Source organism: Gouania willdenowi, chromosome 20 (genome assembly GCF_900634775.1).
Source record: "Gouania willdenowi chromosome 20, fGouWil2.1, whole genome shotgun sequence".
In the NCBI taxonomy this organism is placed as follows: domain Eukaryota; kingdom Metazoa; phylum Chordata; class Actinopteri; order Blenniiformes; family Gobiesocidae; genus Gouania; species Gouania willdenowi.
Window position 1 is genome coordinate 26,753,022 of NC_041063.1, and position 288,358 is coordinate 27,041,379.

General features: G+C 36.2%; 6 protein-coding genes across 9 annotated transcripts; 2 read left to right on the forward strand and 4 right to left on the reverse strand.

Annotated features, from left to right (window-relative positions):
* Positions 1–27,099: 27,099 nt before the first annotated feature.
* Positions 27,100–33,374, reverse strand: socs6a (suppressor of cytokine signaling 6a). Its single transcript, XM_028434875.1, has 3 exons — positions 33,023–33,374; positions 32,512–32,583; positions 27,100–31,599 (listed from the first exon to the last, which is right to left on the reverse strand). The coding sequence occupies exon 3, from the start codon at positions 31,469–31,471 to the stop codon at positions 29,858–29,860; it is 1,614 nt and encodes a 537-aa protein (XP_028290676.1). The 5' UTR covers positions 31,472–31,599; positions 32,512–32,583; positions 33,023–33,374; the 3' UTR covers positions 27,100–29,857.
* Positions 33,375–38,554: 5,180 nt separating this feature from the next.
* Positions 38,555–98,158, forward strand: rttn (rotatin). Of its 2 annotated transcripts, none has more exons than XM_028434873.1 (49): positions 38,555–38,746; positions 38,878–39,065; positions 39,791–39,980; positions 40,688–40,786; positions 40,891–40,981; positions 41,995–42,109; positions 44,482–44,638; positions 45,325–45,493; positions 45,688–45,863; positions 47,387–47,502; positions 50,053–50,211; positions 50,308–50,520; positions 50,656–50,768; positions 51,604–51,730; positions 51,915–52,040; positions 53,935–54,051; positions 55,289–55,428; positions 55,959–56,124; positions 56,197–56,296; positions 56,635–56,720; positions 57,230–57,347; positions 58,512–58,608; positions 58,712–58,777; positions 59,671–59,862; positions 62,140–62,382; positions 64,467–64,623; positions 67,803–67,969; positions 68,743–68,962; positions 71,140–71,274; positions 71,379–71,489; positions 72,557–72,715; positions 75,424–75,501; positions 77,402–77,600; positions 77,689–77,783; positions 77,871–77,958; positions 79,419–79,620; positions 79,764–79,854; positions 80,636–80,789; positions 81,481–81,618; positions 84,179–84,381; positions 85,132–85,237; positions 87,919–88,016; positions 88,226–88,303; positions 89,730–89,856; positions 93,725–93,918; positions 94,508–94,778; positions 97,422–97,525; positions 97,812–97,881; positions 97,976–98,158. In XM_028434873.1, the coding sequence occupies exons 1-49, from the start codon at positions 38,716–38,718 to the stop codon at positions 98,053–98,055; spliced, it is 6,720 nt and encodes a 2,239-aa protein (XP_028290674.1). In that variant the 5' UTR covers positions 38,555–38,715; the 3' UTR covers positions 98,056–98,158. The 2 variants fall into 2 exon arrangements, with proteins under 2 accessions (XP_028290674.1, XP_028290675.1); XM_028434874.1 differs by having other exon boundaries at positions 47,390–47,502.
* Positions 98,159–99,446: 1,288 nt separating this feature from the next.
* Positions 99,447–107,431, forward strand: cd226 (CD226 molecule). Of its 3 annotated transcripts, none has more exons than XM_028434877.1 (7): positions 99,447–99,701; positions 101,036–101,362; positions 101,778–102,158; positions 102,610–102,712; positions 103,148–103,202; positions 104,790–104,915; positions 107,217–107,431. In XM_028434877.1, exons 1-6 carry the CDS (start codon positions 99,578–99,580, stop codon positions 104,892–104,894), a joined length of 1,095 nt encoding a protein of 364 aa, XP_028290678.1. In that variant the 5' UTR covers positions 99,447–99,577; the 3' UTR covers positions 104,895–104,915; positions 107,217–107,431. The 3 variants fall into 3 exon arrangements, with proteins under 3 accessions (XP_028290678.1, XP_028290679.1, XP_028290680.1); XM_028434878.1 differs by having other exon boundaries at positions 104,790–104,911; XM_028434879.1 differs by lacking the exon at positions 104,790–104,915.
* Positions 107,432–111,357: 3,926 nt separating this feature from the next.
* dok6 (docking protein 6) lies at positions 111,358–172,309 on the reverse strand. Its single transcript, XM_028434881.1, has 8 exons — positions 172,072–172,309; positions 136,703–136,810; positions 128,202–128,316; positions 123,527–123,646; positions 119,947–120,136; positions 118,903–119,041; positions 116,843–116,948; positions 111,358–111,798 (listed from the first exon to the last, which is right to left on the reverse strand). Exons 1-8 carry the CDS (start codon positions 172,135–172,137, stop codon positions 111,620–111,622), a joined length of 1,023 nt encoding a protein of 340 aa, XP_028290682.1. The 5' UTR covers positions 172,138–172,309; the 3' UTR covers positions 111,358–111,619.
* Positions 172,310–194,979: 22,670 nt separating this feature from the next.
* On the reverse strand, positions 194,980–221,120 carry crispld1a (cysteine-rich secretory protein LCCL domain containing 1a). The gene is made up of 16 exons (XM_028434511.1): positions 220,926–221,120; positions 220,364–220,427; positions 218,898–219,264; positions 208,271–208,389; positions 206,489–206,621; positions 206,290–206,405; positions 205,036–205,136; positions 204,754–204,948; positions 202,881–202,941; positions 202,716–202,782; positions 202,120–202,250; positions 201,517–201,560; positions 201,370–201,442; positions 201,203–201,278; positions 199,396–199,529; positions 194,980–195,601 (listed from the first exon to the last, which is right to left on the reverse strand). Exons 3-16 carry the CDS (start codon positions 219,147–219,149, stop codon positions 195,550–195,552), a joined length of 1,554 nt encoding a protein of 517 aa, XP_028290312.1. The 5' UTR covers positions 219,150–219,264; positions 220,364–220,427; positions 220,926–221,120; the 3' UTR covers positions 194,980–195,549.
* Positions 221,121–235,077: 13,957 nt separating this feature from the next.
* Positions 235,078–242,936, reverse strand: pi15a (peptidase inhibitor 15a). The gene is made up of 5 exons (XM_028434685.1): positions 242,612–242,936; positions 240,041–240,159; positions 237,904–238,036; positions 236,705–236,820; positions 235,078–235,553 (listed from the first exon to the last, which is right to left on the reverse strand). The coding sequence occupies exons 1-5, from the start codon at positions 242,882–242,884 to the stop codon at positions 235,418–235,420; spliced, it is 777 nt and encodes a 258-aa protein (XP_028290486.1). The 5' UTR covers positions 242,885–242,936; the 3' UTR covers positions 235,078–235,417.
* Positions 242,937–288,358: the final 45,422 nt, after the last annotated feature.

Here is a 288,358-nt window from a genome sequence, read left to right on the forward strand (position 1 = left end):
TCATCTGCGCATGCATGACGCGCTGGTGACGACATAATCCAAGATGGCAGCCCGGACTTCAGCCGAGACTATTTATTTAATAAGAGCCTTAAAAGACATGGATATAATACAAAGAGCAGATGGACGGAGACATAAACATGCTCACGTTTACACGGACACATGGACTATTTACACACACGGAATATGTACGTCAATGATGTTTTATCACTGGGGTTGATAGGAAACACGTGGCGGAGGTTTCCCGTTATGTAGCAGACTTTTACTGTGGTGTAGTGACCAACTCCTGCCCTGTAGATGGCAGCGCCGCACTATTAGCCGATGGTTATAAACAGCACAGAAGGAGGTGAAGAGTTTATGAGAGAGAAAATGGAAAAACGAGTCCAAGACGGTGGATTTAAAGCAACGCACACTCAGAGCAGAGCATGTGTGGATCTAGGTGGACTATTAAGAGTGTGTCCATCGTGTTAGAAGGCGATCAACAACCGATGAACAAGCGGTGAGACTTGGAGCGTTTCATGACGCCGCATTTCATTGTGCAACGAAACATGTTCGTTTACTGTGCAAATGACAACCAACACTTTGAATCTTTGAATCAAAAGCCCGTTGTTTTATAGAAGGAAACCAATGTTCAGATGTTTGAGGTGCCACTAAAGCTAAAAACATTAGCCTCAAAGACAATGTCCTGCTTGACAGTTTTTTTTAGTTTTTTTCACAAAAAGCCTGATTTCTCAGCTTCCAGGTCAAAAATTGACATTTTCTGTGAAACCTTCCTATATTCAACTGCTGATTACGGAAGAACAAAACAAGTTAGAAACATGATTATTTTAATGATAAAAGTAGAGCGTCTATTCATTCATAATCTGGTTTCAGATTTTACATAGTTATTGTAAAAAATGTTCTGTCATGGGTCTTAAAATATCAGTCAAAATGCTCTAAAATGGCTGGCAGTTAATGAGTTAAACACTTTTATTGATACACACAGTCCTGGTCAAGGCAGGTTACACTCACAGTTAGGATCATGGAAAATAACACTTGCTCCATCTCAGTATCTAGTTTAGACTTTTTTTTCACACAGCAACTCCCAGAATCCTACTTGGGACAGTCAATGCCAGAAAACACCACAGACCAAGTACTTGTGGTGGAGTCATTTTTTTCTCCATCCAACAAAGATCTGCTTGTTCATCACTGCAGTGCCAGAGTCTCTGTCACAGTGACATCGTGTCAGGTGTTGATCACTGGGTCGTAAGCCTCAGCAGACCTCAGATCTCTGCCTTCAACTGCCTAAATGTGGCCCATAGGTGCAACAACCCCAAGTCCATACCGAGGTGTTCCCATGATAGTGAGCAGTGTCCACTGGTTGGTGTCTGGGTTGTAATACTCAGCAGTATTCAGGTCTCTATAGTCATTCCATCCTCCACATACTGTATGTACATCTTGTCATTCAGTGTAGTGCAGCTGGACTATCTCCTCTCTTCTTTCATTGATGCAATGATCATCCACTGGTTGATGTCGGGCTGGTAGCGTTCAGCAGCTCTGAGTGAGATAGCATCCCCACATTTTAGTCATAAGTATATAAATTAAAAATAACACTTAATGAGCTAAATTATCTAAATAAGTTGTGTGCAGACCTTTTTACTGTTCTTTCTTTCTTTCTTTTTTCAGATTTCTATATCTTTCTTTTCATCACTGTATTTGCTATTGTTGTTTTAACCTGTAAAGTGTCTGAGTTTCATGAAAAGCGCTAACACCATTTACATTGTGAAGAAAATTTGCGCAACGGAAGAAGAACCAACCTAAAGTCTCAAAAAATTGGGACCATTTCCCTGAAAACTCATACTAGTATTTTGAAAAGAGAATAACAAATTAATTAATGTATAATTTGTGCAGTCACTGTGTTTTGTGGCACTTAAAATATTTGTATATTATGTAAATTTATTTTTTTGAAAAATGAATTTGGGAAAACTGTAAAAACGCAAACTCTGCATATGCTCCTGATTCTAATTTCTATTGTTCTCACAATGTTTGTAATTTTTATTCACGTACCCCCCTATGTATCCCTGGGGTTGTACCCATACCCCACTTTGGGATCCTATGTTGTAAGGCGTGTGCTAAATAAACGTAATTGTTTGACAAAGGCTCAATCCAAAGATGTATTACAGGTTACACCATGAGGATAAATATGCACGCTAACAATGTGAAAAGCGCTACGAGGTTTTTTATCCAGCAGCAGTGAGATTGTGTGGTAGCATCCATTAGTTTAACCTGACACTGAGAAACATCAGCACCTTTCATCACTGTGTGAGAGACATCATCTCATCATCTATTGTTGTTATTTCTTCTCTTCTTTTTTAAGTTCTATTCTTACCTCCGTGATGCAGAGTCTCCAGACATCACTGTTGTTTACCACTGATTAACAAAGAAAGAGGAAGTCAACACACACGCACTGACACCAGGTGATGTGGATGAGTTTTTATTTTTTTTAAATACCGACGATCCCAGAACAACAAGTGTAGAAATGAGTGAGTGGAAGATGAAGACATCTATCAGCCTTCATCACTGACAAATCCATCATATGAAACAGACAGATAGACAGCAAGTTCCCACTGTAAGGAATGATATGATGAGAAACACAAGGTGGATCATTGCTTGGGAGACACATTGGAATGTTAACATTAAGACTTCCCTCTATGGAGTCAATTTAAGACAAAGATCTAGAGATGTCAGCATATATCATAAATAGGGATGTAACGATTCACTCAACTCCCGATACGATTCGATTCACGATACTGGGTTCACGATACGATTCTCTCACGATTTATTTTACAAAATGGGACTGTAAACAAATAATGACTGAAAAATATTCCTGTATTTTTTTGGGGGAAAAAAATATTGTACTATTTTCCTTTTATTTTTCATTGCCAAAAGAATCCCTTGTTGAACTATTCAAAACAATGCAATTTAACTAAAAATAAATCCTGAATGAAATAAATAAAGGAATAATACAAATGAAGAAGAAGCTTATTAATTTAAATTCTGGTTCTATAGTAAACAATGCAAAACTACACAATAGTTCTTTTTCTTTTTAAAAGTGCAACTGAAAATGTATTTTGTGCCTTAACAATTGGACTAAACAAAAAAAAAAACAGTCTGCACTGAATTTACGTCAGATATTTGTTTGGACCAGAAGAGGGCGCTGGTATCCCAGTGGTTGGTTGGCATGCAGCTAATCCAGCAGTTAAGAAGAGATGCTATGCGCTAGCAGACAGAGCTAATAGAAAAACGGGACTTTTACAGATATTCACGTAATATTACAGATATTCTTTCGGTGCTAAAGGGGTAAGGAATCATTTATGAATATGTCAAAGAGTAGAAGGTGGCCAGAAAGAAAGTAGTAGCAGATTACGCCCGCCGCCTACACCACTTTTGGACGAGAAGGATAAATATATATATATATATATATATATATATATATATATATATATATATATATATATATATATATATATATATTAAAAAAAAAGTACTGCGATTAAATTTTCAGAATATTGATGTGAACCGTGATACCTATGAATCGATTTTTAACTGCCTTGCGATTAATCGTTACATCGCTAATCCTAAATCAGCTCAAATTGATGCAAATAAGAGGGGATTAAAATGAATACAGGACAGTATGTGATTCAACAATAGGGGGTGCTGGGACTGTTTTAGTGATGCTTGGTTTAGACATCACTGAAGACCTGAAGATCCGACCTAGCCCGAGTCCCACAGAACATGTCGTATAACGTACATCGTACACCACCTGATTTACCGTAACCTCCGAACCCGGCCAGAGCCCATGGTGTAACAATGCAAATGAAACCTGAACCCAACTCTTCAGGCAAATAATTCAAAGTCTATCTGTTTGAAGTCGGAGCAGGTGTGGCAGGATTTTGGCTATTTGAAGTCGGAAAATTTAAAGTAATAATTGTAATTACATAATAATTACTGCCCATAAAAAAGTGGCAGATTATAATGCAGAAAGCACAGCACAGAGCCACAAAGGGAAGAAGAAGAGTTATTAAATCAGTTACATATTATAACCCAAACCGATTAATCTGCTGAGCTATTGACCGACGTCGATTAATCAGTCGAGCTACAACAAACGAACCGCCAACGCTAAATCATGACAAAGAAAAAGAAAAAATGGTAAAAGTCATTATAATTGGATTCTATACAAAAACTGCACATTTCTGTGGTCAGACTTTACAATTCTAGTCATTTCAAAGCCAAATCCATCCTAATCTATCCAAATCCATCCTAATCTATCCTAATCTATCCTAATCTATCCTAATCTATCCCGCTTCTAGACTCTGTAAAACATTCTTTTTTTTTTCCTAGAAGAATCTAATTCAATGTGACATGATGACCAGCAGAAACAAGATGACGCATCTACCAACGTTACTGTGGGCAACATCACTGACTCACTTTTCTAATCCCTCTAAAAATACACTTAACGAGACGGAGACGGTGCCAAGTGATGGAACTGGCACTAGCGGTGGACCAGCTGGTAGCAGAGAGAACACCTTGATTCCTGCAGCAGGAAGAACTGATGTGGATTTACTCAGGTCAGAGGATGAGCAGCGACGGAGGGAAGAAAGATATTTAACATCACTAAAACAAAGCAAATGTTTTCTCATTTTCATTAAAAAGCTTCCTCAAAAAAAGTTAATAAAAATGTGATTTAATCTAAATGTAATATAATACGTAGGGCTAGGACTAATTGTGATTGATTAATGACAGAAAAATAACGCAAAAAAAAAAAAAAAGTATATAAAAATATATATATAACGCAGTTAAGCCTGACGTCAAAATGAGTATGTAGTGCGTTCACATTATACTGTATAGGAGGAATAGATTGAGTACGTGAGAAATACTAGTATACTATATGGGGACATTTTTTAAGTATGCAGGGTGGTGGATACACGAGTCATACTCAACCGTCCCATGATGCATTGCGAGCGGAATGAGAAATGGTCCATGGACCGATGTTACGTACTGAGTTTACCTCCGTACTGAGATTATAACCATAACATAATCCAATAAACAAAACACGTATCCGTTCACTTTGAAAAAAAAATAAACAAAAAGGAATCATTTTTTTAGCAAATTTAATTTTCTGGTAGTGCACATGCTCATATAAACGCAAATACAATCTCAGTACGACGCGCACTCAAATCAAACATCCTCTTTTCAAAATAAAAGCATCTCTTCTTCTATTCCATTAGTTTTTTTTTTTTTAACTCTTTTGTCAATAGGGCTCTTGTTTTGAAGTTAACAGGAAGTGTAGTCAGTAGACCAATGGAGGATTTCATTTTTTTTATTTAATATGTATTTCTGTTTGTAGTTAAAAATAAATAAATAAATAAAAACTGTTTTGGTGTTACTTTGAATAAAGTAAACAATAAAACCTTTTTTAATTACTGAACTAAAAAAAACAGAAAAACTAACTTTTGTACCAAGGTACGTATTGAACAGTGAATATTGTGTACCATTACACACCTAATAAACACTATTTTGTTGTTTAAGCTCATTTATTATTTTCATTGATTCACTCATTTACCAAAATCTATTTAAATTGGAAAAAACGTTGCTTCTCGCATCAAATATTGTTGTGATTAATTTAGAATAATCAAGATGAATTAATTACAAAGTTTCTAAATAATTAGATTATTTTGTTAATCTAATCCCACCACTAATAATAATGCAAATAAAAAACTATTTCCACTTTGGGATTAAGGAAAATATACCTGTTATTTTGCTACAACTCAACTTTGGGATCAGTCGAACGTCAAGTAATGCCACAAGTGACAAGTGAAGGCAACAGTTCAGAAGTTCTGACAAATGATTGAACGCGTTTCTAAAAAGAAAAAAAAACCATGATTCCAGTTATTCAGCGTAGCAACAGAAAGGTTTACGTTTCTACTTCACCCTAGTTTCAACTTCCTGGGTGGAAACATGGGAAACGTTTCTTTACATTTACACACAGCTGATGGAAAGGTTAGACTGCACTGTATTTATTATTATACACACTTAGAAACAGTTCAATTAATGAAAAAAACTCTTTCATGTATAAATATCATATATAAAATACAATAATCAAAATTGTTGTAGATTTCACTTTATTAGCAAACCTTCAACTTTTATCACAATATTGGATTTTGAGTTAATTTTTGAAATCTTGACATTTTGACTTTAATCTCATCATTTTGACTTTAATCTTGACATTTCGACTTTAATCTCGTCATTTCGACTTTAATCTCGACATTTTGACTTTAATCTCAACATTTTGACTTTAATCTGGACATTTTGACTTTAATCTGGACATTTTGACTTTAATCTTGACATTTTGACTTTAATCTGGACATTTCGACTTTATTCTCGACATTTCAATTTCAATCTCAGAATTTTGACTTTAATCTTGACATTTCAACTTTAATTTCAACTTTAATCTTGTCATTTTGACTTTAATCTTGACATTTCGACTTTAGTCTTGACATTTTGACATTAATCTCAACATTTTGACTTTAATCTTGACATTTTGACTTTAATCTTGACATGTTGACTTTAATCTGGACATGTTGACTTTAATCTGGACATTTCCACTTTAGTCTTGACATTTTGACTTTAATCTGGACATGTTGACTTTAATCTGGACATGTTGACTTTAATCTCGACATTTTGACTTTAATCTTGACATTTCCACTTTAGTCTTGACATTTTGACTTTAATCTGGACATGTTGACTTTAATCTGGACATGTTGACTTTAATCTGGACATGTTGACTTTAATCTGGACATGTTGACTTTAATCTGGACATGTTGACTTTAATCTCATCATTTCAACATTAATCAACATTGCCCAAAAAATATTTCCTCCATCAAAAACTAATCCTCTTCCGTATTGACATGACTGTGGATTTTTCTGTGTAAACATGTTTCCTTTAGTGGAATCAAATATATTCTGTAAATCACCAACAAACCTGTGAAGACTAAAATGAAAGAATAATAAAGACGTGAATCCATGGTAAAACATGTAATAAGCAGCTTTGTTCCATTGGATTCATCCAGCAGGAGATTTTTATCAGCTCATCGACAGAGGTAGGGTTGCTTCTTTATTTATTTTATACCTTTTATTTATTTATATGTGTTTTTTAAAAACCACCCACGTCTGCTCCACATTCCTCTTGTCTCTTTGGGTCTAGACGCTGTGGAGCTGCTGGAGATGACAACCTGCTCTGGTCCTGATTCATACATTTAAAAATCCATGCAATGATAGACATTTATTCCTTTAAATGTGGGTTTATAGATACAGCTCAACTCCTGCCCCATGATGCGAGTTTAAATAAATGACATGTCACATGGATTACATGGTGAATATATGATGATTGTCACATTTTTTTTATGAATCTGTGCAGCCACACATTCTTATCATTAATTGAAAAAAAAAAATACATGTTTTTTATTTATTTTTTTTAAAAAAAAAACAGTAAATCTTGACTTCATTTACCTTAAATGTTTTTCTTTATATTTATTCACATTCATATTTTGAGTTGTTTTCATGCTGAAAACGTGACTTGTTGCATATGTGAGCAAAATGACATAAATAGTAAGTCACAGTAACTTTATCTGATTACTGTTGTGAAAATTGTAATGCGTTAGATTAGCCGTTAGTGACAAAAGTGGTTATATTAGAGTTACTGGCATGATAACGACAAGGCAACGTTACTCACAACCTTTATCATTAAAATATTAACTTATTGCACAAATCATGGTTGCTATAATAAAGAAGATGTGCCCGAAAACCCCTTTGAAATATATTTATTAGTAGATCTACTGTATGTTTTATTAACTTTTAAAAATGGGATTACTTTACAGTTTGACAGCCTGTGTTCCTCCATTGATGATGTCACAGGGCCCCACTGCCTGTAAACATCCCATTGTTTTGTATGGAAGTGAAACATTCAGCCTGATTTTTAGATTATTTAGCAGATTTTTCAGTCAAAATAACAACTTGTGCTGCTTTTGGTTGCTCTAAATATACAGGAAAAGTTAAAGTTGCCAATGTAAACGTCTTTAGTTTAAAGAAAGAAGATAAAAACAGTTGTGACCCAAAAGAGAATCTGTGACCGCAGGGGGCAACCAGTGGGCGTGCACTGTAGCTGTTCCCACTCAACGTGTGTGAAGCTAAAATAGAGGCGTTTTCATTTTGCAAATTTTATGTCATTTGGAACCAGAGTCCCCACAGTAGGGTCCGGGGGGAGGAGCCCTGGTAACACGCCCCGCCCATTTAGCGTATTGACCTGCCCAGCTACTTTTTTGAGACCTTACCAGACGTATTTATTTTTGCTGTCACATAACTACATACAGTCAATGAACAGCATCTATGAGCTGATTTTTTATTACGATTTGGTTTTAAATACAATTTCAATCCCATTAACAATATAACAATAATAAGAAACATAGCATGTCAGTTACTAGGTTTGCTCATGTTAAAAAATAAGTTGTAAAAAAAAAAAGATAAATCATGCTGAATAAGTAACCTAGCTTGACAACATTTCAGCTAACCTGAGACTGCTTACATGTTAGCTAGCTAGATAACAACTCATTCTGACAGCTCAAAAAAAAAGAAAAAAAAAAGAAGACAATGAAGCAGAGAAGAAGAGCTCTAATTAACTCTCCCTTAAACAGTGCGCTGACACACTCTGGTGGCTGAAGTTAGACTTCAGCCACCAGAGCGTATCAACGCACTGTTTAAGGGAGAGTAAAGGTTACATCAGCATCTTTAAAATTTCCTTGTCCCATTTTTAAAAGTTAATAATACAAATATGGTTCATAATAATGTGTTTTGTTAGACATAGATCTCTTAATAAGAACATTTAAAAGGTTTTCGGTCACATTTGTAAAAACAGTTCTGAATCACTGGGAACATATACATATATATACAGTATATATATACAGTATATTTGTATTAAAATTAATGTTCTTTTAAACATCATATGGGATGTTTTTATACATGTTGACTTGTGAGCATATGTTAGAAATTGCATTTTTAAAGCGTATTTACAATAAAAACAGGCTATTTTTTTTTTGTCCTCAGATGAGGCTGATGACTTTAAGGGCCCCTTAAGGCCCCTTAAGGCCTTATGCAAGATATAATCATTGGTTATTGATAACCACACTTTTTGATATTTTAGCATTGTTAATCATTAATAAATGTATTATTTCTTTAAAAAATAAATACATCTGGAAAAATGATCAAACCCAACACTTGTTGTTTTTTCTGTTTCTAAACAAAAAACGTTTATTATTTCTAAATATTTCATGTTTGTCGGCTGAAATCCAGGTAGAAAAAAAGTGAAAATATCATTTTAAAGTAGTGTTTGTTCAGAGTTCTTTGACTGCAGCACTGGGGCTGATGTTCTTCTGTGTTTCCTTCGTCAATCATCAACAGTAACACCGTTGACACGTCTGATACAATCATCATAATTCATCAACTACTGCACTCTATGAAAAAGAAAATCCCAGGACTCTGGAAAGCAGAGTTTCAGCTTATAAAAAAAAAGAACAAATGTCCCCGTGGCCTTCATACTGTCTCTGATATATTCAATAAAACCAAAGCCTGTAGATTTACAGGCAGATTTACCTGCAGCTTCAGCGCAAATAAAGGAAGAATCGTGATCAGTAATCATAACTAGAAGTTACATATTTTACAACAGACTCCCTGGATTCATTTAAAATGCAAACATCACATGCTTTTTTAGTTTTGATAATGTGTGATATATTATCAGAGGTTGTCTGGGATCATCTCAGGTGTCAGATGATGATTTACTGTAAAGCTCAGTTTGAGAATAGATGACACTCTGACTCCCTTAAAGGTGTAACTCTGGATATTTGTAGAACACAGGAGAATATGTGATGATGATGAGAAATCCATCAATGTATTATTTTCATTTTTTATTTACCAAAAAAGGTCATTGCATCAATGGAAAAGGTCAATCATGGACAAAAGTTTCAAAACAAAATAATAACAATTTGGATTTCTGGTGTTGAAGGAAAATTAAAAAAAATAAACAAATACAATAAAAATAATTATAATAAAAGAACAATTAAAGACAATTCAAAACAATACATTATCAGAATGTATTTCATGTATCATGTAAAAAAATGTATTAAATGCACATTAATAATTTGATATTTTATGTCATGTTATGAATTTAAGTCAACCTGAAAATAAATAAATAAATACACTTAGTGACATGAATTACATGTTAATTTATTAATTTATTTTTTTAGATAATTACAATTAAAACTATGAAGACTGATGCGTATTGTAAAATATTAGTGGTGAGACTCAATTAAAATAAATTATCTAATTATTCAGAGACTTTGTAACTAAATAATCTAAATGTATTTGACACGAGAAGCAACATTTTTTTTTTATTTAAATATACTGTATTTTGATAAATGAGCTTAAACGACATAAATAGTGTTTATTATTTCCATCACTGAGTGCTAACATAATGTGTAATATGAATAAAGAATATTATGATTGCATTGTTCACAAAGCACAAATGTAGCTATAGTTATGCTTTTATGGACGTTTTTGTAAACATTCGCTAACTTTACATTATTTTGTTATTATTTTGTCATGAATTAATCACGATTAATGCCCTATGAAATATATATAATATATATATATAATATAATATATATATATATATATAATATAATATATATATATATACATTTCTCTTCAGCTTTTATAATATAATATAATATAATATAATATAATATATAATATATAATATAATATATAATATAATATAATATATAATATATAATATAATATAATATAATATAATATAATATAACATAATATAATATAATATCACAGAATGAATGTGATTTTTTCCACTTGATTGAGTTATAATCAAATACCTGTACTTTTCAATACTGTGTCTTTTCTTTCCTTATGTGTGTTTATTTCTGTCAACACACACCACTAATGCCACTAGATTTCTCCAAAGGCTCTAATTCTCAAAGGACCCTTAGAGTCCCCCTATTCAGCAACACTCATTATTGACATGGTGCTGAATCAGTGCATGTCGTGGTTTATGATTTACGTTGAAGAGGCCGCTCTGACCTTGGACACTCCTGTCTTTAAGGATCTAAAAAAATAAAAGATAAAAGCTTAGGATCACAAAACAAATAGTTGTATTTTCTGTTAACTCGCCTCCCATTGTGCTTCAGACGTGTTTTCTTTTCAATATGGTGCAAGGAAGTCACATCAGGGTCATTTCAACACATTTAAGGACATTTCAGGACATCCCACACATTTTAGTCTAAATCTAATTGTTCCATGATTATTCAATAGTCTCTGGAAATACAAGGTTAGTCAGTGTTAAATCTAAATGTTAGTTATTATTGATTCAGTAAGTGAATTATAAAATATGAAATGTAATTAACATTTTGGAGTTATATATTTTCATCATGATTTATTTTTTTATTTATTTATTTTTATTTAGTTAGTTAGTTATTCATTTAAGTATTTATTTATTTATTTATTTAATTATCTATTTATTTCTTATTTTTTTATTCATTCATTCATTTATGTATTTATTTATTTATATATTAGCAAAAATTAAGTAAATAAATACATATTTGTGAATACATTAAGAATGTAACAAAATTACGTGAAAAAAACAAAAAGAAATTCATTTTGGCAGGTCCAGAATGCAGCTTTTAAAACTTTTATGTAACAGAAATGAGAACATACTGTATATATTTTTAAAGGCATTCATATTAATTTTTTTATTTTTTCATTCTTTATTTGTGAAGCTAAACACTCCCACACACTGTCACACTTTTACAGTCAAATTGTTTTTAGATATATATATATATATATATATATATATATCATGAGTTGACTATTTTGTTACACCTTTAGAATCTATATCTGATCAGGTATAAAGTAATGTAGTTTATTGATCCTCGTCCCACGCTTCACATTTAGTCAGTATTTAAATGTAGTGGTTTTTTAGTTGTAAAATATCAGTGACTGCCCTCTATGGGTTGAACGCTGTTATTACAATTACATTTTTCTATTGGCTGAGATTAGATCAGTGACATCACTAAGCGTCACTATTGGCCCCGCCCCTCCTATAAAAGATGGAGGAAGGATGGAGGAACTGTGGCTGTGTCCAAATAGTCGCTCCTATCTCCTTTCCTATCCACTGTTCTTTAACCTCAGGAAGTGTTTAAGTGGTGGCAAAAGAGTGTTCAAATTTTCTGCGGAAATGAGGAACGGCCGTAGGACTATTACGTCACCTAGTTGAAGTGCGTCTGATTGTCAAAACAAATGTGATGTCCTTTTCCTAACTCCTCTCCCACCTTTTCCATAACCCCGCGAAGTCATCCACGGGGTTAAGGAAAAGTGGATAGGAAAGGAGCTAGGAGGGACTACTCGGACGCAGCCTGTGTATCATTGTGGGGTGGGGCTGTTGTGGCTGGGCGTGTCTTGACTACTCTAAAAGCCACGCCCATAATCAAGGCTTTTTTTTTTTTTTTTTTTATCTTGTCTGCACATGCTGTCGAAGGTCAACACCACAGGAAGTGCAATCATTATGAGACAGCAATGCATATTTTGTTATTGCAATAAAATACATTGATTTATTTTATTGCTTAATTGTGACCATCATCATCAAGGCATTTTTTTAAAATTTGCCCCTCGTGGCAGGTCAGAAAAAAATGAAATGAAATGAAATTCAATTTTATTTATAAAGCACTAATGACAACAATAGTCATCTCAAAGCTCTATCAAAATATAAAATTCTTAATAAAAAAACAACAACAAATCCATATGATTTATTGGATGGAGTAAATTATGTACTTACACTTTAAAAATGAATTACAGATTTGAGTTTTTAATTTTTTGATGAGTTTTTCCTTCTTTTATGTGTTTAATGTGTTGAAAACAAAACAGATAATTGACACAAATGATTGATAAATTGTGTTTAGTTTTGTATGCGTTGGATGTGACCTGTATTTGGAACGTTATCGTCTTTTTTAACAGGATTTGTACGAGCCTCACATCCACCAGGAGACGTCTCCTCTGAAACCTTACAGTAAGCATTTCCTTCCAATTTGTGCGCTGACAATAAACTATCAAGCCTTTGGAGCACGAGACAGTTTGTGAGATGAATAAATAAAGGAACGCGCTCTTTCATCCCAACACATCCCCGTGGATCTGACTAATGGCAGCTGAGAATTTTCAAACATCCTCCACATGCACAATAGTTGGAGCTCCCGCTCGGTCAAACTCCCCCAGTTGATTACTTATGTATGGCCGACGGACATTTTTTTCTCATCACGAGCGCTTTACATTATTTACAGATGAAAAAAAAAACAATTGAGGAAGCTTGGTATTACTGGACTGGGAATCACCCACTCATGCTGAATTATAAATACATGTTTCATTTATGTCGCATTAAGTACTTTCTATAGTGTTAAGGTCTATTTAAACATATAAAAACAACTTTTTCTCAACCTGCTTCGATGCAGTGAAAGTGTTAAAAAAAAAAACATCTCAAGATGAACATTAATGAGGACATTTGGACAGAATGATTGACAGCCAGAGTTATAAATGCTTAACTGGGGAAAGATTAGCTGATAGCATACAGTCAGTGATTGAACCCAATTCTAACCGTCAGACAGTCACTGAAATCCTTCAGGTAATATTTTGTGTCATTTGTAACTTCTGATCCTCTACTGATGTGGAGCCCAAAAACATGTCCAACGTGACATTTCTGGTCTTTTCACAGATTGAAACACTCGAATATGGATAACATAGAGTGAAGTCATATTACGGGAAACACTGTAAACAAATCAATACAAAAATGACATTGAGTCGCGTAAATCACTGTTTTCCTTTTCTGGAGATGAAACTTTTCAGCGTCAGCACCGTTTTTTAATTCTTCCACAGGATTAATATTAATATTTTTAGGGACTTTGCAATTTTCCTTTGTTCATATCACATGAATGCAGTCATTTTTAATTGCAAATTGTGGAAATAACTGGAAAGTTTTTCCATAAATCTTGCAATTTCTCACAAACAATTATCCTAATCGCAAAATGCAACGTGCAAAACTTTTCTGAAGTTTAAGTCACATGACCATTTGTCGACATCTCAAGAGCGCTAATGTTAACCTTTAATATTTATTTGTGAGTAAAATTTAGATTCGTGGTTAGCAGGAAGAGAGAATCAGGAGAGAGGCGATTCAGGGTAGGACTCTGTCTTGAAGCACAATCAGATTCATTACTTCTACATGAAAGCGTGATCTTTGCCCTTTTTGTGTTTATTCTGGCAATAAACAGCCACCTTTCTACATCCTGTTTTATGGAATAAATAACTTCTGACTCATGAATAACCTTTTATTGATCTATTGGAATCATTGAGTTTGAAAGTCTTTTCTAGCAGCACCAAAAAAAATGTTTGCACAAAAGAAAATAGAAATATCAATAGAATGTTCCTTTGTATGTCCTACACATATAATATTCAAACAAATCTGCAAGTTCACCTCACCAATTACATAAAGATGTTATGGTTGAAACCCCCAACCCTCCCATAACCCCTCAACAAGAAACCATGGTTGATTGGATCAAACCATCACTGAGATGTTATTATTAACACATTGATGCTAAAGATGGTTCTCATATTTTATGTTAAGGTAACGTTTCTACGGTGGCCGCAAAAGTTCACAACGTAACACAACACAACGTAACACAACACGACACAACACAACACAGAATGACAAACCTCACAACGCAACGCAACGCAACGCAATGCAACGCAACGCAACGCAACACAACACAACACAACACAACACAACACAACACAGAATGACAAACCTCACAACGCAACGCAATGCAACGCAACGCAATGCAACGCAACACAACGCAACACACAATGACAAACCCCACAACGCAACGTAACGCAACACAACACAACGCAGAATGAATGCAATGCAACGCTACGCAACACAACACAGAATGACAAACCCCACAACACAACACAACGCAACGCAACGCATTCTTCTTCTTCTTCTTCTTCTTCTTCTTCTTCTTCTTCTTCTTCTTCTTCTTCTTCTTCTTCTTCTTCTTCTTCTTCTTCTTCTTCTTCTTCTTCTTCTTCTTCTTCTTCTTCTTCCTCTTCTTCAGGAGTTTTTATGAAACTCCACTTCCTTATTGTGTATCTGTATCACAGTGGATGACTCTGAGTGTGGTTGAGCTCATAGATGATTTATAGAGTCATACTGGCAGCAAAATAAATAAATAAATAAAGGAATTCCACTGTGACATGGTAGGAAATTGGGTAAATATCAGAGGCAGTAAAAAAGAAGAAGTTGGATACTCTTGTGTGGATATATATTTATATACAGGATGCACTTTTTTTTCCTTTTTCTTATGCATATCATCTGATGTTCTTCATAACCAGTGCCAGTATGTGGAGAACGTCCTGTGGGAATCTGCAAATCACCTGCTATCCTATCACAAACATTTTTGGAGTGTGAAAAAAAAAAGCATATCCTTACTTCAATAGACCACAGAAATAAAAAGAAACTGCTGCAACAAAAAAAATCAGATTCACACCTTATTCCGTTATTTACTCTTTCTAGAGATGAAGCTTTAATGTCTGTTAGAGTTTTTATTCACAATGCCAGAAAATAAACTGTTAGCAGATTTTTTGGGGGATAAAAACTCGTCAGTGTTTCAAACCTTTAGAGTTTAGGATGTCAGAATTATTATAGGATTATAAACTCTGATCATTAGACTTAGTAGATGTATGGATTTATTACTTTAATTAGTGGTGGGACTCGATTAAAACAATTAATCTGATTCATTTATTTTGTAAATAATGAATCTTGTTTAATCTCAATTAATTACATAACAGTATTTGATACGAGAAGCAATGTTTTCCCAATTTAAATGTATGTTTATGGTAAATGACTGAATCAATGAAAACAATAATAAACAACTAAAGAATATGAATATAGAATATTATGATCACATTGTTCACAAAGCACTCATTTAAACCTAACTCAGCTATATTCATGCACTTCTGGATATTTTGTAAATTTTTCAAAACAAATGTGTTTCTGTGAATTAAAATTAGTCGTGGGACTCGATTAAAATTGTACTAATTAATTAGAAACTTTTTAATGAAAATTAAAATCAATTAATCAAAACTAATCGCAGAACATTTGACACGAGAAGCAATGTTTGTCCAATTTAAATGGATTTTGTTATACGACAAAATAGTGTTTATTATTTCCATCAATCATTATGATTACATTGTTCACAAATTTAAATTTAAGTAATCTATATTCATGCTCTTCTTAAGTTTTTTTGGGAAATTTTCTATAACAAATGTTTTTTTTTTTTTTAATTAAAATAATGTTTTGTCCTCTTTCTCTTTTCCTCGTGTGAGACAATTTCATCTGACTATGACTATGTCACTTGTGAGTAAAATTACCATAATGAACTTTATTGGTTGTAAACAGCAACTCTTTAGCTTTCAGAAACTGGTGGAATTCCTCTATCTTGTAAACACAAGATTATTAATTATGCTTTAATTTAATTCCGGTTTTTCGGAGCATACTCGACTTGACGCGACGACACACTGGTGATGACACAATCTAAGATGGCCGCCCGGACTACAGCCAAAAATATTTATTAAACTAGAAAAGCACTCAGAGAGCGCAGACCTCTGCTAAGCAGCTCAGCTAACACACTCCGGTCACGGTAACATGGTATACTCAGGATGACAATGACTACCTGTCAACATTGAGCTGTTGACTCTGAGAGAACCTATGACGTTATCAACAAGATGTTCCACAGTGTGGATGGGAAAATGAATGGGATAATTGAATCACCTGTTTATCAATTTTCTTAAAAATTTCCTCCAAATCCGTTCATAACTTTTCACGTTAACTTGCTAACTGAGGTAATGAGAGCCTTAGAAGACATGGATATATGAAAAGAGTGGATGGACGGAAGCTTCAACATGCCCACATTCACACAGACATCGGTAAACGGATCAGGCTTCACCAGATGGGTGATATTAAAACATGGAAACAGAGTAAGTACGCCCCCGTACTGCTGCACAGGCTGTAAAATCACCAAGTTGTACCAGTTGTTAGAGCCACTATCTTTATCAGAGCTAATATTTATCCCTGGTTATTGTTTTCTGAAGTTTTACTGGCTTTATTTACCGTCGATTAGTTCCTATCTCTATTCTGCTCCACACACCAAAGTGAAACCGTGTGTTATTGTTGAGCGGTTGCTTCAAAACTACAATCAAAATAAAACGGAAAACAGTTCTCATGTGGTCTTATATGTTACAGCCATAAATAAGAAGTTTGTTGTGTGTTTTTACCAATAAAAGTGATTCACGTTCACGTCCCCCCTGTCCAATCAGAGCCTTCCCAACCCTCACAATAAACCTGTTTTCTATGTAAAATTACTATTTCCATGTAAACACGAAGCAGAACACTTTAATTCTGAATGATTTAATTCTGAATAACTAATTCCCAATTAAAAAACATGTTGTGTTTTATTCAACCTGGGTATTTTTTAAGTGTATAGTTTTCTCTGAATATCCTTTTATTTCAGGACTAAAGTGTGAATACGGTGTGGAGATGTGTTTCTGGTCCTGCTGTGAGAACAAAGTCCTCTCGTGGTGCTCTCACAAACCTATGGGGGAACTCTGTCCCAGTTAAACGACAAACGGCCACCTGTTCTCATTTCATCTTGGAGCTTTGACGAAGGGCACACACCCAGGTACTTTGTGAAGAATGGAGGCGCGTGTCCCATTCAAAACACTCCCCATCCATTTCCGCGGTGCCTGCCACCTGTTCACCCCCCTACGCACACTTCACACCTCTCTGAAGGATGGACAGATTGTGGTTTGTTGGTGTCGCAGGGGACGGAGGACGTAGATACTCTTTGTTTCTCAATGACTCCCGTGTTCCAGATGTCACTGCTTTAATGACATAATTATGAGCGTCTTATGACTCCCCTCGGCCCTCTGGAAGCAACGCCCTCGCCATAAGAACGTAGAACTCACACACACTTCCTGTAGAACACTATTATATTATGCATGTATAACATATATTCAAATCATAGGTGGAGTTTGAGGTTAGAATTAAACATATAGACCAGGTTTGAAATCAAGTGGGCTGGATCAAATAAAAAAGTATGTTTTTATGAAGGAAAAAGCACAAATTCAAACAAAATCCAGAATATTAAAAAACATGTCAAAATTACTTGACTTTGGAACTAATTTTTGGGAAATTTGCAACGTAATTTGCCAGAAATACGTTGGATAATTTGCAATAATTTCCAGGTTTTGGTAAATAATTGCAATTTAAATTACTGTGGATAATGTAGTTCAGCAACCTCCATCATATGTTATCTACAACTTGCGATAATTCACAAAAAGTCCCATTTTTGTTGTATTTTTTACTTTAAACAAAATCATCCTGTGGGCCAGACGAGATGCTCTGACGGGCCAGTCTTGGCCTGCGGGCCTTGACTTTGATGTATATGATATAGACCGTCTCGAAATTCTCGCCAACCACAATGTGTGTAACATACAATAATGCAAAAATGACTGGTATTATAATTGATGATGTTGACAATAAAAATGTGCATTTACGCATTGTTTAATATTGTAAATTCATGATCAAATCTTTCTGCTGCAGTACCATACATGAACTGCTGGGTGCAGTGTCGCCTCATCATTTACATTGTGAAGAAGAATTATGCAACAGAGAAACCAACCTAAAGTCTCAAAAGTTTGGGACCATTTCACTGAAAACTTATCAGACAAGTAACGAAGTACAAATACTTTGTTATTGTAATTAAGTAGTTTTTTCTGGTATTTGTACTTTGCTTGAGTGTTTATTTTTTGGCGACTTTTTACTATTACTGCTTACTTTTTTAAACAAATATCTGTACTTTTTACTCCTTTTAAACATGAACTTGTTACTTTTAAGACCTTTGAAAATGAAGTAAAAAGACACAAAATGTTGGTAGTTTGAGCTTTTTTCTGTTAGTTCTAAGGTTAACATTTTCAAGTTTTTAAAAATGTTAATCTCAAGGTTTAATTGCATTTTTTTTTCTTCAAATATTTATAAATTGTATCTATAATGAGTGCTAAACTCTTCAGGTGTTCAAAGGTAACAGATTCAACTTGTTTCCATGTAACAGTTTTCTACAAATTCTTAAAAAAAAAAAAAGAAAATATGGAATTTGCTTGTTTCAAAACCCTGTCTTTTTATTGAAGGCACATTTTTTTTTACACTTTTTTCATACTTTTTACCTTAGTACATTTAGAAGCATGTACTTTTTTAACTTTTACTCAAGTAAGGGAGCAACTTCAATACTTTTACTTTAACCAGAGTTATTTTTCATTCAAGTATCTATACTTTTACTTGAGTACTGGACTCGTACTTTTGCCACGTCTGAAACTTACAGTATACTACACACCTGAGGTAGAACTAACATCTGTGACATGAAACTAACAGTAATATGTCAGAATCACCACTTTATTAAAAAATATATTTTTTGAATGAATTCGGGGAAACTGTAATGAAAACCTTTGATTACTTCTTTATTCTTTAATTTCTCCTGCTGTTTTTTAATGACGTCACAAGAATAGAATCAATAATGTGAGGTCAACGTGAAGCATCACAATTGACGACCACAAAAATGACGTTATTAATCTGGCGGATTATCAATCAAATATGAAAAGGGGGGCTGATAGTTTCTTGCTGACACCCCAGAGCTGAGGCCATCTGGAACACTCATTTTCTACTCATTAACCATCATGCTCAGTCCTCAAAACCCCAGAGTTCTTGTTTTTTCTTTTATTCCCCTAAATAAAGGGTCTTAAGTTGGCAGTGCCCGGTTCACAGATGGAAACACGTTTCAAACACACTTTGATGCAGAAGAATTGATGCATTTGGAAATAAACAAGGACAACAACAGTGATTTTGATCATTCAGACCTAGGATGTGAAATCAAAATAACCCATTCATGCATTGATCAATTTTCTATCCTCAGTTATTTCAAAACTGGACAAGTTGCCAGAGACAAGCGCGCAAACAAATCTCCCTCTGCAATAAGATTAAAGAAGTCAAACGGCTTTAAAGCTGGAGGAAGACTGGAGCAGAAAATAAACAATAGTGAACAAAACAACCTGAGCTAAAAACTGTTTGGGGAGAATTTCCCAACGTAGCTGTGACACTAAGGGTGTATGAAAATTCGCAATATTTCACCACACGATTATCGTATCAATGCAAAAAAAATGCAAAAATATTATTAATGTTTTTTTATGAAAAAACATTTAATTGCGCTAACATTAGCAAAGCACTTTAACGCCCGGTCACTAGGTGTCAGTGAACGCACCACCAGATCTTGTTAATCTACCTCACTCCTCAATGCATTTTAGTTTGGAAGTTATTTTTATAAAACAAACTGGGCACTTTATAGATGTATGTGGTTAATTTAAAAATTAATTTAATTAATTTAAAAAATTACAGAACTTAACAGAAACAGAATCTGTTGTAGAAGCAAAAGTTAAACCTTTTGAAAAATGTAATTTGACAGTTTAATAAACATACTATTTGTTTTTTGCTTTTTTTTAATATTGTCACTTAGATTATAGTTAGTTACCATTTACTTGTTCTTGGAAGTTTAAAAAGAATGACCGTAAGGCGCCCATGAAGGAAGGAAGATAAAGAAAAAAGCAGCGCTGTCCAGATATATTAGTTTGTGTGAATGAATTAGCTTTGGGTTGGTCGGTAAGGTAACACTTAGTGGCTGGTACAGGAGGGGGAGGGGGAAATGACACTTTGTCCAAACACATTGTCACCTGTCAGTCATGATGAGTCACTATGACTCATTCAGCAAGAAAAAAAGTGTTGTGTCTCGTTGGAGTAGGGTTGCGACCCGTCCCTTAAGATATGGAATCGTTCCTCATTTGGTCATTAAATGGTGCGTCCCGTACTGAACATGGTTTGTTCCGTATTTGCATAAAGGACCAGAACACTGGACATGTCCGTCAGACTGTCACAAACGGAGGGAATGCCAAGGCCAGCAACATTGTCGTGGTGGGATCTAAGTAGGACCCCTCCTCTGTGTGTGGTGTGTCCTGTGTACCTGGTTGTGTGTGTGGTGCTTTCATGGACTGTTGGAGAGAGAGACGACACACACACCGACGCCATGTCCAACTTTAGAGAGTTTTCAGTGTCACATTACGGACTGTCTGACCTCAGACAGCCTCAGGAGAACATCACCACCTCACTATTCACCAAGATCCTCCAGTTTAATCAGTTCAGATAAAGGTAACTAAGTCTGTTTTCTCTCCTCAATAAACTCACCTGCCCCCTGACTCACTGCCTTCTCATTTCTACTCCACCACATCCTGTGAAACCCTGATGTAATTTCTCGCCTCAAAAATCCAGAACATTCATCACCACCTCAGTCAGAACTCTCCTCTCCCCATCCCACCAGCATCCTTCCCATTTACTCGTTCCTTTTCCACCTTCCAACTCCCCACTCCCTCTGAAATCTCAGACCTCATCCATCAGTCCAAACCATCCTCCCGTCAGTTGGACCCTCTCCCCACATTCCTGGTCACCCCCACCCCCCCACCCTCTATAGCACTGAAACAGCACTCACAAAAATAACCAACAACCTCCTCATGGCATCTGATTCTGGACTCCTCACCATCCTCATCCTCCTCGACCTGAGTGCAGCATTCGACACCATCTCTCACACCACCCTTCAGAACAGATTAGCTTCTATCGGCATTACCCACACCCCCCTTAACTGGTTTAAACCCTATCCCTCAGTTCATCCAGCTCAAATTCTTTAAATGAAACCCCTCCCCCTGTCACTACAGGTGTGCCCCAGGGCTCAGTCCTGGGGCCCCTTTTTTTCATCATTTATTTCCTCCCCCTAGACATTATCTTCTGTAAATATGGTATTCATTTTCACTGTTACACGGATGATATCCAGCTCAACCTCACCAGTAAATTATCTCCTACAGCCAAGATTCAACATTAATGTTGGACGAGACACAGGAAAGAGTTTAGACGAGTCTGAATACACAAAGAGATCATGCATAACATGAGCTAAGGGATACACGGGAAACACTGTTCTATGTCAAAATGTTTCTATTTTTGAGGATTGTGTTCATGGAAACGTGGGTTTACCGTATTTTCTTTTCTGAAAGGTGGCAACCCTACATTTGAGGCTAGCGCTAGCTTGCCATTTAGCTCTACAGAAGCACACTGGCAGCAACATCGACGCTAACAGCCTCAGAGGTTGGACTCAGCGGTGCCCGCCACCAGTGGACCTGTTGCAGGGATTATTCGGCCCGCTAATGAAAAATGTGGTTTTTAGATGAATTTAATGAAGAAAAACTGTAAAGATGGATTAAGATCTTGTAATAAGGACGTTTCAGCCATAAAGTCATAGAATAATGGAATTGTAGCGCCCTGAATCGTAATCAAATCGAATCGTGAAGTTCCTTAGATACCCACCCCCCACCCCCTCCACCGACCATTAAGGACACAAACCTTTCCCTTCGTGTTCTGAGACAGCATCTAGACGTGGTTTGGGTGGAGACTTGGTAATAATAATGTCAGTTTCTTTGCTAAAAGCGATCATTTTGTTTGATAGATGTAGAAAGAGAAGTCCGTACTGGTTTGTTGCTCCACTGGCATCAGATCACGAGCTTTAATGGGGGCCAAACCTTTTCACTCTGGACTCAAAGACATCTGTTGCCAGCAGGTGATCAGCTTTATCATTCACTAACTCAGCCCACCAATGCTTTTCCTTGCATGACAATTTTAAAGCCATATATATGTTTGCAAGCTAATTCAAGCTGTCAACATAATCCCTGTTTGCAGGTGAAAAATAGGTGCACCACGCAGCGCGCCAGATGGCACGAATGTATCATCAATCTAAGGCTGCAGTAACGTGTGATGGATGGATCCTCCAGAGTAAACACTTTGAAACTATCCAGAAAACTGAACCAAAATCAGCACTTTGGTTTTAATATGAAACTACAAAGGTGTAAGGTTTCAGCACAAAATCTCACTCAGTCCTCATTAATGGATTAAAGATAATGATTCAAAGACAAAGTTGGAACAGCTGCTCAGCATGTGATGGACATTCATAACAGCACCATCGATAACGTCTAGAGCAACTTGTGGCTTGCGTTTCTACTCTTTTAAAAAGAACCGTATTCTCTTCAAAATAAATGTACACCCTGAGAGTATCCACCAAGGACCCAAATCCACATCATAAACAAAATAATCACAATGCAATGGTCGGGGCCAGGAAGTTTTAGGCAATTCTGAACAACAACAAGAGTGTGAGAAGTTAAAAAAAAAGAAGAAAAGTTGTGTTTCTATCTGCATTTTACATCAGTTTAGGCACAAACTCACATTTTTTGTCAAAGAGAGACAATGCTCTTTCTCACTGAGTTAATATGACATGGAAATGTTTAATGTAGCTTCACAAATTGACAAAGCCAGTCACCTGTGAGCCAGTCAGCAGCTGTTAGCGTTCATTGGCCGATTTTATACAATTTACAAAAATTAAGTCAACGAGACTGGAATCCAAAAATACAGAAATTGCATCTAAACAACATGCAACTGTTGGTCATTTGTGGCTTGAAAAGTGAAAAAGTGATGTTTTAAAATGTTTGCATTGACAACAATTGTTGAGTGAAATTCAAAATGGTGTCAAAATGTTTGCTTTTGAGACATAATTCTGACATTTTTCATACATCATCTATAATGACTCCAAAATGTCATTGTTTTTAATGAATATTGAAAATGTATTTCGCGGGAATTTCAGGGTATATTTTGAAAAAAACTATTTAAAGTGGAAAAAATAGGGATACTTCATAATTTGCAATAGGTTTAAATGTAGAAAAATGTCTTTATTATTGGGACTAGACTTTGGTGAAAGTTGCATATCTGTACCACTTATGGTTGATTTATTGTGAATTTTTAAAAATGCTTGCTGTAGCGCCATCTTTAGGACTATTAGTCTTGTTTTCAGAGGAGGCAAAAATGTTGTGATTGTTCCCACATTAGAAGTATGATTTCCTCAGAAGAAGAACGTGCAGGATACATTTTAGTCTGCAGACAAACACAAAACTGCTGCAGTCGTCCCTCTCTCAGCAAAGCCTTTGAAATCTCAACATAAACATTTTCAGGGAAAAGTAAAAATTAAAAGTGAAATAACAGTGGTGTGCAGAGATGAATTCTTTTGTGACGGAACCATCTCTATATGACACCAGCGTGTTTCATGAATAATTTCTTGTGAAATGAGCAGAAAGTAAACAGTTATGTATCTTCACCTCAAATGCCTGGAGAGGCCTGTCAGACACAAAGCCTGCATCCTCATCCCCATTCCAAGCATGTTTCAGCAGCTCCAAGAACAAACCTAGAACCAACCGTTAGCACTGAAACTATCTGTTCCTCTAACACAGTTACTCACTGTCATAAAGTCAGTAAAATCATGGTTCATTGTTCTATGAATCTGTGATAACCACATTTATTTATTCATCTGAATAATATCCACTGTTATCCAGGAACGCTTATTATTATTATAGTCATCTTAAAGATGGACATCCTCGTTTTAATCAGAAATAAAATGGGTACAAAGTGACCAAAAATGGTGGAAAAGGTGGTGAAATGGAATTTTAAAAACCACAGAAATAGGTTTAAAGTTGCAAATTAGAGTGGATAAAAACAGACAGAAAAAGTGGTTCGGTGTCAATATTGGCTTAAAAGTGACAGAATATTTTTAAAAGTAGGAACAATTAGCAAATAATGTGCATGACAAATCATGAATGTGGATGAATTTGCAAAAAATAATCATGAAATATAGTGAAAAGAGGTTAAAAGTGACAGTGATGTGTCAACATACATTAAATTAGGTGGAATGTGTTTATAAGTGCTGAAAATGACAGAAAATAATATTTACTGTTATTCAGGAAGTTTCATATTTTTTGTATCATAGTACGTCATCTTAAAGATGGAAAGTATTGTTTTAATCAGAAAACAAATTGGATATAAGTAACCACAAATGGTGGAGGAGGTGGTAAAATGGAATTTTAAAAACCACAGAAATTGGTTAAACGTTGCAAATTGTGGGTAATAACATTTAAAAATGTAGGTAAAATTAGTGTTTGGCAAATAATGGGCATGGAAAATCTTGAATGTGGTTAAATTGGCAAAAATAAATGACAATAATTGGTGAACATGTGTAACATTAGGTGGAAAAAAGTGGTGGAAAAGCATTGAAAATTGATGGAGAAATGTCAGAAATGAGAGTAATGTAGCAAAAATGCATTAAAAGTAAAATATGGCAAGAAAAAATAATGAAAATAAATTAGAATATGACAAGTTGACTAACGCTTTAAATCCAGGTTTTTTTTTGGTCTTTCCACATTTTTACCAAGTGCATTGCTTTTCTTAGTACTCGTCTCTCGTTGTACCATAAATGTGTAGATTGTGCTCATTCAAGTTGTCTGATTATCCACTTATATACATATCCTGGCAATGCTTTTTTTCCCAAACCCATTAATCAGCACCAAAATGTTTATCTCAGTTTTGTGAGAAGAAAATGCAAGCTGTTTTTTTTTTTTTTTTAGAATATAGTTTTATTTATAATTTATAGTTGGCAGATACAAAAACCTCTTGAACTGTATCCAAAATGTGCAATAAATCACTGCTGATTTTTTTCCAAAGGAAAAAAAAAAAATAGAAAACCTCTACTTTGGAAAGTTGACAGCGATAACCGATGTAAACTGGAGTTAACTGGTTAGCTCTACGGAGGGTTTAATTCATAGCTACAGATTCTCTTTTAACCAACTACGGTTGTTAACCAATTGCAAAAATTGTTTCTTTTTTAAATTAGCTTTGCTCTCCCAAGAAGATAATAACCAACCACGGCTGTTATTTGTACATAATACATCATCTACATTGGTGACATTCTACATCCTCACTGTTCAACATACATGGAAGGAAGGCAATCATATCCAGAAGCAGCACAAATGTGTACAAACACATTAAAAACAAGAAAGAAACTGAAGTTTTCAAATAAATTGTACCAACATGTCCACGTCGAAGAGAGTAAACGCAAGAAAAACGGGCGTGTCTGAACATAACGCTGTAAACAATTACCTTCAAATGCACAAATAGACGCTTTAGAAGTGCTATACAGCGCTTAGAGCATCAAACACTGAAGGCAATCATGTTTTAAAGAAAATACCGTAAGATCTAGAGCAACAAGTGGCTGATTTAAATGGACATACAATTAAAAAGATCATTGTTGTTAAAAAAAAAAAAAAAGAAAAACACTTTACAGCTCACATTTGAAACCAAACACATCATTCACCCACTAATAAAAGAAATTATCTACGTCCACATTTCCTTAATAGCATTAGCTGTAGCTTTCAAATGACGCTGGTGCCTCACTCTGTGTATACCATGATGGATATGTCGAACAAATTGTTTTAATTACAGTTATATGAACAAAAAGAAAAACGTGGGACTGTACTTTAAAAAAAATTTTTTAAAAAACTGCCAAAGACGGACAACTCCAGGCAGTAACAGTCAAACGAGAATGTTCAAGTGCAAATAACGTGTTTTTATGTTTCCCATACTTTCCAAAACTGTTCTGCAGGTAGATGAAATGGATACCTCAAACAAGAGTACATTCCTTTTTGTACAGCCAGGCCACCCCCGGAACACAAACGTCACAAAACTGTTCATAAAAAACACTCTAGTACAAAAAAACACAAAGTATGTCCAGCCCGTGTGTGTGTGTGTGTGTGTGTGTGTGAGACATACAAACATCTTTCTACACAACCAGAAACACGACCTAATCCTTCATTCCTATACAACTCAAAGCTTTTTTTTTTTTACATGCAAGACCGTTGGAACTTCCTATCTACGTTCTGCTGTGCTAGATTCACCATGACTTCCTTTAACACCCACGTTTTTTTTTTTTTTAGCTAACTAGACCTAGCACTCTTTGCTTACGATCCACTAAACGTGTCTGAGGGACCAGTTCTCCCAATACTTTTAAGGACGCGGTTGTCAAAAAAAGATGCGCATTCATAATGTGAAAACACAATTTCCCTGTCAAGTATCCGTATAAAGCACTTGCGTCGCATACTGTGTGCTCTTCCCTTTACTCTGGCACAAAAAGCCCAGTAGAGAGACGATGAGTGGGGTAGTGCAGCTGTGTGAGGACAGGGTGGATTAGAAATGCCTTGAACTTGTTTTCTTCTTTAACCTTAGCAAACACTATATCTGAGGTTAGTTTCATACATGTCCAGCTCCTAGTGACATAAAACAAGCTTTTCTGACATCAATTCAGCTCGATTAGCTTGAGATTTCTTATTAAGTAGTACCTGTAGTGAAAATGTATACAACAAAAAAATCTGTTTAATCTATAACCGATAAACCGACTGAATATGTGCACCGTTTTATAGAGATAAAATACACACTAAAAAGAGTTTTTACAATGTTTTTTTTTTACCTTGTGGCAAAAACTAAGGAGAGTTGCCATTTTGAACAGGATATGACACACTTTCGTTAAAAGAATTGGTGGGAAGTGTCGTTTCTCTCTCTCGTCGAAACGCAGCCGTGTGTATCCACGTCTTTAAGTGATAAAAGTGCAGCATCCAGGTTGTATGTTAGGAGAGGATCATTAAATATCACCTTTCTCACCAACTTCCTGCTTCTTGTGAGCCTCTCTGCACCCAATCAGCATCAGAATTAACTGTTGTTAGCAGCAGAAACGAGCCATGGCTTAGTAGTTAGAAACTGTGATGAAAGCCGCGTGAAAGGATATCTGTTCATGGACAGCAGGATCAGCACTTGACAACGCCCTAACCAACAGGTAAGTTCTCCTGACAGAATTCATCATTTAGCCACAAGGAAATAAGAGGAAACAATGTGGTGGGGGTGTGGTTACTGCCATGACAGCCCCCCCCCCCCAATAGTATCCCCTGTAAACAGAAACATAGTAGTGCTCTGAAAAAGCATGTTTACAAGCTGCATTCAACGACTTTCTGTGAAAGAACTGTCGGATCGTGTCTGGTTTCTATCTTTGACTTTGTGCCCATTAGCTTAGCCCATTAGCTTAGCCCGCAGATCCGTCTCAGGGCAGCTCGGCTTGAAGAGGTCCTTGCATATCACTGAATTTGGTCCAAAGTGTGTATCAATATTATGGAGCCAACATCTGGATAACTCTTACTTAGTGTTGTTATTTTGCAAAATAAAAGTTTTTGTAATGTTTTTCTCTTGCTGTCATAGCAACCATTAGCTTTACAATCTGCCATTGTTAAAAAAGTGTAGACCAACCAAGGTCTAACAGGAGTCAACGAACGTGCGTCATGTCCTGACCAAAATGGCAGCTCTCCATAGTTTATGCCTCAAGGTATAAAATTGTTTCGAAAAAGTCCTTTTAAAGTGTTTTTTTAAATAAAAGTTTGCTCATATTTTGTTTATTGGTAATACATTGAACATTTTTTGTTATATACATTTTTACTACAGGTTCACTTCAAGTTGCTGTCAGTGTTTTTATTTATTTTTTTAACATCTTAATGAGCTGAAGTGAACTGAAATGTGCATTTAACAGCCTTTAATTAATTTGTGTGTCAAAAAAACCCTTTACAGTGACATCATCTCTTAAAGTAGCTCTTTAGCATTTTTATGACAATCTTCGAGTCGTAACTACATGCAAAACCAAGCGTTATTAAAGAGAGTGACGACAACAATGATGCCTGAGCTGCGTTGCACGGTTTGACATTCCTAATGCAGACAATTGTACTTCTTCTGATATCAAAAAAATTCCAAAAGTTACTTTTCAGGCCTTTTTCTTCAACAGCACAACATATTAAATCCAGCATTATTGGTACCATTGAGCTTACATGCTGCATTGACCACCACATGCCGCCATACAGTTTAAAGCTACGGTACTTTCAAGGCTAATGAAAGACTGACTCATTTTGGATGTTTTGTTGAATAACAACAGTTGTGGTAATTCTGTAAATCCTTGTTTCTTAAAGGGAATGTTTATGTTTTTTGTTGTCGTTTTCTATAAAGACATGGTGCTTGGGATTAATGGAATGACAAAGCCCTTGAGCATCTGTGGTATATCAAAAAATGTCTAAATGCAACAATGTTACTGAATAAAATGAAATCCCAATAATCTACTGTTGTCACAGACCATAAGTCTCTGTTTAAATATTTGTTTCATACGACTGCAAAGGTATCTAATCTGTAACTTAAGCCAAACTGGTGATTAAATAAATTCTACTAAAACATTTGAATTTAAATAAAAATGTGAAAGAAAAGCATCTTAATTGGTCAGCCTCCAGAGCCTAAAAATCTGCCGTAGCTTTACTTTTTCATCCTGAAATGACTTCTGGAATCTACAATTAAATGGATATAAATTCCATGAACATCCGCCTGCTTTCTGAGAGTTGTTGCAAGTACACGTGAAAGCGTAATATCTGCACTTAGCGGATTCAACTAGACTATTTTGCTGTATTAGTCTACGATTTTTTTGTTTTAAGTTTGGACACCTGGTCGTAGCGCCTCCAAACCACGTCAGAAGAACAGTGGAAACCAAAGACTGAACTGTTACCAAGCCCACGTTGACCAGTCGTCCCAAAACTGTAGAGAAAAGTGCAAATGAAAACCACCGTTGTGTCGTCAGTAGTGCTTCTCCTGCAGGTAATCTTTCATCTTGTTGGGTAAGGGCAGTTTTTGGATCAGATCTATTCTCGTGTATTGCCTAATGACGAAGCGACAAAGGTACTGCAGGGAGCGCACTTGCATAAATCGAGATACTGGACTCGTTAGTCGGACCGGGTAGGTCGCAGACCCCGGTAGGCGGGACCTGGAATAGCAAAAAGCTCCGTTTTCTGAGTCTTTGATAGAATGTTCGATTAAGTCAACGATGGACGTGTGTCCCTCCACGTCCGGCTGCTCATAGAAGCTGAAGCGTCCATTGGAGTGTTCGATTCGCGTGTGGAGGGTTTTGTTCTGCGATCTGAAGCTCAGACTGAGCAGGTACCGGTCGTCAGAGCTGTCTCGGACCAGGAAGGAGCCGTCGGCCAGGTTCACCAGCTTCTCCTCAGCCTCCCAGCGAGTGATGGGACCCCAGTACCAGCCCTGCCTGGCCAGCTTCTTCAGCTCCTCCGTCAGACTGGTAACCACCATCGGCCCGCTGCTCTGGACCGAGTCGTACACCCGACTGACGCCAGGGGCGGAGTTGGGGTCAAAGTTGAGATGCTGTCTTACCCGTTCAGCCACCTGGCTATCTGACGAACTGAAGCCAGAAAAAGTCCTGGGGAAACGACCGGTGTTGCTCAAGGGCGGCAGGAGTGGAGAAAGGGGAGGGGGAACCTCTGCTCTGGAGCTTTGGATCATCACACCAGCAGAACCCAGAAGAATACTATTAACTGAGGTTACCATGAATAGGTCAGCGGGCTTCCGAGCGACCAGTTCATGGTCCTCCTGTCCCTCATCCGTGTGAATCGACACGTCGTCCGTCTCCGTCGCCACCTCCATTGGAGACGGACCGTCCAGGCAGAAGGAGTGGGAGCCCTCGGGGTACATTCCCTCATCTAAAGGCATTGTGTACTGGATGTAGTCCTGAGGCGTGAGCCCCAGAACCACAGGCACGTCATTGTCATCAATGTTCAAATGCAGCTCGCCGTTCTGTGGCTGCTGGAGGTTCTTTAACGCCTCCGCCTGGTCCTGAAAGAGCCCTTCCATCTGGAAATCATGGAATTCCTTCCTGACACCATTTAAGTTTGGACTCGGACTGGGAGAGTGAACCATAGCTTTGACCTTTACCTCCATCTTGATGCAGGAATCGTCAGAATTGGCCGAGCGCAGAGGCCACGGCGACGGGCTATAGTGGTGACTCCGCAACGAGGCCGATCGCAGCGGTCTCTGAGCTTTGACTTCATTGAAAGTGATAGGCACTGACGAGGAGGAAAACGTGTCGTCATCGTCCACTGAACCAATGGCAGATGAGCAGCCTTTCACTTTCATCTTCTGCTTGTTGGCAGAGAGCCTCCTCTTTAGCGACCCCATCAGGCTCTCGCTCTTCACACGCCCTTTGTTTTGCCCTCCTTTGTCCTCTTCGCTACCAAAGTCACATCCAGACAGGTCTTTGGTGTAGCAACCCCCAAAAAGTGACTCTTCCTTGGAAAACTCTGAAGTCACCGGGGGCTGTTGGAGCATGGAGAAGTCCCCCTCCTCTTTGCCCTTAATGCTGAGGGACTTGCGTATGGTCTTAAGGCTTATCTTCTTCATTCTGACAGGCCCTCCAAAGCGGGGGCATGGAGTAGATCTTCAGGTTTCCTGATGAAAGTACTATCCACAGTTGTCTCCCATCACGCCACGCAACACATGTGTCATGAAGCAAGAGAAGACATCCCTTCCTGTTGAGTGAGAAAAAAAGTAAACTAATTTAAATATAATAAAAATGTACTACCATAGATTTTAACACATTAAAAAATATAAAAATTAAAAAACAGTCAAGTGGAGACAGGGCTATCTATACGGGGAAATAAAGGGGAAAGTTTTTTGGGGCCCATCCATAAAATCAGCAAAATGATGGTCCATTGTTCTATGAATCTATGGTGTAACAGGATTTTAAAAGCCACAGAAATTAGTTAAAAGTTGCCAAAAGCAGACAGAAAAGGTGGCTGGCTTAAAAGTCGCAGAATATTTTTTTAAAAAGTAGGAAATATTAACTTAAACTGACAAATAATGGTCATAACATGATGTAAATGTTAACATATGAAACATTAGGTGGAAAATTTGGAGTCACAGAAAAATGGTAAAAATATACAAAAATGAGCTCAAATGTGAAAAAAAAAAAAAAAAAACATCTCAATTTCTTGAAGGAATTTGGCAACCCCAAGGTTGATGACAAATACCTACAACTTTAATGGTGTGGTTGGATTTCACTAGAACCATTGTACTTTGCCATTAAATAAATGAAAAAATATTTTTTTAATTTCTTCTATTTATTTCTGCTGTTATTTAATGCATATTTACAGTTTCTCCCATAAAACTTACAGTACAGAGGTTTACAGAGGGCCTTTTCATATTAAAAGTAACTTGTAAATATTACCATAATGTCAGAAGAGTTGTGAAAATGATCTCAATCATGTCATAGTATGACAGCTGTTTTAAATGCAGCATCATCATCATCATCATCACCACTGTTCCAGCACTAATAACTAATGACCAACGACTTCTTAAACTAACAGTAAGAACCATGCACGACTTGCACAATCTAAAAAGAAGTGCTTGCTAATCAGGACAGCTGCAAAGTGATTACTCACCATTTGTGTGCAGGAAAATGGTGACTCAGTTTGGATGGATCAACTTCCACCTCCACCTCCTATCATTGAATGCTATGGGGAAAAAACACACACAACCTGCAGCTTTATATTAACGTGATTACGATTATTATTTGACAGTAGCATTGAAATCTAGTAATTCTATATTTTCAATCAATATGTGGCATCTGAAACCTGTCGAGCTCGGTTTGTTCTGACCTGGAGGGGCCTGAGGGACATTACAGCATGCTACCAAATGCTAAGCTACAATAATTAGCTTAACACTTTATTCATTCAGTCAAAAACTAAAACGGAAATATATTCATAGCTTTAACTATCCATTAACTGTGATTCTGCGTAGACTGTGCATGTAGGAAACTATTATGTCTGTTAAAACTTCCCAATTAGTGTAATTACTGGTGTTATATGCTAACTCTTAAAAGCTAGTGAGTTGTTAGCATTTACTTCTAAAGTATATTATTCTCTAAATATGAGTCGTGTTGTTGTGTCTTACCTTATATCTTCTTCTCCTGCGTCGGGAAAATAAAAATAAAAACTACGTAATGATGTTTGTTTCTAATCAAATGGCTGAAAGACACGCTCCTGTAGCTAGCTAATGCTAACCCACTACTCAAAAGGAGAGCTAGCTTTGTAAGCGTTTCCTGGTGGAAAAAAAATGTCCGTTTCCTCCTGTGAGTCTGATTAAGAGCCAGAGATGAAGTGCGCAGTGGTTTTATGTCCAAATGTTGCTTTAGGTTGTTAATAAATGCCTTTAAAGCGGAGTAGAAGCACACAATGAGGTGACATCTTGGGCTTAGCTAGGCTAGCACTAGCCGCTCGGCCTCTTCCTATTTTCCTTTGTTGCCTGTTGAATTGTGGGAGATGGTTGAGACGCGCACACGCACATGCATGAGACGATCCGAGGAACAGATGGTTTATCCTCAGAGGGTGGAAATAAAATACAATATTATTTACTTTTTATTTACATATATATATATATATATATTTATACACGCATCGGGTTGTTGAAAAAGAGCTGCACCGCAAAAAAAAGATGCATATTTATTATTATTGTTATTATTATTATTATTATTATTATTATTATTATTATTATTATTATTATTATTAATGCTACAGTCATTCCATAAATAGGCAGCAACTTTTTGCAACAAACCACTTTTAAAACGTTTGTGATTTTTTTTTTAACGTTACTTTTGAGCAGATTTACAGAAATTATTGTGAAATTTAAGATATTTATTTTTCTCGTAAAAAATAATGTCAATATCAAAACTAAATGTTAAATATTCATTTTAAATCTAAATCTAAAAGTTAAGTATTAAATCTAAATTTCAAATTGTTCATATTGTTAAATCTAAATCTAAATGTTCAATTCTAATTCTAAATCTAAATGTTGAATCTAAATGCTAAATGTTAAATCCATATGTTGGATCTAAATTTAAATGTTAAATCTAAATGTTAAATGTAAATCTTATTTTATATGGATTTACCAATTTACATTTAGCATTTAGATTTAACATTTATATTTAAATGTAACATTTAGATTTTACATTGACATAATTTTACGAGAAAAAAAACCATACATTGCTGTAAATTTGGTAAAAATTAAGTAACGTGAAAAAAATCACATGTTTTTTAAACGTGGTTTGTTGCAAAGAATTGCTGTTTATTTCAGCATGTGCTACTTTACAATCAAATTTTCCCACTGTGGGACGAAAAAAGATCTATCTTGTTCTTTGAGTGGCTCACTTGTCGAGCGTGTTTGATTAAATTAATTTTTTAGTCGTATATATCCTAAAGTGAATTGCAGATATAGAATATGGTGGGTAAGTGTTCTACTTCTATTTCTGAAAAAATCAGATTGTGCAGGACAAGTCTAATTGGTATGGATGGAAAGTGGAAAGCAAAACAACTCGTCTGTCTTTAAAAATGTTTTAATCGTTTTTTATTATCATAAATCTGTCAACTTTGAACTGTGTGCAAATAGTGAAATAGTTAACGCCCCTTTTTACACTACAGACATCTGATAACAATAGAAATACCAGGAATCCTTTCCCTTTTTATTTTTATTTTTTTACTTGTACTAAAGTTAAAGTTAGAAAAGCCTTTTCTAATTTGTACTTGTAATACATCAAGTTGGCTTTCAAAGTACTTTCAAACCTTTCATACAGTGAGTAAAACTTATTCCATAGCTATGGATTTATATGGTTCCTTCCTCATTAGTGTCAGTATTGTTTTAAAGTACATTGTGTTTACCACTGCCAGCCTAATTTGGTTCATATCATGTCCAACTTCTTCCTTGTTTGTTTTCCTTTAAATTGTCAGTGTGTGACAGTCGTTCCCCAACCTGCTCAGTTCACACACACAGGCTCTATGTTAAGAAAGACACTAATTATCAGAGCCCATTAGTGTTGATCGTTCTGCCTTCACTTGATGTGTTTGGGGGGGGGGCAACGGTTCTAACACCCATGACACTGTAAGGCAGGTTGTGATGTCTACACGTTAAATTAGGCCTGACAAGAAACTTTTCTGTGGTTTTTTACCACATGGTACACGGATATAAATATTTAACCAAGTAGGTTTGTGTCAAAACAGAATAAACAGATTAAACTGTAACAAATAGCAGGCTGTGGAGAATTATTTTAGCATATATTAGTTTGAAACTAAGGTGTAAACTCGACACAAAGTGAAATTTGTGCGACAGCGTGAGTCAAATAATTAAAAAAACATGTCAATCTGTAGCATTATACACAGAGACGGGCTTATTATCACATGCAGGGATTCCGTTTTTCTCAGATTCTCTAATGAATGCATACATTAGCCGTTTTTCTTTTGTTTTGCTCCTGTGGGTGATAGTTTCATATCCCACTTTCACCTCATCCTAGGATGGGTTCTAGCCTGTATGTCAAACTGTGGGACACTGAATTTAGAGAGTAAGTCACAGACAGTTGAAAAACCCTGAGGATTGAAGTCCTTTTGGGTGGGAGTCCTTCAACAGTCTGTGATTATTTTCTAACTTCAGCCACCAGAGCGTGTCAGCGTACTGTTTAAGGGAGAGTGACGCTGCGCCCGAATAGTCCCTCCTATTTCCTTTTCTATCCACTTTTCCTTAACCCCGGAAGTGTTTAAGTGATAAGGAATGCTCCAATTCTCTTTTAGCTAAGGAAAGGTGTCTCAATGCTTCCTTTTTTACCTCATTTAGCCTAGGAACATTGATACATCCTTTACCAAAGGAGACGAGACAATGCTGACCCACAATTCCTTGCGGTGACAACATTTAAAGGCACACGCGCACCCGAGCGCTTCCGAAAAATCATGATGACCGACAAATAACGGAGATCATGTAAGTTATCAATGATATAATGAGCCTTGAACAACTTTAAATAATCTAAAAGGCATATATTGTTATATGTAAGCCATATTATCAGATTATATCTAAAAGGGATCAGAGACGTTTTTATCCACATGATGTTTTATTCAACATAATTCATATTAATGAGCAATCATTCTCAATGTGACATTCTTTTAGTTTCACTTTTGTTCCTTGTAGCCTGGTAGCCTCTTTTCCTTTTATTGACATTCAAACCTTGTAATTTTTTAGATTATATCAGTGGTAAGTGCTTTCAATGCATTTCTAGTCAATTTTTGGAAATTTGTAGTTTTTTCACCACGGCAGACGTCACTAACATCACCTAGTGTAAGTGCATCTGATTGTCAAAACAAACATGATCACCTTTCCCTAACTTCTTTAGGAAGTCTACACCTTTCCTCATTCATGAGGTTAAGGAAAAGTGGATAAGAAAGGAGACAGGAGGGAATATTCAGACAGCCAAGGTCCCCTAGGAGAGCTCTTCTTCTCCGCTTCATTGTTGACTACCAAACTGCAGAGTTGGAACTGTCGCCCCCTGCGGTCCAAGACTATTTTTTGGTCACAACTGTTTTCATCCTCTTTCTGTAAACAGAAGAGGTTTAAATTGACATGTTTCACTTTTCCTGATTATTTAGAGCAACCAAAAGCAGCACAAGTTGGCATTATGACTGAAATAACTTCTAAATGATCTAAAAAAGCTGCTAAATAATCTAAAAAGCTGCTTAATTATGTAAAAATCAGGCTGAATGTTTCACTCCAATAGAAAACAATGGGATGTTTACAGGCAGTGGGGCCGTGTGACATCATCAATCACATGATTTCAAGATGGAGGAACACAGGCTTCTAAACTGTAAAGTAGTGCTATTTTTAAAAGTTAATAAAACAAATATGGTGCAAAATAACGTGTACATTTGAAAAATTTAAGGCCATATTTGTAATAACAGTGGAGGATAACTTTAATGCAGACATAGCCTGTGACGCAAACAGTGCTTTTATAAGTAAACTTAAACTCTACTTTAAAAATGCATCTTTCACCCACATATTTTTTCTTCAGGAAAAAGATCATTTTTATTTGAACATCAAATCAGTCACTAATTGTCAATACTCTCATTTTACATTTAGAGGATGTTGTTGAAATGTGTCTTTTCTTTATTTCTGTATCACTGGTTGGAAAACCAAAAGACTTTTTTTTAACCTTTACAAGACAGATAAAAAATAAACTCAGAACAAAAACCTACAAAACTGAAAGACACATGAATGTCATCTCACATTAACAAAGGCGTGCTACACTATCTGGAACGGTTATGATGGAAATGGTGTGTGAAATTGGAGAAGCTTATGGGGAAAAAAAGTTAGTTAAAACAATGAAAACCACCCAAAGACATTAAAGCAGCAGCTAAATTTATACCACGGGACTGAATCAATAAAGTGCTTAAACCAACTTAGAAATATCAAAGCACGGTTGTTTTATCATTATTACGACATCCAATTAGCATTTGCTAAGTTTGTTCATTATCACCCTGTCTGCAGATCGTATCTGTGTCATCTCTGAAGTGCAAAATCTTGCGCAAGTGGATTAATTCACACAAAAAGGATTAAATATTGCACAGAGAGGATGATGCACATTAACTTATTAAGCAGATTAATTTTAATGACAGGATAATAATAGGACTGCTACATGTCAGTTTAGCAGAAATTCCACTCCTGTTTCCCCCAGAATACATTCAAAACCCCAACTTGCATTTACAATTATGAGCTCTAAACCACGTGTGTCAAACTTAAGGCCCAGGGGCCAGATCTGTCCTTTTAGAGGATCCCATTCAGTCCGCAGGAGAAAGTAAAAATGACAGAGAAAATATGAATCATTGTGTAAATTCCCAACTAATTCAGGTGTGGATATCTCCCCTTCAAATACAAAAATTCAACAATTCTACAATATTTGCAGAGGCTCGCCATTTTTTCTTGCTTCAACAAAAAACAAAAACAAAAAATCCTTTTCAATCAAGGTAAAAAAAAAATTGCGTCCCAAATAATTGCATTAAGTATTTTTTTTGTTTTTTGTATTTGGGCCATATTATGGGTAGTACATTTGTGTCTTTACTATTTCAATCAAAGAAAAAAGTGTGAACGCAAAAAACTATTTGAGCCCCCCCACAAAAAAATAAAATAAAATAAAAATAATATATATATATTAAAAACATGTTTTATTTTATGATTGAACATTGAAGACACACATGTACTACCCATGATATAGCCAAAATACAAAAAACCTTTGCAATGAGTACAAATCAAATTCACTTCAACCAAAAAAAAAAAAAACTTTTTTGAACCAAAAAAAGTTTACTTAAAAAAATAAAAAACAACATTTTCAATAAAAAAACTTTTCAATAAATAAAAGTTTACATCAATCAAAACAAAGTGTTTAACTGCAATTATTTGGGTCCACTTTTTTTTTTGCATTGACAATATTGTTTGATGATTGGTGATACTATTCAATGGAAAATTTTGTTTCTGATTGAATAATAAAGACACAAACCTATCTCCATAGACTTTGTGTCATTATTAAATAGTGTTTACTCTGACGCGTCTCGATTTTCCTACGCAGTCCTGCTCCGTGAACGCACCGTGGGACTGACCCACACCGGAAGTGACGTGAAGCTGGCGCGCGGCTCGTTGAAAACAAACCTTAAACGCTGTGAGACGCCGCTGAAATGACACCGACAGACGGACAAAGTCACTGACTCTCACCCGGCTGCTTTAATTCCATCTTTACTACTTTATCTGTGTTTCTGGAGAGTCGTTACAACGCTACGGTGGACATGGAGCTGTCCGCTCTCATTAAGAAGATAGGTAGGCTCTTGCTCGTCGCGGTAGTTGCCAATAGCAACGGTTCCTGGCTTGGTCCAGGTGTTGGTTCCTTACTTATCACCATTAATTCATTGAGTCTGTTTGTTTTCACTTGTTTCTCCTTCATACTGCAGGTCATTCTCTGGTAGAGATCAGGGTTCGAGCGTTGAAGAGTGTTCTTAGTAAACTGGACCATTCTCTCATTTCTATCCATGATGTCGTCCAGGAAAAGATGCTCTTTGTGTATTTACTGGAGTGGTTCAACTTTCCCGAGGTGCCCATGAGCAATGAGGTCCTTGATCTGCTCCTAACTCTATCAAAGGTACACTTTGTTACTGTTGGACAATCATTCAAATCTAAATGACAAACCGAGCCTGTTGTAATTAACACCTTTTGTCATTTAGAATGAGAACAATTTCACTAATAAAGTTTATTTATTTATTTTTAATTATTGATATTCAATGTTTCCCACAGGACCAGAGCCCTGCATGCGCCATAAACTCAAATTAGAATAAATACATTGTTTAAAAAACAAAATAAAATGAAATATACCGTACTTAAATTAGGAAAAAATACTTAAATAATAAATAATAAAATACAAATAATAAATAATAAAATACAAATAATAACAAGATTGAATAAATAAATTGGGTAATTTAACTAATTTCCAGCGATTTGTGCCATAGTGTCCAACAGATGATCTACTGCAGGGCTTCTCAACCTTGGGGTCGCCAGATGCCTTCAAGATACTAAGAATATTTTTTATTCAAATACAATTTGAGCCAATTTTTGCTCATTACCAAACTTCCCATATTTTAACCTATTTTTTAATCACTTTTTCTTGTCATATTTTTGCTCCTTTTAATGCATTTTTGCTACCATACTCCCGTTTGTGATACTGTGAACGCTGAACAGTGGATATTATACAGATAATTACATAAATGTGGTGATCACAGATTCATAGAACAATGGATAACAGTGCATTTCACATTTAAATATAATAATTGATGTTTGCACTAAACTTTTGCTGTTATTTTGTCCTCAAAGCATCCAAGTTCAGCCCAGATGTTGAGAGACGTGGGTGCGGTGGACTTCCTCACTCAGCTCTCTCCCAACGTGAAGCCCAGACAGCGAGCTGTCATTGATGGAACCCTGGACCAGCTGTTCATGCTTCCTGATCTCCTCCCCAGTCAGACAGATGTCTACTCACATGGACCGCAGAATGCAGCTTTAACAGGTGAGCCAAAAATAAGGCACATAGTTTTACTTTTGTGTTTAATTTTGGAGAGAATAGAATTAAATATCAATTATGAGATGCATTTTTGTGCCGTTTTATTGACATTTCAAGCACCTAAAGCAGGGGTGGCAAAGTCATTTTAGTTCAGGGGCCAAATGTGCAGCAGTTTATCTTAAGTAGGCCTCAAATTTTAGGCAATTATGAATTTGAACATTATTGTGCATAGTTTGCACTTTCACATATAAATAAATGATAAAAAAAATATGTACAGCAAAGATAATATTAAACCAATAAATGACAACAGTCCCTGCAGGATTTTCACTCTACATTTTTTAGATTTTGTGACCAATTTTTATGTAATTTGGTGACATTTTGTGGAATAATTTGAAGAAAATTGCAGGATTTTGGAAAAATTGAGAGTTCTTTAAACACTTTGAGATAAAATGTCTGCCATCATGTGATATAAGCATAGGGAAATGTGAGCCCTGCTTGGAAATGTTTAACTTAGATATCTACAACTGAATTAATTGGTAATTTATCTAGTTATTCATGGATTCTCTTGCTTTTTTACTTTCTGCTGTGGTCCGAATGGGGTGCTCTCAAGGCTCGGATTTGGCCCCCGGTCCTTGAGTTTGACACGTGTAACCTACAGTAATATATATTTGCTTAGGATACTTGTCTTGAATAATTAGAATTGTCTGTTCCAGCACCAGCAGTTGTTTTACCTGAGGAAAATTCATCTGAAACTGGATTTTTTCACAAGAATACGTCAAGTGATCAATTTGTACCCATTCAGAGGATTTCAGGTGTGACGTTCAGCATATAATGCCTTGATTTTTTTTTATTTTTAATCCATTGGATCATCATCATCAAACTTTTCATGTTTTCTTTCTCTCTTGTTTTTGTGCAGCTAACGAATCTGTGAGATGTTTAAAGTTCTCTGTGTTTCCGTGGCTTACTCTGACAAACACAGACAGGCACATTCTGTCGTCCAATGAGAGGTAAGAAATGAAGCATGTCCCTCACCAAATCTGTTTGAAAATTAAAGTTCAATCCAAAACAAAAAAATAGAGAAAATTAAATGCATTGGGGCAATGGTTTTTGACTTTTTTGGATCGTGACCCCATTTCGATATCACAAATTGTTTTTTTTTTCTAGAATTAGTTTCTGATTGTTTGTTTTTCTGTGTTAAAGGTACGGAGTAGCCAGGATTAGTGACAAATTGCATTATACTACATTTTATTTTAGATTTCTATTTGAAAAAGTGATAGTTTAGAACACGGTTGTTCAAATTGTGTGTTTTAGTTAATAAATAATTTAATAAATCAGTTTAGCTTTATTTATATAGCGCTATTTACAACGATAATCATCTTGTAGCGCCCAAAGAATTTATATAATAAATTAATATTTAAATTAATAGATAAGAATATATAGATTCAATAATAATTATTTTTTTAATTATTATTTTTTTAATCAGTAGTTAGTTTTCAATCAATTACTAGGCATTTCAGGCAACCCCACAAGTGGTCACGACCCCAAGGTTGAAAAACACTGTATTAAGCTCATTAACGCGATACTGAAATTTTCTCTCCAAATGCATTTCTTTCAGTTAAAAAAAATGTTTAATTGTATATTTATCTTACATATGCACTCACTTTGCACACATTTTTTAAACACATTACTTATATGTTATTCACTGTCAAAATGTCTTTTGGTGCAACTGTACGAAATGTTGAAAACATCTTAAAAAATGACTCTAAATCTATTCAAATTATTATTTGAATAGATTTAATAAATATTATAATATAATATAATAACTATTTCATCCCTATTTGGTATAATTTCATAACTATTTTCTAGTTATGTATAAAACTTCAAAGATCTTTCCAATTTTTTCCTTATCATAATATTTATGAAAATATTGTCTATTTTATAAAATGTCATGCAGTGAAAATCTGTTATATATAAGCTACTGTTATTTTAGATGTGTGTGTGTATTTTTCTTTGTGTACAGTTCTCTAGGCAGCAACAATCCTAACTTAGTTCGCACCACGTGTGAACTTCTCTGTGATGTCATCATGCAAGATTTTCCCGCTGAGATTTTCTTGCAAAGGCCAAACATTGCTAAGGTACCACATGGACGCACGCCACATGCTTTAACTGACAGTAATAGAGTATATAGATTACATTACAAGCACACAAGAGCACCATAATAAACATAGATATTAGGGCTGTGCCATCTAAGGAACCTCATGATTCTATGAGGATTCAGGGTGCTACGATTCAATTATTCAACAATTATCACATTTTTTTTTTTCAGGGTTTATGTGTCAGTATCCATTAATTAAAGTAACCAACCAGATGTATCACCATTATCTTTTATTTATATCATATCACCAAATCCATCAGTAATCATATTACTAAATAAATAAATATTAAAAGTAATACCTACAAAAGCTATCTCATCCAGTAAATATAAAGACTTCCAAACTAAATCCTCAATGAGCTGCATAAATCACACTGTGCACAATCAAAGCAGCTTTAAAAACAGATAAAACCTGCAACATCAGCTTAGAACTTAGAACACTTGTGGAATTTTGTTTTTTGATATAAAAGAACACAATTAATTATTAAACCATTCCAGGGAATGTATTGTAAGTTCAGAGTGAAATATACAGCTGCTCATCATCATTGCTGTCTACATGCTTATGATTGTAGACTTTCAAGTTGTTGTGTGATTAAAGGAGCTCGTCTGATGGTCAGTTCCAGTGTTTCTATTGGTAGAGAACGATCTCTGCACAGATACCTCTCAGGCCAACTTTGAAATCATAAGATACATCACTTGATTCTTTCAAACTCTAACTTTTAATCTGGATGAGTGCATCCAAGTGTGTTTGAGTCTTTAAGAGTCAACTGCCACCATCGCCGTCTTCACCAGGTCCGTTCCTTTAAGTGTCCGTGCGCCATGCGTGACTTTAACTTTGGTCCTGCGAGCAGCGATCGGAACTCTGCGGATCAGGATCAGACTGATCTGAGAGTTTCAACCTGGCTGCTGCTTGGTTCAAGGGTGTGTGACGTTGGATTTGTTTAGACTGCAATGATGTCATCAGTCCTACCTTTACAGTGATGATGTCATCAGCCCACTTTTCTATTGCATTACATACTTCCTACAGGGACTGAACTAGTTATGAAAAACAATCGATTTTGAACATTTATTAATTGTTATTGAATCGTCAAGTGTCGAGTCGTGATTAATCTGATAATTGATGTATTGTCACACTTCTAGTGTCTGGTTGAAACTGGTTCAGTCTTAAAGAGACATTGGCGTCGTTTGCGTCAAACGGAGTCAGGTCGTGTTCTGTCAGGCTCGGGCCGGTCTTCTTTTTTTTGGTTCGATTAAAGTTCTTCTCCCACCACTGCTCTTGGTTCAGAACAAACAAGCATCACTGAAACAGTCCCAGCACCCCCTATTGTTTAAGGAGAGTATTGAACCACCTACTGTGCCTTATCTGTTTTTATCTGATTTAGGATATATCCTTACATCCCTAGTATAGAACATTACAATCATACAATAGCACCATAATAAACCCAGATATTGATAATTAACCTATGTAATCTAATTAATCTGACTGACTGGAGAACTAAATAATGAATAAAGGGAACTGCACTAAGATGTCTGAGTCCCTGGGAGGTTATTGCCCATCATGGCGTTAGCTTTAGCAGCTTTCGCTGTTTTACCCTCGACAGTCACGATGCTTTACAGCTGCACAGATCTGGGTTATTTTCTGTCTTTCTAAAAAAAATATCAGCTGAAAAAAAGCTGCTTTTATCTTCCTAATCTTAGCTTAATTCATCCTAACTACTTTTTTCTCAAAGCTTAGTCCCATTATAGCGTAACTTAGAAATTGAACTCCTAATTTCCAGCTCTGTCTTTGAATGCTCACCAAAAAGCTTTTGGTTTCTCTGTAGTTCTTCCATCTGTGTAGTTACATGAGTGTAACTTAGTGATGTATCTACTAGCACTGTGCCAACAACTAAGTGCATATGTTACCCCAGCTTTTCATTTCAGTGCCATCGACGAAGCATTAAAGCAGACGTTATTCTGCCCCAATGAGCCACTGAGAACATTTCTGTTTAGTTAATAAAGTGTTGTATTTAATTACACCAGTCTCAGGGAGAGTGTCATTAGCCCACTGTCACCCAGCAGTCATAATGTCAATAGAAATCATTATTGGAAAAGTCCTTTATTTCCTTCCCTGGCCTTAGACTAACTAAATCTATTAAGTAGAATTAAAAGGCTGGGATTTATGGGGCAGGGAAAGTGAAGTGGAAACAAATGGTTGTTCTGATAATTCAATTCAGCTTGGCCTTTTTATTTAGCAAACTTTATTACAGGCTTTTGTCACTGTCACAGTCTGTTTTACTCTTATTTCACCTTTTAACCTGGCTGTAGAACACTTTTTTTCTCTTAAGCCTCTTTAACGTCTCTTTCTGTTTTCAGAAACTTCTGTCCCTGTTAAAGCTGAGTACAGGTACAGGCGAAGGCGTGGCCAAATATCTCCACCTGGCGGCCCTTTCCTGCCTGCGCCAGCTTTGTGTTGAGCTGCGGAAGAGACTGCGTTTTCATCAAGATCCAAGCTTTTATTCAGCAAAACAAGGTAAAACGCCTTAAATACGCACACATTTCCATTTTCTTAAACAAATGATGATTATAGTAGGATTAGGGGATGCAACAGGGCTGAAAATTTACAGTAAATTTCCACGGCAACTTAAGCTTGGAGAATATTCAAAAATATAAACTTTTGATGGGCAATATTTATTGGAATTAACCACAAAATGTAGTCATTTTAATGAACTATTGTATCCAAATAATGTGTAAAGGTTTTATTTATTCAGTTAACTTTTTTCGTGAAATTGACTTTGATCTTCTGAGATGTTTCGACTGCCAAGTTGGCAGTCTTCCTCAGAGGCGTCTGCTGATAATTCCAGCAAGTTAATTTTGTCTTTTTTAAAATAATTTGTTACGGTTTTAATTTATTCAGATAACTTTTTGACTTTGAAATTGACTTTGATCTACTGAGTTGTTTTTCAACTGCCAACCGTCAGTCTCCTTCAGAGGTGTCTGCTGATCACTTTGATATCATAAGGACACATCAAAGCGATTAACTGACAGTTGGCAAAAACAAAGAAAAAAAAAAAACCCATGGCTTCCCAGGTATTTATTGGTTTTATGATGTGTAATATTTTTTTCTTCACCAAACTGATAAACCTATTCTTTGCCCTAACCTTTATAACCTGTAACATTTTAGATCTTTTCTCTAATCTTTATCTATGGTTTTTTTAGATCAGTTTTCCCAGAACTCCTCGTTCTCGTGCCCCCAGGAGGTCCTGGGTGCTCAGAGATCACAGAGTTCCTCCCCTGGAGTTGAGTACTCCCCCCGTCCCTCTGTAGTGGGACGCACAGGTCAGAGAGCCAGGGGTGACGGGCAGGATGGAGACGTGGCTTCTAACAGGTGTACACACACACACACACACACACACACACACACACACACACACACACACATAGGAACTCTAACTAGACACTGCACTAATTACCCCCCTGTTCAGCTGAGATGACTCTTTTTGTAAGTGAGTGACATACAGTATAAAACCAGGAGAAATGAAATGTAGTGTTGTTTTCTCCCTCTCCTGTGGGATCGTCTAGTGGCAGCTCTCAGAGACTGGGGGCAGCAGATCGGGCCCTCACACCTGCAGATGTGGCCACGGCAGATCTCCCTGACCTCGGTGTGGAAAACATCTTAGAGCTGCAGTTCCAGCAGCTCACGCTCGCTCAGTTCAGCGTCGCTACCGTGGAGCACGCGATTCCTATTCTGAAGACGGGTGAGCATCCATACGATTATTATGGTAGTTTGACCTGAAGTATTTCAAAAATACGTTAAGGTTTCATTTATTTAGACAACTTTTTTCAGGAAATTTTACTTAGATCTCCTGACATGTTTGACTGCCAACTGTCAGTCTTCCTCAGAGGCGTCTGCTGATTGCTTTGATGCAGTAGTTCTGAAACTTTTTTTGGTTTCTCCCCACTTTGAACGAAGGTGAACTTTTAAGCCCCACCTGCACCCATTTCCTATAATCCTGACAAATAACTCTAATAACTAACAGGGAACACGTAACGTATGTTTTATAATGAATCAAAAATCAAAATCTAGATTAAACTCATCACTTGCATAAAAAAAAAATTAAAAATGCAGTAAATACCAAAACTTTGTTTGCAATCTGTGCCAAAAAGCTTAAGTTTAATTCATTGCAATAATGAAATGAATGAACAGGGAACAGATAACATCATGTTTCATAATGAAAGTAATATATTTCATAAAAACTAGATTCAACTAATCACCTGCATAGAAAATTTTAATTTAAAAGTGCAGTATTCAAAAATACAGAAAATAAAGGACAATTGTACCAATGTTAAATATGGTTGGGAAAATATCAGCATCTGTTATTCAAAAGTTACTCCAAATTTTTGCTTAGTTTCAATAAATAATTGCCATGAAAAGTTTATGTTTTTGAATATTCACAAAAATATAGGGGTTATTTTTTGCCCCTTTGCAACCCCAAGTAAGATTAGTTATTGTTCTTGTTTGTCAGGCTTTAATTTGGGTTTAGTCTGTAAACAAATATGCCTTGTAGAAATTGTGATTCTGTAGTCCAGGGGTTCTCAACCTTGGGTTGGGAATGTATTTTTGCTACATAACTCCCATTTCTGACACTTCACACATCAAATTTCAATGCCTTTTCTGCAAATTATTTCCACTTTCAACACATTTTAGGCATTTATAAACCCTTTCCACCATTTTTCCACCCAATGTCACATGCTTATTTTTGCCAATTTAAAATAATTGTTCCAATATTGATGTTTTGAAGACACTTTTTCTGTTTGATTCTGCCCACTTTAATTTGCAACTTTTAACCAATTTTTGTGTTTTTTAAAATCCAATTACACCACCATTTATTTATACGAAATAATGCAGTTATCGATATATTTTAAATACACAATTTCAATAAAACTCGACAATATTGTCAGAGGCTCAGAATTCCCTTGTGCTTTTATCACATGATGGATGATAGATAAGTATATATATATACAGTATATATATATTTTTTTTATAATTTGAGCCCCTTTTTCTGCAACTCCACCAAACGTGCCATATTTAACCTATTTCCATCACTTTTTCTTGCCATATATTTGCTTTTTTAATGCATTTTTGCTACATTACTCCCAATTCTGACACTTTATCACATTCCAATGCCTTTTCTGCACAGTCGTCTGAATAAATGAAATCCTTTACACATTATTTAAAAGATCTCTCGTCTTTAAACATCCAACACTTCCTGTTTCTTAGAAGGTTTGCACGTATTCCAACGTGCTCTGGAGCTGCTGAGCGACGCCCTCCTTCTGCTCTGTGAGAGCGTCTCTGAGCTGGTGTGGGACGATCACAGCCTGGTGGGAACGGAGCTGGCAAGTCAACACACCTCACCACTGCCTCTCATGCAGATGAATGGATACACTTCACTGAGATTGGGGGGGGGGGGCTCGTGGGGGTGTATGGGGGGGTGGTTAGGGGGGACAATTTGCCAGAGACACACAAAGGCATATGGTGCTCAGCTGTCAAGGAGACGTGTAACAGGCCATTGAGCTGAATGAGTTATACAAGGTTATAAAGGCTTTAGAAACATTTATTATGTGTGTAAATTGTGTTAAACTGGTGTATTTTTTTTATGTTTTTAACTATGCACCATCATTATTTGTCAGCCTCTCTGCTTGTGTTTAGTGTACAGGGTTGGGGTCATTTATAATTGTGATCGCCTAATTGATAATTAATTACAATTATGGAATAATTGTATTTGGCACTTAAAAATTGCAGGTCGCATCAAGTGTTAAAAAACATTTTCCATATCTCTACGATATTTATCATACAAGTTCAGTACTTACATCTTTAAAAATCTCATCTCAAGTGGAGTGTTTTATTTCATTGGACCAAAGCTGTACGACCTACCAGTAAAAAGATTGGGAGGGGTCAAAGTTCATGATGTCACAAAAAAGTATCTTTTTTTCCTATAACTTGGCCACAAATTAAGATCCAGTTCTCAGACTGGTACCATTGAACAACATTTCCTTTCAATGTGTGACCTTGACCTTTGCTCAAAGTCAGCCTTCTGTTTTTCTTGCATTATTACTTAATTATTTAATTAGTAAAAAGAACAAACTGAGATGAGAAACTAATTAGATGATAGATCATATTTTTTAGTGTATTTTACAGCTGATTTAAGACATGGATCAAAACTGACCCGTTATCATAGGAGATGCTAACAGAAAGCTATCGCAAGAGAAAGGTTTCATGGGCTTATTTATTAAAGACTCAGTCATTGTGATTAGTTGTAATTGAACTTTGGTAATTGACTTTTACGGGAAAATAATACTTGTAATTGGAAACAATGCTGGTCATAATTGACTAGAAAATGCTGGGCATAAATGTAATTTAAAAATGTATTGAAAATACTTTAATTATTCATGTTCAACTCTAGCTCAATTAAGATTTTGGCGACCAGCATTTTTCCCTATTACAAATAAAATTGAAAAAATTACCATTTTTAAATTACAATTACAGTAAGTCTCCAATTATCTATGTTCAATTACAACTCAATTATGATTATGGTGACTGACATTTTTACCAATTACAAAAAAAAAAAAAAAAAGTTTGCCCCTGAAATTCAATTGCAATTACATTTTCAATTACTAAAGTTCATTTACTATTAATCATATTTACTGAGCCTTTAATAAATGATTCCATTAAACGTAACCTTTCCCTTGTGTTAGCGTTCTGTTAAGTCAGTTTTAAATCAGCTGTGAAATACACTAAAAATGTTATCTATCATCTAATTAGTTTCCTTGTTAGGCTTCATAATCAATGATAATATTGGTATTAATATTTCTGGTCTGGGCATCTAAGCCTTTTTTTCTGTCAGTATACCCCAGATTATTTTTTTTTTAATCATTTTATTATTTTTAAATCAAGAGAATTGGTGGGTAAACCTAATATGAAACATATTTTAATATTATTAATTAGAACCGTAACATGGTTCCCCAGGTTTTCGTTTTAATTAAATTGTAAATGACAGTTTTTATAGTTTCAATGACAATTACAATTACAAAGTCAATTATTTGAACTCAATTACAATTTAAATAAACAGAAACATATTTTTCCAATTTATGGAAAATTAATTAATTTTCCATAATTGTAATTAATTACCAATTACGTGAATAAAATGATAATTGACCCCATTCCTTGTAGTGTATGTTCCTTTTGCACACTCTGCAGTTTAATACATGCCCTGAGAACTGTTTTGCCATCGTTTTATTATTTATTTATGTGGAGGGTTGTAGGGTTTTATTTTTTTATTTTTTTTTGTAGCAGACCTCTAGGGTTTTTCTCAAAGTTCCAAACCTGTCTAAGAATGTAAATGGTAAAGTGACTTGATTTATATAGCGCTTTATCCCCACACTGAAGCAGTCTCAAAGCGCTTTACATATCAGCTCATTCACCCAATCACGCTCACATTCACACACCAGTGGGACAGGACTGCCATGCAAGGCGCTAGTTGACCACTGGGAGCAACTTAGGGTTCAGTGTCTTGCCCAAGGACACTTCGACATATAGTCAGGTACTGGGATCGAACCCCCAATCTCTCGATCAGAAGACGACCCACTACCACCTGAGCCACGGTCGCCCATAAAAAGAAGAAGAAATGATACTCAGTGCTTGTACTGCCCCCTGCTGGCCTTCACCTCTTATTTTTTAATATTTACAGCAGAGAACAAAGATTGTTTCAATTTATTCACACTGAGATGAGGTAGATCAAAATCTCGTCCCAAAATAACCCTAAAATCTGATTACATTCAATTCTCAATCCCCTGGAATGATCACATTTTCACACAGCCCTTGAATGTGAATGTGTGCGTGTGTGTTTTTCTCTGACATTTGTGTGCGTGTGTATGTGTGTGTTTTAGAGGGAGAAGCTGCGAGCCTGCCTGGAGCTGCTGGGGGATATTCTGTGCAGTCACCAAAGCCATTCAGCAGATATTTCACACATTCACCAGAGAATGACCTACATAGGCACCGCCGTGTTCACACTGAAGCTCCTTCAGAGCGTCCTCCCCCCCGAGAAGGTGTGAGCTCATATTGTTCACCAAAAATAGCGTAGTGGTGTGTTTTTTTATGTTTTATTTTTTTTATTTGAAAGTTTCCCTGCTCTGCACACACAGGCTAGTGAGCATCTTCCTGAAAGCACCGCATTGGCCATTTTCCACCTGTGCCTGGATTCCTCTCTGGGGAGTTTGTTACCCAGCATGCAGGAGACGGCAGCAGCGTACCTGGAGCAGGTGAACCCAGACAACCATGACCTCTACAGGAGAGTGACGAGAGCCGCCCTGTGGATGGAATCCACCTGCAACTTTATTAAAGAAATACAAGCTGAGGTATCAGTTACTTAGTATTGTTTTATAGCTGCTGGAGACGTTAATGTTTTATCAGATGAAGAAAGACATTAGCCCTCATTTATCAATCGTTGGTACGTTCAGATCTGAATGATTCTATTTCTTCGTTTACTTCAGGGTGAGAAGAACTGGTTGGAGCTGCTGGAGTTGGCAGACCAGTCCATAGACGGCCTCCCATTCCACCAGCACCTGCCCGTCATCCAGCACTGTTTGAACATGTGCTCCTACCTGTGAGAAGAAGAAGAACTAAATAATGTTTCCATTTCATATAATTGATTTTACAGCACTTAAATGTGACATGTGAATTGGAATATTCATGGATCTAAAGACAGCATTTGATATGATAGAATATTCTATTTCGATGACTAAATTGTATTCATGGAGTAAGAAGAACAATCATAATCTTGAATTGGTTAAGTAGTTACTTATAAAACAGAAAACCATTGGTTCACTTTGGCGGTTAATTGTTGAATGTGGAGTACCCCAAGGTTCGGTTCTGGGACCTAAACTTTTTACATTATATTATTATTAATGATATTTACGAGATCTCAAAAATTCTGCAATTTGTGTTATTTGCAGACGATAAAAGTGTCTTTTATTCAGGAGATGATTTAAAAACTTTGAAAAGAAAATGCTTGAACTTAAATATTGGCCTAATAAAAGATACATTGTTATCATTAAATTTAAATAAAACTAAGATTATGGTGTTTGGAAACTAAATTAAAAAGGAAGTGTCATTGAGATTGAGAGAGTAACTGGGTTTAGATTCCTTGGAGTTATTTTTGACGATCAACTGTCCTGGAAAACATTTTTATTTTAAATAAAATATATTTTACCTTGCAGTATTTTGAGAATGTTATATTGTTCTTTTATTTTGCCATATTTTATTGATTTTGTTACAAAAGAATTATCTATAATTCCTTATTTATCAAATCAGCGTTATTCAAATTTGAAAGCATAATTGAAGTGCAAGCATTAGTATTTTTGTGTGGATTAATGTTGGTTTGCATTTTCATGAAAGCAACAAATAAACAACTAAACATGTTTAATGTTTTTGATGATTAGGTGGAAGTTTGATCAGCCCAGTCCTCTCCTTCAGACCGAGAGTCAGAAACTCCTCCTCAAGCTGCTGTCGCACCCCCTCCTGCCTGTCAGGATGGAAACATACAAGTGCACGTTACGCCTGGTCAAGGTCAGAGCGAGAGGTTTTTATATGGATAGTTATTGTTTAAGGTAGTGCTGGGCTCATGGTGAAACAATACCAGGCTGATGTTGCTGTAATGTAGGCCTGTGAGGAGAACGAAGATGGATTAATCACAGTTCTTTGACTTTACTGAGTTGTAAAAACCCTCTTGTGTGTGTAAACTGACCTCCAGGACTGCCTCGGCATCCACAACGTGTCCCGACAGACACAGGAAGTCTGTGCTGGAGTTCACTTTCTTCTCCATCGCAAGCTGCTCTATGAAATAATCACGTTTGGGCTTCAAGACGCCTCAGAAAAGGTAGATCTACCAAAAGCTCATCACTAATAAAGAGAACTTAATGCAAATTCACCCTTAGTTCTTCACCCTAGAACACCATCACTAGAATTAGTAACACCATCATTAATGCCATGCGATTTTTATATCCAACAAAAAGTAATTATTATTAAAATATGACAATACATGACAAATTACAGTTGTGTTTTATTTTCAACTATGCCATGCGTAACAAAATGAAAAAGAAAAAAAAACAGCCATGGTTGGACTTTAAAAATATGAACCAAAATGACTGAAAAATTAGGAATCTAAAAACTAGAAATTATTAGGAAAAAAAATAAATAATGAAACTGTAAACTTTGGTCTTTGGTCCACCCATTTCTGGGGCATTTGAGGCTTCCCTGGTGAAGGCATCATCTACTTATGATTTTACATTTCCTAATGCAATGCATCATGGGACGGTTCAGTTTGACAAGTGTCCCCACCGTACATACTTAAATAATGTCCCCATATAGTATACATCCTGGTATTTCTCACGTACACGAACTTTTCATACTATCTAATGTGAACGCACTACATACTCATTTAGACATCACACTTCGTATGAGTAGTACGTTAGTGTGAGCAGTACGTTAGTGTAAGCAGTACGTTAGTGTGAGCAGTACGTTAGTGTGACATTTACTACATAGCCCTAGTTTCCTTGACACATGAACAGCAGCAGGAGAAAGGAACAAAAAATGGAGTTTTTCGATTGGGTAAAAATGATCTCATGACTGAAATATTTTTATCACCATATTGTGATATTTGTTTCCAACTACGAGACTAAATAAAGATAGCATTGAAATGTCACTACCATTTTGATTTACTTTATATCTTAGATGCAGTCAGTACATACAGGTAGAGGTATAAAGAGTACTGATATATCCTACTCAAGTGCAAGTAAAACAAAAAGTAGCTGAATTAAATAGTACTCAAAGTAAAAGTTATGAGTTACTTTCATTCCCACCACGTATGTTTGTGGTAATAAATCTTGGTACGGTTACCTTACATACAGTAAACACTTCATGTAGAAACTTAAAAAAGAAGAGACACAATCTATCACAATTGGAACTTAATTTATTTTCCACAAAGGCATCTATAAAATAAAAGGTTTGTCAAAATGTAAAATATTTTTTTAAATATAATTACACAAATTCATTCAATACAAAAATTCTCAGGCTCTAAGTATAGATACATGTATGAACTCTAAAACAGTGCCATGTGGGTAACAACATAATAGGTAGAAACACCAACCGTAAGCATAGAAAGTAGCTGACTTAAAATAATCATCAAAAATAATAATTTGCCCAGTAACAGTTGGGTGTAGAAATGTAACAATTTACTTTACTTCTTTTAAAACGTACATAAGTTAAAGCTAAATAACTGATTCAGTAATATACTCTAAAAAGTTCAAGTACCCATAAAAGCAACTACTGTAAATTACAGTAACTTGAGTACTTTAAATCCATTACTTTCACCCCTGCTTACACGGTAGTAATAATGGGTGAAAATCACCTGATCATGTGCCTGTAGGAAAACGTGGTCTTTGAAGTAGGAGAACATCCACTCCTTCTAAAACATTAGAGAAGATGCTGAAGCTACCCCAGAACACAACACACTCTTCATGGAAAGAGTGTAAATACGTGTGAAAATCACCCACCGATAGTGTTCTAGGGTTAGGAGAGAAAATCATTCTTTCGTTTGTGAAATCCAGACTTTTTATTGGAACATCTCATTTCTAAATCTGAAAGCAAAATACCCCAAAGTCACTATGGACTGTTATATAACTCCTGTGTTTTCAAACCTTGTCACTCGCACACTGACTGTGTTTTATCCACGGTGCCTTTGTGAGTTCAGCAGTTTTGCTTGTGATCTATAGGTGAACGTTCCTGCCAAGGATATCCTGCTTTTCCTGCTCCAGGGACGATTGATGATGACACCATCCACCTGGGACCGGTTCACCCAGGCCCTGGACCCAGTCATGGCTGTGTTACAGGTGCTCCACACACACACACACACGGTGTAAAACAGCAACATCGCTTTATTGCATCGCGTTCACAACAATCCAAACAATAATCAAAAGTGCAATATGAGCATTCCTGTAGAGCAATGAGTTTATACTGAGCCGACAGTGAGCAAATGTAGTTATTTTCTCATTTTCATATCCACAGTAGTGGTTTGGCTTTTGTTTGTTTGTTTGGAGGGGGGGGGGGGGGTTATTAATTGTTTGGTTTCAGGCACAGCAAAAAGTCCTGAATATACATGAGCTTTGACTTGGCTGTCTAGTGTTATTCATTTCAAACATGGCCCTCGACAGCATGTCAGCAGGAAATCCTGTGAAACTATACGTGCAATCAAAGCAATACTTTATAAAAATGCACTTTTAATGTGTAATATGTTAAGGTTTCATTTATTCAGACAACTTTTTTCATGAAATGTACTTATTTTATCGGTACATATGCCAGTATTTGCATAATTCATCATTTTTCTCTCTGTAATCATTGTATGCATTGTCATATTATTCATATGTATCGTAGTATATGAGGACTACAAAATCATTTTTTATTTGGTAATTTTTGAGCACAGACGATCCCAGCCACTTTTCATACACAGCATTTTGCTCCAGGAGGCTAAACTGTTTTAGCATTACATTTAATAGACAATTCAACAAGTTAATTTTGTCTTTTTTAAATAATATGTTACGGTTTAATTTATTCAGACAGTGTTTTCTCAGGAAACTGCCAGTCTTCCTCAGAGGTGTCTGCTTTGATGATAATTCCAGAAAGTTTATTTAATCTTCTTTTTGAATAATATGTTTCATTTATTCAGACAACTTTTTTCAGGAAATTTACTTTGATCTCCGGACATGTTTTGACTGCTAACTGTCAGTCTTCCTCAGAGGCATCTGCTGATATCTTTGATGTGTGCCAAACTTGACAGTTCTGTAAGGCTGGCCATGCCTCTCTGGAGAAGAGTTGGCCGCGCCCAGAAATAACTTGCAAGGACACATCAAAGTGATCAGCAGACGCCTCTGAGGAAGACTGACAGTTGGCAGTCGAAACATGTCAGGAGATCTAAGTAAATTTTCTGAAAAAAGTTGTCTGAATAAATGAAACCATAACATATTATTTAAATAAAGAAGACAAAGTAAACTTGCTAGAATTATTACGCACTTTTCTGTTGCTCAGATGGAATTCCACATTTTCTCAATTGTGTTTATTATTATACCTCAGGGTTATGCTAGCACGGACGACTCTCTTGGAAATTGTGTCCTGCTGATCAGCGACACATCGGCCGAAGCAAAAGACGACGGATTCCCACGTTTAGCCAAACTAAGGGCGTCGCTACGACTCCTTTTCTCCAGTCAGCCCAGGTGAGCCTGCGTCTCGCTGTTGTTAATTGTCTTTTTCAGTCACTTTTCAATTCTTTCAAGCCGACCAAAGAATTCCAAGTTTTATGTTTATTTTAATGTGACTGTTTGTTTCTTATTATTTAGATCCCCATTAGTTTAACAATTTTTCCTGAGGTCAACATCACAGACTACATATGAATGACCGTTCCTGAATACAACAAACAGATTAGATTAGATGTAAAAACACGACAACATTAACCAAAATACACTCAACATAGAAATACAGAAATGTAAATAAACCAATAATTGATAAAAACAAATAAAACTCTGCCTGTACGCAAAATATTTAGGAATGAAATGATGCCATACATTACATATCATGATTCAGCACACAATATGTAGTTTAATTATGTAATATTTCTTATTCTTGAGTAAATACTGCATGGATAATTTATGTATACATGCTTGAAATTAAAAATGGTGGCAGGGAGTTCCATGCTACCATTCCAACACTGTTTACCTCATCATACTTTATCATGTTTTATTAACAGAGTGAGAACCGCAGCAGTGCAACAACTAGTTCCCCAGTTAAAGAGCAGTGACACCGTGTCCAGACCAGAGGTGGATCAACCAGTCATCTCTTCACTTTCCAACATCTACTGCCTCACGAACTCTGTCGATGTCTCTCTGGGCACGAGCAGCAAGTCAGTCTTAAAGGTATGAGTGTTTATACAGAAATACATAACTATCCCATGTGTGTTATTAATATTTCTGTTGAATCACGGTCAGGTGGAGTCTGTGGAGAAGCTGTTTTCTATCCTCCAGTCAGACGCCGTTGATCTGTCACTGAGGCGATCGGCTGCAGATCAACTGGCTGTGGTTCTACAAGGTGACAATTATTGCTATAATTCATGATAAAAACTCTTCTGTGTATTTGCATGCAAATTATTACTGTAATCCAATCCACTTAGCACACACACATATATATATATATATATAGATATAGACCATTAATTCTGCATAGGGACGTATGAATAAACAAGGACTAATGACAGGATTTGTTTGATTTAAAAGTGACTCCTTTAAATACTTTAAGTTCAACTAATAATTATACACTGTCTCATTCTAGTTAAAAAGCAGAACGTTTATTTAAATTTTTTACCTCATAAATGTGCCATATGTTTTAGACAAAAAACTGATTATTGGTTGTTTGTTTGTTTTCACCAGACACTTCGATGCATCTGGTGCTGAAGAACCTTGGAATAACAGACAGAGTTATTTCCTTCATTGAAAAGAGTGTAAATGGTGACCAGGTAAAAAAAAAATAGCCTTAAGAAAGTAATGCAATCTCCCATTTGTATACAAGTTCTTCAAATGTGATTTTATCTGAGGAACTTGGCAAAAATAATCATGAAATATGGTGAACAGAGGTTAAAAGTGACAATAATGGGTCAACATATGTGACGTTAGGTGGAAAAATGGTGGAAATGGTTTATAAGTGTGGGAAAAATGTGCAGAAATGGGAGTAATGTAACAAAAATGCATTAAAAGGAGCAAAAAGTGGCACAAAAAAGTGATAAAAATAGGGTAAAATATGGCAAGTTTGGCGTAGTTGCAGAGAAAAGATAAATTAATAAATTGATGAAAAAAAAGTATTCTTAGGTTCTTAAAGGCATCTGGGCACCCCAAGGTTGAGAACCCTTGATTTACGTTGATAGTATTGTACATTATTTTTTTTTGAGGAGGAAGGAATGTGTGTGTGTTTGTGTTTTCCCTTCACATACAGTAAACATGAAGTGTGTTTTGTTGGTTTCGTCCACAGAGCTGTGATTGTCTGCTGGAACCTTCCGTGTGTATCCTGAGAAAGCTGGTGTACGTTGATCTGGCTCTGAGACACAGTCTGGCCCAGCGCGACCTCCTGCTCCTCACACTGCTCAGGGGTGCGTACACAAGACGACTCATTAGGCAGCGGCGACACACTTTGTGCGTCGCAGCTCCAGGGCTCAGTCTGGAGTTATGCACGGATGCATAGCTTTTAACCACGGTGTCACACTGTGGTAAGTGGCACATTAGTATGATGCAAGGTTCAGCTTCAACTCTCTGTCTTAGGAGTAGCTGATGATGTATACAGTAGCTCAAATATATTATGGTCAATCTTTTGTGGGCAGATTTTTTATTATTGTTTCATTAACACAGTCGTTCCAAAGGTGTAATATGATCAGAAAAATATTATATATGCACCTTACGTGATTTAACTTTCATATTCTCTTTGTGCTCCAAGTTACATTTTGACTTATTTTTCTTAATTTAACTTCAAAGAAGCTTTAAATAACGTTTAAACGTAACTATTTGTCTGTGGTTGATGTGTCAATATTTTTTTGCTATAGAAGAGTAGATAGTTTGACAAGAATCCACATCCTGAGCTATTATGAATTATTAATAACTGCTAAACAGCGTTATTCCACTTTTAAAGAGGTGGTATCCTAATTAACATCTAAAATAATAATAAAAATTACTAAAACCTCTACACCACTGGTGTCAAACTCACGGCTCGGGGGCCAAATCCGGCCCTTTAGGGCATCCAATTCGACCCGTAAGTAAAAATGACAGATAACATGAATTATTGTGTAAATTATCAAATAATCCACTTGTAGATATCTCAAATTCACCAACTCATCAATATTTTCAGGGGCTTGAAATTTTCCTTTGTTTATGTCACATGAATGCAGTTATTTTTAATTGTAAATTGTGAAAAGAAAGAATCTTGCAATTTCTCACAAACAATAATCCTAATCCCACAATGCAATGTGTGAAACTTTTACAAAGTCCAAGTCACATGACCATTAGTCAAGAAATTAAATGTTTGTGATGGAGTTCAAAAGAATCTTGCCAGTGGTAATTTCAGTGTTCAACATTTGTGAGTGAATTCTACCGTTTTTGCAGAAGAAATACCTTTGATGTATTGATCTGAGGTCTGCACCATGTCTTTATGTGTTAACAGAGGTGATATCTTTATAAAATATTGTTTAATACTCTGAAATATAGTCTATGGAAGTTAATTTGCACTGTTTTGTAATATTTTCTGTCTTTTGTTGTCGTTACAGCATCCATGATATTAAAGCAGAACAAAGCAAATCCAAGTGAGACGGCAGTCCTCATGACTTTATTGCTTTTTGATGAAATTGCAAGAATAGAACTATGGTAATTATTTTCATTTGCCTTTAAACATAATTATATGCACAGCTTTTTAGTGCTTTTCCAAGTTTCATTCTTTTCTCTCTTTTTTTTTTTTTTATATCACCAGGTCAGACCAATCGAACACATTTGCAACCCTAAAGCCCTTTTCTCTACCACTGGTAATCATACGGAGGTGAGATCTTTTACACACTCTAATTACGCTTATTATTTTACTGAAACACGAATTACTGGAATCTTTGTGTCATGAAGTGTGAGCACACATCTGCCTTTGGAAAATTGAATATAAGAAGGAATTATTACAGTGTGAGGTCATGGGATTTCTAACAAATAAATATGTTTTGGGTCAGTTACATTTTTCAATTTCCATTCCTTCTTTAATGATCAAATTTCAGTTACAACTAAATAATGATTACAGTGAAAGTTTTTTTTTTTTTTTTACCTTAAAAGTGAATAACAATTCCATTCTCAATTAATAAAGTTCAATTCTAATTAGTCACAATTTGACTCAAAAGTTGATCTGAAACCTATTTTAATAATTGTTAACTACATACATATGTGTAAGTCATAGAACTGAAAATATTGGTTTTAATATCTGTGGTGTGGGCGCCTGAGCCTTTTTTGTGTCAGTATACACCTTGATTTAAATAAAAATGGTAAAATGATCTTCAAGAGTATTGACAGGTAGTGGGAAAAGTTGATCTGAAACATATTTTAATAATTAACTACATACAGTATGTGTAAACCATAGAACTGTAACATGGTTCCCCAGCTTTGTGTTTGATTTATTTGTAATTGAGTTGAAGTTTTTATAGAATTTGAATGCCATTTACAATTACAAAGTCAATTATCTGAACTAAATAAACAAATACCTGCCTTATGAATGGTGGAAAAGTCAATGCAAACAAAAAAAAAAGCTTTTTTCACTTCCAGAAACTGTTTCCTTCTTAGAATTTGTGCGTAAATCAGGACTTAATGTTACTTTATAAAATGGTGTGTTCACGGATTAGAAAAGTCTTACCCGCCTACAGCTAATTTGGTATTTCCTCTTCTCGTTTTTCCTTGAAGGTACAACCTTCCGTTCCAGGCAGCGACTCATCACGCCGTCAGCCCTCACTGCTCCGTTCTGCCTCCTTCCTCTGATCTTCAAACTCTGGGTCCGGCTCGACAAGCCCTGCAGGTCGCCTGGAACACAGCTTGGTTCTGTGGGACGGAGAAGCTCCTGGAGCATCTGGGCTGTGGAAACAGTGACATCACAGAGTAAGATTTCAACATTCCAGGCCAAAACGATGCCAATAACCTGCACTTTTTACATTAGCACAAACAGAACATTATACATTTTTTTTAATGGAGGCTTATTATTTTTGAAGTTGAACAACAGCACAGCGCTATGCTGCATCATCTCTGTCGAGAACACGCTGTGAAGAATTAGATTCCCAATCTTGGCGTCCTGTTTTTCATCTGTCTTCATTTACTGCTAATGTGACCTGATTTAGACAAATGAGGATGTCTCTAACAGATTTAACCAGCTTCATTACATCACAGACAATTGAGGCGCATCATGGATGGATTAATCTGTCTCAAGATTAATTTAAGAAGTCCAATGGATTGATTTAGAGAAGAGTATAATTTGAAAAAAAAAAAAACAGATGAAAAAGAACAGCCGTCTTTAAATATGTCTGGTTTTGACAGTGTACAGCAACAAAATATAAATGCATTTTAATCTTTTTCACACTATTTTATTTATATTATGATTGCAATGATTGTCATCGTCACTGCTTGATTCAGTTACAAAAATAATTCATCAGTAATCATACTTAAAAATGAGCCACAAAAATGACTGCACTAAATAATACACTAAAAATCAACAAAGATTACAAATTGACTCTAAAACATACCACATTAAAATGAAATATACAAAACAAAAATTAATCCAAATGACTCAAAAACCACAAAATGACAACAAAAATATACAAAATGACTCCATAAACACAAAAGGCTACAACAAAATCAGAGAAAATAACTGAAAAGTATACTAAATGAGAACAAAAGTGAATCCAAATGACCACAAAATGACAACAAAACTACACAAAATGACACACAATACAAAAAAGCAAAAATTTACAGATTGACTCCATTAACACACAAAACGACAATAAAATCACAGAAAATAACTGAAAAATATACTGAATGAGAACAAAAATATACGTAATTACTTAAACACACAAGACAACTATGAAAATATAAGAAAAACACACAAAACGAAGAGAAAAATGCACAAAATGCCACATATCACCAGCAAAAACACACAGAATCACTCAACTAACATACAAAAGTATTTCCAGCAAGTTATTTTTGTCTTCTTTTTGAATAATACTTAAATGACCCATAAAAATGACTGCAAAATACAGAAAAGAACAACAAAAATAAATCGAAATGACTCAAAAACATACAAGATTGCAATGAAATATTCAAAAGAACAACAAAAATAAATAAAAATGACTTCAAAACCACAAATGGATACATAACAAATACACGAAATGACACATCACACAAAAAAGGAAAAATACACAGAAAAATATACTAAATGAGAACAAAAATATACATAATTACTCAAACACACAAAATATAAGAAATATGCACTACACAAAGAGAAAAATGCACAAAATGACATTATAGCACAGACACACATTTTTAAGTCATTTTGATTTATTTTTTGTTGTTCTTTTGTATATTTCATTGTAATCTTGTATGTTTTTGAGTCATTGTGTAATTGAGGCGCACCATGGATCGATTAATGTCTCAAGATTAATTTAAGAAGTCAAATGGATTGATTTAGAGATTGATTAGCTCATGAAAAAGAACAGTCTTTTTTAAATATGTCAGGTTTTGACAGTGTACAGTAGAGATAAGCCACTAATGTGACTGTCAGATCTGAGGGCCAAGTTATGAACATTCACGTCAGCATTTAGAATAATGACCAATGAACGTTAATACAAGAAAAAAACAAAGGGTTTGTGTATTTTAATGTTATTTTTGTAATCATCTTATGTGTTTTTTGAGTCATTTTGTGTGTTTTTGTTGTTTCACATTTTGGTCTCTGTCATTTTGTATTTTTTCATTATTTGTTGGTGTTTTTATTGTTGTGTTGTGTGTTTTGGGAGTCAATTTGTGTAGTTCTGCTGGTATTTGTGTTTTTAGAGTCATTTAATGTATTTTCTCGTGGTTTTGTATAGTTTTCTGTCATTTTATGTACTTTTGTTCTCATTTTGTATATTGTCATTTTGTGTTGTAGCAGCCATTTTTGTATATTTTTTCAGTTTTTTTCTGTATTTTTGTGTTCATCCTCTGAGTTTTTGGCGCTAATATTGGGTTTTTTATTGTCATTGTGTGTGTTTTTTTTTTTTAAAGTAATCCCATTTTAAAAGTCATTAAAACATTTACGTTGCAAAATAAGTACATTTCAAAGATTTTAGGCCATATTTTTAAAACAGTGGAGGATCATTTTAACTGTTAACTACTTGTTGTTTAACATAGATTTCATGGAGACTTGAAGCTCTCAGAAGCTCAGGTGTGCTCGCTGAAGGCCGTGCACTTACCCACAGCGCTGCAGGACTGTGTGCAGGCCATTGTCCGTGCTGCAGCACACCGCTCTGTGGCTGCGGTCCTCTCCAGGCTCGGCCTTTACCTGCTCATTTACAGAATGGTTCTGCCTCACACGCCCACCTACAGCTGTAAGGATGTTCTCCAATCCCTCGGCTGGCAGGCAGCTCTCACCAGGTACTTTAACATTGTTATATCACGTCTCTGTTATATTGTTATGGACTTTTATTTATTAGTTTCTTTGTCTGTTCCTACATAACGAATTTTGACAATATTTTAACCAAAAAAAGATTTTAGATTTAATAGATTCCATTAAATTTTGGAGGGAATCAGGATCATTAAACTGTTATTGAATCCAGTTAAAAAATCTATAAATCCCTCTTATCAAATTAATACATTTTACTGACTTATGTCGGGTTGGTTCCTCAATTTCCCCACGCAATGAAATCCGCAATCCAGATTCGGATCTGATCAGAATCTGGATTGCTGATTTCATTGCGATTTTTCTAAAATTCTTCCCAAACTGCACATAAATATGCACTTATTTGTTTGTCTGTTGGCAGGATGACGTCAAAAGCACAAAACGGATTTTGACAGAACTTTAACCAAAGCTAGTAGGGATGTAACGATTAATCGTAAGGCAGTTTAAAATCAATTCATAGGTATCACGATTCACATCGATACTGTGAAAATTGAAGCGCAGTACTTTTTCCAGAAGTGTAGGCGGCGGGCGGAATCTGCTAATACTTTTTTTCTGGCCGCCTTCTACTTTTAAACATGTTCATAATTGATTCCTTACCCCTTTAGCACCAAAAATATCTGTAATATTACGTGAATATCTGTAAAAGTCACATTTTTCTATTAGCTCTGTCTGCTAGCATAGCATCTCTTCTTCACTGCAAGAGTATCTGCATGCCAACCGACCACTGGGTTACCAGCGCCCTCTGCTGGTCCAAACAAATATCTGATGTAAATACAGTGAAATTTTTTTTTTTCAAGTCCAATTGTTAAGGCACAAAATACATTTTCAGTTGCACTTTTAAAAAGAACTTTTATGCAGTTTTGCATTGTTTACCATAGAACCAGAATTTAAATTAATATGCTTCATTTGTATTATTCCTTTATTTATTTCATTCAAGATTTATTTTTAGTTAAATTGCATTGTTTTGAATAGTTTATCAAGGGATTAATTTGACAATGAAAATTAAAAGGAAAACAGTACAGTATTTTATAGTGTTTTTCCCCCAAATAATAAAGGAATATTTTTCAGTCATCATTTTTCTACAGTCCCATTTTGTAAAATAAATCGTGAGAGAATTGTGTTGTGAACCCAGTATCGTGAATCGAATCGTATCGGGAGTTGAGTGAATCGTTACATCCCTAAAAGCTAGACATTACGCTTTGGAATATTATATTAAATTGTTGAGAAGATCCGGATCAATATACTGATTCTGACAAATTAAAAATATTATTTATGAAATTTAATTTAGTTATATCACTTTGGTTCCTCAATTTCCCTAAATCACAATGAAATGCGAAATCCAGATTCGGATCTGGATTGCGCATTTCATTGCGATTTTTCAAAAATTCTTCGCAAACTGTTCATAAACTTAGTGCATGGATCCTCATCTGTGGCGTAAACCGCTCTACATAGTTTGTCTGTGATTGTGATTTACCAGATCACATTTTTCCTTGTTTCTATTGATATTTTGAACACCTGTGCCAAAAATCGTGCCAATATAACGTCCATAAAAGGTGGCACACTTTTTCACTATTTATTTTGCTCAACTGAAGAATGCGTAACTTTCACAGATATCAGAAACTTTAACAATATAAAGGTAAGTATGGTCATTAATAGTTACTCTCTGTGGTTATACTAAATAAGTAAAAACATTAGAACAGTTCAAACTATTTCTAGAAAAGAGAAAAAACACCCCTAAATGTGCAGCAATTGGCTGCATTTTTGGTAACAGATGCTAACAACGTCAATGTGAACAAGGCAAAAAGTGTTCTGGGAAAATTTGGTGGAAATTAATTTTGTAAACCACCTTAGCGCACACGTAGGCCGGCTGAAATCTCCTGGGTTGAGTGAACGTGTTTATAATCTGCTTCATAGTACAGCTGCTCTGTTTGGTTAGGTGAAGCTAACAGAGATATATCAGAATCTATTTCTCCAGCTTTGTAGTACAGGCTCCTAATGTTCTCCTTATGCTGTCCTGCTCCTTGTCTCCTCTTCCTCCTCCTCCTCTTGCTCTCTGCAGGTTTCTGCAGGTACGTCCAGCCTGCGTCGAGGATGAAAAGTTGCTGGTGGGCATTGTTGCATTTTTGAATGCATACTTCAAACATTTCTACACTGAGCTGGAAACTGATGAAGAAGATGGAGACCTACGGTGGATTCTGGAGCTGCTCCTCAATCAGGTTGGAAAGTAAAACTCCCTTTGTGCTATGATTTATTTGGAATTAGTTGCTCGGTGAAAATGTGTAAATTTGTTTGAGATTTTTATCATTAGCTATCCAAGTCATTGTCGTTGTGTCCTTGGGCAAGGCACTTGCCCACATTGCCTCGTATGAATGGGTATGAATTGTGCATGAATGTTGGTGGTGTTCAGAGGGGTCGTAGGAGCAAAATGGCAGCCACGCTTCTGTCAGTATGCCCCAGGGCAGCTGTGGCTATATTGTAGCTTACCACCACCGTATGACTGTTGTGAGTGACCGATGTGAATGAATACTGGTTTCTGTACATGCTTTGAGTCTCCTCGAAAAAGGCGCTATATAAATCCAAGCCATTAATTATTATTATTAGGGATGTCCTGATACAACTTTTTAACTTCCGATACGTTACCGATATTGCAGCCTTGCGTATTGGCCAATACGATATTGAGCCGATGCGATATCGGCACGAATCATACATACTTTTATGACTTATTTTGTTGTGTGTAATGTTAGAAAAGGCTTGATCATGTGATGTTCCTCAAACAGAGAACAATAGTCGGCAGCAGTAGTTACTTTGAGTGTGAACCACAGTCACCTAGAGATAGAAGTGCTGGAGATTTTATCGGAGAGCTTATATCAGTGATTTTAGATGCAGTCCGATAAAATCCGATATTCGTTTTCTGGCTGATATCGGGCCGATATCTGATATCAATATCTGATCAGTACACATATTATTATTATTATTATTATTATAACCTAGCATCAGCCTAATCTTAGCATTAGCCTAGCAATAGCACTGACCTGAAATTTCCAATAGAAATGAATGGGAAAGAAAACATGTAATGAATGGCCCCTGCATCCTCCTCACTAACTACTGACTTACTTTTGCCACAACTAGCTCTGCACCATGCTTCGCTTCTTCAGATACTGCGGTCTGTGAAAGGTCACTGAAACTCTGGTGTGGAGCTAACTAGCAAACCCTGGTCCTCTGAAAAATGTAGGTCTCGGTTCGGCTCAAGCGAAGCATGGTGCGATTTTTAACCATGTGAGAAAGAAACCAGGACCAAACACAAGACTTTACATTAACGGAGCAACTCTATCATTGACAGCAGCAGCAACTGTGCCACCGCTGCTGCGCTGCATGCCTGCCGTCACAGTAACAGACACGAGCACACATTCACAACCCAGTGCTCCAGCAGCAACACACACATACCCATCCATCCATCCATCCATCCATCCATCGCTTTGTAAGCACACAAAAAAACACGTCACATTTCCTCACTCCCTTCCGTATTCCTCCCACATCATTAATTTATTTCATTTATCTCTGTTTTCCCAAACTGTTCACATGATCAGCGATGGCTGCACATTTGACTGCTCTGTTTTATCTGCGTTTATATTGTCATATCTTCACATATTGCACATTCTTACCGGTAAGTTAGCGACCGTTTCGCCTGCGTGACGTACTTGAGAAAGTTTGGAGCGCTTGGCAAATAGAATGTGTGAAAGTGGACCGGACCAAATTAAAATGCAACATTGTTGCAGAATCACCGCCTGAACCGCACCGAGTCCACGGGACGATATGTGTGAAAGCACCCTTAGTCTCTTCCACACAGCTGCTACATGCATGCATACTGCAGGAATCTAGACATTGACTAAATAAATCACACACACAGTGTTTTTATCATCCTTTTATTCTCCAAAGCTGCAGCAGAGAATATTTCCAGCACGTAAACAAATGCCAGATTCATTATTTTTCACCCAGGAGGAAGAATCATTTCTCTTTAGGCGGTGGAGGGGGAGGGGGAGGTGGGGGGGAATCTGCTTTTAGGATTTAATCAGTCTTACCTTGGTGTTCTCATTACTGTGTGTGTAAACAATAAGTTTCTCAGGCAGACCCACAGAGAGCGTTTCTGTAATTACTGAGCTGCGTCAGGAACATCTGCAGCTGTTTTTAACGCCTGCTCCACAAATATTTCACCATTAAAGCTTTGAGACACAAAAAAGTAACCACGTCACAATTTATGGATGTCAGTGCAGGCAGAGCCTCACCTGTCATCATGGCATCTAAAATACTAACAATGATCATTTATTCATTTGTCCACTTGACTATATATATATACTGTATATTTATGATTTAAACCAGTGGTTCTCAAACTTTTTATTGCTCTAGTTCCCCTTTCTCTAACTTTTTAATCCAACTCCCCACTTATGTCCGACTACCACATTTTGCTCAGAATTCTGTGAAAAAGCATTTATAGATCATAATAATGAATGAATGAGTCATAACACATTTTAGAGAATCTCATTTTGTGAATGAAACAATATTTAGTGCCTTCTGAATAGATTTATTTCTATAGTTTTTTATCATTTCCGGTCATCTCCCTCCTATCTATTCTATCATCACTCTGTGTGTTTTTGGTGTCAATTTGTGTATTTTTTTGTTGTTTGTTTCATTATTCAGTGTATTTTTTGTTGGTATTGTCTAAATTATTCTCTATCTCATTTTGTGTGTTTTTGTTGTCGTTTTATTTGTTTCTTTGTTATTTTTGTGTCTTTTGTAGTGATCTTGTGTGTTTTTCTCTCATTTAGTGTGTCTGTGTTGTTGTTAATAGTAAGTATTTTTATCTCTTAGTGAGTGTATTTTGTATTTTGTTGTTGTTTGTTTGTTCTCTTTCATTATTCAGTATTTTTTTTCTTTTATTTTGTGTGTTTTTGTTGTCGTTTTGTGAGTTGCTGGTAATATTTAGTATGATTATCATTTTTAACTTAAAATAAACATTATAAAACCCCATATTTTTAATGCTTTCATTTGTTAATTTTCTTTCTTTTCTCTCTCTCTCTCAAGTACCCCCCAAAAACACAATTAATGCAAGAAAACCTTGCAAAAGCAGAAAAAAATGAATAAAAGTAAAAGTACAATTAAATACCTGCTCCCTATTTACAAATATGAAATATATATATATTTTTTAAATGCATTTAATCTTCTATTGTGTTAATACATTACCACAATTAAGATTATTAATGTTCCAACAACCAAGGAATGAAAAATACTTTATGAAATTATTTGTGCTGAGTTATCGTAATCAGAATTGATGAAACTTATTTGAATATGTTGCAACAATTGTATAACTTTTCTGTCCTTTTTATCACTAATCCTCCAGGAGGGTGTGTCTCTCCTTAATCTGCTTCTTGGGGTGGAGACCCAGACCTCCACCCAGGGTCTGGGAGAGCAGGAGGAGCAGAAGAACCACATCAGTCAGAGACTACAAAGAGAACTCACAGGGTTCTTTAACACGTTATTGACATGTGTGACACGTACCACTGACAGGTGGGAGAGACGTCATCACATACAGTATATTATCACCTATAGGCAACTTCATCAGTTATTTATCTGTTTATGTTCATGTGCTGAGGTGCACAATTTAAATTTGACACAATTTTTTTATGTTGAAACTTTTAACAATCTGTTAGGCCAGGGGTCAGGACCCCATTTGGGGTCGCGAGACAAGGAGGGGGTCGCAAGGTGCCTTCAAGAAACATAACAATATTTTTTTGAACAATTTGAGCCCATTTTTGCTTATTTTTTACAATTTTTCTGCAACTACACCGAACTTCTCATATTTTAACATATTTTCATCACTTTTTATTGCTATTTTTTTGCTCTTTTTAGTGCAGTTTTGCTACATTACTCCCATTTCTGACCCTTCTCCATCACATTTCAATTACTTTTCTGCACATTTTTTCACTTTCAAGACATTTTCAGCACTTTCTGTATATATTTTAGATGGAAATAGTAACTTTTTGTCTTTCCTCTGTTTTTTCCTCTTGTGTTTTTCCTACTGTTGCTTGTTTGCTTGTTTTGCCCCTGACCGCCCTTTCCTCCTCCTCTTTTTCCCTCTCTTCATCCCTCTCTTCCTCCCTCTTCCTTCCTTTCTTCATCTCTCTCTTCATCCCTCTTTCTCCTTCTTGTTCTCCCTCTCGTCTCCCTTTTCTTCCTCTCCTTCTCTTTCTCCCTCTTCCCCTCTTCCGCTCTCTCTTCCTCCTCCTCTTCCTCCATTTCTTCCTCTCTCTTCCACCCTCTCTTCCCTCCCGTCTGTACAGAATGTGTTTGGCACTAGGGGGCCCCTTTAAGAGCCAGCTGGCGGTGCGTTTGCTCCAGAGCCTGCGGGTGTCCGACGCCCCTCGTTTCTACGGCCTCCCCAGCCTGGAGAGGACTCTGCGGGGCATGGTTGTCCTCACGGCCCAGCCTGGCTGGAGTTCTCACTGCTCTGACCTGGAGCCCAGCTCCCTCTGCTCTAAGTACCTCAGTGGGCTGTTGGAGGTTCGTGTTTGGCATTAATTTCATCTAGTGTGCTTATGTATGTAATTAATAGGGATGTAAGGATTCAAATCCCGATTTTTAAGGAAACAATAACTCAAATTCAAAATTTGGCATGTAATGATCCACTTAACGTCTTTCAATTTTATTACATAGATATCATATTTTGGAGAAAAAAACAGATTAGTCAAAATACAGGTTCTGATACAGTAACGTCAATAATTATTTTCAACTAATATATTTTTCTTCTTATATCCTTTTTACAAACCATAAACTAAAATAAACTGCACATTTCTTAATTATCACCATGCCACATTGAACTAAGGTGTATATATATATATATATATATAAAATAAAAATACAAGAAAGGTTTTCAAATCCTAAATGCAGTGGAAAAATAAAAATTAACTGCAGCTTATGTTCCTGGCTTGGAATTTATATATTTTTCTTAAAGAATCCTCCACAGTTTTTACAAATGTGGCCTAAAACCTTTGAAATGTCCTTATTAGTAGCTCTATGTCTAACAAAACACATTATTTTGCACCATATTTGTTTTATTAACTTTTAAAAATGGGACTACTTTACAGTTTTAGAGCTTGTGTTCCTCTATGTTGAAATCACGTGATTGGTGATGTCACACGGCCTCACTGCCTGTAAACATTCCATTGTTTTCTATTGGAGTGAAACATTCAGCCTTAGTTTTAGATCATTTAGCAGCTTTTTCAGTAAAAATAACAACTTGTGCTTTTGCTCTAAATAATCAGGGAAAGCTGAAGATGTCGGTGTAAACCACTTTTGTTTTTACGTAAAAAAGATAAAAACAGTTGTGACTCAAAAGGATCTGTGACAGCAGGGGACAACAGTTCCAATGCTGATTTAGTACTAAACAATGAAGCAGAGAAGAAGAGCTCTCCTTAGGAACCTTCACTCTCCCTTAAACAGTCGCTGACATGCTCTGGTGGTTGAAGTTAGCGAGTAAATTACGAACTGTTGGAGACACACAAACCCTGAGGATAGAATAACTTCTGGGTGGGAGTCCTTCAACTGTTCGTTATTTACTCACTAACTTCAGCCACCGGAGCGAGTCAGTGCACTGTTTAAGGGAGAGTAAAGGCTCAGAGACCGTGACGTCTACAGAAGCGCCACTAAAACAGTCCCAGTACCCCATATTGTTTAAACAGAGATTTGAAACACATACTGTGCTGTATCCATTGTAATCTCTTATTTACATAGATTTTAAATGATTTATCCTTACAGCCCTAGTATGTATAAATGTATGCAAATCTTCTACATACGAGTGCTTACAGATTAAAGGAGAGACAGTACTTTTCCGAGGAATTAATTAAAATGAACTATAATGTGGTTACTAGGGGTAAAACTCCCATTGATTAGATACGCCACACTCTGAGGATGTTGATGAGATTAATCAGCTATGACTTATCCATCTGTTCAGCTGCTCAGCAGCCCGTAAAACAATAACACAACACAGATCAGACACATTCTGATACTGATAATAGGGTTTTCTGCCTTCGATTCCTTTGGTCTGATCCAGGGGTGTCAAACTCATTTTAGTTCAGGGGCCAAATACAGACCAGTTTGATCTCAAGTGGGCTGCAGATCATAGGTGGGGGAAAAATTAAAAATTTTAACATAATTGTGCCCTAGTTTTCAATATCAATTCAATTCACTTAAAAACAAATATTGATTTTTTTTCACCAATTTTTGTGTCATTTAGAGGAATTTTGTGTTATCGCAAGATTTGTGGAAATATTGAGTTCTTTCCATAATTTGCAATTGAAAATGCCTGCATTCACATGATATAAACAAAGGAAAAATACAAGCCCCTAAAAATATTTGCTAGTTTAATTAAATTGGTGAATTTGAAACATCTACAACTGGATGTTTTTGGTAATTTACACAAAAATTAATGTTTTCTCTGTTTTTTTTTTTACTTTCTAAAATTAGATGCTCTAAAGCAGGGGTTTGAAAACTTTTATAGGAGTGGGTGCCACAAATATTAAATTGTCTGATCCGAGGGCCACATTTTTCAAATTCATGCCAGCATTTGGTAAAAAGGCCAATATGAGCAAAAATACAGTAAAGAACAAGAGCTTTTGTTTTGTTTCCCAATATTTCAGTTAATATTTCTTGTTTTATGGTATTTATTTTTTGTCCCACAGGTGATCTCTTCGTTTTATGTTGAATGGGGAGAAAACTCATTGTCCTTCATGGGGAAAGGTGTGACCAAGAACGCCATCATCTGCCTGCTCCACCTGTCCCATGAGATGATGACCGTAAACAAAGACAAAGGCGAGGTTAGCGTGTTTACTTTTAGATTCACGCAACAAATTGATGTTTTTTTGTGGTTTTTAATCCCTTTTTTAATTCTTTGTTTCACTACATTTTGTTCCTCCTGCAGAACGTGATCTCCCAGTGGTCTCTGGGAAACGAAGCAGCTGCTGAGGAGACGAATACCTCTCACTTGGGTTTGGCTTGGCTCGTTCCGCTCTGGGTCGACAGAGATCCAGAGGTAAAGATTTGTTGCAACACGTGCATTTACATTGTGAAACAAAAGCTGTTGTTTGTTAAAGGGTCCTCCACTTTTTTTTTTTTTTTTTTACAAATTTGGCCTTAAACCTATCATACTTATTAGTAGATGAAGTTAGCTTGTAAATCACAGACTGTTAAAGACACATAAACTGAGAATAGAAGTCATTTTGGGTGGGAGTCCTTCAACAGTCTATGATTTACTCGCTAACTTCAGCCACCAGAGCGTGTCAGCACACTGTTTAAGGGAGAGTAAATGTCCCTTAGGAGAGCTCTTTTTCTCTGCTTCATTGTCTACTATCTGTTTTTTTACTAACTCTTTTTATCCTATTTCTGTAAACAAAAGAGGTTAACATCGACATGTTTAGGTTTCCTTATTGTTTAGAGCAACTAAAAGCAGCACAAGTTGTTATTTTGACTTAAAAAGCTACTAAATGATCATCAATCACATGATTTCAAGATGATGGAACACAGGCTCCAAAACTGTAAAGTAGTCTCATTTTTAATGAATATGATACAAAATAACGTTTGTTAGACATATTATAGTATGTTGTTTTGTAAAATGTAGATTTGAAATAAAAAAATTTGTTCGTTAAAAACTTATATTAATAAAAATGTATGAAGTAATGAACATCTTACATCTTGCTTTCTTCTCTGTTTTTTTTTTATTTTCATTTTTTACATCTTCAAAATAAAAATGAACTAATTACCTAAATATATGTACTAATAACTACATTATAAAGGTTTTAAGCCAGATTTGTAACATGGTGTAGGATCCCTTTAACTCATTTTGTCATAAAATGAAATTTTCGTGTTACTTTTTCTTCTCAAACTTTCTTTACAAATAAATATATTAATTCAATCCTGTTTAATGCTGGTGGAATAATTTTCATTTGTATTCTTCAAAATCTTAGTTTAATAACACAAGCGTAGAAATTGAAATCCATCACTTTAATCTGCAAACGTGTCGTACATCCTTCCAATCTTATTTTAAACCCATTCACCCAAACCCTCGTGCCCCCCCCCCCCCCCCCCCTCCGCTAATGCCAGGTGAGGTTTGCCAGCCTGGGTTTGGGAGCAGCTCTTTCATCCATCTCCAGCGGGTGCCAGGCTTTGTGTGCCAGCTGCCAGAACATCAGCGGCGGTCTGTGGGGAACATTGCTCAACATCCTGTTGGATCAGCAGGAGAGCAGCTTGGTCCGCACAGAGGTATCAGAAAACAATCAAAGTTTTATTCAACACAGATGCTGCCTTTTTTTTTTCTTCTTCTTTTTAAAAAAATAGACGTTATGTATAGTCAAAAAACTCTGGGCCAAAATTTGGAACATTAACAAGGGTTTTTTTTTAATTTATTTTTTTATTATCCCTGTCTGTGTTGATATATGTGTGCCAGATGGTCAAACATTCATTTACTCTGGTGTTACTTTCATCCAAATTGTGTGTGTTTTTTTAAAAAATGTGACTGTAACTCATAATGATGCTTATTGTTTACAGAAAAGAAGACATGAGCAGCGCAGAAAGCTTTAGACATTGTGTAGTTCGTTATTTTTCAGCTCCCCTGTGCATTAAGGATGCTTTTGATTAAAAAAAAAAATAGTAGAATACAATGAGTAGTAAAATTTAGCTCAGTATGTTTTTGAATTACAAAACCTACTTATATGTTTGTAATTAGAAACTACTGACATGACATGGTAAAAAAACTAAAACTAATTTGTGTCCACATTTCTACCGTTGAAGCAACTTATAGTGTTTCTTTTTATTTATTGAGACATATTGTACACGTGTTCATCGTTTCATCAAATTATAGTACAGATTGTAAATGATCAAATACGAAGAAAAAACGTACAAATCAACGTGCAAAAACGCGTGACTTCCTGTTTACAACAGCCGCGGTGAGTTCACTTTGCACCGAAAAGTCTGTTTTTATTCATGTGACGCGTCTACACACACTGAGCTACACGCACACACACTTACATTTTAACACTTTTAACGGTTTTACAATATTAATAAAATCAACACGGTATCGACGAGGGCAGCTCAGCATCCTGGTCCTCTTTGACTGCATCTGCCGTCACACTTACTACAGGAATTATATTAATATTATTAATTAGTATTTTTTGACCACCAATAAATGTTTTTTCCCCACCATGTCATGTCGGGCTCTGTAAGAAACTGTAAGAAAACTGTAAAAAAAAAAAATCAAACATTTTCAATAGATTAAGATGGGTACAAATAAGTCTTTTAGAGGAAAAAATACTGGTCTGTATTTATCTCAACTCATATCTTCTTTTTTTATTTCTTTTTTATATCTATAGTCAAAACTCTGTGTCAAAATTTTTAACATTAACCAGTTTTCTTTTTTTTTCTTTTTTATTATCCCATCTGTGTTGAAATATATGTACCAGATGGTCAAACATTAATTTACTTTTGCATTACTTTCATCCAAATTGTTTCTTTTTTTTAATTTTAATTTTTTAATAAATGTTAATGTAACTTATAACGATGCCTATTGTTTGCAGAAAAGAAGAGCTGAGCACTGCAGTAAGCTTCAGTGCAAAACATGAGGATTTTGATTTTTAAAAAAAATAGTAGAAAACATCATCTTAGTATTTTTTTTAAATTCAAAACCTACACACACTTGGACAAAAATGTTGGAACGAAAAACCCACAATAGTCTCTGAAATATATATATATATAAGCCCAGAACAACTTACAAAGAGATTAGAGGTTATTTTGTTGGTTATTTAGTTTTTTAAATTCAACAATTCAAAAAGCAATATCTGTTTTTCATTAGTTGATTAACAGTACTTTTTTTTATTATTACTTTTGTCAATTTCAAGTTATTTCAGTTACAATTGTGGTTTTTTTTTTCTGTAACGGAAAGTACCAACGTTTTTGTCCACGTGTATATGTTACTAATTAAAAACTGTAAGAAAACAATGAAAAAACAAAAACATTTTTAATAGATTAGGACAGGTACAAATACGTTATTTTAAATCGGTCTTTGAAAGTAATGTTTCACAAATGGGGGTACGCAATGGCCCTATAGGGGGTACTTGAGAGAGAGAGATGAAAATTAACAAATGAAACCATTAAAAATATGGGGTTTTATCATTTTTATTCTTAGTTAAAAATGATAGTCATACTAAATATTACCAGCCACTCACAAGTAATATTTTTTTTTCAAAGACAGAGACAAAAACACTATTACCAGTCCAGCAACACACAAAACAACAACAGTCACACTAAATGAGAGAAAAAATACACAAGATCACTACAAAATACACACAAATAACGGAGAAACATACAAAACGACATAAGAAATAACTGAGCGACACCAAAAACACACACACTGAGTGAAAATAATTTAAATAATACCAACAACACAAACACACAAAATAATAGAAATCTTGATTAGAACATGAACTGAAATACAAGAGTCAGTCTTGGTTCCATATCAGGAGGGAGATCACCATAAATGATAAAAACTATAGAAATAAATCTATTCAGGAGGCGCTAAATACTGTTTCATTCACTTATTTATAAAATTAGATTATTTAAATTGTGTGTTATCACTTAATTATTCTATAATTATGATCTATAGATGTTTTTTCATAGAATTCTGAGCAAAGTGTTGTAGTCGGACATAAGTTTGGAGTTGGAATAAAAAGTTAGAGAAAGAGCAAAAAAAGGTTGAAAACCACTGAGTTAATGAAAAAAAAAAACTGATCAATATCATTAAAATGCTGCAATTATTTCAACTCACACCTAGTTTAAATGGTACTCATCTATTTTTGTTTAGCTAAGCTTTCTCCAGTAAATATTGAGGCTGATGTAATAACAGAAAAGTGCAGCAGATGGCGCTGTTGCTGATGCGTTGTGATTTAATCCTCTGTTCTGTGTCTTTGTGGATCCAGGCTGCGTTTATTCTGCAGAACTTAGTGGTGATGCCGATGCCCGCCAACGCAGAAGAGGCCAAGAACTCCCACTGGCAGGTCAGCGTTGATTCCTTTTCTCAGAACATGGCTGTTCTTTCTTTCTTTCCCTGCCTGCTTCTTTCTTTTGTTCTCACTTTCTTTTTCCAACTCTGGTCCTCTGCAGTCAAATAACTTGTATTCACCTAAAAAGTCTTTACACTTTCATACTCGTGATGACAACATGTTCATTTTGAAACCTTAAGGTCTATTTGTTTAGATGCTGTTGCTTGACAATATGAATTCCCAACAAAATGTCAACAAAAAAGGTGAAAAATAGCCTTTATTAAAAAAGCTAAAAAAAAATCTGTTATCACACGTTTAAGAATAAACATTTATGATAATACAAATTATTTTTTTTCGAAATATTGCGACTTCAATCTCAAGTAATTATGACTCTAATTTGATAAAATAACGATCTTATTCAGATATGACCTTATTTTCATAAAATTACAACTTTATTTTCCACCTATTGCGGCTTTAATCTCGACCTTATGAGATTTTATTGAGATACGACTTTAATCTTGAAATATTACGACTTTAATTTTGAAATATTACGACTTTAATTTTGAAATATTATAACTTTAATCTTGAAATATTACGACTTTAATCTTGAAATATTATGATTTAAATTTGAAATATTATGACTTTAATCTTGAAATATTACGACTTTAATCTTGAAATATTATGATTTAAATTTGAAATATTATGACTTTAATCTTGAAATATTACGACTTTAATTTTGAAATATTATAACTTTAATCTTGAAATATTACGACTTTAATTTTGAAATATTATAACTTTAATCTTGAAATATTATGATTTAAATTTGAAATATTAGGACTTTAATCTTGAAATATTACGACTTTAATCTTGAAATATTATGACTTTAATTTTGAAATATTACGATTTTAATCTTGAAATATTATGACTTTTATCTTGAAATGTTGACTTTAATTTTGAAATATTACGATTTTAATCTTGAAATGTTATGACTTTAATTTTGAAATATTACGACTTTACTCTTGAAATGTTATGACTTTAATTTTGAAATATTATGACTTTAATTTTGAAATGTTACGACTTTAATTTTGAAATATTACGACTTTAATCTTGAAATATTACGACTTTAATCTTGAAATGTTATGACTTTAATTTTGAAATATTATGACTTTAATTTTGAAATGTTACGACTTTAATTTTCAAATATTACGACTTTAATCTTGAAATATTATGACTTTAATCTTGAAATGTTATGACTTTAATTTTGAAATATTACGACTTTAATCTTGAAATATTATGACTTTAATTTCAAAATATGATTTTAATCTAGAAATATTACGACTTTAATCTCTAAATATTATGACTTTAATCTTGAAATGTTATGACTTTAATTTTGAAATATTACGACTTTAATCTTGAAATATTATGACTTTAATTTCAAAATATGATTTTAATCTAGAAATATTACGACTTTAATCTCTAAATATTATGACTAATCTCGAAATATTATGACTATAATCTTGAAATATTATGACTTTAATCTTATGAAATTACAATTTTTTTAAGATACAACTTTCCAACTTTATTCTTGAGATTTTACCACTTTATTCTCGTAGCGCACAGATTGTTTTTAATTTTAATGTGGCCCTAATAATAATAATAAAAAACACATGAGTGTTGTATGACAAAAGTGCTTGGAAAAGATTTTAAATATCAAAAAAAATATTTTGGTCTCTAAAAATGTAATTATGGGAAAAACATTTTAATCATGAAATTAAAAAAGTAAAACAAAGGCAAAATAACATAATAGTTATTAAAACATTGGTGAGAAAATGCTCCACCTGCAGCTCATTTTTTCCTACTTTCCTCAGTAATTCCCAGTAAAAGCTGTTGTTTACGTGTGTCTGCTCTCCTCCAGCACCCATGTGTCCATGATGAGGTGTCTGGCGTGTCTTTGGTGGGTCTCCCAGCTCTCCAGGCTCTGCTCTACCACTGTCACTATTTCCAGCACATGCTGCTGTCAGCCTCCAGTTGTTACCGCAGTTGGTACGGCTTCCACTTCCAGCCTGGTGCTGACGTGGGCACTGGTCCCAGTCCTCAGGGGAGCAGTTCACTCGGTACACACGGCTTTTCAGGAAAACGATTACAAAAATGAAAGTTTTCCTCTTGTCAGTCAGCCTCTCACCTTCATTTCTGTTTGTTTAGATTCTGAGACGTCGCTGACGCTCCCCACGTATGCAGAACCTTTAACTCTGAGCTCCAGCAGACTTTTCAGCTCCCTTTCCACCTCCAGCACTGTGGTGAGTACTGATCCTGTCCACTTTGGCTCAAATTAAGCTCTGCATTAATCCCAACACATCCTCATATCTCAATGTTGTTCATTACAGATAAGAGAGTCTGGACCCCACACCCCTAAGGCTCCCTCACCATCGACCGTCACAGAGGAAATGCCCTCCAGCAGACTGATGGCTCAAGGTGCTGCTCCCTGTTTTTACAAATATGACCTAAAACCTTTGAAACGTACTTATTAGTAGCTCTATGTCTAGCAAAACACATTATTATGCACCATATTTGTTTTATTAACTTTTAAAACAGGACTACTTTACAGTTTTAGAGCCTGTGTTCCTCCATCTTGAAATCACATGATTGATGATGTCACACGGCCCCACTTCCTGTAAACATCCCATTATTTGCTATTGGAGTGAAACATTCAGCCTGATTTTTAGATCATTTAGCAGCTTTTTCAGTCAAAATGACAACTTATGGTACATTTGGTTGCTCTAATTCTGTGGTTCTCAACCTTTTACAGCCCACGACCCCCAAAATAACATGAAGTGAACACTGAAGAACAGTCATGTGGAGACAGGACCATCTATAAGTGGGAATAAAGGGGAGAGATTTTTGGAGTCCATCCATAAAGTCAGCAAAATGATCAGAATCAGAATCAGAATCAGAATCATCTTTATTCGCCAAGTGTATGTTGGTCCATTGTTCTATGAATTTGTGATAACCACAATTATTTATTCATCTGAATAATATCCACTGTTATCCAGGAACGTTTACTATTATTTGGGCCCTAGTATATGTAAATCCTGGTTTTAATCAGAAATAAAAGTGACCAAAAATGGTGGTGAAATGAGAAAAAGTGTCAATATTGGCTTTAAAGTGGCAGAATAGTTTAAATAGTTTAAACTGGCAAACAAGGGGCATGACAAATTGTGATTGTGGTTAAATTGGCAAAAAATAATGATGAAATATGACAATAGTGGTTCAACATATGTGACATTTGGTGGAAAAGTGGTGGAAAGGGTTTATAAGTGCTGGTAATATCTTGAAAGTGGAAAAAATGTGCAAAGATGTGCAGAAAAAGCATTGAAATGTGATAGAGAAGTGTCAGAAATGAGAGTATTAGCAAAAATACATTAACAGGAACAAAAATATGGAAGGAGAAAGTAACATGGACAGTTTGGTGAAGTTGCAGAAAAATGGTAAAAATAAGGAAAAATGGGCTCAAATTGTTCAAAAAATATTCTTAGTTTTTTTTAAGGCATCTGGCGACCCCGAATGAGGTCCTGACCCCAAGGTTGAGAACCCATGCTCTATATAATCAGAAAAAAGTTAAAGATATTGGTATAAATCATGAACTGAAGGACTCCCACCATTAAGGACTTTTATCCTCAGGGTTTATGTGTCTTTAACAGTCTGTGATTTACTTGCTAACTTCAGCCACCAGAGCGTGTCAGCGCACTGTTTAAGGGAGAGTAAAGGATCCCTTTAAGATAATTACAAAATATGCAAGATTTTCCTCATCCTTAGTTTGGTTATAGACATGCGTTTCACACTTTATTTAGGGATCACTTTCCTACAGAATGAAAAATACTTTATTTTCACTCGGTTTGAGTGAAAATAAACTTTTTATTGGTGTTTGTTTTCAGGCCAAAGTGAGACAGACACCAGTGACTCCGTCACCTCTCAGGACTCGTGTCAAGACAAGCCCTTGGCCATAGGGCCCGTTGTCATAGCAACGCCCCATCTCCTGACCGCCCACTGCGGCCTGCTCTCCAACCTGCTGGCCGTCCTGCCAGATTTCACTCTCACTGCCATCCGACATAACCAGCTCCTCCAGGCCCTGGCCAGGTAATGACAGGTCAACGTGCACAACTCAAACATACACATAGTCCATTGTTTAGGTTTTTCAGCCAGTGGATGTTTGTTTTATTCACCCAAAACCCCTTAAAGTGCTTGTTTTTTTCCATGATTTTGTGTATTTTTTTACACAGTCTGGTGGAGTTTAAGGCTATGGAGAAATGTGTGACCAAGATGAAGACACCCTCTGTCCTTCCAGGAGAAAAAGAGGACATCAGCAGTCAGGTGAAGACTCTTTTACTCTTTTTTTTGTCGTATTCTTTCTGTGCTTGACTTTTTTTCCACACAGTGAAATGTGCTGCTTGCACAGTGGAAGTGGAGTGCAGCGCTGGGTTATCTGAGGGCACCTCCAACATCTGAGTGTGGGTGGAATCTCTAACAAGCTGATATTCATAGCATAGAATTGTTTTTCTGCCTTTGTTATGTTGTTTTTTTTTATTTCTCCTTCATTATAAGATGTAATCTCTAAGGTTGCCTGAATATGTTGTGCATGTTTGTTTATCTCCGAACTGAGGAGTTAAGAAAGCACCGGTAAGTGTTTATATGGAAATATGGTATAATTGTTTTATTTATAACCAAAACAATGACATTTGTCATTACTAGCTGTACTTTAGTCCAGTGGTTCTCAACCTGTTCAGCCCGTGACCCCCAAAATAAAGGTTCCAGAGAGCGGGGACCCCCACTGTACCTGAAGGTGGTTGAACATTGAAAATCAGTCATGTGTTCTATTGTTCTATGTATCTGTGAGAACCACATTTATTTATTCATCTGAATAATATCCACTGTTTTCCAGGAACGTTTCGTATTATTTGGCCCATAGTATATAGTCATCTTAAAGATGGAATAATCATAAATAAAATGATGAAAGACCCCCCAATCACCCCATAAACACCTGTATTACCCAGGGATTATGAGAAGAATTTATTGAGGTGAAAAAATGACTTAGTTCAACTTTAATTTAGCATCCTAACTAGAAAGGACTTTTTTGTGTTTGTGTGTTTTCCAGTTTGTCACCATGCTCAGGTTTACCTCCAGCTTCTGTAAACTGCTGCTGTCGTGTGTGACGGTGATGAGTGATGAGACCATCACTCACATGGATTTCTTCAACCCTCTGCTATCCTCGCTGGTCGCTGTGCTCACACTCAACACCCAAGGATTGGGTTAGTAGCACTTTTAAGGAATTACAAGCTATTATTGTCTAAAGAACAGACAAACAATAGCTAAATACACCAAATGACACCAAAAACACACTAAATGAGAGAAAAATATACAAGACCACAACAAAATACACAAAAACAACAGAGAAACATACAAAACGACACCAAAAAAACACACTGAATTAGAGAAAAATATACTGAATAATAATTAATAATAACAACAAACAACAACAAAAACACAAAATGATGACAGGAATTACCTTGAATAGAGCACAAACTGAAAATACAGAAGAGTCAGTCTAGGGTCATTAACAGGAGGGAGATGACCAGAAATAATAAAAGCTATAGAAATAAATCTACAAAGAAGGCACTAAATACTGTTTCATTCACTTATTTTCATAATGAGATTTTTTAAAATGTGTGTTATCACTCATTCATTCCATTATTATGATCTATAGATATTTTTTAATAGTAATCTGAGCAAAATATTCTAGTCGGACATAAGGGGGTACAGTACATGGATTCAGAAGTTAGAGAAATGAGTTCTAGAGCCAAAAAAAGTCTGAGAACCACTGATTTAAATAAAGAATATCCTTTTAATTAGCACTAGCGCAGCTTTATTAGGAAATCCTCCCACTGTGCTTCCTACGTCCTGCGCTATAAACCCAGTGACTCACTGGTTTTTTCTCCTCAGATGCTGGTTCTCAACATGTGGTGTGTGTGTGCTGGACAGACGTTTTTACGCTCCTGGCTGCTGTGGTGAAGAGGGACGGCTCAGCGGCCCACCCATCTGTCTCTGCTGCGCTGTGGAAACGCTGGCGGGCGTTTGCAGGTACGCCACAATCTGCACTCTGTGAGCATAGACAGGCAACAAAAAGTCATTATTTAGCTTTGGAGTGCAGAATTAGCTGTTAATTACATGCTACTGTAGGAGAACAAAGGGTAATTAATATTCAAAAATATTAATTATTTATTGTAATATGTTCGTTGCCGTAGGTGCCATCTAGAATTGAGTTTTAAGTGTTACAGTTCCCTGTTTTTGTGGTGGGTTCTTGTCAGAATAGAGGTTTAATAAAAATTTAAATGTCAATAAAAACACAGTGTTTGCAATATGTACATGTTTATTTTACAGGCTTATTAACATGATGATAAATTAGGCAGTTTCACAATTATTCACAGTTATTTTGACTCATTGATATCACACAAAATGTACATTTTAAACATGAATGTATGGTATTTACACATTCTGGGTGTTTTAGATGTTTGTGTGAATTTGGGATTTTTAGGGATTTTCTAACGCTCTGAGGAGGAGAAAGTAATGAAATTAATAAAACTTTACCAAAATGAAAATTATGGACTATGAATCTAGAATTTTTGATTGAGAGAATTTAAGTTATGAATCACCTTTTTGCCAGAATTGTGCAAGCGTGCAGTTTACCCTCCTTAGAACATGTGTGATGACGACCGCTCCTTCTGCGTAACCAGCAGTGTGTGGGGAAAAAGCTTTTTTCCGAGGATGTTTTCCACTCATTCACTGTACGGGCCCGCGGGATACTGTCGACCTGGATGGGTTCGGGTTCTCCTACACGGCACCACTCCTGGGCGTCGATGGGTAGTTTAACCAACCAACAGATTTTCAAATCAAAAATGCTAGAGTTCATTAAAGGTTACTCATGGAAGCTATAAAAACTGATTGGCTGCAAAAATGAAAAAAACTGCTTGGCTTATTTAAAAAATGGAGATAAAACTTAAAGTTAGTCAATGTGGAAGTGACTGGAGAGAAGTTCAAATCATTTCTCAAAAATTCTGCATCACTAAACTGAAAAAACTTCTGACTGTTTAAGTCAGAGGCAAAGAAGAGGACTAGACAGAGGGCCAGCTTGAGTAAGAGCTAGAGCAAGAGTAAGAGTTAGAACTGGGAGTGATAAGTGGGAGCGAGGCCTTTTATAAACATGTCAAGAGGTTATCTGATTGGTTAAAACACATCTGCAGTGCAGGAGTGAGTGAGACCTGATTGGTTGGCAGAAAGAAGCGGGAGTCTTAACTTTCCTGTAAAACAAAGAGTCATAAAACTAGACAGGGTGTTACCATGTTGGGTCTAAAATGAGTGTGTGCAGATTGTATGAAAAATGACTTTCAATTGATTATCCCTTAAATGACTGATTTGAATTATTTCTAGCCTTAAGCATAACAAAAAGGACAAAAACACTTTGATCAATGATCATGGAATATGAAGAGTTTCCCCTGAAAGATGATTACATGTCAGATGGAGGCACACGATGAGTCTCTTTCCTGTAGACAAAAATGGTTAAAGTCTGGGTCCCATGTCCGGAATTCGTTTAAATCACTGTTCTGGCTTTAAAGCATCAGATGGTGTTTTAAGTTGTATGGTTTATTTTTATTTCTTCCATTTCCAACTGCATGTTGGAGAAGGTTTCTGAGGTGTAACGTTTCTTCCACTGTGGAATGTGTTTGATCTTTGGGGGAGAAGTGAGTGTCAGCAAAGGAGACCTGCAGGTCATCAGTAGGGGGTCTGCAGGATGAAGAATGGCTGGGTTTGAAGAAATTTTCCTTGATCCTTTTTTCCGTGTCTGTTTTTGAGTCATAAAAGTGTGATAAAATTCCAAATGTGCGACAGTGTTTTTACCGCCTTTGAACATCAACAAGGGTCTCCTACACTACGCCTCACTTCTCATTTTCCAACTGATATTAATGATTTTTTAGTTAATCCTAATAGCCTGATGCAGGAATATGACCAATTTTCCCTTAATGGTAAAAAAAGGCTTCAGTAAAAAGTATTAAAAAATATGTATATATATATATGTGTATCAAGTATGTAAAATATGAAAGTTGATCAAATAATTTATTGTTTTCTCTATTTGATTTCTATTAAAAACACATAAGAATGACTGCAGATTGTTAATTGCACTTTTTATAAGAAAGAAGACATATTAAAGATCACAAAAACATTTATCTTTGTGTTTATTTGATTTCTATTCAAGACACTTTGATAAGAGCGACTGTGTATTGTTAATATAGGCTCCAAAGTTTCATTTTTTTAACATCTTTGGTTGTTTTTTTTTATGAAAAGATCTAGGTTGGTTTAAAAAATGTTGAGAAACACTGCGTTATAGCTGGTCCTAGCTCTCCAGAACAGTTGCTAGAATGGAATAATTGCATCCTATCCTTATCCCACCCTTATTTATCCTCCTCGTCTTCCTCTGTGGTTAATGAAGCAGCAGAAGAAATGTGATGAGCTTATTAAAACATGAGTCCCAGGCCTTTGTGTGTCTATTTTTGCTGGTATTCGGTGTAACACGTCGTCTATTACAGAATGGTCAATAATCCTGAAGTTGAAACTGTCCCTGAACCTTTTCCTCTTCTCTCTTTAGGAACGTTAACGTTGTGTTTGGAGGAGAAACTTTCAGACTCTCGTCTCCACTCAGCAGCTCTGAAGTTTATCTCCACGGTTTTCACAGAGGAGACCAAGAGACGGAATAAAGAGGTCCCGACGTCTCAATCCAAACCTGCTTGTTCTCTGTCGGACGTCCTAATTGGTCCTGCAGCCACTCAGCTGTGTGATCTGTTGCTGCAGGTACTAGCAGTTTGTTTGTCTGTCTACAATGAGTTTAAAGAGTTTTCATATTGCGATAAACTTATTTTGTGCTACAATTTGCAACTATGGCCTCACAATGTTTTTAATCTATTTTCATCACTTTTTCTTGCCATATTTTTGCTCCTTTTAATGTATTTTTGCTACATTTCTCCCATTTCTGTCATTTCTACATCACATTTCAATGTCTTTTCTGCACATTTTTTTCCACTTTCAAGACATTTTCAGTACTTATAACCTTTCTACCACTTTTACATCTAATGTCACATATGTTGACCCACCTCACTTTTAACCTCTTTTCACCATATTTCATGAATGGACAAGACATTCACAATTTGTTATTCCCATTATTTGCCAGTTTGCCAAATTTTAACCAATTTCTGTGGTTTTTAAAATCCCATTTCACCATATTTTCCACCATTTTTGGTCACGTTTAATCCATTTTATTTGTGATTAAAACCAGGATTTCCATCTTTAAGATGACTACAATAATAATAAACTTCCTGGATAACAGTGGATATTATTCAGATGAATAAATAAATGTGGTTATCACAGATTCATAGAACAATGGACCATCATTCTACTGACTTTGGACCCCAAATTAAAATTTTTCAGAAGTAGGAAAAAAAAAGAATATTACATTTTTCTGATCCTTTGTTTAGAGACAAATGATGATGAAAGCTGAGTTTGTATCATCTTGCTGAACTCACACTGTGTTTCTGATGTTGTCAGAGTTTTGAGAAGTTGACCCTCCAGGACCCTCTGAAGAAGCTCACGGCCAAAGCACTGACGACTCTAATGGCCTGCAGTCCCACAGCGCAGGACTTCGCTGCTACAAGTAACTGTTTCACATTCTCAGACTAAACCAAAAACATCATCTGTTGTTTCCAGAATAGTTCTTATTATAGTTGAGAATGTGATTTTTACTTTTCAACTTTCAAAATCATTCAGCACTTTCAGATCATAAGCAATAAGAGTGTAATGATTCATTCAACCATTTATATTCCTATGATCCAACTACATCCATCTGGCTAGTTGTCCTTCCTGATGACACTAATGGATCTAAAATCCTTTTTAAAACATAACTCATTCGATTTAAACACAGCAGACTTTATATGGATGTGTTTTATAAGTGCTTTTAATATTAAAGACGACAGCAGCACATGTAGCGTTAGCTCGTTAGCATTAGCTCTGCAGAAGCCTCAGGATAACTATCATGTTAAAGGAAAAACATCAGGTTCAACCACTGCTCATATAACATTTATTTTTTTTATTTTAAAGGAACATCGGGCAGGATTTGAGAAAAAATAAACAATCATTTTAAGTTTTTTTTGATGCTAATGGATGATGAAGCACTCTAAACCAAAGAGAATGAGGCCACACACATTTGTGCCTATTGCCTTGTAAAGACTGTGATACATTTTGTTGTCTGTTCTGGGCGTGAATTTCCCACGTAGTTCTGCAGACGTGGCGTCAAATGACGCTGGTGCGTGTTCTCGACTGCTTGGAGAGGAGGCTCAATAACCTGGAAATAGAGAAGAATTAGAAGAAGACGTCTTGGAGACTGAACGAAGTCGAGCACAGTGGACTAAACTACTGTTTGGTTCCACAGATGTACGCAGAGGCATGTGCACAGGTCTAGCAGTAAACAGTCACATGAACGGCGAGTAAATAAATAACCATGTCACAGTTGGAGTGTGGATCAGACCACATTTTCTCCTCCGAGTCCGACCCAACAGTGAAAACCTAATTTATTTTTCTCAAAGAAATGACATTTGTACATTTGTTTTAGTGGTAAGCACCGATTTTATTAACAAACAACTGTTAATGTCAACACGAAAGTGAAACACGAACAAGAGACCCATCGGATCTATTTACATTTACATTAATCTATGTATCAAAGATAAGGATAATCTATGGTATTATTTCTCCACTGGGATCCTGCTCTCACTGTTATGGCACGTTCACACTAAATCCGTCAAAAGTGTCAGGTGTACATACACAATATACGGTGGACGCGCTTCTAGGAGCATCAAGAGGTTCCACTGCGTGTCCCACGCCTCCTGTGCCGCACGTTTTGAAGCTTCAAGCTTTTGACGTGCTTCCAGCGCCTCCAACGCGGCCGACGGTAGAGTTGGGATTGTTGAACTTTTGGGCCATATCGCGGCACGTCGACCAATCAGTTGCGTTCCCCAACTGTGACGAATTCAGAATAATGAAAAAAAACACTAACCGGAGACAGATGGACAGGCTCTTCTGCTGGAATAGAGCGCCTGTAGTTGGGGTCCTGGTAGGAGATGTGAGCACCGATGCGGGTCAGCAGGTCGTCAAACTGGGTACGGGAGAGACGGAAGTAGCGCTGAAAGTGACTCTTTATTCTCCATTCACCCACACTTCGCTATAACCCTCTGACATCACTGCACACACTGAGTCACACCTAAATAGATCCGACCGGAAACACCACCTTCTCAACACAATAATGTCCCACCATTTCACAGTCACTGGGTGAATTATGAACGTAGCTGATCGCCACAAAATCATTCATTGTATGAACACCACCGGCAACAGAGAAGCCCCACCCCAACTTGTTCGAACACGTGTCCAGAGCGTCTTCAACGCTGGTGACAAGCGTCTGATTCAGTGAGCACAAGCATTCAAATAGGGGCGTGAGGCACGATTTTGACACCAGAAACGCGTTTGGTGTGAACGCGTCATTACAGTTAAAGCTGAATTCTTCACGGACATCAGCTGCAGCAGGAAAGGAAGAGTGCTGCAGCGCAAACGACACCATGTGACCGAACACGACCACCACTTCTAAATATCTGTCTGTGCCCGACTCGTCTGCTGCCGTCAGGGTTCATCCATCCTCTATCCACAGTATCAGCTGTGCAAAGTGATCAACCAACAGTTGATGATCCCATGGTGGCTTGGCTGATGACAGCAGTTATATTAACCACCGTGGTGTCACTATGGAGTCTGATTCATACATCCTGCCCTATGCTCCTTTAATATTGTATTATATGTGTGTAAAAAAACCAAGCAGTAGAGTCAGGTAAACCTAATATGTATTTTTAATAAAAACGTATTGAAAATAGAAAAGTTAACATCCTATAAATTTAAACTGAAGTGTTGGTTGGACTTTATTTAAATAAAGCGTGAATAGATTTACCATAAAATGTTGTTTATTTGTGTGTTTATGTCCATCATTCATTTGTAGACAATTCCTTAACAAGAAACATCAGGAATCTATGAAAACTCACTTTTACTGTTCAGTATTCAGGGATTTATTTCACTCACAATTATTATTGTTATTATTATTATTATTATTTTGTATAAAAGTTGCTGATTTGTTTCAGATCAAATCGTTCTAAATTAAACATTATTGTCTTTAAGTCGAATCATTGTTACAGCCTTTTTTTTTCTTAAATGATATAACCCTCATTAACTCTGTATGATTCCAACCATAAATCCTCCTGCTGTCTGCTGTACAAACTGCTTTATTCTTTTTATTTTTTTTAGCTGGATTAATTGACAGCTGTGTGGAGCAAATGAAGCAGATCTACTCTCAGCTCAACCTGATGTCGCTGCGACCCTCCAAAGCTTCTCAGCGTAAAAAGGTGAACTGGAAAAGTCCCATATCAGCACTTTAGTTTTCTTTCTTAACTATTAAAATAACAAACTGACCTCCACAGGATGAATATTGTTTATATGTGCTGTTGCGTCAGCAGGAAATGCTTTTTATTCTTTTCTTTTTTTTGGTCGAGTCTTTAATGAGTGCAGTAAAGTAAAGCCCGTTTTAACTTATGGCTCTCTCTCTCATTGTCAGGAGGAGGGCTATTTAAAGGACGCCAGGATGACCATGGAGATCCTGCGGAGCGCTCTTTATTGCAACGATGAATGCAAAGTGAGCCACTGTGCTTGCCTTTTAATTTCCCACTGCTTTCACCACTATTTCAGTTTTTTTTTAAATGGATCCTCAGAGAAACAGAGCTTCTTAAACCACTGTAATATTATCACTAATGGAGCGTTATTAGCAGGGTTTTTATTCTCTAAGTGGGCTCTTAGTCACTGGTGGTGGTTACTGGGGAGGAAAAAAGAAAGAACTGCTATAATAATGCTGTTTAGTCCAGGGTTGGGGTCAATTACATTTTTCAGTTACAAATATGTCTTTAATTATTCATGTTCGCTTACAATTTATTTACGAATACAACTCAATTATGATAACGATGACCGTCATTTAATGTAATTAAAGTTACAATTATAATTTTTTCCCTGAAAGTCAATTACAATTATGTCTTCAATCATCCATGTTCAATTACAGCTCAGTTATTATTACAGTGACTGGCAATTTTTCCAAATACAATTAAAATGAAAATTATTATTTTCCCCTGAAAGTCAATTACAATTATGTTCTTAATTACTAAAGTTCAATTTCAACTCAGTTATAATTACTATGACCTACATTTTTTTCCAATTAAAATTACAATCATAATTTTCAATTACAAGTTTGTCTTATAATTATCCATGTTCAGTTACAACTCAATTATAATAACCGTCATTTAATATAATTAAAATTGCAATTATAGTTTTTTAACTTAAAGTGAATTACAATTATGTTCTCAATTACTAAAGTTCAATTACAGTTAATCACAAATACTGAGTTTTTAATAAATAACCTCATAAAACATAACTTTATTCTTGTGACAATTTTTTTACCAATTACAATTAAAACTAAGCAAGTCCTATAATTGCAAGGCGGATACGTATTTTGCAATTTGAAATTGTCAATTAGAATTGTTGATGTGAAATACATCTTATTGTGTGTATTTTGTTGATGAGTAATATCCCTTTATGTTGTTCTTGTTTTACTAATTAAACTGAAAATGATACTGCAGGAAAAACAGAAGACTGACCTTGACCTTAAACATGACCTTGAGCAAAGGTCAAGGTCACACATTGAAAGGAAATGTTGTTCAATGGTACCAGTCTGAGAACTGGATCTCAATTTGTGGCCAAGTTATAGAGAAAAAAAGATTATATTTTTCGTGACGTCCTGAACTTTGACCCCTACCGATCTTTTTACTGGTAGGTCGTACAGCTTTGGTCCAGTTAAATTAAATACTGCACTTGAGATGAGCTTTTTAAAAATGTAAGCATCAAACTTAAATATTCATAGAGATGAAAATAATAAATTTAAAAGTAAAATGAAATAACTTCTCCATATTTACAAAAATAAATTAGTTAAAGTTTCTATTGGTTGATGAATGTGTGCATGTGACTCCAGATGTGTTGTGCGTGTGTGTGTGTATAATTCCCGTTTCTTTGTGTAGGTGGCGGCCACAGACGCCCACCTAACACTGGCCCTCTATGCTCTGTGGCCCTGGCTCCTCCTACACGACCCGACCATGGAGGCAGCGCTGGAACTACTGTGCGTCTACACGGCCCACTGCACAACGGGTGTGTGTGTGTGTGTGTGTGTGTGTGTGTGTGTGTGTGTGCGCGCTGAGCCCGACTCGTGTCAGGTTCTGGCCCACGGTTGGACTGAGTCACTATGTGTTCCATTGTTGCTGTACGGTGACATTGTGTCTGTCTGCCACTAACAATGGACACAGTGTCAACGTCAGGACTGAACGTCTCCACTAATGTATAAAACCAGCTTAAAGCAGTGTGTATTATATCGTACAGCTCTAATAATATGTGGAATATTCAGTTTAGTGCAGAAAAACCTTAGACCAGCAAACCAAGAGCAGGGTTGGGGTCAATTACATTTTTATTTATCTAATTTATTTTTTATTCTTTTTTTTTCATTTTTTTCCCTTTTTTTTCCTTTAACTTTATAATTTATTATATTTGCCACATACAAGACAAAAGACAGGAACGAACGACGATGCGATACCCCGAAAACATACAACCAGGACGACATTTACAAATCCTTTATATTACATTTTTCAATTACAATTACTTCTGCAGTTATCCATATTCAATTACAGCTCAATTATGATTATGATGACCAGCATTTTTTCCAATTTCAATTCAAATTTTAATTATTATTTTCCCCTGACAGTCAATTACAATTATCTATGTTCAATTACAACTCAATTATGATCATTTAAGGTATGGTAATTAAATTACAGTTTGAATTTTTCCCTGAAAGCCAATTATAATTATGTTTTCAATCATCCATGTTCAATTACAACTCAATCATGATTACTATTAATGTAATTTAATGTAATTAAAATTATAACTATTACTTTCCCCTTAAAGTCAATTACAATTACATCGTATATTATTCATGTTCAATTACAACTCGATTATGATGACTGAAATTGATTTTTAGGGAAAAATATTAATTGAAATTTTGATTGTAATTGGGAAAAAATATCAGTTACAATTAAAATTTCAATTAATATTTTTCCCTAAAAATCTATTTCAATTATCCATGTTTAGTTACATCTCAATTATGATAACGATGACCGTCATTTAATGTAATTAAAGTTACAGTTATAATTTTTTCCCTGAAAGTCAATTACAATTACGTCTTCAATCATCAATTTTTCCAATTACAATTAAAATTGAAATTATATTTTCCCCTGAAAGTCAATTACAATTATGTTCTTAATTACTTAAGTTCAATTACAACTCAATTATAATTACTATGACTTACATTTTTTTCCAATTAAAATTACAATTATAATTTTCAATTACAAGTTTGTCTTATAATTTTCCATGTACAGTTACAACTCAATTATAATAACCGTCATTTAATATAATTAAAATTGCAATTATAGTTTTTTACCTTAAAGTGAATTACAATTATGTTCTCAATTACTAAAGTTCAATTACAGTTAATCACAATTATTATCACAATAATTACTGAGTTTTTAATAAATAACCCCATAAAACATAACTTTATTCTTGTGTTAGCTTCCTGTTAGCATCTCTAATGCTAACGAGTCAGTTTCTATCCATGTCTTTAAATTAATAAATGTTATTTATCATCTAATTAGTTTCTTATCTCTTAGTTTCCTTGTTACGCTTCCTAATCAATGACAATATTAGTATTCATATTTTTTGTGTCAGTATAACCCTTAGATTTTACTTTTTGAAAAAATGAAACTTTTAAATTATTGTAAATAATTAACACATTTTTTCTTCTTCCCCTTTTCCCCATAATAGATAATAATTGAATAGTAGAATAAATAATAATTACTCCGTATGTATAAGCCATAGAACTGTAGCATGGTTCCACAGGTTTGCGTCTAATTAAATTGTAATTGACGTTTTTTTTATCGAATTTTAATGCCAATTACAATTATAAAGTCAATTATCTGAACTCAACAGCAGCTGATTTTTAAATTACAATTATAATTGAGTCCAACCCTGACCCAGAGTTTATTCTTTCCTTCCTTCCTTGATCTGTGCACAGCATGTGTCACCTGTCAAAACCCACAGTAATAACAAACAAGGAAAACGACGACAGAAATACACAAAAATTACTCCAAAAAACGCAAAATGACAGCACAAATACAAAATATGACTCTAAAACAACATATATTTGAAAGGAAAAATACACAAAAGGACAAAAAAATGCACAAAATATCTCACAACGAGTGAGACAACAACAAACATACATATGACTATAAAAACTCTTTGTTCTTTCCTGTATTAATGCTCAGATTGCTCATTATTCTAAATGCTGACATGAATGTTGATCATGTGACCCTCTGATCAAACAAACACATTTTTGTGGCCCCGCTGTGATAATAGTTGACTACCTCTGCTTTAGTCTTTCATTTTTCACATTTTAAAAACAAACTAAATGTGTTCAACAGGTTCCACTGCGGAAAATAAAGTGTACAGCAATATTTTGGTTTTTATTAATAAAGAAAATCACAAGGTTTGAAGTAGATGATTAAATATTAATCTATATCAGTGGTTCCTGAACAGGGGTACAGGAGAACATTGCAGGAGGTACTCGTAAAGATTCATCAATGAATAAATTTAATAATCGGGAAATTAGTTCTTTTTTAGGTGATATTTTAAAAAATCACCATAAACTAACTGTACTATTGCCTAATAAAATATTATATTTTCTTGTAATTTATTGAAACAGGATTATTTTATGCTGTAGAGGTTTTTTTCACACTTGTGACAATAATAGACAAAAATAGCCACATTTATCACAGGAGAACATATTTATTTATAGTAATTAAAAAAAATTAAAAAAATCCACTTTTAATTACACTCACTGTTTTGAATTTTTAGATTAATTCTTGGGGAACCAATATTCGAAATTCCTAAAAACTCGTCTGTTCCACAAATGAAAAAACCAAAAATTACATTATTTTATGCAAAATGAAAGAAAAAAAAAATTGACCAGACAGAATTTATTCATTTTTATTTCAAGCATGTGATGCTCGTTTAAACTCAGGTATGGAAAGTTTCTTTTTTTTTGGGTTTTTTCAATGCACATGAAGGAAATAAACACATGTATACCAAAAAACATTTGTAATTGCAACAATTACTGGGAAAATTCCAGTTCTTTCATCCATGACTGTAGAATAGATATAGTGTCAGAGGAGCATTGCTGTCACTACATTAAATAATGTTAAAGGATGAAACATCTCAGTAGATTTAAACACTTTCTAAACGTATTTTTTGTTTCCTGAGCAGGTTTTTGTTGGATATGTCTTTGCTTTTCTCAGCAGGTGGCCTTTTGTTGCTGCTCAGCACAGGATCTGCCTCCAATTTTCCTTTATGTTGCCATTCCACTAGACAGCGTTGAAATATAAAAATAAGCTGCTACATGCAGCCAAGCAGAGATGTTTTCCGAGCAGGCAGACAGCCGTGCAGCCCCACGGTTCCTCCTTTGTTCCTCTGCCACACAAACGGCTCACACTCATTTTTCTGCTTTTCTTGATGTTCAAACAGCTAAAGGAACAGTAAACTTAGGTAATTCTATAACTCCTGGATCAAATGTGTTTACTTTCAGTTTTGTGAATAAATACATAAAGCTTAGGTTTGCAACCTTTACTCTCAAAGGAGCCATTTTTCCTCATCTCACCTGGATTAAAGTCCATCCAGAGCCGAAATAAATACCTTCTCAATGAAGACAAAATTCTCTACAGTTAAACTTATATCGAATAATTTTCACTCTAAGGACTGAACCTTAAGTTAAAAGAAAACTCAATAAGCATCAAGATCAAAGCAGATTCAGTTCATCTTCTGACAAAACCCAAACGCCAACATTGTGTTTAGTTTTGAACTGACATATGCCGTCCTTCACAATGCCTGTCCTTGTCCTTGTTGTGTTTCTGTTTCCCAGCATGCAGTGCGCTCTGTGGCAGTGGTCCTGCTGTGGTATCAGGATCTAAAAGCTCCTCCACCAGCTCTTTGATGCAGTCTGTCATGAAGCTGACTTCAGGGTTCACTGTTGACTACACCCCAATCCACAATCTGGCTTTTTGCCTTTTAACAAACCTGGTCCAGTCCCGAGACTGCAGAGGCCTTCTTCAAAAGGTACATCATCACATATCCCAGATAAACGTCAATTATGTGTCTTTAAATAGGAACGTTTCATCTTTTAAATGTGCGCTAAGGTTTTCTTAGAGTGGCTGTTAAAAAATAAATTCACAGGTTGAATCAATAAGGCTTCTGTAGGACGAGGGAAAACAAATATATAGCACTTACTTTAAATGATGGATGTCTAATAATACTCCTTCACACACACTTTAAAGGGATCCTCCACTGTTTTTAGAAATGTGTCCTAAAACCTTTGAAATTAACTTAAAAATCAGGCTGAATGTTTCACTCCAATAGAAAACAATGGGATGTTTACAGGCAGTGGGGCCATGTGACATCATCAATCACATGATTTAAAGATGGAGGAACACAGGCTCTAAAACTGTAAAGAGTCCTATTTTTCATAAAGCAAATATGGTGCAGAATAATGTTTTATTAGACATAGATCTACTAATAAGTATATTTCAAAGGTCCCTTTAAGAGTTTAAAAAAAGTCATTTCTAACACAGAAAGAACCACGTTTGATCATCTTATTTTCAACCTTGTATTTCCTGTCATGTGTGACTCGTTCCCTGTGGTGTTTCAGAATAATTTTCTCCAGGCCTTCCTGTCGGTGCCGATGCCTAAAGCTGCTGCAGTAAAGGCTCAGTCAGTGGGTGGTGGTGGGGGCTCTCTGAGCGCGTGGCTCAAACTGCTGCTGAGTGTGTCCCTGTCAGAGGACGGACAGCAGAGTATCCTTAAGGTGACCGGAGCCCTGGAGCTGCTGGTAGACCTAGCCCCACACCGACGACACGCCCTGCTCACCCTCCACAACCTCTGCTTCAACACCGCCAACAAGTCACACCTCATCGCTAACGGTACGCTATGGAACATACGAGTGTGTGTGTGTGTGGAATTTATTCCCCTCACTCAGGGATATGAACGTGTCAAAGCAGGGACGTGCACACCACATCAATGTGTTTAGTGAACACACTTAAAGTCAAATCCTGTGCAGCTGAATCACTTCAAAACCCTTTTATTTTGCTTCTGTAAAATGCAACTATTAGCTTTGGCTTTGGTTTGTATGTGGATTGTTGTGGCTTTACACACATTAGCATTATAATTATTGGTATTAAAGCTGCTTTTCTCTCAGAAAAATCATTCAAACCAATTCATATTAAACAAGAAGTTTGATCTTTTAAGACGTGTAAACAACACTTTGCTCAGTGGGAGGATTTTCTCAGCTTTATTAAAGGGATCCTCCACTGTTTAAAAAAAAAAAAATGACACTAAAACCTTTGAAATGTACTCAACAAAATGCATTTGTTTTATTAACTTTTAAAAATGGGACTACTTTTCAGAACCTGTGTTCCGCCATCATGAAATCCTGTGATTGACGATGTCACTGCTTTTGGTTGCTCTAAATCAGGGGTGACGAACTCCAGTCCTCGAGGGCCGGATTCCTGAGACTTTTAGATGTGTACCTGCTCCAACACACCTGGTTGAAACCAATGTGTTGTCATTAAGCTCTGCAGAAGCAATGATAACGAGTCCGGCCCTCGAGTACTGGAGTTCGCCACCCCTGATCTAAATAATCAGGAAAAGTTAAAGATGTCGATGTAAACTTTTTTTTTTTTTTTACTGAATAAGGATAAAAACTAACCCAAAAAGATCTGTAACCGTAGAGGGCGATGAAGCAGAGAAGAAGAGCTCTCCTAAGGGACCTTTACTCTCGCTTAAACATGCCCTGGTTGCTGAAGTTAGCGAGTAGATCACGGACTTAACTTTACTTCACTCGCTAACTTCAGCCACCAGGGCATGTCAGCGCACTGTTTAAGAAGTAGTAAAGAGATTTTTATCCTCTTTCTGTTAAAAAAAAAAAAAAAAGAGGTTTACATTGTCATTTTTAACTTTTTCTGATTATTTAGAGCAACCAAAAGCAGTAAAAATAGTTATTTGGACTGAAAAAGCTGCTAAATAATCTAAAAAGCTGCAAAATGATTTAAAAAGTTACCAAATGCTTCACTCACATAGGAAACAATGGTTAATCAAATGAAAGGTTTTAGGCCACATCTGTAAAAACAGTGTAATGCTAAACTAGTATAGCCTCCTGGTGCAAAATACTTATTTTAAGACCATATTCTCTGTATTAAAAGTGACTGTCGTGTGATCGTCTCCAGCACTTTGCTTCATACTCAAAAATGAAGCAATAAAAACTATTTTATTGTACTCATTTAGTATAAGAATAATATTACGGTGCATACATTGATTATTAATGCAAAGATTGGTTTGTACTGGTATATCTCAAAACAGTTTAGTTATAGATTGTTTTGAATTTGAAAAGGTTTCGGTTGTTTATTTAAATGAGAAGATCTGAATAATTGTAGCCTGAGTACAAAGTTTTACTTTTGTGCTGTAAAGTGGAGGAAACCAGAGTGTGAACACCCACCTACACCTGTGAATTCAAAGACGTGCAAACCTGCTTCCTGTGGCACAATCGTGTTTCATGTGCTCGTAGCGCGTGTAGAACGAGCTCAGCTGATCAATCAGCTCACAGGAAATGTGCAGATAGAATGAGTTCATTTTGTTTGATAACATCTTAAAAATCACAGCAATGGAAAATAAAAAGCTTCACGTCAGAGCGAGACGCTACAGTGAGGAAAGGTGGTGCAATAGGAAATATATGATAAATGTTCATGTTCTTCTGTAAAATATGTTTTGTCAACAATAATTATATTCTTTTAATTAAAAGATCTATTTTATTTTAATAAAAGATTAGAATTAATTACTTTTGGGTGTTTTTTGCACAGAGGTAGTACATTTATTGTAATATATCTCAATATATAAAGGTGTATAACAGGGATGTGGCCACAAACATGTTTTGTCTTTTTTTTTGTCTTTGTCTGTTTTGATATTTTGACAATTTTTAGTAATTTTGTATCTTTTTTGAGTCATTGTGTGTTTTTGTTATTTATTTGTGTTCTTGTTGTAATTTTGTGTATTTTTCTGTCATTTTTCTACATTTTTGTTGTCGACTTTTGGGGTCTCTTTCTATATTTCTTTTTTTCTGTATATTCGTGTGTTTTGTGTAATTCTGTTAACAGTTTGTGTATCTGTGTAGCTATTTTGTAATGTGTGTGTTTTTGTAGTCATTTTGTTTGTTTAAGTGGTTGTTGTGTCTGTCTATTGTAATTTTATGTTTTAGGAGTCATTTTGTGTTTTTTTATTTATCTGTGTTCTTGTAATTTTGTGTATTTTTCTGTCATTTTTCTGCATTTTTGTTGTGGACTTGTGCCGTTTTGGGGTCACTTTCTGTATTTTTGTTGTTTTCTGTATTTTCCTGTCATTTTGTGTAATGTGGCATCATACAACAGTCAATAGAGTGTTTGGTTGATGCATTGTGTGTTCACGACTGGTAGAAATGGATATGATGTGTCAAACCTTTATCCAGGGCTTTTATTCTGAAAGCATTGTTTGCAGCTGTGGTCCTGGTCTTGATTGGACTTCTTATTGTTTTTCAGGCAATGCCATAAAAGTTCTGCTGGGCTCCTTGGAGAATAAAGAGATGGAAACCCGCTGTATGGGAGCGTCTGCGCTTTGGGCTTTGCTTCATAACAATCAGAGGGTACACACACACACACACACACACACACACACACGCACACATGACCTAGTACTAAAGCTTTATTTCTCTGACAGCTTTTATTGACCACAACTGGAGTTTATTGGTGGTATATGTCAAATAAAGTTTGCAGGTGTCTTTTTAATGAGTCAGCACCTTTTTAAATGAGCACATCTGTCTTATTCTCTCACACACTGTATATAGCCGTTGTTTTTTTCCCCCACAATCCTTCAGATATAAATGAAAGAAAATGAACTCTTCTATCTCCTATTTTTCCTCCTCCTCAAAGGCCAAGAACACCCTGAAGTGTCCCACGGTTCGGTTACGAATCGAGGAAGCGCTTACAGCCTCTAAGAAGGGTATGTATGTAGACTGTGGTCTGTCCTGGGTTTGTGTTTCCAACATTGGCTCCTCCACGGTTTGAACTTGGCCTTTGTGTCTTTATCTCTGCAGATGCAGAAAAGAAACCAGGATTGTTGAGTTCCTACCTGATCAAGTGCCTCATAAACCTCTCCCAGCTGCTGAAGGACTGAACACCACCACATAGAACTTTATTCTATCTTTTTTAACTAATAAATGTGTTTATTTCCTCAGATTCAAGCAATTTCAGCCATTTTGTGCCTGATTTGGTTCCATTTGCCAACGTCAAACTTTTAATGCTGGTAATATGTTGAGCTTCTTTGATCCAACGTTTGCGTTTTTTTTTTCCTTCTGTCCCGAACATTTTAGATTTTTACTCTCCCACACCTGGGACTCTCTTCTCCAGAGATCATCAAGTGACAGGGGGCGTGGCCACCCTGAGAGAAAGCTCAGGGTGGCCACGCCCGGAAAGATCTTATAAGGACACATCAAAGTAATCAGTAGATGCCTCTGAGGGAGACTGACAGTTGGCAGTTGAAACATGAAACATTGGAAAAGGTCCCATTAATTCCCATGGAAAGTTTACAACTTTGGAAATTCCCAGAATATGAGATAAAATGTTGTATTTTAAATTGTATTATTTTGAATGGATCCTATTATTTATTTATTTACTTTGAAATTGACTTTTGGACAACGGGGGGTGTGGCCAGCCTGACAGAACTCTCAGGTTGGCCTCTCCCAAGAAGAATTCATTCAAGACACATTGAAGCAATCACCTCTGAGGAAGACTGACGGTTGGCAGTCGAAACATGTCAGGAGATCAAGGTACATTTCCTGAAAAAATAAATAAAACCATAACATTATTTCAAAAAAGAAGATGGAATGAACTTGCTGGAATTATTTTAATGCTGGTGTTTCCTGGACATTCACAGATGACTAGATTCATTAATGTAATCAATAATCTTGATAGATGTAAATCTATGATCGAGGTTCTCTGATTCCTTCACAGCAGACTGCTCCAGATGCCAAAGACTTCTTCCTTTCTTTGATTCCCTTGTTCTTCTCGTGCTTTTTTACCTATATTTCAGAATCAGGACCCCCCCCACCCCCACCCCCACCCTACCCCCACACTCACACGTTTCACCATTTACTGATCTTGTGATAACCAGCAGCATGACTTCCTGGGCCTTTGTTCTCTTCTAATTCCTGTTCCAAGAATCATTTTCTTCACCTCTTGTCGACTCCTTTTTACGATGCTGTTTGTGTGTTTACACAGTTATTAATTCTAGTTCCCCCAATAATGATTCAGGTTACAAACTAGCGTACTGACAATATTTAAGCTTAGCTTATACAACAGTGTATAAAATCTGGCACAACTAAGTTCTGTTGTGTTTATGCAGATGTTAGAACCGCACTGACTCTAAAAACGTTGAAAACCGTGTTTTGGTTTTTTTTTTATTCACACACAACACACACACTAAGGCTAGTTTGCGTTTGAGAACTTTATACATAAAAATAACAATAAAAAACTCAAATATAATTTTTTTCCCCTGTAAAACGTGACCCCATTTTGGAGCTTTCTGTCCAAATGTCAGCAGCACCCGTTCTCTGCTCTCTCCGCTGTGGGGAGACTGGGTGCTGGGTGCGCCCCCCCCCCCCCATAGCTGGAGTGTTTAGAGGCAGCAGGAAGTGCTGATGGGGCGCCTCACCACTCGTCTCATCAATGCAGCTTTCATTCTCTCTCAGCGTGGCAAGATGGAAGCTGTACAAAAGAGCTCCTGGTACTTTGTGGTACTCGTTTTTCTGCCCTTTCTTAAAGGTACGGAACTCATCTATGTATTTATTTATTCTATACTTTACAATGATGTAAAACACTGATAGTTTTTAAAGTGATCAGTTGGAAAATATTTCAATTGTTTTTGTTTTTAATGTTCATCATTAAGTCAAAGTTAATGTCACTTCATGGGGGAAATTTAAAAGTTTGTATGATTTTCAGAACTTTTTTTTCCTGAAACTTGGCATATTATCATCCCAATGGATTAGTTGTCATTCTGCTTTTGCATTTGCACAAAGCAGCCTGATTACTATTCCTCGGAGCACTGGTTCTCCACCTCTTCAGCTCGCGACCCCCAAAATAAAGGTTCCAGAGAGTGGGGACCCCCACTGTAGCTGAAGGTGGTTGAACACAGACATGAACATTGAAGAACAGTCATGTGGAGACAGGACCATCTATAAGGGGGAATAAAGGGGAGAGATTTTTGGGGTCCATCCATAAAGTCAGTAAAATGATGGTCCAGTGTTCTATGAATCTGTGATAACCACATTTATTTATTCATCTGAATAATATCCACTGTTATCCAGGAATGTTTATTATTATTATTATAGTCATCTTAAAGATGGAAATCCTGGTTTTAATCACAAATAAAATGGATTAAAAGTGACCAAAAATGGTGGAAAAGGTGGTGAAATGGGATTTTAAAAACCACAGAAATTGGTTAAAAGTTGCACATTAAAGTAGACAAAAACGAACCGAAAAAGTGGTAAAAAGACTTTAAAATTTCAATATTAGCTTAAAAGTGGCTAAAATTGTCGGTTGACATAATGTAGGAAAGCAATAATTTAAATTGGCAAATAATGTCCGCATGACAAATCGTGAATATGGTTAAATTGGCAAAAATAAATATGAAATATGTTGAAAAGAGGTTAAAAGTGACAATAATGGGTCAACATATGTGACATTAGGTGGAAAAAGTGGTGGAAATGGTTTATAAGTGCTGAACATGTCTTGAAAATGTGGAGAAAAGGCTTGAAATTTAATGGAGAGAAGTGTCAGAAATGGGAGTAATATAACAGAAATGCATTAAAAGGAGCAAAAATATGGCAAGAAAAAGTGATAAAATTGATTAAATAATGACAAGTTTGGTGTAGTTGCAGAAAAAGGGTAAAAAATAAGCAAAAATTGCCTCAAATGGGGTCCTGACACTAAGGTTGAGAACCCCTGACTTGGAGAATGGAATCAGGACTCTGAATAGCTCTAATAACTCTTTGCTGGGGATAAAAGGTGTAAATGTAGAACTTTTAGCTATATATAAATATATTTTAATCTTAAATCAGCTGTGGATTATAAAGGAGATGATTTTTTTTTTCTTTCAGTGTCTTTTCAGGAGAAAGAAACCCTGATGACGGTACGTCTGGAGGAGGGAATGGTCCTGGACTGTCTTTGTCCCTGGGACGGTAACTTCAGCATGGTGTCATGGACCAAAGTACCCAACAAGTCTCCACTGGCTGTTTTCCACCCAGAGTTTGGAACGGACTACTCCACACTCTACAAAGACAGGGTTCAGTTTCTGAGGATGACACACATGGATGGAAGTATCTCCATCAGGAACGTGACCCATCAGGACATCGGGCTCTACCTCTGCTCTGTTCAGACCTTCCCTCAGGGACCCTGGACCAGGAGCCTCCAGGTGGAGGATCTAGGTAAAACACAGCAAACCTCTAAAATTCAAAAGTTAGAAAATTCACAACAAATCAACCATGTTTGCTACAGATTTCTAACTTTACCCAAAAAGTAGATCCAACACTAAAGAAAAAGTTGTATGTTTAAACCTATTGGGTCATTCCATGTCATTTCACAAATGGTCCACATACGTTAGTCTCAAAATGTTTTAATTTGATCAGATAAATACTTGTTGAGATATGGCCAGTTTATTGAAGGGGGTTACCTGAAACATCAGATTTCCACTTATGGAGCCAATAAGTTGTTAAAAACAAATTACCAACATGCTGTCTAGATCCAATACATGTATTTTGTTTGGTCTCGTTTTTCCTACTATTTCTATAATTTCAGATTTCTTTCTCCTGATCATGAGCAGATAGTTTCTTCCTTCTTTAGATGAACCACCAGAAGAAGTGGACACCACTGATACACCAGCTCCAGAGCTGATCTCAGTGGACTTGGAGCTGGAGGCAGAGCAGAGCAGCAACGTGACCATTGTCTGTAACAGACAGCTCAACTCCAGCGTTTACCAGGTGATTCTGGAGAAGATGCTGCACCAGCAGCCGTGGGTCATCATCGGAGTGTGTAAGAAGGTGGAGGGAGGTCTGGTGAGCGAGGACTACAGCGACAAAGGGAGGGTGGACTGTGAGGACAGCCTGGACGTCAGCCTGAGTCTGACCCACGTGGGACATGAAGACCAAGGATTCTACCGATGCAGCTTCAGCACCGACGCAGGGCTGCAGGTCACCACCGTACAGCTCACCGTTACAGCTCCAGGTACGACAACAAACATTCATTTCAACTTTGTTTAGATATTACAGCAATAGTCATCTCAAAGCGCTATGAAAATATAAAATTCTCAAGAGAAAAAGAAAAAAAACAATGTAAACATGATATACTGTTGAGTGCTCGCAGTGTTATGTATGTTACTGATAGTGGTAGTCATAACATAGCAAAGCCTCCTCAGCAGAGACTTTGGTGAGTGCTATCAGTGTTGTGTATGTTACTGATAGCGGTAGTCATAACATAGCAAAGCCTCCTCAGCAGAGACCTTGGTGAGTGCTATCAGTGTTATGCATGTTACTGATAGCGGTAGTTGTAACATAGCAAAGCCTCCTCAGCAGAGACCTTGGTGAGTGCTATCAGTGTACAGTGGTATCTGGCCTGCATAGGGAGAGTTCTGTAACTACATATCACGTACCACTGCTAACTGTTGTTATCTCCTCAGGTTGGTTCAGCCTGTCACTCTATATGAGGTATATTTACATCGGAGCCAGTGTTGCTGGACTTCTGCTCGTCATCATCATCCTCATCTTAGCTTTGAGGCACAGGTACGCAAAGTTAAACATTTATAAACAAAAGATAATCTAAAAAAACTTATTAAGGGTGTTAGGAAAAAAATCAATGTGGCAATACATCTCAATATTTTACAGTGCGATTAAAAAGATCATGTTTTTTAACTGATCCCACGTATTGAAACGATGATGATGACTGACATGATTGTGTGACGCACAGATAAAACACCATGTTTATTTATTCTGAGATCAATCTGTTACAGAGAAACACACACCATCACCCACATGTTCACACCTTTGGTCTGGTTTCCTTCCACTCTCCGCCCATGAAATATGAAGAAAAACAAACATAACACAATATTAGAAACAGTTTTCTCTGCCTGTTGGTTCATTTCTCACGTCTGGACCTAAAGTGGTCCCTAAAGTTGTCTTCCTGCTGCTGCTGCTGCTGATGAATGTTGGTTCCCACAGGAAGAACAGCCGTAGGGTGGAGTACAGAGTCAAACTACACCCGTCTCAGAGACAGGTGGGTGTGGCCTTCTTCTTCTTCTCCACCCTCGTTTTCACCCTCGACTGCTTTCGGGCTCTGCCTCAGCTTCTCATCAGACACGCTCTGGATTATAATCCTGTTAGACTTCACACTTAATCCTGCTTGATTTACACATTATAGCGACTAACAAAAACTACTACTAACCATTTAAATGTGGATTTATTACTGACAGGTTTGGGGTCAATTACTTTATATAATTACAATTACGCCTTCAATTATCCATGTATGATTATGGTGACCAGCATTTTTTTCCAATTACATTTAAAAGTAAAATGACTATTTTTCTGTTAAAAGTAAATTATAATTACATTATTATTTATTAACCATCCATCAACAAAACTCTCGTATGATACCACGCACCTGCATTATAATAAAAAGGAACAATAACTTATACACCAGACATTTCCTAAAATACACAAAATGACAACAAAAACACACAAAACATAAACACGTTACAGAATAGCTCCAAAGATACACAACCTGTGTCACACAAAATCATAGTAAAATACAGAAATCAACATCAAAAATATTTTTTTTGTGTCAGTAAACCCTGAATTTAAATAAAAAGTAATAAAACTAAGCAAAACCTGTATTTGTAAGGCAAATACATATTTGGCAATTGAATATTGGCAAAAATAACAACCTGTATCTGGATTTGTTGACAAGTTTGTTGTTTTTACTTATTAAATTGAAAGTAATAATGCAGGAAAAACAAAAGACAGACCTTGACCTTAAATATGACTTTGGGAGAAGGTCAAGGTCACGCATAGAAAGGAAATGTTGTTCAATGGTACCAGTCTGAGCACTGTATCTCAATGTGTGGCCAAGTTATAGGAAAAAAAGCATTTGTTTTGTTTTGTTGTGGCTGAGCTTCATTGTACTGAGAGCGTTGAGAGTTCACTTTTTTGAGTTCTTGACCTTAAATATGACCTTGAGCAAAGGTGAAGGTCACACATTGAAAGGAAATGTTGTTCAATGGTACCAGTGGCCAAGTTATAGGGAAAAAAGTATTTTTACTGATCTTTTTACTGGTTGTTTGTACAGTTTCAGTCCAACGAAATAAAATATTCCACTTGAGATGAGATTTTCATAAATGTAAGCATCAAACTTGTACGATAAATGTTGGTAGAGACATGGAAAATTTAGTTTTTTACACTTGACACGACCTTGACCTTGACATTTTGGCTTCAAAATGAATAACTCCTATGATAACATAATTTTCATTTGCCAAATACAAATAGTAAAATGATTCTGTAGAGAAGTGACAGGTCGAAACATACAGTATTTTAATAATTATTAACTACGTATGTGTAAGGAATAGAACTGTACCTGGTTCCACAGGTTTGAGTTTGAGTAAATTATAAATGAAATAAATGAATGAATTTCCATTTCCATGATGGCATAATTGTATTTATTAATCAATTATAATTGACCCCAACCCTGTCTAGTCTAATATTATTGTTATTGATGATATTAATCTGCTATTTGTGACACATACTGTATCCATTCATCATCCTTTTTCTGACTAACATCTAAACCACTAAATGTCCCGCCTCCTCACAGCCAAACTTCTATGAGAACATCCTGGTTCAGCCAAGGATGGAGAAGAAAGTCAGAAAATCAACGATTCACCCAATTTATACAAATCTGCCTCTGGCACGACGATGATTCAAAGCTGACGAGCAGTGAGTGAGTTTACATCCCTGAACACATGATCATCACCTGTAAAACACACAGAGAATAGAGCACGGGTCAAACTTAAGGCCCGGGGGCCAAATCTGGCCCTTTGGAGCATCCAATTCGGCCCGCAGGAGAAAGTAAAAATGACAGAATTTTTTTTTAATCATTGTGTAAATGACTAAATATTTTGTTGTAGTTATCTCAGCCCCTCCAAATACACATGGACACAAATTTACACATTTGCCAGGATTATATCACATGATGGCAGTCATTTTATATTCTCAAAATGATGAAAAAAACGACATTTTTTCAAAATCCTGCAAATTTCCTCTCGACTAAATGAAATGACAATTATTCATAATATCAAGGAAATGTGAGTTGTTGTAAGTATAAGGTCACTTAATGCTTGAATATTGCCGATCTCTTTGATACTTTATATGTAATGAATATCTGGTAGTGTAAACTAGGACACATTCATGTTGAAATTGCTCTTTTTCCTGCTTAAAATCTGTGGCCCACTTCAGATGAAACTGCTCTGTATTTGGCCCCCTGGTGTAAAATGAAACAATCTTTTCAGGTGCTCACAGTTTTCCTCACATTGACCATCATCTAACACACGTGTGTCCAACTCATGGCCCGGGGGCCAAATCCGGCCCTTTAGAGCAGAGGTAGACAACTTTTATCACAGCTGGGCCACAAAAATCGGGGGCTTTCGCCTTAAAGATTAAATCGGGGGCTTTCGCCTTTAATTGGCCATGTAATGTTAGTACATTAATGGAATTTGTCCTCTGCATTTAACCCATCCCTGAGGAGCAGTGTTTGTTTCATCAGAGGGTCACATGATCAACGTTCATGTCAGCATTTAGTATAATGAGTGATCTGAGCATTAATACAGGAAAGAGTTTTTATAGTCATTTTGTGTTTTTCTTTTTGTTGTTGTCTTGCTTGTTGTGAGGTATTTTGTGCATTTCTGTAGTTCTTTTGTGTATTTTTCCTGTGAAATATAAGTTTTTTTGGAGTCATATTGTGTGTTTGTGCTGTCATTTTGCTTTTTTTCCTGGAATATTTTTTGTGTATTTCTGTTGTAATTTTGCTTGTTTGTTAGTGCTGTGGGTTTGCAGTCATTTTTTGTGTTTTTCTGAGTAATTTTGTGTATCACTCTTGTTGTTTTGTAAATTTTTGTAGTAGTTTTGTGTGTTTTTGGAGTATTTTCTGTTTTTATCTTGTCTTTTACTGTATTTTACTGCAATGATGACATTTTAGTTTTTTTTCTGTATTCTTGCTCTTGTTTGGTGTATTTTTATGTCATTTTGTATATTCATTTTGGGGGTCGCATAAAATTAGACTGCGGGCTGCATGTGGCCTGCTTTAAAGCATCCAGTTCAGCCCACGAGAGAAAGTAAAAATGACAGAAAACATTAATTATTGTGGAATTTATCAAAAAAATCCAAATGTCTCCAATTTACATGAATGTAGTCATTTTTAATTGCAAATTATGGAAAGAAATCTCAATTTTGTCCTCAAATCTTGCAATTTCTCACAAACAATTCCTCAAATTTATTTTAAATTACACAAAAATTTGTGATAAAATCAATATTTTTTTAAGATAATTTAACTAATATTAAAAACAAGGGCACAATAATGTTGAAGTTATTTTTTTTTACCCCATCTAAAATCTACGGCCTATTTTAGGTCAAAAGGTCCGTATTTGGCCCCCGAACTAAAATGAGTTTGATACCCGTGATGTAACAGGAAAGAAAAGCAGCCGCTCAGACCACCGTCGTTGGTTACGTTCAGATTCTCAGTGCACACAGGGTGGCAGACTTCACCTTCTTCCGCAGAGCATTTAAATGAGTTTTTTTAAATCCAGTTTTCAAACATTCAAAAAGCATGTGTTTGTTTTGCTCCACCTCAGATGTAATGATGCAGTTTTTCATCTTGAAAAAAATTATTACTAGGAGTACATGTTAATGACGATCAAATTCATTCATTGATCATTAGTACGCTGGAAATGGTTGGATACCAATGTTTGATAAATCACACGTTGGTTCATGTCGTACGACACAATGTGAACTCAAATTTACACTCGTTTTCACCCAACGTTGATAAACGAGGGCCAGTTTCTGCATCTACCAAACTCTAATCAGTCTAATCAACCCTAGTCTGACTTTCTACAAAATCATTAACTTTATCAGAATGTCGTCAGCGGACCAAGGCGCTGTTATTTCATTTATCTGCTCATGTTTTTAAATCAATATTCCAGGCTTTATATGAATGTCTGCTGTTAATCTCCCTCATTTATCTCCTTAGAATTGGAGGCAGTGGCCGAGGCAGTAATGGATAAGTGGGATTTTTTTTCTGCAACCAAACAAGACAAATGTGGACAAGGTAGAAATGTGCAGAAAAGGGACAATGCACCGTATGTTTGGAAGCACAGGTTTGTGCTGCAGCAGTAGTAATGAAACTGATGTGTGTGTGTGTGTGTATATATGTGTGTGTGGTGGAAATAAAAACTGTGATAAAACCTTCATGTGGTTTTCCTGCTTTCACAGTTTTATTCATAACAAATATTTCACCTGAAATAATTACACGTCATTTCAACACATTTTAAGGATATCCTACGCACTTTGGTGGCAAAAAATTCAGAAATCTTTACCAACTGTTCCTTAATAATTCAATAGTCACACTGAACATGTGTTTTTTGATCAGTTGAATACTTATACAGGTATGGACAATTAAAGACATTTTTTTTAGTATGTTTATATGTAAAAAAATTAACATTTAATCTATATTTGAATGTTTAATCTATTTTTAAATCTGAATGTTGGATCTATATTTACATTTAAATGTTAAATCTATATTTACATCTAAATGTTAAATCTAAATATGAATGTTGAACATATTAATTGAATGTACTACATCTAAACATTTAGATTTACATTTAACATTGTCTGAGTTTCTTGAAAAGCGCTTTTCAATAAAATGTATTATTATTTTCATCATTATTTGGATAGAAATATAAAAAATTTACATATAAACAAATACTTCACATGTTTAACTTGAATTTCTGTTTTGAATGTGAAGAAAACGTGCAAAATGTGAAGAAGAGGAGATAAATATTAAAAATACATCAGCTAAAAATAGTTGCCCCATACACAGTATTTAAATAGTTTCAGTAATTCAGGAGTGCAGATGTACATTAGCTTTATACTAGTAATAATCAATAAGTACAACATGTGGACATGAGAGAACATTCACTTTATTACCTTTCTTTAGTCTTTCAAAACATTACATATGTACAGTACATGTGAAAACTGTAGACCTAAACTCAGCTTTTCAAAGTGCAACACAAAAATAAAATAAGCTGGCATTAAAAGAGGAGTGACAACAGTTGCTATCGCAGTGGATTAACACACACACACACACACACACACACACACAAAACAGTAATTAAACCCCAGAAAGAGTTTAAACTTTACCACAAAAAAGACCAACAACAGCTGCTCAACGTCATTTTATGACAAACACACGTTCTGTGCACTATTTCAGTTCCTCTGGAAACTCATGTTTCTAAAAAACAAACAAACCTGTAAACCAGTGGTTCTCAACCTTTTCAGCCCACGACCCTTAAAATGAAAGTGTTATTCAGGAAGTTTACTATTATTTGATCCACAGTATATAGTCATTTTTAAAGATGTAAATCCTTGTCTTAATCAGAAATAAAATGGGTATAAAGTGACCCAAAAAAATGGTGGAAAAGGTGATGAAATGGGATTTTAAAAACCACAGAAATTGGTTAAAAGTTGCAAATTAGACGGGGGTAAAACCAGACAGAAAAAGTGGTAAAAAGGGTTCAAAGTGTCAATATTGGAACAATGAGTTTAAACTGGCAAATAATGGGCATGAGAAATTGTGAATGTGGTTAAATTGGCAAAAAAAAACAAGTATAAAATATGGTGAAAAGAGGTTAAGTGTCAACATATGTGGTGGAAAAGTGTTGGAAAGGGTTTATAAGTGCTGAACATGTCTTAAAAGTGGGAAAAATGTGCAGAAAAGACATTGAAATGTGATGTAGAAGTAAACATGCATGAAAATGATGAATGAAAAAGGGTAAAAAAAAAAAAAAAAAAATACATTTTTTAAAAAAAGCAGCAAACACGGGCTCAAAATATTCAGAAAGGACTCATTAGGACACATCAAAGGAATCAGCAGACACCTCTGAAGAAGACTGACAGTCAAAAAATGTCAGGAGATCAAAGTAAATTTCCCCAAAAAAAGTCTGAATAAAAGAAATCTTAAAATACAAATAATATCCATAATAATAAATAAAGATAAATGATGGAAAATGATTTCTATTTAAAAATATATATACAGTATATGTAGACGGCTTTCATTCAGGCCAACTGTACACAAATACGTGATGACATGATATATCAACATGTAGCAACCATTTTGACAGCCACTTGTCTATTCTAGAGGTCGCAACAATGGGGGTGGAGTTAGAAAAAGAGGCGGAGTCTCTGGAAACACTGCTCCCCTCAGTTAAATAAACAAAAAAGAAAATCTTCCAACAGATTAAATTTCTTCTTTTTTGAACACTTCTACAGGCTGGAGAATCAAAGTTTGAAATCCAAATGCTATATTTCCTGTAAAAAATGATGAATAACTAAAAATGTCCAAGCTACACTTGCTCTCAGATGGTGGAATCCAAAACAATAATGGTTGAGCTCCTGTTTTTAGCATCTTTATGGACCATTTCAATGTTTTAAACTCATCAGAAGGCACGTCTAACTCAAAGCTGATGAAGCTTTTTTAATCACATGAACTGTGTAATTCACACGATGACGACGACTATGTCACACCTTTAGCGCATTAATGTTGCCATATTGGGAAAAGCACGACTGTGAAGTACGTCTCTCTAGCTGTGCACGTCTGAAACTAAGAGACTTTGATATATTCAGCTTTATACTGATGTGGTTTGTTTAAAAGAAGAGCAAGAAAAGTTCAATTTTAAGTCAGGAAATGAGGAGGAAGCTTCCAAAAACATGTATTGACACACATTCTTATGTTTGGATACTTGTGTTCTTGAAATATTTTTTGATTATATCTTAAAATGGACGGCCGGTTTGGTAACGGAAGAGGATTAGGGCTGATTTTGATGGAGAAAATTATTTTGGGCAAATCGAGAATAAAGTCGAAATGTGAAGATTTGAGTCAAAATATAGAAATTAAAATGAAAATGTGGAGATTGAAGTCGAAATGTCAACAATAAAGTTGAGATTAAAGTCTAAATGTTTGAGATCAAAGTAAAAAAATTTCGAGATCAAAGTCAAAATTTTCGAGATCAAAGTCGAAATGTCCGAGATCAGTCAAAATGTCCGAGATAAACGTCGAACTGTCGAGATCAAAGTCGAACTATCGAGATCAAAGTCGAACTGTCGAGATCAAAGTCGAAATGTCAGAGATCAAAGTAGAAATGTTGAGATCAAAGTCAAATTTATTTTATTTATTCTTGATTAGTCCAAATTTTTTTTCTACATCAAAATTGACCCTAATCTTCTTCCATAGCTTTTTTTTTTGCTTTGTTTGTTAAATTGTATTTGAAGTTATCAAAACTGGCTCCAAACATTCTTTGCTTGGAGAGAACATGCAAACTCAGCTGATGGTGAGATTGATTGCAGGTCAAAATCGTCTGTGACACCGAGCAGCAAAAGGTTGTAGATGTTTGAAAATTCGACGAGTATTCAGCGTCTAGTTTATAAATCACTTTTCCATGTTGTCCCAAAGGAAAACAATCTGTTGACCTTCATGCTTCTGCTTTAAACGCTATTCCTGTTTTTGTCCCTTTTTAAGAATACGTTTAACTAATGTGACTTTTAAATACCTAAGCATTTTACACACATTATATGATATATTTCACCTTCCTCTTTACTACTAGTCTTCAGTAGGTGTGAGAATATGACTGGCTGCTCACTTTTACATTTTATTCTGTGGGAGACAAAAAAATGACATATTTACAAATACATAAATAAACGCCTCATTAAATGAATAAATAATTACATATACACTGTAATAAATAAATAAGTGTAAACATATATACATAAATTAATAAATACATCATTTGTTGTCATTTTTTAATTTATGTTTATTTCCTCAATTATGCATACTTTATACCATTATATATATATAATTGCATTTCCACATTTATTTATTTATTTCTGCAATATATATATATATATCACAAATATATAAATAAATGCATATAAAAGCATGTATAATTGAGGAAAAAATACAAATAAAAATATACAAACAAAGACAAGTAATTATTTAATCATTCATGCATTTATTTTTGCAATTATGTATTTATTCAAGTACAGTATATATCTAATTATTTATTAATTTAAGTTGTAATTATATCATTTTTTTTTCTCCCCTATACGCACAAATCAGGGTAAACAAAAAGAAGGGGTACAGAGAGGATTGGTGCTGGTTTTGGGAGGACATTATGAACATTAACTCACAGAGGATTTTCTTTTCTTCTTGTTTGAGGCTAACGATGGAAAAAAGCTCCTGTTTGCTCTACAGTCATCACTATTCATTCTAAGAATCAGCAGGTCATTAATAATAATAATAATATATTACACTATAGTCACTATACATGTCTCTATACGTCCTCTGTGCAGCAGGTAAATAATGTGTCCAACCGTCCTCTGTCATTGATGAGCTCTGCAACTCAATCCACTGCCACTGGAGGGCGACGGAGCCTCTTCCTGCTGCTGTGTGAGATCCTCATCATCATCATCATCATCATTATTATTATGATCCACATCATCAGACAGGAAGCTGGGGAAGGTCTGAGCTCGGGGGATCAAAGTCAATGTTAGGCCACTTCCTGTGGAGAAAAAACAAAAATATTTGCTTATGTTACGAAGAAGTAGAATTATGTCCCAAAGCTTAAAAACAGCAGGAAAAGCAATGGATACGAGTGTCCGTGACCTCAGAGAACTTTAATATTAGAGTTTCAGCCCATTTTTGCTTATTTTTGCACTTTTTCTGCAACTACATCAAACTTTCCATATTTTAACCTATTTTCATCACGTTTTCTTGCCATATTTTTGTTCCTTTTAGTCTATTTTTGCTCCATCATCCATCAAATTTCAATACCTTTTCTTCACATTTTTTCCACTTTTAAGACATGTTCACCACTTTTCCACCTCATGTCACACATGTTGACCCATTATTGTCACTTTTAACTTCTTTTCTCTATATGTCATGCTTATTTTTTGCATATTTAACCACATTCACATTTGTCATGCACATTATTTCCCAGTTTAAATTAATTGTTAATAAATGTGGTTATCACAGATTCATAGAACAATGGACCATCATTTTGCTGATTGCTATTTCTTATTTTCCATTTGTAAGAATATTTTAGTTAATTCCTGGTATGTTGGCAGATAAATGTGCTTGTTTTAGGTAAAAAAAAAAAAAACATGGATATATTACAAACATAAACCAACCTAACACGAGAAAAAGCCCCCAATCACTTAGAAACAATGCAAAGAGACCAGGATGTCTAGTTGATTTTATAACGTTAACATTTATTCATAACATTATGATACGGGCCCTCGTGGACTAAACTCCAGGGCTTGTGAGGGGACATAATTGGGGGCTTGTCCAGGATCGTCTCAAAGTGACTTTTATTAAGTGGTGCAATAGAGTGAGTGGCTTTGTGTGTATCTAGTGCCACTTCCATGTACACCCAGTGGTAATTGTTATATAAGCTGACAGGAGCTCTTGGTGGACTCAGGCTTTAAAACATCCAGTGACACCTCCCAAATGATCCAGTGAGATGGTGTGAAAACGAAACAGAGAAAAGATTTTTCCGCTGAGCATCCTCCTCCTACGCTGTAGAGGAGGGTGAGTCACACACACACACACACACACACACACACACCTCCGTCTGCTAAAGGCCGTCACTTTCAACCCACCAACACAAAGGCTTTAACAGCAGCCCACCCTACGCTTCTTTTTCTCCTTCTTCTTCTTCTCTGAAGCTTTTCATATTTGCATACGCAGGAACATCTTTGTCACATCCCTTTGACACAAGACTAAAAACCTGGGACTGTTTACCATGAAAAAAAAAGAGGGCGGTGAGTGCAGGCGGACCTCGACATCACCTCAGGCATAAACACAAGTTTACAAATCTGTCATGGATTCAAGTTGTAGACATGCACGAAAACTAGAGAGACAAACAAAAGTGCAATAATGGAAGATGTCAGTGTTTTTCCTGCTGCTCTATGAGATGAAAACTGCACATTTTCCTTCATGAAGTAATGGTTAAAACAGTGGTTCTCAACCTTTCAGCCCACAAAATGATGGTCCATTGTTCTATGAATCTGTGATAACCTTATTTATTCATCTGAATAATATCCACTGTTATCCAGGAACATTTATTATTATTATAGTCATTTTAAAGATGGAAATCCTGGTTTTGATCACAAATAAAATGGGTTCAAAGTGACCAAAAATGGTGGAGAAGGTGGTGAAATGAGATTTTAATAACCACGGAAAGTGGTTAAAAGTTGCAAATTAAGAGTAGACAGAAAAAGTAGCAAAAAGGGTTTAAAGTGTCAACATTAGCTTAAAGGTGGCAGAAATGGGGGGTTTGGGGTAATTTATGGGCGCACGGTGGCTTAGTGGTTAGCACGTCCGCCCCACAGCAAGAAGGTCCTGGGTTCAAGCCCTGGGGTGGACTTGGGTCCTTTCTGTGTGGAGTTTGCATGTTCTCCCCGTGCTGCGTGGGTTTCCTCCGGGTACTCTGGCTTCCTCCCACAATCCAAAAACATGACTGTAAGGTTGATTGGAGTGTCTAAATTGCCCATAGGAGTGAATGAGAGAGTGAATGGTTGTCTGTGTCTGTGTTGCCCTGTGATGGACTGGCGCCCTGTCCAGGGTGTACCCCGCCCAGCGCCCTATGAGAGCCGGAGATTGGCACCGGCAGACCCCCGCGACCCTGTTAAACGGGAATAAGCGGGTATGAAAATGGATGGATGGGGTAATTTAAAAAGTAAGAACAATTAGTTTAAACTGGCAAATAATGGGCATGAAATATGGTGAAAGAGATTAAAAGTGGCACCTAATATCACATGTGGTATGGACCTAATATCACATGTGGTATGGACCTAATATACATGTGGTATGGACCTAATATACATGTGGTATCACATATGTGGTATTAGGTTGAAAAGTGGTGGAAAGGGTTTATAAGTGCTAAAAAATGTCTTAAAAGTAGAAATGTGCAGAAAAGGCATTGAAATTTGATGGAAAAGTGTCAGAAATGGGAGTAATGTAGCAAAAATACATTAAATGGAGCAAAAATATGGCAAAAAAAAGTGATAAAAAAAGGTTAAAATATGGCAAGTTTGGTGTAGTTGCAGAAAAACAGTAAAAATAAGCAAAAATGGGCCCAAATTGTTAAAAAGATATTCCTAAGTTTCTTGAAGGAATCATTTTAAAATGACTTAATGATTAAGTTTCAGTATTACAGAGTTTTCAGTCAGACCTGAGAAGGTTTTTAATAGATGTTTGTCACGTTGCGTGTGTGTGTGTGTGAGTTATTAGTGTAATTAGACGTCCTCCTGTTTCACAGGTGAGTCCAATTCCTCTGATTAGCTCTCCTGCACTATTTAGTCGAGTGTTTGGACACAGAATGGTTGATAGGTTTCTTTGATTTATTTCCTCTCCCTGTCAGCCTGTGTTTAGTGATCTTTATTTTGTACTTTGTTATTTTGGGGTTTAGTCCATAAACAAATACTGGTTGTATCAAAGTGTGGGGTTCAGTGAGGGAACCATATAAAGCAATATGTGCAGTGAAACGTTGAAACTGAAATTAGCTTTAAACGTAAGAGGTTGTTTTGTTCCCCTATTATTTTAAATAAATCAAAATCAACAACTTTAATGTTCTACAAGCTTTCTGGGAAGAATCTCTAAAACTTTCTAAACTTCTATTAGACAGAAGTGAAGCAGAGCCAAACATCTAGCTAGGCTACGCTATGCTACGCTACGTCGACCCTTGTTACGGAGTCAAAGAAATAAACAATTAGGTGAATAGAGCACAACGCCATGTTTCCGTATTATTCCCCTGGCCCCCTGAAGGGTATTTGAAAGCAACCCAAGCATGACTCAGCAAATTGACTGCACAGACTGGATATTTATCACAATGCTTGCAGTGATACAGTGAGGAAGACAGCCAGCGATACGACCCAAAATAACTGATGATTACACCACCTTTATTACTTTACATTATGTTCAGGAACTTAGACATTTTCATTGTCAAAGCAATCAACACTTTGCACGTTAGGTTTTATGTGCATTGAAAAAGGTGTTAAAAAAAGAGTCCAAAATAAACCAGTGGTTGGTTGGTTTCATTAGACTGTAAATGTAATTTATTCAGTAAGTGACCAAAAATTGTTTTAAGAACCAAAGAAATGGGTTAAAAGTTGTAAATTCAAGTGGCCAGAGTCAGAGTTATTTGGTTTCAAATCAACATGTAAGATGGAACATGTCTCGTTGAAGCTGAATTCTGCACCGTTTGTCCTTAAATACGAGAATGTTTGGATGTGCGTCGATTGTCTGACTGAAGACCAGAGGCAGTGATGTGATTAATGAGCTGATGAGATTAGTCCGTGTCCATGGTATTAGTTGATTACTGGTAGACTTATCTGAGGATTACGAGCGTCTTGGCTTTCACTGATAGATCAAAACAGAAGATGAGAGACTCTCCAACGTCATGGTTTCTCTTTGAAAAGCTCAAGCTGTTTTTTTTTTTTTTCTTTATCATTTAATTGTGGACTGATAAGCCTAAAAGCTTCATTTCCAAACACTAACACGTGTGGACCTATGGGTGTTTATTTCTAAGTTAAAAGTCTTTTCTTTTTGAAACTCGCGTCTCCAAACTCTGGTGGGCATGAAGCTTCTCCGTCATCCATCACTCTGGCATTTCCACCGGCTCCCTCACACGTCTGTGTGTCCGTCTGCTGTGGAGCAAACCTTTACCCTCTCCTGCTCACACACATTCAGCGTGGCCAGTATCTCCACCACTTTCTCATGAATAAATTGAATGCATCAGTGTGTTTGAGGATGCAACGATGGGTCCAGTTGGACAAGGAGACAGTGGGGAATGATGGGGGTTCTAGTCCCGTTGGTTGTGACATGGGGTGTTAGGACTGTGAAAGACAAGCCAGGAGATGGTAGTACCCTGTCAAGGTTAGGTGCTGGGTTTTGGCAAGTTTCAACCATCCTGCACCGATTCCTATGAAATAAGACGCTGAAGAACATTTAAGTCATATGCAAACACCTGAGGTCCTTTTTGTTCAAACATATAAATAAAAACCCTTTATCAATCTCACAACACTTGGTCCAGTGACAGTTCTAGTTGTGTAGGACTCAAAAGCATTTTTACTGGCTTGTCTCGGACTAGCTAGAATCGGGAAGACCAGTCGAGATCTGTTATTATTAATGTAATAATAAAGAGAAACATCTCCAAGAACTTTTAAAAACACACAAAGAGGTTTTTTTTCTTAACAAATTTGTTAAGATGACAGATTTTTGAATGTTAAGCTTTGAAATAGTGGCAGACATCTTGTTTCTGTGTCAAATGTGAGAGAAAAAATAATCCTTAACTGTCGTGGTTTAAAAAATGTATAATTATGGTTTTGGTCTTTTCTCCATCTTGGCTTGTCGTTTCTGTATTGTTATGAAAGAATTAAAACACAATCAGTTTTTTTGACAAATTGACCAGTTTAGACAAAGTTATGAAAAATAAAAAAGCATCAAAATGCTGCAAGTTTTGCTGCAGTTGTTTGAAAAAAGCTGCTGCAACAATCATGGGCTGAAATCCTGGAGCGACTGAATTACCGTCTCACTGTTCGTACCTTGGTAAGTGTAGAGATTCCCGACGCTGCTCTGACGCGTGATGTGCTGCCAGTAGGCGCTCCGTGGCAGGGAGATGGACTTGGTTAGCGTCTCTCTGGAGTGGATCTGAAAGAGACGGCGAGGTAGTGACAAGTCTCTCACTTCATTTGTCACCATCAGCGGCTCACGCACTAAAAAGGCTGAAAGCATTCACATATGTCACAAAACGAAGAGGGACATCATTCACGTTGGATGGGTTCTGTCGCTTTAATAGCTTTGTTCTATTGTTGAATGATGGATTTTTTTTTTTTAGAACCGTACGAGCTACGCGCAGATAAAAAATGTTAAAATATTAAAATAAAGCTCTTCTATTGTGTGAGCGCTTCACTGTTGGCTCTCCGTCTGATTAATGATTGTGAGGAGTGGAGCTACGTTTGGATACGTTCCCAACGGTAGGGTCCAGGAGCACAGCCATATGGTCACGGCTCATCAAATAGCAGGCAGGCCTACATAAATAAAGAATGCAGATAATAGCAGGGAGGAAGAGAGAGGGATGGATGGAAGGATGGATGAGACCGTGGGGCGTCGGAGGGCCCTGTGTCCAAAGGAAACGACCCAGCAGCAGCAGCACGCACTTAGGTAGGTGTGTGTGTGTGTGTGAAAAATCATGAATTATTGCCTTTGCTTTTATTTCTATTAAAAATACTTCAGTGAGCAGCTTTGGATAAAAGCTGGCACAGTAACACAATGATATATAAAATATTTATCACAAACAGCTGTAGAATTAAATCATGTAAAATCATTAGAATTAACACATCACTATAAATATTAGATATTTATCCAGAAACTTGAAAAATTAAATCTAAACCTGTTTTAAAAGGATCCTCCATTGTTTGTTTTTGAAATCTTTTGTCTAACTCAGCACATTAAGCATTATATTAATATTAATTAATTTTATAAATGGATTATTTTAACATTTTAGAGCCTGTGTTCCTCCATCATGAAATCATGTGATTGATGATGTCACACAGCCCCACTTCCTGTAAACATCCCATTGTTTTCTACTGGAGTGAAACATTCAGCCTGATTTTTACATCATTTTATAACTTTTTAGATCATTTAGAAGTTTTTTTTTCAGTCAAAATAACAACTTGTGCTGATTTTTGTTGCTCTAAATAATCAGGAAAAGTTAAAGATGTTGATGTAAACCTATTTTGTTTATAGACAACAGTTCCAACTCTGTGGTTTGGTAGTAGACAATAAAGCAGAGAAGAAGAGCTCTCCTAAGGGACCTTTACTCTCCCTTAAACAGCACTCTGACACGCTGTGGTGGCTGAAGTTAGCGAGTAATCACAGACAGTTGAAGGATTTCTATTCTCAGGGTTGGTGTGTCTTCAACAGTCCATGCACTGTTTAAGGGAGAGTAAAGGTCCCTTAGGAGAGCTCTTCTTCTCTGCTTCATTGTGTACTACCAAACCACAGACTTGGAACTGTCGCCCCCTGTGGTCACAGATTTGTTTGGGTCACAACTGTCTTTATCCATGTTCTGTAAACAATAGAGATTTACATCGACTTCTTTAACTTTTCCTGATTATTTAAAGCAACAAAAAGCAGCACAAGTTGTTATTTTACTGACAAAGCTTCTAAATGATCTAAAAAGCTTCTAAATGATCTAAAAAGCTTCTAAATGATCTAAAAAGCAGGCTGAATGTTTCACTCCAATAGAAAACAATGGGATGTTTACAGGCAGTGGGGCCGTGTGACATCATCAGTCATGTGATTTCAAGATGGAGGAACACAGGCTCTAAAACTGTAAAGTAGTCTCATTTTTAACCGGTAATTAAACAAATATGGTGCATAATAATGTGTTTTGTTAGACATAATCTACTAATAAGGACATTTTGATGATTTTAGGCCACATTTATCACTTTAAATCTTTTCAGAAAATACAGGAAAAAGGTTTTCCCCAAAACTTTTAAAAAGTGAGACGAGAACCTCTCCTGTTGTGTGTTGTTGTTTATTAGTTACACATCAGCGATGTTTTTACAGCTGAACGTCTGATATAAAGTCTGTAAAGTACCTGTGAGCTCTTCTCTATCTCCTCCATCATCCTCTCGTGCTGCTGAGCGATGGCCAGCGTGGCCGAGTGAACCCGCTGGTAGATCATCTCTCCCTCCCGCGTCTGGAACGTGAACAAACCCTCTCCTGTGTCACACATCCTGCGCCAGGAGCACACACACACACACACACACACACACACACACACACTTTGATCAGATGGTTAACAAACGTGCATGCTGGAATTTTCAGATACAAAGAGCCTACACACACACACACACACACACACACACACACACACACACGAGCACTCTGGGTGGTTTTTAATCCCGTATATTGTTTATAATAAAGTTTATTCAATGTTAAGGCGATGCAATTAATCAACATTCGCTAAAATAAATCAAGAAATAAAACTCAAATTTCATTTCTATTTATTTCTTCTTCCCACTCCGTTTTGAGCAGACGTATTATTATAATTATAAGTGTATGTAAATCTTATCTATTATTTTCCTTGTACACAGAGTTTTTTTGTTTTCTTGTCCCTGCTCGAAAAAAACCAAAAAAATGAAAAATCAGTGTTTTTTATTTATTTATTTTTATCAATTACACACGTTTTATTTGCTAAACAAAACAAAGCTTGGAACACACGAGAAAAAACAATTATTAATACTAACCTTGGAGTTGTTTAATGCATGCGCATGCAAGCTCCTCCCCCCCGCCCCTCTCAAAGCTAAAGCTAGCCTAGCCTGCGAGCTAACATGAGTGAAGTTGTTGCTAACGGTCTTCAAACAGTGTTTTGTTTTGTGCAAAAATTCAACATATTTGATTTTATTGTTTGAATGAGTTTATGTTTAAAGATTATATTTTACATTGTTTGGTAAAATATAATCATTCCAATTATTGTGATTTCAATTGTGACTAAAATAATTGTGATAATGATTTTTTTTCTACAATTTTAGCAGCCCTATTCAACGTCTCCAAAGCTTGGTTTGCACCTCCTGCTGTTTGACACACACACACACACACACACACACACACACACACACACACACACACACACACGCACCTTCCTGATTCAAACGTGAACCATGTGGAGTCGCGGCCGTATCTGCGCAGCGAGCTGAGGGGCCACATGACCAGTTTGAGGCGAGCGTTGTGGACGTCCCACAGGTAGATGTTTTCATGGGTGATCTGCATGGTGCACTCACCGTAGATGTCTAGGTTGGGAGTTGGCATCAAGTAGACATTGAAGCGTTCTGGAAACATATGTTTAAAACACTTTAAAAGTCAGTAAACATAGAAGATGCTGAACAACACTGTGTATTACACGTAGAGGGAAAGTTCTTAGCATCACACCAGTCTGTCTTTGTCTCGTTAGATCTGTGAAGATAAGCAGGTCTGGGTCTGGTCAGTAGATGATGGAAACCACTCAGAAGTCCAGGTACCACAGTGGGGTGGCAGTCACCTCAGTGGTATCTGTCATTGTGTCCTTGGGCAAGGCACTTCACCCACATTGCCTCGTATGAACGTAGTGTGTGAGTGAGTGTTGGTGGTGGTGGGAGGGGCCGATGGCGCACTATGACAGCCTCGCCTCGTCAGTCTGCCCCAGGGCAGCTGTGGCCTCAACAGTAGCTTACCACCACTAAGTGTGGCGTGAAAGAATAATGCCTTAATTCTGTAAAGTGACTTTAAGTGTCTATGATAAAGCGTTATACAAAATTGATGCATTATTATTATTAACATTAGAAACTTCATCATTGTACTATTGCACGTGTCCAGCCCACTTCTTCAGCCAATAGGATCACAGCTGTAGCACTAAAGGAACACTGTTCTTATACTAGGGCTTAAAGACTAAACCAAAGAGAATGAGTTCACACATATGTCTACCTTTTGCCCTGAACAGATTGTGTCATACATGTTGTCCTGCTGTTCTGGGGTCTGCAGACGTGGCGTCAAATGACGCTGATGCGCGTTCTCAACGGCTTGGAGAGTGAAAGAAGACAAGCATAGTGGACTAAACTACTGTTTGGTTCCACAGATGTACGCAGAGGCATGTGCACAGGTCTAGCAGTAAACAGTCACATGAACGTAGAGTAAATAAATAACCGTGTCACAGTTAAAGTGCTGATCAGGACGCATTTCCTCCTCTGAGTCCGACCAAACAGTAAAAACCTTGTTTAATTTCCTCAAAGAAATGACATATTTACGTTTGTTTTAGTGATAAAACTGTTAATGTCAACATCAGATCAGAGTACGGGTAACAAGAGAACGTCAAACATAAACAAGAGATCCATCAGATCTATTTATATAATCCATGTATCAAAGATCAGGATAATCTGTTATTATTTCTTTCTAATTGTCCTCCTCCACTGGGATCCTGTTCTCACTGTTACAGGTAAAGCTGCATTCTTCAGGGCTACAGCTGCTGCAGCAGGAAGTGAAGAACGCTGCGTGCAAACAACACCCACCACCACTTCTAAATATCTGTCTGAACCCGACCCGTCCGCTGATGTCGGGGTTCGGTCGAGTATCCACAGTATCTAATCAGCTGTGTCCGAAACAGCTGATGCTCCCGCGGTAGCTACGCTGGTGGCTGCAGTTCCACTAACCACCATGGTGTCACTATGGAGACTGGTTTATATCATCCTTTAATCGTTCCTGTTTCAGTTGGAAGAGTCACACAGAGTCTGTACACTAGTCATACCAAAGTATACTAAAGAATATCTGTATTTATCAATCACATGCACATAACCCTAACCCTAATTTCTAATGGGATGAGTCATTATTTTATATTAAACAATTTTTTTTTTTAACATGAAAAACATTGAGCTTTGTTTGTGCTTGAAAAGCTGTTATTAGGATCATTAATGCTGTTTTTACCACAAAGTTATTTAGTTAAAATCACATTTTTGATGTTTAAAAACCTAAAAAAAAACCAAGTTCTACTGACAAATCTGTTTTTGTGATGCTGATATTTGTGATTGGATATGATACAGTTTTTAACTCCCATTAACTTCATTAAACTTTTCTCACGAAAAGTTTCTATTTTTGAATATTCCCAAAATTCCCAAGCTTACGTTCCCATGAAAATGTCCCATAACTTTTTAGTTTTCCATCCATTTTAAACCGTTACAGTCAAACTGTCACTAAACACTTCATGTCTACATATTTAACATCTACTGGCCACTGAACTTTGTCTTTTAACGACAGCATCAGTGAGACACACAGTTCTTCATAATCTAATTTAGTCCAAACTAATTATGTTTAATGGCCCAAAAATACCATTCAGGTCTGAAGTGAAGGGAAATGTCATGGTGGGGTGTATTTTTAGGGACAGTGAAAATGAAACTGATTTAATTACCAGCGCCTGCTTTTTTTGGGGAGGATTTAGAAAAGAGTTTTTGCAAGCTTAGGCTTTTAGTTTCACTTTGTTTTCAGTCTTTTCTAAATGCTCGAAATGCAGCTGGAAGCATTTTTTAAACCAAACAAATGATTTACAGTTGGAGGGAAATGTAAAGGGTTTGTGTCATTACAGTCAATTACAAATGGAATTAATTCTTTACCAATTACTTCATGATTATTCAATAGACACACTGTACATTTTTAGTTTGATTTAATGAATGCTTTTGAAGATATGGACAATTTAGTCCAACTACACCAAACATTTTCCACCATATTTGGTCACTTTTAACCCATTTTTATTTCTGATTAAAACAATAATTCACATATTTAAGATGACTATATACTATAGCGCAAATAATACTAAACTTCTTGGATAACAGTGGATATTATTCAGATCAATAAATACATTTCTTTTCTGCACCTTTTTTCCACTTTCAAGACATACTCAGCACTTTTCCACCTAACGTCACATTTATTAACCAATTATTGTCACTTTTAACCTCTTTTTGCCATATATATTACTTATTTTTGGCAATTTAATCACAATCATAATTTGTCATGCCCATTATTTGCCAGTTTAAACTATCTTAATTGTTCCTACTCTTTTTGTTTACTCTAATTTGCAACTTTGAACAAATTTTTGTGGTTTTTAAAACCCCATTTCACCTCCTTTTCCACCATTTTTGGTCATTTTTTAATCCATTTTATTTGTGATTAAAACCAGGATTTCCATCTTTAAGATGACTATAATAATAAACGTTCCTGGATAACAGTGGATATTATTCAGATGAATAAATAAATGTGGTTATCACAGATTCATAGAACAATGGACCATCATTTTACTGACTTTATGGATGGACCCCAAATAATCTCCCCTTTATTCCCCTTATAGATGGTCCTGTCTCCTCGTGTCTGTGGTCTGTGTTCAACCATCTTCATGTACAGGTCATTCTGGAACCTTTATTTTGGCGGTCATAGGCAGAAAAGGTTGAGAACCACTTGTTTAAACTGTGAGAAAGGATTTATTTTATCCAATATTGACAAAAAGAAAAACCCAGTCCTCATTATCTCGCTCTAATTGGACAGTTGTTGTTTCAGTCCCTCGACTCGTTCAGGTTTCACTATAAAAACACACAAACACACAGACTGCAGTAGCTAAGTGGCTGGTGACAGGTCCTGTGCGTGCGTGCGTGTGTGCGTGTGTGATGTGCGTGCGTGCGATCCAGGTCTAATTGGGTTCTCACCGTTCTGCTCCTGCTGCACTCCCACCGCTAACAGGTCGGGTTCTCCCAGGCTGATGTCGTTCAGACGACTGCCCAGGCACTCCACGCACAGCAGCTTACACCACTCCTCTGCATCCAGCTCTACACACACACACACACACACACACACACAGGAAAACAATTCAGTGTTTTTTGTCTCGTTAATTTCAGAATAAAATGTTCTGGACATGACTGGGGCGAACAGTAACCAGCAGAGAGAGAAATCAATCACATCGATCGGGTGCAGATTAAAAAAGGCAGGGCAGAACGGAGCTTCCCTTTTCATCAATACTCAGTTCAAAGGCTGTGTCATACAGGGACAGATCTGTCAGGGTAACATTCATACTAATCATTTCACACACAGATAGAGATGGACATGATATTATTGATCAATAGTTGTTATTAAATGTAAAAATCTGTCGTTTTCCACTGATATAAAAAAAACTGAAAATGTGCTGTTATTACAGACAACTGGTAACACTTAACCTAAAGTTTATACATAACGCTGACGTTACGCTGTCATTAGCATGAATAAGGTGTCATGAAGGCTGACGTTAAGTGTCGTTCATTAAATCATGACACCTTTGGAGCTATAGAATTAAATATATGGATATAGATTGGCGCCAACCACAATATGTGTAGCATATACAATAATGCAAAAATGATTAGTAACATGATTGATATACGTTGATGTGTTGTTTAATGTTATAAATTCATGATGAAATCTTGCTTTTTGCTGCAGTACCATACATGAACTGCTGGGTGCAGTGTTGCTTCACCATTTACATTGTGAAGAAGAATTACACAACAGAAGAAGAACCAACCTAAAGTCTCAAAGGTTTGGCAATGAAAACACCCGAGGTTAGTCTAACATCTGTGACATATGGCACTTCAAATATTTATTATTTATATTTGTGTCTACATGCTTATCTGAACTCTTTCCTGTGTCTCATCCAACATTAACCTTAAATTTAGGTCTTTTTACTCATTTATTCACATTATTGTTGATGGACACAAAAAAAGTCTGTGCGTGTAAAAAAAAAAATCAATAATGTAAAAAAAAATAACTGACAAGTGTTTCTGTGTACCTCCTTAGAGGTGTTCAAGTACCCCTAGGGGTACACGTACCCCAGTATGGGAACCACTGATGTATGTTATATTAAGTATTGTATTTTATCGAAGGAATTTGGGAAAACTGTAATTAAAACATTTGACCACTAGGGGCAAAGTGCACGTTTTTTCATTTGTAACGTGTCAAAATGAACTTCCAGATATCTATAATTAACATTTTGACATGTCTGAATATAATTCCTATGAGTTGAAACAAATATTGCAAGTAGTAAGTCTTACTGAATAAATGTTAAAACGGCGTGCTATATCAAATTGTCTATGTGAGCTACTAAAGTGTTTATCTCCTCAGCTAAAGGGAATATTCATGGGGTATGTAGCGTCCACGCTAACGTTTGTAGGGATGCTAACGTGCGTGCTAGGCGTGCCACTCGTTCACTTTAGTTGTGATGGGTTCTGGCCAACGATGTCACTGTGATGGATCTTCAGGGTGAGATAAAGGTCTGTTGCTGCCTGGAGCACAACTTCTCTCACACTCGTGTGCTCATAGGCACCTGTCGCTCTGCTCTTTAACTACTTCCTCCACACGCTCAGCTGCTCTGATTGTGACATGTCCTTTGAACGCCTCCAAACTCCCTCTCTGTAGGACCACTGAGTAGAACATGGGCTGAACAAACAGCCTGGATGCTTCTTCTTCTTCTTCTTCTTCTTCTTCCCTCCTCTCTTTCTTCTTCTTCTTCTCTCTTCTTCTTCTCTTCTCTTCTTTCTTCTTCTCTTCTTCTCTTCTCTTCTTCTTCTTCTTCTTCTTCTTCTCTTCTTCTTCTTCTTCTTCTTCTTCTTCTTCTTCTTCGTCTTCTTCTTCTTCTTCTTCTTCTTCTTCTTCTTCTTCTTCTTCTTCTTCTTCCTCTTCTTCTTCTTCTTCTTCTTCTTCTTCCTCTTCTTCCTCTTCCTCTTCCTCTTCTTCTTCTTCTCTACAACCTGACACATTTGATGCTATTTCTATCTTAACCCAATTTACAGGTTACACTCCAATTTTTCAACCGAGCCTATCAAAACTCTAAGATGTCTCACACACTTAAAAACAAAGTAGAATTTCACCGAAGGCTTTTTTTAAACGTCAGGATTTGCAAAAGGATGCATCGCCTTTTTTTTTTCTTTTTTTTTTTTTTCTCGCCGCGAGAAACAGTCGACACTTGAAACCTTTTGGCTCACAGCGTAACTCAACATATTCATGGAATCTGCCCAACAGTCGCCAACGAAGGCTTTCACACCCAGACTCCAAGACATGTCGCTGTCATAGAGAAGGAGAACGCCAAAAACACAATCTTTTCATCCAACCTGATCCAACTGGCAACAACAACATCTCTGCAACACCCCTGATACCAGGCTTTAATGAGCTGGAAAACACACATTTTCCATCAGTTCCCTCGGTTTTTTTTTTATGCTATATCTGACACGTACTAACGGTACGGTTATTAAATGTCATTTCAACACATTTTCAGAACATCCCACACACTTCAGTCTAAAAATAATCTGATTCTTACCAATTGTTTCATGATAATTCAACAGTCACACTGTAATTGTTTAGTTTGATCTGATGAACACTTTCTGAGATATTTTTAAACAAATTAGTTATTTTTCTTCCATTTTCAGCTTCCAATACCTCAGGAACTATATCAGACAGTAAACTGACATTTGGTACAGTAATACAGCTCCATATACTCTCTCAGAATATAAAAAAGATCTCTATACATCCTATCTGGTGGACATGCCAGCTCCTCTAAATTTGTTGGGTTTTTTTTTGTGCTGGAACATGTTTAAGCTTGTGTTAAATAAACAATAAATTATTATAAGACACAGAATGACCTCATGTAAAGGATTTTCAATATTTGCGAGTGGTGAAATAACCCAACGTTGGGGTCCAAAGTAAAAATGAAGAAGTTGCATAAAGATAAATAGTTTTACATGCCAAGAAAGAGTCACCTTAATATAATATAAATTCAAACAAAATCTTGTAAACATTGAAGGATTTGGTGAGACCGATTTGTTGAAATAACATAATAATCAGAAACAAATCTGGGCCCAAAAGTTGATGTCATTAGTAACTGACAACTCAGCTGTATAGCACAATCGTTTTCTTTTTAATGTGTGTAACCAACAGTGACGTGTCGTGACCACTAGGGCTGGGTAGGCACGTTGCAAATCAAGACCACAATGACAATTTCATATGCTGTCAAGTGTTAATTCAATTCAAATCAATTTTATTTCTATAAAGCAATTCCCAACAAAGTCATCTCAATGTGCTTATCAAAATATAAAATTCATAATAAGAAAGAAAAAACCCAATAAGATCCACATGAACAAGTATTTATCATCTAACAAAATTAACATCATAAACACCATTAAAGAAACATAAACAATTATTTAATATAGCCTCCATACTCTCCAACAAAATATATCTCATGATACGGCAGCGCATTTGTTGTTTGTGTTGGAAACACAGAAACATGGAGAAAAAGACAACAACAACAACTTAGAACAGCCTCAGTGAGGAGCATCCACAAAGCCAATCCTTCCTTTTGTTCCATTCACTGTGAAAAGTATGAAACATGTTCTGACCTTATCTTTGCTGAAGGTCTGGAAGCTCAGGCGTCTATTCACTAATGTACTGTGAACTTACGTATAGCATTTAGCATAGCACGGTTACGTCTAAAGGCAGCTCTCTACGCTGCCTTTGGACGCAAATGGTTGTCATCTTGGGGACCTGATTGCGCATGTGCAAACACGTAAAAACACGCTATGGGAATGGAGGCAGAGGAGCGACGTGCCTTTGGGAGGGGGCGTGGCCTCCCTCTGCCTTACAGCGGAGTGAGACTGTGCAGCTGTTCCAGGAAATAGCGCCGTTTAGTAATTTGGGGTTTGAAACGCACAAAATGCGGACGCTTTCAAACTTATAGTTACTGTAGGCTATTGGAAATTATATTATAATTAAAACAAATAATCAAAATATCAATTCACCCTTGGGTAGGCACTGCCTACCTTTCCTACCCTGATGGCACGTCACTGATAACCAGACATGGACGTTGTACAAAATTTGCCATTTGTGAGTCGTCTAGGAAATGATTGTTAAACCTGCCTTCTGAGAAGAAGTCCTGAAATGGAAAGAAACTTTGGTATTTCCAAGGTCAGGGTTGTGCCAAATAAGAGACGACAAGCTGAGTTTTAACGCAGCGTTTGCAATGTCTAGAACTTTCCACCACACAGATAAGGTGGAGGAATTTTTTTAAAGCAGTGATGATGTTGGAGAGTAGCAGTAATGAAGGGAAGATCAGAGGGTTTAGTATATTTGCAGTCAAGTTGTTTTTGTTTTGATGTAACCATTCTGTACGGTATAATAATTGGTTTGCTTGTTAATAATGCATAAAGTTGGAAGCGTTCAAATCCCTTTCCTATATTTATTTATTCTGAAGAGTTTTATTGAGCTAATTGTTAGTTTAGTGTTCCTAGAATACAATGTTGTTATTGCAGAATCTGATGTTTGGAATCATAGACAACAGATTTAAATTTTGACTGAAACAATCAAACGTACCTGATTCACAGGCCAACATCTTGGACCTGTCGTCACAGAAGATAATGGCCATGGCGTGCTTCTTCGTCTCCCGCGGTATCCGCGTGATGTTCCTGATGTTATGGAGCTCCGTGATCTGAAGAGGAAATGTGGACGTAGTGGATTACTTTAAAAAACACAAATACCAGCAGCAAAAAATAGCATCAACATTAACATTAGGGATTATTTACCAACTCTGGACTCTTAGAGCCACATTACTGCTTATGTTTAGAAGTTTCACATCTACATTTAATACATTTTCCCTCTGTGTTCATTGGAACAAGGAGGGATTTAAACCTTAAGGCTGTGGTTCTCAAGCTTTTCAGTCTGTGAACCCCACAATAAAGGTCCCAGACAGCGGGGACCCCCACTGTAGCTGAAGGTGGTTGAACACAGACATGAACATGTGGAGACAGGACCATCTATAAGGGGGAATAAAGGGGAGAGATTTTTGGGGTCCATCCATAAAGTCAGTAAAATGATGGTCTATTGTTCTATGAATCTGTGATAACCACATTTATTTATTCATCTGAATAATATCCACTGTTATCCAGGAACGTTTATTATTATTATTATAGTCATCTTAAAGATGGAAATCATGGTTTTAATCACTAATAAAATGGTTCAAAGTGACCAAAAATGGTGGAAAAGGTGGTGAAATGGGATTTTAAAAACCACAGAAATTTGCTGACAGTTGCAGATTAGAGTGAATAAAAACAGATAGAAAAAGGTTCAAAGTGTTAATATTGGAACGATTAGTTTAAATTGGCAAATAATGGGCATGACAAATTGTAAATGTGGTTAAATTGGCAAAAATAATGATGAAATATGGTGAAAAGAGGTTAAAAATGACAATAATGGGTTAATATATGTGATATTAGGTGGAAAGGTTTTATAAGTGCTAGAAAATGTTTTGAAAGTGAAAAAAATGTGCAGAAAAAGCATTGAAATGTGATGGAGAAGTGTCAGAAATTGGCGTAATGTAGCAAAAATACATAAAAAGGAGCAAAAATATGGCAAGAAAAAGTGATGAAAATAGATGTAGTTGCAGAAAAAGAGTAAAAATCAGTAGAAAAAATATTGATTCTCTATTTGTTGAAGGAATCTCACAACTCCAATGTTGAGAATTCCTGCCTTAAAGAACTTGCTGAGAAAATAAAATGTTAAAAAATGGAACAAATCCTGTAGAGATTAGAATTAAAAGTTAGAAAGATGAACAAAAATCACCTTGTATCCATGAATTCTTGTGCTGGCTGCCACATGAATACGTTTGAGCTGAGATTAAACTGTGTGTAGACGTTTTATTTGTGCTTTTCAGTCATTAGTCAGAAGTGCATTTACAAGCACCGATACTTCAACTCACCCAGAGATTCATAGTTGGGGAGAAAAACCTTCTAAAGATGGCATTTAATTGAATATCATCCTTATTTACAGCCCATTTTGTTCACCGTGGTCCTCTCTCTCTGGAGATAAGTTCCATTACATTATTGTACTCTATTGTGCACTAACTGAGGGCCTTCTGCCAGAATGAATGCGTTGGGCTCACTGCCCGTCCTGTAAAGCCTGGCAGTTAAAGGCAATGAGAGCAGAACTAATACCTAATACCTCACACAGCGTAGACGAGGCTTTTTCTTCCATTTTCAATACTTTATCTGGACCACAATCATCAGCACCAACAGCAGCTTATGAAACTTATAAAGATATTGTTTCTTATAAAATAACACAGATAATATTCAAAGATAAAATAAATGCTCTTCCAGAAGGAAAAAATGTGTTGGATTGATTGGAGGACCACGTAATAATAATGAACTTTTTCACTTCCGATATGATACCGATATTGCAGCCTTGCGTATTGGCCGATACCAATATTGACCCGATACGATATCAGCACAAATCTTACATACTTTTATGACTTATTTTATAGTGTGGAATGTTAGAAAAGGTTTGATTAAGTGATGTCACTCAAACAGAGAACAATAGTCAGCAACAGTAGGTAAAAAAAAACTGACCCATTTATTATGAACCTATTGTTTACGTCAATGTTAACCTTCAACATAAGATCTACAGAGATTTGTTTCTTCACACTGTCTCTAAATGCTTGTTCATGTGGATCTTGTTGGGTTTTTTCTTTCTTATTATGAACTTTATATTTTGATAAGCGCATTGAGATGACTTTGTTGTAAATTACGCTATACAAATAAAGTTGAATTGAATTTACACATTTAAAAACATTAACGATTAAAAAGGTATGTTTTCAGTTCAGCTTTAAAACGGTCCAGGTTTTGTGTTTCTCTCGGCTCCATGGGGAGGCTGAGGAGATGTTCCAAAGCCTTGGTGCAGCACAGCAGAAGGTTCTGTCCCCCATGGTTCAGCACTTGGTGGTAGGAACATGAAGGTGGAGGCTACTGGATGAGGGTGCGGGTGGAGGGCTGCTGTGACATGAGTTCTTGTAGGTATAATGGAGCGTGACCAGTGGATTTTTTTACTCCATCCTAGCAGAAACCGGAAGCTAGTGCCGTGAAAACAGAATGGGTGTGATTTATATATTTATTTATTTGACAGGGACAATGCAGTCAGACATAGTTACAGCAAAAGATGCAACTGATGTGATGCATAGAGAGTGTATACGTAGCTACTAGTGCTAATTCTCAACTCCTGTCCCTGGTTGAGCTTTTCCTTAAGTACAAAATGTATGAAAGCACAATCTGAAACACAGTGGCTACAACTTTGATTTGTTTTCAGCCACAACTTGAGCGTGGACGTGAACAATTTAAACTCTGTGATGCATCTGAGATGGACAGGCAGTGGGTTCTACAGTTTGATGGAAGAAGCACACTGACCAAACGTGGTCCTATGGCTGGAGATTGTACAGTTCTAGCCAGGTCACACAAGTATCCTAGCTACACGGTTCTCTGTTCTGTAGGTGTTGGAGCGTTTGGTGCAGGAAGCCCAATAAAAACACCGTCACAGTATTTCAGCCTTGAGGAAACAAAGGCATGGACAAGTTTTTCTTCGTCAGGAAAGGTTAAAAGAGGGCGGAGTTTGGCAATATTTTGGAGATGATCAACATTCATGTCAGCATTAAGAACTAGAAAAGCACTCGGAGATATCATCTGGTCAACATTTACCTCTAACACGGATATTTTATTACATGACTAGGATAAAATCACAGGTTGGTGATGTTGAGCACAGGCTAGTTTATTAAAGCAGAGATGATATCTGAATATTTTATATTAGAATCAGTTTCAACCCTGAGGCAGGAAATGAGAACAAATGCTTGGACAAAGTAAACATCGACTAAGGGAATTCTTAGCTCATGCTTCCATTCAACCACTAATGTGAATGTGTGTAGATGCATTTATACAGTATTTGTGTGTGTAAATGCATTTATACAGTATTTATGTGTAAATGCATTTATACAGTATTTATGTGTAAATGCATTTATACAGTATTTATGTGTGTAAATGCATTTATACAGTATTTATGTGTAAATGCATTTATACAGTATTTATGTGTAAATGCATTTATACAGTATTTATGTGTAAATGCATTTATACAGTATTTGTGTGTAAATGCATTTATACAGTATTTGTGTGTAAATGCATTTATACAGTATTTGTGTGTAAATGCATTTATACAGTATTTATGTGTAAATGCATTTATACAGTATTTATGTGTAAATGCATTTATACAGTATTTATGTGTAAATGCATTTATACAGTATTTGTGTGTAAATGCATTTATACAGTATTTGTGTGTAAATGCATTTATACAGTATTTATGTGTGTAAATGCATTTATACAGTATTTGTGTGTAAATGCATTTATACAGTATTTATGTGTGTAAATGCATGAATATGTGAAGATCAGACCAGTCCTATCATTTCAAAGCTCATGTGGGTTTAAGAAGAGTTTCATAAATACATGGTCTCGTGTTTATAAAAGTCTATGTAGTTGTTTATTTTATATATTTTATACACACTCATATTTCATATTTATTTAAACGAATGATGGTGAGAAACTATTGGAAAACCTAAGAGCGTAAACCTCCTGTTAACGCTAAATCTCATCTTTTCCAGATGTTGTTAGATATCTGGATCAATGATCACACTTCACATTTCTATCCCCAATAATAATGATACAGTAGGTCATAATGTACTGTATGGCCACTGTCATTTGTTTTGTTGAAAATGACCCGATTCAGATGAAACTCAGTAGGGTCATTAAGAAACCAACAGATCCCGGGGGTCTACTGGTGCCTTTCTCCAGCTCTCATTGGGCGCTAGGTGGGGGTACACCCTGGACAGGGCACCAGTCCATCACAGTCCAGACGACCACTAACACACATTCACTCCTACGGCCAATCGAGAGACTCCACTCAACCTAACGTCATGTTTTTGGATTGTGGGAGGAAGCTCCAGAACCAGCAGAAAACTCACGCAGCACAGGGAGAACATGCAAACTCCACACGAAAAAGACCCCAGTGTCCACCCAGGAACCAGCTGGACATTTTATAAAGATTGGGGATATTTCACCAATAATTAGAAGCTGAGTTTTCATGAACCTTGGAAATGTGCAAAATCTGAATCATGATCAATAAAAACTGGAAATGGAAACACCAGAATTTTAAAAAAAACACTCAAATATCACAAAAAATCATGAGGAGGTTTTTCAGACGTTTCCATATTGAAATGTATGGTTAAATCTCAATGGAAACACTTTTTCAACTGAGACACTTCTTTATTATCGGAAATAAAATAGGTTAAAAGTGACCAAAAGTATTGGAAAATGCGGTGAAATGAGATTTGAAAAACCACAGAAATTGGTTCAAAGTTGCAAATTAAAGTGGGTAAAAACAGACCGAAAAAAGTGGTAAAAAGGGTTCAAAGTGTCAACTAGTTTAAATTGGCAAATAATGTGCATGACAATTTGTGAATGTGGTTAAAATAAGCATGAAATATGGTGAAAATAGGTAAAAAGTGACAATAATGTGTCAACAAATGTGACATGTGGTGGAAATGTCTTTGAAAGTGGGAAAAGGTGCAGAATAGGCATTAAAATTTGATGCAGAAGTGGCAAAAAAGGGACTAATGTAGCAAAAATGCATTAAAAGGAGCAACAATATGGAAAGAAAAAGTGATGAAAATAGGTTAAAATATGAGAAGTTTGGTGTAAATGTAGAAAAAAGGTAAAAATAAGCAAAAATGGGCTCAAAATCAAATTGTTCAAAAAATATTCTTAGTTTCTTGAAGGCATCTGGTGACCCCCTCCCAGTTACACGTACCCCTGCTTTAGAAACCCTGCTTTAAAATCTCTATAGCTGTGTTTCCATTATTCTTGGAAATGTGAGGAGAACTAGACAATTCTTATCATTATATTTAATAATGATTAGTGGCACAATAGACGTGAAACAACAAAGGAACACATGGTGTTCTAAAGAGGTTCTAAAGAGGTTCTAAAGAGGTTCTAAAGAGGCAGAGGAATCTCACTGGATGAGATTTCACCAGCGTTCCCAGACTCCACAACAACCTTCAATGGAAACACCTTCAAACACACGTTAGACTTTGAAAATAAAAAGTAATGGAAACAAAGCCAGAAATTGGGAATTTTCAAACTGATTCAGAACCAGTTTATTGATCTGGATCATATGATGTAATGTATACTGTATAAATGTTGTTAGAGATTAATACTAAACCTTGGGTAAGAATAAAGTGTTGATGGTGTAAATCAGCACTAGTGAAATCACTGCAGCGTTGAATGAAGCCCTCACAACGGGACCTTTTCCTGATCTTTGTGGCGATGCATTATTAGATGCACTGGTGCGTGGGCGCTATCATCGCTCACTTCAGCACTGGGTGTATGTTTTTACCCTGGGGGGGGGGGGGACAGCCCATGTGACAGCCCATGTGACAGCATGATATACAGTAGGAGGAAGGAACACGCTTGATTCACTAAACTAGGCAACAACAGAAGAAGTGAGAGCATGTAGACATTAGACCAGAGATGACACAGCATCTACATATGAATCTTATCTTAAACTACAGCATTGTTAGACGTCAGGGTCTCATTGTTTTCAGATTTACTCATTTCCTCTGAACTTTATTCTCGTTTCTTTATCTTTCCTTGTTTAGATGATTTTAATGACTATTAAACTTCTTACAATAAACTCAACTGCTGTTATTCATTTTACATTTATTTGCTTCAGATGATTTACAAAATGAATATGTAATGCAGAAATCACACTGCTGGTGTGTGTCATTTGTTTAACAAGAAATATATCACGGGAATGTGATATGATCATCTTTAATAACAGCTAACCGCAAAATCACCTTCACATTTTGCATGAACGAGAATAATTTAGTGTAGTTTTTGTGTTTTTAGTGTCATTTATGCATGTGTTTTTTGGAGTAATCTGTGCACTTTTATCTATTTTTGTGTAATTTCTCAGCCTTTTGCATTTTTAGAGACATTTCTATAATTGTCCTATGTGTATTTGTAGTAATTTTTTGTGTTTTTTGTGTAATTTTTGTAATTTCAACTCATTTTGTGTGTTTTTGTAGTGATTTTGTGTTTTGGTGTCATTTATGTGTATTGTTGTTTTGTACTTGTCTTGTGTGTATTTTTATTAATTTTGTTATTTTTCTGTCACTGTTTTGTTGAGTCATTTTGTGAATTCTTGTTGTTATTTAAGACATTTTTGTAATCGTCTTATTATTTGGAATCATTTGTGTATTTTTCTCTCATTTTCTTGTATTTTTCTCAGCCTTTTGTATTTTTGGAGATATTTTTTGGGTCATCCTCAGTGTATTTGTAGTCATTTTGTGTTATTTTTCTGTCATTATGCCTGTTTTTTGGAGTCATTTTGTATATTTTTGCAGTCATTTTATTATTTGTATTCATGTTTTGTGTTTTTTTGGAATAATTTGTGTATTTTTCTCTCGTTTAAGGTATATTTTTTATCAGCCTTTTGTATTTTTGCAGATATTTTGTGTGTTTTTGTTATTTTGTGTTATTTTTCTGTCATTATGCATATTTTTTGGAGTCATTTTGTGAATTTTTGGTGTTGTTTTTGTTTTTGATGTTATGTAATTATGTTCATTGACTTTAGGGGCCACACAGCATTAGGCCAAGGGCCACATATGGCCCCCTGTCTGACTTAGACCATATTCATTCCCTTCCTCACCTTAACAGACCATCGCTCACTGCTCCTGGAAGTCGTCCAAACCAGAGGAAAAGTTGCTTATAAAGTTGCTGTCTGTGAAAATCTCTCAGTATGCGACACTAGACCGCTGAACCATTGATTTAGAACCCTCAGGATAAATCATCGCTCTTATAATCTGTCTTCTTTTCCATTTTCGTTTGTTTTGGGCTGAGTTTTCTATTAGTGCAGCTGCTATACTTGCAGGACACACACACACACACACACACACACACCTGACAATTTACTCGTAATTCATCAGAACAATATTTCCAAGGATAATCTGATTAACCCTCCTATTATCCTTGGGGTCAATTTGACCGCATTCAATGTTTCTTATTTATTTCAGAGTTTATTTGATTTTTTTATTTTTTTTGCTGAATATTTAATGATTTTTCCTAATTTGATGGGTACAATGGATTAGCATAATATTATCATGATGATAACACATATTACATGCATTGGTGTTCCTCTGGGGTCAATTTGACACCAAGCTGTTTTAGCTGATGAGGTTTTGGAACAGCTCTTTCACAGTGAAAGTGACGTAGAGGAGGATGTGTCTGAAGCAGAGGACTTTATAGTGAATAACCCCAAATATGTTACAAAAAAAACATTTATGAGAGGAAAGGGGGGTCACCAACATCAATTAATATTGATTATTCTGTGAGTCATGAATGTGCATTTTGTATTTTAGAGATATTTTTGTAATCGTCCTATTTGTATTTGTAGTAACTGTGTATTTTGTGTGTTTTTGATGTCATTTATGTGTATTGTTGTTGTTTTGTATAGTTTTGTACTTGTCTTGCTTGTATTTTGAGTAATTTTGTGTATTTTTATTGTCCTTTTGTGTATTTTTCTGTCATTATGCCTTTTTTTGGAGTCATTTTGTGTATTCTTGTTGTTATCTTGTATATTTTTGTAGTCATTTTCTTATTTGTATTAATTGTGTGTTTTTTGGAGTCATTTGTGTATTTTTCTCTCATTTTATGTATTTTTGTATGTTTGGAGCTAATTTTGTGGTGGTGATTTAAGTATTCTTAGTAATTGTGTGTGTTTTTGTTGTAATTTCGTGTTATTTTGTGTTATGTTTTTTGGAGTCACTTTGTGTATTCCAATGAATTCTAATTTAAAAGTTTGTCCTGATAGTGGCGCTAGAGAGCAGGTCAAGATTTCATTATTAATGAGTTAATTATGTATTCAACAAATAAACAAAGTGCCAGAAACTGGAGGCAAACAACCCTGGGGTCACATTGACCCCAACAGAAACATTTGTGTCAGTCCGTTACCTTGGGGAAGCTCCTGAAGTACGCTGCCTTCTCATCGGGGTACTTCTCCAGTCGTCGGGGTCCTTTACTGGAGGCCTTTTTAAACACCAACCAACACCTCCGAAATATCTGGAAACACAGAACCACAGCAGGTTTTTTTATGCAACAAAAACCGAGAAAACTGTTCACATTCTCTGCACAGCTCCACACACACCACCAATGACCAAACATTTATCAATAATTCACTTCTGCTTTTTAAAGACAAACCAAACTCTACGTTCACATTATACAAGCTCGGTTATTAACGCGTCAATAAATGAACTCAGAAACCCCTGGAGCAGAAATCAAGCAGCTGCAGCCGTGTGTACACTGGCCAAAATATGGATTTACCTTCAGGCTTTCATTTGTAGAGTAATTAAACTGTGATGATTACACTACTTTACAGTCAAAATGTGCTTTTTTATACCCTTAAAACTCTTTATGATTAAAGCTAAAGCACCTGAATGAAGTCATGATTATTAGTTTTTATCTCTGACTTAGTTTGAAAGTTGATTAAACCTTAATTACTCTGATGAAAGGTTACAATTACGTCTTCAATTACCCATGTTCAATTACAACTCAATTACGATTACGGGGCCTGGCATTTTTTCCAATTACAATTCAATTTACAACTATAATTTTTTCCCTGAAAGTCAATTAAAATGACGTTCTCAATTACTCCACTACACAATTACTGAGCTTTTAATAAATAAGCAAATCCTTCCTCTTGTGTTAGCTTTCTGTTAGCATCTCTAATGCTAACAGAAAGCTGTATAATATGCTAAAAGTATAATATGCTAAAAAATTTTATCTTAGAGTTAAAGTTGATATTAAACTCATTTTAACAATTATTAACTACATATGTTTAAGAACTGTAACATGGTTCCATTGATTTGTGTTTAATTAAAATTGAAATTACAGTTTTTACATAATTTTCATGCATTTACGTGAACTCAATAACAATAACAATTCAATTACAATTACAGCAGCAACAGCTTTTTCAATTACAGTTACGATCATGTCATAATTATAATGAAAGATAAATCATAATATTTTTTGTCCTTTTCCCCTTCAGAACGCACTCAGTACAGTATTTTAAAATGACCAGCATTAAAACATTATCCTTTGAGACTCACACACACTAATGCCTCACTATTGTACATAAATAGTGTATAAATATAGCTCCAACCTTGAAATCCTCACACACATAATGTGTTCTCAAGAGTGTTTACAAAAAAGAAAAAATACTAATAACTTTGTCACAAAGCGTAAAAACTGGAGCTTGTGAATAAAATACTTGTGTTTATATTGTTTTTATTAGTTGACACCTGTGGAATTAGTTTTAATGACTTAACAAATGGAGTTATTACATTTTATTAAATCTTTTAAAGTCATCTTGTAGAAAATATGTATGGTGGCTGATTCGTAAATACAAAAAACACACAAAAGTGAACAAAAAACACAAATTTCACTCATAAATCTTTTGCCTTTTACTAAAGATTTTTGTGCGGAGGAACAACATGAGTCTTTATTCATTTAAATGAAATACAGAGTTTTTTTGGCTGCCTTGTTGTCTTACACACACAAAGTAATGAAATAAAACACGTCCAGTAGGTGGCGATATGCAGCTATTTAAGTTGATTGCAACGCGTCAATAAATAAGAAAGAAAGAAGAAAAAACACAAATGAAAAAAACTAAAGTTGTGGCTTTTGCATTTGTGTTTTTCTCGTTTGCATTTGTTTTTACCATTTGAATTTGGTTCTTTTGGTGTTGTTTTTTGTGTTTTTACCATTTGAATTTGTGTTTTTCCATTTTTATTTGTGTTTTTGCATTTGAATTTGTGTTTTTTTACCATTTGAATTTGTGTTTTTCCATTTTGTTTGTTTTTTTACCATTTGAATTTGTGTTTTTTTACCATTTGAATTTGTGTTTTTTACCATTTGAATTTGTGTTTTACCATTTGCATTCAGTTTTTTCTCATTTGACTTTGTGTTTTTGTATTTGCGAATGGTCTGACACCTACTGTACCTGCCACCGTAAACCTGTCATTATAAAATGTAAAGCTTGTCTTAGTGAAACTGACACTGAGGTGAGAGCACCAGAGAAAGGAAGCTGTAAATGGTTTCTCATCCTTAATATTGTGAAGACGTTCTCTGTCACTACACGTGATGTATGGTTCCCGACCACCGCACGCCTGCAACAGGGAACCATGGCAGTGCTATTCATTTGTTTGCTCAGCTGCTTTATATACTTCATAAAAGGCCCAGTGAGTTCAACTTGGCACTTTGTATAATTGACCAGAGTGGATCCCTCGGTCCTTATCAGCCTCTGTGCACATTAAGTGATGCACACGCCTCCTATAAACACTAAATACAATATAAACAGTGCATCATCACTATATTAACTGTAAATATTTAAACTAAAATGGAAGTATTGAAGAAAAAGGAGATGTAATTTGTCAATCCACACATGGGAAACTTTTAAATAGTGAGGTTCAAACTAACCTAAGAACCCTTTTGGGAGAACGAATTAAAATAATACTGCTCGCCTGCTGCACATAATGTAATTCACTCAAGAAGTTTCTCCGATTAAGTAATTACACCGACACAAAAGTGAATTCACTGAGATAACTTGAGCAGAATAAGAACCAGAGGCTTATCGTGGATGTTCTACACTTTTATATTGTTGAGCTGCTGCGTTTTATTCACAAACTCACACATATTGATTTGTAATTACACACAAGTGACTGAAAATGTCTCTTAGTTTAGTGGGACTTATTTAATGCCTGAACATTGGGGAATGTGTTAAAAACCAATTCACTTCTCTGAGGACATTGTTTTACTTCTGTGTTATATATTATTCTACAAATCACTTCAATAAGGAAAGAAAATCACATGTTTGACACATTCTTTAAACCAGTGGTTTCCAGATGTCTTCAAGAAATGGAATATTTTTCACAATTTAAGCCCATTTTTGCTTATTTTTTACAATTTTCATTCATCTGAATACGTCACAATTAGGGAAAGCTCCCGATTGGTCGATGTGCCGCAATATGCCCCAAAAGTTCAACAATCCCAACTCTAGCGTCGGCTGCGTTGGAGGCGTGTCAAAAGCTTTTGCTACGCGTAAAGCTGAAAACGGAGGCGTGGGACGTACAGGAGGAGCTCTGACACTCCTACGATATACCATAGACTACCATATAATGTCTACGTAAACCTGACGCTGTTGACGCGTGTGGTGTGAACGTGTCATTAGAGTTCAGAAATGTATCTATACTTAGAGTATTTTATATATATTTATTTTGAATTGAATTCATTTGTCTTAATTTATGTAAAAAAATAATTGTACATTTTGACAAACCTTTTATTTTATACAGATGCCTTTGTGGAAAATAAATTTAGTTCCAATTGTGGTAGATTGTGTCTCTTCCTTTCATACATGAGATGTTTACTGTATGCAAGATTTATTACCAACAATAAACATGGGGGTGAAAGTAACTAGTAACTAATATTTAATTAAACTACTTTTTACTTGTACTTGAGAACAATTTCAATCAAGTAACAGTAGTTCTACTTGATTAGGAAATATTAATACATCTAAACTATAAACCACAGAGATGTTTTTCCTGGTGATTTGAATTTAAATCCTCCAGAGTTCATTTTATACTGTATATATATATATAATTTTGGGCTGCTGTGTTATTTGGAGATAAACACAGAACAGCTTTTACATATTCATACATAATGCAGTCATTTTGAAAGCACACCAGTCCACGATAACAGTACGCTAGACATGCCAAATGCTGTTTCCATTTCACCACACACACACACACACACACACACACACACACACACACACACACACACACTGAAATGACCAGTCTAAATATAATCCAAAGCTTCAAGTTCAACAGAGAACAATGGGAGCAATTTATCTTACGTGCAGCCAAAGATCAATGTAGCGTTTGAAGCTAACATGGCGCAGTATGGCTCAGAATAAAAGCAGGCTGTATAGGAAGAGGAAAGTAGAATCTAAACAGAGCTGAGCTGTTAATGCATGAGAGTTTTGTACCATGAACCATAAATCTGTGTCTTTTTCTTTGTGAGGCACAAAGAAAAAAAGCATAAATTGAAACGTGCAAACTGTTGATGAAGACGTCTTTATGGAATAGAGATGGAATCTTCAGTGACAACCATTTGATTTGTTCACCTCGGAGCAAATTGTTTGCTCGAGACAATTTAATATTAATTCAGTTTGGAAAGAATGAGAAAAGAGAGGTTTGCCCTGTCTCACTTTACTCTATGTCACCATGACTACGATCCACATGTATATACAGTACGTATATGTAAATACATGTTTTAAGTTTGTATTTCTTTTTTGATCTTCAATTAATATTTTGTTCAATATTTCTAATATAATTTTTTTGTGAACTTTGTTTACATATTCATTTTCCTCATATATCAAAGAATAATTGTGCATTTTGTGTTTGTTTATTAGTTTATTTGTTAAATTGTTTGCATTTATTGAAAGGGGCGGAGCTCTTATTCAAGCCCTTTGGGCTTCGTTCCCTCCTTGCACCTTAAATGTAGTTTTTTTTAAATGTGTGCTAAATCCATCCATCCATTTTCAGACCCACTTATTCCTGTTTTCAGGGTAACAGGGTGTCCCGGTGCCTGTCTCCGGGTCACACTGGGCACTAGGCGGGGGTACACGAGTCAATAATGGAGATTAAACTCTGTGTTTGATGGTATACATGAATATACAAGTTGTATGTGTAAATATATCTACACCATTGTTTCAGAGCAGTGATTCAACCATAAAAGATGTAGAGAAGCATAATAAGAAATAAAAATCCATCATCTACATTTCCTGGGGCGGTTTCATGTAACTAACACCGCTTTGAAAAAATATGTAATCATGAATAATGTATTTCCTTTTTCTAAGGCCTATTGATCATATTTGCTTTCTGAGGTACAACATACACTGATAACATTGTTCTCACCAGGATTTTTTTACAGCATAGGGGGGTCACGTAAGGACACAAAAACACAAAAACAACTCGGAGGGCCAAATTTAGCGGCCCTCCGAGTTGTTTCTGTTTTTTTGTTCCAGCCTTACTGTACAATTAAATGTTATTTGTTGAATTGGTGAATGTGATGATAAATGTACAGTCATTAGAGTTACTCATGCTAGGTATTTATCCTCCACTAATACATACTCACACACACTGTATAAACAAAAAATAACATTTTATTATACACTAAATGAGGTGTTATGTGGGACCTGCAGTAATATCTGGACTGTTATGGCCACGCCCCCTCACACACACACTCATTAATATTATATTTTTCTATTGTTTTATTTACTTGATTGTTTTTGTTTAGATAATGAAGCACAACAATTATATTGGGGGTTGATTATTGGTTATTAAAGAGTTTAAATAGAGGATTAAAATTACAGTGCAGGTGTGTGTGTGTGTGTGTGTGTCTGTGTGTTCATGGTTGGTTAAAGTGTTTGGTCATGTTTTCTTTAGTCAATATTCTATTTACGCTGCGTGACCACAATCAAGGATTGATGAAGAAATGAAGGGATTTGAGCGTTTTTGCTGATTTATCTTTAGCTTCATTTCACAGCAGAAGAAAAACAAGTGTTTCAAAGGAAGCTCAAGGCTAGAGTTTCCATATTTAAGACCATGAGACAACCAGAGATGTAAAGAGGTCTGATCTATCCATATCAACCAAAATCAATATCTCACTATGATGATGTATGTTATTATAAAGTCTGACCAGAAAAACAATTGTGGGGTAAATGTGCTGATGAAAAATGCCACACAGGCTCGTTTATTAACAGCTGCACAATATGTGTCACTCTGATAAAGGACAGCACGTGTGAGTGAGTTTTAGAGGAAGGTCTGAGTTAGGAGAAGTAGTGAAAGCAGCGATATACAGTACTGCCCAGTCCTAATATATCCTACTCAAGTAGAATTACTTGTGTGATTGAAAGAAAAAGTAAATCATACATAAAAGACATCTGTATAAAAAAGGGTTGTTGTGACTAATATAAACTAATAGATACGTTTCCTTTGATCATTTTAGAACAAAGAAAGAATCATTTTGTCCTACAACTAAACGTCAGAAAAGCAGGTACACATACAGTATTGATTCTATTGTTATTTTACTATTAACGAACGACACCGAGTTCATTTCAGCTGTTGTTAAAACGTTAGCGTTAGCGTAGCACATTGGGTCCATTTGTCAATTGATGATCATTTTAAAACCTTCTCAAATTAGCCCAGATCTGATAAAGCTGATCCTATCAGGACATCCATAAAAACTATACAGGCTTAAATTATGTCACGTGATTAATGATGCGTGAAGTACCTTAAAACACGCCTCAGGGACACATAACAAGATTGGATCAAAGCCATCCTATTAGAGCCCACGCTGTTGTCTGAGAAACCACACGGTTGTAAAAGTCACTGTCCAAACGTCTGCATTTAAAGCTGGTGTAACAGTTAAAAACATCAGTAGTTGTTTAGAGGAAATGTCTGAGAGAAAGTGGGTTCAAAGTGACCAAAAATGGTGAAAAATGTGGTGAAATGGGATTTATTTAAAAAAAAAAAAACAGAAATTGGTTAAAAGTTGCAAATTAGAGTTGGCAAAAATAGACAGAAAAAGTGGAACAATTAGTTTAAACTGACAAATAATGGGCATGACAAATGGTGAATGTGGTTAAATTGGCAAAAACTAAACATGAAATATGGTGAAAAGAGGTTAAAAGTGACAATAATGGGTCACAATATGTGACATTAGGTGGAAAAGTGGTGGAAAAGGTTTATAAGTGTTGAAAATGAAATAAAAACATTGAAATGTGATGGAGAAGTATCAGAAATGAAAGTAATTAGCAAAAATACATTAAAAAAACAGCAAAAAAATGGCAAGAAAAAGTGATGAAAATAGGTTGAAATATGGTGAGTTTGGTGTAGTCACAGAAAAAGGGTAAAAATAAGCAAAAATTGTCTCAAATTGTTCAACAATATTTTCTGGCGACGCCCTCCCAGTGTCTCGCGACCCCAAGGTTGAGAACCTCTGATTTAGAAGGTCAGACATCCTGAAATAAAACACCAACACATTCTCAGTTCAGTGCATTTTCTTCCCAGAACCTGATCAAACGACAGGATGTGTCCTGTGGGGGTCCCCAGGACCCCCCCCATAGTCTAAAGCACTTGTTATTAGGGTGAACTGAGATCTAGTGAATGACGTCTGAAGACATGAAAATGATGACAGCTCGTTTCAGCTAAAAGACGAATCACACACCAGGGTAAAAATAGCAGCTACATTTAGAAGAACTGGTGAATATAGTAACATAATAGTAATACCTCAGGGCACTTCTTCTTCTTCTTCTTCTTCTTCTTCTTCTTCTTCTTCTTCTTCTTCTTCTTCTTCTTCTTCTTCTTCTTCTTCTTCTTCTTCTTCTTCTTCTTCTTCTTCTTCTTCTTCTTCTTCTTCTTCTTCTTCTTCTTCTTCTTCTTCTTCTTCTTCTTCTTCTTCTTCTTCTAAATCTCAAAGAAAACCTATTTGATGGGTTGAACGATGTGAAATGGCTTCGTGACCCCCACAGATTGCAGCCGTACTTAATGCAACACAATCAAAGATAATCCTACACAGCCCTAGTGTGACGGACCACTCCCACTAATAGTCAGATATTTTATAATATTGAAACAAACATTACTAGGGTCTCACATAGAGTGGAAAAAAGACAAATGTAGGGATTAAAAAAGGGAATAGTTAATGTTTTCTTCTCAAACACTGAAACAAAATAGGCCACGGTGTCGTGACCATTTTATTCACACAAGGAGAATAAAATAAAAAATAAATAAAAATAAAATAAAAAAACACATTAAAAGGACTTTGTGAGGTATAGTTTCTCATGATAGAAACATAATATAGTTATTTTGAACCGAAAACATCCCCAAAAAAAAAGAGAAAATGTGGAACATAAGAAATATGTTTTTTACATTTTGTATGTTACTAATAAAACATAAATGATTATGAGACACAGAGCAAAGCTACAATGACCTCATTTATTCATGAAATAACACCAAAGTTTGTGTCTAAAGTAAAAATGAATGAGTCACATAAAGAAACACTGTTTTATATTCCAAGACAGAGTAACATTTATACTGTAAACTAAAACATACAGTAGATAACCCTTCACTACATTGGCCATATTCAAAAAGTATTGATCAGCTCAAACTAAACATTTACAGTGTGACTATTGAATTATTAAGGAACAGTTGATAAAAGATTAAAACATTTTTCAGACCAAAGTGAAATTAAATGGAATGACATTGAATTGACCCAAAGAAGCTTCTAAGCATGAAAGCATCTATACCGTATATATCTGTGTTTTTATTCTGTAACACTTCTAACAGTGTGTGTGTGTGTGTGTGTGTGTGTGTGTGTGTGTGTGTGTGTGTGTGTGTGTGTGTGTGTGTGTGTGTGTGTGTGTGTGTGTGTGTGTGTGTGTGTGTGTGTGTGTGTGTGTGTGTGTGTGAGAGAGAGAGTTCCTCTTCAATCAGTTCTACATAGGACTTGTGGTTCCCCTGGTGATGATGAGGTGATGGACTATGACAGAGTGAGTTCCCAGTGAAACTAATCAATATGAGTCTGTGCTACAGGGCGTCGTCCACCTTTATTATCTGATTTGTTATCCCGTCGGACAGTTGTTAGAGCAGCAATCATTAGAGCGATCACTCCTGAGACTTTGCCCCCCCCCCCCCCCCCCCCCCCCGAACCCCCCGCCCCCACAATTCTAAACTATACAACAATCCACTGTAACAATGGAAAAAATCTACATTATCTACATTATCAGTGACACCACATTCAGTCAGTGATTCTCAACATGTGGCTTTTTATGTCTTCATTTTATTTATCCTTCCCTCAGAAAATCTTCAAAGAGGAAACATTTTTAAATCATAAATTCTTTGGCCATTTTGAAACTTCCTTTGTCCCATTTTTGCCTCTTTTCGAAAAGTTCAGATTTTTTTTGGCTACTTTTTATCAAAATAAGTTAACTTTAGCCCAATAAATACCACTTGTTTCCATTTTTCCACATTTTGCCTCTTTTTGTTCCACATTTTGTCCTTTTTCAAAATTTGTTGCAACATTTTGTCCTTTTTTTAAAAAAAAATTACCACATTTTGCCCTTAATTTTCACAATTTTTGCCACATTTTGCCCTTTTTCAAATTTTTTTCCCCACATTTTGCTCTTTTTTACATTTGTTTGCCACATATTTTGCTCTTTTTTCACAATTACCCATAAAAAGCAACGTAATGACAGTAACGTGAGTACTCTCTGCTAATTACACCACTTCCATCTTTAACTTTCCATATTACACTGATTTATCCTTGTTCTAAACCCCCATTGCTAAACAAAATCTACTTCCTGACACATAGCGAATGTTTGGACATCCCATAATGTAGTCATTTTATCCAAACAAGTTAACTTTAGCCCAATAAATAGCACTTGTTTCCATTTTTCCAAATTTTGCCAGTTTTTGTTCCACATTTTGTCCTTTTTCAAAAAAAAAATTGCCCTTTTCACATTTTCCCCCCAATTTTTTTCCCTTTTTCACAATTTTTTGCCACATTTTGCCCTTTTTCACTATTTTTCTAAAGTGCAACCAAAAACACTGATTTAGAAATTTACTAAAAAAACCTATAATTACCCATAAAAGCAACGTAATGACAGTAACGTGAGTACTTGTAATCCGTTACTGTCACCTCTGCTAATTACACCACTCCCTTCCATCTTTAACTTTCCATATTACACTTATTTATCCTCGTGACCTTATTCTACCCCCCTAATGCTAAACAAAATCTACTTCCTGACACATAGCGGATGTTTGGACATCCCATAATGTAGTCATTTGGCCGTAGCTACAGCTGTTGGCAGCGTGCTAAGCCAGGCGTACACCAGTTAATCATAGATTACCTTATCTGGGCCATTCCAAATCCTCATGTGTAATACAGTGCTACCTCAGCAGCAAGTAATCACATGCACCCCCCATTCACCCCCACCCCGACACATACATACATACTGATACCACACACACACACACACACTCGTTCTTAACTTCCTGCTCTTTCATTGCTCGTCTGTCCTTCTTCTGTCTATTCTTAATAATTAAACATGATCATTAAACGTTCCTGAGCCAAAATACTCTCCATAATCTAATATCACAGTATTACAAACTCCTTTTCTGCACGTGTGAAGGTCTAGGCTGTGTCTGAGCGCTATTACACGCTAATAAAATGAATTTCATTCATAACACGGCATGAAATAAAGTAGACAACATGTTCCTTACTCTGGAAAACAACTGGGTACGGAACACAAATATCTATTTATAATGCTGCTGCTGCTGGTTTTTGTATTATTATCATTATTATTGTATATTTGTATTATTTTTGTATATATTATAATACTGGTGGTAGTTTTTTTTTGTAAATAAAGTACTTTTGATTTTGATTTTGTTTTTTCTATTCTTATTCTTTCATATGGAGGTAGATTTGTGTCTTTACTATTCAATAAAAAAAAAAATGTTTGAGCACTTTTTTTTTCTTTGATTTAATTTTTTTTAAATGTAAATGTTTTTTATTGAATAATAATATTAATCTTCACATTCTTTACATCATTACACGTTTGCAGACAGTCTTAAACTACACTTTAGCCACGAGGTGTGAAATATATTCAAATATCTTTTCAGAATATTTTAATTAATTTGTTCTTTTTAATGCTGGTGTTGTTTGGGTTCTATTGTTTTCGTATATTATTGTATTGTTAATATTGCATATTTGTATTTTTTTGCATATATTATATTAATATTACAGGTGTTTTTCTATTTCTTTTCTTTTTTACTATTATTCTTTTACTCTATTTATTCTTTAAGGGCTTAACGTGGAACTTGTGGACGTTATTTCATCATTTAAAAATCCATGAGTTTGTAACAGAAACAGGTGAAATATCTTTTAAAATATAGTTTCTTTTAAAAAGACAAAACACAAACATCTTGTTTAGTGCCTGTCTAATGCATTATTGATCTAAAAATAATCACTGTTTTATTAGGACTAACGTCACATTTTTTAAAGGAATAAAAACTTTATTTACATTATGAAAAGGTTTCAAACAGACTTAAACAACGCTTTTAAATGAATATAAATAATAATAATGATAATAATAAATAAAATACGTTTCTTGTGTTGTGATTAATGCTGCAGAGAAACGTGACCACTTTTATGCAGTTCTGTGTTTTTTTCAACACTTATATGAAAAAACACGTTTCTCTGAAAAAGAACCTGAGGAAAAAAAATATTCTATTCTTATGCAAATCACTGAGTTGAGAGTAGGAAACACTTTGTGCTATTGTTTCTCATTACTGCAGGGGGACAGGGGAGATGTTTGACCCACACTGGGCATCACAGCCTCCAGCACACTGACATTAGTTAGAATGTCATCATAATAGACCCCCTCAAATACTTTATTTTCTTCTTCCCATTGGTTTAAAAATAGCAGCTAAACTGTTTTTCAAGGAAATATGGGTCAAAGTGTTTATTGAGGTGAAGGACAACAAAGGGTTACAAAGCAATCATAATAATGTACCCAGGGCTGCCCCTCCCTACACTTCAGGAAATAATAAGAATATATTTTTTCAACAATTTGATCCCATTTTTGCTTATTTTTACCCTTTTTTCTCCAACTGCACCAAACTCTCCATATTTAAATCTATTTAAATTACTTGTTTTTACCATATTTTTACTCCTTTTAATGCATTTTTGCTACATTACTCCCATCTGACACTTCTACATCACATTTCAATGTCTTTTCTGCACATTTTTTTCCACTTTCTAGACAATTTCAGCACTTTCACCACTTTTCCACCTAACGTCACATATCTGGACCCATTATATTATCTTTTCACCATATTTCATCATTATTTTTGCCAATTTAACCACATTCATGTCATGGTAGAAGTGTGTACTAACTTACAAGTGTATGAATAATAAGCAATAGTTAACTAGTTACAGTTACAGACACAAAAACAATCATGATAAGTTGGTAAAAGTGTCACTGACGGAGGCTTCCTATTGGCTGCTCAGTCCATCATGAAACATGACAACTAGGGATGTAACGATTCACTCAACTCCCGATACCATTCGATTCACGATACTGGGTTCACGATACAATTCTCTCACGATTTATTTTACAAAATGGGACTGTACATAAATGACTGAAAAATATTCCTTTATTTTTTTGCGAAAAAACTGTATTATTTTCCTTTTATTTTTCATTGTCAAAAGAATCCCTTGATAAACTATTCCAAACAATGCAATTTAACAAAAATAAATAAATCTTGAATGAAATAAATAAAGGAATAATGCAAATGAAGAAGAAGCTTATTAATTTGAATTCTGGTTCTATAGTAAACAATACAAAACTGCATAATAGTCCTTTTTCTTTTTAAAAGTGCAACTGAAAACGTATTTTGTGCCTTAACAATTGGACTTAAAATTTAAAAAAAAACAGTCTGCACTGTATTTACGTCAGATATTTGTTTGGACCAGCAGAGGGCGCTGGTAACCCAGTGGTCGGTTGGCATGCAGATATTCTTGCAGTGAAGAAGAGATGTTATGCTAGCAGTCAGAGCTAATAGAAAAACGTGACTTTTACAGATATTCACGTAATATTACAGATATTCTTTCAGTGCTAAAGGGGTAATGAATCATTTATGAACATGTTTAAGAGAAGAAGGCAGCCAGAAAGAAAGTAGTAGCAGACTCCGCCCGCCGCCAACACTTCTGGATAGCGCCTTCTGCTGGTTACAAAAGTACTGCGATTCAATTTTCACAGCATCGATGTAAACCGTGATACCAATGAATCGATTCTTAACTGCCTTACGATTAATCGTTACATCCCTAATGACAACCAATGAAAACTCAGGATTTTGCTGTAATGTTTAGTTTCTATTTTTTATTTTCCATTGAGCCAAACTATCTAATCTATCTAACTAATCTATACTTACAGACAGTACATTGTTTAATACTTGTCAAGTTAACTACATGTTATTATCTGATCATTTTGTACCAATTATACACTAGGGTTGGGGTGAGTTGGGGGCCCCGGAATCCAAACTCGCTTTGGGGCTCATTTTGGTCTGAACATACTCATCACTAGTACAGATTTATGATCAATCCTGCTTTTTGTTTATCGTGTCAACCCCTTAAGGACACTGCAGTGGTCTTTCTTGCGTGCGTGTGTAAAGCATTTTTATGTGAGGACGATTTTACTTTAAGACATCATCATTATGACAATATTCTGCTCTTTAATCCGTCTCTCATCCAAGCCTCTGTGTATTAGAGCTTTCGTCAGCAATCTTTTATGCACACACACACACACACACACACACACATTTCCATATAATCCTCGTACAAGGCTGAAGCTTTCACAGACAATAACACACGGACAATGAAAATATTCTTCACTGAGACCAACAATATGTTCCAGTTTGTGTCTTTGAGTCGTTTCACTGTGTCTGACTGTGTTTCAGCTCATGTTGCCATGTTGGTGTGTTGCCATGTTGGTGTGTTGTAAATAAACCTCTGCTAACACGTGAGGGAGGGGTTCATGTAAAGAAGAGGAATAATAGAGCTGTATTGCGTAGTTGGGGTCCTGGTAGGAGATGCGGGCGCCGATGCGGGTCAGCAGGTCGTCAAACTGGGCACGGGAGAGACGGAAGTAGCGCTGAAAGCGTCCGAGCTCAGCTCTGGTGAATCCAGAAACGGCGCCGAGAAGCAAATAAAGCCAAGTCACTCTCTGGATAATGTAGAGCTGATGAACGGGAGTCGGAGGGGGCGTGTTCAGCAAGGAACTCTAAACTTTATTCTCCATCCAATCACACTTCTCTATAACCCTCTGACATCACAGTGAGTCACACCTAAATACATCCAACCAGAAACACCATCTTCTCATCACAACAATGTTCTCCACCACTTCACAGTCACTGGTGAATTATGAACGTAACTGATCGCCACAGTATCATCCATTGTATGAACACCACCGGCAACAGAGAAGCCCCTCCCCTAAACGCGCTCTCTTAACATACATGTTTGGACGCTGGTGACAAGCGTCTGATTCAATGAGCACAAGCGTCCAACTAGGGCCGCGAGGCACGATTCTGACGCCACAAACGGGTTTGGTGAGAACGCAGCATAAGTTGTCACAATAAAGTAAAGAAATGTGGGCTATTTTTCATGATAAATTGAGGATAAATCCCCTGACAAGTAGAAAGTGAAGACATTCAGCCTGCGACTCACAGACGATTCAAAGGGAGTTTGTGAACATTTCATGTTAAAAACAAAGGGTTGGATAGAGTTCGTCACATTGTTTTTGTCTCATTTCCCACTGAAGAACACAGCGATTTGGAATAAGTGGCTGTGATTCTTTGTCTCTCAGCATGGAATCACTGAGGAATGTAATTATCACTTTGTACAACAGACGTTTCACTGAAATGAGAGCGAACAATAGGGAACGTTAGCGGAGGGTGAGGGAGGAGGGCTAAACCACTTAGCATTGACCCGAGTATCTCTGAACTTCTGTGTTTGTTATGATCTATTTCAGATTAGCACATGATTGAAACTGTTTCATTTGTTTAAGAAAAGTAGCAATAAAGTCCAACAAAATGCAATTATACAGAAAATGTTCTCATTCCTTCTTTGGCTGTTTTCAGACCAGTTTAGTGCAGGTTTCTGCTCCATTAGACGTCGGAGAAGCTAATAATTTTATTCAGTTTTACTCGACGAGCGACAGGAAAAGCCTTTGATAATACAACAGCTGCTTACTGTATATGGGGCACAAAGGAGACTAATTTCTAGCTCATTGATTGGTCCTTACCGGTTAGTTTACAACTATTGATTTAGAAGCAAAGGACATTATCCATTGTTTCTTCTCAGAGGCTCAAACACATGTACTGTTGTTTTAGAGTTGATAGTTTCATACATTTGTACGACTCTGTTTCATTAAACTTGTTTAATTCGTGAATTAAATGTATTACATTTTCTGATTTGAGGTTAGTTACATTTTGCGATTTTGGGCTTTTATTTTTGGGGGTCCAAGGTTAGAGCAAATATTTTCGAGACCTTTTATTTTGAAGAAATGTTTAATGGTTTGTTTGAATTGTTTCTTATTCCACAACATTGCCTTTTATTTTTTTTTTTAAATCTTATTTCAAAGTTTCAAGCATTTTAACTGAATGGATGTATTTTGATTTATTTTTTTGACTGATTGGTCGATGCTCGCTAACTCAGTACGTCAGTGTAAGCTAATAGCGATGAAGGAGACTGTAATGGTAACTGTAATTAGTGGTCATTCTTCAAAAAGCAAAAATGTTAAATTTTGCGTTAAGATGGAAATAACAATGTCATTAATTTGTTGACGCAATATTTACGGTGCGTTGTTGCATTTAGCATCAACATGAAAAATTACGACAAGACATATATATATATATATATATATATATATATATATATCTTTATGTTTAACAACATTATGCTAAACTACATTTAATTAATTGATTTTTCCCCCTTTTTTTAGTCTAACAATTTGATATTTTTATAGCTCCAAATGAGTAGATAATCATATCCAATAATTCATTGTATTTTTTTATTAAAGGTTTCTTTATGTTAAGAAAGTTTTTTATTAGCTGTTCTTGTTTTACACATCATTCTTCAACTTTTTCCAATTAAAAAAAAAAAAAATGTTGTTTTACATTGTTTTACGACTCTGTAGAGTCATGATTTCATCTACTCTGACCTTTACATGATCCACTCAAAGTTCCACTGCCAACGAAAGCACTATTTTCAGCTAGATTTCCCTTGGCAGACTTTATCTAAAATTCATTCCCTGAACAAATTTTGGGCGAGGAAATATTAAAAGGTGTTTAATGGGGAGGGGGGGGGGAGGGGCTGATCAGGGGGTCATTTTAGTTCATTACAGCGTAAATGAAACAACTCTCACACTATAGCCAGTTGTAGAGTTCAGAAGCTGTGGGCAGGTAACAAACTGTCACACCAGCAACCAAAGGGTTAAACTGTCACCCCCGTACTAATAAAAGAACTCCCCAGTGATGAAAAAGGGAGGAGGGAAGGAGAGAGAAGTCAGCAAACAAGGGGCGTAAACAAGCAAAGACAAACTGGACATCATCTGCTTCATATTTCAGACAAAAAAACAATATAAATCTAAATGTTAAATCTCAATCCAAATAAATGTTAAATCTAAATGTTGAATCTAAATGTAAATATTAAATCTAAATGAAAATGTTAGATCTAAATCTAAATGTAAATGTTAAATCTAAATGTAAATGTTAAAAGTTAAATCTAAATGTAAATGTTAAATCTCAATCTAAAAGTTAAATCTAAATGTAAATGTTAAATTTCAATCTAAAAGTTGAATCTAAATGTAAAAATTAAATCTAAATATTAGATCTAAATGTAAATACAAACGTTAAATTTAAATGAAAATGTTAAATGTTAATGTTAAATCTAAATGTAAATGTTAACTCTAAATCTAAATGTTGAATCTAAATGTAAATGTTAGATGTAAATGTAAATATTCAATCTAAATTTAAATGGTAGATCAAAATCTATATGTTAAATCTAAATGTAAATGTTAAATCTAAACCTACATGTTAAATCTAAATCTACAATTTACACCAAGTGTAAAGCTAAATGTTTAGAAGTTATGCAGAGTGGGCAGGTCAGTGCCTGTCAATCACGAGGTCCCGCCCACACCACTGACTGCAGCTTAGTTAGTACCAAATGTAAAAACTCAGTCACTGTTTCATAGCCGACATGAAAATAAATGTTCTATATCATTGTTAAAAATGTGTACACATCTAAATGTAGATGTTAAATTTAAATGTAAATGTTGAATATAAATCTATATTTGAAATCTAAATCTAGATGTTAAATCTGAATCTAAATGTTAAATCTATATCTAAATGTTATTCTGTCTCCAAGTGTAAAGCTAAATGTAATTCATGTAAAACATGTTCTATATCATTGTTAAAAATTTGTATACATGAAAAATAAATCTGAATGTAAATGTTAAATCTAAATGTAAATGTTAAATCTAAATGTAAATGTTAAATCTAAATGTAACAAACTGTCACCTTCATACTCATAAAAGAACTCCCCCAGAGATAGAAAAGGGGGGAGGGAAGGTGAGAGAAGTGAGCAAACAAGGAGTGTAAACAAGCCTGACATAATCTGCTTTATATTTCAGACAAAAACGCTGAGGTCAGGGGGTTTCTACCAACACATTCATTAAAAAATGAACTAACAATTAGCGTCAATTAAAGCGCCTAATTATGGCAACAGCTGCGCTAATTTACATAATCCAACAATGCCAGCAATCTACAGCAAACACTGTGGAATATTTAATTATTTGTTAAGCAAGGAGAATACTAATGTTTGCCTAAGCAATAAACTGAGTAAATTAAAAACACACACACACACACACACACACAATGAACTGAATGTGCTTAGCAAGTAAACTGATAAAAGTTAACCACGGGCAGAAGACCTCATTAAAGATTGAATTCCAAACATAAAGTTAAAACAAGTTGTTTGAGATCCAAGAACAATATCTTCATCTCATCCCGTAAACGCCGTTAAACTCCAACGTATGACGACTCGTCTCAGGAGGTTTGATGCAATTTCTCAGAATCGAAACGACGGCGACTAAAATGAATTGAGAATTTACTTTGAGAGAGAAAAGCAGACTGATTAATGACAACTCAGTGAATCCATGGCATCGGCAGAGCTCGGATTTCACGTCTGACAAAAGGATAAATTAAAAATAAAACACTATAAAATACATTTAAAATCACTCTTATGTGGTCTCGAATGTTAAAACTTTGAACATTTAGCTCACCTTCCTCATATTTAGCTTACTTTTTTTCATTTGAGACAGAGATTCATGTAAAATAGCATGAATAGCATGTTCTATATCATCTAAATCTAAATGTTAAATCTATATGTAAATGTTAATTCTAAATCTAAATATTAAATCTATATGTAAATGTTAAATCTATATGCAAATGTTAAATCTATATGTAAATGTTAATTCTAAATCTAAATATTAAATCTATATGTAAATGTTAAATCTATATGCAAATGTTAAATCTATATGTAAATGTTAAATATAAATGTTAAATCTAAGTGTAAATGCTAAATCTAAATTTTAAATCACAATCTTAATGTTAAATTTAAATACTGTATAAATGTAAATGTTAAATCTAAATCTAAATTTTAAACTGAGCGAAATAATGCAAAGTGAGCAGATCACCTGTCGACCCCGAGGCCCCGCCCACACCACTGACTGCAGCTCAGTTTGTGGTGTAAAACACTATTTTAAAAAAAATAGAAATCAATCACTTCTATAGGGTGCCGAATGTAAAAACTCAGTCATTGTTTCATCTGTTTGCATAATTTCTAAACATTTAGCTTCGGCGACTGAATTAACATTTAGATTCATTATTTAGATATAGATTTAACATTTCTAATTAGATTTAACATTTCTAATTAGATTTAACATTTAGATTTAACAATTATAATTAGATTTAACATTTAGATATAGATTTAGCATTTAGATTTAGATTTAATATTTATAATTAGATTTAACATTTAGATTTAGATTTAGCATTCAAATTTAACATCTAACATTTGGATTTTTATTTAACATCTAACATTTAGATTTAAATTTGACATTTAGATTTAGCATTTAGATTTAGATTTAACATTTAGATTTAAATTTGATATTTAGATTTAGCATTTAGATATAGATTTAACATTTAGATTTAGATTTGTTTTTCATGTGTACACATGTGTTAATGAATTTCTGAGCTAAAAGTTCAAAATATGTCGGCTATGAAACAGTGATTACTTCAGATAACATTAATTTACACGCAGACACACACACATTCACCAATGCATATAAACACACACATATTATATTTATATATATATATATATATTGTGCGAACATGCAAAGACTGCAGAGTGGAGCCCCGAGGGCAGGTCCACTGATTAATGAAGGGAGAGAGCAGAGAGAAGGATGAAGCAGGAGTGTTAATGGAGCTATGATAGATTCACCCTGACCTTCTGTTTTATAGGTGAGTCTCCAGTGTGTCGACCAAACACAGAAAACACAGGACTTCAGAGAAGCGTGACGCCACGGCCAGGCTTAGCAGGTGAAATATGAGGATTGGACAGACTTGGATATGAAAGCCATGAAACACTCTCACTGGTTCAAATCACCAAGCCAACAATATTGAGCCAATAATTTAACTGCGACTGAACATTAATTCAATGCTGTGATTCTTTTCTAAATCTGCTACGGGATGGAAAATCCACTACAAAATACTTTACTCTCCAGCGTTATTGAGAACAAAACTTGATTTTCTTGTGAAAGTGCGGAGAGAGAAATGCTATGGGCTACAGGGGAATGATAGCGGTGACAGCACTAGGGGCAGTTCTGCAGAACACCATTTATTTCTATGGCCACGAGCAGATCTCAGTGATGTAGAGGGATAGTTTAGAAATAGTAATAAAAAAGAAATGGGGCCAAAAATACATTTGAGTTTTAAAGAAAACCAGCAGATTGCTAAAGTCAAGTATTAGAAACGACAGATGATACGCCAACAAATCTAACAAGATTTTAAATCAAGTTAGACAGCATTGTGTCAGGGATGTTCACACTGATGTTTGTTTACTTCAAACACAACATGGTTTTTTTTTTAGTAATATGGATGTTTTGTTTTGGGTTTTTTTTTTACATAGAGGAGAAAATCTAAAATAAAGGAGGAAAAAACACCCAGGTGGCGCTGAGAGACCGAGGGCCAAAAAGTCACTCATGTCACTAAACACTGCCAGCGCTGCTGGGGTGGGGGCCGAGAGACGAGCAAGGAGGGGCCAACTGAGCATTGGTGTAAATAAAGTGACAAAAAATAAGTAACAGGGAGCATAAAATGGTCCAAAAGTGGCAAAAACGTGACAAGAAAAGAGTGAAAAGTCACTAAAATGGGCCAAAAGCAGCCAAGAGTGGCCAAAAAAAAGAAGCTTGAATCTGCAAAATGTGGCAAACAATAGTGAAAAAGGGCAAAAATGTGGAACAAAAAGTAGGGGGAAAAGGAAACAGTGTTTATTGGAAAGGAAAGATATTTATTGGGCAAACTATAGCTTATTTGGATGAAAAGTGGCAAAAAAAATCATTAAAGAAAGGACAAAAAATGGATAAAAGTGTTAAAAAAGTAGGAAAAAGGCAGATTTATTGTCAAAAGATAACTGAAGTCTGAAAAAAGTGTCAAAAATATTGAAAAATGGTCAAATAAATAGGTATATAGGGTTAAAAAGTTTCCTGATTTTAAGGTTTTCTAATGGAATAATAGTAAAAATTAAGACATGGTTTTGCAATAGAGGCTCATAAACAGCATCTTGCATCGAGACCCCACAAAGCTAGAAATGAGTCAGTTAGATTTTTCTTGAGTTGTGATGTCATAACGTGGGAACTCCTCCTCCTGACAATCCTGGCTCCTCCTACCCTACATAAGAATGTAAGCTCCTCCCTCTCAAACTACTTCAAGAGATAAAACAAACGCTGTGGTTTAATATATATGTAAAGCTACTTACACAAAATGTGTTCTCTGCAGTTAACCCCTCCCTGAGGAGCAGGGAGGAGTTACAATTAGTTCCATTTTTAGTAGGGGTGTCACTTTAACGCGTTAATTGGGATTCATTAATTACAGGAAAAATTAAAACACAAAAAATTAATCGCGTTAATTGCTTCTTTTTTTTGCACCGCAAACAGTGCGGAACCTTTCTCCATTGCACGCGTTCCCAGTATACCCATAAATACTGACGCACCGGCTACAACGATAGAAGCTGAGGAGTCTGAAGAGTCTTTGAGCGCATTCATTTAAGTAAAAAAAAAAAACCAGCAGATGGAAAACTAAAGCCCAGTTGTGTGCAAATTCTGCAAGAAAGAGTTTGTGGATCAGCGGAGCGCTCCCACCTCAATGCTAACTATGTAGCAGCTAGCACAGACAGCGGTCCTTCAGACGGTACTCTCGATTGAGTAGTTAGTACACACTGGACACTCAGACAGGGTTCAGAGCCAAAATGAATAAATCCATGAGTGACCTATGAACGAAGTCAGTGGATAAATGATTGTAGTGGACCAATATCGGTGGTTGAGGATGAGGGCGGGGCTACTACTACAACTAGAAGTGACTTAATTTTGTGATGAACAATGTTATTTTTGATGTGCTAATTTACAGCACTGTGATTTATGGGACTGTTATATTTATTTTATATTATCTGAAGGAAAAAAAAAAGCAACAAGTTCAGTGTTTATTAATTGTATTGATCATAAAAGTGTTCTTACTTTTGATGATGTGCTAACTTATAGCACGACACATGAACCTGATGTTTTATTTCATTTCTACTTTCTATTATTTGTAGATCGATTAAAGTACACATCAATATTTCCGCTGATGGTCTAAACTAAAGGTGTCAGCGTTCCTTCATAGTCTCACATACAGAGGAACTGAATACATGACTTTATTAAGCCACTTTGTGATATACTATTCTTTTGATCTGTCACAATAATGTCATTTATATTCAAATACCTCAAGTTGAGGTGACATTAAAAAAGAATATAATTAGATTAATTAATCACAGAGCATGATTAATTAATCGCACATCTGATCTGCCGTGTTTGTGACCCAATGTGACTCAGCGGTTGGACAGAACAGTGAACTATCTCCTTGAATGGACTATTAATGTAATCAGTAGTGGAGAGGAGGAGGAGAAAGCCACGTAGCAGCTCCAGTGAGTGTTTGAAACAGCTGATTGACTCCACTGCTGCTGCTGCCGCCGCCGCACACACCCTGCAACAGTGTTTGTCTGACTCACAATCACAATAGTCTCTTAAATATCCATGTGTTTTACTGTAATGTGCAGTTTTTTGGGCTAAAAACAATAACAAGAGTGTGTGGATAGCAAAAGAAAATCGCTAGTGATCAGCTGTTGTGTGGAGTCGGCGTCTATAAACACACCCACTCATGAAAATGCATAAGTAGGCCCAAAAACATCCTGTTTGTAGAACTGCTCAGAAAGTCCATTTTTGGAGGCTAAAACTCTGGAAAACAGGTGAGTTTGGGAAAATAAACCTCAAATACTAGTTGTTGTGGTTCTTAGAACAAATTCACCTTATGAATACAGGTCTTGTCTAGTTATTATTATAATTAAAAATAACAACAATCAATCAGGATAAATCTACAAGTGAGTTTCAGGCAGAGATTTATTTGTGAAAGTGACTAGCGTAAATATACATATATATAAAAGGCCCATTTTTCATGGTGAATAATGATGGTCAGCCTGTTTATTCCTATATCCTGTGAGAGACATTATTCATCAGGGCCAATCAGAGTTGGTGATTTGTCTTAAGGTCTTTGTCTGATGAAAAGAAAGGGAAACGACCACAATATAAAGCTGCAAACATCCATCAGAAGGAGGTAGAGTTCTACAAACACAATCACAGAGTAGTAGACTATTTAATATTCACCGTCTGGCTTCAGTTTAAATATCAATTTGGCCATCGGAGAGCTGGAACGGGGCTAATTCTGCCTGCTGCGTGTCTGAAACCAACGATTTGCTAAATTGATTTAATCTGATTTCACTGCACGTTTTAGTAGCTTCTAAGCTAACACTCTTCCACAGGCTAAGTGTGTATTTTCCACGCTCCGCTGACGTGTACAGTTGTGGACAGCCTGTCATTGTTAATAGTGAAGTGCATGGACGTGGTGAGATAATATCTTTAATGGCTGTGCCATCGTGGACAATAGACACATTGTTCTGTGCTGCTTTGCTTTTGGCGACCATTGGAGCGCCAATAAGACAGGACACAGTCACATGACATGTCCACATAAAGGCCAATATGTGTGTGTTTAAAACTGTAGAGGATTCATTCAAGGATTACATTTGCAAATGTAAAGTTTTTTCTCAGTAACAGCTCTCGACAACAATCGGAATTACTGTTTAAATGTGATAATGGAATAGAGGAGTTTTATTGATCCAGTTGTGGGGAAATTTACTGTCATTACAGCTCAGATAAAGTGTAAGAAAAAAAACAGAAAACAACACACAGAAAACCCCAAAAACACCCAAAGAATAGTGCAATGAAGATTAGAGGCTACATATAAATATAAATATAAAATATTGATAGAAAAATAATCAGTATTTATTAAACCTAGAGGGGTAATTAAAACATATTAAAAAAACAACACTAATAATAATTATTATACACACAGAAAAAAGGAGCAAGACTACACAAATAAATGTGCAAATGAACGATAAGGTGCAAAAATATTAAAAATAATAATGAACACAAATTATTAAAGTATATACACATATGTAAACAGGTTGTTTAGGTCTATGGTAGGCCAGTTGTGGTGAAAAAATATATAAAAAGTATTAAGAATACAGATATATATTCTTATCCAATATTAATATATGCAAGGAGAGATGCCTGATATAATATCACATAATATAATATTATGCATATCATCCTTCAAAATGAAAGGCTTTATATTTATGTGATTGTCATTTCTCTAACAATGGCTTATTGCTGGTGTGAGTGTGGTGTCACGTAATCACCCTCATTGATCACAGCTGCTGCATGTAATCAATACCTCCTGGTGACACCTGGGCTCAGGTTGAAAAAGCTTGGCCTGGTAGTGGTTCTGCCTTTAACCCTCATTCATGTGTCAGACTCCAAAGTCTCGACTATGATCACATGCTCATAGTTGTTCATCCATCAAAGGGCGTGTCTGAGGCTTTCATCATGGGAGTATTTTTGAAAATACGCAATTTGTGAAGTGGGACTTGATTAAAAATTTAATCTAATTAATTACAGACTTTATAATAAATTATTCACATTGGATATGTGACACGAAAAGGAACGTTTTTCCTGTTTAAATGTATTTTTGTATATAACTCAGTCAATGAGAACTATAAATGAGCTTAAACAACTAAATGGTGTTTATATTATCTCTGAGTGCTAACATAATGTGGAATATGAATAAAGAATATTATGATTGCATTGTTCACAAAGCACTAACTTATAATTAACTAAGATATATTCATGCTTTTCTGGATTTCTTTTTTTTTTTTTTTTTTGGTAAACTTTCTACAACAAATGTGTTTTTGTATTAAAATAAAAACATCACTTAGTCCAGAACATTCCAGAGAAATATAAACTGCACAGTTTAGAATATCTGTGGATATCATGAAATAAACAGAGCAACTGATGAAGATGATGAATTTAGTTTGAAATAGTCTTTCTCCATAGCAGCTAGCTGCTACATGTTTAGCATTAAGGTGCTAGCAGAGCTCCGCTGATCCACAAACAAATTCTCTAACATTTTCCACACTACTGGGTTTTAGTTTCCATTCAATTTTTTTATTTAAACAAAAATGAACGTCCTCTGGTTCTCCTGTTTCTTGTGTTGTGGTCTGTGCATCAGTATTATGGGTATACTGGGAACTCGTGAAATGAAAAAGGTTCCGCGTTGTTTGGAGTGTGAAAAAAAAAAAAGCGATTAACTGCATTATTTTGTTAGTGCATTATTTATCTGTAATTAATTAATTGCAATTGGCACCTTAAAGTCCCAGCACTAATTAAAATGTATTTTATGGATATTTGTTTGCTCTTATGAACTCAGTATTTGTCTTGTGATTAACACACTATGATTTCTGCTGCTTCGCTATAATAATATATATATATATATCGTTTCTTTAAATACTTTGCTGTAAGTTCACTTATATGATATTGCCACTAATTTGCTCTCTTTTATTTTAAAGGGATAAAAAAGTGTACTTTGCATTGCACAGTTCAGACCAGTGATAGAATGTAGTGAGTCGCATTAGTTGCTTTTCTACATTTCAAAAGGTTCTTTGCAAATAAAAATATTCAACTTGTGTGTTTTGAAGTGGTTGACTTGGAAAAACACATTTTCCAGACTCTAAACATCTTGCAACAGCCTAGTATAAAATTATACCCATATGTGAGGATTATGAATAACTTAAACTCTTTAATTAGAAGTTAGTGGAATGCCTGTTTGCATCGAGACTTTTTTCGTACTGTCACTTATCCTCATTGTAGACCAGGTATAATTCCTTATAATTTAAAATGTGGGTTTTCTTTTGCTTTTGATCACATTACATTGATCTCTTACTATTTAGTTTTGTAACATTGCGGTGCTAGCATCCAAGTATGTCTTTGCTAGGTTTGCACCATACTCTCAGCTTCCTTCACTGTTGTGTTTTGAAACTCCTAAAACTCTCTAATAGTGTGAATGCAAGTGTAATATATAATAATAACTTTTTAATATGTGGGTTGGCCATGAGCCATGCACTGACTACCTCATCTAAACCTCTACAAACTAAGAAAGCTGGTAAAAAAGTCCAGAGTCCTATGGTAAAGATCAGCAGAAACAGGTTTACAGGATGGAGAGGTGAGAAATGTAAATAACTGTGTTGTATATCGAGGAGAAATTAAAGGGATCCTCCACTGTTTTTTTTTTTTTTTTTTTTTTTTTTTACAAAACTTTGAGGATAGAAGTCATTTTGGGTGGGAGTCCTTCAACAGTCCATGATTTACTTGCTAACTTGAGCCACCAGAGCATGTCAGCGCACTGTTTAAGGGAGAGTAAGGGTACTTTAGGAGAGCTCTTCTTCTCTGCTTCATTGCCTACTATAGAAACTGCAGAGTTGGAACTGTCGCCTCCTGCGGTCAGAGAAAATGTATTTGTTTTTATTCTCTTTCTATAAACAAAAGAGTTTACATCGGCATCTTTAACTTTTTCTGAATATTTAGAGCATGGGTGTCAAACTCATAAGTTTGTCCTTTACACAATGTATAAATGATACATAAAGTATGGAAGGTGACGACAATATTTAGGCAATAAGTGACAAATATCAGTCGCTTTTGAATTTAATTGATTTTGTGACCAATTTTTCTTTAATTTGGGGAAATTATGTGAAATATTTTCAGGAAAATTGAACAATTTAAGATTTAAAATGACTGCAGTCATATGATAAAAATGGGGTCTTCCAAATATTGTGGTGTTTCATTAAATTTGTGTATTTAGATGGGCTGAGAGATATCTACAGCTGAAATATTTGGTAATTTACACAATTTATGTTTTTTCTGTTTTTTTTACTTTCTCCTGTGGGCCAAATTGGATGGTCTAAAGGGCCAGATTTGCCCCCCGGGCCTTGAGTTTGACACATGTGATTTAGAGCAACAAAAATTGTCATTTTGACCAAAAAAGCTGCTAAATGATCTAAAAATCAGGCTGAATGTTTCACTCCAATAAACAACAATGGGATGTTTACAGGCAGTGGGGCCGTGTGACATCATCAATCATGTGATTTCAAAATGGAGGAACACAGGCTCTAAAACTGTAAAGAAGTCCCATTTTTCAAAATGAATAAAACAAATAAGGCGCAAAATAATGTTTTGTTACACATAGATCTTCTAATAAATACATTTAGAAGATTTTAGATCACATTGGTGAAAACGGTGGAGGATCCCTTTAAAGCGTATGAACAATTTTTGTGGGCATTTGAGCCACAGCTTTTTTTTTTTTTCAGTGTTGAAAGTATAAAGGGACTGAGGTCACAATGACTCACCAGCAGAAAAACTGCCCAATTTTGCAAAAATAAATAAGAATTTAAGAAAAAAAAAAAGCCTCTGAAGAAAGCTACAAAGATGAGACGAATGGAGAAAAAAGAAAAAAGGGTTACTGCTGACCTTTAATATTTACTGCAGTGGTCTTAAAACTGGGGATTGTGTACCACCTGACAGCCAAAATTACTTAAAGGTCACGTAATTCCACCTTTCATCCCTGTGTTTGTTTGTTTTTTGCTCCAAAGAAGCTGCTCTGATGAGGGATGTATTTTCTCTGCACTTTGGTGAATATTTAGTTTGCTGTGTGTGTGTGTATGTATGTGTGTGTGTGTGTGTGTTTGTGTGGGGTGAAGAGGAGAAAACTGTCTAAAATTAAAACAAACAAACAAATAGAGAATTACAATTAATTGAGCGTCCACATACTGATCTCTGGCAGCAGATTGTTTAGTTGTTTATCAATTTTGTGTGTGTGTGTGTGTGTGCCAAGTCTTCAACGGCGAAACGAGCAGGATTTGTGTGCGTGTGTGTGTGTGAGACTATGTATGTGTGTGTGTGTGTGTGTGTGTGTGTTGGGATGACAAGCCTAGTTGGGGTTATGGAGGGTGTAGCATGGAGTGATGAAAAGGATGTTTTTGTGCTCCATCCTCTAACCGTCCACAAACCAGTGACAGTGGAAAGGTGAGAGATAAAGAAGAAGAGGAGGAGGAGGAGGGATAAAAATAAAGGAGCGGGTGGAGGAGTTGAAATCAAAGCCAAAGAGGAGGAGTAAAGGTGAGAGACTTTGGGGGTGGGGGGGAGGTGAGAAAGCAGACTTAGGGTGAGGGATAACGTGAGAACACTGCAACGCTGCCTTGTTCTCAGCCACAAAAGAGACAAAGGAGTTAGCTTAGCTTAGCTTAGCACAGGGGCGTCTCACCCGTGGGGGATGCAACACCCGCACTTGCATAAAAACAAAAATGAATCCCCCTCACTTTTTACAGAGGGATTCATTGTTGAAAATCAATTTGTCCAGTTAGAGTGATTGAATGGTGATCAGCCAATCACAGCCAGCCATTTGATGAAGCCTCCGTTCAGAGGAAGTAAAAATAAAATGAGAAAAATGAGTAACGGGGGGAAAAAATGGTCCAAAAGTGGCAAAAACTTAGCAAAAAAAGTGAAAAATGACTAAAACGTACCAAAAAGCAGTCAAATTTTCCTTGAGTTTGTGACCAATTGTTATTGAATTTGAAAAATGTTTGTGGAATAAAACGACTGCCATTATGTGATAAAAGCGTGGGAAAACTGTGGACTTTCATTGAATTTATGTATTTGGAAGAGCTGAGATACAGCATCTACAACTGAATTACTTTATATTATACTACACAATAATCTATGTTTTCTGTAAGTTTAACTTTATGCTGCGGGCCAGAATTGATACTTTAAAGGGCCGGATTTGGCCCCCAGGCCTTGAGTTTGACACATATGTCCAGTTTTATCCTCTTCTCACGTCTTGTTTGGGATGTTCGGCGATATTTTTCATTGTCAAATGAATCCCTTGATAAACTATTAAACAATGCAATTTAACTGAAAATAAATCTTGAATGAAATAAATAAAGGAATAATACAAATGAAGAAGAAGCCTATTAATTTAAATTCTGGTTCTATAGTAAACAATGCAAAACTATCAATGTGAACCATGATACCTATGAATCGATTTTTAACTGCCTTACGATTAATCGTTACATCCCTACAGAATAGTGGTGGATTTAATATTGGAAAGGTTATTTATTGAAATGTATATTTAATTATTATTTAATGTTCTGTAAGCCTTGAGGATATATTGTTATAATGCATAATAAAGGTGATTGACTTGAGTCACCACTGATTTCAGATCTTTTTCTAAAGTCCTTGTTATAATAATAAATTAAATTGTAATAATAATGCATCAATTTTATGCAGCAGTTTTTTTTTTTTTTTTGGGACTCAAATCTGCTTTACAGAAAAAAGAAAAAAGAAATAACAATAAAAGTAAAATGAGAAATGAAGTTTTAATCCTTATTGACAATAACTATGGTTTTAATTATACTGTATTTTATCGTAACAAGGTAGAATCAAGAAAATGTGGAGTTTTATCTTTTTTAAAAAAAATCTAAATATGGTCACCTTAAGATCCCTAATGTCAAACTGCTGACATTTATGTCATTATAGAAAACCAAAAACAGAGCAGAAAATGCCGTGGTCGGTCATTTTGATCACTGAGCAACACACAGTAACGACCTCGTGGCCTTAACCTTCACACATGGCAGGGTTTGGAAATGAGCCAATCACAGTGAGCGACGCTGATGAGTCGGAGCCAAAAACAGTGACCACCACCAAAACCAATATAGCACCAGAAAAATAAAACAAAAAGCACTCAACTGTTCTCCCCTCATAAAAAAATAAACCTAATGTATAATGCATTTTAAATGGCACTGCACTACAATAGACTGATATCAGGGCATTAGAAGGTCAACTGTGATGCAAACTCTTGATATGTGATATTTGAGGGACCTTTAAAGAACTCACCAAAAAAAAAAAACATTAAATATCAATCACATGAGAAGAAAAACAGCACAGGCCGTTTGTGACCTCCAACTCCAGCTGAGCGGAGACGGTTGACAGGCAGGACGACGCCTCTCTAAATCTGAGCATCAAACATCACATTAAACTGTCTATTATCACAATAAATGTCTTTAGCTTGGAAATGACCTGCACATAAACATCGACACTGATGGGGTTTATTTGAACAATATTTTGCCAGTAAAGTGTTAAATCCTCTATTGTTTTTTACAAATGTGACCTAAAACCTTTTACATGTACTTATTATTAGATCTATGTCTAATAAAATACTATTATTATGCATCATATTTGTTTTATTAACTTCTAAAAATATTCACAGTTTTAGAGCCTGTGTTCCTCCATCTTGAAATCACATGATTGATGTCACACGGCCCCATTTCCTGTAAACATCCCATTGTTTTCTATTGGAGTGAAACATTCAGCCTGATTTTTAGATCATTTAGCAGCTTTTTAGGCTATTTAGCAGCTTTTTCAGTCAAAAATGCTCATTTGTGCTGCTTTTGGTTGCTCTAAAACCATGATTCTCAACTGGTGAGTCGGGACCAAAAAGTGGGTCACAGACCTGCACTGGGTGGGTCGCGGACAGCTTGTCAAAAATAAATACTTAATGTCTCTCATATTGGACTTGTTTTTTATTTTGAATTCACCAATTTACCTTAATTTCTCTTAAGTACAGGAGAGAAATTAAGGTCGACATTAAGGTAAATTGGGTCGGACTATTGGGTTGCGGACCTGTACTGGGTGGGTCGCGGACAGCAAGTTAAAAATAAATAAATACTAAATTTCTCTGATGATAAACTTTTCTTTTGACAGGCATGCTGTGAAATACATGTTGCACAGGAAAATACTGTATATAGATTTATGTTTAAAAATAGATTACATATGTGTGTTTTCAACGGCAATTCTTGAAAAACTAAATTTGGTTGGTTAAATTCTTGACAAAAAAGTGGGTCGCGATTTAATGACGGTTGCAAAATGTGGGTCCCAGGGTGAGACGGGTTGAGAACCTCTGCTCTAATAAAAAAAAAAAAAAACATGAAAAGTTAAAAATGTCAATATGGATCTCTTTTGTTCACAGAAAGAGGATAAAAACAGTTGTGATTCAAACAAAATCAGTTCCAACTCTGCAGTTTGGTAGTAGACAATGAAGCAGAGAAGAAGAGCTCTCCTACGGGACCTTTACTCTCCCTTAAACAGTGTGCTGACACGCTCTGGTGGCTGAAGTTGGCGAGTAAATCACGGACTGTTGAAGGGCTTTCACATAAAATAACTCAGTGGTTGTGTGTCTTTACGAGGAAGTAAAGACACATCAAAGCAATCAGCAGATGCCTCTGAGGAAGACTGGCAGGAGGTCCGGAAATGAAAGTAAAATTCCAGAAAAACAGTTGTCTATTTTATGAATTTTTGGCATGATTTTGGGGCATTCAGTATGTCAGTTACATTAAATTAGGGAAAAAATTAAACAGAAATAACCTGAGACAAAATTTGGTAAAATTTAAAAATTGATAATCAGAAACCCTAAGTATGTTGAATATTTTCTTGTTTTGACAGATTTTGTAAAAGCCAACAATGGAAAGGAGCAGAAAGATAAACCTACAGTAAATATATAAAAATGACACAATCATATGAAGAAAATAACTACCAGTACTTATAAAACTTGTTATAAAAGCAGTCCCAGCTGCTTTACAGCAGCAGACCTGCACAGCTGTGAGTTTCTAACACCAGCTCTAATCAGATATATTAAAACAACCTCACAAGATGCATCACTGGTTAGGAATCAATGCTGCACGTCTGCCAGAAATATATCAATGAAGCATTGGAATGTGATGAAGCGTAAAGGTGAGGCTGTAGGTACATCAGTAGAGTGCAGTTATGTCTATTTTGGTTGACAATGAGGTAATCATTGAAGGAGTTGACACAGGCAACATTGGGGGCAGCTAAGTGGCTGCAGGGGTCCTCGGGTAAAAACGGGAGCATCCGAGCAAAAATTGCCTGTATTAAAAAATGTGTTTCTGGGTTATATAGATTAAAAAGAGTTAAAACAGCACGGACACGCCTGGAAGTCCCTTTTGTGTCCAAGTGTGCAACAAGTATTAAGACGGTACCCAATAAAAAAGGACAAAACCACAGAAAAGCCCCCTACGCTGGTTGAAACGCAGCATAGGGGATTAAAGTCACACTGTAGGAAATCAAAATCACAGCATAGCGGTTCAAAATCACAGCGTAGGAGATCAAAATCACAGCGTAGGGGTTCAAAATCACAGCGTAGGAGATCAAAATCATACAGTAGGAGATCAAAATCACAGCGTAGCGGATCAAAATCACAGCGTAGGAGATCAAAATCACAGCGTAGGAGATCAAAATCACAGCGTAGGAGATCAAAATCATACAGTAGGAGATCAAAATCACAGCGTAGGAGATCAAAATCACAGCGTAGGGGTTCAAAATCACAGCGTAGGAGATCAAAATCATACAGTAGGAGATCAAAATCACAGCATAGCGGATCAAAATCACAGCGTAGGAGATCAAAATCACAGCGTAGGAGATCAAAATCACACAGTAGGAGATCATAATCACAGCGTAGGAGATCAAAATCACACAGTAGGAGATCAAAATCACAGCATAGCGGATCAAAATCACAGCGTAGGAGATCAAAATCACAGCGTAGGAGATCAAAATCACAGCGTAGGAGATCAAAATCACAGCGTAGGAGATCAAAATCACACAGTAGGAGATCATAATCACAGCGTAGGAGATCAAAATCACACAGTAGGAGATCAAAATCACAGCGTAGGAGATCAAAATCACACAGTAGGAGATCAAAATCACACAGTAGGGGATCTTATCACACAGTAGGGGTTCAAAATCACAGCGTAGGAGATCAAAATCACAGCGTAGGGGATCAGAATTATACAGTAGGAGATCAGAATCACACAGTAGGGGATGTAAATCAATGTATGGGGGGCCCTACACTCAACAGTGCTGGTGAGAACCCTACATTCTCAATAAATTCACTTAAAATGATGACTTTCTTCAGCACTGATACTGATTTCAAACCATTGAACAGAAAAGTGATGAAAAAAGGCTGCATGTCGCTAATCCACGAGAACAAATCCCTAATCCTGATCAAATTGTGTTTTTTTTTTTTTCTTCCCTGCTTTTGTCTGATTGAAAATACCAATTTGGGGGTTAGACAAACTCTCCTCAGCTCAGACAAACAGCTACATCTTCTCCTTCCCACACTGGGGTCTTCTGAGGGAAACACAGCAGGACTTTTCTATGATGAAACCAGAGTGAGCGTAGGAGGGTGGAGGGGGTACAAACAGCAGGACAAGACACGGAGCTGGCAGGCATGTAGCATTAGCATCCATACATAGGGCACAGCCAACGCAGCGGGAAGTAACACTTCATCCATCGTCTCCAAACACACAAAACAACAACATATGTAGGAAGTAAACAAAGTGAGTCCTGGTGAATGGAATCTGCTCTAGGGCTGGACGACATCGACCAAAACTATTCTAAGTTAAATATGATAAAGCAAAACAGTATACAGGCTAAAATAACATCACAGTGCTTTAAGATTGGTAAAAAAAAAATGTAAAAAATAACTTGTATGTGAATCACATGAGTGGCCTCAAAAAATAAATGCACAAAATGACAGCAAAAAAAACACAAAATTACAATAAAAACACAATTTACAGATAAATACACAAAAGAACAACAAAAACAATGAAAAGGACACAAAAAGAGAAAAAAAACACACAAAGGGACATCAAAATTACATAAAAAAAACAACAAAAACTTACAAATAAACAGAGAAATACAAAAAAAACAAAAACAAGGAAAATGACGCAAAAAGAGAAAAAAATGCGTAATGGGGCAACAAAAAAATCATAGGACACAAAATGCACAAAAGAGGGAAAAAAAATACACAGCTGCACAATATGTGGCACTTTAGTCTTTTTCTCCTCTAAGGGACAGCACGTGTGAGTGAGTTCTGTAGTGTGGCTTGTTTAGATGAAGGTCTGGGTTAGAACACAATCAGAAGTAGTGAAAGCAGTGACTCCTAAAACCAGAATTTGAAAACAAAATAAGCTCTAAAGTAAAAATATATTGATATAGATGATATTGTAATTTCCTATATTTCCATAATAGAAAACTCGATATATTGCCCAGCTCTAATTTGCTTGTTAAAAGCCACATTTTTCTCCTGGTTTGATTTGTTTGAAGGAGATTGATGAAGTTTGGGTGTTTTCAGGACACAAAAGCGCAGAAAAATAGTGTAAATGTGTCATGTGATGATGTGAGAAGGCGACATCACTAGAATCCGTCATCACACTTCATCAGAGGAAAGAAGCGTAATGAGCTGAAAGTATGAACGGAAGCAGATAGATTTATGACTTTATGACAACAAGGCAGCCAAAGGTGAAGAAGATACTTTGTTTTAACCAAGAAAGCTGCTTTTCTCTCATTTTTCTATCTCAGAAAAGACATTTTGGGGCGTGGACCAAACCTGCTTCTTCTCTGTATCAAATGGATTTAACCTGACTTTTAAATCACCATAAAAGAGGAAAAATGAATTGTAAAAATTGCTTATTTAATGTACAGTAGTGTCTGGAGGTGGTTTTTTTTCTTTCAAAATAAAACACCGTCTTAAACGTCTATATTCTATTAGTAAATGTAAATCTGGTTAATTATATTAAAAAAATGCACTAAACAATGTATGTATATATATATATATATATGAGCTGGAAAAACTCTGTATATGTAATACAGTAAAACAAAACTAATTCTAGAAAAAAAATGTTTTTTGGGGTCACCAGAAACTCTTGATATCAACATGGGGTCATGATCCTCAACACATGATGAACCAATGGATTAAAGAGAAGTAGAATATTACTAGTTTTAGACATTCTCTAAAGCCTAACACAAACAAATAAAATAATAATAAAATAAAGTCACAGTGAGGACCTGCTACACCGCAATACACATGATTTTGTAGCTCAATTGAACGTTTTTTTGTTCTTTTCCACAATTGCTGGAAGTTTATTATGCATTTGACTTTCTGTAAATTGAAAAAGTGAAAGTTACTATAGAAAAAATAAATAATAAAAAACATGGCCCCAGGTGTAAGAAATAAAGTTTATTATGACGAGGTGAAGAGAGTGAAGGGAGAACTAAAGTACATCTATTGTGTGTCCCACCCTAAGGTTGGGGTCATAATCACGTATCCAGGGTGGGGTTGTGGGGTTTGAACCTTACATGACACAACATTTCTTTGAGCTTTTGAGGAGCTCAAAGCAGAGCTGCTTCTGTGCATTTAGCAAAAATGCTGTTTCAAATGTTTCATGCACATCAGTTTACAATGGACCTGAACATCTGTGAACCATAGCTCCCCCATGGTTGAGGTGGAAGTGTTAATGAATATATATATCATTATAGATTTAATCTTAATTTATTTTTTTTTAAAAATTATATTTTCAATATTTTATTTTCTCATCTTTTTTTTTACACAAAAAATGTTTTTGTTCATGATTTTTGGCTGTTATTTTTATTTTAATTTTTTTGTTTTAAAGTTTTTTTTTTTTTTTTTTTTTGCCTTTTTTAACCAGCAACTTTTCACTTCATTTGCAACAGGAAAAGCTTAAATAAATGGGTAAATTAATACAAAAAAGAAAACAAACACATGCACATGATTCAAATCAATTCCTACAGACCCAACATGTGAGTTATTACAAAGTATTTGGTGCACAAACCATAAAACTCTAATTCATACATTTCTTCTTCTTCTTCTTATTATTATTATTATTATTATTATTATTATTATTATCCAGCTGTTGAGTCCTAATTCTAGTCCAGATGTTAAGGAGCGCTCACCGCTGTAAAGGCATCATCAGTGCAACAGTAGCTATATATAAATATATAAATATATATATGTACTCACCCCCAGCTTCTTACTCCGTATCCTCACATATCCCTGCTTCACTATGTCGTTGAAGTTCGAAGCCATGATGAATGAAAGCGGTCAGTGTAAATAAAATAATATAATAATATAATATAATATATGTTTGTCCTCCTCTCCCGGGGACCAGCGAAGCCTCGGTACGGGTCTCATCCAGCGGGAGGAGGAGAGCAGGAGAGCGGGGTACAGCTGCTCCTCAGTCCGCTCAGAGCGCAGCCTGGACCGGCTAGAGAGGAGCGAACCATCCGGGGAGAGAGGGGGGGTGGAGGGAGATACCATTCAGTCACATGGTCCTCAGGAACCATGGACCGAACCATCAGTCAGAGACCTGGGGGGTGGAGGTAATAACAAGGGAGGGGGACCAGCCTGCATCTAAATATAATTATATTATTTAAAGAATAGTAATAAAAAATACAGGAAACATTTTTATCAGCCAAGAAAGGACAACCTCAGCTGTGTAGACATAATTAACTTTTATTTTAGATTTAAATATTTACTACAATATTAAACTACAGAAGTGTAGTGCTCCTACAGAGGAAAATATATTTTGGATCACTATATTATATGAACATTATAATTATGTTGTACAAGCAATATAATTATATTGTTCGTACAATTTAGTGATCCAAAATATATTTCCCTCTGTAGGAGCTCTACGCTACTGTAAAAAACAGTTGTCTTTTTTTAAGGTGCTATTATGAATATGATGATGAATCATTATTTATTTATTCACTATTTATTATGATTATGGGTATAACTTCCTGTTTATTAAAAGCAGTACCAACAACTATTATTATTATTAGTAGTAGTAGTAGTAGTAATAGTAGTTAATATAGCTGAACGCAGAAGTCAGCGTCATCATATTCATATTCATATTCATAGACCTGTCATGTATAAATAATCACAATTATTGTACTATACCATAATTAACAGCAGTGCTGGGAAACATTTGTAATTATTGAGATATGCAGAAAACTGTGCTATAATCATGTAAATAATACATATAATATAGTGCAATATAATTAAAATATACTGTTTCTATATATATTATATCAGATAAACTTAATATATATTATTATTATAAATGCACATTCATGGACATTATTATTATTATTATTATTATTAGTAGTAGTAGTAGTAGTAGTAGTAGTAGTGCTAATATTATCATTAATAGTAGTAGTGTTACTAGTATTACTCTCGCTAATATTGTTATTATTTTTATAATTGCCAATATTGTTATTATTATTACAAATTTCTTAAGTTGATTTTGTTTTTGTGCTGAAAATATTTTCAAATGTCTAAATTGATCTCTAATAAATTGATCACTTTTTAACATAAAAGTGGTCTAAAAACACATATATATGGACATAGTTTGTCATATTTGTTGCGTGAATTCTAATCAAACATAAAAAAAATTAAAAAAATGTCTCATTAGATAATATTTATTCCTCTAATCCACTAATCAGTAAAACATTCACACACCATGTGTAACACCAGAGCCTAGTGTTGAGCTTCATTTGCGAAAAAAACACTTTATACTTTTTGTCATTACATGTCTTGTCTCAGTAAGAATATCATTTCCATATTTTTCCCATTAATACGGAAGCACACAGTGATATTTGCCAGTGTGGCGGCGGTGCCGGTGTTTTGATATTATGAGGTGGTCGTGGTGAATTGATGTTGTTTTGAATAATAAAAGTAGAAGTGTGCATGGGGCCCTATTAAAGGATCAAATACACTGTGAGCAAACTAGACGCTACAGAGCACGCCGCCGCCGCCCCCAGCCTGTGATGTTTATAGAAATAAAAATACAAAAGAGCAACAAAGAGGCACATTTTAATATAAAAAAAAAAAAAGCTTTAATCCTGATCTGGATCAAGTAAAACACGGGTATACAGTAATGTGTATGGTCGTTGGGAAACAAGGAATTAGACACCAGATTGTTCTATAAATGCAAAATAAGAGGCTGCCATCGGAGATATGATCTAAGATGATAAAATAAAAATATAAACGTGTCTGTCTGTCTGTCAGCTCTCTCACAGTGAAAGTGACGTAGAAGAGAATGTGTCTGACAGAAGATTTTATAATGAATTATCCCAAATACGTTACAAAAAGGACATAAAAATAAGTAAATAAATATGTTTATGAGAGGAAATGGGGGGGGGGAGGGTCACAACATCAATCAATATGGTTAAATCTGTGTGAGAGTCATGAACACACACCCCAAATTAGAAAACAGGAAAGGTCGTATCACCACCACAACCAATAGGGTCCATACTTCTGTTGTCAGTGAATTTGAGAAGATTTTGATGAAAACTATGCAAGATGAATTATTTCTAATGTAAAAGTTTGTCCTGATGGTGGCGCTAGAGAACAGGTCATGGTTTCATTATCAAAGACTTATTTATGGATTCAGCAAATAAACCTTGCCTTGTCCATGACACATCAAAGCAATCAGCAGAACATATCAGGAGATCAAAGTACATTTCCTGGAGACGCCTTTTTTTTAAAATCACACGTGAACATATTATTTTAAAAAAAAGAAGATTAAATGAACTTGCTGGAATTACAACTAAAAATGTTCGAACTCTGTGATTTGGTGCTAGACAATAAAGCAGAGAAGAAGAGTTCTCCTAAGGGACCTTTATTCTCCCTTAAACAGTGTGCTGACACGCTCTGGTGGCTAAAGTTCGCAAGTAATCATGAACTGTTTAAGGACTCCCATCCAAAAGGACTTCTATCCTCAGGGTTTGTGTCTTCACGTGAAAGTCAAGGACACATCAAAGCGATCAGCAGATGCCTCTGAAGAAGACTGGCAGTCGACAGTCAAAACGTGTCAGGAGATCAAAGTAAATTTCCTGAAGAAAAAAAAGTTGTCTGAATAAATGAAACCATAACATATTATTCAAAAATAAGACAAAATAAACCTGCTGGAACTAAAAATACTTTTTCTTTTTGTGAGATCAAGTGATTTAAAATAATTAAACACATGCGTTTACCCTCATATTATCCTCAGATATCAATACATTTTATCCATGGGGTCAATCTGACCCCAGGGATATTTGCCTCCAGAAAATGATTGTCAGAAAATTGGTTAAACTTTAAATTAGAATTAATTTATCCTGAATTATTTTCATCCAAATCTTCTCAAATGGCAAAAATACATCGTAATTTTTTGTTTAATCAATTGTACCCATCAAATTAGAAAAAGTCATGAAATATGAAGCAATGAATGATGATAAATGTTGAATAGGGTCAAATTGACCCCAAGGATAAAAAAAACATACAAATATTTGTTTGTTTTTGCAAGAATTTACATATTTGCATGTTGTGCTTTGAAAGTGTAATTAATTTTAAATAAAACCAAAATTAAAGAGAGAATGCTCTATAAATGTTGATTTTTTTTTTTTTTTCAATTCCTGAAAGTCGTGGAGTACAAAATGTGGGGGGAATTTACTGAAATAGGCATGTGCAAACAATGAACACTAAACAAGTCATTTTGCTCAAATAAGACATTTTGAAAAACCTGCAAATTAGCATCACAATCAGTTTGAGAGAGGTTCATGTTTCCCTTGATGCAGTTACAGAAAAATAGTGATTATTTTTGCATCAATCTTTTTGTAAAAGAGGTTTCTGAATCTCACTGATGGGATTAAAATGATTGGGTTTTTTAATAAAAATGTACTCTGTGTTCTATTTCACAACAATCACTTGTACTCAACTGCTTTTGAATGCAAGCGCTTTGTATTTTTAATGTTTGTCCTCGTCGCTAACGCTGTAAATGTATGTAGCACGTTAGCATGTTCTGTTAATTCCGTGAAGTCAGATCCACCTCCTTCCTCACCCTCAGTGCTGCTGCTGCTTCATCTGCATGGTGTTACCATGGTAACAGTCCCCTAAAATAAAATAAAATAAAAATGGTAAAATATAACCTGTTAAAATATCAACTTTACACTTCAAACACAGGACACACAGTTATCATCAAAATAATCACAAGTGATCAGATTTTGGAACCAAGCGCTGCTGCTGCTGCTGCTAGTTTGTTAATTGCTGGTTTTTTTGCCTTCCCAGCCAAAGCTGCACTTCAAACAAGTGGGATTAACGTTTTTATATGTATATACAGTATATATTTATATCACGTACCTAGCAATAAAGCAAAGCTCCTAATTCAAAGTCAGGTTTATTTAATAAGTCTCCAGAGATTTATTTGCTCAAACAAAAATTGTACAGCTTCATAATGTAGGAGCATGATTTTTTTATGAAAAAAGGATAGAAACACTGTTATGACTCAAAACAGCGCTATGCATCTTATTTAACATTAAAACATTGTGATTGTTAAAAAAAAAAAAAGATTAAAACTTAAAATAGTCTAAGATCTAAAACCGTTTTAAAATGTTTAACTTTATTATACATCCACACCAGTAGGTGGCGGCCAAAAACCACATAAACTCAGACAAATATTTATTCATTTAATATTTATTTTACACAGACACTTAGTAATAATGATGCTGTGATGTTTAATTCAGCACAGGTGCCAGATGCACTGCAATAAGTTGCTAATAGCATGCTAATGCTAATATTCAACACCTGGGCTTTGAGGATTTAAAGTGATCTTCCACTGTTTTCACAAATGTGGCCTAAAACCTTTGAAATGATCTTATTAGAAGATCTATGTTTAACAAAACACATTATTTTGCACCATACCTGTATATGTTTATTAGCTTTTAAAAATGGGACAACTTTACTGTTTTAGAATCATGTGATTGATGATGTCACACGGCCCCACTGCCTGTAAACATCCCATTGTTTTCTACTGGAGTGAAACATCAGCCTGATTTATGCATCATTTAGTAGCTTTTTGGATCATTTAGCAGCTCTTTACATAATTTAGCAGCTGTTTACATCATTAAGTTGCTTTTTAAATCATTCAATAGCTTTTTTTGGTCAAAATACCAACTTGTGCTGCTTTTTGTTGCTCTAAATAATCAGGAAAATTTAAAGAAGTCGATGTTAACCTCTTTTGTTTACCGAAAGAGGAAAAAAAACAGTTGACCTGAAAAAAATCTGTGACCGCAGGGGGCGACAGTTCCAGCTCTGCTGTTTGGCTGTAGATAATGAAGCAGAGAAGAAGAGCTCTCCTATGGGACCTTTACTCTCCCTTAAACAGTGCGCTCACACATTCTGGTGGCTGAGGTTAGCGAGCTCACTTCACACAACACCTCAATGGGACCATAGTCATCTGGATTCACTCATAGTTATAGTTGTGTGTCGTCTGCGTAGCTCTGATAATCAACCTTACAGTTGTGTAGAATTTGTGCTAAAGGAAGCATATAAAGAATAAACAGAAGGGGTCCAAGAACTGAGCCCCGAGGAACCCCACAGGACATTAGTAATATGTCATATTTAAAGTGTCCAATGCTTATAAAATAACTTTGGTCCTCCGAGTAGGACTGAAACCATTGCAGGACTTTCCCATTTAGTTTAACCCTTAAATTACCCTGAGTTTACTCTAAAATTAGGCTTTTTTTTGGTGTTCTCTATTGTTGCTACTTTTGGAAAGTGCTTTTGAGTCCTGTGTCATCTTTTTCAATCGTGTTTCATGATCCCAAAGAGTATCCCGTTGCCACCCGTTTGTCAAAACGCTCCACTTTCATATTCACATCTCCATGGACGTGTCCTCAAATTTTCTGACTTGTCAAAGTTGTTTTGTCTTGGTAATCCTCTTTGTTATAACATGGCAGCGTTCCATCCCGAATGCCTCGTCATCTTCTCTCTAGAAAAAACAAACGCTGACAGTAACACTTTGCTCTGGATATCATATCGCGCTCTGCCGACCGTCGTTACGGAGAACTGGCCTAGTTTGGAAAGGAAACGTAATTGCATATTGTAAGACACGGTCGACATCAGTCTGGCCTCATTCTGGTCTCAGGTAGAGGGGCTTCAGTGCATATTCATTACAACACATGGCCCTGACATACATGAACGGCTGCCAGCTGGGTCAGATGTGAAGAAATGACTCACGACCTTCACCAAGGTCAGGATCAGAACAGGAATGATCTGCCTTTTTACACATACTGATCTCTTGAGCATTAACATTCCTTCATGTATAGTTTTGTATCATGTATCAGAGTTTCTTCCAAAATCATACCTGGGAAAATTGTCTTGCTTCCAAAAGCAACTTTATCATTCCTCACAGCCTCAAATATTCCTAAAAACGACCCTGACTTGTTTATGTAGCTAAAGCAGAGGTTTCTCACAGGTTGATGGTCCAGTGAAATGTTAAAACACCCTTTGATTTCATGCTCGGGCTATGTCTGATTGCTATTTGGCAAACATTCACGAGCACAAAACGGCTGAATAATTAGCAAACAGTAAAAAGATAAGCAGTGGTGAATGAGTAGAAGATGGAGAAAGCGAGAAGAAAAGCTTACACTTATGTGCCAGGGAAGCATTTTATTTATTTATTTATTTTTCTCCATGAAAGCAGCGAGATCACAGTGGCAGAGTTATGCTAATGTTCCTGTATTTTAGCATTTTACAGCAACTCCTATCAGCCTGATATGTTAATAGGCACAATGGGATTTGGGGTTTGATTAAATGTCAATGCCTGGAGGGGAAAGGCTGGAGTGGAAGCATGGGGGGGGGGGGGGGGGGGTGAGTCACACAGTATTGGACAGAAAAGGTTGTGTGGTCTCCCAGTAGATCAGACCACAACATGTTTCTGGTTGATCATCAGTTTAAGGAGTGGTTGGAGGGTCCGTGTGTTAAAGAGGAAGTGAGATAAATATTCATTCCAACTGCACTGAGTTTAAAGCATATATCAACATTTATCTACGTTAATCTTGTGTAATTCACCTATTATGGTTGATCAGATCAGTGACAGTCAGACTGAAGGAAAGTGACCCCCCCCCCAATTCAGCCTAAATCAGCCTGTTTGGGTCCTGTTACATATGTATGCCACAAATCTAGATTTCCTCTTATCGCGCTAACTTCCAGGATTGAATCAGTGTGTGTTGGACTACAAAGTCCTCTAACGTCTTACGAAGCTAAATCACCATGGTAACTTAGGCTGAATGACTAACCTGGTTGGGACCAGGTTTTTCTCTGGCTAGGATTTGAGCCAGTGCTAAAGTCCCACCTCCTGACCAATCAAATCTCTTAGAAAGCGAACTGACCAATAAAAGGTGATGTGTGAACACGTCACTGTGTGGATCTGATCTGACGCTGACAGGAGAGAGAATATTTAGACATTGATGCAATCATTTCATTTACTGATGACATCATTTAGGAAAGATATAGATTTATATCTGATGGACTGATAAAGTAAAATAAATAAATTAGTCAGCTGATAAAACCTGTACATAGAGCGCTTTGACACTGATAAATTAATTAATTTTTTCCTTCATTAATTCATGTATTCTAATGAAAAGACCCTCAGTCCTGTAGATAATATAAAATATAAATATATTCCACCTTATGATGAAGGCTGATCTGTATGAACACAGCATCAGAGACACAGACAAGGTAAAAGTGAAAGTGTTTATTCTTTGTTTATAATCTCACTAATTTAAATATTAACACTCATCAATTCCTACATTAGTTACTTCCTGCTTTTACTGCAACAACAGTGATGTTTTTGGTCTGAATTATGGATTTTAATTCTTCATATTTTCAGAGAATTATTCCTCAATTGTGACGTTCTACACTTCCTCCGTGTGTGATTGGTCTGACGCTGTAATATCTGCCTCTGTCACTAGAGTTTACCAAACTGAAATCAACACGCTTAACTCAGCTTGTTGTTATCCACCTTCGTAGGACAGCTTCTCTCTGACAGCGAATGTTTGGTTAGGTGAAGCCCGCTAACGGAGATTAATCCAGGATATAATTATCTACCTTCATAGCATAGGCCCTAAGAGCCTGTTCTATGATGCTGGATTTCTTCTTATCACGCTAACTTCCTGGATTTAGTCCGTGCGTCCTGTACTACGACGCTGGATAATTTAAGCTGAACAGTTTTTGAACAATTTGAGCCCATTTTTTGCTTACTTTTACCCTTTTTGTGCCACTAAACCAAACTTGCCATATTTTAACCTATTTTAATCATTTTCTATGAAGCCTTTCTTTATCTGATTTTTTTTTTTTAACAGTTTTTTAAAAATGGTCTCCAGCAGCTGTAATCTGCTCTCCTTCAAATTGTTTTTCATTCTGACTCAATGATCCCTCATTAAAGTTTGAGTTGAGTCATGAACCGTAGAACCCCTGCATAGATTTACTTTAACCAGGCTGTGAATGATGATACATTTACAAAATGAGTCATAATAATTACAAGCTAATCTCTTCCAAATAGATAAGAAGCATGAGTACAAGTAATTCTGAGAATTTACAAGAATAATTTGTAGAAAACTAAAAGCCTTTCCCCTTTGTATGTGATTACAACTCTATTGAAAAGCTGTTTTTCTGCAGACTAATATGTGTAGGAGTGATTTGCACTGTGCTGCTCATTGTTGGCTAATATTGTGACTTCATGTCTGTGCCTTTAACGCAGTTGGCAGATGTTTTAATTCTCTAATTGGCCGCGGTGCCTTTTGTGCGGCACAAATACGTCCCTGAGGGACAATAAAGCCTGTGTGATTCTGAATCATCCTGTCATTACACTGGGAGGAGAAAGAGATTGTAAAGGTGCAGAGACGAGAGACGAGTGTCTATTTTCAGAGCGAAAACCAAGAAGTGCAAACACAAGACTGTAGAGAAACTGTCATAGCCTGGTTTAAATAAACAAACACATTATCTACAAACCCAATAAGCAACAATTGACAGAAAAACAGGCTGAGATTCACAATAATATGACAAACGAAGATGTGACGTTGACATTAAATAGATGACGTGTCAAACTCGAGGCCCAGGGGCCAAATCCGGCCCTTCAGAGCAGGGGTTGGGGTCAGCCAAAGAATATTTTTTCAACACTTTAAGCCCATTTTTGCTTATTTTTACCCTTTTTCTGCAACTACACCAAACTTTCCATATTTTAACCTATTTTCATCACTTTTGCTCCTTTTGATGCATTTTTGCTACATTTCTCCTATCTTTGCAACATTTTTCCAGTTTCAAGATATGTTCAGCACTTATAAACCCTTTCTGCCACTTCTCCACCTAATCTCACACATGTTGAGCCATTATTGTCACTTTTAACCTCTTTTCACCATATTTCATGCTTATTTTTGCCAATTTAACCACATTCACAATGTGTCATGCCCATTATTTCTCAGTCTAAACTAAGTGTTTCTACTTTTAAATTGTGGTTTTGTGTATTTTTCAGATATTTTTGTCCGAGTTTTGTGTGTTGGAAGTAAATTTGTAAATTTTAGCTGTTGTTTTGTATCTGTAATGTCATAAGTTCATGTTGGGGGCCACACATAAATAGGCCACATGCAGGGGGGCCCCAAATCAAGTCATCTGAAAATTTTAACTCAAGATGTTGAAAAGAATATAAAGCACAACAAAATACATGAAACAACACCAAAAACACACACAACTACAGCACTGTGCACAGAATGTCAACAAAAGTACACAAAGTGACACAAAAAACCTCCAAAAACTCACTAAATGATCAGATGCAAACAACAACCATGTAAATAGACAAAACACAAAACAACACCTCAACAACAACAGAATTAAACATACAAATATACAACAAAAATTCATAGAATGACAGAAATATGCACAAACAGGAACACACAGAATCATAACAAGACCACACAAAAAAAGCAATAAACAACAATACAACCCTTTGTTATTTCTTATAATAATGCTCAGAGTTGTCATTATTCTAATGCAAGAAAAGCTGGTAAATATTTAAAGGAGAGGGTGAAGCAAATGGAGGCAGTTTTAGGTATTTTTTGTTGTCCTTTTGTATATTCTTAAGATTTTTTTGTGGTCGTCCTGGGTAATTTTGTTTTTTTTGTGTGTGTTTGTGTAATTTGTATGTATTCTGGACTCATTTTGAGTGTTTTAGTCTATTGTTCTGTTCATTTTCTAGTCATTTTGTTTGTTGAGAGTAATTTTGTGGATTTTAGCTGTTAATCTGTCATTTATATGTTCATGTTAAGGGTCACACAAAAGGGTCCCTTGGTCTAATGCAGACATGGGCAAACACACAAACTCACTCACACAACAACACTACATAAACATATACACTTTTGATGGGAGTAAATTTGTGGATTTATATATTTCTATAAGATCCCATTTCTGTGTGTTGGATCACTGACCAAGTCCTCCACATCAAACCCTCATTCTTTCTGATTATGTTCTTATTAAATGTTCTAATGAATTAAAGTCAACATCTCCTGAAGATAAACGTATCATGGGTTTTTTTAGGACAGATTTCATGTGGATCAGTTACTAATCCACTCATTATCTCATTGCTTTTAGGATTCTCACACAAAAAAGATCAGGTTTAAGAATATAAAGCAGCTCACATTCATCTATCAGCAGCATCAGCAGCAGATCACTAACTAACACTGATGCTTGTGTTGACTTTATCTGATCCTGGCTTTTCAAGCTGGATCACTGTCATTGTGACATCCTGCAGCCCAACAAACACTAATAATTCTACATTCGTGTAGATAGAGCCTCACCTCATCATTGATCACCTACAGGAAATAAAACAAGAGAAGAAGAAGAAGAGGTGTAGAAACAGACAAGCGTGACTAAAGTATGAGCCCTGTAGAGGGCAACATTGTCTACTGCTATTGGAACAAGATGTTTCCACATAATTCTTTTATTATTGTAACAGGATTTAAACTCATTCTGTCCCACTTTCACTGGCTGATGAAACATGAACCAACTTTAGATGCAGAACTTTACAAAAGAAGACATCACCATGGTTTTGTTCCACTTTGGCAATGCACTTAAATCACTTAAATTTCTTTATAAATTTATGGCAGAAAAACTAAACTATTGTTCATTTATTTATTTAACTTTAAAAGCAAATTCATCCATAGTTTTTCACCATAGGTTTTTGTGGGGTGTTTTTTTTTTCTATTTATGTTAGAAATCAAGAAGTTCTAACATATATTTATTAATGTGTATATTTAGGTGTTTTTCCACCTTGAGGTCGCCTGAAATGTCAAATAATTCCATTCATTTCGATTCAACTTTATTAATATAGCACAAACTACAACAATGGCCATCTCAGAATCAGAATCAGAATCAGAATCAGAATCAGAATCAGAATCAGAAGTACTTTATTTATTCCAGGAGGAAATAACTTGTTTTACAGACACTCAAGAAATATTACAAATAAAAAGAATAAACACAAAAAAGAGAAAGAAAAATGTACATAATTAAGTAAAAGACTGTTAATTAGATAAGGATTAAATACAAGTGCACACATTACAGTAGTAAAAAAAAATAAAATAATAATAAACAAATATAATACAATTCTTAAGAAAAAAAAACAACAACAAATCCACATGAACATGCATCAGCTACAGTGCGGAGTAAATTGGTTAAATAAACAAATACATAAAAACAGGTAAAAAAATAACTGCTAAAAGTTATATTTTTACATTTTATTCTTTTTTAAATTAACACAATACATATCAAACAAATGTTTTCTATATTAAACATTCTCAAATATAAATCCAGGTCACATAAAATGCAATATAAAAATATCTGGTGCATCTTTGTATTTGTATTCTAGGGGAAAAAAATGTCTAAAATAGGGTCACGACCTAAAAAAGGTCGGGAACCACTGCTTTAATCTTTTACAATCAAGGTTTGTGTATGTGCAGGGTTCAATTTAAATGATACAATATTGAGTTTTTTCAACAGTTTAGTTCAGGGGCCAAAGAGTTTGATCACAAGTGGGCTGCAGGTTTAATGAAATGAAATGAACAATTTCAACATTAATGTGCCCAAGTTTGCATTTTCACGTATAATATAGACAATATATAAGCAATAAGTGACAGATACTTAAATGTCTTTTGATGTATTGACCAATTTTCATTTCATTTGGAGAGATTTTGTGGAATAATTTGAGAAAAATTGCAGGAAATTGGAAAAAAATTAGAATCTGAAGGGCTGGATTTGGCCCCCGAGCCTTGAGTTTGACACATGCAATAAATCAAAGGTCTGTTCTTTTAATAAACTGCTCTGTTATCGTAGCGACACTGATGAATTATGAGACGCTGGAAGGTGAAATGAGTGTGTAAACTATAAACGTCTGTATTTGTTGTGACAGGCTTATGTTAAACCAGGTGATCCTGGTGCTTTTCCTTTATGGCCTGAGGTCCGTGGGCATTTCTTTGGCCAGGACTGAAGCTCCGACGGCCAAAAGCTCAGCGTCCAGCTCACAACAAAGCTACTATTTAACCTCCAGCACCCGCCTCATAACGGCCCGTGTGTGTGCGCGTGGTAAACCAGTGGAAATAGAAGCTTCTACGTAAACACATGAAAGGTCAGCCATGACGTCGATGTCCCAGGACGGCCTCCGTCCACCATCGTGTGGCCCATCATCAGCACTCGGCTCCCAGTGTGAAAACTCTGTTGACTCTACTCCCTGGAATGAATAATTATTTGCTGACTTGCACAAAACTCTTGGAAAACAAACTTATTTTTGGATTCCTTTTGAAGTTACTTTTACAATGAAGTGTTTTTACTTCTCATCTTCCCCAGTATCCCCAGGCACTCCGAGCTTTGGCTCAGTATTCCTTCACTTCCTTTTTGGGGGGCTTACGACTATAAAATAGAGTGCACATCTATCCTCGTGCATGGTCTCTTTTAGTTTGGTTCTGGCCCCGAGATGTTCAACATGTGACCCTTTAGGTCACTTCTTTGTTTCAGCTGTTTCAGTGATCTTTATCTGCGTAAAAGTGGTCAGTCATGATTAGGGCCAATTTTGATGGAGAAAATACATTTGGGCAAATCAAGAATAAGGTTGAAAGTGACGTATAATTGAGAAAAAAAAATGTTTCTATTGCGAAACGTCTGTTTTGAAAGATTGTGGTGAGTCAGACGCACAGGTGTTTGGGAGGAGAGAGTTCCAGTTATTTTTGGTTATTAAAGAATCTATAGGTGATGAGTAGGATCTTGAAGTGGATACGCTGTTTTATGGGGAGCCAGTCAGAGCATAATTTGCTCCGAAGCAAAATCCGGCACCTCCCAGTTTTTGACCGGCACTTATTTGATTGAAAGTGTCTATTCGTACGGTTGCCGTACGGACAACCCCTGGTGCTATTGGTACGTGTACCGAAGTACACGTGTGTCACGTCTAAGGGTTGGGGTTAGGTTTAAATAATTGGCCTAAACAGGCCAATGAGGGCCTAAACAGGCCTAACCCTAAGACTAAACCTAAGACTAAACCTAACCGTAAACCTAAACAGGCCAATGAGGGTCTAAACAGGCCTAACCCTAACCCTAACCCTAAGACTAAACCTAACCGTAAACCTAAACAGGCCAATGAGGGGCGCTGCGTATGGATAGAATGTCGGTGTATTGATACAATAACCGTACGGATAGCCACTGCCTATTTGATTGGATCCAGCACCTCATTTTTCTTTTTTTTTCAGCACCTCATTTGCGTTTAGGTGTTTTGATTACATTTTTAAGTATTATATTTGGATCTTTTGTTGAATTTAAATCACTGGAAACTTCCTTGTACACACAAAATTGAAGGTAAAAACTGAGCGAGGAAGAGCACTGAGAGGGCTGCTGCACTGAGACGGCTGCTGCACTGAGAGGGCTGATCACTTCTTCTCCGCTCGTACGTTTATAGCACTTATTATAGACAGCTCCACTTTTACGATTTAAATGATCAACTAATGGAGTTACGAAAGGATGAATTCACTCAGAATGTAGAAGTTAAACGCTTTAACTTTGCCCCGGTAAGTTGAGGAAGTGTAGTACAGCCCTCCCGCTGCAGCCGTCTCACTGTAGCGAGGGGGAGGGGCTTCTGCCTCGGCTCTACAGAGAGTGACGGCCGGGGAAGTTGTCGCTTGAAAAGTTAAAATTTTTCAACTTTCAAAACGCGCTGCTTGAGGTCGCGTCATTTTACATCGATTATGAATGTAATCTTGTCGCTTCAGTCGCGTTCGGTGTGAACGCATCTTTATGGGTGTTAAAAGTTTGTAAATATTTAGTATTTGTGGGGTTTTGTGTTTTGAAAGTTTGGTGATCTTTGTGATGAAATTAGCGGTGATGTTGCGCTGTCCTTGGTGCTGAAACATGGCAGATTTTGACAGCTGTCACTCAGCGTGAGATGATTGCTTGTGCTTCTCTAACGCTGACTCATCATTCTTTTATTAAACCTTTAGTTTAATGGGTTGTTTGTGTTCACGTGATACTATTGGCCCTTTTAGTTTTCAAAAGCGCTTTAAAAATGTTTATTCCGTGTCATTTTTGTCTCTCTCTTACTGCCAGACCAACACGCGGGCTGTGTTCCATGACCTGATGATTTACACATTAAACACTGGAACCAGTTGTTGAAGTGCAGGTGTGATGTGGTCTCTGGAGGAGGTTTGGGTGAGTGGCCTGGCTGCTGAGTTTTGTATATGTTGGAGTTTTTGTTGGAGTCTGGAGGAAATGAAGGCATGGATTAGAATTTTTGTGACAGGTGTGGAGACGGTGGGACGAAGGTGGGCGATGTTTCAAAGGTTTATTTGGTGACTTGGCTGGAAAGAGAGTGTAGGGTCAAAAATGACTCCAAGATTTCTGATCTGCACAGAGGGGGTGATCATGTGACCATCGATGGAAAGTGTGAAATCCTGAAATGAGAGGAGGAGGGATTTAGAACCAATGATGATGATTTCCAATTCATTGCTGTTGAGTTTGAGGAAGTTGGTGGTCATCCATGATTTTATTTCAGTTTGTTAGGGTGGAGACTGTGCCAGGGCTGAAAGGTAGAGTTGAGTGTCATCAACGTAGCAGTGATATTTGAGTCAATGGCAGCGAATGATGGTTCCAAAGGGGTCGAATGTACAGGATAAAGAGGAGGGACCAAGCACCGAGCCTTGTTTATGGAGATATATTAGTGCCGTTTGGTTGAGGCAGGAAGTGAACCCTTAATACAGATGAGGTACTGATCGAGAAGGCGGAGTTTGGAGAGGGATCAGGAGTCTGAGTTAAGCAGGAAGTCATTGGTGACTTTGATCAGTGCTGTGATGAGTGTGGAACGCAGATGAAAATATCTTAAATGAGCTGATGGACAACACATCACCCAAGAATAATGCTTGATATTTTAGTCGACTATATCTTGCTAGTTTACGTGAACAGAAAAACGTTCATGACATTTTAGGATTTAAAGGAATTAAAAGGAAACTCTTGAGTTGACTATCACCATAAAAAGACTCGTAGCAGATGGAACAACGTTCCAGGAGGCAGAAAACAACCAGTGCAACTTTCCACAGTAGAAATCAGACCCTCATCAGTATTCGGAGCAGAAAACACTTCCACTGACACAAAGTAATGCAGAGAGGAATGAAAGTCAGCTTTGGCATCTTAAGGGTTCAGGTTGTTGACAATAAATCATCTGATACGCAGCTTTTTTTTTCCTCAGCAGTGAAGCGTTTAAGAAATAAAGCTGTAGCCTTGTCACGACTGAAGTAAGATGAATGTTGTGTTAATCACTGCACGCATGGCAGGATGTTCCCCAACAAGAGAGAGAGGAACAATTACCACTGCACAAAGAATGTGAAGATATGGAAATGGAGATGAGTGTTTTTGCACTGTGTATGAATGAGTCCATACGTGAGCAAAAGGCATCTTTTAGGGGGCACAGAGTTCATATTTATGATCTACAAATCAAACAGAGTCTTTTTCTTATTGAAAACAACCTCTCAGGAATTACTGCTGACATATTATAGTCATAGCTTTAAGTTCTGATTTAAATGTGGTTCTCAACCTCTTCAGTGTGTGACCCCCAATATAAAGGTCCCAGAGAGCGGGGACCCTCCAAAATAAAGGTCCCAGAGAGCAGGGACCCTCCAAAATAAAGGTCCCAGAGAGCGGGGACCCCCACTGTAGCTGAAGGTGGTTGAACACAGACATGAACATTGAACAACAGTCATGTGGAGACAGGACCATCTATAAGGGGGAATAAAGGGGAGATTTTTGGGGTCCATTCATAAAGTCAGTAAAATTATGGTTCATTGATCTATGAATCTGTGATAACCACATTTATTTATTCATCTGAATAATATCCACTGTTATCCAGGAACGTCTATTATTATTATTATAGTCATCTTAAAGATGGAAATCATGGTTTTAATCAAGAATAAAATGGGTTCAAAGTGACCAAAAATGGTGGAAAAGTGGCAGAATAATTTAAAAAGTAGGAACAAATAGTTTAAACTGGCAAATAATGGGCGTGAAAATTTGTGAATGTGGCTAAATTTGACAAAAAACTAAGTATGAAATATAATGGAAAAGATGGTGAAATGGGATTTTAAAAACCACATAAATTGGTTAAAAGTGACAGTGGACAAAAACGGACAGAAAAAATGGTAAAAAGGGTTCAAAGTGTCAATATTGGAACAATTAGTTAAAAACTGGCAAATTATGGACATGACAAATCATAAATGTGGGCAAAAAAAAGCATGAACTATGGTGAAAAGAGGTTAAAAGTGACAATAATGGGTCAATATATGTGACATTAGGTGGAAAAGTGGTGGAAAGGGTTTATAAGTGCTGGAAATGTCTAGAAAGTGGAAAAAATGTGATAAAAAAAAAAAGAAAGTCATTGAAATTTGATGGAGAAACAAAAAAAATGTTCTCAAATTGTCCAGAAAATGTTCTTACATTGGGGTTCGTCATGTGTCTTGCGACAAACCCCAATGTTGAGAACCCCTGATCTACTGTACGTTAACGCCTAGTATGACAACATCACCAGAAATAAAATGGGATTTTAAAAAAACACAGAAATTGGTTAAACGTTGCAAATTAGAGTGGACAAAAACAGACAGTGATAAATGGGGTTTAAAGTGTAAATATTGGCTTAAAAGTGGCAGAATAGTTTTAAAAATTGGAACAATTAGTTTAAACTAAATAATGGGCATGACAAATGGTGAATGTGTTTAAATTGGCAAAAAATAAGCAGGAAATATGGTGGAAAAAAGGTTAAAATTGACCAAAAATGGTGGAAAAAGTCATGAAATGGGATTTTAAAAACCACAGAAATTGGTTAAAAACAGACAGAAAAAAAGGTCAGAAGGGTTCAAAGTGTCAATATTGGAACATTTAGTAGGAACAAATCATTTAAACTGGCAAATAGCGTGCATGACAAATCATGAATGTGGTTGAAATGGCAAAAATAATCATGAAATATGGTGAAAAGAGGTTAAAAGTGACAATATTGTGTCAACATATGTGACATTAGGTGGAAAAGTGCTACAAATGTCTTGAAAGTGGAAAAACGCACAGAAAAAGCATTGAAATGTGATGTAGAAGTGTCAGAAATGGGAGTACTGTAGCAAATATACATTAAAAGAAGCAAATATATGGCAAGAAAAAGTGATGAAAATAGATTAAAATATGGCATGTTTGGTGTAGTTGCAGAAAAATGGTAAAAATAAGCAAAAATGGGCTCATGTTGGCGTCCTGACCTCAGCGATTATTTGTCGTTGGTGATGAAGCTTTAGTTTTTAGTGTCAGAATGGCCTATTTAATGACACTGTTCACATGCAGTGTAATGACTGGTGTGGTCAGCGTGTCGGCCCAGTTCGTAATGACTGGTTATTTTTAGTCAGTCAGAGGTTTGTTTTAAAAGCGATGAAGTCTGGAATAACTCAATAATTACATGACTCACCTTGCCATCACAAACCTTTTCACCATACATTGAAAAAATGGCACATGCAATATTTTTAGGATCCCAAAAACAATGAAAATAAACAGTAAAGCTCCTGTGCCAAAGTAAAGGTGTGAGCAGTCATTCTCTACACAAACAAACACTGAGTGAGTAAAACAAATATCACATCCAACAGGACAGTGCACACACACAGGTGCAGACGCTACCAAACAGCAGCCCCGTGAGGAGGTTATTAATGGCCTCCCTTATTTTAAAGGACAGTTTGAAAACAGCGGTGGCTCCGTGCACACCCCGGCTCACTGAGAGCCGCTCTTTCATCACATCTGTCTTCACGGCTCTACGTCTCCTTGGCCCTAATGGGCCCCGGACTGCTGCTGCTGCTCCTAATGTGTCCTCGTCCGTCTGCTCGGCCCCGTGCACTATCATGGTGTCATGGTGGGGTGCATGTGTGAAAACTTAGAAAATACTGTTGTCTGTTAGTTGCACGAGTTGATTTTTATTAAATGTGTGAAGGAAAGAAGGAACAGGTGTCAAACTCGAGGCTCGGGGGCCAAATCCGGTCCTTTAGAGCAGTGGTTCTCAAATGGGGGTGTAAGCAATGGCACTACAGGGGGTACGAGAGAGAGAGAGGGAGGAACATTCAAAAAATGGGGTTTTATGTTTATTTTTAGTTAAAAATGATAATCACACTGAATATTACCAGCAACTCACGAAACGACAACAAAAACACACAAAATAAGAGAAAAATATACTGTAAAATAAAAACAACAAACAAACAACAACAAAATACATAAAATGACAAAAAAAAAAAAGAAAAATACTTATTATTACCAGCAACACACAAAACGACAACAAATACACACACACTGAGAGATAATGATTTAAATAATACAAACAACACAGAAAAATGACAACAAAAACTCACAAAATAAAAGTGAAATATACAACAAAATACACAAAATGATGATAGAAATTATCTTGATTAGAACATGAAGTGAAAATTATCAATAATAATCAAGTTATTGCACAAAATTTACCCAAATTCCAAAAATCAAGGAACTTTAAGTGAAGATCCTGCAGCGACTGATATATTGACATGCTTTGCATTTATATATAATTTATACCTATAACAGAAGCACATTGATGGAGAATTTGATTTTTTTTTTCCACGGAAAAATCCGTGTCCCACTTATAGTCAAACTGGTTTAAATACAAACCAGTTTGACCCACAGGAGGAAGTAAAAAAAAGTGTAAATTACCAAATAATTCAGTTGTAGATATCTATAAATACACAAATTCAATGAAAATCTACAATATTTGGAGGATCACAATTTTATCACATGACTGCAGTCATTTTAAATCTCAATTTGTTCAAAAGGACTTAATTTTCCTGAAATTATTTTTTTACAATTTTCCAAAATTAAATAAAAATTAGTCACAAAATCAATAAAATTTAAAAGAGAAAATCCCACAGGGACTGAAATTTGTTAATTTTCTGAAAATCATTTTCTGGAGGCAAATATCTCTGGGGTCAAATTGACCCCAAGGGTAAAAAGTGTGATAGTAGGAGGGTTAATATAAGTATATATATATATATATATATATATATATATATATATATATATATATATATATATATATATATATATATAAATATCTAAAACTTTATCAACCTTTAACGTACCTGAGAAACTCCACTCAGGGTATACCAATGTTATACTTCCTTTTATACTTGGGGTCAATTTGACCCCATTCAATGTTTGTTATTCAAAAAACAATTGACTTCATATTTCATGACTTTTCCTAATTTGATGATTAAAATGGATTAAGCATAAAATTATCATAATGATATATGTATTTCTTTCATGGTGCTGTGATGTTCTTCTGGGGTCAATTTGACCCTAAGCTGTTTTAGCTGTAAAACGTGTTTGTCTGTGAGAAAGTTAGAACAGGTCAAGGTTTTATTAGCAATAAGTTATTTATGTATTAAAAAAAAGACATGAAAACTTTGTCAACAATTTTCTAAAAATCATTTTCTGGAGGCAAAAATCTCTGGGGTCAGATTGACCCCAAGGTAAAAAAGGTAGTAATAGATATGAGGATAATAGGAGGGTTAAAAGTGCTGCTAAATCCTATTTCAGGTTTCTTTGACCTCTCTCTCTCTCTCTTTCTCTGTGATATCTGTCTCTCTCTCTCTCGCTCGTGTCTCTCTCTCCTCCTCTTCTCTCTCTCTCTCGATCTCTCTCTCTCGCATGTCTCTCTCTCTCTCTCTCTCTGTGTCTCTCTCTCTCTCTCTCTCTCTCTCTCTCTCTCTCTCTCTCTCTCTGTGTCTCTCTCTCTCTCTCTCTCACTCTCTCTCTCTCTCTCTCTCTCTCTCCACACCCAGATGTGAGTTTTGACATCTTTCTGATGTATTTCCTCTGGTTTCTCTAACAGATCCTGGGTGGACGTGGACACCAGATCAATCATTCCAGTCCTTCCTCTTGCAGAGCTCGACCAATCACAGATGACAGATCAAAGCACATGTCCAGGCTTTGAAGAACTAATTCTAGTAAATGCAGGACAAGGAATAACTACAAAACATAATCAAAACTACAGTAGAAAATACATATAATGCATCTAGACAGCATGGAAATGTTGATCATTTGTTTTAAACAATGATTTATTGACATTTATTTATTTATTTTTTGTTTTAAATGATTAATAATAGTTGTTTGATTGACAGGTGCTGACCTGCCCACTTTTTATCTTTTCTAAACATTTAGCTTTTCACTTGCCAACCAATTTAACATTTCGATTTTAACATTTATATTTATATTTAACATTTACATTTAATATTTAGATTTAACATTTAGATTTAAGTTTCAGATTTACATTTAACATGTAAATTTACATTGAGCATTTAGATTAAAATTTAACAATTAGATTTACATTTAGATCTAGATTTACATTTAAATTTAGAATTTAGATTCACATTTAACATTTAAATTTACTTTTAGATTTAATATTTATATTTACCTTTTACATTTAAATTTATGTTTTCATGTTTACACATTTTCTAGATAAAACATGCTGTTTTTTTATGAACTTCTGTCTCAAATGAAAGAAAAACGAGCTAAATGTTTAAAATATCATGGCTTTGAAATAATGATCAAGTTTTTACATTCCACACCCCATAATTTAAAGCAGTGATTCTCAACTGGTGGGTTGCGGACAACTGGCCAAAAATTAAGAAATACTTGTCTCTCATGTTGAACTTGTCTTTTATTTTGAAAGAAACTTTTTCATTTGACAGGCATGCTGTGAAATGCAGGTTGCACATGAAAATATATTGATTTATGTTTTTAAAAACATTATATACTAAATTAAAAAAAAAATAAAACAAAAAAAGTGGGTCGTGATTTAATGACCGTGGCAAAATGTGGGTCCCAGGGTGAGACCAGTTGAGAACGGCTTGCTGTAGCGCCACCTTTAGGAGTTCTGGTCGCAGCTGAGGAAATCTGGCATTTGACTGGACCTTTGTGCAAAATGTGGTGATTTTTCATTTGTTTCTTCTTTAATCTGCAGGTAATAATTCTGGCCCCTGGACAAATGTAGTTGATGACCCCCGCAGCCCACCCATACATTATTATTTGCTTTATGACCATTGCTTGTTTGTTACAGGAGGAACATTTTATGCCAACAACAACATGCAGCGATCCCTGTGTGCACTGACATTTATAAATACCAATAGGTTTCTATCAGAAGCTCTGCACTAACGCACTCCCCACACGGACGCTTATTTCTACTTGATCGCATTTTACAGTGTGTTGGATGAATGTCAACAGGCTAACGGCTTTTCCTTCAGCCTACCGTGTTACATTTAACTGGAGAGTAACAAATACTGACAGGATGAGTCATAACCCTCAATACATCAGAACACTAGATTTACACAAAGAAGAAAAAGTCATTACAGACGAGTGGTTTGTTTGATGAATTATGACTTCACTCTGTTTAAGGATGCATACGTTATTATTTATGGTGTGGATGCTAATATCTTGAAAGCTTCAATAGATATATGGATAAAATATAATAACATAAAACATGTAACAATAAGTTCTATGAATCTGTGATAAACACATGTATTTATTCATCTGAATAATATCCACTGTTATCCAGGAAGTTTAGTATTATTATTAGTGCCGTAGTATATAGTCATCTTAAAGATGTAAATCCTTGTTTTTTTCAGAAAATAAATGGGTTTAAAGAGATCAAAAATGGTGGAAACGGTGATGAAATGGGATTTTAAAAACCACAGATATTGGTTAAAAGTTGTAAATTAGAGTGGGCAAAAACAGACAATTTCAATATTGAAACAATTAGTTTAATTTGGCAAATAATGGGCATGACTAATGGTAAATGTGGTTAAATTGAAAAAAAATAAAAATAAAAATAGAGGCTATAATTGGTCAACATATGTGACATTAAGTGGAAAAGTGGTGGAAAGGGTTTATAAGTGCTGAACATGTGTTGGAATTGGGAAAAAAATGGTGGAAAGTGTCAGAAATTGGAGTAATATAGTAAAAAATACATTAAAAGGAGCAAAATAATGTCAAGTAAAAGTGATGAAAATAGGTTAAAATATGGAAGGTTTGGTGTAGTTGCAGAAAAAGGGGAAAAATAAGTAAAAATGGGCTCAAATTGTTCAAAAAAGTCTGTCAGGGCAATGTCAACAGCAATATTTGTTATTTAGTCATTTTTATTCGCACGCTATGCTAAGCTAAACAAAAAAAAGTATACATATATTTCTCTATTATATTCTTTTTTCAAATTGTATGAAATTGGTGTAAATATATGGACAACTTTATTTTATTCTCCCTCAAAACAGAAGCAATTAAAAAAAAAAACAAGCAACAAATATGCAGTTATTTCATAGATTTATTTCAAAATTAACTTTTTAACAACCTGAGTTTAACAAAATTTGTAATGAAAAATGAAACAAAAAAACAGCAGGACACCTAAATAAATGCATGTTGTAGTAATTCTCTCTATAAACAATCTACATTGTGTCCAAAATCAAAGCATCATATTTTTATTTGTATAATGGGGGGATGGGGGGAAAGAAATAAACGTACTTCCTGACCTGCAGGGAGCTCCAGGTAAACTATATATCACACCAGAAATTACAAACACAATATACAGTACTAACCCTATAGCAGCATTCTTGCAAATTATAATGTCATTAAGCAATGTCATATAAAAATAAATGTAAATAATTCCTCAAATCATTACAAAGTCAGTACAAAAACACTTTGAAGCACCAATAAAATGTGCCAGACTTATTACAATGAGAATGACAGTCATTCTTAAGTGCCAAAATAATGTGTCAATTATAGGATTATTATTATTATTATTATTATTATAGTCAAACAACAACATAGAGAATAGGGCTATTTTGCTATTAACAAGTATGTACATTACATCAGAAATAATCAGCAATATTTACAGGTTGGGAAGTAATTCCATGAAAATGAGCAGAGACGGCGTTTCTTTTTGTTGTGTGATGTTGTTGTCATGGTAACGACCTCCGACCTTTTGAAGTGTAGCAAAGCCCAGAAACATCTTGTTTTGACAGGATGGCTTGATGATTAGAGCCTTTTCAGTGCACGCTTTGTTTGGCCTCAAATCACAGCGAACACGCGGAATGCTTTTCCTCCAGGGGGGTTGTAGCGGCTGGAGAGAGCAAACACACACACACACACACATAGGGGTGAACCAGGGCGTGGCATGTGTCACACACACACACACACACAACATTTTGTAGAGACAGGGATGACAGACAGATGCAAACACAGGGGTTGAGTAGAGGAGTGTTAGTGTGATGTCTGACGTTCTGATGATTGACAGACACAGAAACTCCATGAAAACAAATGAGCCACACATTTTAAAACCATGTCCTACACCTCATATTGTAAATTCATCAACTCAGAAGAAGCATGCATTTCACTTATTTGAACAATAGTTAAAAAAAAATTTAAAAAATGAATATTTGACGAGTTACAACAGCAGAAATCGATCATTAATTTGATCTACAAACAATTTACGTGTGAAGAGCAGTGTAAACTTATTTAATCCTGAGCCTTTGTTCACGACCAATTTTGTCTTTTTAAATACAACTAATAATACAATTAATTACCCATATACCATCATGCAAACGAATAGTCTATAGTAGGGGTGTACATTGCCATGAATCTGACGATACGATACGATTCACAACTTGCATGTCACGTCACGCTGCGATATATCCCGATACTAAACAATACGATATACCTTGTGATATATATCACAACATCAATAATTACAAATGTTATATTTAATTGTGTTTGAGTTAATGATGGCTGCATTATCTACATATTCTAACTGCTTCAAAATACCATTTAGATTATGATAGAAATATCTCATAGTAATGGAAAACAGCATCTCAGGGGATTAGCTGTGAGATAAATTCACTACAGCGTATACGTCTACTGAAAGAATCCGTATACTGTTTGTTCTTTGGTCATTTTGTTTTAAAACCAACTCATTTTAAAACAGAAAAATGCTGCTTATCTGGTTTTGTTCTTTCTGTATTTCTGTTTAGATTTTAAGTCAGTAAAACTAAATAACCACACCATTTATTTGTGATTTTGAGTTAGTTTTAAAATGGAATAACCAAAGAACGAACAGTGCACAGATTTTAAAGAACCAAACATCTTCAGTACCAACAAATGAAAACATATTGTTAAAGATAATGACATATAAACTGTGGCACTAACCCTTAAAAAAAGGAAGGTGAAAGAGTCCATAAGTCTGACTCTTATTTCTAACCATAAACCCACCATAGGTCCAGATTAATGTCTATGTTGTGTCACTACTGTATGTGGGTCACTTTTATTGTTGAAGAGAGGCTGGTACAGACCAGTGACCTTAATACTGCTGGAAGGTGGTACAGCATTTATTCAACACTAGCCGTTACTATATCAACGTCAACAATGACTAAACGTTTTATTCTGAAATCTGAAATCAAATTTAGGTCAATTTCTAATCTCCTGCTCCCTTTCTGGAGATAAGAGATCAGCTCACGTATCTAGATTTAGAAGTGCTCGATCAAAAGGAGAAATTATTTTTACACTGCATAGATTTGCATTGAGTGAGAACGTCATTGGCCCTCCTAATCTTCTTAACATTCCAGAGGGCAACGTGCTAACCAATGATGTCTCTGATTCCCTGTGCCGTGTCAACACGTGGCAACAAATAGGGGAAGGTGGTCGACTACCAACCAGTGTTTTATAAGGTAGCCACACAAAGGTGCATTGTCATTTTATTGAAAATAAACCAATATGCTGACGATAACATGCTTTATTTGTACACTTGGTATTTTCAGTCCCGTGATAAATATCTTATCTACTGCAGAGTGTTGATGGATTGTTTTCAGATTCACCTTTCAGGTTTCACAGGTTGAAAGTTGTTGACAAAAAACGGCAGTTGTTGATGTTTTGGTTTCCACGGAAACAGCCATAAAACGTCGAAATGGGAGTAGAAGAAGAAAGATAGTGTCAGGCAAATAACAGTCTTCCTTGTCTTACGACAAAACCCAAGAAGTCACGTCAAGGACGAAACAAAAACGCATCTTAAAGGAATTGTTCAGCTTCGGGGCCATTTTTCTGTTCTTTTACAGGACGCCAACATTTTTCCAAAGTTCAAGTCACATGACCATGTGACAACAAATCGATTGTTTATAGTGGCGTCAAAAACAAGCAAGGAAGCAAAATTTCAACCTTTGTGAGTAAATTCTCTCATTTTTCAGAAGAAAGACTTTTGTTTTATTGATCTATGTGGGCTACACTAAGGCTGGACTCAAAATGACACTCAGTATATACTCATTAAGTTTGTTGTGTATAGTACGCTCAAATATATACTATAAGTCTGATTAGGATGATGAGCGTTCCCACTGAAGTAAGTTTCTCAAGATGCATTTGGAACCTACAAAAACCTTGTTCACACTGAGGCTAAATATCTCTAATTCTCCACCTTTACTTTGAAAGTTCTGAAAACATTTGAAGTGAGAAAGTGACCAAGTAGAATATCAACATGTGCTCATTTGATCCATAAAACTCACATAAACACATTTCATTCACACATTTTATGAGATTTTCTGAGACTCTCCATTGTGCTACTGACAAAACTTCCTGTTAACTTCAAAACAAGAGCCCTACTTACAAAAGAGTTAAAAAAAAACAAAAAAAAAACTAATGGAGACAAGAAGAGATGCTTTTATTTTGAAAAAGGGATGTTTGATTTTTAGCATACTTAAAAAATGTCCCCATATCGCAAATGTGTGAAACTCAAGGCTCAGGGGCCAAATCCATCCCTTTGGAGCATCCAATCTGACCCGCAGGAGAAAGTGAAAATGAAAGAGAAAACATGAATTATACCAGACAATGAAACTCAACAATATTTGTGCTTATATCGCATGTTGGCAGTCATTTTTTTTTTTTTTTTTTTATGTTAAACTCTTAAAAAAAAAAAACTAAACTGAAAGTTCTTTAAATAACTTTTAATTTTCTTAATATTATTACATAACGTTGTCTTTAGAAAATGGTCACAAATCTAGGAAAATTAAATTGTAGATCTTGTTGGGACTGATATGTGTTGCTTATTTCTTGGATATTGTCAGTTTCTACTAGTGCAAAATAATGTTGAAATTAGTTGTTTTCCCACATAAAATCTGTGGCCCAAAAGAAATCAACCTGCTCCATATTTGGCCCCTGAACTAAAATGAGTTTGACGCCCCTGCTATATAATGTACATCAATGAGAACACCTTACATAGTCATTTAGACGTCAAACTTAGTATGAGTCGTACCATAGTATGTGATTTCGAACACAGCCTATGTCTTTATCGGTGTTATACAACGTTTTTTGTTTTTTTTTTAATCTCCCCTGTATGGTTTCCTTTCTGACTGTATTGACTACACACTGATGTACTTTGTAATCAATACTCTAATACGAGAGCATGTGGGCCGAGACAATTTGAACAACCGTAGATACCGGCACTTCAGTTTTTGGACTCTTTTTTTTGACGAATAGCCAAATAAACCAAAGCAAAGACGCACTGAATAAAGATCCACTCATTTCTCTGCAGCACTCAACACTAATTGGAAAGCAATCAATTATTTCCAACCAGAAGAAAGTAATCCCTCTCCCATGTGTTTCTGCACTTGAAATGTAATGAGCTGCCAGTCTCTTGAAATGATAGAACCATGGGTACATTTCCTACTACCTGAGGACCATTGATTTCTTTAATCAGTATACGACGGACCCCACAGAAGAGTGAACAGTGTGTTCTAATCTATTCTAATTGCTATGGCTACGTACAGCCCTAGCATCAGAATTATTCTCAACATCATTATCTTCTCCTGTGCGATGCAGTCTTTTAATGAGCTAACGCCTAACAAGGTCACGGTGGTTTTTGTGTGGATGTGTTACCTTTCGGACGAAATGCCGTTTTGATGCGAGCCGACGTAATGTCTCCGTTTATCAACAGGCATCACATCGATGTAACCGCCGGCTTCATTTCTGATCACTCCAGTGTGGATCGCTGCCCGACAAATACTGGACCTCTGCACAAAAAAGAAAGAAAGAGACGTGTTCTCTTACCTAACCCAGATAGTATACAGACGTGGGCCACATCTGGCAATAATCAGCAGCTTTTGGCATTCTTCTGGCCCAAAAAAAAAGATGTGATCCAGAATGTGGGCCAGGTATCTCAAAACATATTTGGGCCAGTTTTGATTGGATTATGGCAAATTAGCGTAGATATGGTCCAGAAGAATTTTGAGTATACAGTAACACTTTATTTGAAGTATGATACAAAAGGCAAACATTACGCTGACAGTATCTGTCAATAGCATGAATAAGGTGTCGTTAAGGCTGTGTTGGCATTTTTTGGGTGAGGCGGAGGGATCTAGTGGGGTTAGATAGGGTTTGGGTTAGGGCAAAGGTCTGCAACCCATGGTTCCGGAGCCACATGTGGCTCTTTCATCCCTCTCAGGTATGTGTATTTATTCATCATGTTGGAATCAGATTTTAACAGGAAGAGGAATTGATATCGAGTAGGACTCAATCACTGTCCATCTCACCTAAACCTCACTGAATCACCTTTTAGGGATTACCCTAGCCCTACCCCATGAAGGAGCTTTGACTACTTTTTTAAACTCAACCTAGAATAGGTGTCATAACATTTCCCTCGCATTGTTCAAACCCACAAATTTTTGCTAAATGACCATAAAAATGAAGTTTGGCTTTTTGTTCTTAAATACAAAAAGAGCTCAAATAGACATTAAGCATTTTATTCAAAAATAACATTCAATCCAGAATGATTTTTTATACAACATAAAGGTAAATTTTTTTTTAAAAAACAACATTATATGCAGTTTTATCTTCATTTCATCTTGTAATGCTTTCTTTTCTGTTGGGAAATGGCTCCAAATGGCTCTTTGACTGATAAAGGTTGCCAACCTCTGGGCTAGGGTAACAAAGGGTTAGGGTTAGGGTTAGGGGGTAGGGTAATGAAGGGTTAGGGTTAGGGTTTGGGGTTGAAGTTAGGGTAACAAAGGGTTATGGTTTGGGTTAAGATCAAGGGGTAGGGTAATGAGGGGTTAGGGTTAGGGGGTAGGGTAATGAAGGGTAAGGGTTAGGGGTTAGGGGGTAGGGTAATGAAGGGTAAGGGTTAGGGGTTAGGGTAATGAAGGGTAAGGGTTAGGGGTTAGGGTAATGAAGGGTAAGGGTTAGGGGTTAGGGTTAGGGGTTGGGGGTAGGGTAATGAAGGGTAAGGGTTAGGGTTAGGGGTTAGGGGTTAGGGGGTAGGGGGTAGGGTAATGAAGGGTAAGGGTTAGGGTTAGGGGGTAGGGGGTAGGGTAATGAAGGGTTAAGTTAGGGGTTAGGGGTTCGGGGGTAGGGTAATGAAGGGTAAGGGTTAGGGTTAGGGGGTAGGGGGTAGGGTAATGAAGGGTTAAGTTAGGGGTTAGGGGTTCGGGGGTAGGGTAATGAAGGGTTAGGGTTAGGGTTAGGGTTAGGGGTTAGGGGGTAGGGTAATGAAGGGTTAGGGTTAGGGTTAGGGTTAGGGGTTAGGGGGTAGGGTAATGAAGGGTAAGGGTTAGGGGTTAGGGGGTAGGGTAATGAAGGGTAAGGGTTAGGGAAACAAAAAGGAAGTAAAGTGTTACTGTGTTTTGCTATGTGGGATACAGACTGTGTGCGTGTGCGTATGCGTGTGTGTGTGTGTGGAATAACTCACATCAGAGTATGTTAGGGTGCCGATTAATCTGGATGCATGAGGATTTTCTTCTAAACAGTTTCTCGGACAGTATAACCTAAAAAGTGTATAAAGAATAAAGAGAGCAACGATAATAAAGCTGGTTAGCAGATTGAAAACACTGTAAATAATAACCTCAGTAATATTACCGTGGGCAGTGTTTCACAGGTCTTTCATATGAACACAGCTGTGTAACCGTGGTCTCACATGTGATGGCTCGTACTGATCAGAGAAAAAACACATACACGTTTAAACCACAAAGGACATTAAAAAAAAAGTAACAATTTGTGCCACACCTGCCACTCTGGAAACTGTGAAGGCATTAGCACTCTGATATTTTCTGTAAAAAACAACAAACAGAGAATACGTTAAACCAGTGTTTCCACTATAGGACATAGTCACAGTCTTTTGACTAAAATGCAACTTAGTTTTGGTCCAAATTTAGCCACCAAGACTATTTCAGCCATGTGTCAAGGTTTCATTTATTCAGACATTTTTCAGGAAATTTACTTTGATCTCCTGACATGTTTCGACTGTCAACTGCCAGTCTTCTTCAAAGGGATTTGCTGGTCACTTTGACGTCCCCTTGACTTTGGCATAATAATTCCTACAAGTTCATCTTGTCTTTTTTTTAATAATATGTTTAAGTTTGATTTATTCAGACAGATTTTTTGAGCAAGTTTACTTTAATATCCTGACATGTTTCCACTGTCGACTGCCAGTCTTCTTCAGAGGTGTCTGCTGATCGCTTTGATGTGTCCAATGCTCAAATTTCCTGAAAAAAGTTGCCTGAATTTTTCAGACAACTCTTTTCAGGAAGTTTGAATAAATGAAACCTTTTAAAAAGAAGACAAAATGAACTTTCTGGAATAAAAGTGATAATATTATGACTGTCTCACCCCAGTGACTGAACCCCGTTCTTGTTGGATTTGATGAAGTAGTCCTTTCGGCCTTGTCTGGTCACATCCAGCCACCCTCCGTCATTATCGATGACACCAGTGTGTAGAGCTGCTCTGCAAACACTGGATTGCTGCATAAAAAAAGAAGAAGGAATAGAAAAGTAGACAGTTTGTTGGCGTCCTCTTTTATATATCGCTAAGAAAGTCAGTCTATGCAAAATAAAATGTCCCCATCAAGCAGTTTTATAATTGTAAAAAGGTTTATTTTGAATTGTTGGACTAGTTTGCAGAGCCTGAAAAACAGAAAAAATATTCTGAAAAATAGAAGACAAAGAATTAGTCAAAAAAAAAAAAAACACACACACACACACGCACGCACGCACACACACACACACACACCCTGTGCTCCTTATGGTTAACACATGCTAATCTGATTCCCAAAGCAGCTGTGTTGACATTTCTTTAAAAACTCAAAAAATTCATAATGTTTAGAATCAGTAACAAAACATTTTAAACTCATGCATAATTTGTGATTTTATTTTTCTAATTTAGTATATTTGATATTTAACTTAATGATACTATTAATACTAACTTACCATCTCATAGTACACCGTCCCCACTACTTTCCCCGTTGCGTCCAGGCATCCAGCTGGACACTCGTATCTGTAAATGAACACAAAACCAATCACATGAAAATGACTTTTCTATTCCTGTTAATGTCTATTATTTTATTTGTTTTTCGTCTTTCATCTCGATCGTACCGATTACACGTCGTCCCTTTGCACTGATCTCGTAGTTTGGTGTCACAGGTCACCACCTGAGCTGAAACACGGAAAACAAAGAGGCCTTTGAGTCCACGGAGAGGAAACGACCACGCATGAACTAGTGAAGCTCTGCTCGCTTTAAGACCATTTGGCGTGAGACTAATAATGCCAGCATTATTATTTTTGTCTACCTTTTTAGTTCAGGGGCCAAATACAGAGCAGTTTGATCATAAGTGGGCCACAGATTTTATGCAGGAAAACAAGTAAATTCAACATTATCGTTCCCTAGTTTATTTTTATTTTTCATTGATATGTTAAGGTTTAAGTTTACTTTACCTCTACACAGGCAACAAGGAAACTTCAAAGGAAACATCAAAGGCCATATTTTGATATCGCTTCGAGATGACTATTGTCGTAATTTGCGCTGTATAAATGAAGTTCAGTTGAATAATATTTAAAAAGAAGACAAAAATAATCTTGCTGGAGTTACTACATGGAAGTCAAGGAAACTTCAAAGGAAACATCAAAGCAATCAGCAGACACCTCTGAGGACGACTGGCAGTCGGCAGTCGAAACATGTCAGGAGATTAGTGGATTTTCTGATGAACAGTTGTATGTAAAAATTAAACCATAACATTTTATTACGCGGAAGTCAAGGAAACTTCAAAGGAAACATCAAAGCGATTAATAAAAAATGAAGCATATGAAACTGAGTGGAAACATTGTTGTGATGCTTCAAAAACCCAAAGACACCATGAATACAATGCAATGTGGCTAAAAGTGTGGTCAGCGTTAGTGGAGGAAACGTCTCATTTTACAAGAACAGGCCCCTGGTACTGCAGAAAGGACACTATTTAACCCCCCCCCCCCCCTCCCCCTCCCCCTCTCTAACCCTTAAAAACAAACACAAACTCAGGGGATCGCGCTAAAAAAGAGAATTCCACTCCCAGCTTCAAACGGTGACTTGCACTCGTAGGTGCATTTTATAAATTGTCAAAGTTAATCTGGCAGACGACAGAGAAACGACAGCAGAACATCAAAGCAGTTTAGGATCAATTGCTGGAAAACTTTTCTCACTCAAGGTCTATTTTTTATTAAATTTTTTTGCACTTCTTTAGCATTTTTGCTGCTTCGACACAACGTCAGCTCCTACTTTTGATTTCTTTTTCTTTCCCAAACTTTGAATAACTTCTTTGCTGCTCTACTTCTGGGGTGTTAAACTCATTTAAGTTCAGGGTCCAAAAAATATAAACCATCAACCATCATTTCCCAAAGTTAGCACTTTGATGTATAAATGATAAACACAGTATGTAAAGGCGCCCAGAGGTGGACTTGGATAAAAATCATTACTGGCATGTTCTATCCAGACCAGCTCACTACATTATTAGACACCATGTAGAAGCTGTTATTAAGTCAGTGATCCTCAACATGTGGCTCCTTATGTCTTCATTTTAATTGTTATTCCCCCAGAAAACCTTAAAAGGGGAAGCTTTTAAGCCCCTTTTGACCTACCACTATATTCTTTGGACATTTTATAACTTCCTTTGTCCAATTTTTAAAAGGTTCTATCACTTTTTTCATTTTAGTTTCCTTTTGCTAATAAACATATCTGTTTTCCAATTTTTTTGTTCATTTTTGCAAGTTTTATCCAATTTTTTGTCCTTCATTTTGCCTCTTTTTGTACCAGATTTTGCCCTTTTTTACTATTGTTTGCCAGTTGCAGTTTTTGGTAATTTGCTTTAAGGGCCGCCAAAATTCTACTGAGGGCCACATGTGGCCCCCGGGCCGCCAGTTGCCCATGTCTGGTCTAAAGGGCCAGATTTAGAGATGAAACCAAACCCAGAGAAAACAGTTCTTGAGCAGCTCTTACACATCTGCTGTGTGTTCACCACTTCATTCCTGTGCTGGTCCTCTGGGGGAGGCTCAGTGGGGGCCGGAGCTGGGTGGCTGGGGGCCTCTGGCTCAGGGGCCCAGGGTTGGGGATTGGGAGCACGGGGGGCCTCTGGCTCTATGAAGTTGTTTTCCTCTGCTTCCTCTGGAGGGGGGTCTGAGCTGTCATCTCCGACTGAAGAAAGACAAACAGAACGATAAGACTCTGTTTTTTCTGGCGATCTTCGTGGGGTCTTTATGGGGGGGTGGGGCTTAGCCATGCCTTTGTAGCAGAGGTTGTTCTTGCATCCTCCACCGTAGCTGGGAGGACAAGCAGAGCAGGGGGTTCCGTGTTTGTAGGGTGCGTGGCCCCACCAGTTCCCCCTGTTCAGGTGAAGAAAAACCCAACATTATTTACCAGTGGTTCTCAACCTATGGGTCAGGAACTTAAAGTAGGTTTGTTATTATTATCCATCCATCCATCTTCTTCCGCTTAACCTTTTCCGGGTCGCGGGGGCAGCATCCCCAGTAGGGAGGCCCAGACTTCCCTCTCCCCGGCCACTTCCTCCAGCTCTTCCGGGGGGACCCCGAGACGTTCCCAGGCCAGCCGAGAGACATAGTCTCTCCAGCGTGTCCTGGGTCTTCCCCGGGGCCTCCTTCCGGAGGGGCATCCTAATTAGCCACCTCATCAGGCTCTTCTCGATGCAGAGGAGCAGCGACTCTACTTTGAGCCCCTCCCGATGATTATTATTATCACCTCTTCAAATTTCCAGAAGTGTAAAGAGTACTGCTATATCCTACTAAGTGTTAGTAAGTCATACATGAAATATTCAATGTTAATTAAATAGTACTCAAAGTAAAAGTTACAAGTCATTTTCACAAAAACAATCATGAAACATGTTGAAAAGAGGTTAAAAATGACAACAATGAGTCAACATATGTGACATTAGGTGGAAAACTGGTGGATAAGTGCTGAACATGTCAACAAAGAGAGAAAAGACATTAAAATGTGATGTAGAAGTGTCAGAAATGGGAGTAATGGAGCAAAAATGCATTAAAAGGAGCAAAAATATGGCAATTTTTAATATACATAGTGATTTAGTTTTGTTATATTGCGTGTTTTTGAAGTGATTTTATGATTCGATGTTATCCATTGTGTGTTTTGCTGTTTTTTTTTAATTTTCTGTTATGTATTTGTGTGTTTCTGGAGTAGTTTTTTGTGTTTTTTTGTTTTGTTTTTTTGCTTTTTTTGTGTATTTGTCTGTAGTTTTGTATTTTTGGCATCATTTTGTGTGTTGGGGGTATTTGCTGCATGTTTTTTGTGTAATGTATCAGTTTTGTGTTTGCCGTTTTTGTGTCATGTTTGCAGTCATTTTGTGTTTTTGCTGTTTTTATGTGTACATTGCCGTTTTTGACTCATTTTTTTGGGATCATTTTTGTGAGTCGGGGGGTATTTGCTGTTTTTGTGTATTTTTTCAGTTTTGTCTATTTATCTTGGATTTTGTGTTAAACAAAATGAAACCCAATATCTACTTACTTTGGTGAATAGTTGCAGACCAGGTAGACTGATTTGGACCATATCTGTCCCCACACGTTCATGTTGTAGCACAGGTTCACAGCACAGCCAACCCGACTGCTGGTGGCCCACACGAGCTGCAGAAAAAGCACAAAGGATGTAAAGTAATGCACCGATAATAATAATAGTAATAATCCAGTGTTTTAATAATAATACACACCTGTGTGTAGTGTGTGCACACTGGGCCTGAGCACCTAAAGGGACAGTAGGGGTTACACTCCTGGGGGTAAGGGAAGGAGAAGTCTTTGACCTCATCGTACCAAGCCTGCACGTGAAAGGTGGGGGGACGATACCTGAAGGAACCACAAAACATCTGCATTCACTCATTAAGTCAAACTTCTCTCTGTTGGTTTGGTTGTTGCTAATAAAAGCTAAAATACAAACTTTTTTTTTTTTTGTAAGACTTTGTAGGCTTTAAAAAAACATATTATTATATTAATAATTCAATTTTAATACCAAATCCAAACTGATTTGCGAAAGCAACACATATATAAAAACTAAAAAGATAACAAGCTTTGGAAAAGAGCATTATTATTTCCAATTTTTCATACATTTAATTCAATATAAACAGTCATGTGCTCATTGTAACCTATATTTCACACTGTAATGTATTTTATTTAACCTTATTTATTCTACTGTGCCTTTTTTATTTCTCACATTAAGGATGATGAATATGATTCTGCAGAAAAAACAAGTATGATCTTTTTATAATGTAGTTTTATGTGAAAAATCTTTTAAAAATAGTTTAGAAAAAAAGGTCAGTTACATTAAATGTTTAAAATGTTTTCATTTGTCCAACTTTCAGTATGTTAAATGGTTTAAAATGGATTTGTGGTGATTGTGCATATGTTGGGTTATTGATTGTTTTTCATTGTTGAGTGATAAAAGTCACAAATTAAAGTGGTGAAAAACAGAAATAAAAAGTGGTAAAAAGGGTTCAAAGTGTTTAAACTGGCAAATAATGAGTATGACAAATGGTGAATGTGGTTAAATTGGCAAAAATAATCATGAAATATGGTGAAAAGAGGTTAAAAGTGACAATAATGGGTCAATATATGTGACAGGTGGAAAAGTGGTGGAATGGGATTAAAATCATAAAATAAAATGGGTTAAAAGTGATCAAAAATGGTAGAAAATGTGGTGAAATGGGATTTTAAAAAGCACAGAAATTGGTGAAAAGTGAAGAATGGCCAAAAATGGACAGAAGGAGGATTCAAAATGTCAATATTGGCTAAAAAGTAGCAGAATAATTTAAAAAGTAGGAACAATTAGTTTAAACTGGCAAATAATGGGCGTGACAATTTATGAATGTGGTTAAATTGGCCAAAATATCATGAAATATGGTGAAAAGAGGTTAAAAATGACAATAATGGGTCAACATATGTGACATTAGGTGGAAAGTGGTTGAAAGGGTTTAAAATGACTTGAAAGTGGAAAACGTGAAATTCGATGGAGAAGTGTCAGAAATGAGAGTAATGAAGCAAAAATGCATTTCAATTGCCATTTTGTTTTTAATTTTGCGCAACAATTTGAGTAAAATTGGGACAATTGAGAGCCCTTTCAACATTGTTCAATGAAAAATAACTTTTTCACTATGTAATATAAGCTTAGGGAGCTAACTATTGGATAGTTTCATTGAATTTGTTGGTAATTTGTCATTTTCACTTTCTCCAGCAGCCAGAAAATACAAAAATAAAAAGTAGTGAAATGCATATATTTTGCGTCTCTTAATCCATTTTGTGCTTTAGTGTGTGTGAGTAGTAGGTGATCTGTGATTGGTGGAGCTAATCAGGCTGATGCAGCACACCTGAGGAGCTCAGAGGAGATAAAGGGAGGGGCTAATCACAGATCATGTTCTCTGCTGACCTCCACACAGTTATTATGGGTTAAACCGTAACGCACCAATATTAAAGGTTGTGTCAGTATAAACGGGTAGTTTTACCTTCCCCAGTGAGCACCCAGGTTCTGTCCAATCTGAGGCAGTAACCCAGCAGGACCGTGTTCCCACAGGCAGGTCTCAGCCCACTCCTCTGCTGTACGCTCCAGCTCTGTGTCCCACTCCTGGAGAGGAAAGATGCAAAAATTAGAACCTCAACATCAGCAGCAAACATGTTTTTTTTTTTTTTTTTTTTACATCTATAAGGTAGAATAAAGGGGAGAGATTTTTGGGGTCCATCCATAAAGTCAGTAAAATGATGGTCCATTGTTTTATGAATCTGAATAATATCCACTGTTATCCAGGAACGTTTATTATTATTATAGTCATCTTAAAGATGGAAATCCATGTTTTATTCAGAGTTAAAATGGATTAAAAGGTGAAATGGGATTTTATAAACCACAGAAATAGGATAAATATTGCAAATTAAAGTGAGTAAAAATGGACAGAAAGATAATGATAATGCATCAATTTTATATAGTGCTTTTTTGGGACTCAAATCAACTTTACCAAAGACAAGCATACATAAAGAAATAAGAAAGATTAAAGGTTAAATAAAAGCATGTTTGAACAGAGAGACTCATGGACTCAAATAGTTCCTGGAAGTTATTGGCAGGCAATTCAGATCTATTGATTCCGAGTGACATAAGTGGAATTTTCAGTCATTTGTCGTCAATAACTGCATTGATTTACAATATTTATACACTACACTGTCATATGTACTGTATGTGCATATACAATATGTTATTAATAATAATAATAATAATAATAATCCACAAACATGCTTTAAGATGCATTAAAAGGAGCAAAAATATGGCAAGAAAAAGTGATGAAAATAGGTTAAAATATGGCAAATTTGGTGTCGTTGCAGAAAAAGGGTAAAAATAAGTAAAAACGGAATCAAACTGTCAATCAAATCTAAACCTTGAGAACTGCTGTATTAGAGGAACTGACCATCCTCTACATAGAAACCAAAAATGGTAATAAACACTACTCATGACTCAATAAAATCTTCCAACATTAAGCTTCTCATGATGTAAACGGGTCTAAAACACCACAAAGTCTTGTTTCTGTCATTTTGACATGAATATATCACCTCTCAGATGAGTTTATCTTAGATGTGTCCTCCTTTGGAAATTGTTTTCTTTTTAAAGGTGAAATATTCTTTTCTTCTGTAATGTGGTCCATGTGTGTTGGTGAGTAGCTTTAGCTCCATTTACCGCCGTCTCAGTCCAGTTTAGCTCTGGTTGATAGGAAAAGGATCAATTCTCTCTGCTGACCTACATTCTCCAACAGGAAGAATAACACCAGCTGGAAGTCCTCTGGATGTGTCTTTAATTGCACACCTTGGACTTCCACCTTCAGACTGGGAGGGGGGGGGGGTCTGGGGGGATCATGGATGACTAATACACCAGGTTGTTGCTGGGAAAGGTCAATTAGCGAATGTGTGAAGTCGCTACACGAGCTAAGGGTGTTAGAAACTTGTTCGTTTCACACTCCAGAGTCCTGGAATACAGCTTTACACTCAGTGAAACCTTATCCACCTGCTACTCCATCACGTCCCTCACACATTTTCACTCTCGCCAAAACACACACACCTCTCCAACAACAGGATGTAAATGAACTCCTAACTTCTGCTGTTTCTTAGATTTAAACTGGTTTAATGAAGCTGTAGTGGTTCAGATCTTTATATTGACTGAGAGCTCATCACTTGTAGCCTTAGGCCCTGTTTACACAACGTTTAGCTTCTGTTTCCGTTTCTGTTTCCAAGACGTTTCGCATTCACACGGCAACGTCTTCAAAACGATCTCTGTTTCCATGGGAACGCTGGAAGCATCAAAAACGATGTAGTAAACATGCCAGGCCAGCAGATGGAGGTGTGGCTTTGCAATGAGCCAAAATAAACAAACCAGTAAAAGTGTTTGTGTGCGTCACTCTTTGGATTTAAACTGAGTGTAGATTTATTTCACCATCACTTGGATCAGTGGAGACGTACAGTATTTATCAGATTCTGACCAATCACAGAGCTGCACTCATACTGAGAGATGTTTGGCCGAACCCTGGGTTGTGCTTAAATTTTTAAAATGGACACGAGTAAATAATGAATAAAATACATAAATGACTAGTTTTGGACTTGTTGTGTTACTGTGTGTGTCACATATATTGTGTATTGCACCTTCATTTAGGTTTAGGTGGTATTTTGACGGCTACGGGCTGGGTCGGGTCTAACTTTATGGGTCTGATTAAAGCTAAAGCTAACATTTAAGGCTCTGTGGCTACAGTGTGCATGCTAGTAACACAGAAAGTACAGTTTCCCTGTTCACATGGACACGGTAGCGTTTTCACTCTGGAGCCCGTTTTTAAAAAGTTTAGTTTTCATGCACCAAAACAACGTTGCTGTGTAAATGCACCGCCAACGCACAACAAAACTTTAGCGTTTTCACCAGAAAACGTTGTCGTTTCACCGGCGGACAGAGGGAGGTGTTGAGATGTTGCATACCTGACATTTAAATGTAAAAAAACATTCATAAAGAAGAGGAGTGGGACTTTTCAACATATTCCACGCACAAATTTTCCCTAATTGTTCCATGATTATTCAATAGTCACACATTGCATTTTTAGTTTGATCATATACTATATGCTTTTGGAGATATAGACATATTTAGTGGTCCTTATGTTCAACTTCCAGTATGTCAGGAACTCCAGCACATAGAAAGGTAAATGTGGTATAGTAATAAGCTCCACCTACTTTCTCAGAATATAGAAAAATATCTGGTGGACATGTTTGGGTCTTCAGTAAACTACTTAGCATATGTCTCAGCTCCCTGTAATGTGATCATCATAGAGCTATGAACATAGACTGTTCACATCACTAATGATTAGTCACAGACATGCATTGGTTCTCGACTCACACGCTCTGGAAATCAGAAAAAATACTTTATTTTTTACTATTTTTGTTGGCTCATAACTGCAGGTGGGAATGTAAGAAAAAATCTGATCCGTTTTAATTTATAGTATAAAGATTACTTTTTATTGGGATATAAAAAATGTTCTTAATGCGACTTTTTATTTTTATTTTTAACCCCAACTTTGGATTAATTCACCACCCGCGAATATTGAAAATCCTTTACATGATTTTACAGTCGCCTCATTTTTACAATGGCCTATTTTTTGTGATTAATTAATCAGAATTAACGCGTTAAAGTCCCAGCCCTAATTTTTCATTAAAGATAAGAATATTATATTATTTTAAACAATTACAAAATTTTAAGACCCTGAAAAATAATCACAATAAATGCAAAAAAAATCAGTGTGATAAGGCTGCTTACTGTAAATGCAGGCCGATATCAATTTATTTTATTTCTTTGGTGATGTAATGTGGTGAATAAAGATATATTCATTGTAGACGATTATTGATTTTAATCAAACACTTTGCTTGTTCGTTGTGATTTGGTTTTCTTACAAACAAATATTTCACTTCATTAGAAATGAATGGATAATAGTTTTAAGCCTTTTGGTTTAACCCAATATAAATATTCATCTGCTCCCCCGTCACCACCTCCTGAGTTCACTTTTCTTTCTCAATTCCCATATCATTTTCTGTGTTTTTCACTATTTCTCAGCACGCACCATTGATTATGAGCAGGAAACCCATACTTGCAGAGGAAGTGGCTCTCTGTAGCGCTGGAATGTGACCAGACCAACGCTTTAGCCAAAAAAAAACTCAAAAAAAAAAAAAAAAAAGCCTGGCAGCGAATGAAGTGTGAAGCGAAATAAACAATGCAGCGTGAACAGTGTTGAAAGACTTTAGCAGGGGACGTGTTTTTCTTTATGGGCCTCGTAGAAGTGCGGTTGATTTGGGGGGTGGGGGGGGGGGGTCACTGTGCTAACAGCTGCTTGGACTGTGTGCAGACATCTTTCATTAAACATTCATTAAAAACTGCTACTTGGACTTAATATTTCAAAAGAGAAAGTGTCTATTTATACGGTTGCCATAACAACCCCCAGTGCTATTGGTATGGTTTACCAAAGTACACGTATGTAGCAATCTTAAGTTTAGGTTATAACCCTATATCGCAAAATTTTTTAGGGTTAGTCTTAGTCACGTGACCTAAACTGTCCAATGAGGGCCTTCATACAGATAGAATGTTTGTATAATGACACGGCAACCGTACGGATAGCCACTGCCTTAAAAATATCTGGGATTCAAACTTGCAATCTCCAAGGTTCCCCTAAACCAGTGTTATTCACATGGGGGTACGTGTACCCCAAGGGCTACTTGAAAAACAGAGAGAAAATTATCAATTAAAAATGTCTGGAAATGATAAAAACTATAGAAATAAATCCATTCAGGAGCCAATAAATCAGTGTTTTTCAACCTTGGGGTTGGGACTCTATGTGGGGTCGCCTAGAGTTTAACCCTCATATTATCATTGGGGTCAATTTGACCCAATACAATGTTTATCATTCAAAAAAGAATATTCTCATAAGAACTAAGCAATAAGAAATAAGCAAAGTGTCCAATGAAAGAACAAACAAAGGCTTTTTGTCTCTTTTTGTTGCCATATTGCATATTTTTCTGTAACTTTGTGTGTTTTGTTTGTTTTTATGTGTTATATGAGTAATTTTGTGTATTGTTGTTGTTTTTTTTTTAATACATTTTAGTCTATTTCTGTATATTATCCTGATATTTGTGTGTATAAAATGCAGACATTAAAAACATACAAATACTAGAAATATTATTGTCAGTATTTGTATGTGTTTTCTGGAGTAGATTTCTGTATTTATGTTGTCCTTTTGTGAAATGGTGTCAGTTAACCCTCTTATTATCCTTGGGGTCAATTTGACCCCACATAATGTTTATCATTGAAAAAATAATAATGTTCTTATGAGAACTAAACAATAAAAAATGAGCCAAGTGTCAGACACAAAAACTTGGTCAACAATTTTCTGAACATAATTTTCTGGAGGCAAATATTGCTGGGGTCAGATTGACCCCGAGGGTATATTTGAGGATAATAGGAAGGTTAAATACCTGATTTTTCTAAAAAATGTAAATAGATTTTTGAATTATTGTAATAATTATTCTTTAAAAATATATATATATATATATATATATATATATATATATATAACACAATCTTAAACAACTGTACTTCTATACATTCAATTTGTGAATATAGTTCAACTAAAATGCAGGGAAAAAAATATAAATATCTGAACTCAAACATGATCAAAAACGAATTAATATCAAAATGGGGTCACGATCCAAAAAAGGTTGTGAACAACTGAACGAAATAGTGTTTAATTCCCTCATTCATTTCATTATTATGATCTATAGATGTTTTTAATATAGTTTTCTCAGCAAAATGTTGTAGTCGGACAATGGGGAGACTTGGATTCAGGAATGAGAGAAATGGGGGGACTAGAGCCAAAACAGTTTGAGAACCACTGCCTTAAACAACGACGCAGTGAACATAGTTTGGTCATTTTGGGTTTAAAACTCCTCTGCAGATGTGGTCTTGGCTAAAAAAGCACCGAGCATTTATTTACAGTTGAAAACATTGTGCTAACCACACTGAACCACTGGATCTCATGTGTTGAAGCTTGTGGATCATTTTTCCTTCACCACAGTCTGCTTCAGTTCATCAAGTGTAAACTAAACTTCTTTTTTCTTTTTTTCTACAATCAAACCATGGTTTGGTTCTACTTTCCTGGTACGTTTTCAAACTGAGAAAACCTGGTTTGAATCATCAGTGTTTCACTTTCTCTGGCCTGTGACCTTTTTCAATAAATACCAACGCTTGGACAATGACACTCTTATGATGTGCTGAGCAGATGTAGCGTTTCAAAGACGTCTTAGCACGTGACCTGTTAGTGCACAACGGTGGAACCCAGACAAGATAAGGTCTGATGTGACATCTCTGCACCTGTTTCCACTGCAGGTAGTAAAATGTACAAACTAGGGCTGGGACTTTAACAGGTTTATTGCGATTAATTAGTAACAGAAGAAAGGTATTTGACCTGCTTTCTGTGAAGTGTTTTTAATAACACGTGTTATGAATCATACAAATAAAGATTGATTGATTAGTGAAGTTATTTTGAGATGTAATGGCAAAATAAAAAAACAATCAACAGAAGAAAGTTCATTTGTAGCTGTAACTCTCTCAGCACGCTGCAGATGTATGCTAGCCTATATTACAGTGCTATATATACTGTACATACTGCCTACGGGCACTGCACTACTAACACTGATGCACAGACTACAACACAAAACATGAGAATGAGAGACATTCATTTTAGTTTCAATGAAAACACTGATTGAGAAACAAAAGCTCAGTGATGGAAATAATAAACAATATTTAGTTGTTTAAGCTCATTTATTGTCATATACCAAAATACATTTACATTGGAAAAACGTTGCTTCTTGTCTCAAATATTGTTGAGATAAATTTAGATTAAGTGAGATTAATTCATTACAAAGTATCTAATCAATTATATTCAGTTTTTTTTTTTTTTAAATGGAGTCCCGTCACTAATGCACATTTGTTTTCAGTTTTGGGGTTTAGTTTCACTTTACAACAATACTTTATTTGTTTTTGTTAAAAGTCACAAAACGTATATAAAACTCTTTAACAAAACAGCTAAATAAATGTTTTAGTTTGTATAAAAACTGATTATTTTTTGCTGATCACCTGGATTTACTCCAACAAGTTCAATGATTACAAACACTACTGTAACTATTTTCAGCTCCTCCAAACATTAAAACATAGCGTGTGATAGCGCTACCATCTGCTCAGAGGAAATGTCTTCGACCCGGGGGTCCCTCTGAGTGCTTTTTTGTCCCCCAGACGTTAATCGGTGGACCTACTGTACTGTCTTTACTCAGCCCTATGCGGAACGTTGTGGTTTCTCTGACTCATCAGCTTTTCTTAAAACTCAGTGGGATCTTTGTGTGTCATCCTTCATTACCGCTGCATCTCTCTCTGTGTCACATGAGGGACTTCATCGCTCTGATGTGCTCATTTTATTTCAGCGAAACCGTTTCCATCTCCCAACAGCTTCTCCACAGCGTTAATGGCTGAGGTTTGGGCTAAAAGGGTTTAAATTTAGTAGAAAAACCAATAATTGTTCACCTGTAGAAGTACGATACAGATATTACAGCCGATACCGATATCAATCCAATCATATATACTTTTATTACTAAATTTTATGGGGGAATGTTAGAAAAAGGCTTGATCAGGTGATATTACTCAAACAGAGAATTGACCCATTTGATATTTGTTGGAACTTGAATAATTAGAGACTTTGTATTGTAATAATTAAGCTTGATTGATCTAAAATAATTGATTTTGGGATGGTGGCTCCTTTGTGTTCAAATCCCTCTCTTCATGGAGGTTTTATCATCCAGGAGGATCTTCCTGCTGATATTGTTAAATGAAATCCATCTTAGACTTTAGTCTCTTTTCTTTTCCTCGTCTGTGACGATTTCGTCAAATCTAATTATTAATGATTCCTTAACAAGTAAAATTACTGTACTCAACTCATTAGCTTTCAGAAACAGGTGGAATTTCTCCAAATATTAGTGGTGTTACGGTGTCACGGTCTGACTTTACCTTGTACTGAGATCGAAAAGAATTTTTTGCTAAAAAAAACAATAATTCAGTTTTGTTTATTTTTATTTTCAAAGTGAACGGAAACATGTTTTGTTAGTTTATTGGATGAGGTTAAGGTTAAGGTTAGGGATGCATTCGCATGCATGTGCATTTATGCTCATAGTCAATCTCAGTACGAGGTAAACTCAGACTATGACAATGGCCTTTTATATTAACGTGTTCCCAGAGATGCGTTCAGGGTCCCTGGAGAAACTCGGGCATTTTGATGATTTTGTAAAATTCGGTCAGACGGTCCAGACAACACGTGAAAAGAGGACATGTCTCGATAAAACTGTACGTATGATTACCCTATGTTAGCTGCTACATGTTTAGCATTGAGGTGCTAGCTGCTACATGTTTAGCATTGAGGTGCTAGCCTAGGCTAGAAAAGCTCCAGTGATCTGCAAACTCTTATATAAACTTCTTCTCTGGTTCTTCTGTTTCTTCTTCCCTGGTGCATCAGTATTATGGGTAACACCGGAAACTCGTGCAATAAGAAAGGCTCAGCACTGTTTGAAATGCAAAAACCCCCAAAACATTTAACTGCGTTATCGGTCCCAGCCCTAGCATTTATTATCTATCCTCGGTCCAAACTGTGTGCACACTTTGACTTTTGATCCTCCTTCAGTCAAACATCGAGGCGTGTCTGTGCATTTTTCTCACCGTCACTGTTTGTCCCTCAGGGCTTTAAAAGCTAACACGTCGCTGTTTATATCTGCAGGTCAACATCTGAGTCCTCTAACTGTACGCCGCATTGAACATTTAGCATCGGGAATGCTTAGCCAGGGAATATTTCCAACTGAGTCATGGGGATAAGGGAATGCAGGGGAAGGAGAAAGGGAAATCGATGTTATCTCATGCAGTGTGTGTGTGTGTGTGTGTGATGATTATCATGGAAGGTCACTCGGTTTAGGATTTTGGTAGACCAAAAGGCGACACAAATGCATGCAAAATGCGTGGGTGCACATCCCGGTGAACATGTCTGGGGAGGTTTTCTAGTTCAGAGAAGCAGAAAAAGTGAAGAAAACACGTCTAAATACCAGCGAGATCCCTAAAAACTACTCATCAAACATTCTGGCATATATCCTCTTCCTTTGTGGCCCTTCCAGCTACCTTTTCTTTTCTCATTTCCTCGACTGTTTCATCTCCGCTTCAATTATTTTGACACCTGTGTTGCTGCTTCTCCATCTGCAGCCTAACAAAAGCCCTTCAAACGTCTTTAACACCTCCATTCCTGTTTTTCTAACATTTATTTTTCTATACTTCCAATCTCTCTTTCTCTCACCTTACATCCTCCTGTTGCATATTTCACCCCTGGGTGCCCCTTCAGCTTAAAAAGGAGAGAAAATGTTCCTGTAACAGGAGAGTAGAGGGGAGCAGTGAATTCTGCTGGCTCAGCATTTCTCCACCAGCGTGTGCCGGAGTAAGACGCCTGCCAAAGAGATTGTCCAACTTACACACACAAAAAGTACACCTCAATACAACACACACACACACACACTAGTGGTCCTGTAGTTCAACCTCTCAATTATACAATTACACAGTCCAGCAGTTGCCCCCAGCAGGCACTGTTTATTTGCCTTTCCCTCGGTACAAAGAGGCCTTTTGTGCTGCAGCTCTTTAAGCACGAATGAAAGGACGATAAAACCTCATGTATTGATTTTAAACCACTGGTGGCGTTGCACTTTTACTGCTACACTTGTGACAGTGGTTCACAACCATTTCAGAATGCAAATGGTGAATGTGGTTAAACAGGAAAAAAAAAATAATACTAAATAATACATAAAATATGGTGAAAACAGGTTAAAAGTGACAATAATGAGTCAACATATGTGACATTAGGTGGAAAAGCGGTAGAAAGGGTTTAAAAGTGCTGAAAATGTCTTAAAGGTGGAAAAAGATGTGCAGATAAGGCATTGGAATTTGCTGAAATGGCAAAAATGCATTAAAAGCAAAAATATTGCAATAAAAAGTGATAAAAATAGGTTAAAATATGGCAAGTTTGGTGTAGTTGCAGAAAAAAGGGTAAAAATAAGCAAAAATTTGTTGAAATTGTTCCCAAAATATTCCTAGTTCCTGGTGACCCCTTCCCAGCGTCTTGCGACCCCAAGGTTGCAAACCTCTGATGTAGTGTATGGAGTGTATAAGTGTCAATATTGGCAGAAATTGGGGGAAATGTAGGAACAATTAGTTTAAACTGGCAAATGATGTAAGTGTGGTTAAATGGTTTGGTGAGAAGAGGTTAAAAGTGACAATAACGGGTCAACATATGGTAAAAGTAGTGGAAAAGGTTTATTAGTATAAAATGTCTTGAATGTGTCAAAAAATTAGCAGAAAAGACATTGAAATGTGATGGAGAAGTGTCAGAAAGGGGAGTAATATAGCAAAAATGCATTAAAAGTAGGAAAAAATACGGCAAATTGTTGGTCTAGTGTTTCTGGAAAAGTGTGTGTGTGTGTGTGTGTGTGTGTGTGTGTGTGTGTGTGTGTGTGTGTGTGTGTGTGTGTGTGTGTGTGTGTGTGTGTGTGTGTGTGTGTGTGTGTGTGTGTGTGTGTGTGTGTGTGTGTGTGTGTGTGTGTGTGTGTGTGTGTGGCAGCTGCTAAAACAAGCCCTACAGAGTCTAATTACACTGTGTAAAGTGATCTGGCGCTGGATGTGCACGTGACGGCTAAAGGATAAAGTCAAACAAATCTCTGAGCATGAGTAGAAAAGAAAAAGAAAAAAACTGTAGAAATGTGATGGTTGGCAAGTTTGGCTGAATTCCTTTCATTGGCCAAACAAGCAAAATCACATGGGTTGGTGTGTGTGTGTGTGTGTGTGTGTGTGGACCAGTGCCAGGTCCGTCCACTGACTGGGTCACCACTCCAAGCCGCCGGGCCCCGCAAGAGTAAAAATTCTTTACGAGTTCACGGTCGGGTCAGAATCAATTTGGCGTGGGTTTATAATTTCTGCTGTGTCAGCGTTCTTCATCCACTCACCATGTGCTCCATGTTGGAGGCGGGAGGGTAAACCTGGCCCCGGAGCTTGTTGTGTAGATCCAGGATGAGTTGAGCGTCACTGTCAGTGATGGCCCTCCTCCCTCTCTGCTTGGCCCCCCACCATTCCCCCCCCTCGTCCAGGTATTTGTCCAAAATGCGGTCCCAGCCCGTGGAGTTTGGAAGCATCGTCATGGCGGTTGATGTCTGGATCAGTAGAAGGACCAGGGAGACGCCTCGCAGCCAGTGGCTCATCTTTGGGGAAAAAGCTGGTGATGCAGGAATGGGCTGATCCACGGAAAGTTGAGTTGGGAAAATAAACGTAGGCCAGAACAGCAACACACACACTCTTATTGGGCCGTTTTAGAATCTGAAAGAACCAGAAAGATCAGTAAATATGGAGCTGATGGCCCGGCAGATACATCAAAAAGATGTTGACTTCTGGAAGAAAGTGCTGGTTTTTTTAGTACAGTATTCTGAATCCATTTTTAATGGAATCCACACTGGAAAACCAATGATACCCACTCAAAATCAAGAAATCCAAGATGGCCACCATCCATATTGCCAATATGGATATTTTTTCATCACTTTGGTTTTATTTGACATAGAAGCATGGTCAAGAAATTCAAGAATATATCTTAAAATATCGTAAATTGTGCTCAGAGCAAGATCCAAGATGGCTGTCATCCTTATTGTGAATTTCAATCTTACCATAACTTCAGCTCTGTTAGACGTAGAAACATGACAAGGATTGTCATGAAGTAGCTTAAACTACCAGAGCAAGATTCAAGATGGCCGCCATCCGTATTTGCCAATTTGGATATTTTGTCATAACTTTGGTTCAATTTAAAACATGATCTCAGTAGTGAATTACAGGTTTTCAGGGTCAAGAAATTCAATAATATATCTTAAAATACCGTAAATTGTTCTCAGAGCAAGATTCAAGATGGCCGCCATCTGTAATTTTACCATAATTTCAGTTCTGTTAGATGTAGAAATGTGATCTTTGTGGTAAAATGTAGGTTTTTGGGATGTCATGGATTGTCATGACGTAGCTTAAAATACACATGGAAAAGGTGAAATTGCAATTTCTGAACAATTTGATTTAAATCCCAATCAAAACATGAATTAATAAATCTATTTTCATTTGTTTCTCAGGAAAATTATATCCATTGTGATTCTGGTGCATAAGCATTAATCTGATGGTGTTAATTTTTGCAGCACTTGTCAATGTATTGATTCTGAATCAATGAAACCAAAACATATTATTCAAAATAAAGACAAAATTACTCCCGCGTAATATTTCCCGGAAGTTCTAGAAAACATCAAAGCAATCAGCAGACCCCTCTGAGGAAGACTGGCAGTGGACAATCAAAACACGTCAGCAGATCAAATTAAATTTCCAGAATAATGTGTCTGAATAAATGAAACCTTAACATATTATTTTAAAAAAAGACAAAATGACTTACGCTTTACTAATTCCAGGAACTTCAAGGATTCATCAAAGCGATCAGCAGATGCCTCTGAAGAAGACTGCCAATTGACAATCAAAATTTGTCAGGAGATCAAAGTAAATTTCCTGAAATAAAACTTTCTGAATAAATTAAACCTTAACTTATAACTGAAATAGCTTTGGTGACATTTTGACTAAAACTAAGTTTTAAGCATTTTAGTGAAAAGACTTTGACTAAAACTAAATCAAAATTTTCCATCGTAATGAACAGAAGTTTGGAGAGAAGCAAACAGGGTTCACTGAGTGTGAGCTGGCTGCCTTGTGAACATTTAGATCATGATTTTTAACACATTAAAGTAATGTTTACAACAGTTTCAGGGAAAAAATAAATGCACTTAAAGGAGGAAAAGCTGTAAAATCCTCTATATTTATAGCTGCAGTAGTTAAGGGTGCAGAATAGTGCATAATGCATGCAGATAAACACTTTTCTTGGAGAGCTGAGCCAGTGTTTCCTATGAAGAAGTTTAAAAAGTTCTGCAGAGCCAGTCCAACTGAGTTTGTGGTGAGGAAAAAATTACCTTTGGGTTGTTGGAACTCCTGACAGAGGATCTGGAGGTGAGAAAACTTCTGCAAAAAGGGAGGGAGGGAGGGATTCTTCAGCTCAGGGTCGTCTGCTGCAGGAGTATCTCATCAATCACAGCTTCTGCTGAGGTGTTGGTCACTAACTTGGTTTCTACTCCAGGCTGATCTTCCTCCTTCCAGGACTTTTTGCATCAGAGAACCCAAAGCATCACTTATCCACATTTTATCCTCAACTTGGCTGCTTGTGGCTGGTAGAGGGCCGCCCCCCCCCTCTTGGACCCGCCCCTGCAGGAGTTGGAACCAACCTACAGGAGCACAGCAGGGCCTCAGTGCACGTCCCCAGTGACCGCAGTGTCAGCAAAATCCCTTTCTCTGTCAAACCCACGGAACATTCCGACTATTTAGGCATCTGGAACCATGGGAATGTACCACTAATAATGATAAATTAATAAATAATGGAACTAATTCAACTTAATTTTGCAATGGTTAATAAATCCACTTGGTAAATGTGTCATTTTGTTTATATTTTGTTGTATAAAATATATAAAATAACTGGAACTTCCTTAATAAATTACAAAAACTAAATTAAATGTATTGTATTTTGAAATATTCTACTTAAAAACACATGTGGCTTCTCATCACATTTTCCCGCATTGCATTGTGGGATGTGGAGATAGAGATCAGGGGGAATCATTTTCTTATACAAGAAATACATCAAATCATGGCAAGAATGGCTTCAAAACACTTCTACGCACACGTCTCTCTTCACAACTACACATCCCACAATGCACTGCGTGAAAATGTCAACAAGCGTAGCAAAATACTCTTTCAATTTTGACCTTTTTCTTTTCTTTTTGGAGTAAATGATGTTCGATTGGATGCTCTATGAGGCAAACACTATGGCTACATCAAACTGTTTAGTTGACGACGTTACGTTTTTCATACTTGGTCAAAAAAATGTAGGTAAATGTATGTGGTAAATACCCCTAACATGTTTAGTTTCATTCCAAAAGTTGCTAGTATGAAGAAGTGAGCATGTAGCGACATGCTAGGTGAGGATTAGCAATACTTTCTCCAAGCGTTTCCAATTCTTCCAAAGTCAGTGTGGGGTTTATTGTCGAGCTCATCATTTTTTCCTCCCCTCCACGTCCAAAAACATGTTGGTTCATCAGTAAATGTAGACGTGTCTGATTCCCTTGTGATGTCTATAGAAACCTGTGGGCCTGAACATGCTCAGATGGATGTAGTCCATCAGTAGTGCTACGTCAGAAATATGACACAGGAAGTGAACCCGAACGTGCAGAGTGGGCGTGGCCACATGCTTTTTTTTATGTATGCAAAGTATATTTTTCTGTCGGGGAGATACGGTTTGAAACTGAGAAAAAAGACAAACCTCGACTGTTTCTGAGCTGGAATTAACTCAGTGACGACAGGTTCAGGCTTTGGGATTAACACAGAGCGGGTTTGTGTTTTAACCCCCCCCCCCCAACGCCCCCCCCATGGAGTCACCTGTGAACAGTTAGAGCAGGAGAGTGAGAGTGATGGGCCCCACACAGGAAGTGATCTGGTTTAAGTTAGTGTTATTACGAGCCGTCTGTTCTAAAGGGACAGGTTCAGATTGGAATACAAAGTAGGAGCTGCTTTTTTTTTGGTCAAATATTTTATCCAAAGTCATACCACAAACAATTTTTGCCCCATGAGCCTGAAAAAAAGGAACAACCGTGTCAGAAGATGGATCGATAAATGAACAATAGTTATGGCCCTGGATTTAGGAAACATTAATGCAGGTTTGAATAGGGTGACCATACATCAGGATAGAAATGAAAAACTCTTGAAAATGCAGGGACCCTGAATGCATCTCAGGAACATGTTTATTAACACAAAAAAAAAGTAAGTGCTGAGACATTCTAGCAGTTTCTGAAAGCTTTGCACTTTACAGCCAGTATGGTGTCACTGCGGTGACTTTACGCACATGTGACAGAATCCATAAAGATGCCAATTAGTTTTGCCAAAAAGTTCAACTTCTGGATGAATAAATGTTCTAAAATTTAGCTACAGAAAAGCAGAATGTGTGTGATGGACAATAACAAGTTATTTTGCTGTTTCAAGATAGATTCAAGAAAACATTGAGTACTTTTTGAGTTTTCTCCTTTTTGGAAATCCAACTATGGTCACCCTAGGTTTTAGGGATATTTTAAGGATGCATATATGAGGTAAAATATTGGTTCCACCTGAAAACCAGCATCTGAAATACAACTGAACAAGTAAATTAAATCTTAACTTAAAGAGTAACTAAACTCTGAGGTTTTGACTGACGTGCGTCTATGGCTGGATCAGTTAAGACGCTAACAAAACACATTATTATTATTCACCATATTCAGTTTTAATAACTTAAAAATGGGACTACTTTACAGTTTTAGAGCCTGTGTTCCTCCATCTTGAAATCACGTGATTGATGATGTCACAGGGCCCCACTTCCTGTAAACATCCCATTGTTTTCTATTGGAGTGAAGCATTCAGCCTGATTTTTAGATCATTTAACAACATTTAAATCATTTAGCAGCTTTTTAGATCATTTAACAACATTTAAATCATTTAACAGTCAAAAATACTAACTTGTGCTGCTTTTGCTTTCTCTAAATAATCAGGAGATGTTGATGTAAACCTCTTGTTTACCAGAAGAGGATAAAAACAGTTGTGAGCCGAAAATAATCTATGACCGCAGGGGGCGACAGTTCAAACTCTGCGGTTTGGTAGTAGACAATAAAGCAGAGAAGAAAAGCTCTCCTAAAAGACCTTTCCTCTCCCTTAAACAGTGCGCTGACACGCTCTGCTGGCTGAAGTTAGCGAGTATATCATGGACAGTTGAAGACACACAACCCTGAGAATAGAAGTCCTTTAAGGTGGGAATCCTTCAACAGTCTGTGATTTACTTGCTAACTTCAGCCACCAGAGTGTCAGCGCACTGTTTAAGGTAATAAAGGTGGGGGAATACAGAACATTTCATCCATTATTTTACTTTTTTTATGCATCATTTAAGGAGATTTGAGCCTAATTTCTTCTTCCATTGGATTAGAACCTCAGTGATTGCTCTCACCACCACCTCCAGACTTAAAACGCAGCAGCTCAGTGACTGTGTAGCCTATTGAAGAGTCAGACTTGCCTTAACCTACTTCTGTGGATATGAAAGAGGAGCCCTCACGTCAGGGACCCACCACATTCTGAACTTCCATAAAGTCAGGGTTTACTGTCTGCTCATGGGTCAGAGGCAGAGGCCTTGGTCTCTCTGTGGTCAACGCAGCTGAAAAAGCAACGCTGCCTTATTCGCTCACGGATCCCACGAGACACGCCGAAAACACCCAAAACACTCATTCATCTGCACCACAATGAATGCTGCACTGCATTTAGATCATACGTGTGTGTGTGTGTGTGTGTGTTTGTCACTGTCTGACGCTAAAGTAAAGCAGGGACATATGAGTGTGTGTGTGTGTGTGTGTGTGTGTGTGTGTGTGTGTGTGTGTGTGTGTGTGTGTGCGCACGTTGGCATCTGCACCTCTCGTGTCGTAAATATGAGTCAACACATTATTTTAACCACTCAAAATAGCTTCATTGGCTGCGTGTGTGACAGCAGCTGTAACGTGTTAAAGTTATGGCTGAAACACACAAAGTGAGACTGTAAGAGGATGCTTTTTAGACCCTGACTGGGACGTTTAAATCATGTGGATAAAGGAAATATTTAGCAACTCCACAGGTTTTCTCTATGAATGACTGTGTGGTGATTTAGCTCAGGCCACCTGTAAAACACAAGGTATTCTCAGTTTGATGTTTATTACAATGGCTGGGTGTAAATATACAGGATTTATGGCAGTGAGGGAGGAACTGCAGGACTGGGTTATGTTGTGTTAACAGCCTTTCATAAGCCTGATGAGTTATTAACTGACTGTACAGTAGGTCTAGTTTATGTGTGATGTAAACACAATGTGGAAGGAAACTGTATATCAGAGATGGGTAACTTCTATCATAGCGGGGGCCACAAACATGAGATTCATTCAACATTCATGTCAGTATTTAGAATAATGACCAGTCTGTTATTACGGGAAAGAACAAAGTTTGAGTGTTTTTGTTTTCATTTTGTGTAATTTTCTGTTTTATTGTATATATTTTGTCTATATTTGTCGTCCTTTTTGTGGGTTTGTTTTGTCATTCTGTGTGTTTTTGCTTGTCTTGTGTCATTTAGTGCATTTTTGTTGTCGTTTTGTCTATTTTTTTTTGGGGGGGGGGGTTGTTTTGTATTTTTGGAGTCCTTTTGTATTGTTTGCTTTTTTTTGTTGTGTCGTACTGTTTATTTTTATTATTTAGGATTTTTAATTTTTTTATTTTCTGTGTTTCGGAGACTTTTTGCTGCATTTCTGTGTCTTACAAGTTAATTTTTTTATTTATTTTTGTTTGTTTTTTGTTGTTACCTCTTATCGCGCTTACTTCCTGGATTTAATCAGTGTGTGCTGGACTATGAAGTTTGCTAACGTCATACGGAGCTAAATCACCATGGTAACTTAGGCTGAACGACTAACCTGGTCGAGACCAGGTTTTGTTCTAACTAGGATCTTGGCGAGTACTAAAGTCCCGCCTCCTGACGAATCAACAGTGACAGTGTTGTTTTTGGTCTGAATTATAGATTTAAATTCTTCATTTTTTTCAAAAAAGTATTCCTCAAATGTGATGTTCTACAGTTCCTCCTTGTGTGATTGGTCTGATGCTGTAATATCCTCCTCCGTCACTAGAGTGCGCCAGTTAACCAGACTGAAATCAACTTGCTTAATTCAGCATGTTGTTATCGACCTTCCTAGGACAGCTTCTCTCTGACAGGGAATGTTTGGTTAGGTGAAGCCCGCTAACGGAGATTAATCCAGGATATAATTATCTAGTATAATAATCTGTGTTGTAATATTGTGTATTATTGTGTTGTCTACAAACAGCGCTGACTCATCCAAACAGAAGCTGCTGTTATGTGATGTGTTGGATCAGAACCAGGGATGGATGGAGAGGATGGATGAGGATGGATGGAGTCATTGAGGTCATCTGGCAGATGTTCAACACTGACGCTTTTATCAGTGTCAGCAGAAATCCAGTTCAACACAGGTTATCTAATTCTGCCCCCATGTGGTCAACATCTGCCAGTACATCTGAGAGAAAGAACAAAACCAAGTCTAACTAGTGGGATTATTTCATCTGAGTTTATGATACAGCCCATAATAACACTAATGCCATACTGGTTATTTTAGCATATTAGAAATGTCATTAATCCTCATTTATTATTTATATTATTTTATAATATCCTAGGATTCCCTCAATAACAATTGTTTGTCATCTGTTGAGTTTTTAATCAGTTTTTGTCTGCTTTAATTTATAAAATATAGACATACATACACGAGGTCAATATTATAGACAATTTGTTTTTATTCTACTAAATTCCCTTAAAACGTCTTTTAAAAACAACTACTAAATTAAATCAGAAATATGAATTCAAATTTAATTTAGATAACAAATGTATTTTGATAATTATTCTAGTAACTAATATAAGACCAACACTAAACTATATACTTTGAATCTTTTCACCTCATTTTACTGGAATTGGTTAAAAGAATGTAGGCCATGCTGTCACTTTAAGGACATACAGTATAAGCACTTTAAATATCTATTTATCTATTGAATGTAACACAACCAGCAGATGTCAGTGTACTTTAGCAAATCATCTGCATGATGGAATATTAGGATCATTTCTCTTACTTTTAATTTATGCTGAAGTTCCAGGAAACCAAGTTAAAATTAAATCAAGTTTTAAATATTACTTGAATCAGTTGCTCAGAAATCTACACAAAAAAAAAAACCAAATTGAATAAAATAAAATTTTAAAAAGTAGGAACAATTATTTTAAACTGTTGAACAATGGGCGTGACATGATGTCAATGTGGTTAAGTTGGAAATTATGGAAAAAATAAGCATGAAATATGTGACATGAGGTGGAAAAGTGCTGGAAAGGTCTTGAATGGGTAAAAAATGTGCAGAAAATGCACTGAAATGTGATGTAGAAGTGTCAGAAATAGGAGTAATGTAGCAAAAATACACTAAAATATGGCAAGAAAAAGTGATGAAAATAGGTTAAAATGTTGTAAGTTTGGTGTAGATGCAGAAAAAGGGTAAAAATAACCAAAAATGAGCTCAAATATTCCTAGTTTCTTGAAGGCATCTGGTGACCCCTGTCTCTGTGTCTCGCGACCCCACATGGGGTCCTGACCTTAAGGTTGAGAACACCTGCATTATGATTTACAAATATTTTATTCATTTTCAAATATTATTTTGGGACTTTTGCAGATTTATATACAAGTTCCTTAAAAAAAAAAAAAGTGGAGTAAAGTAAATGTAAAGCAAAAACATTACAAAATAAGGGACATAGAAAATGATTTTTTAAAAAATGTAACAATTTGAGCTCATTTTTCTGCAACTACACCAAACTTGCCATATTTTAACCTATTTTCATCACTTTTTCTTGCCATATTTTTACTTCTTTTAATGCATTTTTGCTACATTTTTCCCATTTCTGACACTTTTCTGAACATGTTCAGCACTTATAAACACTTTCCACCACTTTTCCACCTAATGTTACATATGTTGACCCATTATTCTCACTTTTAACCTCTTTTAAACATATTTCATGGTTATGTTTTGCCAATTTAACCACATTCATGATTTATTATGCCCATTATTTGACAGTTTAAAGTAATTGTTCTTAGTCTTTAAATTACATTACCCCCCTCCCCAAACCAATTTCTGCCACTTTTACACCAATATTGACACTTTAAACCCTTTTCAACATTTTTCTGCAACTACACCAAACTTTCCATATCTTAACCTATTTTTGTCACTTTTTCTTGCCATATTTTTTCTCCTTTTAATGCATTTTTGCTACGTTACTTCTATTTCTGACACTTCTCCATCAAATTCCAATGCATTTTCTGCACATTTTTTAAATTCCAATGCCTTTTATGTACTTTTCCACCTAATGTCACATATACTGACCCATTATTGTCTCTTTTCACCATATTTATTACTAACTGTTTCATTATAAACAACTTTTAACCAGTTTCTGTTTTTTAAAATCACCATTTTCAGTCACTTTTAACTCATTTTATTTGTGATTAAAACAAGGATTTTCATCTTTAAGATGACTATAATAATAATAAACGTTCCTGGATAACAGTGGATATTATTCAGATGAGTAAATAAATAAATGTGGTTATCACAGATTCATAGAACAATGGACCATCATTTTGCTGACGTTTGAAAAGCGTGAGAACCAACTGCATCCATCATTGTGTGCATGTTTCTCAGGTAATGATGGTCGTAAGCGACGAAACATTCTTGGAGATCACCTCAAACGTTAGCGTGCACATGCTAAAAATGTACATTTCAAAGGGCATCAGAGGGAACGACAGGACACTGTGTTTTTACTTCAAACATGGAGTAGGTGGTGGTGCGCTCATCGTTTGTGGTGTCACGCCCGTCTAAATTCTATTATTAGTTTATTTCAGGAAAGTGCTAGCATAATGTGTGTAGATGTTAATTTACACATTTTATTAACCAATAAATATAAAATCAAAGGGTTTTAAATGTTTCCAATCAGAAACAGTGAAAGAAAGGGACACTATTCGAGTCTGACCTGTGCTTATGGCCACTTTTCTCTGTCTGCTGACTTTTCCTAAGCACACATTGGTTTTAACACAGTCTGTTAAAGACTAAATAACACTTATCTGGTAGAGTTGAAACCAGAGGTGGTTGTTGAGTCCTAAAACTGTATAGTCTGAATTCATTGTGCAGGTTTAGATTAAACCCAACATGTCAGACGGACTCACAGTGAGTGGATAAAAGAGAAAACATGAAATAAACTCAACTCAACCCTCTTGGTTTAGTTCAGTGGTTTTCAACCTTTTCAGCCCAAGACCCTCAAAATAACCCATCCATAAAATCAGCAAAATGATGGTCCATTGTTCTATAAATCTGTGATAACCACATTTATTCATTCATCTGAATAATATCCAGTTATCCAGGAATGTTTATTATTATCATATTCATCTTAAAGATGGAAATCCTTGTTTTAATCAGAAATAAAATGGATTAAAAGTGACCAAAAATGCTGGAAAAGGTGTTGAAATGAGATTTTAAAAACCACAGAAACTGGTTAAAAGTTGTCAATAATGAAACAATTAGTTTAAAAGAAAAATAACCATGAAATATAGTGAAAAGAAACAATAATTTGTCAACATATGTGACATTAGGTGGAAAAAATGTGCAGAAAAGTCATTGAAATGTGATGTTAAGTGTCAGAAATGGAATTAATGGAGCAAAAATGTGGCAAGAAAAAGTGATGAAAATAGGTTAAAGGTGACAATAATGGGTCAACATACTCAAAAAAATTGAAAGTATAACAAAACATATACAAAAAAAAACTAATGGCGAACAAAACAAGAACAAAAATCAACAGAATGACAGAAAAATATATAAAATGATGAACAAAAACACACAAAATAGCTTTATATAGTTTTTATTTTACAAAAATACAAGACAGAAAATATAACAAAACAAAACAACAAAAATATATGTTTAAAAAAAAACAACAAAATGCAAGAAATTACAAAATACAACAAAAAATACACAAAATAAATAATGGCACAAAAACAACAACAAAAACCTGCATAATGACAGAAATTATACAAAACGGCCACAAAAATACAGAGAATTATTTTAAATATGTACGGAATGGACAACAAAAATATGAGGAATTTCTCCAAAAAACACAAAATACAACAAAATACACCAATGCACAGAATGGCAAAATAAAAATACACAAAATTTATTTATTTATTTATTTATTTATTTATTTATTTATTTATTTATTTAGTGTATAAATATTGTGTGTTATAGATATGTAATTCTCCTTCTCTTCATCAGGCTCAGGTTCCTGCTGCAGTAGTAGTTGCTGACCCTTTATTCTTCCTGTTTCCAGTTGAACTGAATTCCCTAAAAAGTCTGAAACATTTGTGAAAATCCAGATGTTAGAAAAGACACAACAAAGCTGGAGTGTGATGTGGAAAAAGTATGAAGAGCAATGTCATTTAGAAGAGATTAAATTAAATCTTTCTGCTCCACTTCAAAGGCCCATTTTGGAGAGTTGGACACATCTGGGCAACAACTGGAAGAGCTCGTAACGTTGGCGCAGCACATGGCAACTATTAGCAGACATGATGGGATCACATGGAAATCTGAAGTATGAGAAAAGCTACAGTGTTTAACCTGTGCTCTGTTTATTTTGTGTTTAATTAATATGCTATTGAATATCTTCATTTTTAACCCATTTTAAATTTATATTTTCATACAAATTACACATAAACACACAAAAGGATGACAAAATTACACAAAACTACTACAAAAATATCTTAAGACTGACGACTCTGTGCATTATTATCCAAATTGTTGTTTGTTGCTTTTTTGTTTTGTTTTTTTAATTATTCTGCATCATTTTTTTTTCTTTGTTCATTTGTGCATTTTTGAAATTATTTTCTTTCTTCGTTTATTTATTTTTTCTGTTGTTTATTGTAATTTTGTCGACATGTTGTCTCTTTGTATGTCAGTTGGTATATGTGGTGTGGTTTTGTGTATCTGGTCATTTTGTGAGTCTCTAATTGTGTGTTTTTGTGTATTTTTGTTGACATTTTTTTGCATTTTGTGTGTTTTTGGAGCCCGCACAAAATTAGGCCCCAGGTCGCATGCGGCCCCCCGGGGCCACCAGTGTCCCATGTCTGCATTATTTGTGTGTGGCCCCCAACATGAATGTATGAAATGACAAATATACACAAAACAATGGCTGAAATCCACAAATTTACTCCCAAAACACAAAATTATGACAAAAATAACCAACAATAGACAAAACGACGAGCAAAATACACAACAAAGAATTTTCCTCAAAATACAAAATTAATCCAGAATACATACAAACTACACATAAACACACAAAATGATAACAAATGAAACAAAACTACTACAGAAATATTTTAGGAATTAATGAAATGACAACAAAAATACACAAAACTGACTAAATTTTCACCTTTTTCTTCATATATTTACCAGCTTTACCTAAATAAATTCAGACTTTCATATATATATATATATATATATATATATATTCAGACATTTCATTCATTCCATATATTCCCAGTCATTTTATAAATGTATATTAGTGTATCTGGAGAATAAAATGGTTAAATCTGATCAAGACGATCAAAGATTAACATAAATTTTAAGTAAGAAGAAGAAGAAGAAGAAGAAGAAGAAGAAGAAGAAGATCCAATCACGTGTCTTTAAATCTTCCACCAGTCGTGTGTCTGAGCAGAACGCCAGTAAACTAATCCAGACGGTGATTTTTCCCATGAATACTGATGCTTTCCTCCAAAACACTCAACTAGTGGAAAGAGGAAGTTTCAGTTTTTATGCTCCACAAACTTTGGGGAATATTACATTTATTAAATGTACTTTTCTTTCTGCAGAAATAGAATATTTATCATGGTATTACTCATTGTAATTGTTGCATATTCAGGTTTGACATAAATAACAGCATCTGTCCAACACATTAGTGCATGTTTTGTCTCTGCAGCTCCTCAGTGCTTGTCTTTGCTTTCTACCATTCATGCATGTCATACGTCTACAACAACCACACCAGGGTCAGGGAGAGCAAAAGGGGGGGGGGGGTCCTACACATCTTTACAACAAAAATCTGTCATTTTCTGTTATTCAAACTGAACATTTTAATAATAATGACAATAATAATAACATTTAATAAATATATACATGAGAAAATTAAATAAAAATGGATATATAATAAAAACAAATCAGAGAGAATTCAATGACAGTCACTTTTATGTTCTTGGATTAGAATATCAAAATGTTACAAGATGTATCATGAGGGGAAATAAATGGATCAGAATAAAATAAATATCCACACATCTACTACACACCATGGTTTGTTTTTATTTATTCCTTTTAATTTGAAAAGTTTATATCCAGAGTAAGTATATGTAACTATGTCCAGAGTTAAAGTTAAATAAGAGAAAAGTTATTTTCTCAAATACAGTTACAAAATATTGCACTCTTATCTATAGCAGTGGTGGCAAAACACTTTTTCACTTTGTCTGCACATGATGTCAAAGGTCAACACCACAGGAAGTGCAATCATTATGACACAGCAATGCATGTTTTTTTATTGCAATAAAATACATTGATTTATTTTATTGCTTAAATGTGACCATCAAAGGGTAAGAAATCTTTTATTATAGGGAGGATATAAAAAGGGAGAGCAGTGTTACACCTAGGTGAGGGGGAGGGGAAGGGGGAGGGGAAAGGGAGCAGGGAGGAGACCCTCAAGGTAGGAAATAGAAAGGGTGGGGAAGAATAGATTATTTCACAGTGAGGGTGAGATGTGAAGTTGTAGAACATATTATGTTGTGTAATCCAGCCAGTATGGTGACCAGTGTGAAGCTTAGCTATAATAATGGTGGCTGTGAACAGGGGGAATGAGTGAGTGGTTGTACCTAAAGCAGGTATTTGGGATTAGGGGTTTGGGATTTTCTGAAAATTTTGAGCCCATTTTTGCTTATTTTTATCATTTTTCTGCAACTACACCAAACATGCCATATTTTAACCTATTGTCATCACTTTTTCTTCCCATATTTTTGCTCCTTTTAATGTATTTTTGCTGCATTACTTCCATATCTGAGACTTCTACATCATATTTCAATGTATTTTCTGCACATTTTTTCCACTTTCCAGACATGTTCAGCACTTATAAACCCTTTTCACCACTTTTCCACTTAATGTCAAATATGTTGACACATTATTGTCACTTTTAACCTCTTTTCACCATATTTCATGCTTATTTTACCAATTTAACTACATTCACCATATGTCATGCCCAATATTTGCCAGTTTGAACTAATTGTTCCTACTTTTTAAATTACATTGGCACATGTTGCATTACATTAGCAGTTATTTGTTCCCTACTACAGATTATCAGCAAAACAAAATTTGAAACTGCCAAAAAGGCTGAAAACCACCCGATCTGGCAACACAAACAAAACAGGACAATGATTGGTAGATGTTGAATTGTGTCGTACCAAAAGATCTTTATTACAAGTACAAAACACAACAGGAAAAAGTCAGTTCACTGTATAAATAGGATGTTGTATTTTAAATACAGTCAGTGCTGAGAATATTACCTTTGTCTGTGTGTGTGGATGTGATCAATGTACATGAATAAAACACAACTTTTTATTATTTTTTCTTTAAAAAAACACATTTTAAAAATACACACATCACTTAAATATCCTCCCAATACAAAAACAAAATAATAATTTACATTATACAAGTTTGAGATAGTCAGAGTATAATGAGTATCTACATTTACAAAAAATGTATATAATTTCCTGGTATTTTGGAAATTTTACATAAAAAATTAAGGTGCACTTGAGTGCTTTGAAATAATCATCAGTGACGAAGCAGGAGAAACAAACAAAAGTATAATGGTGCACAGACAGAGTATATCAGAACAAAGCAATGTAGTGCACATAACAAAGAAATAAAGAAGCCACCATAAGGCGAGTCTGGCTAAACTCTCTCCATCTTTTCCCAGGACGCGTAGAATGGCGAGTAGTTCCTGAGCTGCCTTTGGCTTCTTCTTCCTTTGAAATGAAACGCTTTGATGTTTGTCTCAGGCCATTCCTGTTGTGTGGGCAGAGCACACAGCGTGGGGGTGTGAAGCCTGTAGCACCAAAGTGCGCCCCGATGGACAGCTTTGATGCTTCAACTGTCCATAATTAACACTTTGTCAACAGCAAACAGACCAAAACTAATGTTTGTAGCACCGCATATTGAGAACATCCACGGGTGACGTCATTTATCATTATCTTCATCGTAGCACCTGTTTAATGAGGGAAATATTAGGAAGTGAAAGTCTGAATGCACAGTGCATCACAGTATATAAGGCAGGGCTTCTCAACCTTTTCAGCCCACGACCCACAAAATAAAGGTTCCAGAAACCGGGGGCCCCCATAGGACCATCTACAAGGGGAAATAAACGGGAGAACTTTTTGGGGCTCATCTATGAATCTGTGATAACCACATTTATTTACTCATCTGAATAATATCCACTGTTATCCAGGAACGTTTATAATTATTATTATTATTATAGTCATCTTAATGATGTAAATCCTTGTTTTAATCACAAATAAAATGGGTTCAAAGTGACCAAAAATGGAGGGAAAAGGTGGTGAAATGGGATTTTAAAAACCACAGAAATTGGTTAAAAGGGGCAAAATAGATGCCAAAATGGATAGAAAAAGTAGTAAAAAGAGTTCAAAGTGTCAATATTGCCTTAAAAGTGGCAGATATGGAGGGATTGGGGTAATGTAATTTAAATAATTAGGAACAATTAGTTTAAACTTCAAATGTGCCATAGTATAGTCATCTTAAAGATGTAAATCCTTGTTTTAATCCGAAATAAAATAGGTTAAAAGTGGCCAAAAATGGTGGAAAATGTGGTGAAATGGGATTTTAAAAATGACAGAAATAGGTTGCAAATCAGAATGGACAAAAACTGACAGAAAAAGTGGTTAAAAAAAAAGGGTCCAAAATGTCAGAAATGGAGAGGTAGGGGAACAACTAGTTTAAACTGGCAAATAATGGGCATGACAAATCGTAAATGTGGTTTAAATGGCAAAAATTAAGCATGAAATATGGGTCAACATATGTGACGTTAGGTGGAAAAGTGCTGGAAAGGGTTTGTAAGCGCTGAACATGTCTGGAAAGTGGAAAAAAGTGTAGAAAAGGCATTAAAGTGTGATGGAGAAGTGGCAGAAATGGGGTAAATGTAGCAAAAATACATTACAAGGAGCAAAAAATGTCAATAAAATATGGCAGGTTTGGTGGAGTTGCAGAAAGTTGGTTGAAATTGTTTAAAAAAAAAATAAAATAAAAAAAAAAATATATATATATATATATATATATATATATATATATATATATATATATATATTCTTAGTTCCTTAAAGGCATCTGGTGAGGCCCTCCCAGTGTCCGACCCCAAGGTTGAGAACCCCTGTTCTAAATGTTATGTTGTACCATAACCACTCAGTAATAATAATAATATGAATCTTACATTTTAATCCTAAAACATCAACAATTCTGGTAAAAATAAAACAAAGTAATCTACAATATTTACAACCATTCATCAATAAATTGTTTGCTGCCTTCAAACGTACATTTTTTTAATCTTTAAATAAAGCCCATATATACAAAATAGTGTGGTTTGTGCAAATGAGTTACTGGACTGAAATAATGCCTTTGTGGCACTGCTGTAGCTTGTTTGGAGGTTAGAAGTGTGTGTTTATTTGAACCAGTGCAGGTAGTTTGTCTTCAGAGCAGGAAAACACATGTTGTTACTGCAGGAGCCGCCGTAGCTGGGGGGGCACGCAGAACAGGGGACCCCCACTTTGTAGGGAGCCTCTCCGATCCAGTTACCCCTGGAAAAATAAGAAAAACACAATCCATAATAGTTATTGGACTGATCACAGACAACAATCTACAACAGAGATGGGCTGTGATTATTATCATGTGATCTGAGGGCCACATTATTAACATTCATATCAGTATTTAGAATAAAAACTAAGGAAATAACAAAGGGTTTGTGTGTCTTTTGTTTCCATACTGTGTGGTTTTGAAGTAATTGTGTTGATTTTTGTTCTCATTGTATGTATTTTTTGTTTTCATTTCATGTATTTTTCTGTAATTTATGTTTTTTTCTGAAGTAATTGTGTGTCTTTTGGGGTAATTTTGTCTATCATTAGTGTTGTTTTGTGCGTTGTTTGTCATTTTAAGAGTTAATGTGTTCATTTTGTGTATTTTTGTCATTTACTTTGGAGAATTAGATAATGATCAGCCACCCATGTCTGATCTATGGTTCAGTAGTATACGTTACAGTAAAAAGTGCTTATTTGTGAACATTTTAATTGTGCTTCCAGATTAAATGTAAATAATACTGGTCCTCAAACAGAACCTTGAGGAACTCCAGAAATAAATGATGGTGAACTGTATCTAGAGCAACACTGGGATTTAACAGGACCAGAATGGAAATAAACTTTTTGTCTGAAATTATAAACAAAAGTTAGTTTTACTAGAGTGGCCTTTTGGCTTTTATTCTGAAGTTTGAAGAACATAGAGCTTGAAAATGTTCACAACTGATGAAGCTTAAATGAGGTGAAACGGCTTCAAGGAAAATGTTTTCCAGCTCCTAATGGGCATCGCGTGGACACACACCATGGTTTGGACCTGGTGTGTTCAAGAACAAAAAACCATGCAATGTGTGTCATAAGCTTTGTGTCCAAAGCTGACCAGGGTCAGAAATCAGTCACATGTCCACTCATGGGTGAACATTCTTGGAAATATTCAGAGGCTTTTACTTGGTAAAGCAGTGCTGGTTCTCACACTGGTATCTGGATCTCCCTGTCACCACGGGTGGCATTTTATTACAGAACAGAGCGTACTGTGTGTGGAGGATTAATCCCTTTTTCACCACATCGTCATCGGGTTAATGGGTTCGTTTGAGACCTCCCTAAAGCACAGCCGGGCTAGGCTAGGCTAGGCTAGGCTAGGCTAGGCTAGCAGGTGTACTCACTTGGGAGAGTAGTTGCAGACTAAGTAGGTCGCCCTCTTCCACACTGAACCCCATACGTTCATGTTGTGGCAGGTGTGTATAGCACAACCCACTTTGTTTGTCGTCGCCCAAACCATCTGCAAAAGAGAGAGAAAGGATCAGTTATCTAGACCTATTGATCATTATCTAGACCTATTGATCATTATCTAGACCTATTGATCATTATCTAGACCTATTGATCATTATCTAGACCTATTGATCATTATCTAGACCTATTGATCATTATCTAGACCTATTGATCAGTTATCTAGACTTATTGATCGTTATCTAGACTTATTGATAGTTATCTGGACTTATTGATCATTATCTAGACTTATTGATAGTTATCTGGACTTATTGATAGTTCTCTTGACCTATTGGTAGTTTTCTGGAGCTATTGGTAATTATTGGGACCTATTGATAGCTATCTGATAATGTAAGGACTTTCTATCCCCATTAATATTAATAATAATTTGGGGTCTCCTGATCCAACTTTTTCTAACTTCCGATACAATACCAATATTGCAGCTTTGAGTATTGGCCGATGCCAATATCATTACAATCGGATATCGGCACAAATCATTCAAACTTTTCTAACATTCCACAGTAAAAAAAAAAAAGTACAGAGAATCAATAGAAAAACTAACTTATTTATTAATAACCAATAGGTTACATACATTTTAACCTGAAGAGTACTAAAATAAATTAGAAGACCCTGAAAAACTGCATCAATAAATCCAAAAAATCTATACATATATACTGTATGTTTGAGTTTAGCTAGTGGCTATATTGCACATTAAAAATATAAGAATATAAAACAACTCAATAGAATAAACAAAAAAATTTTTTTTTTTTAAAAAAAACCCTGAAAAACTTACTTTTAAAAACTTTTAAAATTCAAAATAACAATTCAAGTTCACCCGTTTTTTGTTTTTTTTCAAAAAATCACGAAGAAATGCACAATCCAGATCCAATCCACATTAAACTTGGTAACTGAGTCAAATTTCATAAAGATTGGTCGATTACGAACAAAGCTTTACATTTTTGAACATTTTGTGAAATCTTCCATTGGCCAAGGTCCATCTTTGGTTAAAATGTTGATGTAATTCTGCAAAAAATCAAACAAACTCTGGCCAAATAATGACGTATATAATAGGTGCTGACTGTCATTGCTCATCTACCTGTGTGTAATGTGTACACATGGGTCCGTAGCATCGGAGAGGACATCGAGGGTTGCAGTCACGAGGGTAGGGAAATGAGTAGTCTTTGACCTCGTCGTACCAGGGCTTCACCAGCTGGAGAATGGAGCGATACCTGTGGAAAAACACGGAGAAATTCAGCAAGAGGCTTTTTAAAATTAGAGAGAAACACAAGTTGATTTAATAGTTCTGAAACATCCATCTCCAAGTTCCTTAAATGTATTCTTTGTTTGTTCTTTTCTATAAATAAGATGTCAGATCTTGGAAAACACTTGGTTTTGGTATCGTTTACAGAGTTCCATGAGTTTGGTGTAACCGCTCTGTGCTATCCAAGTATATTCACAACTGTATGAGTCACAGGCACAACCTCCAGAACCTCTGGAGCATGATTGAGTTTGTTGGCAAACTGTAGCCATGATTTTAGATAATTGAGTGAGATCTTAACTTTGATAGAATGTGAACAACTGACTTTCTTCACAAGACAAAATAAACACCCCCTTTTATCCATTTTGGCACAGGGCTCCCCAACAGACTTGTAAAAACTGAGCCTGCCAAAGAAGGTTTTATTTTATGTATTAATGGGAACGAAACTTGTCTCGTGGGTTCAGAACAGCGGCTTTGACAATTTAGGTGTTAAGAAACTGCTTTTTCTTTTGTACAAAAGTGGAAAACCACAAGGAACTGACGAATCAAAGTGTGATCCAACAACCAGAGGTCAAAGTAATGGATTAGAACTACTCACATTACTGTAATTGAGTTGCTTTTATGGATACTTGTACTTGTATATTTCTAAATCAGTAATTAAGGCCCGAGGACCAAATGTGGTGCAAGGGTCCTATTGTTCTTATTATTATTATTATTTTACTGCCACTTTACTTAGATTTTTGGCGCCCTTCCCTTTCCGCTGGTTTGAACTAGCTGGATGGTCTTTAGTAGGTATATGCACTGAACCGTGACTAGCAAAAATGTAATTTATAACTAAAACCTAAATCCAACAGGAAGTCTACAATTTTGAATTTTGCTGGCCAAATTTAGAGCTTTTTCTAATTTTTTTGGACCAAGCCACGAAGTCTTTAAAAGCCAACTCCTCCTAGAGTGTTCATAATTTTGTTTTAAAATGATCAACAGACAAAAAAAAAGATCAACGGACATTGTGAAACTACACCGAGGGTTTTTTTCTTGTTGAAACCCTGATAAAATAATTGATTAAACTGTATAAGTGTGAAAAAATGGGACTTGAGGAGAACCCTGGGGGACCACGTTAGGGCTGGGCGATATGGACCAAAATTTGCATCTGAATATTTTTCTCAAAATGGCGATATACAAAATAAATGTCGATTTTTTTTAATTTTTTTTTACATTTAGAAAAGTAACCACGTGCATCAATCTCTCCTGGTCCTGGTCGCACTGCTAAGCAGTCCAGATACCATTGTACACTGATAACATTTGCCAAGGTCTCTTCTCAGAAACTTGTCATTGTTATGCTTAGCGCTATCAGCAGCATACAAAACCCTGAGATCACAGAACAACTACAGATTCATTGGGGGGGGGACACACACATGGAAACCTCTGAATCCCAGAGGGGTCTGCCTCTAAAACCCTTTGACCAAATAAACCCTGTGTCCGCATCTGACCTTTAACCGTAATTAAATGGTTTTTGCGTTAAAAAACCTTATCAAAAAAAGATGTGGACATTTTTTTGGATCGATACAATAATCGCGCAGTGAAATATCTATTTTGTCAGTGGGGGGTGAAAGAAACTCGTAACTTTTACCTTGAGTACTATCTAATTGAGCTACTTTTTACTTGTACTTGAGTACAATGTCAATCAAATAACAGATATCAGTACTGTTCACACCTCTGTCTTGTTTCTAAATGGAAAGTTAAGATGTACTAAGGGACAACGCTTTAGTCCTCATGATTCATGGCTGCAAACACAAGTTTGTGTTTATTTGAAGGGTCATGAGGGCATTCCCCACCCCCAGTCACCACCAGTGCATGCGTCTTTAGGAGAAACACCAATGGGGGCTTCGAGCCAACGACCATGACCGCAGAGGGGAGGTGCCAACCTCAGAGGTGAAGCAGATGTTGAGCAGAAGGACCTCAGAGGTCAACTCACCGTCCCGTCCTGACCGAGAGGTTCTGACCCAAGAACCTGAGGAGGTGGGGGGGGCCGTGCTCCCACAGACAGGCGTGAGCCCAGTCCTCAGCCGACTTTGCCAGCGTCTCGTCCCACACCTACGCAAACACACACAGAAAAACCCCATTACACAACGTAACACAGGGCAAACACATCAACAGGGCAGCTGGGGGTCTGTGGCACCGTCACCATGGCAACGTGCTATAGACGGTCTATTGGGCAGTTACATAAGAGGAGGGGAGGTCTATTGTCACCATGACCAACTCATCAAAAATTGTGGAGTGCTTTGAATCATATTAAAAAGAGTGAAAAAACAACTTTTTTCTACATTATAAGATTGGAAAAGAAACCTGAGAATGTTTTTGTTGTTTTTTTACATTTCTGATGCACAAAACTACGAAAGTCGAAATGTCAAGATCAAAGTTGAAATTTCGAGAATAACGGTCCTAGTCCAGTTCCGTAGATTTGGCGTTTTTCTGACCTTTGACCTTTGACTGTCATCACGATATTTTGTATTTTGCATTTATTTTTGAGATTTTAACTTTAATTTAGTCTTTTCATCTTTAATCTTGATATTTCGACTTTATTCTTGATTGGCGCAAAATTATTTTTCCTATTCTACGGAAGCAGTTTATGAAAATCATTTTGGGCGAATCAAGATTAAAGTAGAAATGACGAAAGTTGAGATTTAGAGAAAAACGGTCCTCGTCCGTTTCTGTAGATTTGACTTTATTAGCTTTTATCACAATATTGTATTTTGAGTTTGTTTTCAAACTTTCGACTTTAATCTCTTTTTTCCACTTTAATCTCAAACTTTTAATTTTAATCTCAACATTTTGACTTCATTCTCAACGTTTCGACTTTGTTCTTGATTTGCTTAAATCTAATGTGTCTAATCTACAGATGCTGACTAAGGCCAATTCACCATATACAACAACAAACAGCAGATCATGGCCGTGTTTCGATGAATGTGTTAAACTATACTTTAAAGTTGGGTTTAATAACAAAGATTATTAATCTTTTAGCTCTTTAACCTTTTAAGGACTTTGAAAAGATTTTGGCAAAAACTGAATCTGTTCAGAAGGAAAAACCAGTGAAGTTTGGAAGGTGGAGCATTTGACTCTTGTCATAAATGGTGAACTGGCCCTGGTCGGCTTCCGTAGATTTGACTTTAATAGAAAACCTTCAACTTTAATCCTGACATTTCGACTTTTTCCTGATTTTTCCATCAAAATTGGCCCTAATCTGCTTCCGTACAAAACACTTCTATTAGTTATTATGTTGAAAGAAGAGACTTTGAAACAAAATACCAAAAATATATGCTAATATTAGCAGGTGTTATGACTTTGAATCACTCAAAAACGTGACGGGTTAACAAGTTGAGAACCACTGCTACTCCTCCACTAATGGGATAAAGACATCATCCATGACCCTTGTTGTCATTGTTGGACCAACCACTACTACTATGGTGGTCGACCACTACAATCTGCTCAACATCTGGCTGGACATTAGCCAGGGTTCATGTCATTTTCAGTTATTGTAGTTTTACTGTTACTTATTAAGTGTAACCTGTGAGACTTTGTTAATATCATAATAATTAAGCAACTGGTTACAGCCAGAGGTGAAAGTAATGGTTTACAAGTTCTCGTGCTACTGTAATTCAGTTGCTTTTATGGGTACTTGTACTTTTTTTGAGTATATTTCTAAATCAGTAATTTTATTTCTACTTAAGTACGTTTTAAAAGAAGTAATTTGTTACATTTCTACACACAACCGTTTGAGTCATTTTCTGTTTTTTGTTCGTTTTTAAAATGATCAACAGACATTGTGAAACTACAAAAAAATGAAATGTCCAGACAACACTCAAATGCATCACATCATAGCCGACCAATCAGATTAAACGTAATGTACAACACCAAAACAGCATTGAATGGTGGGTTTTTTTTTCCTCAGTTTAATAGTTTATAAATGTTTATACTTGTTTTTTATATTGAATATTGAATTGAATTAATTGATGTTATTTTATTTTTCTGAACAATTATACTTTTATACAGATGCCTTTGTGGGAAATAAATTAAATTTGATTAAATTAAATGAAATTAAGTCTCTTCCTTTTTAAGTTTCTACATGAGATATTTACTGTATGCAAGGGAACCATACCAAGATTTATTACCAAAAATAAATGTGGGGGAGTGAAAGTAACCAGTAACTTTTTTTTACCTGTACTTGAGTATTTTAAGTATGACTTACTTGTACTTGAGTAAGATGTCAATCAAGTAACCTCTGATAAAGAGGGGGTACACATGATTTGATAAACATGCAAAAGAAGATTACACGGGACAAAAAAGATTGGGAACCACTGTGTTAGCGCAAATAAATGTTTTTTTCATTAAAAGAATATGATTAAAAAAATCTAACTTTTTTTTATCGATATGATAATTGCATTGTGAAATATCGCGATATATCACCAAATGGTTTTTATTTTTCAATATAATAATAAAGCATGTGGTTACAGCTGTTAACAGTGTTTATTGTGCATCAGACACTCACCATGTACTCCATGTTAGAAGCAGGAGGAAACACTCTCCCTCTCACTTTATTGTGGTAATCTAGAATAGCCAGCATGTCGTTCTGGGAGATGTATCTCCTCCTGCGGGTCTTTGAGGAGCTGCTGGGCTCTGGTGTTGTTCCAGAATTACGCACAAAACCAAAGTTGGTGATGTTCGCCAAAGGCAGGGACGCAGGAATGCTGGTGGTCAGTGCATTTACACCGCAACACATGCACAGCAGCACCGAGTGTATGGTGAATAATTCCTGCTTCATGTTTGTTTCCTGGAGGAAGTGTGAGAATAAACCCTGGAGCTCTGTCTGTTCCTCCCTGATGTCTGTGAGAATAAAGTCAGTCCCCCTGTCTGCAGCCTATATGTAGCGGATGGAAGTGCGCGCGTCTGAGTCGGTGCACGCACGCGCAGCCCCCCTCACCTGAGACACGTGACGTCTCGTGCGTCAAAGCGCGCGGAGGAGAAGAAGGGATGATGTTTTTTAATTTGTATAAAAAGGCACAAAAACAGTTTCATATGGTTTAAAATACGATGAAAAGTTTAAATATATCAAACATTAAATTAGTTATTTATCATGTATTTGCATGCATGTATATTTTTGATGAATATTTATATAAATAAATGAATAAAAAAATATCTTTTTAAATATTATTCTGTATTACAATAGAATAGAATAGAATACGTCTTTATTAATCCGCAGAGGGGAATTTCAGAATTGCAGCAACACAATATAAGAGCAGAGAGTAAGAACACAAATAAATACTAACATAGGATAATAGTGCAAAATGTAGGACATACAAGAATTAGAAAATAGTTAAAAGTTAATAGTCATCTATAAATCACCCATAGGAATAAATGTGAGTGTGTATTTGTCTATTTGTGTGTGCCCTGTAATGTAATTTACTTTTATTTTTATTTTATTTTAACCTGTAGCACTTTGAACCCAAAAATTATCTATATATATATATATATATATATATATATATATATATATTTTTTAATTATAGTATTGCTGATTTGATGTTTTTTTACTGCTGATTTTAATGTTTTTACTTTAATTCTAATGTTTTTACTGCTGATTGTAATGTCCTTATTGAATTTTTAACTGTTGTTTTTTGTTGCACATTTAATCATGTAAAGCACACTGAATCGCCTTGTGTATGAAATACAACTTGAGTGGTCTCATCAATGAATGCATTTATTGTATGAATTTACTTGGTGTTATTTATTATATTCCCTGTTATTCAGACAGAAACTGCAGCTCTGTTATTTCCCATGCTGGACAGATGCAGAGGCGAGAGAAGGAAACCAAATTCCCACTGCATCCCATCATTTTCATTGGCAGCTGGTGAACAAATCAGAGCAACGTGTTCCTTTCCTGCAGCCGACCAACTGCTGGTGCTTTCCCAACAACACTCGTGGAAGTGATGGACTTTTCAGGTGGAGGGGACATATATCACTCGTGAGTGGGGCACAGCAACAGAAAAGACTTTCTCCTTCATTTCACTCCATCCTTTGCTTTGGAGCTCACGTTCCCTCACTCTCCTCCCTGAACGTCCTGAGTGTCTCACAGAATTCACAGGAATTAAAAAGATATTTGACTGTTTGTGCTGCACAGATGGGCTCTAATGTCTTTAGGGGTTATTTGAAAAGCAGGAATGTAGTTTTCCTGCAGCTTTGAAAAAAAAAAAGGCTGTGAAGGATGTGAATTCATGCTAATAAAATACAAGAGCTATTCAGATATAAGTTTGATCATAAATCTGGTAAATTGAACGAATTGTTTGATTTTAAAGTCCAACGCAAATCAAAAATAGCAACTGTAAGTCATTTAACTCAGTGGTCCTCAACCTTTTCAGCCCACAACCCATAATATCCACTGCCATCCAGGAAGTGTAGTATTATTTGTGCCATAGTATATACTATAGTCATCTTAATGATGGAAATCCTTGTTTTAATCAGAAATAAAATGGGTTAAAAGTGACCAAAAATGGTGAAAAAGTGGCGAAAAGGGATTTAAAAACCACAGAAATTGGTTAAAAGGAAAGAAAAAGTGGTAAAAAGGTTTCAAAGTGTCAATATTGGAACAATTAGTAGGAATAATTTCTTTAAACTGGCAAATAATGGGCATGAGAGATGGTGAATGTTGTTAAATTGGCAAAAATCATCATGAAATATGATTAAAAAAAAAAGGTTAAAAGTGACAATAATGGGTCAACATCTGTAACATTAAGTAGAAAAGTGGTGGAAAGGGTTTATAATTTTATTTTTCCAAATAATATCCACTGTTATCTAGGCAGTTTATTATTATTTGGGCCATAGTACAGTATATAGTCATCTTAAAGATGGAAATCAGAAATAAAATGGGTTAAAAGTGATAAGAAATGGTGGAAAAGGTGGTGAAATGGGATTTTAAAAAACCACAGAAATTGGTTAAAAGTTGCAAGAGTCGGCAGAAAAAGTGGTAAAAAGGGTTCAAAGTGTCAATATTACAACAATTAGTTTAGTTTGGCAAATAATGGGCATGTCAAATTGTTAGTGATTAAATTGGAAAAAAGAAAAAAAAAAAAGCATGAAATATGGTGAAAAGAGGTTAAAAGTGACAATAATGTGTCAACATATGTGACGTGTGGTGGAAAAGTAGTGGAAAGGGTTTATAAGTGCTGAAAATGTCTTTAAAGGAGAAAAATGTGCAGAAAAGTCATTGAAATGTGATGTAGAAATTTCAGAAAGGGACTAATGTCGCTAAAATGCATTAAAAGGAGCAAAAATGTATCAAGAAAAAATGATGAAAATAGGTTAAAATATAGTGTAGTTGCAGAAAAATTGGGAAAAAAAGCAAAAATGGGCTCAAATTGTTAAAAAAAAAAAAATCTTAGTTTCTTGAAGGCATCTGGTGACCCCCTCCTAGTGTCTCACGACCCCAAGTTTGAGAACCCATGATTTAAGTGAAAAACAGTATTTGTGGTCGGCTTATAAAAAACCACAAACTGTGATTTGTAAGGATGTCGTTTGTGGTCTTATTTTTATGATCTTCTTTATTAACATCTGTATTTCAAACCTCTTCTGTTATTAACTCAATATCCTGCTTTCACTTTCTCATATTTATGTGAATATGATCATCTCCCAGCCTTTCACACACTTCTTCACGTGCACTCTTTGTCCAGCACCAGATGACAGTGAGCGCTGCTGCTGCTGCTGCTGCTGCTGCTTGTTAGCAGTGCACTCACTGACCTCTGAATGGGGTTGAATGGGGTTGAAATCTTATTATCGTGACTTTAATTAGAAGCATTATTTGAGACACATGTTTCTCTGAGGAGGGCATGATGTTATTAAAAAGTCATTGTTTTAAGACAGTCAGGGAACTTATTTACTTACAATTTATTGTTCCAAGTTATTCCCATGCTTTCCTACCTCTCCAGAGGCCTCCTGAAATCCATGGCTGGTGCCAGTACAGCAGGCCCAATGAGGCCCAGTGAGGAACTGGAGGAGAACCATGAAAGAGGAATGGCCAACCAAACAAATGTTTCACTGTTTTTAGAGAGCAGAAATACTAACACTCTAGTGCTGGAAGGATTAAGAGAATGCAACTAGTTCCACTGCCTATTAAAGTGGTTCTCAACCTTCACAACCTCCAAAATAAAGGTTCCAGAGGGCGGGGACCCCCACTCTATCTGAAAGTGGTTGGATGTCATTTAAAAAGTAGGAAAAATGTGTTTAAACTGGCAAAACATTATCAACATTCATGTCAACATTCAGAATAACTAGGTCAGTGTCTGTAGGAAGTATGTATAGCTATAGAAAAGTGGGAGGGGCCAGTAGCTTTTTCATGGGTGGTTAAATGAGGTTGTGTTTGAAGGTGGGACGTCAGGGACATTTAGGCTTGTTGTCAAATGTGTACAGTGATAACTATTGTGTTTTAATAGATTTTAGCAAGGACACTGTAGGGAGTTGAACCCCATCTATTCTGATTCCAGTTTGTTGTCAGTCTGATCCTGGTCCGCAGACATCGCTTTATAATAACTTAGAACAATGGAACATAGGGATGACATCATCACTGAGTCCGTCGACTCAGTAGGTGGGGCGTCCGAACAAATCCGACGTTGCACACCCTTGAACCAAGCAGCAGCCATGTTGAAAGTCTCAGGTCAGTCTGACCCTGATACACAGAGATATTTGAGGAACACACACACACACACGCACACACACACACACACACACACACACACACACACACACACACACACACACACACACACACACACACACACACACACACACACACACACACAGACAGAGATTCCTTGCTTTTATAGAGATGAATGAATACAGGGATCAACAAGATTTTTGTCTGTTTTTGTTGTCATTTTGTGTATTTTTGTGTTTCGGTTTGTTTATTTGATACATTTTGTGTATTGTTGTTGTCCTTTTGTGTGTTTGTTTAGCTTTTTCTGTGTGTTTTTGCTGTTCATGCTGGTGTTAAGGGTCATTTTGTGCATTTTTCTCTTCATTTTGTGTGTTTTTCTTATATATTTGAGCATATATGTATATTTTTTGTTCTCATTCAGTATATTTGGTAGTGATTTTGTTGTCATTTAGTGGTTTTGCAGTCATTTGAATTCATTTTTAGTAATGGTCGATTATAGATTTTTCCCTGTTTCTGATGTGCAAATATTGTTCAACACTCAAATCCCAATTTCCAAATTTAACCAATACTAATATACTGTATATACAGTAATAGACCCCCTCCCCAAATTGATTTGAATGGACTTTGGGGGAGGAGGTCTATTGTGAATACTCATGTGTCCCAGGTGATACTTTTACTTACCTGCTGTCATAAAGATACATCATTAAAATAAGAGCTGACTCTATATTTAGACCTTGTTTAGTTTTTCATGTTTGCCTGACTTCTTGAGAAAAGTCTGAGTGTGACCACAGTAACGTCTCACTCCATTCTGAAAAGAAACAGGCATCAAAGATGTCTGTAAATGTCTTATAGATGGGTGAGAATATGTGGGGCCAAAGGAATGTAACATGTCAAAAATAGACACACCAGTTGAGAAACCAGGAGGGTTTTTTTTGCACCTTTATGCTCCGTGTTGTAATCCCTCAGAGGTTATTTTTTCCCACGCTCTGAACTGTGTTACGGGAAGAGAAGGAGTTCACATTGTAGGTTCTTGTCAGGCTTGTTTGAAGCACTTTTACGAGTCTTTGCTTAAAACCAATGCTGGATCATGTTGGAAGCGTTATTTTGTGTTTAAAGTCGAGCCCACTTTGTTTCTCTGTCACATTTTAACACAGACTAGGGCAACTGGCCAAGAGGCCCCCAAAAGTAAACGCACAAAATGACTCTAAATATACATCCCCCCCCCCCCAAAAAAAATCATAAATAACAAAAAAATATACTAAATGAGAACAAAAATACACAAAATTACAAAAACACACAGACAATTATACAATAACGTAAAAATAACAAAATGACCCCAAAAACGACAACAAAGTATACACCAAAATAAACCAGCAAAATACATCAGATGAAACACAACACACAACTTAACAGCAGAAATACACACAATGGGTTCCAAAACACACAAAACTGTAACAAAATCTCGCAAAAATAAGAGAAAAACATACAAAATGAGAACAAAAATACACAAAAAACACTGCACAGATGACTATACAATAACAGAAAAATGACAACAAAAATATACAAAATTACAACAAAGTGTACCCCAAAAGGACTCCTAAAACACCAAAATACACAAAATGACACACAACACACAAATCACACAAAAATAAGTGTAAAATACACAAAATGAGAAGAAAAAAAAATACACGGAAAACGCACGACCACAAAAATTACAGAAAAATGACAATGACTCTGAAAGCATAGAAAATTACAACAACAAAGTATACACTATAAAGACTCCTAAAACACCAAAATATATAAAATGACACACAACACACAAATCAACAGCAGGAATACACAAAATAACACAAAAACAAGAGAAAAATATACTAAATGAGAGCAAAAATGCACAACACAGCTACAAAAGTAATAGAAAAATTACAAAAATGAATGTAAAGGCATACAACATTACAACAAAGTATACAAAAGAACTACAGAAAGCACCAAAAGAACTCAAAAAGTACAAAATAACAACAAAAATATACAAAATGACACATGCAACAAAAATACAGTAAATGTATCCAATAAATATACTGAATAGATAAATGCACACACAATAGAAACCCCCAAAACCCCTTTGTTCATCTTTAGACCAGGAAGTAGTAAAAACCCACTCATGAACTCCTGATTGGGACATACAGTATACTGTACAGTTGAAGCTTTCTCACATGAAACTTTCTTTTTTTTTTTTTGCCACGTCAACAAACGTCTTTCTTAGTAAACGAAGCAGCTTGTGGGAAACTTACAGTATTTGCTATGTAACTTTATATTCCACTGATAGTGTGTGTAACAGCTGCTTACACACATTGGGCTTCTGACCAAAGTAAACCACTCTACAAAAGTCTCTATTTCTTTCTACGCTTCGGCCAAAGAAAACCAGATCATGATGACATCACAGGCTCCCAAACCTCATCAGATTCCCTCAGAATAACATCTAAATAAAATTATTACACTGCACTGCATACATTAAAAAAGTACATTTAGCTTCTAAAGGTTACTGTTTATTCTATTATTTAGTGAAAACTAAGAAGAAAATGATGTCTTTGTGGCAAAGGATAACGTGGAGTCCCTCAGGGCTCTCTTTAAGTCCCCTTTTTTAAGTGGCTTAACTAGAGATGGAAGACATTATTGAATTATATTTGCCTTAAAATGGAATATGATTTTGGGAAAAATTATTATGGGCTTTTGTTTGAGACCAAATGTTACAAATAATACAGCACTTATTTAATCACTGTCATTGAATTGTTTTTTTTTTTTAATCTCATACAGATGCTGTTTATTGGTTGAATATGTCACATTAAAAGTAGAAGTGTTCATTCCATGGAAATATACAGTATAAAATGTGACCTAAAATTAATTTGGGGGAGGGGGTATTTCATATACAATATATATATATACATATTTATACAATAAAAACAGGAATTGACCTTGCCGTTCCAATAGAGACTTAGCTGCATGTTGTCATAAAGATACCAACCATTCATCCATCCATTTATGCATCCATGCGTCCATTCATCCATCCATTTTCTTCCGCTTATCCGTTGCCGGGTCGAGAGGGCAGCATCCTTAGCAGGGAGGCCCAGACTTCCCTCTCCCCGGCCACTTCATCCAGCCCTCCCGGGGGATTCCGAAACGTTCCCAGGCCAGCCGAGAGACATAGTCTCTCCAACGTGTCCTGGGTCTTCCTTGGGGTCTCCTTCCGGAGGGATGACCCCTGAACGCCTCACTAGGGAGGCATCCAGGGGGCATCCACAGTTCTCCCGTTCTTGTCTCCCATGTTATTAGAGACTGTTCTTCCATGTTCTCTTTTGACGGGATGATACTGAAATTTGTGTAGAGCACTTTGTGGTTTCTACCTGTAAAAAACACTCTATTAATAAAGATTACTTACTTGTCCTAATTAGGTACCCAAACCACCTCATCTGGCTCTTCTCAATGCGGAGGAGCAGCAGCTCTACTCTGAGCCCCTCCTGGATGACGAAGCTTCTCACCCTATCTCTAAGTGATAGCCCAGACTCATTTCAGCCGCTTGTACTTGCGATCTTGTTCTTTTGGTCATGACCCAAAGCTCGTGACCAAAGGTGAGAGTAGGAACGTAGATCCACGTGTAAATCAGCTTCGCTTTTCGGCTCAGCTCCCTCTTTACCACGATGGCAAAGTTGCATCATAAAAAAAAAAGCTGACTACGTCTCGCTCCATTCCGACAAGGCGCAGGCATCATAGACGGCTGTAAATGTCCTTTATTCAGATGAAATAATCAACATGTATACATAGGTCTTCACCTATTAACAGCAGATAGAGTTCATTCCAATGACATTTCTAACTCGTGCATTTTTATGTTTTAGCTTTTGTATTGATTTGTGTTGCTAAAAAAGCTCAAATTAGCCAATCAAACAACATTTTCGTTCCTTTAAAATACGGCAAAGGATTTGTGGTTCGACTCAAACACTCCTGAAGAAATGCCTGTCGTAAAAAAAGGACCTTAACGGGTGGTTTAGGACTTGATCCTTGCTCATGTGGCACCTGTTAGAAGCTTTGTGGAGAGGTTTGTGCTGCTGTGACATCTGGTGAGCTGCACCATTCATGCTTAAAGAATATGCAAATTGTAATGTGGGATTATTTTTTATGTCACATTTTGGTCCCTGATCCTCTTAGAGGCTGATTGTGCAGCTATAGCTGCCAGCAGCCCATGCTACTAAGTACAGTACAACCAATTATACCATTGTTTGGCTCACGGTTGCTCCGTCTGGGATGTGGTTTGACGTTAATCGTGCACGGACCTTCACTTTGAATTTATAAGTTTATAACTGAATAGAAATGTTAGCTAACAGACAGAATGAAAACAAAAAAAATGAAATAACATATGCTTAAAGGTCAATTATTCAGCCATGTATTGCAGAATCCTGTTCAGTCAGGAGCTAATAAACAATATTATGAACAGTCTTCCAAACATCTCCCTTTTGTTTTGTTAGTAATAAAAGGTTTTTGAGATCCACGATTGAGTTGGCTTCTTACGCACTTATCCAGCTTGGGTTTGGGGTAAATGACGTTGAAGGAATAATCTCTGGCCAACATTACAGTAACGATGACCTCAGTGTTTGTGTTGGATCCAGTTTATCAGTAAAGCTGCAGCTTTCCTGTGCTCAGAGTTCTCCAGACTCTGTGGATGTCTGGGAGTCCCCTACGTTAGTCACTCATCTTTGTCATTCCTGTCCCAGTCTGTGTGTTGTTTCTAGGTTTTTACCACGTTGGTGCCAAGTGCATCTGTGTCTCGTACGTAATTCAACCTATTCTCATAAAATCCAGAACAAACTGTAACAAAATATGTGCACCTTTTTATATATAAAAAAAAAACACTTTAAAAGGACTTTTAATACCTTGGGGCATAAATTTGGAGAGCCGCCATTTTGGACAGGATATGACACACTTACGTGGATTCCTCATCGCTGTAGACAAATAACGACACTAAGTCAGCGTTATCCAGATATTGGCTCCATAATATTGGTACGGGATACAAATTTAAAATGTTTACGTTTGAATGAAATTGGGTGGTATGTGAGGACCGCTTTAAGCTGAGCTGCTATGAGAGGGATCTGTCAGCTAAGCTAATGGGCTAAGCTAACGGACACAAAGCCAAAGCTACGTCTGAAACCAGACGTAGCTTTAGCTTTATTCTGGCAACAGAATTTCTTCACAGAAAGACATTGGATTCAGCTTGTAAACGTACTTGTTCAGAGCACTACTGCGTTGCTGCTTACATGGGATACTATGAGGGGGTGTCATGGCACTAACCGCACCCCCAGCACATTGTTCCCTCTTTTTTCTTTGTGGCTAAATGATGAACTCTGTCAGGAGAACTTACCGGTTGGTTAGGGCGTCCTCAGAGGTAGTGGAGCATCATCCTGTCAATGAACAGATATCCTTTCACTCAGCTTTCATCACAGTTTTTAAGCATATTTTTTGCACTTCCAACACCTAACTACTCAGCCATGGCTCGTTTCTGCTGCTAATAACAACTCTGTATAAGGTATAAAATGTATAAAATCGTCCTTTTAATGTCTTTTTTTTATTTTTATTTTTTTAAGGTGCACATGTTTTGTTCATTGGTAATACAAATGTTAGGAAGCAAAAGCTCCCTCACAACTAAAATGTTGAATATTTGTTAAATGTAAATTTCAAACATGTATTTAATTTGTTTTGCAAGTGAGAAATTGTGTTTAATATATTTTGTAAAATTCTTGTTTTATTACAATTATGAAGGGTTCAGTTTTGGTTAAAGAAATGAGAGGCATTGATTGAGGAGGCGGAGCCTCGGGCCTATAAAAGCAGGAAGTGAAGGTGAGGAGGGAAGAACAAGCCAAGATGGCTCCTGCAGCACACATGGACAGGGAAATGATGGAGTATTGGTTTTTGATGATTCTCTCCTTGTATATGATATGCTGTCTGGACTGAAAGCAGAAAATAAATGGACTTATTTTTTTTAAACCTGAATTGCTCCCAGTGACTTTGTCCTAAGCTTGCCATGACACAACCTTTTGCCTTGTAACAACAATAAATAAATTATTCTTTTTGTTGTATACATTTTCACTACAGGTACCCTCCAGGGAAGCCAATCCTGGTCCTCGAGGGCCGTATTCCTGAGAATTTTAGATGTCCCTGCTCCAACACACCTGGTTGAAACCAATGTGTTGTCATCAAGCTCTGCTGAAGCAATGATAACGAGCCATTCATCTGATTCAGGTGTGTTGGAGCAGGGACACATCTAAACGTCTCAAGAATACGGCCCTCGAGGACCAGGATTGGCTTCCCCTGCAGAGTCTAATGTGTTACAGATGGTTCCTCTCACCTAACACACCTGATTCTGATCAGTAATCAGGTGGAAAGGTAGGAGGAGCTTATAAAGGGCTGAGAGAACCAGGAGGAAGGAGTCATAACACCATTGACTCGCAGTAGACATGTGGAGAAAGTTCCTTCAGTTCCTCACGTGATGATTGTGAGGTTATTATTTTAGTTTGTACTGGGATTACTGGTTATTTAAAGTAGATTTAGTGATGGTGTCGTACCATTGGAACTAATTGGTTCGAGAACGGTTTCAGTGTGTGTGTGTGTGTGTGCGCGCGCGCGCGTGTGTGGGTGTGTGGTCCAGTTTGGTGCGCGCGCGCGTGTGTGGGTGTGTGGTCCAGTTTGGTGCGCGTGTGTGGGTGTGTGGTCCAGTTTGGTGCGCGCGCGGTCCAGTTTGGTGCTCGCGCACGTGTGGGTGTGGTCCAGTTTGGTGCGCGCGCGTGGGGTCCAGTTTGGTGCGCGTGCGCGTGTGTGGGTGTGTGGTCCAGTTTGGTGCGCGCGCGCGCGGGTGTGTGGTCCAGTTTGGTGAGCGCGCGTGTGTGGTTGTGTGGTTTAGTTTGGTGCGCGCGCGTGGGGTCCAGTTTGGTGCGCGCGCGCGTGTGTGGGTGTGTGGTCCAGTTTGGTGCGCGCATGTGGGTGTGTGGTCCAGTTTGGTGCGCGCGCGCGTGTGGGTGTGTGGTCCAGTTTGGTGCGCGTGGGTGCGTGTGCGTGTGGTCCAGTTCCTTTTGTTTCCTTGTTATTTAAATTTTTGTTGCTACTTCATGTAAATAAATACTTTGACAATCTTTATTTCTGTTTGATGTTTTTTATGTTGTGGCCCCTCAAGCTTTTCATAAAACAATAACTAATGGGAAACTCTCAATCTACGCTTAAAATATTACACTTAATTTATTTGAAGTAAATCAACTGTGTAACAATTAGAAAAGATTTTATTTGACCCAAACTGCTTTGTGAACGTAGGAACCTCAGTGCTAATGACTAAAAAGCAATGTAACAAAACACGCTAAGCTAACGTGGTGAGTTATGTTCTCTTCAAACAAGGTGACACGTGATGTTTTGGGCCTGGTGCAGCAGGTGGTTCCTCTCATTAGGTTTTACAGCAGGTTCTAGTGGTTCAGTGCAAACAAGTCAAGTTTTATGGAGCAAATACAGAAGGTTTGGGTTTCGCTCCACATTGATTGATTGTAGCATGACAGAGAAACACGGCTTCATTTTTCCTGGGAAATGTTTTGAGAAATTCATAACATTCCTACGCTGGAACAACTATGACATCATGAAAAAAGAGCAAGCGTGCTTGTCAAACTCTGATAAACGCTCCAGTTCACCTCAGTGGTGGTAGTTGGACCTTTTTTGAGTTTTGAGTAGTGTATGAAGTAAACAAAGTTCAGATTGCTTTATTTCAGTGGACGGGTCGTTTAGCGACCACTGGTTTTACTCTGAGGTCTACGTGTGTGTGTTTATCCTCCGTAGACAGGTTTTGTTTCTTTGGCTGCTCTAGTTTCTTCCTACTTTTATAATTAAAAACTCAAAATGAAAAGAATGAACTCATGTTCTGTACTCACTCGTACAACATGGGTGGGTATTGACAGTATGATAAACTCATCACAACATAACTGGGTCATTTTCATGTGTGTACATGTCAAACCTTTGCACTGATTCACTTCCATTTGTTGATTTTATTTCTGTGGACACGAATCTCACCAGATAATTTACCGTCAAAATGTCACAGGCATTATGTGTCGATTAAAGATCTAAAGATGCAAATACTGCATTTGAAGTTTCAACGATTGGTGGCAGTGATGTATTAAAATGCTGGAGGCCAATCGTCGTTTAAGTTGAGATGTAAAAGAAGAATTGGGACATTACACCAGAAAGTCACATGACATGTCAAGAAAAGAAAACCAGGTTAAATTATTATCTTTACTTTGTCGTTTCATGTTTATTGTGCAATAATCTATTCTGTGTTTTAAATGTCATGCTAACGTACTACTCATGCTAATGTACTACTCATGCTAACGTACTACTCATGCTAACGTACTACTCATGCTAACGTACTACTCATGCTAACGTACTACTCATGCTAACGTACTACTCATGCAAATGTACTACTCATGCTAACGTACTACTCATGCTAACGTACTACTCGCGCTAACGTACTACTAATGCTAACGTACTACTAATGCTAACGTACTACTAATGCTAACGTACTACTCATGCTAACGTACTACTCATGCTAATGTACTACTCATGCTAACGTACTACTAAATGAGTATGTAGTGCGTTCACATTAGATGGTATGAATAGATTATGTGAAAAATACCAGGATGTATAATATATGGGGACATTTTTTAAGTATGCACGGTGAGCATACTAGTCATACTCAACTTCAACCAACCCATGACGCGTTGCGAGCGTAAAAAGGTTCCTGGGACCGGCTTGAAATGAAATTGTGACATAAAATGGTAACGTTAAAAAAAATAAATATCACACGATTATGATCCGATAAATTTAGAAATTACCGGAAAAGTGGGTGGGCCTCCGTCCGCCTCCCCCCTTTCAAAAATGTCTCTGAGCGTCAAATTACAGCCAGATTCAACTAGCATTACCAGAATGGTAGTCATTTGAAAAATGAGGCCCCCAAGGGCCCCCTGGCGCCTTCATAGCACATACGGAGTAATAGGCCCCATTCTATTTATGGCATGTGTCAATGAGTCCGTACCACTAACTGTCGCAATATTTGAGTCACAATTAAATGAGAAATCGATTAATGAAAATTGCCTAAAAAGGGGGTGGGCCTACGTTGAATTACCCTTGAAATGATATATCACATGACTATGCTCCCATAAATTTGGAAATGACTGGAAATGGGGGGTGGGCCCCCCGGCCCTATTTTAAAAAAAAAAGCTCTGAGCGTCTCATCATATTCATTCATAGAGTATTCATACCAAACTGTATTCTGATCAAAGGGTTCCCCTGGTGCCCCCGTGACACGTACAGGGTAATGGGCCCCATTTATGCATTGGTATGTGCCAATGATTCAGGACCCCCAATCGCCCTAATATTTGACTCACAAATAAATGAGAAATCGACTGGTTTTTAATTTTTTTTGGTGTTCTTGGGGTCTACCAAATTTCAGCTGAGTAACGATTTTAACTAGTTTACACAACAACAACAAAGTGAGTTCAGTAGCCCACCCTACAAAGGTAAAGAACTAATACAGTTTAATATGGTTCTTGTGTATAACATAAACCAGTGGTTCACACATTGTTTTTGGCTCTCGTCCCCACTTTGTCAGACGATTTAAAAACATCTATAGATCATAATGATTGAATGAATGAGTGAAAACACACATTTTAAAGAACCAACACTGACTCTTGTATGTTTAGTTCATGTTCTAATTAAGATCATTTCTATCATGTTGGTATTATGTAGATTATTCTCTCTCTCTCTCTCTCTCTCTGTGTTTTTGGTTGTTTCTTATGTTGTTTTGTATGTTTCTCTGTTACTTTTGTAGTGATCTTGTGTATTTTTCTCATTTAGTGTGTTTTTGGTGTCATTTTATGTATTTTGTTGTTGTTTGTCTGTTTTTTTTTTAATTCAGTATATTTTTTTCTTATTGTGTGTTTTGTGAGTTGCTGGTAATATTGAGTATGGTTATCATTTCTAACTATAAATAAACCCCATATATTTAATATTTAACAGAAGAATTCTCTTGTTCTGTGTTTTTCAGGCTTTCCTTGTCTGAGTTTTATTATTATTATTATTATTATTGTTGTTGTTATCAACCAGGAAATGAGTCTGGGTCTTAGTGGGCTCTGAACTGGTCATCTCTGCCAAAACAAATCAAAGCAGCTGCTGGATTTCTGCTCTGCTTTGAACAAATGTCTGTGCGATCATGTATCTTTGTCTCCTGGAGCCAACGCACATTTCCTGTTCCTGATTCCCATCACAAATCAATAACACTGATCAGGAGTGGAGCTCAATTCCCCACAAGCTGCACAGGGTTATTATTCATGTAAATATTAATGTAAATATCTTCATCTCACTATTTGCTGTAATGGCTTTTAAATCAAAATGATTTGACAAAAAGCAGAAATTGAAGCTTGATGGAAAAGCTGAATAAATCCATTTTAACTGGATTTACTGGCAAGAAGAAAAAAAAAAGTGTGAATTTGTAGTTTTTGGAACAGTGAATATGGATATATTGGAAACCTGAAGCTGTTGGTCATTGAAAGCTAATTCACAGGGACAGACAGCAATGAATTATGGGAAAGGATTAAGATCAAAGGATCAAAGGCATGCTGGTTTTTGGGTGGTTTTCATTTCAACTCCAATGACTTTGAATCACAGAAGGTGGTTTATGAGGTTCTAATTCAATAAAAACTACAAAAGGAGGGGCTAACATAACACAAGGAGTGATACTTTACCCCTGTGCTGACCACATTACATAAACTAATCCAGAGTTTTTCAACCTTGGGGTCGTGACCCCATATGGCAGACGTAGGCCACTTTTATTGATCGGAGGGTCACATGATCAACATTCATGTCAGCATTAATACAGGAAAGAACAAAGAGTTTTTATAGTAATTTACTGTTTTTCTGTCATTCTGTGTATGTTTGTTGTTGTGAGGCATTTTGTGTATTTCTGTAGTCCTTTTGTGTATTTTTCCTGTAAAATATGTTTTTTGTAGTCATATTGTGTATTTCTGTTGTCATTTTACATATTTTGTAGTAATTTTTGTGTATTTCTGTTGTTGTTTTGCTTGTTTGTTGTTTGCAAAGTCATTTTTTGTGTTTTCTTGTCTTTTGGTGCCATTTTCTGTGATTTTGTATATTTTACTGAGTAATTTACTGTTGTTTTGTTCATTTTTGTTGTCGTTTCTGTGTTTTTCACTTGTCTTTTCCTCTGCAATGTTGTAATTCTTTGTTTTGTTTACTTTTCTGTCATTTTGTACATTTACTTTAGGAGACGCATAAAATTAAACCGAGGACCGAATCTGGCCCCTGGGCCGCCAGTTGCCTATGTCTGCCATATGGGGTCACCTGGAATTCAAACGTTCGCCTGAAATGTCTAGTAAATGATAAAAAAAATCTGATTTAAATTATTTTTTTGTAATTTTCTTTAGATTATTATTCTTTTAATTAAAAAAAAAATACTGATGCAATCTCTGACAACTGTATTTTATACTTTTACTTCCTCAAATATAAATTTAGTTTAAAAAAAAGAATACAGTAGAAAAATTAGATTATTAAATAATCAATAGAAAATAAGAATAATATTTGAATTTGTGATTTCAAAATGGGGTCACGGCCCAAAAAAGGTTGGGAACCACTGAATTATTTTCATGAGGAACTTGTTTTGGGAAAACTGAACGTAAGATTGAGGCTTGAAAGCATTTGTTAAATAAAAAACCCTTTACACCAGAGGTTCTCAACTGGTCTCACCTGAGGACCCACATTTTGCCACGATAATTAAATCGCGACCCACAAATCTATATATTTTCCTCTGCAAAATGCATTTCACAGCATACGTGACAAAAAAAGTTTCTTTCAAAATAAAAAACAAGTCCAATATGAGAGGCATTAAGTATTTATTTTTATCCTGTTGTCCGTGACCCACCCAGTACAGGTTCACGACCCACTTTTGGGTCCCGACTCACCAGTTGAGAATCGCTGTTTTAGACCACTTAGGTGGTGTCAGCAATGTTCTTGTTCTAATGTATTTAGTTTGTTTAATTTCAGCAGCAGGGAACATTATACGTCTTTTATGACTCCTAAAGTATATCATTTCATTTTCTTCATGGTGCATATGTCGGTTGCATAATCCCAGCAGAACGTGTCAAACTGAACATACATCATTGTGTAGAGTGAAGGTCAAACATTCAACAACTTCTTTTGTTTTGCTTTATGCACAGTGCGTATTAATACTGTATCAAATAACATCCAATCATAGTTATTATTTTCTGTCCATCATTTTGATTCAATCACGTGTCAAACTCCAATCTGGCCCTTTAGGGCAGTGTTTCACAAATGGGGGTACGTGATGGCACTACACGGGGTACTATAGAGAGAAAATTAATACATTAAAGCATTAAAAATATGAGGTTTAGTGTTTATTTTTAGTTAAAAACAATAACAAAACTAAATACTACCAGCAACTCACAAAATGACGACAAAGACGCACTAGATGAGAGAAAAATACATAAGATCACTACAAAATAAGAGAAAAATAAAAGAGAAAAATACAAAACGACTGAAAAAATAACCAAATAACACCAAAAAAAAACTTTAGAGAAAGTTAGAGAACCACTGCTTTAGACCATCCAATCGTAGCGCAGGATAAAAGTAAAAATGACAGAAAACATGAATTATCGTGTAAATGGCCAAATAATCCAGTTGTAGATTTTTAGGGGTTTTGCATTTTTATTTTGTTTATATTACATGAATGCAGTCATTTTTAATTTCAAATTGTGGAAATAATATCTCAATATTTTCACAAATCTTGCAATTTCTCACAAACAATTACACAGAATTCCTCAGTTGATTTACAAACTAATACTTACAGGACAAATCCATGAAAAGAAGTGACAGAAGTGGTTTGTTTACAAAGAAGTGATGCCAACAACAATTCATTGGGTGACGTGAGAATACGCCCTTTGTTAAATTATTGTTTTTTTTGTTTTCTGTTTATTTTTTTTTATTTTTGTACATATTTGTATTATTTATTTATAATGTTATTGTATTGTTTTTGGTTTTTTTGTTTTGTTTTTGTTGCTTTTCTTACATTTATAGGTTGTTTGTATGTTATAAATTGCAATAAAAACAATGTTTAAAAAGATGATCCTCTAAATTACACAAAAATTGGTAACAGAATCAAGACATTTTTTTTTAATTAATAAATTATGACACAATGATGTTAAAATGGTTGTTTTTTCCCACCTGTAATCTGTGCATGGGCCCACTTGAGATCAAACTGGTTCATATTTGGCCCCTGAACTAAAATGAGTTTGAGAATCCTGGATTAGATGAACCATAGTTTGTCTGTTTGTGTTTTTTCTCAGCAGTATTTTATTGACACACACACACACACACACACACACACACACACACACACACACACACACACACACACACAGGAGCAGAGTGATTCCAGATGGAAGGAGTCTGGGCGTTACATTTGGAACATCTTCACTTCCATGTTTTTTTATTTATTTTTTTAATCCCATTCAATGATTTATTCAGAAAGAACCAAAGACACCATGTGCATGAAGACGTGTTGTACATCATCGTTCTCTGAAGGGTTCTTTCTGAAGCTTTAACTGTATTTTTTTCCATCGTGAACCAAAGTCAAGCCCATTCCTCAAACATCACCATCTGTTCCATCATCTGTGGAAGTGGTTTTAATCAATATGCAACACAACGTAAGGTGTGTGTGAGTCCGAATGACTTCTCGCCTTGTTACGTTTCCTCTGAGACATTAACGCGGTCCCTAACATTCATCCAACATCTTTGGATACGCTTACCTTACTAACCTGGCCCTGGATGGGAAAAACAGGTGCATTCTGGGACATGCATCATCACTCACGTGTCTGGATGTGTTTCAGAGGTGGGCGTCGACTCACTGATCCTGCTGACCTTTCACAATCTACGTGTTACTCCGTCTGTAGCGGTGCAGCGTGCATGTGTTATTGTAATTCAATGGTAAACACGTGCATCTGCTACAGCAGAGTGAGAACCGTTGGCGTGAAGCAACATCTTTACTTTCCTTAAAGCAGCGCAGGCCTCGGATTCTCCCACGTTTCCATTATTCAGACACAATAAGTGTTTTTTCTTTGTTCAGGGCCCTGGGATACGTTGTGTATAGATCAGTGGTTCTCAACCCATCCATAAAGTCAGTAAAATGATGGTCCATTGTTCTATCAATCTGTGATAACCACATTTATTTATTCATCTGAATAATATCCACTGTTATCCAGGAACGTTTATTATTATTATTATAGTCATCTTAAAGATGGAAATCCTTGTTTTAATCAGAAATAAAATGGGTTAAAGTGACCAAAAATGGTGGAAAAGGTGGTGAAATGGGATTTTAAAAACCACAGAAATTGGCTAAAAGTTGCAAAAAAGTGGTAAAAAGGGTACAAAGTGTTAATATTGGTTATGAAGTGGCAGAAACTGCGGGGTTCGGGGTTATGCAGTTTAAAAAGTAGGAACAATTAGTTTAAACTGGCAAATAATGGGAATGACAAATCATGAATGTGGTTAAATTGGCTAAAATAATGATGAAATATGGTGAAAAGAGGTTAGAAGTGACAATAATGGGTCAACATATGTGACAGAAAGGGTTTATAAGTGCTGAAAATGTTTTGAAAATGAAAAAAAAAGTGCAAAAAAGACATTGAAATGTGATGTAGAAGTGTCAGAAATGGGAGTAATGTAACAAAAATACATTAAAAGGAGCAAAAATATGGCAAGAAAAAGTGATGAAAATAGGTTAAAAGATGGAAAGTTTGGTGTAGTTGCAGAAAAATGGTAAAAACAAGCAAAAATGGGCATAAATTATTCAGAAAATATTCTTACTTTTTTGAAGGCGACCCCCTCCTAGTGTCTCACAACCCCAAATAGGGTCAAGGTTGAGAACCCCTGATATAACTCGTGTGAAGTCAGGACAGTATGAGAAAATAAATGCAGAATGTGCAGAAATCAAAGTGTATTTTTAACTCATTTGGTCTGTTTTAAGCAGTATTTGGCCTCAGTTTAATGATAATAATTGTAAATCATCATGGTAAATATAACTTAAACATTACATAAAAACAGTAGAATAATCCTCCTGATAAACCATCTTTTATTTAATGAGTTAAAATATGAATATTCTCTGATATTATACAAATGTAACATGTTTTTTATGATTAGTGGTGCAGCAAAACGATGACATCTTATATATGAATTTAAACACACTTTAGCCTGAATTCTGCACCTAGGCTCCCCTTAGCCATTATACTAGATAAAACTGGTATAATAGTAAAACATATTTAAGATTTCATCATTTACACCATCATTAAACCTAAAAACACCAGCATTAGTAAATCACAAATCTGCTAATCTCAGTTTTTGTTGATGAGTTAAAAACTATTACAGACTGATGTCTAAATGACTCCAAGGTATAAGTAGATCTAATACAGGTATGAGCAACTGGCGGTCCGGGGGCCACATGCAGCCCACGGTCTACTTTTGTGTGGCCCGCAAAGTAAATGCACAAATAAAATCCAAAAACACACTAACTGACAGAAAAATACACACAATGACTTTAAAAAGATAGAAAACAACAACAAAAGTACACAAAATGACTCCAAAAATGCACTTAATAAAAATAAGTCCCAAAACATTGAAAACATAAACAGGAATATACAGAAATAAAAGGAAAAAATATACAAAAGACCAAAAAAAACCCCCACAAAATCCTTTGTTGTTTCCTGTATTAATGCTCTGATTGATCATTATTGTAATTGCTGACATTAATATTGATAATGTGGCCCTCGGATCGGCCCCCGCTGTGATTAAAGTGGCTCCCACTCTGATCCAACATGTTTATTTTGCTCAGAAGTGGTTTTAATGTTGGGGAAACTTAGCACAGCTCGTCTACGTGTCCCGTTGGCTGAGATGTGAAGAGCTGAGACACCACAGAGGGTAAACACAGGCCAACGGGACATAAATATCTCAGCTCAGCATTCAGATGCATCCAAGTGTCGTCTTAGTGGGAATCCTTCGTTCTGTTTTCACTGGAAAAGCTGGAATCCTCCTCAGAAGCTCCAGGTGTGAAAAGGATTATTTGATAAAGATTCTTTGCATGTGAATCCAAGATTAAATGTTAGAAAACTGTTGTTTTTATGCTTTTATTGGTGTTTTAAGCTGTCATATATTCATACCAGGGCAAACATGGACAACAACCTACAAACACACAAAATTACTCCAACAGAAAATTACACAAGATGACGATGAAATATACAAAAACTCACTGAAGAATAGACAAAACGACACTAAAACACACACAATGACAATTTGTCTAAAAGAAATACACAGAATGACCCAAAAACAAATAAACTAACAACAAAGACAAAACAACTGAATCACACAAAATTACTCCAAAAATATAGAAAATTCAATAAAAATACAGAAACAAGCAAAATCACACAAATTTACACAAGATTTCACTGAAAAATTTACAAAACTGCACCAAAAACACACAAAATGACTGAAAATAAACCAAATGACAGAAAAATACACTAAACAGCTCAAATTGACAAATGCACTTTACAAACACACACAGTGACAACAAATGTACAACAAAATAATTGAAAAATATTCCAATCTATGCCAAAAAGACACAAAATATTGTGAAACATTAGTGAAAATTAGTGAAAAATCAACAAAATCACCCCAAGAACAAACAAAATTACTCCAAAACACTATTTGACTTCAAAAATACACAGAATGACCCACAAAACAACAACAAAGACACACAAAATTGGAGAAAAATTGACAAAATCACCCTAAAACACACAAAATTAGAGAGAAATCAACCCTGAGTGAATGAAGCACAAATTCTCCAGCTGCAGATTTCTGTAAAAATAGTTTTGTTTTTAATTTTCATCTCCAGATTTATTTATTTTTAATTGCAAATCGTCTCCAAAATACTAAATTTAAACAAATATTTACTACCTTTGACTTTTTACACTTTTTAATGTTTTGAAAAATGAAATAATAATAATAATAATAATAATGATGAAATATTGGTTTAAATAGGTTTGCATTACATATAAAGTCCTAAACTAAACACCTAGAGCCACTAGTGAAGAACTCTTAGTGTGGACTTGTTGGTCCATCTCTCCTCAGCTCAGCATGTGCAGAGTCCGTGACGTGACCCACGTCATCAAGAACAGACGAAGGAAACATTCCTGGAAGTCGACCATATGTAGAGGAAAAGCAGTGGGTGGTAGTGACATAAAACACACTCAGAGAACATTTATTATGAAGACGTTCACACAGCGTTCCTTCTTCTGGTGCTCCAGGATCAGGACACTACGGCACTATTACAGCTTCAACCGATCATTCACTGATGCTGAAAGAAACACACACTCACGGCTTTGAATGTTTGTTATTGATGGTGTTTAAGTCGCTCCACTCGTCACTGTTACGACGTGTTCAGGAAGCAGCCACTGAAAGACTAAACAATATGGACGTCATGGGGCGTCTCCCCTCAGCTGCTCGTCATTTACAGTATATATTATACGATCTGGGATATGGCATTTACATGGTGTGATGACTCGGCAAACTGCACAGAACACCGTCTAACATTGACGTTACGTTTGTGGCTTTTTCCCAACAGAACGTTTTAACACAGAACAAGATGTAACAACGACATCATCCATGTTCATGCAACGTGTTGGTAGAGAAGTGACGTAGCCTGGTGTAGTTAATAAATGCATTTACATAGTTAACATGAGCATTAGAATTGGGGTTGTGAGGCACTAGCAGGGGGTCGCCAGATGCCTTCAAGAAACTAAGAATATTTTTTTTAACAATTAAAGTCCCTTTTTGCTTATTTTCACCATTTTTCTGCAACTACACCAAACTCACCATATTTTATACCTATTTTTATCACCTTTCATTGCCATATTTTTGCTCCTTTTAATGTATTTTGCTACATTTCTCCCATTTCTGACATTTCTACGTCACATTTCAATGTCTTTTCTGCACTTTTTTTTTCAAGTTTCAGACATTTTCAGCACTTCTCTTTGGATATGTGTTTGAGAAAATACACAAAACGACTGACAAAACGACAACAAAATAACGGCAAAAACATACGTAGTTACTTAAACACACAAGACAACTATGAAAATATAAGAAAAAAACAAAACAAAGAGAAACAAACACACACACAATGACTCAACAAACATACAATTGTTAATTCCAGCAATTTCATTTTGTCTTTTTTTATTTTTGGTTTTCTTCAGAGGCATCGGCATTCACTAAACAGCTAAAATTCACAAATGTACTTCACAAACACACAAGATGACTACAAATATACAACAAAATAATTGAAAAATATACTAAACTATGCCAAAAAAAACAAAACAACAACAGACACACGTAATTAGAGAAAAATCTACAAAATGAGTCAAAATAACAAACGAAATAAATCCAAAAACACACAAAACAACAACTGGAACACACGGTACATTAGAATATCATCCCAGCGTTTATAATAATGATAATAGTAATGTTTCAATCATGAATAATAATGATGTTTTTGTTGTCATTTTGTATATATTTATCTCATTTTGTGTGTTTTTGTTGTCATTTTGTGTTTTGGAGTCATTTTTGTTCTTGTTTTGTTCAGAATCAGAATCAGAATCAGAAATGTTTTATTTGCCATGTACAGTTTTGAGGACAGTACAAGGAATTTGACTTGGTGGTTGGTGCACAAAACAAGCAACAAAAAGAAATAAAAGAAATAAAAACAGAACAACAAAGCACAACCCAGCAACAATAATAATAATAATAATGATAAATATAAAGGATGAGGGATAAATAAAGGATAGATAGAGAATAAAGGATAAATAGGATAAATATAAATATAAATATATATATATACAGTGCAGCAGGTATCAAGCTGGTGGAGGTGGTGATCGGGTGGGGGGGGGGGGGGTGGGTTCAGTGGGTGACTTGGGGTGTGTTCATGTGGATGGTGGCAGAGGGAAAGAAGCTGTTTTTGTGTCTGGAGGTTCTGGTCCTGATGGACCGAAACCTCCTACCAGAAGGGAGAGATTGAAACAGTTTATGACCGGGGTGGGAGGGGTCGGCCACAATCTTTCCTGCACGCCTCAAAATCCTGGAGGCGTACAGGTCCTGGAGGGAGGGCAGATTGCAGCCGATGACCTTCTCTGCAGAGTGGATGATACGCTGCAGTCTGGCCTTGTCCTTGGCCGTAGCTGCAGCGTACCAGATGGTGATGGAGGAGCAGAGGATGGACTGGATGATGGAGCTGTAGAAGTTCACCATCATCTTTGTTGGCAGACTGAACTTCTTCAGCTGCCGCAAAAAGTACATCCTCTGCTGAGCTTTTTTGATAAGGGAGCTGATGTTCAGCTCCCACTTGAGGTCCTGAGTGATGATGGTCCCCAGGAAGCAGAAGTACTCTACAGAGCTCACTGTAGAGTCTCCCAGGGTGAGGGGGGTGAGGGGGGCTGGGTTCTTCCTGAAGTCTGCTATCATCTCCACTGTCTTTAAAGCATTGAGCTCCAGGTTGTTCTGGCTGCACCAGGACACCAGCCGGTCTGTCTCCCACCTGTAGTCGGACTCGTCTCCATCAGCGATGAGACCGATGATGGTCGTGTCGTCTGCAAACTTCAGGAGTTTGACCGACTGGTGAGAGGAGGTGCAGCTGTTGGTGTACAGGGAGAAGAGCAGAGGAGAAAGAACACAGCCCTGAGGAGATCCAGTGCTGATGGTCCGGGGAGCAGAGATGGTTTTTCCCAGCTTCACGTGCTGCTTCCTGTCAGACAGGAAGTCTGTGATCCACCTGCAGGTGGAGTCTGGCACGTTCAGCTGGGAAAGCTTGTCCTGAAGGAGAGCTGGGATTATTGTATTAAAAGCAGAGCTGAAGTCCACAAACAGGATCCTGGCGTAGGAGCCTGGGGAGTCCAGGTGCTGGAGGATGAAGTGGAGAGCCAGGTTTACAGCATCGTCTACTGACCTGTTGGATCTATAGGCAAACTGCAGGGGGTCCAGGTGGGGGTCGGTGATGTCCTTGATGTGGGAGAGCATGAGGCGTTCAAAGGACTTCATGACCACAGATGTCAGAGCGATGGGTCTGTAGTCATTAAGTCCTGTGATCCTCAGCTTTTTAGGGACAGCTTGTTGATTATTCTGTTGTTTTCGTGTATATCTGTCATCACTTTATATGCCTTTGGAGTAAATTTGTGTATTTGTGTTATCGTTTACTGTAATTTTCTGGGTTTTTTTTGTGTCATTTTGTGTATTATTGATGTTTTTTGTGCATTTACTTCAGGAGCCGCACAGAATGGAACTGAGAGCCACGAGTGGCCCCTGAGCCACCAGTCGCAATGACATACCGATAGCATCTTACATATAAATGACTTTAATTATCCATAATAACTGTGTGAAAAGATATCAAATGACCTATTTCTAGGCAGAAAGTGGGGTGTAGTGAGGTGTAGTTTATAATAATATATTTATAATAATTAATTCAGGAAGTCAGCTGTGCTTTTATTGGAAGGTTCCCAAATTATTCTCTGCAATCCAGTCCAACGTCAGTATAATAATCAGTGTCTTTACAGGCCAAAGAAAATAGGCAGATATGTAATTTATCCTTTACCTTATTTTACCTTTTGTTTTAGTTACACAAATAAAACACAGAATATCTTATTAAATGTTGAGTTTTGGAGATGTTTTTAAGCAGGATACAGTTTGAAAATCCTGAAAACAAAGTTGTCTGAATAAATGTAACTTAACATATTACAAGTGGAATGAGTTCATTTATTATTATTTATATATAAAGCATTAAGTTTCAAAATAAAAGCCCCCTTCTAACCATAAATTAGGGACAATTAAGTGTATAATGCACACGCTCGTGTTTATAGCTACAACAGTGTTTTTCAAAGTTGAGGTCGGGACCCCATGCAAATTAAATTTATTTATTGTTATTACTATTTTTCAAATACACATCATACACAATAAATATAAAATAACTGTATATCTCAAATATAAATCCAGTTCAAATAAAATGCATTATAAACATATCTAGCACACTTTGTCCACTAATCCTAGCTACTCTGTAAAATATCTATCTATAAAAGCAAGAAAGTTCTGTATGTAAGACAAACATAAATCAAGGAATAAGAAATAAAATGTTGAATAAATAAACAATATAATCTCGCTAACCTTTCTTTTTGGCAGTTTTTCCTGGAATAGTATAAATACCCAATATTAAGCTACGGTAATGAGGAATTTGCAGAAAATCTTACATTTAGCTGCAGGATTATGTTAAACTTGATGTTGTAATTACATTAAAAAAATATACTATTTACATCTGAAAAGTCTTTAAAATGTTGTGTGTTTAAAGTCAGTCAGTTTCCTTCCTGGAGGTTAAGATGTTCCTCTGCTTTGTGGTTTCTGCAAATATTTGAGCTCATGATTTATTTCAACCACGTCTGCTTTGCACGTCATTAAATATAAGCCTGTGGTTGGTTAACAACAGATTAACATGCTGCATGTTCACCACGGAGGGCAATGTATCACACACACGCACACACACACACACACACACACGCGCACCAAACTGGACCACGCGTGCGCGCACCAAACTGGGCCACACGCGCGCGCACCAAACTGGACCACGCGTGCGCGCACCAAACTGGACCCCGCGTGCGCGCACCAAACTGGACCACACACTCACACACACGCGCGCACCAAACTGGACCCCGCGTGCGCGCACCAAACTGGGCCACACGCGCGCGCACCAAACTGGACCACGCGTGCGCGCACCAAACTGGACCCCGCGTGCGCGCACCAAACTGGACCACACACTCACACACGCGCACCAAACTGGACCCCGTGCGCGCGCACCAAACTGGACCACGCGTGCGCGCACCAAACTTGACCACGTGTGCGCGCACCAAACTTGACCACGTGTGCGCGCACCAAACTGGACCACACACTCACACACGCGCGCACCAAACTGGAACCCGCGCGCGCATTTCTATGGGACATGTGCATGACTTCATCACTTTTATATTTTTTTGTATGGTGTATTTTTCTGTAACGTATGATTTTTGGAGTCATGTGTATTTGTGTATCTTTCTGTTGTCTTTTTGATGAGAATACCAGTAACTATAATATAAAATAATTAAAAAAAAGAATATAAGAATATAATGGTAATTATAAGAATAGCAATAACATTAATGCAGTAGTTGTACCAATAATAATAATATGAAAAATAATCCCAATAAAATAACATGAGAATTGATTAGTCAGCATGAAGGCTGTAAAAGGTTGTGTCTCTCATTTCTTCCTTTTACTTAATCAGACAAAGAGAAATTTAGTAGAAACACATCATTTTGGGAGAGTTTTTATTTCTTTTTTTATTGATTGTGGAATGAGTGACAATAGTTTTTGTGAATTTTAAAGAAAGTTTTCAAGACTTTATCTTTTCTGACTTGTGACTTCAGGAAGTCACAGAGTAAGACAAGCATCCCCAACATTTAAAGCTTTCCATTTATTTGACTAGTCAGCATTAAACTACACTTCCAGTCCAGATTTTGCTCCAAGTCTGTTTCAGCTGATGATGTCCATGATCAGATCTTTTACCTCCTCTGCCATCGCTTTGTCAGAAAGTTGATGAACCTCTTAAACACAGATTTCTTCTTTGGAGGATCTTTCTCAGGTTCACTGATGTTCATGCTGAGATTTCTTTTCAACAGTTCAGCTTCTACTTTAGCAGAGGCCTTCTTCTCCCTCAGCAGCATGATTTGAAAATGAAGGTTCTCCTGCTCTTTCATGGCCTGAACGTGTTGTTCGAGAAGTTCTCCTTCCTTCTTCTTCAGCTCAGTCTGAAGAAGGTGGATCAGCTCCTTGTCCTGTTCTTGGAAGTCATTCAGTTGCTTGCATTTCTCTGTTGTTTCTTCAAGCTTTTCCTGTTCAGTAGTGAGACAGGCCTTCAAGGTGGAGATCATTTCTACATTTTCAGCCTCCAGATGAGCTTTATTTTCCAGTTCCAGGACTTGGATGGAGACCGTACGCTCAGCTGTTTCCCATAAAACGCTGAGGCGGGAGATTTCCTCTTCATTGAGTTGAATCATCACATTGGTTTGCTGTTGTTGAGCATCTTTTTCTGTGGCCCACTGCTCCTTCAGCACCTTAAAGTCTTCTGATGATTTCTCCAGTGTCTGTTTGAGGTGGTCAATCATCTCTCGTTGCTGCTCAAAGATGGTCTCCTTCTCCTTCTGCGTGTCCAATAATCTGGCCTTGTCTTTGTCCCACTGGGTCAGTTGGGCCTCTAATGCTTGTTGGGACAGGTTCATAGACAGTTTGAGGTTTTCATTTTCCTCCTTCAGTTGGTCCAGCACAAAAGTATCATTTTGGACCTGAGAACATTGGAGGATGGACATTTCCATCGGCTGAGAGCCAAGGAGTGAAGTGTTCTCCTTTTCAGGACTCAAACCATGTATTTCCTGGTCCTGTTGGGTCTGTGTGTCCTTCAGATCCTCTGTTTCTACGTCCAGTGAAGGACCAAGCTGTGTGAGCTCTTTGTTCATCAGCTCCAGATCTTGTAGTGAGATGACTGTCTCATTTTCCACCGTGGAAATGTTTTTGTCCTCATTATCCAAGCACAGACTCTCTGTAACAGACTCTGGGTTGTGAGCCTTGTTGTCTGCTACTGATTCTTTAACTGGTTCCTGGTGTTTAGAAGATCCATCAGGACTTGGTGAAGGTTGTGAATCAAGGAGGGAAAAAAGCTTTGTCCAGTCAAAGTCTTCAGTGGGAGCCATCACTGGATCATCTTTCTTTTTTCTCTCAAAACGGCGCCGACCTTGTCTGTGAGCGTTCTTAGGCATTTTAGTAGTTAAAGTTTGAGGATTTAACAATGTAAATGTTTCTTCTCAGGCTTTGAACTGCTTTGTGTGTTCTTTCATCTTAACATGAAAGACTTACTGAGTTCTATTTAAAATAGAAGAACGAGTCAACAAACATGTTCCAAAATCATCACCATAGCAACGATTCAGAGTGAAGCAAAATTTATGCTACTGCTAAGCTAATCTTTTTAGCATCTTTTGAGTCATGTTTTATATGAAATAAAGTGTCACAATAAAACACATAAATGCCACTGAGTTTTGAAGACTCTCTGTTCACTTCAAAGAGCACAGATCATTTAATTCAGGCCGTTACTATGGAAACGTTGAACGTATCCATAAACTACCACTTTATGCATACGCAGCGCCCCTCATTGGCCGGTTTAGGTCACGTGATAGGTGCACCACATGACTAAAAGTACAGGAAAGGTCAGGCAACGTCATCGGTTGTACCCATAGTCAGGGGGGCTACACTGTAAAAAGTTTTTCATCGATGTAGTTGGTATGACTATTTTAAAAAGAATATCTGCTCAAAAAAATTAATTTCAATTTATTTTTGCGTTTGTGAAAGTTGCAGATAAGCAATAAGTGTGAATATTTACCAAACTTATGATTTTACTTTGTAAAATTAATTTTACTAAACTTCTCATAAAAATGATTAAACTCATTTTTTCAGCGTTTACCAAACCTAAAACTTTCGGACACGCCCACACTGGAGGGTAAACTTGTCTGGTGACGTCACCGACACCTGCACTGAATGTTTCAGTTGGACTGAGACTCAGAGACGACAATACATCATGGCAGACATGTAAGTACAGTAAGTGTTTTTATTTCTCTAAATGAGCTTTTATCTGAATGAATATGAGTGTGCTGCAATATTTAATCCCAACTTTAATGCCAAAGCATGGCTTGTTCACCCCCCACTATTTTTTGTCCATGTGCGCGGGGCTAATGCTAACATGCTAGCTAGTCATTAGCCGCACAGTTTGTGCTAAATTATTCCATTATATATTTATTTATTTATACTTTTGGCAGGTTTGGTGTAAAAGGTATTTTAATGCTACAGATGAGTGTCCAGGTGTAGTTTTTATTAGCAATGATGCCGACCATGATTCTGGAGGAGTTGTCATGGTAATAGTAGTTTGATTATAATGGACTTCTTAAATGATGTTGCTGCAGTGAATAATTGCAATCAGGACAAACAATTAACCTTTTTTTAGTTTTATTTTTTAATCTTTGTCTGCACATGCTGTCAAAGGTCAACATTACAAGAAGTGTAATCATTTTAAGACAGCGATGCATGTTTTATTATTGCAATTAAATATACTAGTACAGTGACCGTCGGAAGTATGTATTCATGTGGGAGCATAAGGGGTATATTAGCGGGTGCAAAATGTGGGTGCAATTTTCCTGGTTTAATTCTATGGGACATGTGCATGACTTCATCACTTTTATATTTTTTTGTATGGTGTATTTTTCTGTAACGTATGATTTTTGGAGTCATGTGTATTTGTGTATCTTTCTGTTGTCTTTTTGATGAGAATACCAGTAACTATAATATAAAATAATAAAAAAAAAAGAATATAAGAATATAATGGTAATTATAAGAATAGCAATAACATTAATGCAGTAGTTGTACCAATAATAATAATATGAAAAATAATCCCAATAAAATAACATGAGAATTGATTAGTCAGCATGAAGGCTGTAAAAGGTTGTGTCTCTCATTTCTTCCTTTTACTTAATCAGACAAAGAGAAATTTAGTAGAAACACATCATTTTGGGAGAGTTTTTATTTCTTTTTTTATTGATTGTGGAATGAGTGACAATAGTTTTTGTGAATTTTAAAGAAAGTTTTCAAGACTTTATCTTTTCTGACTTGTGACTTCAGGAAGTCACAGAGTAAGACAAGCATCCCCAACATTTAAAGCTTTCCATTTATTTGACTAGTCAGCATTAAACTACACTTCCAGTCCAGATTTTGCTCCAAGTCTGTATCAGCTGATGATGTCCATGATCAGATCTTTGACCTCCTCTGCCATCGCTTTGTCAGAAAGTTGATGAACCTCTTAAACACAGATTTCTTCTTTGGAGGATCTTTCTCAGGTTCACTGATGTTCATGCTGAGATTTCTTTTCAACAGATCAGCTTCTACTTTAGCAGAGGCCTTCTTCTCCCTCAGCAGCATGATTTGAAAATGAAGGTTCTCCTGCTCTTTCATGGCCTGAACGTGTTGTTCGAGAAGTTCTCCTTCCTTCTTCTTCAGCCTGGTCTGAAGAAGGTGGATCAGCTCCTTGTCCTGTTTTTGGACGTCGTTCAGTTGCTTGCATTCCTCTCTTGTTTCTTCAAGCTTTTCCTGTTCAGTAGTGAGACAGGCCTTCAAGGTGGAGATCATTTTTACATTCTCAGCCTCCAGATGAGCTTTATTTTCCAGTTCTTGGACTTGGATGGAGACTGTACGCTCAGCTGTTTCCCATGAAACGCTGAGGCGGGAGATTTCCTCTTCTTTGAGGTGAATCATCAGAATGGTTTGCTGTTGTTGAGCATCTTTTTCTGTGGCCCACTGCTCCTTCAGCACCTTAAAGTCTTCTGATGATTTCTCCAGTGTCTGTTTGAGGTGGTCAATCATCTCTCGTTGCTGCTCAAAGATGGTCTCCTTCTCCTTCTGTGTGTCCAATAATCTGGCCTTGTCTTTGTCCCACTGGGTCAGTTGGGCCTCTAATGCTTGTTGGGACAGGTTCATAGACAGTTTGAGGTTTTCATTTTCCTCCTTCAGTTGGTCCAGCACAGAAGTGTCATTTTGGACCTGAGAACATTGGAGGATGGACATTTCCATCGGCTGAGAGCCAAGGAGTGAAGTGTTCTCCTTTTCAGGACTCAAACCATGTATTTCCTGGTCCTGTTCGGTCTGTGTGTCCTTCAGATCCTCTGTTTCTACGTCCAGTGAAGGACCAAGCTGTGTGAGCTCTTTGTTCATCAGCTCCAGATCTTGTAGTGAGATGACTGTCTCATTTTCCACCGTGGAAATGTTTTTGTCCTCATTATCCAAGCACAGACTCTCTGTAACAGACTCTGGGTTGTGAGCCTTGTTGTCTGCTACTGATTCTTTAACTGGTTCCTGGTGTTTAGAAGATCCATCAGGACTTGGTGAAGGTTGTGAATCAAGGAGGGAAAAAAGCTTTGTCCAGTCAAAGTCTTCAGTGGGAGCCATCACTGGATCATCTTTCTTTTTTCTCTCAAAACGGCGCCGACCTTGTCTGTGAGCGTTCTTAGGCATTTTAGTAGATGAAGTTTGAGGATTTAACAATGTAAATGTTTCTTCTCAGGCTTTGAACTGCTTTGTGTGTTCTTTCATCTTAACATGAAAGACTTACTGAGTTCTATTTAAATTAGAAGAACGAGTCAACAAACATGTTCCAAAATCATCACCATAGCAACGATTCAGAGTGAAGCAGAATTTATGCTACTGCTAAGCTAATCTTTTTAGCATCTTTTGAGTCATGTTTTATATGAAATAAAGTGTCACAATAAAACACATAAATGCCACTGAGTTTTGAAGACTCTCTGTTCACTTCAAAGAGCACAGATAATTTAATTCAGGCCGTTACTATGGAAACGTTGAACGTATCCATAAACTACCACTTTATGCATAAGCAGCGCCCCTCATTGGCCGGTTTAGGTCACGTGATAGGTGCACCACATGACTAAAAGTACAGGAAAGGTCAGGCAACGTCATCGGTTGTACCCATAGTCAGGGGGGCTACACTGTAAAAAGTTTTTCATCGATGTAGTTGGTATGACTATTTTAAAAAGAATATCTGCTCAAAAAAATAAATTTCAATTTATTTTTGCGTTTGTGAAAGTTGCAGATAAGCAATAAGTGTGAATATTTACCAAACTTATCATTTTACTTTGTAAAATTAATTTTACTGAACTTCTCATAAAAATGATTAAACAAACTCATTTTTTCAGCGTTTACCAAACCTAAAACTTTCGGACACGCCCACACTGGAGGGTAAACTCGTCTGGTGACGTCACCGACACCTGCACTGAATGTTTCAGTTGGACTGAGACTCAGAGACGACAATACATCACGGCAGACATGGAAGTACAGTAAGTGTTTTTATTTCTCTAAATGAGCTTTTATCTGAATGAATATGAGTGTGCTGCAATATTTAATCCCAACTTTAATGACAAAGCATGGCTTGTTCACCCCCTACTATTTTTTGTCCATGTGCGCGGGGCTAATGCTAACATGCTAGCTAGTCATTAGCTGCACAGTTTGTGCTAAATTGTTCCATTATACATTTATTTATTTATACTTTTGGCAGGTTTGGTGTAAAAGGTATTTTAATGCTACAGATGAGTGTCCAGGTGTAGTTTTTATTAGCAATGATGCCGACCATGATTATGGAGGAGTTGTCATGGTAATAGTAGTTTGATTATAATGGACTTCTTAAATGACGTTGCTGCAGTGAATAATTGCAATCAGGACAAACAATTAACCTTTTTTTAGTTTTATTTTTTAATCTTTGTCTGCACATGCTGTCAGAGGTCAACATTACAAGAAGTGTAATCATTTTAAGACAGCGATGCATGTTTTATTATTGCTATTAAATATACTAATAATAATATGAATAATAATGGCAATAAAATAACATGATGAGAATTGATTAGTCAGCATGAAGGCTGTAAAAGGTTGTGCCTCTCATTTCTTCCTTTTACTTAATCATGTTGATTTCAGTTTGGTAAACTCTAGTGACAGAGGCAGAATTGAGGAATAATTCTTTAAAAATATGAAGATTTAAAATCCATGATTCAGACCAAAAACATCACTGTTGTTGCAGTAAAAGCAGGAAGTAACTAATGTAGGAATTGATGAGTGTTAATATTTAAATTAGTGAGATTATAAACAAAGAATAAACACTTTCACTTTTACCTTGTCTGTGTCTCTGATGCTGTGTTCATACAGATCAGCCTTCATCATAAGGTGGAATATATTTATATTTTATATTATCTACAGGACTGAGGGTCTTTTCATTAGAATACATGAATTAATGAAGGAAAACATTAATTAATTTATCAGTGTCAAAGCGCTCTATGTACAGGTTTTATCAGCTGACTAATTTATTTATTTTACTTTATCAGTCCATCAGATATAAATCTATATCTTTCCTAAATGATGTCATCAGTAAATGAAATGATTGCATCAATGTCTAAATATTCTCTCTCCTGTCAGCGTCAGATCAGATCCACACAGTGACGTGTTCACACATCACCTTTTATTGGACAGTTCGCTTTCTAAGCGATTTGATTGGTCAGGAGGCGGGACTTTATCACTCGCTCAAATCCTAGCCAGAGAAAAACCTGGTCCCAACCAGGTTAGTCATTCAGCCTAAGTTACCATGGTGATTTAGCTTCGTAAGACGTTAGCGGACTTCGTAGTCCAACACACACTGATTAAATCCTGGAAGTTAGCGCGATAAGAGGAAATCTAGATTTATAACATTCCCCCTGAGAGAAAATGATTCAAATAATACCAACAACACACAAAAAACACAACTAAAACACACAAAATAAGAAGAAATATACTGAATAATAAAAAGAACTGACAAACAACAACAAAATTACACAAAAAACTCACAAAATGATGATAGAAATGAAATTATCTTGATTAGAACATGAACTGAAAATACAAAGGTCACATCAGGAGGGAGATGACCTTAAATAATAAAAACTATAGAAATAAATCTATTCAGGAGCAACAAAATACTGTTTCATTCACAGATTATTTAAAATGTGTGTTATCGCTCATTTATTCCATTATTATGATCTATAATAGTCGGACCTGACATAAAGGGGGAGAAATAAGAGAAAGGGGGGCTTTAGCCTGAACAGTTTGAGAACCACTGGTTTAAAAGAAGCTGACTCAGCAGATGATGTTCAGTTCACTAACTTCTAATCTGATGTGGCCCCTCCCACCTTTTGGAGCCACTGAGCTGTAAAGTCAGAAGCAGGTGTAATATTTGTCCAAACGTCACCTCGTCGTTATAAATGAAAACATGATGATGTTAAGCTGACAGTTTAAAGATAAATGTCTTTAAGTTATTAGAATAACTAATGTAGATGTTTGGTGGTTTGGCCAAAAAGTCAAAAACAGTCCAAAGTGTGAGTGTTTTTAGCTGTTAGGTCTAACATCACAGGATCAAACCTTCACTGGGTGGTTTTCAGGAGGAATTCCTCGGGATTGAAACCTTTGTCCACCAACCCAGTGTTAATGGGTTCAGACTACGTCTCTAATGCTCCATGGATACAGCACAGCAGCCATGTCAATAAAAACCTTTGCCTTTGTTACACTAAAATACTGCTGGAAGGAGAACGTTTACGCTCTTTTTCAGGCCAATGTTGGGTTTTTTTTTTTTAAATCTGTTGAAATCCAACTGTACCCCAGATAAATAAACAAATAAAGAGTTACTGAACGTTTTTATTTCTTTATCACAGTTAGATTTATCAAGATACTAAGAATATACAGTATTTGAAACAATTTGAACCCATTTTTGCTTATTTTTTACTCTTTTTCTGCAACTCCACCAAACTCACCATATTTTAACCTATTTTCATCACTTTTTCTTAATATATTTTTGCTCCTTTTAATGTATTTTTGCTACATTACTCCCATTTCTGACACTTCTACATCACATTTCAATGACTTTTCTGTGTATTGTTTCCGCTTTGAAGACATGTTCAGCACACACCTTTTCCACCTAATGTCACATGTTGATCCATTATTGTCACTTTTAACCTCTTTTCACCATATTTCATGCTTATTTTTAACCACATTCACAATTTGTCATGCCCTTTAAACTAGTTGTTCCTACTTTTTAATTTATTCTGCGACTTTTAAGCCGATATTGACGTTTTGAATCCTTTTTTTGTCCATTTTTGTCCACTCGAATTTGCAACTTTTAACCAATTTCTGTGGTTTTAAAATCCCATTTCACCACTTTTTCCATGTTCATCACTTATAAACCCTTTTCACCACTTTTCCACCTAAAGTCACATATGTTGACCCACTATTGTCACTTTTAACATTGCTTAAATTTTCTATTTTACCACATTCATGATTTGTCATGCCCATTATTTGCCAGTTTAGACGAATTGTTCCTACTTGTTTAATTATATTACCCCAACCTGCCTTTCTGTAACTTTTAAGCCAATATTTAATACACTTTGAACCAGCTTTTTACCATGTTTTCTGTCTGTTTTTTTCCACTCTAATTTTCAACTTCTAACCAAATTTCTGTGGTTTTTAAAATCTAATTTCAACACCATTTTTAGTCACTTTTAACCCATTTTATTTTTGGTTAAAACAAGAATTTCCATCTTAAGATGACTATATACTATGGTCCAAATAACACTAAACCCTAATTTAGAAACACAAGTATTCACCAACAGGAAGCTACAAACTGTTAAAGCTGCAGAGCTGAGGGTATTGATCTCTCAGTGTTGAATCAAACTAAATGATTATTGTGTGTTCTCCTTTGGTTGCGTTCAGTTGCTGTGGAGCTCCTTTAGAAACAAGTGTTCCTCATTATTTTGATTATTGTGCTTGGCAACAACGCTGCAGAAATCCTTCCAACATAAAAATCTGCTTTCCACTGCTTTTTCAGATTACCATATATACAGTTTCACCTGATATTCTCCTTTTTCAACAACAATAATAATCCACAGTCAGCATGTTTTTATGGCTCGGTTGGGTTTTTAGGTGTTACTGTATGTTATGGCTGACTGTGTGTGTGTGTGTGTGTGTGTGTGTGTGTGTGTGTGTGTGTGTGTGTGTGTGTGTGTGTGTGTGTGTGTGTGTGTGTGTGTGTGTGTGTGTGTGTGTGTGTGTGTGTGTGTGTGTGTGTGTGTGTGTGTGTGTGTGTGTGTGTCCTCAGTAACCTCAGCATGCAGCTTGTTTTATTGTTTGGAACCAGAAGAGTCATAAAGAACACACTGAAGAAAAGACTTCAAATATCAATCAAACTGTAATTATTTATACAGTGAAAGCAAAGCAATAAAACGTTAAATGTGGTGGTTAATGAGAAGGTGAGGAGGAGTTGCCAGTTCTCCTCATGTGTTTTTTACTTTTTTATGTTTGACTAAATACCCTAAAAACACATATATTTGGTTATTTAAAACTTTTAAACTTGCCCTACGCAGTGAATCTGTGTGGGCAGCAATGTTTATATTTGGAAACCAAGGCAACGCTTTCTGCACTAATGTCATCTTGGTGTTTAGAAATGTTTACATGTGCACGGTGACAGATTTTGCACCATGCATTCGGACATGTGTCGACCTCCACTTTGAGGTTTTGGGTTTGCTGAGCCTCAGTGTGTAGGCTATCCTTCAGTAACCTGAAAATAACATGTTGGTTTGTAGCAGAGATGTGGAATTTATGACACACCGATGAGACTCTTCCAGCTTTGACTCGTCTGTAAATGTGATGTTTCTCTGAAGTTAAGTGGACGTTTAAACCAGAGGTTCTCAACCTTGGGGTCAGGAGACACTTGGAGGGGGTCGCCAGATGCCTTTAAGAAACTATAATGTTTTTTTTAACAATTTGAGGCAATTTTTGCTAAATTTGAGCATTTTTCTGCAACTGCACCAAACTCACCATATTTTAACCTATTTTCATCACTTTTTTGCCATATTTTTGCTCCTTTCAATGTATTTTTGCTACATTTCTCCCATTTCTGACACTTCTCCATCACATTTCAATGTCGTTTCTGCATTTTTTCCTCTTTCAAGACATGTTCAGCACTTTTAAACCCTTTCCACCACTTTTACACCTAATGTCACATGTTGACCCATTATTGTCACTTTTGACCTCTTTCCACCATATTTCCCGCTTAATTTTGCCAAATTAACCACATTCACAATTTGTCGTAACCATTATTTGCCAGTTTAAAACTAAGTGTTCCTACTTTTTAAATTTGATTACCCACAACCTCCCCATTTTTGCCACTATTAAGCCAAAAATGTGACTTTTAGCCTTTTATTTTATACCTTTTTTAGCCAATTTAACTGTATTCATGATTTGTCATGCCAGTTATTTGCCAGTTTAAACTAATTGTTCCAATATTGACGCTTTGAACCCCTTTTACCACTTTTTCTGTCTGCTTTTGGCCACTCTAATTTGCAACTTTAATCCAATTTCACTGTTTATTTTAAAAATCTCATTTCACCACCTTTTCCACCATTTTCGGTCACTTTTAACCTATTATTTTTTATTAAAACAAGGATTTCCATCTTTAAGATGACTATAATCATAATAAATGTTCCTGGATAACAGTGGATATTATAAATAAATGTGGTTATCACAGATTCATAGAACAACGGACCATCATTTTACTGACTTTATGGATGGACCCCAAAAATCTCTCCCCTTTATTCCCCCTTATACATGACCCTGTCTCCACATGGGGTCCCTGGTGTCTGGAACCTTTATTTTGAGGGTTGCGGCCTGAAAAAGGCTTGAGAACCACTAGTTTAAACAACCATACCAACCAAGCTAAAGGCAGCTAAAACATAACTAACTGAATCCGAAAAGAAGCAAGAGTGAAAAATTGCTTTAAGAGTCCAATGTCATCCTCAATCTCTCACAATACACAACCTCTGAGGAAAAGATTTAGTTTTCAGATCGAGAAATGGCTCCAAAAACTCTGTGCCTGAGGATGACATTCTTTAAACAACGGTCGACTTGTGTTATTGTATTCAGTTGTTTTGCCTGCGTGAGTTCAGCAGAGGACACGCTCACTTTATCACTTCAGGTCCTGATGTGACTTTTCATTACTGTCTGGGTTTAAAGCTTGATATCAAGTAGGAAAACAGATTTGAAACTATGATACCACAATCGTATAAAAGAAAAACACATTCATATTAACAAAAAACAAGAGGGCGTTCATTTTAAAAGCATGGATTTCAATTATTAATATTTCATGATGTGCATTTACACAGAACACTTCCTTTAATCTACTTTAGACCATTTATATTTGGGTTCATGTTTTTGCTTCTATTCATTAAAGTTAACATTATTATGAAAGGAACCATTTCTACTAGTTTACAGTCAGACTCTCCCTTATGTTCAGAAACTCACCCTCTGATCCAGAGGTAAGTGTGCTAAGGAGCTAATGCTACTGTCGGTAGACGTGGCAAAAGTGGTGTAAAAATGGACGCCAGCTTAAAGGAATCCTCCACGATTTTTACAAATGTGGCCTAAAACCTTTGAAATGTACTTATTAGTATCTGTGTCCAACAAAACACATTATTATGAACAATATGTGTTTTATTATATTTTAAAAATGGGACTACTTTACAGTTTTAGAGTCTGTGTTCCTCCATCTTGAAATTACATGATTGATGATGTCACAGGGCCCCACTGCCTGTAAACATCCTATTGTTTTCTATTGGAGTGAAACATTCAGCCTGATTTTTAAATCATTTAGTAGATTTTTCAGTCACAATAACAACTTGTGCTGCTTTAGGTTGCTCTAAATAATCAGGAAAAATGTCGATGTAAGCTTCTTTTGTTTACAGAAAGAAGATAAAAACAGTTGTGACCCGAGAAATGATCTGTGACCACAGGGGGCGACAGTTCCAACTCTGTGGTTTGGTAGTAGACATCGAAACAGAGAAGAAGAGCTCTCCTAAGGAACCTTTACTCTCTCTTAAACAGTGTGCTGACACGCTCTGGTGGCTGAAGTTAGTGAGTAAATCACAGACAGTTGAAGACACACAAACGCTGGAAATAGATAATAGAAGTCCTTTATGGTGGGAGTCCAAGTTATGGTCTTGGATTATTTTTCGCGTCTCCTTTTAAAATCTCATAATAATTGCAGATTGCAACTCTTTTTTACCTTTCCAATACTAAAAAACATTAGATTACTATACATTTACAAGATGCTTGAAGTAAACATTTTTCATCTTTTATGTTTGGTCAGTTTGTGTGTTTCATGTTACAATGTAAACATATGGTGAAGAAATGTACGTGTCCCTTTAAAAAAAGAAAAATTTCCCAATTTAATTGATTCAAAGCTGCTGGAGGCATTTTTTATCACATAAATCCATATGATCAAGATAAACATTGGAGAGAAATGAAAATATCTTGTTGGAATTTTGCATTTAAAGAAAGGGATCCTCTTTCAATCCTGCTCTGTTTGATAGACGTAAAATGTCTGCGTCCAAATGTTCCAAAGGACGAGCCAAAGGTTGATAGCTTGATTAATGGGATGGGACAAAGTTGGCCTTTATATTTCGTCCTAAATATACACACACAGCATTTAATTTCTATTCCTAACAGTAAAACACTTCCAGTCGGCCTGGAACCAAGCGTAGTCTTCACCTGCCAGGAACGTGCTTCACCAGGAGAGCTTTTACTCAACCCTGATCCATCACAGGTGTCTCACAGACGCAGCTGGAACATGATTGGAGCCAGGTTTCTGTCCTTAGCCAATTAGGTAACAGGGGATCGTTTTATGAGATCCAACAGCATCAGCACTGAGATAAAACCTTGGTGTTAATCGGAAAACTTTTCATTAAATAGTGCAGAGGATGTAAAGGATGTAAATTTTGGACGCATCATCAGTGGTGTTCCTTTGAATCAGGGGGTGTTTCAGCCTTTTTAACACTAGACGCCCTCATCAAAGGTGGTCAGCTACAGGGTGATCAAGCCTGAGCTGTCGCATAACTGTTTCCCACTCTCTCCTTTGAAGAATTCTATCCACGTATTCTTTCCTGGATGTGTGTCACGTGTTGGATGGACATTGCCCTTAGCATTAGCCTATACTGCCTATGCCAAGGGTTTATTAAAAAGACAAGCAAGCAAATATGCATAATTTTCAAAGCAAAAATAACACTTTGCTGAAAGTAACCTAAAAAATAAAAATGTGTTACTTGTAATGTTTCTACTTCCTGCTGTTGTACTTCTTGTCTCTTAGCTTGTGATGCTTGACTCTTTGCTTGTGACTCTTGATTTTTTGCTTGTGATTCGTGACACTTAGCTTGTGATTCTTGACAATTAGCTTGTGATTCTTGACTCTTAGCTTGTGATTCTTGACTATTTGCTTGTGATTCTTGACTCTTAGCTTGTGATTCTTGACTATTTGCTTGTGATTCTTGACTATTAGCTTGTGATTCTTGACTCTTAGCTTGTGATTCTTGACTATTTGCTTGTGATTCTTGACTCTTAGCTTGTGATTCTTGACTCTTAGCTTGTGATTCTTGACTCTTAGCTTGTGATTCTTGACTATTAGCTTGTGATTCTTGACTCTTAGCTTGTGATTCTTGACTATTTGCTTGTGATTCTTGACTCTTAGCTTGTGATTCTTGACTATTTGCTTGTGATTCTTGACTATTTGCTTGTGATTCTTGACTCTTAGCTTGTGACTCTTGACTATTGGCTTGTGATTTGTGACTCTTAGCGTGTGATGCTTGACTATTGGCTTGTGATTTTTGACTCCAACGCGGACGTCGGGATGGGAGTATTAACCTAAAGACATAATTAAACCAACAGAAGAAGAAGAACTATGGCGCTATGTGAGGGCGCTCAGGGCGGCACAGAAACTGAAATCGAGGACATAAAAACAGCTCATCACACGTAATAAACAGTATTGTTGCTTTTAAAACTGCTCCGCCCACTCACATTAGATCTGAGCATTCAATTGTATTTCACAGGCAGAAACTCAAGAATCGCAAGCAAAAAGTAAGAAAGCACAAACAAAAAGGCAGGAAGTGGAAACATTATAAGTACTTTTTTGGCTAAGTCTTGTTTGCAATTCACAAATTTTAGTTTCTTTTTGACACAAATCTTTGTATACTAAAGTAATATAGAAGATTAAAATGATAGGAAATAGAACCTATAACTGGTGATATAAACTGTGGATAATTAGCATTATAATAGCTGACTCATCATGTAGAGGAAACCCATTAATGCTGTGAAAACCCAACAATGAGTTTGCTTTGGTCACATCTGGCCATCTGAACAGAGGTTTATACTGCTCTAGTGGTGTCAGGTATCGACTCTGTTTATTTAGGACACGGTTAAATATTTGAGGAGCACATGTGGGGATGAATGGCAGCAAAGGGTTTCATCATAAAGCTGTGTGTGTTGAGCCAGTGGGGGGGTCATTTTAACACTACAGTCAACATCTGTCCACTCAGCAAACAGCTGAGTGCAGAACAGACGCTGTGGACGGTGGCGATGGCTTCTTTCTTTCTGGAACGTCTCAATGGTTTTCCCAGAAAACCCTTTGATTATGCCAACAGATTTAAAACAATTCCTTCTCGCTGGTTTCAAACACGTGGTCCAAAGTAACCAAAGAGGGGCGAGACAGGAGCCAAATAAAAGAGAGCGGTGTTGAATAGACAGCAATGATAAAAGCACAGACGTGAGTCCAACCTTTGGGGTAATCCATCATATCATTTCAGTGTCAACATCGTCATTCTGTGATGTCACGATCTCCAAACTTCAGCCAATAAAATTAAACATAGAGCAAGAGATGTAGATGTGAATAGTGGACTCAACTTTAATGTAAAGTTAGGTTTGATTTATGGCTGAAGTATTTAAATATAACAGAGTCTGAAACTGGTATAAAAGCTGAAACTCTCTAGAAACCTTCAATAGCCTACATTTGTATCAATACATTCTGTTTACGCATCTCAAAGTAACATTAGCATACAATAAAAATAAAAAATATATTTAAAATATCTTGCTACCAAATCTGGCAACAACTGAGAATTTTTCTTTTTTGAGTTTATAGCATAAAAAAAATGAAATGAAAAAATAATAATAATTCATCCTAAATGTGAAGTTAATTTGAAGTTCAACATGTTAACAATTTAAAGTTAGGTTGCAGTTGGGTATAAAAGTATCCAGATTGTACATGAAAGAGATGTGACTGTCTTTTTGTTAAGAAGTTGTTTCTAGTTTTGTGTTATTTTTAGGGCTAGAACTTAAACACATTAATTGCGATTAATTACAGAGAATAAATATGGAGAATGTCATATTTAGAGATATTATTGTGTTTGAAGGCTAAAGGTTGATATAAATTATTCAAAAGACATTTATTTTGACATTCATTATCACCAAAGTCTTATTAATTAGTATTAGGGTTAAAAGTGACCAAAAAGTGGTGGAAAAGGTGGTGAAATGGAATTTTAAAAACCACAAAAATTGGTTAAAAGTTGCAAATTTATGTGAAAAACAGACAGAAAAGGTGGTAAAATGGGTTCAAAGTGTCAATATTGGAACAATTAGTTTAAAATGGCAAATAATGGGCATGACACATGGTGAATGCGGTTAAATTGGCAAAAAAAAAAAATAATAATCATGAAATATGATGAAAGGAGGTTAAAAGTGACAATAATGGGTCAACATATGTGACATTATGTGTAAAAGTGGTGGAAAGGGTTTATAAATGAACATGTCTGGAAGTGGAAAAAATGTGGAGAAAAGACATTAAAATGTGATGTAGAAGTGTCAGAAATGGGAGAAATGCAGCAAAAATACATTAAAAGGAGCAAAAATATGGCAAGAAAAAGTGATGAAAATAAACAAAAAAAAGTTCTACCCTAAGGTTGAGAAGCCTTGATCTAAAGTGTATTCATGTGACGGTTGTGTATTACTTTAAATAATTAAAAATGATGCAGAATGAAGACATCGAGGCTTGACGTCTGCTGCTGAGTCGTCATATTCCTGTTGTCCACTGACTGAAAACCTCTTATTTTGAAAAACCTCTGGAGGTTTTTTCCATGAACTCAGACACAGGTTTGCTGTCAGCTCCTGCTGTGTGGGTTTGTGTTTACCAAGCCTGTCTGTCTGTCTGTGAGCATCCAACAGACGTCCAACACACATCCAACCATCGCTGGGCCAGAGGTTGGAAATGAGCAATGAGGAGTTCGTGCAGCTATTCTTTTCAAAAACACCTGCAGACACGCCCCGCCCCCCACCACCACCACCACCTGGAACCTCTGACGTAAAACAAACAGAGCTGTGTTCGTAGAAAAGAAGTGGGTTCATGGAAGAGGAGCATTTGTTTGACTAGTAGATTTCTGTCTCCATCAGCCACATAGAACCATGTGAGAACCATATAGAACCACATAGAACCATAACTGGTTGTAAATGTGTTCTGAGGAGGAAAACTAATAGTTTACCACTTGTCTCATGTACAGGAACTTCTGTCTCTTTTTACAGAACTAAGAGTCGCCCGTATTAGTGCACGAAGTACCAATAAGCACCAGCTCAGGTATTTTTATACTGCGTTTTATTGTAAATAGATTTATATTTGATAAAGTGAAAGTATAGAATACAATTATTTGAGATGGTGTGTGGTATTTTCATTCTCTTTGAGCTTTCTGCTTCTTCCTGCACTGTGTGTGTGTGTGTGTGTGTGTGTGTGTGTTGTGTGTGTGTGTGTGTGTGTGTGTGTGTGTGTGTGTGTGTGTGTGTGTGTGTGTGTGTGTGTGTGTGTGTGTGTGTGTGTGTGTGTGTGTGTGTGTGTGAGTGTGTGTGTGTGTGTGCGTGCGTGCGTGCGTGCGTGCGTGCGTGCGTGCGTGCGTGCGTGCGCGCGCGCACAAAATAGATAAATAATTTGAATTTTAAATTTTATTTTTTTAGATTTTAAATATGAAAAAAATATTTTTTAATTTAAAAAAAAATAGTTTTTTAATTTTTTTAAATTGTATTTTTACTTATTTATTTATTTATTTATTTGTTTATTTATTTATTTATTCTTATTACATTACATGATAATATAAATTCCAGACGACCCTGGTCCAAATTGTAATTCATCAGCTGTTTATATATTTTTTGAAACATGAATTGAATTATTTTCTTACAGTATTTTCTTACATTTCCTCCTCCCGGACTTGCAGAGTCACAACGCTTTCCCCGGTTTGTTTATTGTTTTGTCTCACCATCGCAACACTGTCAATAGTCCAGATAGTTCCACACATGCTCTGGTCGAGTGTGCGCTGCTGTCAGCTGTTGTTAACTTCACCATCTTCTCTCGTAGCGCCTTTTTCTGCCCCGTCCCTGGTTTGTTCCTCCCCAGAGATCGTGTTAATCATGGCTGATCTCTCATCCAAAGGTGCGCTGCTGCCACCTACATGCCACCAGTTGGTCACTACACCACAGTCCAAGCGTGATATTCACAGGAGAACTCTGTCACACTGTCTCCTAGCAACCCCAGCCAAAAACACAATTAACATCAAAAGACGCCATTGGCAGTCAACGTTACTAAACCAAATGACGTCTATAGACGTCAAAGGCAGTTAATGTGTTAAAGACAGTTTTTAGGGCCCTGATGCCATGATGAGAACTTCTGGTCTTTATCAACAATCTCAAATCCAGACTTTGTTTTAGTTAAACTATTGATTTATACTGTATGTATTGTTCTCATTTGCTCCCATTTATTCATCTGTTTTCTATGAAAATGCTCTTTAGGATGCTTAAAAAATCTCCTGAGTTATTGATGAATTTAAATCTACAACATGATGAAGAATTAAACTTTCCAACAATGGAGTTGAAGAGAAAGCTATAATATTTTTCTCAGCTGGTGGATTTGGCAGATTTTATGTCTGTGATTCACATCTTTTTACTATTATATTCATGGAAACATGTTTAGGAACGAGTTGGTAATAATAAGTCATATTATTACCAGCCCGTTCCTTTTGCTTAATGTTTTTTTCGGGGAACGAAATGTCTTTGGAGCAGCGTTTTATATGTAAATGAGATGAATAACAGTAGGTCTGGATATTACTAATAAGTGCATAACAAAGAACACAATGAACCATCTGCTATAGCATTTAAACAAGAACAAAATGTCACAACTAATCATGTAAACTTTGCTTTGCAACATTTACCTCCAAACCATCTCGTTATTCATCAGGTTAAATTGTTTTTGGTTAAAGATACAGCTCTAATATCATATAAAGCAGTATTAAGGGCTTTTTCAGAATTAAAGTGAAACACTGCCCTCTAGTGGAAACACTTGTTGGTGCACATTTATTTTTTTTCTTCATTTATTTATTCTCACTATGGTCTAATTTCAGTTAATTCAATAATTGTTAATCACAACCTAAATATAGCCAAGTGTACTATAATACATAACATCATGCATAATATTATCTTTATCAAACTGACACTGTTATCTTCTTATTGTTTGATTTTTATATTCTCATAAATGCATGGATTCTGTTTATCTTTTTTATATGTTATATAAATAAAGTTGTTATTATTAATAGTAGTATTATTATTGATATTATTGTTGCTATTACTGTTAATGTTATTGATTTTATTGTTGTTATTATTATTTGAAAATAAAAGTGAATATAATGTAAAAGTGGAAATAATGTTTATTAAATTTTCCTAAAACTATTTGAAGCAAACTAAACTGGAATAATTGTTTAAGAATGTAATATTCTCTCAAAACAAACCAATGTTATAAAAATTGTCATTGTTCTCATTTTCCCTGTGAACGTTATCTACTGAAATATAGACATAATATATTGATTT

What these genes read in the sequence shown, in the direction of transcription:
- socs6a (XM_028434875.1), bottom strand. Translation starts at nt 31,471, where the DNA reads ATGAAGAAGATAAGCCTTAAGACCATACGCAAGTCCCTCAGCATTAAG.
- rttn (XM_028434873.1), top strand. Translation starts at nt 38,716, where the DNA reads ATGGAGCTGTCCGCTCTCATTAAGAAGATAG. An exon ending in ACGCTGGCGGGCGTTTGCAG is followed by an intron (nt 81,619 to 84,178) that starts GTACGCCACAAT and finishes TTCTCTCTTTAG; the next exon opens with GAACGTTAACGTTGTGTTTG. An exon ending in TGTGTGATCTGTTGCTGCAG is followed by an intron (nt 84,382 to 85,131) that starts GTACTAGCAGTT and finishes TGATGTTGTCAG; the next exon opens with AGTTTTGAGAAGTTGACCCT.
- cd226 (XM_028434877.1), top strand. Translation starts at nt 99,578, where the DNA reads ATGGGGCGCCTCACCACTCGTCTCATCAATGCAGCTTTCATTCTCTCT. An exon ending in CCTCCAGGTGGAGGATCTAG is followed by an intron (nt 101,363 to 101,777) that starts GTAAAACACAGC and finishes TTCCTTCTTTAG; the next exon opens with ATGAACCACCAGAAGAAGTG. An exon ending in TACACCCGTCTCAGAGACAG is followed by an intron (nt 103,203 to 104,789) that starts GTGGGTGTGGCC and finishes GCCTCCTCACAG; the next exon opens with CCAAACTTCTATGAGAACAT.
- dok6 (XM_028434881.1), bottom strand. Translation starts at nt 172,137, where the DNA reads ATGGCTTCGAACTTCAACGACATAGTGAAGCAGGGATATGTGAGGATA. An exon ending in ACTTCAGGAGCTTCCCCAAG is followed by an intron (nt 128,317 to 136,702) that starts GTAACGGACTGA and finishes TTTCCTCTTCAG; the next exon opens with ATCACGGAGCTCCATAACAT. An exon ending in GAATCTCTACACTTACCAAG is followed by an intron (nt 111,799 to 116,842) that starts GTACGAACAGTG and finishes TTTTCTCCACAG; the next exon opens with GAAGTGGCCTAACATTGACT.
- crispld1a (XM_028434511.1), bottom strand. Translation starts at nt 219,149, where the DNA reads ATGAGCCACTGGCTGCGAGGCGTCTCCCTGGTCCTTCTACTGATCCAG. An exon ending in CTGGGTGCTCACTGGGGAAG is followed by an intron (nt 206,622 to 208,270) that starts GTAAAACTACCC and finishes TGGTTCCTTCAG; the next exon opens with GTATCGTCCCCCCACCTTTC. An exon ending in CCTGTGAAACACTGCCCACG is followed by an intron (nt 201,279 to 201,369) that starts GTAATATTACTG and finishes TACACTTTTTAG; the next exon opens with GTTATACTGTCCGAGAAACT.
- pi15a (XM_028434685.1), bottom strand. Translation starts at nt 242,884, where the DNA reads ATGAAGCAGGAATTATTCACCATACACTCGGTGCTGCTGTGCATGTGT. An exon ending in CTTCTAACATGGAGTACATG is followed by an intron (nt 240,160 to 242,611) that starts GTGAGTGTCTGA and finishes GTGTTTGCGTAG; the next exon opens with GTGTGGGACGAGACGCTGGC. An exon ending in CTCTCGGTCAGGACGGGACG is followed by an intron (nt 238,037 to 240,040) that starts GTGAGTTGACCT and finishes GTTTTTCCACAG; the next exon opens with GTATCGCTCCATTCTCCAGC.